At 36.2% G+C, this 222,007-nt stretch overlaps 6 protein-coding genes across 12 annotated transcripts; 3 read left to right on the top strand and 3 right to left on the bottom strand.

Annotated features, from left to right (window-relative positions):
* Positions 1-2,535: 2,535 nt before the first annotated feature.
* On the bottom strand, positions 2,536-163,677 carry LOC105209748 (dual specificity calcium/calmodulin-dependent 3',5'-cyclic nucleotide phosphodiesterase 1). Of its 6 annotated transcripts, none has more exons than XM_029038591.2 (9): positions 108,453-109,831; positions 70,606-71,676; positions 37,220-37,495; positions 34,974-35,676; positions 34,723-34,836; positions 30,147-30,773; positions 6,765-7,014; positions 5,567-6,668; positions 2,536-3,667 (listed from the first exon to the last, which is right to left on the bottom strand). In XM_029038591.2, the coding sequence occupies exons 2-9, from the start codon at positions 71,213-71,215 to the stop codon at positions 3,612-3,614; spliced, it is 3,738 nt and encodes a 1,245-aa protein (XP_028894424.2). In that variant the 5' UTR covers positions 71,216-71,676; positions 108,453-109,831; the 3' UTR covers positions 2,536-3,611. The 6 variants fall into 6 exon arrangements, with proteins under 6 accessions (XP_028894424.2, XP_028894425.2, XP_054083716.1 ...); XM_029038592.2 differs by having other exon boundaries at positions 30,147-30,770; XM_029038593.2 differs by lacking the exon at positions 30,147-30,773 and adding an exon at positions 33,451-33,525 and having other exon boundaries at positions 2,537-3,667; positions 108,453-109,648.
* Positions 26,927-28,961, bottom strand: LOC105209743 (polycomb protein esc). The gene is made up of 4 exons (XM_011180323.3): positions 28,638-28,961; positions 28,450-28,571; positions 28,204-28,375; positions 26,927-28,136 (listed from the first exon to the last, which is right to left on the bottom strand). The coding sequence occupies exons 1-4, from the start codon at positions 28,710-28,712 to the stop codon at positions 27,219-27,221; spliced, it is 1,287 nt and encodes a 428-aa protein (XP_011178625.1). The 5' UTR covers positions 28,713-28,961; the 3' UTR covers positions 26,927-27,218.
* On the top strand, positions 38,750-39,406 carry LOC105209744 (ovomucoid-like). The gene has a single exon (XM_011180324.3). The coding sequence runs from the start codon at positions 38,768-38,770 to the stop codon at positions 39,347-39,349; it is 582 nt and encodes a 193-aa protein (XP_011178626.2). The 5' UTR covers positions 38,750-38,767; the 3' UTR covers positions 39,350-39,406.
* On the bottom strand, positions 40,989-41,482 carry LOC105209745 (serine protease inhibitor Kazal-type 2-like). Its single transcript, XM_011180325.3, has one exon. It carries the CDS (start codon positions 41,342-41,344, stop codon positions 41,087-41,089), a length of 258 nt encoding a protein of 85 aa, XP_011178627.2. The 5' UTR covers positions 41,345-41,482; the 3' UTR covers positions 40,989-41,086.
* Positions 47,205-47,950, top strand: LOC105209746 (agrin-like). Its single transcript, XM_011180326.3, has one exon. The coding sequence runs from the start codon at positions 47,355-47,357 to the stop codon at positions 47,571-47,573; it is 219 nt and encodes a 72-aa protein (XP_011178628.1). The 5' UTR covers positions 47,205-47,354; the 3' UTR covers positions 47,574-47,950.
* On the top strand, positions 53,085-59,280 carry LOC105209747 (maltase 2). Of its 2 annotated transcripts, XM_054227743.1 has the most exons (10): positions 53,085-53,730; positions 53,799-53,978; positions 54,047-54,204; positions 54,289-54,576; positions 54,640-55,026; positions 55,094-55,244; positions 55,311-55,503; positions 55,570-55,716; positions 58,916-59,023; positions 59,112-59,280. In XM_054227743.1, the coding sequence occupies exons 1-10, from the start codon at positions 53,340-53,342 to the stop codon at positions 59,263-59,265; spliced, it is 2,157 nt and encodes a 718-aa protein (XP_054083718.1). In that variant the 5' UTR covers positions 53,085-53,339; the 3' UTR covers positions 59,266-59,280. The 2 variants fall into 2 exon arrangements, with proteins under 2 accessions (XP_054083718.1, XP_011178629.1); XM_011180327.2 differs by lacking the exons at positions 58,916-59,023; positions 59,112-59,280 and adding an exon at positions 55,785-56,017 and having other exon boundaries at positions 53,086-53,730.
* Positions 163,678-222,007: the final 58,330 nt, after the last annotated feature.

Genomic DNA, 222,007 nt, shown 5'->3' with positions numbered 1-222,007 from the left:
TCTGATCGTGCACCTTTAAATGTTGTGATAAAATAATACCGTGTTCCAAGTATCGCTGAGACTTGAATTCGGGAACACCTTTCTGATAAAGGAAAATTGCTCAAACAGGTATTTAGTGCAACTATAAGTTGATTTTACTGTAATTTTTGTAAGTTTTCAAAGTATTTGTTATAAGAAAAAATAAATTGAAAATTTTGTGGTTTTTGGAAAGAGTATTTGATTGTGTCTTTTTTAATTACAAGTATTTATTGAAGGGTTGGCATTTCCCTACCATTACTAGGAAATTAGTTGACTAATGCTTTGCCTCAAAAAATATTTTTTTTTTAACTTTTCTGGATTTCACTATTTTTATTCGAATATTTTTATACATATTTATGTATATATAAATATATTTAGTTTTAACAAATATGCGCGTATGTATGTATGCACATTTATTATTTTTATTATTATTAATGTTTTGTTATTAAAGATTTTTTTTTTTGATTACCGTACATAATTTATTAAAGTTGCTTGTTGGACGTGTTTAATTTTCAAATTTCACAAAAAATTGTACATTTATAAGATTCTTTCTGTTTGGTTTAGTTGTTTTTTTTAATGGTTAAGGATTTTTCTACATTTTCAAGCTTAACGGCATTTTACTTTCTTCTAATAATGTTTTGCTAGAAATCGCAATGTTTCTTTGATTTTAACGCTGCAGAAAAAATATGCAATTTCTATGTCATTTTCGCTCAAAATCATTTATTCATACATTCAACATACCTTCCCGGTTATATCTACAATATTATGCGCTTTAAATTATAACATGAGCATGCTTTTGTAATTTTAGATTTGTTGTTTGTTTTTTTTACAGTTCATACATATATGTTTGTAGCATACATATATAGTCAAGGGCGTTATATTTATCTATATGTAATGTTCACAAAATCTACATAGGTCAACCCAGTAACACCGCTAAAAACAGTTTGTGACATTTCTGAACGTTTGTGGTTCCTTAGCACCCGTCTTCAGGTCAACCTATGTAGACGCACATAAATAGATATACATACATATATAAGCGTCGATATACATAACTGATTTCCAGTGTATATGTTTGTGTGTATTTCTGTTGTGTGTGTGTAGTACTCACAATGCAGTATATATTTATACTATTTATTCAGTATATATTTACTACCTTAATAAAGCTATGATCCCAATTTCAGCTGATAATATAGGTGCCCAACTGCTAAGTGTAGTTACCATTGCTCTCTACCTCAAGCGACTGTAAACTCTCATTTCGTTTAATTTTTATTTTTGTTGTGCTCACTCAATTAACGGTAATGTATTGCAAGTAGCGTAATGATTACTCAAATTGTAATGCTAATGTACACGGCAAAGTGAAGAGCAATGGTAATCCTTATACGATATGGTCCTGCTATCAGACATTTGAAAACTTTGTAACGAAAATGTATCTTCTAGTCTCTCATTGCCATTGGAAAACAATGTGACGAACAAATGAAGACAAAATGTGAAAACCAAAAGTCGAACGACAATCAAACAATCACTTAATAATTATTCAACAGACAATAAAAGTGTCGCGTATAAAAATAAATTTGCCATTTATACAGACACAAACACACAGATGTATATAGCATTATATAACATATGCGTGTCTGTCTGTCTGTCTGTCTTGCCTTTACTATAAACAATGCAGTTATAACAGCACTAATATGCAGTTTTTTATGCGTATTGTAGTATCTTGGTATATATGTACTCTGAGTATGTAGTAGGTATATACAAAAGTAGTTTAGCCTTAACCATAGTTATGTTTAGTGGTTGTGTGTTTGCGTGGCACAAGTAAAAAACACGAGTAGACTGGAGTTTATAGTTTTTAGTATTATGTTAGAGTATGGTTTAGTAGTTGCACCGGGTGTAACATTAGAAAATTAGCAAACAGGAATTATGCAGGCAAGGCGTTTATACACTTCAGTTCATAAACATTTATGGTAGATTTAAGTAATTTTTTTTTTATTTTAATTTTTGGAAAATTTCTTGAAATACACTATGTAGATAATTTATAGGAAAATAAAAAATAATTAATAATTTTTTTATTTTATTTTTTTTAATATAATAATGAAAATATTTGCAGAAAATGCTAAAAAATATTAATAAAATTAACTCTTAAAATAAGCTACGAACTACTCAAATCTCTCAGCATTCTAAATGTAATTATAATATAAAAAATAATTAAATATTTTTAATTTCCATTTTATTTGTAACAATTAAAAATTATTCGGTGCTTAAAAATAAATTTGTGTACTGCAGTAACTAAAAAGAAACAAAATATTACTAACAATACTTTTTTTTGTTAAATTATATTAAAATTAAAATTTAATTTATTAAATTATTTATTGAATTAAATTTAATTAATTTATTAAAATTAAAATTTAATTTAATATAATTTAAAATTTAATTTAATTTAAAATTCAATTTAATTTAAAATTTAATTTAATTTAAAATTAAAATTTAATTTAATTTAAAATTTAATTTAAAATTAAAATTAAATTTTAATTAAGCTTCATACTTAGTTAAATTACACACAACTTTAACATATTGCAGTTTATTTTGCTTTGAAATTATACAAATTTTATGCTTCTCAGGTTCTACAGTTATGAACAAGAGCATGCAAACTACTTTCAATTTGCATTTTATTCAATTTTATTATTTTTCATAATTTTTAGTAATTTGGTTTGCATTGTGTTTTTTCCACTTTGTTCAAAGCAGTTTAATTAGCCACAAAATTCAAATTAATCAACTGCAGCTAATATTATTTATTACATTTATGGCTGTTTGTATGTATGTAGGTGTGCTTGCTTATATTTATTTAGCATTATTGCTGATTGATTGAGTTTGTTCAAAAACACTTTTTGTTTTACACAATTAATAACGGTTGTTTTTCTATACATAAAATGGCTACTGTTTACATAAACTCCAATCAGCACTCACAAAGCATTGATTTTTAATTTTTCATTTTTTTTTCATAAAGTAATTTAAATTATTTGCATGTAAATTCCACTTTTTCAATATTTTTAAATTTATTTTTTTTATTTATTTTTTGTAATTAATTTTTGCATTTTATTTTTGTATTTATTTTTTTTTTTATTATTATTTATAATAAAGTACATTCATGCAGGCATATTTTCGTATGTTTTATGTACAAGTCTGCTACTAATTAGTTTTTTGCTTTTTTATTATTCATTTTAACATAAACTTAACAATAATGTTGAGACTTATTGAAGCATATATGTAATTAGAAATAATAACTGTATTTTAATTGTTTGTATGCCCGCAACACAACAATCGTTCGTTTTAGAGATATACACACATAATGCCGTTGTATAACTACAAAACAATTAATTGCAGCTTCAACAAAAACAAAATATTCCATTTAAATATAGATATATATATATATGTACATATATGTATTTTGCTTGTATTTGTGTGTATTTTTGTATTTAACTGTATTAGTTTCCGCTACTTTTTCTACACATGTTAGTCTCTATATTCAGTTCCAATATGTGGTGTTGCCCTTACTTAAATCAACTGCGTTTAGTCCTCAGTTGTACTCCTTGCTTTTACTCCTCGCTTTCACCCTCTTTTTGTTGAGCTTTTTCATTGCGTGCAGCCTCCTCTGTTTTGGGAAGAAGCAGAATTCATTAAAATTATTATAATTTAATAGCGTTAAATAAATTGCTTATTAAACGTTTATTACTAAATTTTCTTCAATGAAGCACACAGCGTATACGCAACATTTGTGGTTATATCACCAAGAAAACATCACCAAATCATGTTTATATAAATTAATGAATTCCAATTCATCAAATGTGTTAGATATCATATTTCTTATAAAATTATATATACCCTTATATATATATATATATATATATATATATATAATAATTAAGTGTAATCGCCTAACAAAAGCAACTTCTGTGCGAATCAATATTTAAATTTCCCTCACCCAACCGTCAGTCGTAATGAGAGTTGACGGGTATGCTTGCCAAATTGCGGTTTTTGAACAATAATAAACACAACACTCCCCCCTTCATACTCCCTTCCTCTTCCTACACTTTGGTTGGCGCGTTGTTTTCAAAGATAAATTCCGTTTACAAGCTTACCAAATGTAATTGCCCCGGAGCTGTGATTTGTTTGCGAAAATGGGGAAATCACTTGTGACATGAGCAAATTGGTGCGCCAATTAGGTGAAATTGTAATCATCTATATTGCTGCTGCTGCTGCATGATACGCATGTACACACTTTTATATATGTATCAATATACATATATCTCTCTATATATTTAGTTATGTAATTGTGGTACTCGCCAGCTTTGGGTTTGTGAAATTGTTATGCAAATGGTTAAGCTGAGTTTTCGGTTGCGTAAAACCGATACTTAGCCAGTCACTGTTGCCTGCAGTGTATTTCATTAGTAAATTCGAAAATAAATTCACAGAAGAATGAGCTTGCCTTTTCCCTCGTGAGGGGAACTGTCTGTGTGTTTACTTTCTATTGCTCTGGAGAAATAGTTGTGGCAAAGTTGTAAAAGGGTTCAAAATAAATAATAAATTAAACAGTTATACTGGAGATTGGGTTAGAGAGCCGGGAGGTGGCGGGACTGTTATAAATCTCTCATCACTTCATCTCATATTTGAGCCAGAGGCTTCACAATCTCTCTTAAGAATAGTTTGTCAAACTTGTAAAACCCTGGTTCGCTCTTCTTGGCTTCGTTATTGAGGAAAATAAGGGTTCTTGAGACGAGAGGTAGTGAGATTGTCAAGTCGGACGGCAAAAAGACACTCTATAAATCTCTCAGCATGTCGATTTTAGTATATGTTAATACGTATTAAGATCTAAAGACTTCAAAACCTCTATCTAGATTACTTAGGTAATCTCAGAAAACTCTAGACCATCTTTACTGACTCCTTTATTGAGGATAATAAGGGTACTTTAGGCACTATACATTTCTATAATTCAAATACAAACAAAGCCGCCTTTAGACGTGCTCTACATTTCGTTTCAAAGAATCGCCTAGAACCCATTATTATCACAATATTATGCCACCAATAGGTATATAACAACTTAATGAACGAGCAGTTCGCAAATATTTATTAATTAGCTAATGAAGTACATAAATTTGTGCACAAAAACAACAACGAGGGGTGAACCATTACATGGTGGCACGCAGTTTGCGAAGGTCAGTCGTTGTTGAATTACACTAAATTGCGTTTCGGACGACACTTTCGGAGGTCGGGTGGAAGGTCGGAGATCAAACGCTTAATTGAATTTCAATTAATGAACATTTTTGGGAATTTGCGCGTAAAGAATACGCAGAATGTGCGTGTAAAATTTGGTCTACAAGGACAACAACAGAATTGTAAGTGAACTAAAATCGCCTGGTTCGGCGAATTCAGTTTGGTTTTCGTGAAAGCATGAATTGCTATAAATAAAAAGAGCGAAGAGTGTGGAACTGCTAGGAAAGTGGTTTTTGGGTCTCCCATATTCTTTGTAGTTCCAACAATTGTTTGTACTCACCTTTGAGTGATTGCTCTTTCCAGATTTTCTTGTTGTCATTCAGACAGGTAAGCCACGGCTTTCGTATGCTGAACTTGGGTTTGGTCACCGCTGGCTTGGTATTAGTCTCGTCTTGTTGCGAAGACGCCGACGAAACGCTTTCATTGTCTGTCTTATTGCGTGTGCACGCAGCCGCGCCATCTACTGGCGCATCGCCGGCATCAATACTCGCATTCGACGTTTTGCACATGGGCGCCAACGGGGTCAACACATACTCTAGCATATCGGACATGACGGACAAACTGGGATCCACAATGAAATCAATAAAACCGATTTGCGACTCTGGAAACAGTATATTGTTGCGATCGCACATGGGACTGAATGGCAGGCCAAGCTCTCGCTCCAAATCGCCCTGCCGAAAGAATTCCTCGAACAACAGCATCGTCCAGCGATGGTGGAGATTCCAACGTTTAGCCGGATGCGAGATATCACAACAGTGCAGCACCAGCGCCATTGCCTTGGACTTGTCCACCGACGCCTCATTCAGGGTGAGCAAATTTCGCATGTTCTTAAGCTGTTGGAAATGGAAAGACATATCGGTGGCCAGCACCATGTCAATGATGAGTGTGCGAAACTCGCGAAACTCTTCGCGCGACAAATTAACCAATATATTGCAATCGTCCTCCTTGAGCAAACGAAAAGCGGCGCTCACATGATGATTCTCCAGTACGGCGCGATCATTGTAGAGCAGTGCCTTCTCGGAACCAGACATTACATGGAAATTATTGGTAGTGCCGGTATGCTCGAAATCGTGTATGAGTGCGGCAAGCAAAGTGGCGAATATTTCCAAATCCGTCAGCCAATTCATGAGACCCGTCTGGCAGAGCACATAATGCGTCGTCTGGGTCACATCGGCCGCATGTATGTTGTTGTGATATGGATTGCGGTAGCGGCAATAGCCCTCCTCGACGCGATTCAAAAAGATTTCCAAAGTGGCAGGCGCTATCTTAAATTTGTGTATGATGCCGTAGCGGTTGAGCAAATCGTAGCTGAGGTATTTGATCGGCTGGCCACCGGCTGCCTCCGCCAGGGCGAACACGTCAAATGACCAGTCGTCCAAGTTCTGTGGATTACAAAACACGATCAGACATTGATGTATGACGAAGCCAACTTTGTTTTACTGAGGAGATTGTTATGCTCTAAGAGCTTCAGCACTTACCTTGAGTATTTGGACAACTTCTGGCGGAAATTGCATGAGCGCCGTACGTGAGACGCTGCGGTATATCCGATCCACAAATATACCGGCGCGTATTGCATGTGCCACAGTGCGGAATTTCGGCTTCTCATCGGTGCGCCTACGTGTGGTCGCTGATTGCCGCGTGAACGTGGAGGCCAACCACTCACGCACCTCGGGTGGCACAGCATCCGGTTGCACCTCGGATAGCTCGTCATCTTCGTCGGCGAGGCGTCTGTTGGTTGTTGGTGGAATTGGTGGGATTGTTTAATGGTAATGGAATTAGGCGGTGGGGGGTTCAAATGGAGGAAGAGAGAGAATACCAAAAACGTATTATTATTTGCATTCATAACTGTATTTCATGGAAAGCATAAGTAAACGAAAAAACAATACTTTTTTACAGTTTCAATATGATTAATTGAATACATAATAATCAAAACAACAACGAAATCATACTTTCTCATAAAAGGACAACAAAAGCGCACTTCTCATATTGAAGTAACAAACCAAAAAAGTTCGAAAATTCTTCGCTTTCGGCATTCGCAAATAAATATAAAAAAACTTGCGAAAATAAATAGTTTGCAACGCGGCGCAAAAACTCAAAAGTTGCCAAAGTTTTGTACTTCGCCTTCGTGTTTGTGTTTATACGGTTTTACTGTTATGTGTGTGCTAGCTTTGTTGAAGAGTTTGAGGGCGTGTCGTGTTCGTATTGTGGGCGGCATGTGTAACAGTACTAAGTAGCAGAAGGCGAACTGAACTGAAGCGGAAGTGAAAGTGCGAAAATGCAAAAATAGTTTGCAAACAGAAAATTCGTGTATTTTGCGCTTAACGCTTAATTCTAGCAGCTTGTTTGTTTTTTTCATTTTTTTTTTATTTTTAGTAAGAGTTTGTTACGAGCCAACCAACACAAATACGTTTAAAGCCAATGCAGTTAGTTAGAGCGTGAGTTAGGCTTTACGAAGTACACTGAAAAGTACACAGAACAGTTAACATACAACGGAAAATAAGTACAAAGTGTGGCAGAAAAACATAGAAAATAGAAAAAACGAAACAAAAGTAAAGTAAAGATATTACAGGTCTCATATAGTAAAGCAAAAATAAATTTTGGTGTAAAAGTTAAAAGTATATTAAGGAATATAGAGTTTTTTTACAGTGTAGTTAGAAGTGTTAATTTTGTGGTGCTTGTAGTAAGATGTCTGCGTGAGATTTTTTATGTACAGCTTTGTGATAGACTAATATGAATTTTATTTAATTGTTAATAGCCATTATGAGTAGATCTGTGTATATACAGGGTTGTATTTTCAAGTGTTTATATATATATATATATATGAGGTTATGTACAGTGTTATTCGAGCTGTGTGTAGGTTTAAGAGTTTTGATTTTTTTTAAATAATATTTGTATGCACTATTTACATGTTTGGCATTAATTTGAATGGAATTCTGCTGAAATCATAAAAAAAATTAATTTTTTTTTTCAATTGTGTGAGATAATTGTTTAAATTACAACACAACTATGTGCGAGTCTGTTGTATTAACTTACACAAATTTTACTTTTTTATTTTAATGCTCACTACTTTGAATTTCAACAACGCTACTACTAAATACTGTGTGTGTAAACTGACTATCAAATGCGTGCAGAACTCAATTTGGTTTCATTTCTTGCTTCATATCAACGCTTGTGCTAGTGGGTGTAGTTAAAAAAATATATTATAAATTATAAAATTCACATACGAAGTTTTCATTATTTCTTTTAATCTCATAAGTCATAACTCAGACTCATTTTTCGATATTCAATTCAATTATCAATCAATTCACTAACGAAACAACATTCCTAAGTTCTTCAAGAACAAGGAGGCATGCACATAATTCATTCATAATACCAGTTACAGCCTAAATTATTATACAATCGAACTTTATTATTCTCATCTTCAGGACATCTTCACTTCAGTTCTTATATTATAAATAAATGTTTATACCCTTAAACCATAGCATAAGCAACACGCACTAATTGTAGATTGAATAAGTTCTTCGAAAACGCATTTCCTCTTTTCACTCTTTCGGAAACTGACTGACGAACAGACATTCGAAATTCTCACATTATTTTTTTATATTTAATACTATTCGAACTTCAGCGTTATATTTCCGCTACGCAGCTTTGACGTGAGTAACAAAACTTCACTCTAAATTTCCGTGTTTGAATTAACAGTAACCAGAAACCACTTTCAACACGTAGCAAACTGCTTCAGGTTACGCGCGGATTTACTTATGCACACACGAAAGTTTGCAGCAAAAGATTTGCACAGCTTAACGGTGTAATTGAATCTTAACAGCTTCTTGTGCTTAGCGCGTTTCCGTTAAGTCAAAAGTTTTCGCGTCACAGCGCAAAGTTTAAGCCGTTATAAATTTTGCGGTTCATTTCGCCAACTGATTTGGAAGCAACGAAGTTTTGCGTAAATTATTTGGGAATGCATGAAATTTTCGTGAATTTGAAAACTTTTCAATAATTTGCAATAAGAAAATACACTCATGGCTAATTTAATAGATGTTACATATAACAGATATATACAGAAAAACATATATACATAGCATCACAGAATAGACAATTCTCTATTTCACTAAAATCAGCATCATCAGCAACACTACGATGCTACCATAGAAAGATAAACAAAAATATCGTTGATTTATTAGAATTGCTGCAAGCATAGCGCTATCAATACATAAAGCTCATTATAGCCTTTTCGCACAGAAGTTAATTGATTAATTAAACCGCCTTCGATCGATTAAAGCGCTGATAGCAGCTGCTCGTTAATCTATTAACCTGCAGTGCGAAGAGCAAAAACTGGTTTCTCAATTATAATCTGTATGTATTCAATTAATTTGGCTGTGAGAAAATACTATTTATTAGCTAGATTAAGTTTATTATTCTTACTGCGTACTGAATTGAGCAATCTCTGAAGCGATTGACAAAATTTTATGAGAAAATATTTATTGTCAGCAATATTATAATTCGCAATGATGAGACCAATATTTGAATTCATAAATGCACTCTTACACACATTCGATTTACTACTGACACTCGCTTTACATAATCTCACTCTTCCGAATACCACAGCACTATTATGTAATAAAACAGAATGGCTTATTATGATCTAACCGCTAACTTATATTAAATCAGAAACATAACCAGAGTAATGTTTATGAAAGCCAAATGGGAATTTTTCGGCGCTTAGCCGCTTAACTTTGGCTTTAATAGGCACATTTGCCGTTTCATTAATGTCAACCTTTGTCAAAGAATATGTAACAACTACAACAACAGCAACCACAAAGACAAGCATGACAGTCTTCTGGCCAAAGCGCCTAAAAGCAGGCAGCAAAATGAGCATTTTGTTGACAGCTTTCAACTGCAGCGCCAACAACTGATATGGCGCTCGATTTACATACGAACACACCCGCAACTTCAGAACGTTTGATGCTCTGCAAGTAACGTAGGATAATGAGTGACTGGACGTCTTTTAAGTAGTTCCATAAAACTTATATGTATGTATGTGGAATCAATTTCTGCGTACTCAGCGGGCTTTCGAAATTCATACTTCAGCCACTTTGCTTTGTTGTTGTAAAATATTATGTAGATAAATGTCATTACGAAGTAGAGAACACATCAAAGTCGCGACGTTAAACAATATTTGAATTTATGGCAGTCATTTTGACAGCTGCGCTGTGTTGGTCACTCATTTCTTTAATGGTCAGTCAATCCTTCAATTTAAACACAGGCTGAAGAGCTTTTACGTGACCAAACACAATAAATCATAAATTGACGTTTATATTTACATATTTAAGTGTCTAGTGACATCATAGTCCGCAGAGGGTTTTCCTGAATTAGATTCGACGGTCAACAGCCAGAGACTAGAAGGGTTAAGTTCGGTTCGGACCACGACTCCAGATTGGTTTTGGTCACAACAACAATTGGTTTTGAAGGCAGAAGATGATAGTAATTTAGACCAATAAGTATCAAGAACAAGACATGAAGAATGAAAAAATCGACAAATTACAAAATGGGTTCCTGACCGACGACTGTTGAGTCGTTAACGGAGCTGCAACCTCAAAGAATAGGTTAAAATCTTCAATTTCCACAATTGGGGTACAGAAAAGTGGATCAATCTCAGCAGCCGGAACTAGCTCCCTGCTCCTTTGACGTTAAATCTCGAACAGCACACAAGGCAACCCATTATTGAACATTATTCGCTTTCAAAGACTCTAAAATTAGTCAGTTTCTGGCATACATTTTGGATCCCATAAAAATCGAACTCTTTATTCTCGCACAAATGAAAACATTTTGTGGCCAATTTCGGCTGAATGAGCAGCCCAACTGCTGGGAGTTTGTCAGCATTTGGCAGCTGCAACAGCTAAAAACCGACAAAACTGCGCCGAATGACCCCTCGGGTGCGTTTCCCACACATTGTGTGCGCTTTGTGTGAAATGCTGTCAAACTTTTCTGTGCAACAAATGCAACACTGTGGTGTTGTTTACGCTTCTACTTTTTGTGCTGAGCCAACTCAGCTTGTGTGGCTTGTGCTGGCTGAAAAACTTTTCATTACGACTTCAAGATTTCGGACTCTTTGTATTTGTAACGAGTAAATTATGGCTCTGCTTCAGACAAATTTTGGCAAAGTTCGTACGAGACATGCACAGTTGACCGTGGGAGGTGTCTCTAAAGAGAACAGCATGGAACTTTTTCCCTTTTTTGCCTATTTTAATTTCAGTTATGTTAGTTCTTTGTTGATGTTTTTTGTTTTTTGTTTGGCTCTGGCGCTTGTTGGCACAGAAGTCAAACTGTTAGTTTTTCGGTGTAAAAAGTTGACTTTTCCCAAACGCTCGTGGCAATAACTTTGCCACTGGAGTTCGGTTGTACATACTTTGTTGTTAGTTTTTGTTCTTTTTTCCATTCATTTACTACCCACACTGGTGCTCGCATGTGTGTATAGCCGGGTGTTAGACCCCTAAAGTCGAGACTAACTACGTTGTAATTTAGCTAAAACCATTTGTGCAAATTTGTTGAACTCGTTATTGTTGATGGCGATGGCAACGGTTGTCGGTTGTTTAGTTGTTCGGTTGTTGCTTGCTCTGGTTGTTGTTGCTGAATTGTATTGTAACTTGTTATGAAGCTCGTTTATGAAGCTTTATGGGGTTATAATGTGTTGGTATGAATACAAATTGGTCCAACTACACGACTCTTAACGCCGTCTATGGTTCACAGAGTCGGAGGTTGTTGTTGCTTGGATGTGAAATATTGCAAGAATTAAGGAAATTATGCGAAAATTGCTTTGAGTTGTTATTGCGAGTGTCGATGCGCATATATTTCGGGGCTAATATATATTTACAGTTATTTATTGTAAGCAAAGTGGACCTTTGAGAGTAATGAAGGGCATAAATGCATGAGTGTAACGAAAAAATGACTACGTGTTTGGAAAATGTTAGATTTTTTTAGGTTCGAAGCGAGTTGATTGAAACTGTAGTGTTTACTTGGAACAGAAAACTTATATTATATGCATTGGGAACTCATTAAACATGTACTCATTTCATCTGACTCAATTGATTTACTTTTTTTTTGACATTACAAATAGATTTTAAAGTCCTTCATAAGTTGTTTCGCTTTTTTTTCAAATTTCATATGAATCCCTGAAGGAATACGAACTTAAGACATACGTACATATATTATAAAAGCTGATCACCAGGAAACCTTATGGTCAGTACCGGTGATCTATGAAATCACTAAGTATCGTTTTCCCAAGATTCTCGGAACTTTAAGCGATCGGTTTTAAAGAGTGGGCATAGAGCTTTCATTAAACTTATAACCAACAAAAGCTCTTTGAAAAGCTTTCACAACTCAGAACTCGAATTTGAACCAAGACGTATCACTATTTCAGCCATTATTTCAAAGATTCTTTTCACACTTTCCTCTCAAACACGTCAAAATCGAGCAGCTCAGATTCTTGGAACTTCATGCAATCGGTTTTGAAGTGTGAGTGTAGAGCTTTTATTAGAATTATAATCAAACAAAGCTCTTCCGAAAGCTTTCACATATAATTGAAAGCACAAAAATTTCGACCTAGCACTTTAAAGTATATTTTCAAATTTTGACACTTTCCTCTCAAACATGTCAAATTCGAACATGCTACGCGTCTGTAATAGCTCTTCAGTACACTTATATCCCCTATTTAGCTGCAATGAATGCAAATCCACTTGTGCATGCCACAAAATTCACACGTAACTGCGAAGCGTCTACTATGCAGATACAACTTAAACTTGAGGATAATCCTCGCCTATGTTTATGGCGCTGCGAAAGCGAACACCGACAGCAATTAACTTAACTAATGCACACCTTTTGCGTTTCTCCAGCAACTCCTTGGCGCGATACTGAATTATGAATTGTATTAGCTCGACAGTAATGACACTCTGTCGGCTATTCTCTCGCCGCAAACGACTCATGGCAATTGATGGTGCGCGCCGCAAATTGTGGTGATGTGCGATTCACACGCGCCCACCCGCCACACAGACACCCGCGGGTGATCTTGTGTAAGTCACACCGAGTGACAATTGGTCGCCGGTGGCACAAATTCGCAGTTACGGCGATACCGTTAACAGCTGATGGGGTTATTACAGCGACGATAAGACGAGGTGGGCGTCGGTTGGTAACTAGTTGGTGTCTAAGGTAATTATTTAGTAAGCGCTTGAAGGACGATCAGCAGCGCGAGCCACTGTGAACCGGTACGTTGGCAGTTGTCGGGGAGCTGGAAGTGGTTTGATGTGGGCGCGTGCGGTGTCGTTGCAAAGGCCAACGCGTATGGCAATTGTTCTTGTGTAATTTGTATAAGTAATCACTTGCAAAGCAGTTGTGTGCGCTCAATTTGCGCATCTGGCGTTGGCGAGTATTGGCTTTCACGGGCTATATTTCACACATATCCACTTTCTTTTTTTTCTTTTGCTTTCCGGTGAACTTTTATTTATTTGCGTATATTAATTGCGAACATTAATTTAACGCGTTAACTGAAGGGCACACATGAGTCCGCACTTTTTTGTTGAGCAGGAGCTAGCACTTATTCACCACATGCGAGTCTCGAATTGCGGAAACTTAAGATTTATGCTTTACACACGCTTTGCGACGCGAAAGCTGAGCTCTTTGTGGGCACTTTTACACAGGCAGCGCAATTAATGTCCTTGAAATCACACCTGAACACCTTAAGTTTCCCACAGACTTAGCTGTGTTGCCACATTTTTCCTTAGAATTTATGTTGTTGTAGCAACAAAGAACTTCACCGAAGACAACTTTTGATTTACTTTTGATTCTAATTTATTTGCTTTATGTTATTTTTTTTTTTTTGCTTTTGGCACAGCGTTGCATTCTGTGTTATACCGTTATTTAATACACTGGGAGGCTGCAGTGGAAATAACCGCTGCTCAGAGCTGCGACGCGCGTCGCGTGAAACTTTTCTCCATACGGCCGCGCTCCGCTTAGGTTGCACGTTAAATTTAAACTAAAAGTGCAAAGTATAGGAAGTACAAGAAAATGCCGAGCCAGTGCCATTCGCCCCCCGGTTTACCATTTTTCTCAATTTCTTTTTATTTTCTTTGTATTTTTTTGCGCAACTCCCTTAAGTGCTGGCGTGCCGCTGGAGCAGTCATGCAACACGGCAACGCAGCAGCAATGAAGGCAGCGTTCGTGGTGGGGTACGTCTTGGTCACAATTGGCAACAGCAACAACAACAACAGTAAACCAGTAGACAAACAAAGAAACAAGTGTTGACCAATTCAATGAGCTTAGCGGTGACGTCGCCACGAAAAAAAAGTACAAGCAATAATAATAACAGTAAAAGCGGGTTTGGGGTAGGGGCAAATGTGTGCTTTGGGAAGTCGTTCCCAACAATTAATTTTGTTTAACTTGTGGATATTTTTATTAGCGCCTTTTTCATTTCGTTTAGCAGCGCCACGACCTCGACCACTCCCACTGCCAGTTCCACGACGAGTATTTCTATGCTGGATTCTATTTAGTTCTTTGTATGTGTTGTTGTTGTTGCTTGTCCATTGCGAATTGTTGCGAATGCAAACACGCTAGGCATTGACTTGCTGCTTTTATTACACACTTGATACTGTTCGGTATTGCCTTTGGAGCTTTTGTGGCACACTTAAAGGATAACAATTATGTGGCCCAGGAAAGTCAAGGAAACGAGTGGCCTAGAGAGACAGTGCTTAAGGGTGTCTAAAGATAAAGATAAAGCAAGGCTTTTCACTCTTCTTTTATAAAAATTTCAAATGAGAATCACTTAATTGTGGTGATTGCGTGATTGATTGTGGAATGAGTTCGAGTATAATTATATACAAATATTCTTAAAAAAATATAAAAAAATTTTGAAAAAAAAAAAATCAAAATTTTTTTATTTAATTTTTACGTTTTTTGCGCACCAAAACACCCCACTGTCATTGGCTGCGTGTTGTGTGTCCGCACTGCGAGTGGAAACCGCGTGGCTAAAAATGACACAAAAATATGTAGAATGTCTTAGAGAAAAACGGTAATAAATATGACATACTCTGGCAGTCATGGAAGAGTTACAAAGCTGTTCGTGCCACGGCTGCGTGCTCCCGTGCGCTTCGCCGCATTTACGAGTTACGAGTCTATACTACACGGAATTTCGCAATGAAAATGCCATCGAATCATGAAATGCCAACATTTTACATTTTACTTCCTGGTAGTAAATGCTTTGTTATCCACATTGTTGTTGTTGTTGTAGGAGAAGTACAATAAAAATGCAAAAGTCGCACGAACCGCGGTCGCGCAGGATTAACGATGGAGCGCGTTGGTGCACGCGAAATTCGCAGACAAGCAGCAAGCAACATCAAAGACGAAGACGGCAACCACAGTTCCAGGTGCGAGGCACACACAAAGACCCACTCACACATACATATGTACATTCTACATAAAGGATATCTGTGGCAGTGGCACTTCTCAAGCGTGCCTGAAATATTTGTGTCGAGCGCTAGTATCCTACTTCTGTTAGTCGGCTGCGTGCCGCGATGCTATTTCCTTCCCTCAGCGGCGGCGCAACATTGTGGCCACTGAACGTTGTTGCTGTTGTTGTTGTTGTTCTAGTGCCGTGTGCCACACATAAAAAGGCAGGAAATTTAACTTGAAAGTTGGTAATTACGACAACACTACTGAGGGAATGCTTCTGTGGGGAGTTCACCTGGTAAATTTGGCCAATTTGTGGGTCAAGACTTTCCTGAAGTCTAAACACAGTGGTATTTTTAGCGGAAAAGCCATAAAATAATTTCATTTAAGTGTCCATTTAGCTATATATTACTGATATATAGAATATATTCTAACTTTAATGCTCAAGCTATACTCGCATAGCAACTTAATGGGAAAAATGTGCCACCTTGCAACAAATTGTGGTTTGTCCCTTTTGTCACACTGTTTCGTGGTTTCCTCTCAGTGTTTTATTGTACACATTTAGCCCTAATATAATATAATAAAAGCTTTTGTTTTGTGGTGTTAATTGCTTATTTTCCGCATGCTTAAATAGAAGTAGCCACGTCTAACCTTTAACCTTTTGTTGGTACTTTTGCGAAGAGAGTGAGAAAGAGAGAGTGGTTAATTGCGCCAAAATATTTATACAAATGAATTTGACACACATTAAATTATATTTCGGGCAAAATGATTTTTGGCATGCTCTTTAACTATTAAAGCAATTGGCAATTGACACCTGAATGCCGGCAACAGGTATCGCTGCTACGGAGGTACATATGGATGTATGAAATTAAGTATATACTTGTGTATTGTTAATTACATATAGAATTACTACTATTTTCACTATTAAATACTTCCTAATATGAATGATTTTTGTAATTGTGGGAAATGGTATCCGTTGGCGAATAATCAGCGTTTCTGGTAAGGACCTTTAAGGGATGATTTGCTTTGTAAGTAAAGACGTATTTTAACTTCTTACTAATATTTTTATACATGTCTTTTGAGAGCAGTACCCTTACATTATTTATTGACTCAGTAGTCCAAGACTCAATAGTGTCCTTTGACCAATATAAACAATCCATTAATCAAGTCTCTGGAATGCCTTCACCAATCACTGTCACACAAAAAGGATAACAAGTAAAAAGAAACTTCCTTAAGTCAATCTAGTTGGATATCGTGACGAAATAAATTGGACTTACTTATGCAACATAAGTTACTAAGCAGCTCACAAGCAACTAATTGCCATGCAAACTTCGGGCGCCTCATGACTACTTCTGAAGTAAGGAAAATGACGAAAGGATTACCACTGCAAATATCCTTTTAAATATTCGCATGTGGCGTGCAACAGTCAACTAACTAAGCCAGCGCGCTTTTTGCAAAAGTTTTGTTAATAAGCATTTGCAGATTGGCTGCTCGCACATGATGTTGCCACACACACGAAATGCCGACATTTCCATAAAGTAAACACGCATTTAAATGCCAACTACTCTCGGTTTATATTTATGTACTTTTAAACTTAATGCTTGGAATTGTGCAAAGCTTAAGTTAGTCGCAACCAATTCTATAACGCTCGCATATGAAGCTTGTGACAAGAAGTTTCACTATTAGTCAAGTTCTTAATTGCATTTAAGAACTGGTTGCTTGAGTTAAGCGGATATGTTTAACAATATAAACATGGATAAAAAGTTTTACTTTTGCATTTTCGCGATTAACATGAAAATGTAAATTTGACTTATTTATTACTTATGAGCATGCCTGCCTCGGCTGGATGCACGATTTTTCAAAACTATTTCGTCTTTAAAGTGGAAATGAAGCCAACGTGATATTCAATTTATTCAATTATCCAAGAAGTGTAAAAGCCTTTTCTCACAGCCAAATAAATTTAGTAATTTAAGATTATAATTGAGAAACAAGTTTTTGCCTTTCGCACAGCCGTCTACACGATTAATGATCAGCTGTTATAAACTTTTGTTTTTGGTATTTATAAGGAGTTGGTAAGTTTCTCAGTTGATTGCTCTTTTATCAATCAAATCTATAGCATGTACAAGAATCCATAGAGTTGCATTCCAGTTCCAACTCGATTTGTGTTCGATTAAAAATTAATGCAGTAAAATAACCTTTTCCTTTTGTATGGTAAATCGATATAAAAATGAGCTTTAATCGAGCAATTGCCGGTTAATTGATTAATTAATTATATGCGAAAAGGCTATAAATTGTCAATGTATATAGTCGTAAGATCATTTCATTTCGATATATGTACATAGACATTTGAAATTTAAAAAATTTTAAACCCAAGAGATATCTTCAAATACTTTAAGAATAAAATAACGCTTTGTTCCCAACGGCTTCATTTATACTTCAAAGGGCGGAGATTTTTGTTATTTTCTCAATTCACTTTCTCCATTCATTCATCACATATTTGTGCTCACAATTGAAAATATCCAAAGAAAAGTTTTTTTTTATTTTCTTTTTGTAAGTTCCACAGTAGAATTAATGAAGCTGCCGCTGCGTGCTTCCCCAATTTGTGCCTTCAACTTTTGATTGATTATGCCAAAGTCAATTGTACGAGTGAAACGAAAAGTACAACAAAGCGAATTGGCAAAAAACGTGAGCGCAAAGTTCAATACCAAATATTTGAGCAAATATTTAAAGGTTTCCATAAAGCGGTCCCTTTGTGGGTCGATTAAATGTGTCACTAAAGTTTATTTAATAAATATTAGAACGAAATTTGACCTAATTGACGACATTAAAAGAGGCATAAACATTGACCGAGCATTATGATAAGAGGTTAAAGTGGGTTATAAGATGGCGGTAGTGTGAGAAAGAGCGAAGTGAATGGAATATGAAAAGGAGTAGAGAAGTGGGATGTAGACAAAGTTGAGTTGCACTGTTTATATGAACTTGAGATATGAAAACGTAATATAAAATTTGCTCGTGAATAGAAACGCTAAAGTTTCTTCCGCTTTTTGATTTCACTTTTTCGATTTCACAAAAAGTTTGTCTGGCATTTTTTTTTACTACGAAAATAGAAAATACTGATTGATAAAATTTGAACGATATTAATAGAGTCAGAGTGAGAGCTCACAGAAGGCTTGTCTTAAATGAATTTTTATCAACGACCATCGGAGTGAACATCAAAAAGCTTTTAAAAATGTTTTTATACCCTGAATAGGGTATATTAAGTTTGTCACGAAGTTTGTAACACCCAGAAGGAAGCGTCGGAGGCCCTATAAAGTATATATATAAATGATCAGTATGTTGAACTGAGTCCATTTAGCCATGTCCGTCTGTCTGTGTGTATATATACGAACTAGTCCTTCAGTTTTTAAGAATCGTTTTGAAATTTGCAGATGTTATTTTCTCTTCAAGAAGCTGCTCATTTGTCGGAACTGCCGATATCGGACCACTATATCATATAGCTGCCATACAAACTGAACGATCAGAATCAAGGGCTTGTATGGAAAACTTCCGCATTTTACTACATATCTTCACGAAATTTGGTGTGAGTTATTGCTCATAGAAATAATTTAATCTCCAAAAAAATTGTTCAGATTGGTTCACTATAGCATATAGCTGCCATACAAACCGAACGATCGGAATCAATGGCTTGTATGGAAAACTTCCGCATTTTACTACATAGCTTCACGAAATTTGGTGTGAGTTATTGCTCATAGAAATAATTTAATCTCCAAAAAAATTGTTCAGATTGGTTCACTATATCATATAGCTGCCATACAAACTGAACGATCAGAATCAAGGGCTTGTATGGAAAACTTCCGCATTTTACTACATATCTTCACGAAATTTGGTGTGAGTTATTGCTCATAGAAATAATTTAATCTCCAAAAAAATTGTTCAGATTGGTTCACTATAGCATATAGCTGCCATACAAACTGAACGATCGGAATCAATGGCTTGTATGGAAAATTTTCGCATTTGACGTGGTATCTTCACGAAATTTGGTGTGAGTTATTGCTTATAGAAATAATTTAATCTCCAAAAAAATTGTTCAGATCGGTTCACTATAGCATATGGTTGCCATGCAAACTGAACGATCGGAATCAAGGGCTTGTATGGAAAAGTTTCGCATTTGACGTGGTATCTTCACGAAATTTTACATGGATTACTGCTTAAGGTAATAATATAATCTCCGAAGAAATTGTTCAGATCGGTTAACTATATAACCTTAACGTTTCTAGCAAACAATCCGGCTAAAAAGAATTAGTAAAATGTTTTCTTTTTTTTTAACTTACTTTTTCTTACGTTTTTAGATTTGCTTAAACATAGTTACTAAAAGAAATGCACATGTGAAGGGTATATAAGCTTCGGTACAGACGAAGTTAACGTTTTTTCTTGTTTTTATTACTGTTCATGATATAACACAGACTTTTTAATAGTTCTTGTGAATCAACTGGGCATATTTTGGTTAATATTTTTGATGTGATTTACTCGAATCAAACAATATCAAAAAGAATGGAATAAAAAATTACATGAAAAAATAAATTAATTTTCGTAGAATGAATTACATTTCAACTCTTAGTTTCATTAAAAAATCTGTAATATTATACCAGTCGCCAACTTTACCTATTTTATATATAATTTGATGTATATTATTATGAATGCAATTTCGTTGAGCAACAACCAACAACACGCCCTCATTAAAAATTACTTTTATCGCTTTTAACATGTCATATTTGTTGTTGTAAGTGTAAAAAAGTTCAAGAGTTGTTAATTAAACGTATCTGCGCTGGGCGTACGTGCTGGAAACAAGTTAATTAAATTTTTATTCACTTTTGGAATATATTTGCATGAGGATATATGTATAGATGGAAGTATTAACAATACATATACTATAAGGTAAAATTATTTCGAATCTGTAAGCTTCAACTGGCATTAACACACACGCAGACACACACACACACACACACATACAATGTATAATATATCCTGCGGCCATGCGAGTAGCCAAAGTGCAACGATTTTGTAATTACGGCCGACAAATGCATTAACAGCAGCACTATTGACCATTAGCCTCAACAGAATTTTCAATAATTGCACGTAAGTAAATAATTGGGTGGATATACTCTACATTAACGTATATCATATGTAAATAACACTACAAACAAAAACAATTTACGGCTTTTCGGTAGTAAATTCGTTGATTATCAGAGCGGCACACACACACATTTATTTAGAATATTATTTGGAATATAATAATGTCCGTAATGGCTTAGTGATTTCGATTGAATTCTAATTAATTCACAATATTGTTCAGCATATTGCACAATATTTGCACTTTCATAAGCATAATTACTGACGTTTCGCACTTCGCCATGCGCCGCCCGCTCGCTGCCATTTGCTGCAATTGATTTTGTGTATTGGTTGGTATTAAGCGTTAGCTCTAAATCACTTGCCACATGCAACAATGCGATTTCAATTGCGTAAACAGATTTATTTAATTGCAAACACTTTCCACGCACAACTGCTAACGGTACGTGTGCCGCGCTGTATGGAGAGACACCGTATCGTAACGGTACATTGTTAGGCACATTTGCTAGCCCGAAGGTGTTTAACATGACGTGCTATCTCTAAATATGATATTGGGCTCAAAAATTCACTGTTATCGAACACAAAGCTTTCACAACGGGACTTCTTAATAGATATAATTGTTAACTTCATGCCGTAGTAATGCCTTTGCTAGCGATATCAGTGCCTTTTGCGGCTTATTATGAAAATTAAATCGACATTTGCGACATTTGACTTTGGATATTTATCATGGATTTTCCTTCTAATACTATTCGCTTATCATAATCAAATAAAGAATACAAATAAAATAGACGCCACATTTTTGGTTGTGACTACATTAGTGACGTAACTGGTATTGATGATACGAGGGGCGGTGATTACATGAGTGTATATTTGTTTTTGTTTTTTTTCACAAAGAAGAAATATTCAGTTACTCAACAATATTACAAATAAAGATTCATCATTCTTATAGACTTTTCGCAAGGGAGTTAATTGATCAATTAACTGGCCTTTGCTCGATTAAAGCTCTGATTTAGATCGATTTATCATACAAAAGAAAATTCTGATTTTTCTACATTAATTTTTAATCGAGTTGAAACTGGAATGCAACTCTATGGATTCTTGGCCACGCTGTAGATTTGATTGATAAAATAGAAATCAGCTGATGAAACTTATCAATTTCTTATGCAAATCAGAAACAAAAATGTATAACAGCTATCGTTAATCGAGTAGCCGGCTGTGCGAAAGACAAACTGGGTTCTCCATTATAATCTTAATGTATTAAATTAATTTCGCTGTGCGAAAAAGATATTAAGTTAATTGTTTATGAATCCCTATTTGATAAACAATGGCATTTCTAAACTTTTAAACATAATAAGCATGTGATTTTGGAAAATTAAGCCTCATCCAGTACTTTAGAGATTAGATGAAATGAGAATTTTCGATTCCGACAGTTGATATTGATGCACATTAATCTTTTAGAATCCAGAATACCACTTGGTAACCCTCGTAATTGTCTAATTTGACTATTGATAAAATGTACGGAAGATCATAAATAATAATCTCACATTGGGTTGGGCCTGCCGCTGATTATAGTGAGCAAGAGGCAAGCCTTAAAAAGTGCCCGCGGGTATTACTAATCAAAGTTTTTGTTTTTTCTGTCGCAATTTAATTAAGCAAACGTGTCGGCAACATTGATATCCGCTGATTAAAAATTTTTTTTTCCGAGGTGACGACCCTAACAAACGCAAACAGTTATTTTTGTAAGCTTATCTTCTTATAAATGCAAAATTTGAAAGTGAATAACAATCTTTAAGCGGATTTATTTCGCATAAACAAGTATTCAGATTTTAACTATTTTTAAATTTTTTTGTAAAATTTTGCTTCAAGTGCTTAGCTTTGAAACTTTGAGCAATATTTCTCAATTTTCAAGTTTATTCTAGTTCAAGTTTTTGCTGCCAACTAAGAAAATATTTTTCTATTTTTAATTTTATTTGTGATTATTTTATTTTCCCTCAATTTAAGCAGCTTCAAGTTGTATACCTAATCGCCTCTAGAATATTGAATTATTTATGCTTGCAAGCAGCAGTGTCAGTTTAATAAAGTTTGTTGTTGCCATGACAAAGGATGGCACTACTCGAGTGGCATTAACTAACCTAGTGCAATATTGAGAGAGAGACATACGAGTGTATGTTTGTATTTAAATATAATAATATTCACAATAAGCTGGCCTACACACACAGCAAAAGCAAAAGCCTAGTGTAGCCCACACGTGCGCCTAAAATTATGCTTCTACAATGGCGAGATTTGCTTAATGCGTAAATTCTGTGTATTGGCAGGATGCTGTCCATCCACAATGGCAAATAACAATGGCTGCTGCTGTGCAGAGGAGTGGGAGTGTTTGTGTCGATATACCGTAGGTCAACCGCTGCTGGGGCAAAACATCAATGAAAGTGGCTACCAATTGTTGGAATTGAATTAAATCGGATTTGCAGCGAGCGAAATTGAATTTTCATACAAAATATCTTCACACTCAACTTCGTAATTCGTTTGTGTGTGTTCGTGAATAGAAATCAGTGAAAATAAAAAAAAATCAGTGAAAATAAAAATGCGTGCTACTCGATTTGCCGGTGAAAAGTGCTGTCCACGTTTGTATGTGTATATGTGTGCATGTGAGAAATGAATGCAATTACTTCTATTAAAAGCGTGTGTCAGTTTTCCTTGTCGGTGCATGCCTTTCATTAAAAAGCTCAATTTACATCTGGTTCGCAAATTATATACCGTATGCTACAATTAGCGCTACGTATGACTACTATATAGCTACCGGAAGTCGGCTGCTCATAACCCTAATTATCCGATAAATGTGAAAAAATCGTTAGTTAAAGACTTATTTATTGAAATGTCTCTTTAATGGGTCTCTTTAAATAATTCCAAGTAATTAAGTAACTAAATTTTCTTATCTTCCTCTGTACAGTACAATAAGAATCGTAATTATAATAAGCCAGTGAGCACATAGAGGTCGTAGCAAAGGTTATAAATCAAACCAAAGTGCCTTATAACGGTATTGAGTTTCGAAAATCAATACCCTTTGCCCCTAGGCTATATCGAATACACTGCAGTTGAGATTTTACTACACACTAACGATGAATCTTCATGCCGAAGAGTTCTCTTCAAGCTTATCCTCGGGCTTTGACAGCTCATTTCTGATTTTTTTTTTTCTTTCTTATACAACACAGTGCTTTTTTTTGTAAATGAACAGAATTTTTCTTTAATAAATTTTCATTTAATCCGTCAAATTTTCATTTGAAGCCCCACACCGTGTCTCTCCTACAATAACAATGCGTAAGAGACTACCAAAGTGCGTATAATGAAATTCTGCAGGGTGTTTTTCCCTTGTATTAATATTAAGTAGACGAGTGTCAAATTTCCATTAAAACTTGATGAGATTTGCACGGCACCGTGCTCTTGTACGGCTTTAGCAATCAACAGGGGAGCTGTCAGCCAGGGACTTGCTTTAAAACTTAAACAGGAAATTTCATTTGAATCAGTGAAATCATGTGTGGGTGTATGTGTGAAACGCAGGTGGAACAGGTGCGCACACATCGAAATATACATCAACACACCTATGTATACTTCGGCATGCAACCGGTGTTGTGCGCACCTTTGAAGCTCGTATGAATTTGCGGAACTTGTAATTACTGCGTGCGTATTCGAAGAAAGGCGAACTTTGAGCATCATTTCAACTGATAATTTGCTCGACAATGAGCATCATGTGTTGTAGAGCGCCATGATTTGCGACGAGTGCGGATTTGTTGAAGACGAAAGACGTGCAATAAGCCAGTTGGGAGTCTTGTGTGTCAAGCGCGCTGGAAGGCGTAATTATCGCGAACTCAGTAAGTGAGGAGTTGCCTGGAATTGAACTCGCTCTGACAACTTTAAGTTGGTATTGAAATGAGCTAATAATATATTTTTGGAATTTTTTTTTTTCATGGAGAAAAATGGCTGGGAGTAAGGGGTTGGCAGAAGAGGATTACTTAACATACATACATATGTATTTATTTTATAGTATTTATTTCGAAACAAGGTATTTTTTTTCGAACATGTGCACACGTATGTATGTGTCTAGGTATGTCTCTATCAATAAACGTTTTCAGTTTTTATTCCGATGTCTTGATGGTGGGCCGCCAGTGTGTCAAAAATACCAACAAGTCGTTTTGCTACCAAAAAAAAGAATAAATTCTATTTCACGAATATGTCGAGTGTCATTTCGTTTGATTTAACCGTTTATTTTGTCGAATTGTGTAAACAACAACAAAAGCACACAAACTGCACATTTATTGCCAGTGCTTCAGCACACACACACACACAGACACACAAACACTTCATCTTTGCTGCCAATGAAAATATTTTCATTGCTGCCTACTTTGGTGGTTGCTGGTGTACGAATCAACACAATTACACGAATAAACAATTTGCCACATTCTATTTTAAATAAATATTTGCGTCGGAATTCCAATTTACATTTCAAGTTCTATTGACCTATAGTCAATGCTTTTGTTATTGCTGTTGTTGTTGTTGTTGTTGTATTTGATTTCATAGTGATTGGTTAGATTGTTGTAATAGTACTCGGTGCAAGGTCGTTGTTGTTGCTGTTGTTGTGTACGAATTGTATGCCTGGATGATTGCTGTCCATGTTGTTGTTGAGGATGTTCAAGTTGTTGTTGTTGTTGTTGCAATCGGTGTGTTTGCTGTTTACTCTTAAAGACAATAACACTTGACGCATCACTGGACCATTGACTATGAGAGGCTGAAGAGCAGCCACTAAAAGTACACACACACATACAGACATATTGAGCTTATTTATATAGCCATTTGCAGAAAAGACACGAGGCGTAGAATTCTTTAGTGCGACGTTGAAGGAGCTGAGTGGATAGTTAAGTGTATTGAGAGCAAAAATAACTGTATTGAATTATTTACTAAATTTACTAGACGTCACATTGTCAACTAACAGAGTTGCATTGCTACATATAACGGTACCTGTTGAAATTGCTCTCAAAATAACGGTTTATAAATAAATAAAAGTGAATAATTATATTTACAATAAAAATTTAAAAAAATATTTATTTTTGTAAAATTATTTATTAAAAATAATTTATTAAATAAATAATTTTTTTTATTAAATAAATAATTTGAGAGAAATTCTCATCAGTTGTCTGCAGACCGTTACATACACATTTCTGACTGCATTTAATTATTCAAATGAAATATGAAAATTAAATAAATATGCTTGAGAAATGAGACCACACAGTCCGCGTACAGCAAAAGCCAAAGAAGGCCAACCACGAGCGTTTGCGGTCCCAATAGCCGGTTTGCGTGCACAACGGCGCTTTCAAGCGAACAATTCGACAAATACAACACAAGACGGAAATTGGCAATGAGGAATGGACAAAAAAAAAAATTAAAAGCCAAAAGTCAAGTAATGCCATAAAAATTTTGTTTATTGACTTTACGTGTCAAGGATAATGAAATTGGGATAACTGCGACAAAATGTAAAAAGACAATCGCTCGTAAATTGAACACTTAAAGTAATGGGGGCGTCCATTTTTGCTCGTTGGACGTAAGTGCGCCACGACGCGTGCTTCTTAAAGGCGGCTAATTGGTACATTGTTTCGCTGAAACGCGGATTCGCATGAAATGTTGTAATTCAATAAATGAAACTTAACTGTATTACGTATTAAAGTGCTTAAAAAGCACATTTTTACGTTTTTACTAGAAGCTTTTCATTTATGTTCGGTGACCTTCTCTATACCTTTCTGTTAATTTTATATCAATACTAAAGGAAAGGATCAATGAAAACTGTTGAGATGATGCTGCATAAGCAACTGTCTTGTCTCGGAAAAATTAATAAAAGAAATCAGCAATGTATAGGAATCCTTTTGTATAAGAGGTGTGTTCAAAAATAACGGGAAAAATATTCATTTTATATATAGAGTTCAAATATTAATTGAGATTAATGAAATCGAAAGTATACGGAGCAGAATATACAATAAATCCTTCAGCTGAATAGTGCTTCATCTTCCGGTATTCAATTTTTAAATAAAATGTTAACATATTTTGTCACAACGAATCGTATTTTTTTTATTAAAAACTAGTGAGATTATTAAGTACACACACATATAAGATATATTAAACAGTTAATTTCTATATTCAAGCCTAAAACTATACTAAAGTACCAAAAAAAAAAATTATTCAACATTTTTCTCTTCACTTAGTTTGGTATATTTTACTTGGCATTTTGGATTTGGTTAGTTTGCATACTGAATTGCGTCCACAGAAACGCACTATACTAAATAATAAGTAAGGTATAAAAACGAACACTCCTTGCTGTGAGATCTTTATGGCGTCTTTTGTACAATATTGGTCTTGTTCCAACGCCAAACTGTACCGTCATCACACACATAGACGAGCACACTGGAATCGCGTGAGAATGCTACTTGCCGCACTGGCGAATTGCATTTGATATTATTCAGTGTGCTCGTGTTTGTGTGCCCCGGATCACTGGGATCGAGTTCCCACACATACACTTTGCCATGCTGATTGCCCAAGGCAATTATTTTGTGACACGGATTGAAACCGAAACGCACAAACCATATCTCACATTCATCATAATCAAATTCAGCGATAATCGTACAAGATGGATCATTTGGTTTCAGTTGCGACAAACCTTGATGCAGCTGTCCGGGCTTCCAGCAAATTATAGAATTCTCGCATGACTTGGAGAGCACGAAATCGCCAAACCATTGCACACAATCCACATAGTTTCGGTGTATATCGCGTGTGGAGAAGTCTGGGAAGTGCTGCATTATTGTTGGAAAGGGTCTTTGTGATTTGTTTGGATTGAATGTGCGTGAAAATTCGATTTTCTCCTTAAAATCCTCTGTATTTATACACCACAGTTTTAAAGAGTGATCCATACCGCTGGACATAATGCGTTCGCCGCGATAATCAAAATCAATAGAGAGCACCTCATCGCGATGCCCTTCCACACCGCCAAAAATTGCAATGCACACATGCGATTGTGTATTCCAAAGGCGTATCGCATGGTCCTTACTGCCAGATAGTAAGAGATGCGGCTGTCGTGGATGATATTTCAGTTCGTTAATGGCCTGGCCATGGCCAATGTAGTTGCCAACAGTTTCATTTTTTTGCACATCAATAACGCGTATCACACCACGGTAACCAGCCGTCGCAATCAAGGGTAGTGATGTTTTAATGTCGTACGTCCAAGCGCATGTGTAGAACACCTCGTCTGGCTGTAGTTGAAGGAGATTGATTACTTTGTTGTAGTTAGTTTACAAATGATAAATGCATGCAACTTACATCCGGATCCGCATAACACATGAGCAATTTAATACCACCTTGGCGTGGACATTCATAAATGGTAAGGCGATTGCTACCGGCAGTGGCGAAGATGAGCGGCTGATCGCTACCCAACCACTGATTGAAACTAATACCGAAAATGGCCTGTCCATGATTTTCCTTCACATGATAACTACAATAAATTCAAATTACGTGTTGTAAACACATAAGTATGTGCGTTTGTTTGTTTGAAATAAAGCAGCTTACTCATATTTATACGCCGGTTTACGTGCTTTCGATTTGTTGCTACGTCTGTGACCACGCGAACGCCGTGTGGTTGGTGATTTACTGCGCGAAGTATTGTTGGTGCTGACGCTGGCTGTGTCATCCTTCGGAAATGTAATTAAAACCCAATTTTAGTAAATATTCCGCATTATAAAGAATCATTAACTTACACCACACGAATCATCACTATTCTCGGCATGTACACTCTCTTTTGATGTTACTTTATCACTTTTCACTTTAGACATTTTGCTTGTAATAAATAACAAATTAAAACTAATTTTATAGCGTAATCATTTATTTATTTTCAAGTTAAAGAATTACACGCGTTTTCCAATTGTTGACCGGTGCTAATTTGTTTGTATTTTGGCGGCAACTTTTAGCTGTCAAATATCAACGTCAGCTGTGCGCACACGACTGTGTTCACTGCGCGCTCTGACTGTGCAGGGTTGCACGCTGAGCGAATAATAATTTTGAACAAAATTTGCACGCTGAGCGAATAATAAAATGTTTCGGCACATGATTTAAAAAAAAAAAATGTTTTTATTATTTTAATTTAAATTATTTTTCTTAATATCTGTAGAAATTTCTTATACTCGAAACTGAAGGTATATTTAATGAAAAAAATATATTAAAAAAGAAGTCTAAATTATTTTTAATTTAAAATTGTTCTAGGAACGAACAGGGGTATTCAGATGAATTAAAATATTAATAATTTTTAATTGTAGAAATAAAAAGTATGCAAATATAATGTCAGAATGAAGGCTATCTTGAAATTATCTGTCTAATATACAAGAGCTTTGATTTTAAATTAAAAAGTCGAAAATTTGAAAGTATCCGCTCTGAGTCGACTATATCAAAGTTAAAATACACTTCTTATATAGAGCCGCGTCCATTTCGAAAATCATGACGAGCCTATATTTCGGGCGATTTTTTTAATTTCTTCCCTCTGCGATGATTCAAAGAATTCCAAGAGGTCAATAAGAATAACTTTTTTAAACAACACAAATAATAAAAAACACACACATTCTTAGTTTATGAGCATGCAATAGGACTTGTACAAACAACTTTCAAATCTTCGAAAAATACGTTAAGCTAAAATGAATTCTGAAAACATTACGTATATAGTACTGCAGTAAAACATGCTTTAGGTTCTTAGAGAAGCCTTAAATGCCTAAGAAACAGTGCAAGAATAACAATAACTCTCGAGGAAAAGTGTTAAATGTTAGAGAAGCTTTGCAGAAGAAAGTCGTATACATAGAATGAAAAGTGTAAGACAGTTGTACAGATAGATAGGAGAAAATAGAGTAGAGTTCTTAAAGAAGAGGACGTACACAGAGATATGTAAGAGTTAGACAGGGACGCAGAGCTGTTGCGACAAAGAGACCAATGCAGTATTTTACAGAATTATGTTTTATGGTGTTTGTTGTTGTTGTAACGGTTTTAGAGTATAGTTTGCTTAAACGGTTAATTTGGCAGTGTGTCTTCAAATTGCGTAAACTAAACGAACAAAACTGGGTTTCTTGGTTATTCGTTAAAGAAAACTCGTTAAATCTACGAAATCGGCTATTGAACACAATTCGGTAAATATACAAATTAGTTTAAAACAACGAAAGCCATTAAAATTAGTGTCAACAACAATGTTTCATAAAAAGTTCATAAATTGTTTGGAGCTTATGTACGTTTTATTCGTCGTCGACATGGACCTCGCCCAGACCGGTGTGCGCAGGCGCCTTTGCCTCTGCGTGGTTGCTTTATTACTACTACTGCTACTACTGCTGCTGCCGACACTCTGTTTATCACCGCCGTCACTAACGCGCTTATCGCTCTTATCACACTCCGCAATGCTAACCGTAGTCGCGCTGGTGGTCGCCTCCGTCTCCGCCTCTGCAGCTTTTGTGCCATCGTCTACAGCTGCTTCACTGGCAGCTGTTGCTGTCGTCGTCGTCGTCGCTGTTTCCGCTGCTGCTGCTTCCGCTTCCTGTTCGGCTGCTGCTTCTGTTTCGGCGTCTGCTTCCAAAATCGTGTCCGGCGGTCCGGTGGGTCCGCTGTGCGTTTGCGGTGCTAATGTGACACCTTTGGTGCGACTGTCGATGCTGGTTTGATTGTCAAATGCATTGCTTTGTTGTTGCTGTTGTTGGTCGACAGAGCGTGAACAACAACTATTGCACAAATTGTTATTATCCTGATTGCCGTGACCACCACCACTACTATCCTCAGCACAAACGCCACCAGCGCAACTGTGCTTTTGTTGGTGGCTGCTTTGGCTACAACAATTGCCAGCGCAGCCTTTATGCGCCTCCTGACTGCTGCCGGTACACAGTACAGTTATGTATTGAAATCGTTTGGTTTTTGACGCGAATTTCAGCAGTGTGCAGTGAGTAATAGCAACAGCAACACACACAGAGCGCAAGTTAGGGACAGCAGTTGCCCGTTTCGATAGTAGAAATGAGTAAAAATTTCGCAGAGAATTTTTTTTTAGTTTTTCAATATATTTGTGTTTATTCAAAGAGAGCGCAGAAAGAGAGAAAAGAAATTCAATTAATGGTTTTTTAATATAAAATAAGGAAAAACAAAATAGTTGATCATATACGCTGGGGTTTTGAGGAGAGAGAATGTTAGCGAAACGTTAAATACGGACGTCAACTTTAACTCTTGTCATACTATTAGTAATTCTCTTAATAATCTACATATAAATCTAACATATTAAATCTTCCCTTTTCTCGCGACACGATAAATACTTTCAATAAAGTCTCGTCTAATTGGATTAAAGCGGCTTTTAACATCATCTTGGTAAGCAATTAGCGTAATTTAATTAATTTTCAAATATCTATGAGCTCATTTGGAATAAATCGTTAAACGATTTCTTCATTTGGTAGCTTTTAGACTAAATTAATACGAAGACTGCCTTAAATATAATATTAATGATTTCTGGAAGCCTTCTCATTAGAAAGCCTCTATTTTTATCTCTACCTCTAATTCAATCTCTAACGAAAATTTAATTCCTGTGTACTACGACGTATATTCACATTACCATACCTGTCCAAATATTTGCTCTTAATATATATGTAGTATATAGTATGCCTACATTCTCGTCTCCACATTTTGTTTGCTTAACATTTCCTACGCGCTCATTCAACAAACAATAATGGGAACAATAAGGCATGTAAAGCTGACATAGATTTACATAGTATTTATAGATGAGAGAGATGAATATAAGATATATGTACAGACGAGTAATATATGTGTTTATGAACGGTATGCTAATGTACGAGTATGTTCACGAGGATGACACATTACGAGTATGTGGATACGGATGTGGAAATAAGTTGGACCTAAAGTATAGAAAAGTCTCGAGTACAGAACACATTTTTTAGTTTCTAGAGAGCGGATCGAGCGGGAGAGAAAGAGTATGTAAAGACATGTCTGCCGCATAAAGAGTAGTATGGAGCAGCTTATGTTTATTAAGTAGGATGAATAAACAAGGTGAAAACTGGGGCATGCTACCAGCGTAGGGTAACAGGTAGTTCACAGAAAAGTATAGAGGAGAATAGTATATACTATTGTAAGATTTCCAACGATAGATTCTTTTGTTGAATTTCATTTTCGTAGCATTTACTTATATATATATATTAAAGTAAGTACTAAAGCTATGCTATGCTATGTTAAAACTTTCTGCTCTTTCGAGAAACGTGCACACTTGGAGAGGGTGCCTGTACTACTAACAACCGAGCAAGTAACTAGCTAAATTGATTAGCTAACCATATACGTATGTATGTATGACTATGCTATGCAACACGAAAAAGTAGAAAAATTTTTCTAGAAATATTTGCAAAAAAAGAGTTGTAATCGGAAAATCACATTTAATAAAATTGAGTGCCTTTAAGTGGCCAGTGATTGCCAGTTGTTGTGTAATTCAATTTATAAAATCGCAACTTTATTTGACAGCTAGAACTTTGTCAAAACCGCCTGAGGTCACTGCCAATTGTCATGAATGTCACTTGTACGACACTTCTCATTGATTTGCGCATTTCACAACTGAGTTGAGATTTATTTGAGTTTTGTGCAGTTTTGACAGAACTCTACAAAGTTTCTATATATAATGCACATACAAAAACACATAAATTTACACAAAGAAATAATGGGCAGAGCGCATAAAAACGATAAATTCAACTGACATTTCATGGCATTGACTGAGAGAGTTGGAAATAAATAGCTATAAAAATAAATGAGTGGGACTGAGAGTGGCTAAACACACTCGGGAGAGTTGCACTAATAGACGTTTGTTAATTTTGTTGTATAACTAGAGCAGACAGGCATTCTAGGACATAAAATTTTAAGTGAGGGATTTGTTGGAAATTTTTAAATAAAATATTTTAATTTTTTTTATTATTAATTTCTAATTTCTCTTAAAATTTTTTAAATTTTTGTAATTATCTTAAACAATTATTTTTTATAATAAACTATAATTGACACTCAATTAGTATCTACGCCGATATCTCCAACAAATTTCACTTAAATTTTTTATTTTATTTTAATTAATCACTAACGGTAATTACTGTTTATCATATGATGTACGTATGAGAATGAGCGGCCATGAAGTTCCAAAATGAGTGAGAAATGCACGCAAAATGAGAGAGCACAAAAGTTGAAAAAAATCAAGCAAATGAGCTAATGAGCATAGACAACTAGTATATGTAGTATCTATGTACACTTAATTAGTCCTTTAACTATAGTTGACTAAGATAGTTTTACACATATCCTTGAGGTTATGAGCCAAAGAAGAACACTTAAAGGCTTTCATATATGGTAACATATCAGTGATTGTAGAAGTGCCAATTATGGTATAAATAAATAAACGTACAAAATATACATACTTTTATAAATACTATACAAGAAACAAAGAAAAAAATTCTGGGATGGTACTAGGCAACACTATTTGGCCTGTAGTATGTAGGTGAATGTAAAAAGTAAACAGACACTTACTCTGCGCTAGAAGCTTGAGCGTTAATTTTGGAAGAAGATCCCAGTTTGGAACTTGCAATTGAAGCAGATGATCTTCTTCACGTTGGAAATGGCGAGAAATTTAGGTGAAAATTTGCGAAATTATTGAAATTGAATTTGAGCAGTAAATGGAGAATTTAAAAACATATTATAAGAGAGAACAGTACAAACATTCACGTTTATATAACTAATTATATGTGACACCTAGTAAAAGATACCAATGAATGTAAGAATTCACACTTAAATTACAAAAGTTCAACCACTCAGTGAAAGCTCTTATTTACTAATTCGAGTAAACTGTACTAACGCTTTATCGAGGGTTTGTAAATACACCTGAGCTTAAGTTAAATGAAAAAAAAACATTTACTACATGATTTCTCAAATACAATTAACACTTATAGTACATTGAATATAATGAGCTGATGTACAACAACCACAAGTGAGGAATGAAATACGATGAAGTGAAAGTTCGAAGTTTGTTCCAAAAAGTGAAGTATGTATGCGCAGTGATAGAAATGTTTATAAATTAATCTATATGAATATCTTTAATTCGTATAAAATATATTTTTGTATTACCTAACGGTTATATAAAACGCGCTGGAAAAAAATCAACCTACTAATATCGTCTTAAGCATGTGATCAAATTTGCGCTTATTTATACTACTAAAAGCTTGAATGGCCATTCAACTGATGTGATCTTCGTAGCAAAATAATTTCCTGCCAATCTTTAAATCATACAGTCAATCTTAAACTGCAGAAATATGTATGATAAAAGCGGAGCTTTTTAAGTACAAAAACCAATTTTCGAAAGCTTAATTTCGGTTCCGATTTTTAAAATCAAAATTACTAGCGTTAATTTGACTACGTGGGTATTTTGTATTGATTTATGAGTATAAACTCCTCATTACAATGAGGTCGGGATGTAGCGCTTTTGGAGTAAATAACTGTAGATAAAGCTGCGTAATTAAACCCATAAATTGTATGGAAATGAACACCGATTAGCATAAATTTCGAAACTAATTTCCTTTCGGGTTTTTTGTCGATTATTTTAGTTAGCCTATTGCATGTAGATCCATAATTTTCGCAAATATTGGTTATCAAGTTTAGCTCTAAATTTCTATTAAATCACAATCTTCTGGCTTTTGTATGAAATACTATCGAATTGAGGGTATACAGCAGTCCACTTCAGGCCAAGTGACCAGCCTTTAGTTGAACTGCTTTTTTTTGGGAATCAACTTGCAACAAAATACTTACTTGGACTCGTCGAGGAAGACGGCTTCGAGCACGCGTGCCGCATAATGAAGATTGCGCTGCAAAACGTCGTTCGAAATATCGCCAGTGTTTAACAAGTGCAATAAGCAGCGTAATCTGTCAGAATAGAAAAAATATTTAATTAGTTTCGACTTAAGTTTTTAAGAATTTAGATTATCTATACATATATATAAGATCTAACACTATAGACCCGATCATTAACTGACCCTTACATCTCCCGTTTGCTTACTCACCTCACAGCCGCTTTATCGCATGCGTCCGGTGTATCGACGGCTGGTAAGTTTTCCGTGGCCAAATCTAGGCTCGTCGCGCACTTATCATCGCCACTCTCTCGTACGACCGCGATATTAGTTTCGGCGCTCGGTGAACCCGGTGCGGCTGCTGCTGCTTGCATTTTGTTGGCGGCGGTGGCTAGGCTGCTGCTATTGGCGGCGCTGTTGAGCTTATTGCTTGTGCTATTAGTGGCGGCCGAGGCGGCGTTATTGCTGTTGCTGCTGTCTGCAGCGGCGTTGCCGGTGCCGGTCGCGACTTCTGGCGTTGCTATAAAATTGTTACGCTGTTGGCGGTTTCCAATGGCTGGAACGTTTGGTGTGTTGTGCGCAGTAAAATTTGGTTCCCCTTCGATTTGTCGCTCGCTATTACTAGATCTTCTAGTATCGTTGGCGCGATTGTCTGTATTTGTTGCTGGAGCGTAATTGCTTGATGTCTGTGGGTACTTCTTATCGCTGCTGTTGAGCAGTTGCGCAGCGAAATCGGGAGCTGTGCCGGCGAATGGTTGTGGTGTATGTAGTTGTTGTTGCTGTTGCTGCGTTGCACCACCTATAGGTGTTGTGGCAGCTGTTGATGGCGATGTGAGTACACCTTGCTGCTGTGCATCCAGCTGTATGAAGCTCTTGCGGCTATTCGAACGTCGTACAATTGTGAGAGAGCCGTGCCCTGTGAGATGACAGAACAATATCGTTATTGAGCAATATTTGAGATGGCATGTAAATACAGCTATTTTGAATACAAAATAAAAAATTTCAAAAATATTTGTTTGGCATTGAATGTGTAAACATATAAGGCATTGGAAAGCTTAAAGCTTTCACTCAAAAAACTCTTTAACTTAAAGCTTTAGCGTGGGAACTGCAGCACACACTCATTACTTTTTTACCGTAAATATTTACTTGAATTCGTAAAGTAACCATAATATGTTTATGCACATTTAAATTGCACAACCCAAGTCACTTGCTTGCTTGAGCAGCCGGAAAACCGGGGATAAACACCTCAAGCCATGCCACGGCCTTTGAACATAACGAAGCATGAAAATAAATATGCAAGCAAGTGAATATTTATTTTTTCCTTAATGGTAGGATAGTCTCGTCCTTTGTAAAGGGTGTTCCGTTTTGGAGCACACACATAGCAGAAACCTTGAAATTGTCTACTGAGCGCTTAAAGCTAAGTGTTAAAGGAGGCATCAAGTTGAGAACGCAAATAAGAGAGTCAGTCTTGGTCGCTTCAACATAATTTTGATAGGATATAGGTGCTTCGTCGATACAGCAGGGTCTCTAGAGTCATACCTTTGGTGATTTTGACTTCACAATGTATCAACTACGAGTTGTGTTCAAAAAATAACGGAATTCATTTTCATTTCATAAAAAAAAAAATTGATAAAGGAACTTTCGAAACTCGCGAAATTGAAATTTGTTTGTATTTCACTCAACTCAGTGGTGTTCTCGTACCTTAACCTCTTCTAAGGTGTCAGTAAGAGAAGCAAATGAAATTTTTCGAATAAAATAACTGACCGCTTTTCGGTCGATTCTTCTATGCTACTTCATTTCAGCAAATATTCTGCGCTACAAATTGTCTAACCCAACTCAATCAAAATCAACGTACCGACATGAGCGCCGGTCCGCCTAAAATCATGTAATGCAAATGCTGGCTCGATGGCCCTTTGAGAGCAGTGCACACAAATCAAACATTTCCCTTTGCACTTTGTCTTTATTGTTTTGCCGTTAACTCCTCTTAAAACCGTGAGTAAATGCGATTGTTTATTTGTTTGCCTGTGCATGTGTGCGTGCATGCATACATCAATGCACAAAATCACTTACGCGCCGCCAAATTACAAGAACGCCTAATGTGGGCGGCTCTGTTTACATTACGGCTTGGATTCTTTTTTTATTATTTATTCTCAGACTTTTACTGCGTATTTGTTGGCGTTAACGCAGAGGAGATTTATTGTAATGCCTTTCGATGCTTGGGTGTTTGGTGGATATACTTGCTTTTTGAATTGTGTGCTTGAGGGGAATTTTGGTGGCCGAGAGCGTTGCGTATACGCCATAGCATAGCAGGTAGTTTAGTTCAATGAGGGTTACAGAGAAAAACGGAGCAGAAACTCATAAGTGTGAGTCAAAGGGGGCCTATCAATATCTTTAAAAATTACTAAATTTATTATTTGATAAATTACATGCAGGCGATATTCAAAAATCAGTGCACTCACTTCCAATTTGACCATTGATGGTCACGCTCTCAACTGTGCTGCTTGTGCCACTCGCTGTTGTTGTTGTGGTACTGTTTATTTCCTCACTTGTGTATAGGCCACCCGCACCTGTGCCGCTGCTTATTAGTCCTGTCGAACTGCTGCCAGTGGGACTGTCTGGCTTTGAGCGTCTGTCGCCGATTACACTGCCACTTGTTGAGCCAATCGCTGGTGTAGCGCCAACGGTGGGTATTTCGTCACGTTCACGCTTCGGCAAACTCTCCGGTGTGCTGGCCACTGGAAAATAGACAAGAGAAAAAATTTGAAATAAATTTTTATGGCAATAATGATTTTGGAAAAATATTAATATTTTTTCGATTTCGAATATCAAGGAAAATTTCGAAAATCCATATTAAAAGTCCATAAATAATTTCCAAATTTAGAAAACTTAGAAAACCAAATTTTAAATTATTTTCAAATTTCGAAAACTTTGAAAACCAAAATCCAATTATTTTTAAAATGTCGAAAATTTCGAAAACTTCGAAAACTAAAATTAAAATATTTTTTTAAAATTTCGAAAACTTAGAAAAACAAAATCAAAATATTTTCCAAATTTCGAAAACTTAGAAAACAAAAATCCTAATATTTTTCAAATTTCGAAAACTTTGAAAACCAAAATTCAAGTATTTTTCAAATTTCGAAAACTTAGAAAACCAAAATTCAAGTATTTTTCAAATTTCGAAAACTTAGAAAATCAAAATCTTAAAGTCTCTAAATTATTTCCAATTGGGATTTGTTTCATTTCATTGCTAGAATTCGTAAGCGTTGCGCGTGTGGAACATAAATTTCTGCTGCTCAAATGACACTCACGTAGGCGCTGGAAATCACGGAAGACACAGTAGCCATTTTGGCGCTGATTTTGGTTAGCTCAGATTTACACAATATTTGGCATACATTCTGAAGAATTGCTCTTTAATTATATGACCCTCATAGGCTTTCAAAGGTAGAAGTGATGTGAGTTAAAGTAAATAAGTGATTACCGAGTCCACGCAGACTTAACGTAAGCACAAATTAAAAATTTCCCACAAAATTATAAATATTTCAATCAGTTTTTATACATGGACATACATATCGTGGGTTTTCATGACGTTCATTTTGATTTGCGAACATTGACGACTAAATACTCTTCAAGTGCTGATTAGTCGCCAAAAGATTACTTTTTGTTTGGCGAGTTCTGCGGGCAAAAATAAAGGGTAACTCATAAAGTATATGGTATATAAATTTAGTCAGATCTAAGATTATTACATTTATTTGCAATAAAAAATGGATTTTTTATAAACGATCTAACTTCGTACAATCCCAAGTAAATTTATAAAGTAATTTTATACCGTTTCCTTGCACTCTACCCTTCTTATATTGAATTCGAAATTACAGTTTACATAAAATAACTAATTTTTCCGCTTTCCAAAACACAATACACACCCATTAAGTTATCAGCGTTGGCACTGATAATAACGGTAGCACGCTCGTGCAGGCAAACCATTCTTGTCAGCCTTTAAAATCTAACTTATGAAGAGCATTTCAGTTTATTCCAGCAAATTCGCGAATTTACACGTATTTTTCCAATCAAATAAAGATTTTTCTCCAATAAATTGGTGCAAAATGCACATTTCAATGAAGTTTTCTATTAGCCTGCTGTTGTTGTTGTGCTGCGGCATCTATCAGGCGTACGCCAGCTTTGGCGCCGAGGCGGCACCTATCAACGCCACCGATGGTGATTGCATTTGTGGCCGTCAGTATTCGCCAGTCTGCGGCTCCGATTCGAAAACCTATAGCAATCGCTGCATGTATGAGTGTGCGCGCAAGAAGTTGAGCGCCATGGGCCGCAGTCTGGAGCTGGTGCGCTCGGGTGTTTGTGCGGGCGAGCCGCTGCGTAGGAAGCATGTGGTCGCTGCTGCACCACTTGTGGCAGCCGTGGCTGAGGAGGATAAGGACCTGGAGTCGTGCATCTGCGATCGCAGCTTAGTACCGGTTTGCGGCTCAGACAATCGCACCTACAACAATCGCTGTCTCTTCGAATGCAAGCGCTCCATTCTGGCTCGTGTCGGTAAGGTGCTGACAATCCTGCGCCAGGGCGTGTGTGAGTTTTGATGCTGAATGTTAAAAGTTTACAGCAGTTTGATGAATAAAATATGTTAAAGAAAGCATTTTTGGTGTTGGATTTTTTTTTTGGTTTTTCTTAAAGCGAAAATGTGTCACAGAAATAACAAACGAGGGTTTGGAACAATTATTCAACAATTGTTGTGATGCATGAAAACATAATCAGCAAAAATTATATACAGAAATCTTTCAATAGTGTGGAAAGGGCTTTCATTTTGATCTGGTCTGATATAAATTTGATTCATGACTCTTTAAATTTTTTATCTAAAGTCGAAAAATAATATAAATAAATCAGTATAATTAATCTCTAATACCAATATGAGATTACATTAAAAAGTCTACAAAACTAATTATGATTGATAATTCATTTTTGGAGAGAGAAGAGAGAGAGAGAGAAAGAACTTACTCTCTTGAAGAATATCTAGTTACTATGTTTTTAGGCTCACATTTTAGAATCAAACGCGTAATTCGTTTAGGAATATTTAATATAATTACACTCCCGATCTTCATACAAGAAAAATTCTTCTTCTTATAGGATATATTCTAATTTTTCACTGGAGATGTAGGGTTTCCAAAGTTGTGCTCATGGTCAGTGCTCATCTCTAATTTTAGTGAACTATGTTTGTATGTAATGTTGAAATCCAACGCAGAATCACTTTTGCCAACAGGTGCTACTATGGACTGAGTAGACAATTGAAAAGTAAAGTCCTCTCTCGACGAACAAAAATCAAATTCTACAAGTCCCTCATCATTCCCGTCCTACTTTATGGTGCAGAAGCGTGGACGGTGTCAACATCCAATGAGACGGCACTAGGAGTTTTCGAGAGAAAGGTTTTGCCGAAGATTTATGGTTCCTTAAACATTGGCAACGGCGAATACCGCAGACGATGGAATGATGAGCTGTATGTGTTGTTCGACGACATAGTCATAGTCCAGCGAATAAAAAGACAGCGGCTACGCTGGCTAGGTCATGTTGTTCATACTGACGATAGTGCTCCAGCTCTGAAAGTGTTCGATGCAGTACCCGGTGGTGGAAGCCGAGGAAGAGGGAGGCCTCCACTCGGATGGAAGGACCAGGTGGAGAAGGACCCGTCTTCACTTGGTATTACCAATTGGCGCCAAACTGCCAAAAGAAGAGATGCGTGGCGCGCTGTTGTGGACTCGGCTATAACAGTGGCGGTGTCTACGCCAGTCAACAAAAATTTATTAATGTAAGTATAGAATTGCTATAAATATTAGTTGCGGACTTACTAGAATGATAGAACAGTCTCGTATACATATTTAACGATATTCTGATACATCTAGACCTTTTTTTTTGATACCATTATAAAACTTTTGCTTTTATATGTACTATATAGTATATACTAACCTAAAAGGGTGACTACTGTATATATACAACCTTTCTGTATGATTAATTTCAGCCGCAACTTTGTTATTATTGGCGTTTTTATTAATGCGCTTAGTCGGTATAGTGAAGTGTTATCGCTGCGCTGACTGATATGCCAAATGAGAACACTTTTAATCTGCAACTGATAATACACATTTACGTCTATATATTTTATCAAAGTAATACCTAAACACTTACTAAACTGAACAACAATGCGTAATTTTCATAAAAATAAACAAAAAATCATATTTCTCACAATCTTTAATTTATCACATTTATTGTTCGCATAAAATAGTCAACACTTTTACTTGGTATAAACAAGAAAGTTCGCATTAAATTCATCACTCCTCACACGGACCCTCGCGCAAGAACTCCAAACTGCGTCCTCGGCGCTCCTCATCGCGACGCACACAATCGTAGAGACAACGATTCGCATAGGTTACCAGATTAGCGGCGCAGACGGGCTCAAAGTTGCGTGCACACAAGCAGACGGGTGCCTCCTCGTAATCGGAGTCAACTTCGCTGGGCGCAGCTTCGGTTAGGGCGGCAAGCAGCATGATGCCCAGCAGGAAAGACGCAATGTAGCACATAAATTTCATTTTGTTTCAATGTTTTTATTTCTGTTATACTGAATTATGCGTTAGTTAGTGGTTTTGGTCTAAACTCGTGGTTCCCTCCGTAGGGTTGTACGCGCAATTGCTTTCGGTAGACAACTGAATTGCGTGGCTTGTGTGGCAAAGTGTTTTATAGATAAAAACTAAAACAGAAACAGCTGTGCTGAGTTCTTATCTCTTGAATAAATAATGTTTGGGAGTTGAGTGTCGGTCAACGAAATGAATTAGTACTAGTATTATGTATATGTAGAACACTTAGCTAAGCTGAAAGCCTCATCTTTTTAATTAGCTTTCGGCAGATAGTGAAAAAGTGATTTTTCGACTGAAACATACAGGCTTAATATTTATTAATAGGTATACCATATATATATTTTTTATTCGCCGAAATGTTATTCAAAACTAACTGAGTGGGCTGAGCTCTTAAGCAACTTATGCAAATAAGAAAAAGAGAGTCAATATTTATGTCTGAATGATTATATAATTGAACAATTGTACAAATTTAGTGGGTACCACAAGCATATGAGCAAAGTACCAGGAAAACACTCAACCTCCAAAACATGTTATTCGCGAGATTACTTCTATTATTGTTTTTAGAGGTTGAGTAACAGCTATGCGGTTTTTAAAGCGAAAATATATTAAATATAAATTTCAGTATTAAAGAACCTTCTATTTTTGTATGAAACTAATTATATTTTTTCAAATGTTTGAGGTTATATTTATATTTAGGCAGAGCCTGTAATTCACTGCCGAGAGAAATTCAAGCAAATTCACTTTCAATCCGTTTGTTGGTATATTTGGTGTACTGAATTTCGATTTTACTTTACAAACTCCACATTTTTTTTATTTTCACTTTCACTCGGATTGCACTCATACTCTCTCTCATTTGCTCCTGCTAATGGCAGGCATCTTGTCGCGGTGCAGGGGCTTAGTCGGTACTCAGCCGGACGCCACCTGTAACATGGAGGATGAAACTCCACTACACATACTACTGGAATGTGTTGCAAAATTTTGGGATATACCATCCCAACAGAGGGGCGCATCGTCTCCCTTAATCCAAGTACCATCATGGAATTTGTCAGGGTACTGGAACTAATGGAGTCGCTGTATACTTGGAGAGGGCACAATAGACCACTCGTCGTGGTGCTTTCCTTATCATCATCATCATCTATCTACTCTCATGTGAAGACTTATACTCCTTGAGAGTCTTGCTTTAATGAACATTAACCCTAGTTTTAATTGTTTGTATTATATATAATCAATTTTGGTTATCAGTCGCACACATGTTGTGTTTATGATTGCTGAGCTCAGAAAATAAAGCTTAGAAAACCAGTGTTTATCACTTTGAACTTGACCTGCTGACCCCATAATTCTTTGTGATTAAATACAATTTTCATAAACATAATAATAATGACGAAAGTAATTCAAAAGAACTTAGATGACACAAAAGAAGATCTCAGACATGTATTTATTATCAACAAAATAGAAATCATCACACAAATATATGATTAACACGGTCCTTTATGTGCCAATGTCAGTCCGGCGCTGGCCTTCTGATGGCACTCGAAAAGACAATCGTTGGAGTATGTGTGCCCGTCGCTTCCACACAACGGCAAGTAGCTGTGCGGACAGATGCAGTGAGCTGCTTCTACCTGCGATGCTGTGAAGAAGAGCATCAACGCCAGCAGGAGCAAAGCGGTTAAGTTGAACAATTTCATGGTGTGCACTCTGAATTTGTATAATTTAATTGAAAATGGTACTATTTATTGTTATACGATCCCACTTCTGTGCTTTGCTACGAAGAATGAAAGTATTTTAGTGCGACGCTGGTATTTGTATGCAGACATTGCATATTCATCTCAAAAATTGGATGATCAAAAGCTCACCTTAATTGCATAGAGCAATCGAGATTATCTGCACGCGTTCGATGTTTTTTTGGCTAATTTTGAAATATAAAGATAATGCAAAGACGAATTTACTTATCATTTAGAATAATAAAAAATTCATTGGCTGCCATGTGTAGCACATTAATTATAACGCAAGCATTACTATGAAATACTAATTAATTACAGTAATTTAATTACACAATTACCGGATTTTTTAATTGTGCAGAAAGAAACACTAATTAAGTGGCACTTTCTTGCATATAAATGCTTTTAGAGTTGAAGGCTACTTAGTACTTTTAACATAGTAACTATTGGCATTAAGTAGTTCCACTTGTAATTAAATACGACTGCCTTCTAATCAGCTAATTATACACTTTAAATTACAAATATATACACATAAACAGTTTCGTAGTTTATAGTAGACTTGAACACCAAGCGTTTAAAATAGCATTCTAAATAGTTGAGTGACCTAACCGATCACATATTTTCTTTTATTTTTATTTAATTACAACAGCATTACATTTGAGTAATCATAAATCAAATCCGTATTGAATCGAGAAAATTTTAGCATGGTCCATCGTGTGCTTTTCTCAATCTAGCATTAGTTCCTTGATGACACTTGAAATCGCAGTCGTTGCCATAGGTATTGCCATCACTGCCGCAGACTGGAGCGTAGTTGTATGGACAGGGGCAGCCTTGTCCGTTCGTTGCTGTGAAGCACATCGCCAGCGCCAGGCAGAGCACAACAAATATGTTCAGTAACTGCATTGCAAACGCGAAACTTTCGTTTACTTGTAATATTTAAAATGACACGAAGTGTGTGTTGTAGGTTTCAACTGCTTACGCTTTTCTTGAACTGTGAAAATATTCATGTTTGGTGTGTGTATTTATAGGGTTTCCTAGTTTAGCCGTAGCCGCACGAATTGATGATCTATAGTCAATAGACAAAAGCTCAGATGCAACTTTTATTATTTATTATTTCGATTTTAATTTCATTTTATAATAGCATACGAGGGCGGTTGCACAAATCTAGGTGAAAGTGGGAAAATATTTAGAAAAAAATTTAAATAAAAAAATGTCTATTTCCAAATAGAGACTATTCTTTAGCTGATCCCAATTTTAAAAACGTTTTTCATATCTGCTTCATAATAGGATTTGCGAAGCTCTAAGTTTTTCCAGATTTAAAATTTTCAAATTGATTTAATAGCCCTCTATATTTTTCCTCGTTTATTGGTCTTTTATATTTTGTCTAACTCTATGAAATATATAATATTATAGAAGCCTACGTTATTAAATTCGTAACTTCGGTTCCTCAAAAATTTCGTGAAAGCTCACAGTAGTACTGTCGATTTTACAATCTGAATGTAAAAATCGAATTAAGTACTTCTGAAGCTTTCCTTGTAGAAAAACTAGTTATTACTAAGGTTTCTAGGAATTCAGTTGTATTTCACCTGATGTAAATATGTTGTTGCTCTTTGTTAATCTCTCAATATTTAATCTGTTCTGTGTGAACTAGCATCTCAGCAATAAAATAGTTTCGTTTCAAAACACACATAAAAGTCACTGAAGCTTCTAGTTAAATAAATGTCTGAACAATTTTGGTTTAATGTGAAAAATCACGCGATTCCATGATATGAGCCTCGTTGTTTATAATTTAGTAATATTTTTATATTTAACCTTTTAATTTTATATAATAAGTTTAGTTAATAATTAAAGTAAGATTAATGTCATAGAACGCTTACTATTCAAATTAACAAGTCACTTATTTGCCGTTCTAATTTGCATATGTAATCACAAAAGCTTGCACAATTTCTAAAGCTTTATGCAAAAAGCTCATAACAACTGGCCTAAAGCTCGAAGCTTTTCTAGCAAAGTTTCTAGAATTTCGCAAAGCTTTTTCTAGCAAGCGCTATAAGTTCTAATTAGAGTTAGCAGCTAAGCATAAGGCTGAAAAGTTAGTGCTAATAAAGCAGTGACTCATACTAAACAAATATTTAATAACTAAAGAGCAGCTGCTTTCAAATGCATATTCTAAAGTTTAAGTACTAAAAACACTCGAAATGAATTTAAATTTACCTACAATATGAATATTTATATTTACATTTGGTTAAAGTAAACTTTGTGGTATAGTACCGAACTTCTGTGTTCCGGCGGTGCTGTGTACCGATTACATAAAATTGTTGGTAAACTTGTGTGCTTTTATTATTTGCACCTTCTGATGAATTACGCTTTTTCTCTTCAAAGTGTCAACACAAGGGGTACATAGTAGTTGTAAACAAGCAACAACAACAACAACAACACTTATGCCACACCGAATGCCACTTGACGCCACTTAGTTTTGTATCGAATATTTATGCGCCGTGGGGGGTTCAAGAGTCTCTAATTAAGTATGCAAATTGTGGGAATTGACGATACGAAAAAAAGGAAATAGAGAGGAAGTATAATTAAAACAGCAATAAAAATAAAGGCAACGTCTAGAATGTTTATTCTTTCAATGAATTCACACTAGAGCGTAAAGGGCTGTAGGGCTGAGAATGCGAAAATATTTACGCTTAAATATTGAATGAGTATTGCTTATAAATACTAGCAGTTTTACTTAGATAAATATTAATTTATGATAAGTTTAATGAGAAAACTTGGGTTGTAGTGGGAAAATACTCAACTGTCGACAGTGGAAATAGTTTTCTATTCAAATGAGTGAAGGCTCTTCATATTTAGAACTTAAAAAAGCATAATTCATAAATATATATTTATATACTCATAAATAATGTTGTATATCTATAGTCAGATCAGAGTACGATGATGATTTTCTAGCTTTTGTTGAATTCAGTTCCCTAATAATGGAAGTATTGTACACTGATTAACCAATTTAGCTTTTTGAATTCATATCTACTGAGATATTTAATAATAGCGTTTAGATTATAAGTCAGTTGTAATCCAATCTTACAAGAGTCTACATTCAATAAATTCACGCGGTAAAGCTTACAATGAGATTTGCCGCACAATTCGTGCTTTTTCTCGTGATTTTTGCTTTCTTGATTTCAAAATGTGCTGCAATAAACTGTCAACCTTGTAAAATCCAGGAAGCAAGAAGAAAACACGCTGAGGAAATGCAGAGGAAAGCGGAATCAGTTAGAAGTAGCACTGAAGTACCAATAACTTACATTTAATCGGAAAAAGTAAATGTAAAGTGTTATTTAAATGTGTTTAATTCAGAAGTAATGGAAGAGTAATCAATTAAAAAGTAGTTCAATTAAAATGTAATGAAAAAGTAATCAAGTAAAAAGTAATGAAAATGAATTAAATTAAAAATTAATTCCATAAAGAAGTAATGAAAAAAGTAATCACTTAAAAGTATTTTTATTAAAAAGTAATGGAAAAGTAATCAATTCGAAAGTAATTCAATTTAAAAGTAATCTAAAAGTAATTACATAATAAAAAGTAATTTAATTACAAAGTAATGGAAAGTAATCAATTATAAAGTAATTCAATTTAAAAGTAATCTAAAAGTAACGCATTAAAAAGTAATGGAAAAGTAATCAATTAAAAACTAATTAATTTAAAAAGTATTGGAAAGTACTCATTAATAATTTTTAATTTCATAAATGCCAAAAAATTAGAAATAATTAAGCGAAAGTGTTGAATATTAGTATGAATTGAGCAAAAAATAATGTGTACTCATTCCAAATGGGTTGCTGAGTATATTTAAACTATATATTATCTTATATCTAATGAAGAAAAGAGTTACTTAGCAGTGTTGTAATTAAAACGCCACACACGTCAACTATACACACATTTAGCGCTCGTTTGCAGTATTTGTAATTAATACACTTATCAGGCGCATACGAAACAAACAGCTTTGAGCTTATGCGAAACGCGAAAAGGAAAACAAAAACAAAAACAACACACTATTTTAAGTGGAGAGCGCCTCATTTACTCAACGCGTGGTAGTTTACACTCATCGCCTCATTTGCTAACAATCGCTTTTAGTTGGATCGCTTGCCGGCTCTACACTTCAGTTACGTTTTAAAGCGCGAGTCGATCGTTTGCTTCGAGTGAGCGGGTGCAAAATAAAAGTTTTAATTGGAATACACGACAGTAAATAAAACACGATGAAGTCCTTTTCGCTGTTCGCCGCTTTGTTGTTGCTCTTCGCTGCATTCGCGACGCTGACACAAGCCTCGTTCTGCCCCTGCGATCTCACGCAGAAGGGACAAATATGCGGCTCCAACGGCATTACCTACAAGAATCGCTGCGAGTTCGAGTGCACGCAGAAGGACTACAAAAAGCTGGGACGCACGCTGAACATTGCGAAGACGGGCCCATGCTAAGCGTCACTTAATTGCGATTGGCAGCGTGGGGGAGTTGCGCCACAACGACAGGCAGTTGGTTACAAGCGTAAATGGCAACTGTCAATGAGAGAGAGGTGGAGCGAGAGAGGAAGGAGTGCTGGGTGCGAATGTGGTTTGTTGTGCGGCGGCGGAAGGAAGTCTACAGGAAGCATTGGTGTTTTAACGGGAAATTGAGTGAAAGCAAGGTGTACGCTACGCCACACTAAAGTAATATTATACGTAATATTGCACACATATATACTATACATGTAGATTTAAGTTTAAAATCCTGAGATTTCCAGCACTTTTCGTGTTTATATTATCAATTATTAAAATGAATTAATAAATAATAAGCTGTTCGGCTGAAATTAAATTTATTTCACGTATTTCACTTTAAGACAGTAAGTTCGAGCAATTGTTCAAGTTTTATAATAATTAAAGGAATTGACAGCTAACTTGATTATTAAGTTGAAAATATCTGCCTTTACAGTTTTTATATTGACTATATCCTTTAGATTCCACTTGAATAAGCCGCAAATTGGCTGTGTGCTGGTCACTTGTGAATGTGAAATCGAATCTCATCTTAAAATAATTAATTTAAAAATGTATTTTTAAGTTCTACCACTCTTTCCCTTCTTCCATTAGCAGTATCTGCCTTATAGTTTGGCGTAAGAGTAGAATTTCCAACGACACTCGTTCGCTTTTCACCTTCTAATTGAGTTGTTGATGGGTGCTTTTTGTTCAATTATTTTTGTTGTTGTTGTGTGTCTCACTGTGACATTATTGGATTTTAAGGTGTGTCTTCCATGCATGTACATATGTATATATAGAAATAACACTTTATGTGTGCTCCTCTCCTCGCCTTTCGCATTAATTTATTGTCTGTTACGCTTTGATTTTGTTGCCTTTGTTTTTCGTTAAGTGACTGAGGTCAATCAAAGCTTAAAAATAAGTAAACACTAAACTACAAGTTAATTGAGCTTCACTTAGCTTTCGTACGTGTGTTTGACAGCGTATTCAGCTCAATTTTCTGGAAGTGTACGCTTTTGTTGCGTTCTTCGCTTTGTTTGCTTCGTAAATATTTTAATTTCGAGTATAAGCAAATGTTATTATAGTTAATGAAGCTGTTTTCTTTTGTGCGATACTTGTCATTTTTTGGTTATCAGTGTGTCGCATTATCTGTAACTGTAAACATAAGTTCAAGTTTTTATTCGGCGATGTGACAGATTGTGGAGAGGAGGCAAATAACTCTTTCTAAACAGCTGAACTGAGTTAGTCAGCAGTGACAAATAATTTTAAATTTACTATTTTTCTCTTTATTATTTGGCAGACACAAAAATTATGAATTAATTATTTTTAATTTAATTTGAATTTATTTAAAAAAATATATATTAAATTAGTTATTCATAAGGGATAAAATTACTCAAGCCCAATATTTTTTTATTATTTAATTTTCATTATTTGTTTAACTTCTCAGCATTTTACTCTGATCTATAGCTCAACTATCGCTTTATTTTAAGTTTCTTCTATAATTTTATTCGATAATCTTTGAAAATGTTGGGAAAATTTGGGTTAATGGAATTAAAGCTCAATTTACTCCTTTGAAATTCAAATTCAAAACTCAATAACTGTGATTAATTCAATAATAAACCAATATTTTTGTTAACAAGCATATATCTTGAAATAAATTTCTACGTATTACTTGCGTAGCATCTTTCACAGGCGCTTTGAGTTGTGCTGCCAGAGCGATATTGTTTATTTATGCACTCAATGATTCACTAGACCACAGACCACAAATTGGAAAGCCGTCCAAACGTCGAGACATCAAGCACTCAAGCTGAAGCAACAAAAACACTATACTCCTCAATAAATAACCTTGCAATGACGGCCTCTATGAAAGCAAGAATCTGTGAAAATTTACGATGCCAATATGCAATATAGCGTATATATACAGTATATATGTATATATATTTGCATTAGAATTTCAATTACTTTGTGATTTATAATGGAGTAATTCATATTTCTACATCAAGTCAAGGCACAAAACACGCTGTGGCGAAGAAAGCCAGTCAGTGACACCAAGATTCAATCAGACTCACGCTTGCAAAATTCAAATGAAAACCCTGTCCACACACATACATACAAATATATTCAACTAAAATCAGAGAATACCGACCAACAGTTGGTCTGCAAGTGAAAGTGCTTTTTGTTCACGCATGTGCTGTTGTTGTATGTACAACACTGTAGCAGGTAAGCAAAATTGCGAAAATTTACATTTCACTCTTCAGCAGTGTATTTAAATGTGCGCTGTCGTATTTGTGTGTGTGTGTGTGTGTGTGTCCGTGAAAAGGGTATAAATTGTCAAAATCACATCAAATGCCCTACACAATTCAAATGGGATTTTCAATATTGCTTGCGGGATAAGCTTTATAGCATTGCGTGTATTTTAACAACAACAATAACTAAAGAGCGCAAACATGAAAGCGGTGTAAACTGATTGTGTAAAGGCGTAAGCGCCTTAATGTATGCTAACATTTAATGCAAGCATTGAAAATCATATACAATTGATTATTATAAATATTCTTCTTAGATGAATAGCAGACACAATTAAATCGCTACAGCTTGAATGCATCTAATAGTGACTGATTTCAATTTTGGTTTTATTATTTTTTAAGAAAATTTTCTTAGTTTTTTATTTCTTGCTGCTACTCGTGTCGATAATGCTTGTAATATGAAAATAACTCAAGGCTAGAGAAAATAGTAAAAGCAAAAAAAAAAACGGAATAAAAATGAGAAAACTAACGAAAACTCGGGAAAACACACGTAGCATACATATCTGCACATAAAGCGTACAAAGACTTTGCTGCCACAAACTGAAGCAAGCACAAGCTTGTACTCATACTCACACTCATGACTTGCATACTTGCACATATCTCACTTAAGCTATGCGAACTTGTGTACTCTAGCTTATATAGTTCACTTACATAGAGACATGTGTGTAGTAGACAACAAAACGTCTCCCTACTTCTGTGTATGCTTATCTTTGAAAGAAAATATCGGAATCTTAAACGAAATGTTGCTGCCAGTAAACGAAATAAAATAGCGCATCACAATAAGATGGTATCAAGACTTAAACATACATATATGTAGAAACGCATGTGCTTACCGAAATGTGTTCTCGTATAATAAATTTTGTGTTCTTCTTTGTTGCAAAAGAGCCAGAAAACATGTGTTGCTTGCGATAAGCGCAATTTTAGTGAAATACACGTTTCGACAATGTAAGCGCTGGATAAGTGCATTGCAGTTGGGGCAGCCATTTTGCTATTTTCCTTTGGTTTTGCATTTGTACAATGTGTTCGTACTACAAAGAAGTCTGCGAGGGTTTTGAGATGTGTTTGTGGCTTCTTTGAATGAGATGTACTGAACACTCACAACATATAAAGCTTTTGAAGTCTTCCAATGAATATTTTTTAAAGAACAAAGATTGATATAAAATCCAGATTTTCTAACTCGTCTTAGTCCATTTTTCCACGACAGATTAAGAAACATCAAAGTGAGAAATCTGGTGTAGATATCAGAAGCAATAGAGGCCATTGCAGCCCTTCTAAGAAGCAAGTTCCCGAGGTCTCTAGCTCAGTGCTCCCATATGGAATAATGTGTCAAAGTTCCATAACTTTAACCAACCTAAGAAGTGCGTAATTCCTGAAAGCATACATAAGCTTACCTGCGCCACCGCAGGTAACGAGCATCTACCTCCTCGAAAGTAGCTCTTATTAACACCATAAACAACAAAAACTACTTGGTCTACACGGCTCAAATCACGATTAAGCAGCAGCCAAGCAGCTCATAATTACATTCATGATTGCTGTTTTATCATCATCAGTCATCATTATCATTTTTATTGCTACTACAAGCTCATTAAAAGAGTGTACCGCCGCCGCCTCTCGGCACTTCAGCACCTTGTGCGTTCGTTGAAGCATTCCTTGAACGCATAATAGAGTTGCTGATGTGCCGGTTATGAGGTCGCACAGAGCGTTCACTCCCCTCCTAACATTAGCAGATTGCTAAAGTCACCAACTTAACGGGTTTCAACTACCGGGATGTACGGGGTAAGCAAAGCAGCATCTTTAAGTTGCGTCAAGCACTTCTTCCTTTCTTCTCGCACACACTTTCGCTGCTGCTGCTGCTGCTGGCAATTCTCACATTAACCTCGTTTTCAAAGGTTCGACGACACCGTCACCACGAGTACTTGATTATTCTAAGACATCCAGCCTACTTAAAATGCAGCTACCTCATTTGAAGGGGTATGACGCAGTTTCTGCCGCGACTCTTTCCTTCTTTCTTTCTTTTCTTCTTTCTCGCAGGCAGCGCGAAGAAAAGTTCCTCTGTATCCTTTTCCGTCGCTCATTGCTTGCGAATGTGGCTCACTGATTTGCGAGTGCGTTGGAAATCTCGGATTGGTGGGCTCTGGTAGTGAATGTGTGGTAGTGCAGTTGAAGTGGAAAACTGAAACTGATGCTTAGCGACTGTGGCGCTGTTTTATTACAAAATTATGAGCTGTGAGAAAATTCGCATTTTAATTACACAAAGCACACTTGGTGGGCTTATATACCGTTATACTCTACTGATCAGTAGTTGATGTGTGCGTGTGTGTGCTTTGTTCATCCTTGCCAGGGTGTTCAAGTGTAAAAACCTCTTAGAAACTATAAGAAAAATCCGGATTTGAGGGCGTTGAACATACTTGAAATAACTTTGAATGGACTTTTGTTGCAGCTGTTGGCCTTCTTGCTACATGCCATGGCATAACTATGGTCGGGTGTGGAAGTTATACCTTCTCTTTTGTTGCAAAGTATACAGAGTCTTAACAAAATTAAACAAAAAAATAAAAAAAATAAAATTTTTAATATTTTAATTTTTAATTTTTTTCCATGTGGTAAGCCGTAAATATTAAAAATTAAATGCAACTTTGAAGAAAATATTTTTTAATTTTTTTTTAATATTTTTTCTACCGAAAAATTGTTTAAGAACCACTGGACTTCTGTTCTCTTGTGTCATAAATACAAAAATAAATTATTCAGCCGTAAATATTATTGCAATAAATAAAAAGGCAAAGCAAAAATCACAATAACACAAAGCAAAACAAATGCAATGAGATTAAAAATATTTTTCTCGCGAGCAATACTCTCTCAAACAAAATTTTCGCACATTAGCGAGAGCAGCCGGCGTGGAGAGCCACGCAAAAAACCCGATATTATTTTAACAACAACAAAGTAGAAATGACTGAATTGATTAAATATAGCGGCACAGCGCTGAATGGGCAGTTTTGTTGCTGCCATCAGCGGAGAGAGTCATTTAGTCACTTAAAGGGGGGCTGCTGAACGATCAACGGCAAAACTTTTTTTGTATGTAAGTATATAAATGCAGTTATGTGTGGTGGGTTGAAGATGCATTGGGGCCATAGGCTGAATAGCAACCGCATCAGCGCTACGGCTTGCATTATTAAAGCAGTGCAGTGAGCTGATTGCCTAACTGTCTGTAGATGGCACTAGTCTAGCGTGCTGTGTGTTTAGAGATAGGGATCGACGTTGGTGCGTTTGGCACATTGTTTCGAGTAATTTGTATTTCCGAGCGCAAAGGCACACAAAACCAAAAATCTAACCAAAAATATTATTAATAACAAGAACAAATATATAAAGCTGTGATAAAACCAAACAATTTGTGTTCTTTGCTACGAAATCGAATTTACGTGTCTTTGTGTGCGTTATAATGTTTTATAATTGTTTGGGGCTTAAGGCCCTACTGTTGTTCTTCACATTTTGCCTGCTTCTGCGACATGCACAAATGTCGGCAGATGCGGCAATAACGCCAACCCCAATCTTACCCAGCACCGAAAGTGCCAATGAGGAATTGAAGACTCCCATGCAAGCGAACGACATGAAGATGACGGCAGCCGCTAAGGAGACCAGCGCGAGCATGTCCGCAATGATGAACGATGAGTCGGCGGCAAAGAAGGCGAAAATCATGACCGACACAGAGACTACAGCGAGCGAGAAAATGGAGCACAAAGAGAAAGACTGGTGGAAGCACATGATACTCTATCAAATCTATCCGCGCTCGTTTATGGACAGCAATGGCGACGGTGTGGGTGATTTGCAAGGTGAGTGTGCAAATGGCAGTTAAATTGATGATTGGGGCTAACGGTCAATTACGGTCTCTTCTTTGTAGGTATTATTATGAAGCTACCCTATCTCGCTGAGACTGGTATTCACGCTGTTTGGTTGAGTCCCATTAACAAGTCGCCTATGGTTGATTTCGGCTATGATATAAGTGATTACAAGGAGATCCACGCGGAATACGGTACAATGAAAGATATGGAAATGCTGATAACGGAAGCGAAACGTTTAGGTAACTGTTAAATGTGATACCGTTAATCGATGAACAGTTTCAAATGTTTATGTGGTACTTGCTTTCAGGCATTAAAATTATCATGGACTTTGTGCCGAATCATACTTCAAATGAAAGCGAGTGGTTCGAGAAGTCGGTCAACAAGGAAGACGGTTATGAAGACTACTACATTTGGGCTGATGCCAAGTTGGATAAGAATGGCAAGAAGATGCCACCAAATAATTGGGTGAGTGAAGAGCTTTAGAAATTAGCTGATATTGTGGGTATTCTGAATTAATAAACCTTTCTTTACATTTGTGTTCTTCCGTAGCAATCTGTGTTTTATGGTTCCGCCTGGACATGGAATGAGAAGCGCAATCAATACTATCTACATCAGTTTACGCCCGCACAACCGGATCTGAACTTCCGCAACCCTAAAGTGGTCGAGGCCATGGACGAGATCTTGCACTTCTGGTTGGATAAAGGCATTAACGGTTTCCGTGTCGATGCCGTCAATCATCTCTTCGAAGACGCTAAGCTACGTGATGAGCCACTAACTGGCAAAACCGATGATAAGCTCTCCTACGACTACACCAAACACATTTATACCAAAGATATGGTAGGTGAAACCATTGCAACTACAACTAATAAATTCTAATGTACAAAATTGGTTTTACTGCAGCCAGAAGTACTGGATATGTTGCAACATTGGCGTAAACTACTCGATGATTATACCGCTAAGAATGGTGGACCCGCACGCATACTGATGACCGAGGCCTATGCCGATTTGAAAACGCTCATGGACTACTATGAAACCAAAGACGGCAAACGCGGTTCCCACTTCCCATTCAACTTCAATTTCATCACCGATTTGGATGAGAATTCCGATGCGCGCGACTATGTCTTCAACATACAGAAATGGCTGACATATATGCCACGCGAACACACAGCCAACTGGGTCATGGGAAATCACGATAATATGCGCATGGCCACGCGTTTCGGTCCGAAGCGTGTCGATGCCATGCATATGCTGATGATGACGCTGCCTGGTGTGGCGGTCACCTACAATGTAAGCGCGTGTGTGTTTGGAAGTAGATTTCCAATAATTTTGTGTGTTTTTCTTTTTCGGTCGGTAGGGTGAGGAAATTGGCATGCAGGATTACCGTGATATCAGCTGGGAGGACACTGTCGACCCACCTGCACGCAATGTGGGACGTGAAAAGTACAAAGACGTGTCTCGTGACCCGGAGCGCACACCCTACCAATGGAATACGCAAAAGAATGCGGGTGAGAAAACAAAAACTCAGTGCGCTATTATAGAGCTTATTATAAATTAATGTTTCTTGCTACTAGGCTTCTCCACCGCCGAAAAGACCTGGCTGCCCGTGCATCCTAACTACAAAAATCTAAATCTCAAGCAACAAAAATCAGAGAAGAGCCACTATTCGGTGTATAAATCTTTGATCGAACTGCGTAAGATGCCGGCGCTATGCAAGGGACGCTTCCACGCGGAGGTCTTGGATCGCGATGTGTTTGCTTTCGAAAGGTACTGAGTACTCACTTTCTGCGAACGAGTTGGAATAAATAATTTATAAAATACTTTCCTTCGCAGAGAGCTCAAGGAAGACAACTCCATCATAACTGTCATCAATATTGGTCCACGCGCACGCGCCGTCAATTTGACCGAAGTCTTCCAGCTGAAGTACCAACAGAAGCTGACCGTGATGGTTGCTGGCTCCAAGTCCACGCATGAAACTGGGTGAGTTCATACATTTCAAAGCTTAATTTCTGCTTTTCCATAACCAAACCCTACTTGTACACTTACAGTAAAGCCCTCCCTGCCGAAGCGCTGCCCTTGGCACCCTACGAGGGTCTCGTTTGCATGCTAGAGTGAATAATCAGCTAATCTAATCTCGATTCCTTGTTGTTATTTTTGCACTAAATTTTATGTACGAAACACTTGCCATCATCAGATTGATTTTGTATGGTTTTTCTTTTATTAAGTTAACAAGCTTTATGTCGCATTATGTGAATAAAAGAACCCCGCTAAACTGAAGAAAGTATGTTTTAATTGTCTACCATTATGTTATACTGGCAATTACAGAGCAATTGGAAAGCCAATAAAATTTGCAAATTGTCTGCGTTCGTATTTAAATACTCTTGCACCTGTCGCAAAGCAAATCATAAAATATTTAAGTGCCTTAAAGTGTCTTGTGCTTTTAGTTTGATGCTTTTAGTTAGCAGCCAATTTGAGCATTTTCGCACTTAGCAACGCCCACAACGCCAATGCTTAAACTTAATTAATTGTTGGAAGTCGAAAGATACTAAAATTGGTTAAAAAAAATCGGAATTTCTATTTGCAATCTTGCTTATGATGATGTAACGCACTGGGGCTGGGCTCAAAGGCTTGGCAGTCAACCAAATGCTGCGCGCATAACAAATGACCGAAAGTGTCAAAAATTCGTGCATGAAAACAAATCTGCATCGTGTACTCCGGCAACAGCAACAACAACAAGAACAGGCGCGACAGTGCGCTTTGCCAGCGTCTCCGCAATGTCTACAGCGTTGATTTGCAAATTGCTTTTATTTCAACTGACTGGAGATTTGATTTATTTGCGGCGCAAAATGACACACTAATTGGCGGTGCACTTTTGGCGACCACTGTTTTGCCACTCTGTGACCGCGTTTCTCATCGTTGATTTATTGAGTTGTTGCTTCGTTGTGGAGTTGTTACTTTAACAGTGTTTTAATGAATGTTTTTGCTTCTTTGAAAAAGTCATATTCTATGTGGCAATAGTAGCGAATGTTTTGCAAGAGATCTACGAAATTTAAGAATAGCTTTTTATTAAGTGGCTATACCAGTGTAACCCATGAAAAATTAGGCGATTTTCGTCAGTCTTTTTCAATGAAAATACTCGATCGAATGTTTCCAAGTTTTTTGTACATAATAAGTTGTGTTTTCAGCTAAATTTTTAGAATTTGTTTTACAAAAATATTGAAAAATAACTGAGGGAGGTGCTGTCTTCGGAGATGCCAAAAAAAAGTTCCTCAACTACAGACATGATTCCAGTCGAATGAGTAGCAAAAAAATTTAAAAAGATTATTAAAGCTGAATATATTCTCTATACACGATTATTCTCCGATTTTTGAAAAATATCAAAAACTAACAAAATGCCGTAGTTTTGAAAATATGTGGTTTTTTTAGGTAAAAAATTGACAATTTTCAAAAATCGTAGGTCATTGTATAGTAAATATATTCAAGAATACTCCGTTTAAATTTGAAGGCGATCGGTCATAATCTATCGTGTGAGCGGCCCCTCTTTAGAACGCTGCCATTCAAAAACTATTCAAGATGTGTCCTTACCGCTTTCACAGAATATTTTTGAAAGTATCAACTATCGAATAAGCAAAAAACAAAAAAATCGATTTTTGGAAAGTGTCACACTGGTATAGCCCCTTAACTATTAGGTCCGCAACTTTGCTTCCGCCGTTTTTTTTTTTGGAAAATTTAAGGCTTTGTTTTGTATAAAAACGGTTACAAATGTCGATGAGCCTCTGCCGCACTTTTCTTGGAATTAAAAATGAAAAGCAAAATTTCCCGCAAACGTCGAAAATTCTGCTCAAAAAGTGACATTTTCAGTTGAGGATAAGTTTGGGATGCAAACAGATCTCTACAAATATTTTGTTGGGTTAATGTTGACACAAATGTCCAAGATCGATATAAAACGATTTAATCGATTTAATCAACCAGTCTTTACCCTAGAGACATCTATTGGAAAACGGCGGAAGCAAAGTTGTAGACCTAAATTACGAGATGTCTCTATTCTTTCTACATTTTTAGCTTATGTCCATAGCGATATGAGGCAAGTTGAAAAGTAGTAGTATTAGACACGGCTCCATGTGAATTTTTGCTATTTCCAAAAAAAAAATAGAGAAACATTATAGTTCGTTTTTTACAAGCCTACGAGAAATATCTAATGGGGACTATTTTTATGGAGAGTAAATTGTTGTGGAAGAATGATAAAATATTTTTTTCCAAAATATGAAAATTCACGTTATTTTCTGAACACAGGGTATAAGATATAAAGTAATATTATATAATTTACTTTTTTTTGTAATTTTTTGTTAAACTGCTGAATGAGCTCATGATTTTTATTAACAATCGCTGGGATTAATTGTGGCTTCTAAATGTTTATTTAGAATTTCACACTTTGATGACTGTATAAGCTTTTTTTATGTGCAAAAGTAAGCTAACTGATTGCAAAGAATAAAAATAAAAAAATTAAAAAAATGTATTTATTCTGAAATGAAAAATTACACTTTAATTTATCATTTATGTTTTACAACGAAATTGGAGTGCCTGTGAGGTGTAAGCAAAAAGTAGGAAAAAAATTATTGTAAAATTAATTATCATAAAACAAGATTTAATAAATATCTGCTAATAAAAATTAAGCAAAATAATGCCATGAAATAAATTTTAGCTTTTGGATGTGTCTTTTTCTACCATTGCATTATAAAACAATTTACTATTTGTTATTGTTGTTTTTTTTTCTTGTTTATTGACCATCAAAATGCTATTTAGTGCAAAAATATTAAATTTTATTGCATTTTGGTATGTAATAAATTTATGGTATTATTAAAGTGGAAAGTGCAATTTGAACGGTTTATTCAAAGTACTAACAGTTATTTATTTTCACCTGCTATGCCACCGCACAATATTTTTAAGCAATATGCAATATTTAATGCGTTATTTTACGACAAAAATGCGCTTTTATAAATCGCTTATAATCTCACGCACACACACACTCATCCGTCAATAAACGCTTTCACACTCGCCTGCGCCACAGACAATAAACGAAATTAATTGAAAGACCGCACTCAATAAACAACTTCAATTAAATGTAGTTTAAGTTATAACAAAAAAAAAACAATTTCTTTTGCACTTAATCATCTTGCAGCACACAGCTGAGCCACAATGCCACATGCCGCTTGAGCCCCTACGAAGGCATTGTTTTTGACATCACTGCACCTGACAATAACGAGTCGCACAGCAACAGCAACCTGGTGTGAGTGTTGGGGGGGGGGTAAACTTTTTATTTGTTTTAATCAACTTTTTAATAAGATTTAATTTCGCCGCGCACCATCTTTTAACAGTTACCGACGCACCGTTGTCAGGTTGTTAATTAAATCGGTGAGCATAATTTTGGTGGCGCTGCTCGTGCATCAGTCGTCGACGAAGAAGTGGACTCAGCTGCGCTGCTGGAATCGCATTGACAGGCGAAATAATGAGCGCGGATTTCGAGGGTAAAATTCTGTTATTTTCATTTCATTTTTGTGTTTTGTTGTTGCCCGTTGGCGTTGATAAACTTAATTTTACGCCAGTTTGGGCTTTATCATTAAGCCAACGCGTCGCGTATGTAGGGACGTCGAAAAAACTGTTGACAAATAGGGAAATTGCATCTGTTTTTTGATACAATAGCTTATCCCGAGGCCGTGATTCAATTATTTTTCAAAATTCAATTAACTGCACATACTTGCCACCAACAGATATGAAGCAAAAATGTAGTAAATCAGCAAAAAGATTTTCGTTTGCAAGAGACAATGATTTATATATGTCGATGGTTCTTCTCCATTTGCAGCCAATTTGGTTTAGGAGTTTTGTATTTGTAAAAGTTTATTTTTGTGGCTGAAATACTGTCATCGCCATTAAGTTTCAGGAGAATGACAATTTGATTTACTGTGAATTGGCACAAATCTGCTGTTAATGCTTTAGAAAATAATTCACGGAATCTCAATAAAGTTGTCCAATTGACAATCATTCATATACAATTTATTTTTATAACTTTCTACAATTTAAAATTTTTGTTTGGTAGTCATAAAGCCACTTCCTCGACAACAATTACCTTTAGTTCGCATTAATGAGCGTATAACATCGTATATTCTTACCTGAAATGAAACAGAAAATGAAATTTAATTAATAGAGCAAATTAGTAGTCACTTTATTTTTGATTAATGCAATCAATATAATGTTAATTTTAAAGATAAAATATATTTTACAAAAATAGAAAAATAAACACTATTATTCGTAATTTACTGAAAAATCTTAAATTGAAGTACCACAATAGAAAGTCTTTTCGAGTAATCATTTCTTTGATAATCATATTGTATACAGTTAAGAATTAAGTAATTCTTCAGAAAATAAGAAACTGTTCTGAGTAATTCCAACACATTAAAGATTAAATATAAAATTACAAAAAACTGAAAATTCTACCATTTTACTGCTCTTTTTCTGGGAAAGGCGTGTGTCATCGGGTACCACAATAAAAAGTTGTTTTCGAGTAATGATTAGTGTGGTAATCTTATGTATTTTATTTAATGAAGTAATTATTCAGAAAATATGAAAAAATGTTGAGTAATTATAACTGTTTAAAGAGTTATATTGCCTTAGAGTTAAAACCAATTACTATAAAAAGTAATTAAATTCACTACCATTACTAAGAAAAATACAAAATTTGTAAGCGTAAAATTAGTTATTCAAATATTAATACTATTACAATTATAATACTGTTATACTTCACTTTCTAATTCTAATAAATCTTAATTCTACAAAGAGCGTCTGCCACTTCTGCTTTTATATACAAATTGCAGGAGACTTCAATATTTGAAAATTCCATTAAAAACGGTAATGTTGTTAAGACAAGAATAACAGCACAAACAACGGCATTACAACAGAAGCATTTTACCGTTATACACGAATACATACACCGAAGCGTTTGGGTTAACGAAATTGTCGCTGGTTGGTGGGTGGGTGAGAGAGTGGGCGTCGGGACGGGGCGCTCAACAGTAACATTGTTTCTGGCGCTGCACTAAGTGCAGCAAATAAAATATCGCCCACTTTATTGCTTGTGATTACGCAGAATAAAGAGAGCAAGCATATGCCAGCCAACATATTTAATTTATATGTAGCCAGTGACAATGTGGCGGGTAACCTTGAGTGACGGTGAAAGACTTTCAGCTTAAGAAAATAATACGCGTAGAAGTGCAAGTTAAGACGTGCACCATTAAGAATACACGGTTAAAAACTCTATTTTAGCCACACATCAACTCACGCACACGCAGTGATGCATTGGCAGCTGCCGCCAACTACAATTCGCATTTATTAACTTCACTGCGACTGCAATAGTCTTAAGCGAGTAACAAAAGCTGCCATAAAAATGAGAAAAATGGCAAATAAAGCGAAGAGTTGGTGCATAGAAAGCGCTCGAGGAATGTCGAGTGCGACGTTCTAGCGCGCGTTGCAGCAGTGGGGGCGTTGAATTTCAATCACGCACGCGATTTTATCACGTCTCAGCGCTATCATGCGCCAACTCACTTATGCGCCAAGTGTCTGTGGAAGAATGATGTATGCAGGCAGCTTGCCACACAGCCGCACTGAGGTGAGCTAGAGTTTGAGTGTGTGTTGTGCGGCTAAGTGTTGAGCGAAATTAATTGGCCACTGTTGTCGGTGCGCGTCGTGCCAGGCATGTCGAAAATTGCATTTGTGCCACGAAAGGATGCACAAGCGGCATGCGGCAAACGGCGAGTTAAGACCGTTATTGCCGTGCCGCAATATGCGCAAGCATGCGTGTCCTCCATCCAGCAGCAAGTGACATGCGACTATTTTGTTGTTTTGTTGCTGTCTTTCGCCTCAAAGTGCGCAGTTGACATTCGCTGTGGCCACTCGACAATTGAGTTCATTCAGCTTTGTCAATGTTGCAAGCAGACGCAGTCGTTGCAACACACTACATAACGCAACCTCAAAGTGTATAAGCCATCTCTGCATCCATTGCAGTCCCGAACATCGTTGCTGTTTTGGTGTTATACGCCCGGGGCCATGTTACAGCTTAACTAAATGCAACAACAGGCCTCTCTCTCTCGCATTGCGCTTTGCGCCCTCAAGCAGATTTAGGTTACTGCAACATCTTGTGTTGATAGTGATTAGCGGTGCTCTTGTTAATGATGTTGCTGGATAAGCGTCTGTCGGTGATTGCCGTGCTTGTTATTTAGTTGCGGCTATTTGTCACCATTTGCCGCATGGCCGCCGGCGCATCAGAAACCGTGTTAAACGAGTGAAGCGTAAGGTGGGTCGCTTGATAGCCTATGCAGCGTGTATAATTCTGTTAACTGCTATCAGTTGGATAAATGTAATTTAGTTGTAAGGCCGCACAGTGGAGCTCTGGCATCCGGAGCGAAAGTGAGGAAGACATCGGTTGGTCCTGGACCTCTAATGGTAATCTGCTCATCTGATCAATATCGATTCGGTGACCTAGAAGCGGAAGCATCTGAGCAGCTACTCCTTGACTGTTCTGCGATCGTTCTGTATCCCCAAAGAGTCTTGGACCTCTAATGGTAATCTGCTCATCGGATCAATATTGATTCTAGAAGCGGTAGCATCTGAGCAGCTACTCCTTGATTGTTCCGCGACTGTTCTGTATCCCCAAAGAGACATCATCACATCCATCAGCCCTGGAACACTACTAAGCTTACTTGACTCGACGGGAGTAAATGATATATTGTGATAATAGGAGAGCGCACAACAAACCATGGGTCGCAGTGCGATTCTCATTATATTCATCTGAATTTCTATAACTGTAGAGTGATCATTGGGAAGTTGCTGATCTCTTTAAGTAGCTGGAATTGGAGGAAGATCGCTGTGCACTTTCTCACGGATGTGTCGCAGCTGAGGAAGGAAGTTAAGGTGGACTCTCCTCTCGAAAGCGCCCCATCAACTCTAGTTCCATTCTTCAAGATGACTGCAGAATCTTTTAATCAGAGTCCGAGGCTGACGTCAAGGCAGAAGTACTGCTCTGAACTGCAGCGTTCTTCAGAGAGGTGAGTAAATACGCCGATAGCAGGGCGTGGCTTTGAGCTCCCTTACGTATCGGACGATTTACTGCTGGGTAGTCTTCCATATCCAACGCAAATTTATTCGTGTATGTACTTTAAAACTTTTGATTTTTGGAACCACCTGGTTTATAGAAGTAAAACTCACACGCATATGCATCAGCTCATAAATTTTCCCACACATGCAAATGCATATGGCAAATGTGCACTTGTGCATTGAATTAATAACAGTCTGTGTTGTTGTTCATTGGTGTGTCGAAACACTTTGCCATTTACACCTTAACTTTTGCCACTGGCAGGAGCTTTTAATTAGTCGGTAGTCGATGTAAAAATCAAGTTGAATTTACGAGCCTGCTCTGGACATATTGGCAGTTTAGCTTCGACGGCAGGTGTGGTTTATAGAAATAAGTTAGTTTGTGTGAAGTGCAGCAGCTGTAAATGAGTTGGTGGGTGCTTTGAGAGGAGAAAGTGGGAGTTACCAGATTTTAAAGGTGTGAACTCGACAGTTTATTAGAAAAAGTGAAATTAATATTGAATTTAATGCGAAATGAATGCAATCTTTTCCACAACAGCGCCAATATTAAGATACTCTCGAATGCATACATCATGTTAAAGCATATTACGCTCGAAATTCCGTTTACATCTCGACAAATAAAAAAGGCTTTACTCTAATTTCTATTACTTTACTTAAGTGGCATTCCACATATCAAATATTTCCAGAGCTAGCGTGGAATTCGGAGCATTTGCGCTTCGAAGCTATAAGAGACCTGCATAAATTACCGTTAGCGGTGTCTATACAAATACTTGCGTTAATACTTTTTGCTACTAAAAACATACAAACATGAATATATTTGTATGTAAATGCTGCTAAATAAAAGTCGAAAAATTCGAATTTCATTGCCAACAGCTGTTAAATGTGCGTAATTTCAATAAGCATTTCAATCTCACTTTCCGCGACGCACCGCGCCACCTCTCACATAACACACTTCATTCCTGAGTATGCCACATTTTTGTTGAGCTACGCTTCGGTATGCTATGGCATGCACCAAATTGAGTTGAGTTGAGAGTCATCATATCCCTTTATTACGCGCACGCTCGTCCTTTTCACTGTTCTAACGCACATTTCCTTTTATTTTTATTCACTTATTCCATTTATTTTGTTTTTGCCGTTAGATTTTACGTTATTTACTTACTCGACGCTCCATTGTCAATTGTGACGTTTGTCTGACAGGCGAGTATGTTCGCATTCGCTTACAATTCGCCGCCCCACCTTTGCTGGTAGTCTCAAATTGTTGTTTTTGCTTCACTCTCTGTCGACGGTTAAACGGTGCGTTACTCCAGCATATTTCATGTCTGTCCGTAGCGAGTGGCTTTTGAGTGAATAATGCGAGAAAACAATAACAAAAAAGCAATTTGAATAAAAATAAAATACACGCATATGGCAACTCGAGGTTTCTCAATTCCTAAGTATGAGCGCTACATGTCAAATAGCGCTCTTCAAGACACATGTATGTGCGCTAGGAGTCGAACTTTTGCTAAAACCCATGCAAATTCCAACAACTTCAGCAATAAAAAAAATCCTTAAATTGCATTTTGTTGAAAAATCCCAAAAGGGCTTTATACTCAGCGCTAGCATGGCTTCAACAAAGAGTTGGAAGGATGTTAGAAAAAGGTTGTACGAAGTTCAGCGATCCTAACTTATTTCGCAAAACCGCAACTTGTGTGTTCGTGCAGCTTTTTGCTTCTTCAGCTGTTTGTATGTATGTCTCTATATGTACAGTTGTTTTTTGTTGATTTTTGAGTCCCTTTGTTTTTCGAAAGCATCATTTGTGTGTCCCCAACGTGCCTGTGGTAATAAAAAGTGACAAGGGCAGCCAGTCAATGACAGCAGCAACAACAAAGTCAAAGACATAGTCCATGTTGGGTATTTGTGCGCAAAAGTTCTGCAGAAAGCGGTTGCTCGGCAGGAGTAGGAGATCTGTGTGTGGGTGCGTGAAATATTAGACTAAAAGTTGTACTTAATTGTTCAAGGACATCGCTGCGTCTCGATATTTTTGGTATTCATGTCTGCTTTCGTTCAGAAAATTAATCGCACATTTGGATTAAAAGCCATATGTTAATAAGTAAAATTACGTTCTCTGAGCTAAGTTAGGCTTCGAAAAATCATATACTCGTATATTGCATAATGTGGGACCCTAATGATTTAAATTTAAAACGAGGAATCGGGTAGTAGTGAGATTGAAATTTGTTAGAGAGAGTACCTTTCAAACGCATGTGAACCAGTCGAGCTTTTCTGCGTAAAAGTTCCTTGTAGGTTTTCGGACAAATTTATAAAACCTTATGTGATCTTGAGAAACAGCGAGATGAATGACAAAATAATATTTTAAACTACTGAGATAATATTCTCTAGTTCGAAGCACTGATAGAAGTTCCAGACTCTATATTGGGAACAACTGAGACCAGGTTGAGAATCTATGACACATAGCCGACGGTGAATTTATGAGCTTTAAGCTTATTTGAAGCTTTGGAATTATTAAAGCTCCAGATACTCACTTTAAGCTTTGTTCTGGGTATCTAAAATAACGAAAAAAAAATCTTTAGAAACTAGTCAAGTTGCTTCAAACAAACAAAATAGAGCTGCTGCACTACTTTAACTCTCATCCCTTTAGAGGGAGGCGTCTTTGTTGCAACGTCACTTTAAAAGTTGCACTAAAGTTTTCTAGCAGCGGCTTTGCTAAGATTTTCAAATAGAGACTCTGGTTTGTTGTATGTCTTTATAGATCCCATGTGAGCTATTGAAATTGCTCTGCATGCATCCGTTATTCATGCAAGGTATACACGTTTGTGTGCTTGTGTTGAGTGGCAAGTGGAAAGTTCACCGAAGTGGCACTTACAGATGCAAACAAGTATTGATTTATTATAGAGCATATTCTAACGTGATTTGTTAGCACTTCGTTGGACTATTTTTATAACCACATATGCACAGCGATATCGTTATTGTATATATACTATACGCAAATGCATATTTGAATTCTTTGAGATTTATTGCAGGTGGTGGGTGCTGCAATAAAACGCTAAAATGAATGAATATCTGATTTATGGTTATACTTGTGTACATGGAGAGCATCAACTAAATGTATAAAAACCGAGAAGAGAGTAGAGAAGCAGTGCCTCTAATTAAACTGGCGAATATTGGCAATAACTATTTAAAGCCTCTGCATACTGAATGGCATCAACACAAGTGCTTCATGGGGTTTCGAAGAAGACTATGATGATGCTGCATCAATACAGGCATGCAGAAAGCAAATTCCTACTATTCATAACCACAACTGACCTGGCAAAATTTGCGGAGAATTGCCATATCTTGTGGAAGCACAAAGGCTGTCGCAGCGATTAAAGCCAGCGACGACATTGAACCACATTTGCACTTTTCCATTTTCCTGTGTCATTCTTGTCTTTGAACATTCTTCAACGGCCATTTGCCAGCGCGTTGGCATTTTCAGAACTCTCTATTATAACAAATTGCAATTTAATAGCATTTTAGAGATAATTTTTGCGACGGCACTTGGCCGAGACGCTGCAGTCATACTCCGTTCGATGTCTTCAAGCACAATGGACGCCAGCTGCATGTGGGTGTGTGTGTGTGTTTATAACGGGATTTATGCGGTCGTCGGGCCTTTCAAAAATTCGATGCTCGCATTCTTTATCATTAACCCAGCGGCAACGTCAAAGCATGTCTTCATTTAATTTCATTTTCTCATGCTGCCCGCAGCCGCAACAAAGAAGAAGAATCATGGGCTGACAAGCAGAAAATACCGAACTTTGCGAACGAAATCGACGCTATAAATGGCGCAGCACACAGCTGCGGTCCGAGCGCAATAATACTCGAATAATGGTGACTGAGGTTTCCTGCTGATATGGTGGAGATTCCAGCATCGGTTGTTGTTGTCGTGTGCTTTGGTCAAACACTGTTCATGTTGTCCTGCCATTGTCACGCCACATTAAGCAGCCGAACAGGCACATTAAGGGGGTCAAAGCGGCGGAGACGCGTAAGTAAGCAAGGGCAGGCGAGACGTTGTGGTCCAACGAAGGTCATTTGTGTGAAGCATCTATGCATCTAATGCTCGAATCTATTAGACTTTCTGACAGGTTTAGCCAATAAACGCTTTTGTGTTTTCCTTTTCGCTCCGCTAGGCAGCCACTTTTGCTACAAATTGGGTTTGTGGGCGCAAATTTAACGCAACAAAGCCGAAGGAAGGCAAACATGCGAGGCGACATACAATCTATTTATCGGGGTGTGAGAAAACTTGCACATTGTTTTCCTCGGATCTCGTTCGACTACGCATTATTTTATGCCTTCGATACATGCTGATGTCGCCTAAGCGTGTCACTTGCGGCGTGTGTTGAGGAATTCGAGCAGTAACGACCATACACAACATTTTTAGCATACATCTAGGCGCTTGGGCTGCTATCGATTTTTTAACGGTAAACATCCGAACGTGCTTAATCACTACGTCTTAAAGTATTGCGCACTCAGTTTGGGTCACATTAAAAGGCAGCCTCCGAAAGAGAATGCGCCATGCAGCGGAGTTGGGCAGCCATTTGTATTCAAGGCGAAATAGCGACACGCACCGGAATTCGCCTGCCTTGGCGTTTAGTCTTGTCTAAATTCGAATTCTTGGCATTCACTCGTGCCTGCAGATTTGGCGACTTCACGCCTCGTTTACTTGTCTCGAGCCCCACCAGCCGACTTGGCATACTTTCGTGCTCATAGCAAATACTTGTGAGCGAGTAATGGCCAAATAAACGGATGGGCATTGCTGAGCGAACCGGCGTCGAGGAAATATGCCGACTTTCTGAGGCTAAGTGAAAACAAACAAACAAATGACAGACGACAGACTGTGTGCGGCGCAGTTTCTCTCGCTCAGTTCGACTTTTATGCATAGAACCATATTTCTTGGCTTGTCAACACTGTCTAACGGTTAACGTTGCAATTATTTGCGTAACCATGTACCGTTGCAATGTGCGCCGCTAGCGGATACTGCGAAGGATGTCGACCGGAGGCGGCGGTACAGAGAAACTTACCGCGCAGGATGTTGCAATTGAATAACGGTTGTTTGTAGTTCTGCCGAAGTTCACTGCATCAAAAGTCAAGGCAGCTGCTTCGTTCGCTTCTTGGAAGGTTAGGATAGCTGTATAGTTTTGATTATAACATTACTGTTTGATAAATAGCTTGGTATTCGAATTACAATGATTGCTCGGAGCTAACGGTTCATATGCAATTCTTTAATTTTATTCGATCTTCTAAGAAAGCTCAACAAGCTACTAAAGCGCCAACTGAAGTGCTTGCAAGAGCTTCATAGTCACATTAACTCTTATGACTCGGAGAACCTTTTGATCAACAAAAAATGTGCTGGACAGAAATAAATGAATCTTGATTATTAACGACTGTTAAGGGACATTATGCTGTGGTTTAAACCACAATCGTTTTATGGTGCTTTGCTGACAACCACGATGTTTTCAGTGTGCTTAAATCTCGCTACAAATCCCACGAGCACCTCCCAATGCAAATCGATAAAAAATTCACTTTATCGCCGTCAATTCGATGCAGTGTTCCTCTTAAATGCTTTTATTGCGCTTCGTAAGCGATCAAATTTCATACCTTAAAAGCATTCTCAACGTCTATAACCGTTCGCTAGCGCGCGCACTGGTTCAATAAAAGCGCAACAACAAAACGTTTATGGCACTAACCGCAATCGGATGTTGAGCACAAATGGCGCTGTTTCACGACAGCCAGCCAACTCGTGTGTGGGGGTGTCGGTAAGCGCTGTTGTTAACGGAAGTAAGCGTATTACTTTCCTGGCCTCGGTCCATGCCAACACAAGTTGTGCAATTTTTTTTTCTTATTGCTGCCATTCGATTGCAGGATTTGCGGCGGTTGCCATTATTTTTGTAATATAACGGAGCGAATCTGATATTGTGGACACGTGTGTGGCACACTAGTATGTGTTGAGTATCGCGCTAAATATTTGCTTGTCATGCTTTGACTGACATTTATATTATTTTTTTTCTAGCTTTTTTTCTGGTCACCTGTTTTTGTTGCAACAGCATTAAGCCGATTGGCTCGTTGGTGAGGGCTGCAATGATTGGCGTTTGAGTTGCATTGTGTGTTTGTAGTGAATTTAATTCCATGCGATAGTAGTATTGACTGGTTAATCGGGATTACAACGAAAGTTGTCAATAGGAAATTATGAATAATTACAGCGGATTATTTGATTTATTTCGCTGACTCGGATTCAGTGTAATATTTTTTCGAAATAAGCTCGAAATGGGATACAAATGAAATATTTATTTATATATATTTATTTATATATATTTATTTATATATATAAAAGAGGTTTTATTAATAAATAATTTTATTTTCAATTTAAATTTCCTAAAATTTTGAGAATTTATTAAAATTACTAAAAGCTGTAAGCTTTCTAAATTTAATATCTAAAATTAAAGCTTAAATCAACTCACCGACTCAGCCGACTCACTTTGACTTTTAATAACCTACAGCTAAATTTCAAAATAATGCTCTCAAACGGAATTATAATTTGCCCGTAAGTGATTTTCGCATTAGGCGAGATGGTTAAAGGTAAGGTAATTAAAGGTAACTTTTGCGCATAATTTAAAATAAAAATTGTGAAAAATTTTCAACACATTAAAATCGTCTTTGTGCCGTCTGTTGAACCAAGGGACGCACAGCATACACCCAAACGTATCACCTGCTGCCACCAATACCATTTGGTCCTCTAACTGTTGCAGTATTCTAACGACTGTTTACAAAGCACTTAGGTATATGTTTTTGTAGTGCACCTGGCCACTTGTCAGGACCCCGGCTGACCGACGGCCGGTCGCTTTTGTACGAGTTTTCCCCAAAGGTTGACATTCATGTACAAAGGTGACACATATGTGCACGAAGGTCTCTAGAAGTTAGAAAAAAGTGTGACTGACCAGCTGACGAACTTAGTGTTGTTGTGCAAAACTTTGGCTAACATTGTTGATATAAAATGCTGCTAACTTGTCGCTTTGTGCTTTGAACGAAAGCAAAACTTGCGAATTTCAAAGTCATGCACAGTTGTTGTGCGCTGTGCAGTCGCGTTTGTTGCAAAGGACCCCATTCCTGGCTGCGCAAATGAAGAAATATGCAACACAGACAGAACACAAACTTGTGAAATGCCGAAGGGGATCGCGCCTGAATGGGAGGCACTTTGGACGGACCTTTGAATACCTTTGAGAGTTGGCTTCTGCTGTTTTCCTTCCTTTGATCTCCATTTTCGCTTTTGTTTTAATTCATTCACTTTCAGTTAAACCGCCTTTTCAGCTGCCCGCATTTGTGCGCTGTCAATTAAACATTAACCGCTTGTTGTTTTGGCTTTTGAAGTTTAAGCGAGGGTATAAGACCGTTGGACTCAGTTGAAGGTGAGTATATATATTAAGACTAATATAAATACATATATATAACTGAGTGAATAATCAAATACACCTGCCCTTTTCTCATACTCTGAGCTGAATTCACCATTCGGCTGAAAGTACTAACTTCCAAGCGATTGCATAGCAAATGATGCGTTTTGCAAAAACTAAAAAAGAAATTTAAATCAATTGCAGACCTTTACACTTCGCACATCCGCTTCCCTTACTCAGCAGCCACTGGAAATGTAATTTTCTTATCGCTGTTTACGCTCAAACTAACAGCCACTACTCGCGCCACCAAACTTACCTATGACATAGGAGTAACCATCCAGCGTGAGCACACACTTCCGCGTCATGCCGCCGCCCACACCCTGCCTTGTGTGTGCGGCGCGTCCGAAAATTGCCTTATTGAAGCTGTGACTGCACGGACTGGTGTCCTCGTAGTTGAGGCTCTCACGTCGCCGCGCACCATCAGCGCGGCCGAATTCGTCGATGCCGCTGCCACTGCCAAATGCACTGCCTGTCGCGCCTCCCAACGTTGCCACGCCGCCAATGCCACTGCTGTTGCCACTGCCACCGCCAATGCTCACCACACCGTCACACGAATGTTTGCGCACGTCACGCGTTTCCGCCGTTGCACCGCCCGCGCTGCCGGCGCCATCACTGCTAACGCGACTGCCGACCGTGCGCGACCGCGCCCGATTACGCGCCAAATTCACGGCCAGATCTGCATTTTGCGTGTCACTTTGTGGCGCTTCCGCCATATTTGTGTCCGCCACAGCGGCAGATGCAGTTGCCTGCAGATTGAGCGCTTTGGTGGCCTCAATGCCGCTGAGCGTTTGCGGTTTATCACGTCGCATTTGCGTATCCTCAAGCGCTGGCTGTCGCGCCGGTTGTTCATTCAGCGAATCGCTCATTGTTGCGGTCGCGCGGAGATACGTATGCGCGCACACAGAACCTATTTTTGATTAGTTCGCGAGTGAGTGAGTGTTCGAAGCGTTGAGGATGCGAAGAACCGTATGGTTTGTGTTTAAGTTATCGATGCATTTCGCTATGCTTCACTTCGACTTGTTGTTGTTCGCACTGTTTCAACTGTTTTTCGACTTTTCCTTTTGCAAATGTAATTTAAAGCTTTATTAAATGCATTTCTGGCGATTTTCGACGCGTAAAAATTTTAGCGTTTTTGTTCGAGTTTACGTCGTTCACGACACGGCATTTTTCGAGCATCGTTTGCAACGAGATACGGCGCGCGTTGTTGTTGTTACGCGTTTACCAGCTTTCGTACACCTGATGTATTTTACTTTAATTGAATTTTGTTGAGCTTTCACTTAAGTAACACTGCTTTTTGCGAACTTTTTGACTTTTTAGTTTTTAAGCACTTTACATATAGTGGATAAAAGTAAAATGAGGATAAATATAGAACATTTTAAAATAATAAATAGAAATATAAAAAATAAGTACGATAAAGTAACTAAATAAATTATATAGCATTTATGCCAATTTCCTTAGTGACTCAGCTGTGTAAATGTAAATTTGTATTGTTGTAGTTCTATTATATTTGAGGTCTCAATTATTCAATTAACCTGAGTAACAAGCCTTTAATGAAGCAAAAGATCCCTATGTTACCCTATATTTTCGCGGAATAAAATTAGTCATAGCTATAGAGGCTCTCGCAGTAGATATGTATATGGAGCCTTGGGAAGTTGTAATTAAATTTCGTAAATTAGTTAGATGGGACCTTGAGAAGTTATAAGCCAATATCGAACTTTAGTTATATGCGAGGCATTGAGTTATATGGAGGTCAATCAAATTTCGAACATAAGTTATATAGGGGCCTTGAGGAATTAAAATCAAATTTCGAACATTAGGGACCTCTCGATGAAATATTATATTATAGATGAAAAAAGTTATTTTCCGATTATTTCATTAGGAACTGATTTATATATTGTAAAGCGAAATAATCTGATGGAATTCAAAATTATTAGGTCTACAACTTTGCTTCCGCCGTTTTCCAATAGATGTCTCTGGGGTCAAGCACTGATCGATTAAATCGATTAAATCGTTTTATATCGATCTTGGACATTTGTGTCAACATTAATCCAACAAAATATTTGTAGAGATCTGTTTGCATCCCAAACTTATTCTCAACTGAAAATGCCACTTTTTGAGCCGAATTCTCGACATTTGCGGGAAATTTTTATGGATAGTAGGCGCAGTTTTACTTCAAATAAGCTAATTTTCGATTTTCTGAACAAACCTCCCAAAGGTGCCAAGTAGTCTATCTCGAATATTTCATGTTGGTCTTCCGCTATCCAAATATCCCATAATTTAATTTTCTTGTTGTTGCGAATAGCTCTAAATACCACATTTACTATTTACAAAGATATATGTAACAAACCCCACTCCCTTTGTCCACACAACACCTAGCATATTGCACTGATTAATTTAGTGCGTCGCCCAGTAGCCAAGCCCACAAGCAACAACACAGTAAATATATACATGCTGCGTGTCGCATAACTCACTTGCATTATAGCATATATGTATGTAGACTCGAAACACTCATTCGTCATGCCAATACATCACTTTATCGCAACGGAATCAATCAATGTCACAAACTATTTACAATTAAATAACAGGCGTAGTCAATAAAACGTAGCTAATAACCGTTAAAGCGCACACACACACACACATACTCACTGACAATGCTATAAACATTATAAAGCATTGTGTTGTTGTGTGGTATTAACAGCCATTATTGTACGAGTGCGCCCACCCAATGTGTCAGGCAGGTGATTATGGCGTGTGACGCAAACGGCAAAGATTATAAAAAGTTTGACATTAAATTCGAATGCGGCTGAAAGCTGAAAGCAACCGCAGCAATAACTGCGCTTAACAAGTGCACTGCAGACATTAGCAATTTATCAGCGATTAAGTGTTGGGATTGCCAGCTGTGAACTGCCGCTTATGGCAGGCGTAAGCATAGCTGAGCGTTATAAATGAAGTATTAAAAAGCTTGCTAATTTCTTTTCAGCTGAAAATCGCAACTCGAGAAGTATTGATTTATTTAATAGCTAGGAAATAAAATGCATGTATAGTTGCTCAAATAACCGTACTCTACTTATATAGTGGGAATAACTGCTGCAGCTTATCGAGAATATACAAAGTGGAAAAAGTTTCAGAATTCCAAATCATTTTGGGATTTTTCATAATAACGAAATTCTGCGTATAATTCAAAGTGGAAATCATTATGGTGGCACACACGCAAATTGGCACTCACACGCTTTGTTGCACAAATCTGAAATGTAAAAAAAAAATCGAAATGCTGGCAGAGGTCGCCTCACCTCACACGGCAAAGTGAAAAGCAAATGTTGTGTTGGATGAAAAAACAAAGGAAACAGTGACAATTTGTAAACGGTTATTGCTGCAGCAGCATGTCATACGCAGCGTGTTTGTGCCGCATTGAACACATGCAACAGCCACCCAAACACGGTCAACACAGCGGCTGTGGGGGAGAACAGTTTTTGCAGAAATTGGCTGTCAGAACATGCGAAAAGGACATTCATATATGTGCATAGAGACAGTAAACAAACCAATTCACATACGAGGCGTGTTCAAAAAATAACAGGAATTGTGAAATTTTCAAAAGTCTAATTGTAAAATTTTTTAATTTTTTCCGATTTAAAAAATGGGAATCCGAATCCGAAAGGAAAAAGGGAAGGGAAGGGAAAAAGGGAACGGTCATTGTTTTACAAGCATACGAGAAATCGCTGAATGAGCCAATAGTTAGCCCAAAAATGGAGTTTGAGTAGAATTTCGTCGATTGGAATAAGCGCTGACATCAGCGCGTAGAGTCGAATGGACACTATTTTGAAGACTACAACACTAATGTAGACGAATGAATAAATATTTTTTCTTTTAACCCAGCGTGTTCAAAAAATAACGGGAATTTTTGACGTTTTTAAATTTCCAAATGTCTAATAGTTAATTTTCTTTTACTTTTTCCTATTTCCAAAAGTAAAGACAACCAAACGGACTGTCATTTTTTAAGCATACGGACAAATCGCTGAAGGAGCCAAAGCCGTATTCCAAAAATCTAGTTTGACAAGTGTTTCGACGATTGGAAGAAGCGCTGACATCAGTGTGTAGAATCGAATGGACACTAAAATTCCCGTTACTTTTTAACACACCTCGTAAGCATGAAAATGGTTGCTGTCTGCGCACATAAAAATCTCTGTTGTTTCCGACAATGATGCGTCGAGGAGAGAGCATATGCTAAAAGTGAAATGTGAAAATGCACTCAACGTTAATTTACACATACAGACATACATGTACGAGTACCTGTATGTGAGTGTTACTATACTTTTAAAGCCATATATACATAAATGTACCGAACTGAGCCAAGTACAAACAAGCGTCAAGTGGCGTAACGAAATTCACAATTCACAGCAAATCACGAAAAAGCTGTTACGGGTGGATTAAAAACCGTCTGGCTGTCAAAATACACGCAGCATTGGTCCTTGGACGGACGCACACGGCGGTGATTGTCTGCTGTGTAAGTGTGGGGCCACTGACGCCAGAAAGCATACTTTTCCACTCTCCATTTCTGTGTATAAAATATGCTTTTGTTTTATGGGAGTTTGCATGCGTTTTGGCCATTTTCACATGCTTGCTTGCCGCAATTACTACTAGCCATCATGACAAATTGTGCTACCGGAAATTTCAGTCTAACCTCAAAAATTTGCACATATTCCTAACAAATTGTGAAGCGAGCAAATATTTTCTCAACATTAGAGAAAGATTTTACTTTTATGTGGTGATATGAAGCCTTGTAGCAAAGAATTTTGGAAAGAAATTCTTTGAAATAATTTTTTTTTGATGAAATCATTCTGTCAATACTGTGACTATTGTGGCAATTCCACCTTCATAGATTTGTTATTTCATCTCGTTTATTTAATAAAAAAAAAATATTGTCACTCTTTCATGCAAGACTGTACTCGAGTTGTTGACGCACTCGCAAGCTTACTTCGATACACATTACGCTCATCTGCTTGATCCAGCTTGTAAGTGCACGCATTTATTTGCTTTGATATGTATTGTCAATATTGATGTTATTCTATGGACGTGGATGTATGGTTGGTTGGAGTCTGTCGAATGCGTGTTGACACAGTACCAATACAAACAGCACTAGAGCTAATCCTTTTGCCATAACAATCATAATAACAATAATAATAACAGATTTGGTTGACATCAGCCGCATTATGTACACAAGACACGACATATTGTTGTTGTTGTAATTGCTCTTCAATTGCCACAAACTGTGGCAGCTGTCGTTTCGATTGCAACATTTTGTGGCAAATTGTAGCTGACAAGTGGGGAGAGTGTGGAATGAGGGGTGAGTAGAAGCTACTGCGTGTAAATCAAAAAAGCATTTTGAAGCACTTTTGTGGTTTCCTGCTTCATATGATGAATTAAGAAAACGACATAATGCACTTGAGTGCAACGAAATATACTGTTAGTGGAGACAACAAGTTTTAAGATATTTTGTGATGGATAGAATTACAAGAAGGAAGAAAGAAATATGAAATTGTAGAATTAAATGAAAAATAACCTTTGACCTCCAATTTCTTGTCGTTCCATAAAAAGTCAATGGATATAGTTAAAAAGAAACTGATGAGAAAGAACGTGGACTGAAGCATCAGTACGGATTTTTGCTACAGATCAATGCTAAAATGGATTCCCACGCGTTCTCGAGACCTCAAACTTTCCTTTTACTTTACTCTTTGCCGACTTAATGTTGTTTTCTTCAAATAAAAATTCAAAAATTCCATATTTCTCACTACAAATTGTGTTTAATTGCTTCATGCAACCTTTTGTTGCTATTTTTTACTAAACAATAAAAATTGCTTTTGTAATTTTCAACACAGCACCAAAATGACATTAAAACAAATGACCGTCTACAGTGTTGTTGTTAGTTGGTCGTTGAGCAGTAGGCGTGATAAATGTGAAGCATACCAGTGCAGCTTGCCACACATGCAACCTGGTGCACGAACATTCTTAATTACAATGTCGTTAAAAACTCAACGTGCTTTAAATCACGACGAAAATTAAAATAAAAAGCAAAAAAGCAACAACACAATGAATGGAGATTTATTAAAAGAAAAGAGTGTAAAAAATTAAAAAAAGGAATTTTCATAAATCATTAAGCTGTTCGGTGGAAGAACAGCAGGCGAAAATAATTGCGCAAAAATATGGTGTTTGAGCTTCACTGAGAAGGCGTCACTGTACTAGAGGTGCTGTGATAGAAGGTAAGATAAAGAATACTGTTTTAGTTTTTTTTTTTTGCTTTTTTCACACTACTGTACTTATAGGAGAAGTTTTTCACAGCAGAAAATAAATATTGCGTTAATAAATATGCATAAGCGGCTTGTTCAAAAATAACGGGAATTTTGAAATTTAAAAATTTAAAGGCATAATATAAAATGTGAACTATTTTGAAGGCGACAACATTAATGTACACGAGTGAATAATCTATTTTTTCAAAAAACGAATTCCCGTTATTTTTTGAACACACCTCGTTGCACTGTTATACTGAAAATTTATAAAGTTCACACTAAAGAACACTAAACAGTTAATAAATAATTACTGCACCACCATCATGACCTCACCACTCCATTATGCCACCACAAGCTAAACTTCACACAAAAAGTGAAAAAGTTTCGGCGATTTAAACTTTTCAACTTCATTCCTGCCAGGCTACTTAAGTTATTATCATTAAAAATTAATTAAAAAACACTTAATTCACAAAAACCGACATGTGTGAGTGGAAGTTTTGCCAAAGCTAAGAGCTAAGCGTTAAGTGCTGCCAGCGCTTGTGGGCTGTGGCGTTAGCATAAATGAGTGCGCATACTTTGTTTACCATGACACAGTTACAGTTGGTACTAGTTGAAGGCGCTCGTTGAAAGCTCGCAAAGCATTAAAACGTCAGCCGAGCGCTTAAGTCGATGTGTGCGCAAAACTTAACTGCAACACATATATGTAAGGCAGTAATTAGAAATGAGGACTCATGTAGGCACTGAAGCATTGAACTCAAGAAGGGAAGAATCTAAAGTAAAATTCTTATTTTTATATATTTAAACATATTTTTTTTTAATTTCTAAAATAAAAAATAAACACAAATTTTCCAAACTTTTCACATTTAATTTTCACATTGCTTGTTCTTCTCATTTTTACTACTTCCCTCGAATGCGCATTAACACTTCCAAGGCATTAAAAAGTTTAAGGAGATTGCGTCTGCTTATCAAGACAATAAATTCAATGTTCAAATAATAAAATAAATAAACTCACTTTAGAAGCTTTCCAAAACTCAGACGCGCTCATAAAATTTAAACTTCATCATTTACTTTACTTCACATTTATTTGCTCACGCTTGCCACCTAATGCTGATTTATGTGCTTGTAAATTTCCAATAAATGCTTGAATTTGATGTTTTCTGCTTGAACGCGTATTACACGCTTTGCATATGAATCGAAATAATTAAGTGCCATTCGCGAGTGAATTAAGTACGCCGAGCATATATGCACTCAGATTAAATTTACGCTGAGCGTGTAGTAAAATTTACGAGCTCCTAAAGCGCGTTGTCCTGCGTAGCCATTGTCTTTGCTGTGTATTATAAAAATCAAGTTGTAAATAAAAGCTTGCCATTGAACTCTCCCGTACAAAGAAAAAAAGGTCACCACGGCGACCATGCATGTGCGACGGAGAAGAATACACCCGCACATATAAATTTAGATATATACATATGTATGTGTATATATATATATGGGATCGCCGCACGTGTGTCTCTTTTGTACAGTTTGGTTACCGTTATCTGCTCTCGTTGATCTGCGTTGCTGACTTTTGACCCGCCTGTTGCTTTGTTGCCATCAACTCGGTTGAAAAACGAAAAGGTAATGCGCGTCCTGCAGCTGGAGTTCACAAAGCGGGTTCAAAGCTCTAAGCTTGCGGTATCAGATTTCCTACAACTTTAATAAGAAACAGAGCATTCCCTTTAATCATGAGTTCAAGAACGCTTATTGTCAAAATGATAAAGCATATATAAATGTAGCTTTAATATGGCATACAAAGTGTGTCAATAAACTCCGTCGTCCTGAAGCAGACTGAATTTATGGTGAAAACTATTTTTTTTATTTCTGCACCACACTTATGGATAATGTGTGTACTTTCGTTGATTGCTGATATTTGATTGTGCTCAAAGTGCGTTTATGTGAAAACTTCAACCATCTGAAAGCGTATAAATTGCTTAAGTTCACAGCTAAGTGGAAGGATATGATAATTGAGTTTGTTGAGTTGAGAGAAATGCGAATATTCAACAATAAAATAGTTTTCTTACAAAATTATATAATTCGTACGCATATTCTGGTGTTGGTTGTCTCAGATTTTGTATTCATTTAAAGTATTTGCTATGTTAACAACTCGAGTTTAATGGTAACACTGAGTAAGCCATGTCGTATGAGTGACTTTTAATGTGCTCTGAAATGTGTATGTGTGTATTAATGCTTTTGTGACTTGTTTCTCTTGTTTTAGCTTTTATTCTTCATTTAAGTCATTTCTATATTTCAGATTATTATTATGATTGAGTGTCTTGTTGCTGACGTTATGCTTTGGATATTATTATAGTGATTTCAAATAGTGTATATAATTCATATTCTGCAATGATGGAGATGAATCGATTTGATATTTTTACTTCACTTTTTATACCCTGAACCGGTTATATTAAGTTTGTCACGTAGTTTGTAACACCCAGAAGGAAGCGTCGGAGGCCCTATAAAGTTATATATAAATTATCAGTATCTTGAACTGAGTCGATTTAGCCATATCCGTCTGTCTGTCTGTCTGTATATATACGAACTAGTTCTTCAGTTTTTAAGATATCGTTTTGAAATTTTGCAGATGTTATATTCTCTTCAAGAAGCTGCTCATTTGTCGGAACTGCCGATATCGGACCACTATATCATATAGTTGCCATACAAACTGAACGATCGGATTCAAGGGCTTGTACGGAAAACTTCCGCATTTTACTACATATCTTCACGAAATTTGGTGTGAGTTATTGTTCATAGAAATAATTTATTCTCCGAAAAAATTTTTCAGATCGGTTCACTATAGCATATAACTGCCATACAAACTGAACGATCGGAATCAATGGCTCGTATGGAAAATTTTCGCATTTGACGAAATTTTATAATATTTTTATAGTTATTCTGATATTTGATAAAGAGAGGTGGATTCAAGAAATCAAAATCAGTTTAGTCATCTTCTTCCTTAAGTTATAACACTGTACAACACTCGGCTGGGTATTGGACTAAACTATTATTTTTCCTAGAGATTGGGTCACAATTAAAGAAAGTGTATTCTTCGATTTTCGAAAATCGAAATATTTGGCTTCGAAGCTGGAAGAAAGGATTTTTTAATATGATTTTGCCGTATAGTATAGTTGGTCTAACTAAACTCGCTTTATCAAATTAAATTTCTGTTAATTTCTGCTAAATTTTAAATTTTTTCTGCACCCCTCCTCCAAGTTCTGCCACACTTTCCTTAAAACTTAAATTTCTAACATTAAATCCAACTCTGCTAAAATCGCTAGTATCACAAACTACTATTCCTACGGGCCAAACTGAAATTAAATTACAAATATAATAAAAAACAAAATGTTTGAATAAGAAATGCGAGCCAAAGTATCGCATAAATAATCTCCTATAACAAAGCAAGACGACAAAGAAAAATAAAAAAAGCAGAAGAAACAATAAGAAAATTGCAACTCCCGTGGCAACCAGCAGCGTGACAGCTGGAGCATTTATGAATTCCACAGTTGTGAGCACAAAAATATGTATTTCTTTATTTTTTATTTTTCCAGCAATGCAAAGTGGAGGAGGAGAATGAAAGAGTGAAAAAAAAACACAAATAGCAAAGACACACAGCGTTGCGCCTGGGAGCCGGGATAAAACGGCTGCGAGCATACACTGAAATGAAAACAATGCCAACGCGACGATGAGGGCAGAGGGCGGCAAAGTGGGTGGCAATAATTAGACCCGAGGCGCAGGCAAATGTTGCCGTTGCCTCAATTACAGGCACAAATGTGAGCACAAATGCGATACAAGCCTTTAAGCATACTGTACACGGGCAGGTACATATCTACAGGGCGCATGGCAGTCGCAAATGTTGGAATGTTGGTATGACACTGTCAATAACGGTACTTATGCACACACACCAGTGTCACTCGTGCGAAATGTATAGCTGCATTGGCTGTTGAAATTAGACTGTGTCAGTGTGAGCTTGGCTTGTTATACTGCGACCCTCTGTGTGTGTGTGTGTGTTGTTGTTGCTGTGAAACCTGTGCCAATTTTTCATTCGGTTGTCTGTGTTGTGTTGAAACAAAAAAACGCGCACAGACAGTGGTACGCAGGCGGCAGTTGGCAGTTGGCTGCGCTGCGAGTCAATTTACCGCCATTGTGTCGCCACTACTGTATGCACACAAGCGCGCCAAAGGACACAAGAATCGCACCAACTATGGCGCAAAAAAGAGTTACTGTTTTTCTGTATATCTATGTGTTTGAGTATTTATGCAGAGGGTCATGTATATCGCATTCCTACTTCAAAACATTCTAATGCGAGTGTGACTTTCACTTCTGCCTCTTGCATTGTCTACATGCGGAGGGACAGTTTTTTAACTGTATTTTACTACCATGTTAACAAGCAGGGGTCAAGCGTTGTACCTCGCAATACAATGTAACGTTTTTTGCAGACTTCAAAACCTGCGTCATTCGAACATTGTTACTTCAATACTTAAATTGAATTGTGTACTCAAAAAGTTCCTACTGGGTCACCTCTAAGTGTTCAACATACATTTCCTTATGACATGGCTTGGTATTAGCTACTTCCTGCTTTGAAACAATTTAAGCAAAGAAACGGACACTGCGACTTCACAGAGAGCGTGTGTAAACAGTGAGTCGTAAAAGTAAACGAAAAAGACACAAACGACTAAGCGTTATATAAAGGCGTCCTTGTCAATTAAGAAATTAAATACACATAGATTCGTGTGCGCAAAGCAAATGCAGCGGTGGTGTGAGGCCAAGGGAGAGGTCCTAATAAAGCTGCTTGTGCAATTATTATGGAGCGTTTGTTTGTTGTAGAAGGTCATGTCTTCGTCGCATGGCACGAATGAATGTCAACAAGGTATTTAAATTCGTGCAATCGATAGTTTGAGTATACAATTTAAGTAGATTGCTTTAGTAAAAGTAAAATGACGCAAAAAGCTATTTTTTCTGCCACAGCTACAATGAGGGGCAGCTTTAGATATTTTGGTTTGTTCGGAAAATTATTTCGGGATAAAGGATATACATATATTTCTATTACGGAGGTAGATAAGTTCATTGGAAATATTTTCTGTGTTCTCAAAATATATAATTCTATATTCAACTCTCTGAGAATTACATTTTTAAATATTCACCGTTTCAGTCTATACTACTTTGGGATATACGTGGTGTGTTCAAAAAATAACGGGAATTTTCGTCTTTTGGAAATAATGCTTATTCATTCATTTGTATAAATTAACACGTTGACTGCCAACCACGAGATAACTCGTAGTATGATTTCCCTTCCAGGAAGCCAACTACGAGTTATCTCGTACTACCTAAAACTACCACTTTTTGTGTAGCTACGAGTAAAACCGTATTATAATAGTGTTAGTATCGATAAATGGCTTCTGGGAAAATAAAAAAAATTTGGGTTTGGCTTCCGTGAGCATTTTGTATATATATCTCTATAATATGAAGTGAAACCTTTTTGTGCCATCTAATAGTCTTTCTTAGAGATGAGTAGTACGAAATCATTCGATCTGATCGGTCAATGCCAGGCATTCCATTATTGTAATCTCGAATTATATTCGGTTTCATAGAAATTGTTCCATTGCGATTGGGCACCTCTACCATTTCAATAAAAAAAAGGACCTACCTACTATGAGATAATTCGTAGCGTTCTTTCCCAGACGCCAACTACGAGATAACTCGTAGGTCCTTTTTCTCATCAAAAAAAAACATCATTTTTGATTTTTGATGATACCAATGATCTAGAAATAGAGTTTTTAGTAATATAATGTGAAAAAATCAAAATGTCATTTTTGGACAGTTTTCAGAAAATGGCCTTGGCAGTCAACGTGTTAAAGTTATCGCCTTCAAAATAGTCCTCATTCGATATTAAGCACATCTGCCAGCGCTTCTTCAAATCGTTGAAATATTCTCAAACTCGATTTTTGGCATAGTCTTTAGCTTTTTCAACGATTTCTCGTATGCTTTTAAAACAACAGTCCTTTAAGATTCTCTTTATTTCGGAAATTGGAAAAAAGTCTCACGGAGCCTTGTCTGCTGAATTCTCTTTGGCCAATAACTCAAGAAGAAGCAATGAAGTGTGAGCTTTTAGTAAATGAAAATCGAAAAAATTCGTATTGAAAAGAAAATATATTTTGACATTGCACTTTTGAATCAAATTCCCGTTATTTTTTGAACACATGTCCTATATGAGATATCAGCATATCATATGGTAGAGAGGGAGATCTCAGGTTCTCTGGTTGAATTATAGAACACAACAATTGTTATTAAACACTAAACGCCCACTCTTCTGCACACCTTAACGAAATTTAACAGAAATGGTTTAAAAACTCTAAGAAAACCCCAAAAATATTCACAAATTACTGACCGAAACGTGTCAGCAAAAAAAAACCAAGAAACAAATATTCGACAAAGCCGCCTCAAAAACAAGAACAAATAAACGAAAAACACCCGTCACGTGCCAAGAAGCCACGACAGTTGTGCTGTTTATTCGCCAACAGCAAAGCCTATTAAGAGACAAACCCCTACGGTGGACATTAGAAAATACTGTTAACATAGAAAATTGGAAAATTATAATAACAAACCGACGTAGGTGTATGCCCGTCTATAAATATACGAGCGCACGAAAGCACATTCGCACAATAGATAAACTTAATATAAATGTCTAATAAGGATAATTGCTTGTATGTTTATTATTTATGGGATCAAAAGCGACCAAGCGATGGCAACAACAACAAACACAAAGCTGTATTCAATGAAATACAAAGAGAGCGAACGAAAAACTCAAATGAAGTCATTGTTGGCTGACGGTGATACTTTTGCGTGTGTGTGTGTGCTTCATATGAAGTTGTTTAAATGTATATGTGTTCATATGGCAAGCAATAACAATGCATTTAATAATATACACAAGTTGCCACAACGCCTGGTGAGCAGCAAATTCTTTGCTAAAAACGTTGCTAATAACAACAACATAAATAGCAAGCGGCTGCGTTGAATGGAAGAAGAGGCAGCAATTGTGTGACGACGCTTTGAGGCATAAAGAATACTTTCCTTTTTTCGCTTTTGTGGTGGGCCGCCGCGCACCGCAATTTCAATCAAGCCAGGTGGGCAATAGCAAATTTGCAATTCAAATATGTGTGTGTGCGCGGAGACGGGTGCCAGCTTGTGCCGCTTGGCCGCAGTTGGCAACGTTCCCGCAAGTTTTTCCTTTCTACTTTTTTTACTTTCTTTGTGTAGAACAGTTACACACACACACACACAGCGCAACAAAGTGAAAGCGCGAAAGTGAGTTTCATTTTGAGAACGCGCGAACGCCTGGCGCTTTGTGACGCCAGCAACATAATTTCAACTTTACAACGGCTCTGCAAGTGTGTGCTGCTGGCAGTGGCAGTGACTTGCGGCAAAAAATGTAAGCGAAAAAAGCTAATGAATTGCGCAGCGCCGTTGGCCTTTGTAAACAGCGCCTGCTTCCTTTACGCTGTGTGTGCCACTTTTAGAGCGCATTTACGCTGCAAAAGCGTTGAATTTATGCTTTCCGGTGGCAACTTTAAAGTTATTGCGTTGACACAGCAAGTGAGTTTAGCGCCGATTCAAATGCCAAGCGGCTCAAGCCATACATTTCAGCAGCGGAATTCAATGCTATAGCGACCACCATTTGCACAGCTAAATAGCCGACTAATGCATTCGTGCCACAAATGAAAATATTTCCATAACTACAGGCATTTAGCATTTGGCGCGTGGAAAGCTCAACACAAATAAATCCACTTAAATGTGTAGATACACGTGCGCATAGTACTATTTCAACTGATATTTCCACGAACATTTTATAGCAAAATATCAGTTCGTGTAGCAGAGATAACGCCAGTGGTATAGGCTTATCTGACATTTGAGTGATTTTTGGTTTATGTGAAATCGCATCGCATTGAATATTGCGTATACGCCGTGTCGCTGCGCACTAACGACCTGCTTTCCATGTACTACATTGTAGTTGTGGTAAGCATTTCACTCTAATCTCTGTATCGTATCGCGTTATTTGAACGGTCTATTCGGTCGTTGTATCATGAATAGTAATTAGTGAGATTACAGTTAGTTTTTGGAATTTACGATTTTGGATATGGCAATGTAAAGCAAATGTTTTCAATAAATACAAGCGCTGCTATTTTATTGAACACGATTACTGGTGCGAGTTATTTGAGGTTGTGAACATAGCATCGACAGGTGAAATGTTTAATGAAATGCTTATCGGGCGTAGGTTTCGAAAATAGATATTTTAGTTATCATATAGCGTACGGGTGGAGACGAATTTTGTGTTTATAAACACAGCCTTGACTTCCAACCTCAAAATCACCACTGAATTTTCCATTTATTGGCAGAAGGATTAATGAAATTTCCAATTTCAGCACATTCAAGATTTGTGAAACTCAAATTATTGCGCAATATTCCGCGCAAATTTCCAATTCGTTGTGTGGTTCATGCGATTTGTTTGACTATTAATTAAATCCCCAAATAATTGCATGGCACCCAGAAAATAATCGCACAGTTTGGTTTACAGTAATGTGTGGTCAAATTTCAAATTAAATGCGCTGAACTTTGCAAAGCGCGCTGTGACCTTATTACATGTATGTGCCAAGCGTGGAAATAATGAATTCCGTTGACTGTCAGTTTAAGCCACAAATATTGCACAATTTGCTGTGGACAACTGGGTATCATGAGCACTGAAAACATGCTGGGACTTTGGCAGTCACGCTCAATATTAAAATAATTATATGTTCTGGTCAGATTTTCGGCAAAAAAAATTTATGAAATACCAATATTTTTATACCCTGAACAGGGTATATTAAGTTTGTCACGAAGTTTGTAACACCCAGAAGGAAGCGTCGGAGGCCCTATAAAGTATATATATAAATGATCAGTATGTTGAACTGAGTCGATTTAGTCATGTCCGTCCGTCTGTCTGTCTGTCCGTCTGTCTGTCTGTATATATACGAACTAGTCCTTCAGTTTTTAAGATGTTCAGAAATTTTGCAGATGTTATTTTCTCTTCAAGAAGCTGCTCATTTGTCGGAAGTACTACTATATCATATAGCTGTCATACAAACTGAACGATCGGAATCAAGGGCTTGTATGGAAAACTTCCGCATTTTACCACATATCTTCACGAAATTTGGTGTGAGTTATTGCTTATAGAAATAATTTAATCTCCTGAAAAAATTGTTCAGTTCGGTTTACTATAGCATATAGCTGCCATACAAACCGAACGATCGGAATCAAGGGCTTGTATGGAAAATTTTCACATTTGACGTGGTATCTTCACGAAATTTGACTTGTATTACTGCTTAAGGTAATAATACAATCTCCGAAGAAATTGTTCAGATCGGTTAACTATATCACCTTAATGTTTCTAGCAAACAACCCGGCTAAAAATAATTAGTAAAATGTTTTCTTTTTTTTACTTACTTTTTCTTATGTCTTTAGATTTTCTTTAAACACATAGTTACTAAAAGAAATGCACCTGTGAAGGGTATATTAGCTTCGGTACAGCCGAAGTTAACGTTTTTTCTTGTTTCTAATATTAGATATCGATTTAAATTTTTTTTTTATTTTATTAAAAAATTTCTGTTAATCTAATTTCATTATAAAATTAGTTAATTTTTAATTTCGAAACTTAATTAAAATAATGAACTTCCAAAGCACGAATTTTAATGACCAAAAATATTCATTACTTTACCGTTTTCATGGCGACAATTTTTTTATATTTTGCCACTCATTTGTGTGAGGTTAACAGCTGAAACCATTAAAGTGTTATATACTTAACGTTTTAATATTTCATAGTATTTATTTTAATTAAGAGTTTAACAGTTCCACGGTATTTTTAATTATGGTGCAACACTGTAATTTGTATAATTGCCACGGCGTCAAAATTGCAAAGATACATACATAGGTAAACTGCAGTTAAATGAAAAGTATAAAAGTAACTATTTTCGAACTGAACACAAACTAGTCCGAAAAAGTTCAGATTTGGACCAAGTGTAAAATAATTTTTATGAAGTTTTTAAATTTGATTGAATTTCAATTTGAGCTGGATTTATTATTTAAGCTGAAATATCTTACCGAAATGTGGCTAACAACCGCTCGTTGCACATTGTATGGAAAATGAATTATTTGTATGAAAAAAGTCAGTTATGAGAGAGAGAGCGAACTTGCACTTCAGACTAGTTGCAAAGCAGTTCATAAAGAGTGTATTTCACACCAGTTTCTGCCTGCATAATAGCTAACGAGGGTAATAGTTAATATGTATCTAAGTAGTTGGTGATGATAGTCATGGGAATGCCACATGTGAAGCGCTGTGGTACAACAAAATCGGGCGCATTGCGGCAGAAAGCACTGTGGCAAGTGCGTACAAACACGAAAGTCTAGAATAATATATGCAAACTATACACTGGCGAATGCAAATGATATGCTTGTATATATATATTATCATCCATGTGAAACTCATAACTGCATGGAGGCATAGGTAATGAGGTTAATTGCTGCCGCCATTTTTGCCATTATTATCAATGGCGCCAGCAGTATTGATGGCACGGCTTGCTACGCTAATTTATTGTCTATACTTGTGGTAAGCGAAGTCACTAGGCTGACAGCGTGACCGCTAATAACTCGCTGGCGTATGGCGGTACTTAGTACTCAACTCAATTGTTAGCGTTGTATCCTTTCGCTGGAAAACGTGTTGTGTTCAATTATAGACAGACATATGGACGTAAGCGCCATGTGTGTTGCATGCATAATCATGCCACACTGTGGTTGTTGCACATAAAGCTGTACTGAGTATACGCCCTGTGACATGCGAACACGTCGCGGCCAATGCACTCTGCCGAACAGCCTGCAATTGTGCCGGGAAGAGCGGGTTCTAATTGGTGTGCGATGTCTATGGCTTCGAGGGCGCAGTGGAAAATAAGCATACAAAAAATATTACAACAGTAGAATATAAGCAGCAATTCGTGGAAGCCTTTGATAACCAAATTATTTGTAGTTTTCAACTATGCAGGTATTGTAAATATTTTCTTAATTTTTTTCAAAATTTTCTTTGTGTGGACCACACAAAAGTCATTCGTTGCAAACTATTAACCAATGAAAATTGTGGTCATTCTGTGCTTGCCACATTTTATGGCTTACATATTCTATATTTATTAAATAATTGTGGGCACACATATGTCGCTGGCATTTGCGGTTTTAATTTAGATTTTTAATGTTCACTTCTATTACAGAGATTTGCATTTTAATAGGATTTCATTGGAAGTACGAAGCAGTTTGTTGAACAAAATTTATTTATCGGTTTGTAACTGTGTGTATACCTTTGCTTTATATATAAGTGAATAAATTTTTATGTGCGCATTTTTGCAAAATTTATTTATTTTAATATAAGTCAATTATATTTCATCGAATTTGAATGAAAAGCTAAAATAAGTTTATTTTCAAAACACACAAAAATCATTTATAACACAGTTCGTTATTACGAAACGGAAATTTGATACTTTTAAGTCATCAGTTAGGTGTTTTAACTAGTATCCCATAGTGAGAATATTTTAAATAAATTCTATGATTTTATTTTTATAATTTTCCTCATATACAATTAAAATAAAATATAAATAAGTTTTGTCTCCATATTATACCCTCATAAAGCCTTTTATCAAGCTTAGAAAATTATGTAGAGCACTGGAAAATATAAATATATTAGCTGACCCGGCGAACTTCGCCCCGCCCAATTTTTATTTGAAATAGTTAAAACGCTTTTTGAACTCTGTTCAAGGCCATTTATTTGTATGGAATATTAATATATTCAGGGAATAACGTCTCTGATAAATTTAAATATTTTTGGCGAAGTTCGTTCCTTGTTTTGTTTACACGCTAACAAATAAAGAAGATGGCTCTCCAACTCGCTAACATGACACAATTTTAAACACACGATTTACGTTTAATAAATTTTAGCTAAAATAAACGTTTGGACTTTTAATATAACAGCATCTGCTTCTATAGCGCCATCTAGCCTAATACAGCGCACTTATTCAATTACCTTACAACGTCAGTCGTTAGTATCACAAATAAGTGTCAATAAATGTATTCTCATGTAGCGCCATCTACTGCAATAGCACATATAGCTTTAAATTTAACTCCAAATGTACTCCATACTTATGTTGTGCTTAAGATAAAACAGGAAACTAGTGTTTTACAGTTCATACTTAGGTTATGCTTAAGCACTGAAAATGGGAGGCTTAAGCAATGCTTAAATAACAGCTTATTTTTGTTTTGAATTTGCTTTGAATTTTCAGCGACATCTTTCGTAGCGTAGGGCAAGTGTCCGTTCGTTTGCACTCAATAACAGCTTATACTTTTCCTTCAGTTCCCATAGGTGCTCCGACTAGCTAGTGATGAAATTTGGGGTTCTTTTGTTGTTTTCATCAATTTTTGATATAATTTTCCTCGCAAATTTATGTATTGTCTGTTATAATTTAAATATTTCAAACATATTTTTATGAATGACATTTGTAAAACATATGTTGCCCATAACGTTGACATATATCATAATAAAATTTTATAGAAATTAAGCATTGACTGTGAAACGCAAACGACTACTCAGTTTGCAACAATACTTAGCTAAGATTTTATTTAGGCACAACTTAAGTATGGACTGTGAAACCGGGCATTAGCCATACAAAATTCTATACCTAAATGCAAATAAATGATTTTTTTTTTGCATTTAGGAAATACATGCAGAAATCAACTCTGCGATTTCCTAAATTCCTCTGAAATCTCCCAAATTCGAGGAAGATTTACTGGAAAAGAGTGGCAGCATTGCTTATTTGTCTGACCATACATATGTACATAACTTTATTTATTTCACGGATTGAATGTGATTTTTTCTTAAATTTAGAATATTGGAAGTCATAGATTCGTATAACTTTACCACAAATAATATAAACTTCAAACAACGCATTTTCATTTAATGTTTTTAGCAAGTGGCAGCTTTTGTTATGACAGCCTAAATCCATGAAAATTTAGAAAGAAATGTAGCGCCATCTACTGTAACATAGCGCACTTAGCGCCACCAACTGGTGGATAGCTCTTTGTTAATAATAAACAAATAATTTGCAATAAATAAATAATGCGACTATAAGGAGAGTTATAAACTATCCTATCTTTCAAGTTGGACCAAACTGCACACAGTGTTAAAAATTTCATTAAAATCGGTTCAGTAGTTTAGGAGTCCATCGAAAACAAACAACGTGACACGTGATTTTTATATATTAAGATAATATATTCAGCAAAGTGTTAATAATAATAATATTTTTATACTCTGGCAACAAAGTTGCTAGCAACAAAGTTATTATAGTTTTGTTCACATAACGGTTGTTTGTATCACCCAAAACTAAACGAGTTAGATATAGGGTTATATATACCAAAGTGATCAGGGTGAAGAGTGGAGCTCAAATCCAGATGTCTGTCTGTCCATCCGTCTGTGCAAGCTGTAACTTGAGTAAAAATTAAGATATCTTCATGAAACTTGTTTCTTGGCACCATAGGAAGGTTGCTTTCGAGTAAAATCGGACCACTGTCACGGCCACAAAATGGTGAGAACCGAAAATATATAAAGTGCCATAACTAAGCCATAAATAAAGCCATGAAAATTTGGTTCAAAGGATTGTTCTAGGAAGGGACATATTTGGATGTATTTTTTTGGGAAAGTGGGCATGGCCCCGCCCTATAATAATTTTTTTTTGTACATATCTCGTAAACTACTAAAGCTATATCAACGTAATTCTCAGGAGTCGTTTTTTTCAGGCATTTCCTTATATAGTCCATAAATGGAGAATTTCGGATTATAACCACGCCCACAGACCATACCAAGGTTATGTTGAAAACTACTAAAAATGCTTTAATTCATTAAGGAAAAACACCAGAAACCTTAAATTTCATTATAAAGAAGGTACAGAAGGGCTCCACCCAAATTGGTACACAAAATTGGGTGTGGCTCCGCCCACCTATGGATCGAAAACCGTATCTCCGAAACTACTCGACCAATATCAATGAAATTTGGTTTATAATATTTTCCTTGCTTCCCAATGATATATTGTGAAAATAGGTCAAATCGGTTCACAACCACGCCTACTTCCCATATACCAGAACTTTGAAGTCGACCCGAAAAGATATCAGTGCAGAACTTTGCATAAATACTGCATTTATAGTGTGACAGCCCCTTTCTAAACATCGCCGAAATCGGACCATAAGTTTTCAAGGCCCCATATATCGAACATGAAGACCTCGGTGCGTCTAACCTAATATTAGGGTTTCCAACTTTCAATGGACTTTAAACCATATATATGACGAATATGTGGGACAATTTGTCTAATAAATAATAAGAAATAAATAAATTGCGAGAGTATAAAATGTTCGGTCACAACCGAACTTAGTCCTTCCTAACTTGTTCAATAATACTTCTATTAGCATGCAAACTAGTGAGAAAATTTAATTTCCGATACAAAGCAGTAAAGTGAGCTTATGCAAGCTGTATTTGCTACGATGAAGGAAATGCTACTCAAATTCTGAATCTGTGTATCAAAGCGCAACAATAAAGATTTCTATTTTAATTTTCCTAGCCAATAGTTTTTGCCATAAAATATTGATTATTTTTCATTTTCAAGTTGCAAAAGCTTAAACCTTTTATTTTCCAATTCTGTACATATTCGACTACAAAAAAGTCTCCGATTAATATTTAATATGCAGATTGCACTTCCGAAATTATTTTCATTGAATTTATGCATATATTTGCGTCGCCTTAAAAATATGCAAACATATTTAAGCAATAATGAAATGCAATTTTAAATATTATGGCTGCATGCGCCAATAAACCAAAAACACACACTTGAATGCTTGATTATTTGTGGACACCGGTGCGTATGAGTAATGAACTGTGCACGCCATGGAATGAACTCATTTTATTGGTAAACATTTGAAGTCTTTTAATATATGTCTATATACGTGACTATGTGCCACAATTCGAATATGTGAATGTGGAATTTATATTAATACACATATTAGTTTTGAGTTTTATTGCCATTGCTGCTGTTGTATGGCATATCAGGCACTGCGGCTGGTTTTATAATAGTAAAAAAAGTTCAATAAAATTTAAAGGCTCCTTGGCGACCAAAAGCCTCATTTAAGATATTAAAAATAAAAAATTTTCAAATTCTTCATATCCACACCTTCAGCGTATTGAAATGCTTTAAGTGCTTTTGACAAATGTCTGCAAGCTTTCTTAATGTTAAACAGCACACTGTTGCCCCCAGCTACTCTCCGTTTTTTATACACGCACTATTTAGCTCAACAGCTGTAAGTAGAACGCATTAGCGCGTCTTACGTAGCAATTCCGAACCACTTGCATGTGGCCTTACTTTTATGTATTAGACACTCAACAGCAAAGTTCCTTTATGTTTCTTTAAAAATTCTATTTTGCATTTTTATTGCGTTGAATATTACCGCCGCCATTGGTAAATGTCAGCAATATATCTTCAGCGCTCGCAGCTTGCTGTCTGACATGACTTTCGGGTCAGAAGTCAGCCGGTGTAGAGGAGACTCCTACTGTTGATGGCCTTCACTTTAGCATTCGCGCTTACTCGAACATTTACTGAAACAACTTGTGCGGTAAATACTCGTACATGTATTTGCATGTTAGTGTTTGTTGCTGCTTGGCTGTGTGCGGTTGGAAAAGTGATGGAAAACCATTTTTCAGCGCGGCATTTGCTTTGGCGCCTCGAAAACCGACTGGAATGCCGTGAGCGATGCTACTATGCTTTTATGCGCCTATAAATAGGCAAAGAATTCGCAAGTGCGTTTGATGAAACATAATTCTTCTTGAATGAGAAATCATACTTCGCAAAGTTGGAAGCGTTATTAATGTCGAGATTTGTTGCGAATTCGTCGAAATTAGTCTTAATTATTGAGATTTGTAACTTTCAAGTAGCAAATTTTTATTTTTTCAGTATTACACCATAATGGCAACTTACAAATTTGATAAATATTGGGTGTTAAATTTTGAAAAGGAGTACATTTATTTGTGAATACTGTGACAGACAAAGAGATTGAGAAATACAGCACACTCGCACAGTTCATTTATTTGTTAATTTTAAACAAGAAAAAACGTTTATTTTGGCTGTACCGAAGCTAATATACCCTTCACAGGTGCATTTCTTTGTGTTTAAGCAAATCTAAAGACGTAGGAAAAAATAAGTAAAAAAAAAATAATATATTTTTCTAATTCTTTTTAGTCGGGTTGTTTGCTAGAAACATTAAGGTTATATAGTTAACTGATCCGAACAATTTCTTCGGAGATTATATTATTACCATAAGCAGTAATCCATGTAAAATTTCGTGAAGAACAAATGCGAAAATTTTCCATACAAGCCATTGATTCCGATCGTTCGGTATGTATGGCAGCTATATGCTATAGTGAACCGATGTGAACAATTTTTTCGGAAATTAAATTATTTCTATGAACAATAACTCACACCAAATTTCGTGAAGATATGTAGTAAAATGCGGAAGTTTTCCATACAAGCCATTGATTCCGATCGTTCGGTTTGTATGGCAGCTATATGCTATAGTGAACCGATTTGAACAATTTTTTCGGAGATTAAATTATTTCTATGAGCAATAACTCACACCAAATTTTGTGAAGATATGTAGTAAAATGCGATAGTTTTCCATACAAGCTCTTGATTGCGATCGTTCAGTTTGTATGGCAGCTATATGATATAGTGGTCCGATATCGGCAGTTCCGACAAATGAGCAGCTTCTTGAAGAGAAACTAACATCTGCAAAATTTCAAAACGATATCTTAAAAACTGAAGGACTAATTCGTATATATACAGACAGACGGACGGACGGACATGACTAAATCGACTCAGTTCAACATACTGATCATTTGTATATATACTTTATAGGGCCTCCGACGCTTCCTTCTGGGTGTTACAAACTTCGTGACAAACTTAATATACCCTGTTCAGGGTATAGAAAGGATTAGCAAAATTTAATGAAAAATTAGGTTTGCTTACTCCTTGCATCTCTCTCTAAATTCTAATTTCATTTATAATTCTATTTGAATTTTGCAAACGTAAACGCAGTCTGTGAGTGCACTGATAAAGCAATCCAAGTTGCGCCTAGAATTAGACTTCACATTTCTTCTCAATTTATGTGTGTTTTCGACATTTGTGAAAACTTATTTTGTTATTTTAAGTTTTCTGCACATATTTACAATGCTCCCGAGAAAAGTCTGCAGTGCATTCAGGCTGATAAGCATTAGCAGAAGTTACGTTAGGATATAGAAATGGTAGTGCAAAAGCAGCAACAACTTCTAACGCAATTTATAGAAAGAGTTTAGCAGAGAAAGAGCGCATTTATGTGGAAGAATTGGATATACAAGAAAACAAACCAACATTTGCTGCAATTGAGAGGCTGCAATGGTTAGCCTTTTCTAATTAAGTGACTTTCGAAATACACAACACATATTTTCATAGAAGATTATCGCTTTGCTACCACTGAAGAGCAAGAAATATAAGAAAATGTGGCTTGGCACAATGTGAGTTTCAAATTTCTACTTTAATTAATTGAGAAAATAAAAAAAATTCCCATCACTAAGCACGTTGCTCAGGGCTTTATGTGGAAAGTGCAAAAAAGTATCAAATTGTTGGTTACTTTGTGTGTATACTAAAGAGTAAAATGTGCTGGCTGAAAACCACAACAATATTTTCTTAATTAACTTCCGCTCTTAAACAAATTTTCATTTTAGCAAATTTGTTGATTTTTGTACTCGAAAAGGTCACACCGGTTTAAGAAATACAATTCTCTCAGTACATATTTATTTAAAGTAAAAATTTCTGTTTATTTTCAGATTTTGAAGTATACATTTAGGCGCTTGTAGCATTAAAACTTTTAACATAATACACTATGATCGAAAGCAAGAAATATGAATCGTCCATTAGACATATTTACTGTATATTGGGGTAATGTCAAGAAATATCGAAAAGTTAGCAAACAAATACAGATGAAATAAGAAAACATTTTTATGCGAGTTTGTTTGTGATAAAAATGAGCCAAAAGTCCAATAGATTGATGCCATTGTTATTATTCAGGTCAGGCAATTGTTGAGTGATAAGCAGAAATTTGAGAAGTAGACTAGCGAAAAGTTGAGTAAAAGTAAATAAGGCAACCAACTTTTAAAATCACGTCCGCTTTCACAGATATACACATAAAATAAAATTGTGTGATTAGGACAAACAAACTTAAATATTTTCAAATAATTTAGGATGGTTACTTAATAAGAAAATGAGATTCCCGACTTTGCTTAAGCACTTACATTCGGTTAATAAATATTTCAAGCATAATATTTTAGCTCGCCATAAATGTGACCTGTTATGTATTGCTCTTACCACAACATTGTTTCATGTTAGATTACAATATGAGCACACTAATTACTCCGCTAAGTCAACATTTGTCGGTGAGCCACAACAGAAGCCGCGGCTTAACCGCATCACTCAACTCCAACTAAGCGAAAATTAGCGAAGTAACAAGCTTTTAATATTAATGGATTATTGTTGTGACGCCTGAAAGACGACGACATTAGCAGCACAGAAACAACGAATCCTACACATTTGCGAAACAATCTACACCGTGTAATTACTCAGTCAACCGCTAATGGCATAACAGAGATGTATGTTTCGGTTTTGACATTTGTCTGATATCAGTCAGGAGGTTAAATACATAAAAAAAATAAAAATTCAAGAGGAACCTACTGTTACTTTTCATATTACTATTAGATTATACCCCTTAATGTACGAAAGGTTTGGTAAATTCTCGTAATCTGTCGAAAAAACATTATCTTAAAATTGTGGTTATAATTCCTTCTGGTTCTTTCGTTTCATTAAAGTCACTTGAATTTAAGGTCTTTACAGAATTTGAATTCTACAAGAAAGTGTGCTGTTGTTCCCCAGATCACTTTATTTCCACACTCTCAAATGAGCAGTCAACCTAAATTGCGCATCTTCGGCGGTAAGAGTGATTGCAAGGGCAAAGTAACGTAAATTTTTTTTTGTGCAAATATTGAATTTTTGAGCATGTGTGACTTTTCATTATGGAATGCGCCTAAATGTATACTCACGTTTGCAAACCCCTACTACATATGTTTCTAATATCTATTTACTGCCTCTTCTTACAAATGTACGTATTTGAAATTGGAAAACACACAAGCAAACACAATCGTGCAGTAAATTTGTATGTCAACAAAGAAGAGAAAAAAGTAGAAGTAACAATATGAATGAATAAATATTAAGGTGAAATTGTCGCCGTCGTTTTTATCACCACCCAATGAGAGACACACTTACTCACATTCACACTCATTCTCCCACACATTAACAGTTAAATTCATATGCCGCGCGCTGGCTGTTGTGTGTTTCACGCCTAAGTTTATGCCACGCTGTCGTCATCGCCACTGTCGCCGTCATCATCACCTTCATCATCATTTATGCAAACAATTTTGTAGCCAAACATTTGATTATAGCATGATTGCGCTCTATGAGTATGTGGGGAAGCAAGCATGTCTCGGGGTTGATAAAACCGAAAGGCACAAATGTCTTCATTTTTGGCAACATTTTTTTTGTGCTTATCACACCAATACATATTTACATATGGTGATACAAACACTCGCTTTCACTAAATTAAATACACAGAATGCTTGAAGAGCCATTCTGAGAGACGGTGTTCGTACATAAGGCAGTCGGATTTTTTATTAAGCATTTCCAAATTGACAGGAACTGAATAACTTAGGCGGATTTAAATAGAATGAACGATGCGTACTTCACTTCGTTCGTTCGTTTCGTTATTGAAAAAATTTGAATATTTCCCGAGCGTGCGTAAATTGTGTGCGAGTGTTTATGGAAACATATTGCGCTTTATTAAATACAAATATGTGTGCGTTAAAAGGGCTGTCAATCGATAAGTTGTTGGCGTTGTTTGTCGGGACCATATATATGTGAATATGAAAGTTGCTATCAATGTTTTGTATTTCATTGTGGTTATGTTCATTTTACACACTTCTCGCACGATTACTTTGTAATACAAATTGTACTCATACTTAACTGAAATTAATATTTTCATGTATGCTCATAAACTGACTGTAATATCAATACTCGACATCTCACAGAAGGCAGGTCCGACAATTATTATAAAAAACTTCTTCGTTTCACAAATGTGAGCAAATAATAATAAGTATATAATTTAAATAATTAACACTTATTGAATGATTATTTACTCATATTCTACGCTAGAAATAATATGAATTAACTAGTTCCCAGAATTTGTTGTTGCTCAATTCCGCTGAATATTACTTAATTCCCTTCATTGTACATTTGCATTTGCTAAATCTAAGTGCGAATAACACTCGCAAATATTTCATATTTGAATGACACCTTCGTATTACTTATGTTAAGTCTATATAGAAGCTAATATTATATATATAAAGGGTGTTTTTTTAGACATGCGGTTTTCGAGATAAAATAAAACGCGTATAATTTAATTTTAGGGCCAAGCTGTTTAGCTTTATTGTAAAGAAAAGTGTTTGCCATTTGTTTTAAAAATTATTTTTGGCAAGTGACCACTGCGGCTGGTTCAAATAAATTCCAGCCGAGTGGCCCAATTTCCGACAACTTTAAGCCGTATGTAGACAATAAAAATTGTTCCGAAGTCTCTTCATTGTGAAATGGCAAAGAAAAAAGGGTATAAATCAAGTGACAGCTGTCAAAAAATCCGACTTCTAAAGAGTTATTTCCACATTGAAAACCTTTAAAAACAAACACCCTTTACAGCGCTACCTAGAGCAGAAAGTAATTCTAAATAGATCAAATTCGCAGAATAACGTGGATGTGAAGGCAATTAGAAGCAATGAATCGGTCGATTGGGAACCTAATTTGCACACAGCTTTTATCGCGAAGCCTGTCATTTCCTTTTAATTGAACTTAATTGTTTTAAAATTAGTTCGAATTTGCTGCTGATTAGTTTATTAAATAATAGTTCTGATTTACATTAGCTTGAGGAAGGTTAGCGCTATTTAGATGAAGTGCTAATTAATATTAATTGCTGAGGAAATGTTGTTTGTTTTCAGCAGAAAATGAGCAGTTGTTTATAAATTATTTATTTAAATTTTAAACAAAGATTAGCTTATTAGTCATATACTAAGATCTAAATTTTTAAATATATATCTAGCAAAATATTTATTCAAGGAAATATTAAATTAATTCGTGGAAATATGTGATTGTCGCATTTCATACAACTTTATATATGAATAAAAGAATATTAATGATTTAACTACTACTAATGAGCTGATTTGTGGCAGTATCACCCTTAAACGGTTAAATAATTTCGCAAATGGCGAAAAATTAAAAAGCGGCAAGCGAATACAAGGAAATCGACTATGAAAAGTGCCTTTATTTGTATTTACATTCCTTTAAATATACGAAGCCTTTGTTAATTTCCCAATTCGTTTTTGTTGTTATTGGGAAAGCATTGCCTTTATGAGCTATTTAGTTATGCTTCCGCTGTGTTGTTTTCGTCCTTTATTTTTGTCTGCTTTCACTCGTTTACATAACTGCTTACCGTAGCTCGTTTTCAAACGCGCTAAAAGTATGGCGCAAAATGGGTTCCCTTTGCAGTAAATTTCTGTACTCTTCATTGTTGTGTTGTAATAATAATGGGTATTATTACACAATGGGAATTTTATTGGTTTGAATCTATAAATAATACTTCAGAAGCTTTAAAATGTTGATTGAGAAGAAGTTGATTGCAATGTTATTGGACCCACCGATCTTTTTGAAATCTTTTATATATTTAATCCTGTTTTGATCCTTAAAAGCTCTGAAACATCGAGTTTGTCTGACACAACCAAGTTGACCACGACATTCACCAACTATTTTTGAACGCTTCTGTTGACCACCATGAATGCAATGATGAGCAACATTTAAAGAGTGATCAACATAATCGGCGTCATCAACGTCATCACCACAGCTGTGTGTGGTAATTAACAATCAAGGGTAGCATTTAAGAGGCGGTCAGCACAAGTTAAAGCGCAGATAAGCGCTGTCCGAAAATGCGAAAATGTTAACAAGTTTCGGTGTAAAACAGAAACAAAAAAAGTGGTGAGCGCGAGTAGGTACGTCCGTCCGTGTGCAGTACAACATGTTCAGCAGTCATCAGTGACAGCAGCTGTCATGTTGTCATGCGCTGACGACTCGGGAGGCTGCCGATTGCAAGCCAGTCAAGCCACTTGTACGGCTCAAGCGATCTGCGAGATTTGTGTGTATGTGTGTGTGTGCCTGTTGCATGTTTCGCGCTTGCTGCCACAAGCGTTGTTTTTGTTATTTTTCTTGCTTTTTATATTTGACTTTGTTTCATAAACGAAAATCACACGAAAAATTTACAAAAAACACTTGAGCCGCACAAGTTCATCGCAAGCAACAACAATCAGCGCAACAACAACAACAATAAAATTCAGAAACCAGTTCTATGCAATGCCTCAATGCTTCAAGTTGGAATTTTTAATTTGTGTTCGCTTTTTATGCGCAATTTGTAGTGTCTTAAGTCACCTATTATACACTTCACAAGCACACAAACACACTGACACACTTACAGACAGACAGACATACATACAAACAACCTGCACTTATCACTTGATGCTCACGCAGTCGCGCTTAAAATATGCACGCTGCGATAAAATATGAAATGATTATTTAAATAAAATAAAAAAAAATGAAACAAAAACAAAAAAGAGTGGATGATGCGTTGCCATAAATTAACCAGCTCGCTGCTTTGCCTTTGTTTTTCTTTCTGCATTCACGCATCGAAATTTATTTCGCTTAATTGCGTCGATGCCGTCGTTTCCGCGAGACAAATGCCAGCAATCAACTGCCTTGAATTACAGCAATTTTCGGGGCAGTGACGATATCCTGGCGGCAAGACGCCGGCGTATCACTTTCCCGGCCACGGCCACGGTTGCAGCAAGCGGTGGCAGCTGAGGCATGCAATTTATTTCTTAAATAATGCAATTATCGGCGTAATGAACTGGAAGGTTGTTGTTGTTGCTGCTGTTGTTGGGGGCTGAGGATGCGTGTTGTGACCCAAATTCCTTGCATTGAAATTTTAATTTATTTAGTTTTCTCATTAACTCGCCATTTATTGCAGCCATTGTTAGCGGGCGAGCGAGGAATGCAGATATAAATTTAAGTGCTTTTTATTTTCAAGGAAGGAAATTCGCTATGACACTTGATGGAAGTACATATCTAGTATTGCACTTTTCTTCACTCGCCGTCACTTCGGCTTTCGTTTGGTTCTGACAGATCTTGACTTCAGCTGAAATTTAGTTGATCTTGCTAGGATTATCAATATAGAGAATCGATTCTATATCAGGTTTTCACAAATCTTGAAGTTTCTAATAAAAATAATTCATAAATAAAGATTCTCAAATTCTTCGCTGACGTTATTGAACATGGTTTTTTTGTTCGGAGTACAATTAGTATATCAAAAATGCGAATGCGTATAATTTTCGCATAACATTTGCACTCTGCTTCTAATTATCAACTCTGCTTGATGTTCACCACATCAAAAACTATAGAAACTAGATGAAATATCGCTGAGTTTGTCAAAAGTTTAGTTAGTTTAACACTATGCAGGCGGTCACACACACTCACATACACGTGTACATATTCACCGATAGAGCGCTGCGTGCCAACGATGCTATGCAATCGCCACTGTTTTGTACACACATGCAGACGCACATTGAGTTCACACATGGCTATAAATACCAATTCGATCATAAAAAGAATGCGCCAACATTTTTGGAACGTGTTTATAATTTGCAACGGCAGCGCTAAGTAGCTGAAAGCGAAACCTCTCGTGCGCTGCGTCCAAATTTGTTGGCCAAACGGCAGCAGCGGCGTCGGCGTTGGCGTTGGCGGCGAAACGTAAAAGGCATATACGTACGCATTGCCGCAACAAGTGTATAGAAGAAAACAAAAAAAAAAAAAAAAGAATTTCGTTCAAATCACAACAACAACAAGCAGCACTACCGTAATTAAACCGCATCATTATGTGGCATACAACAATAACAACAGCGAGAGAACATGAAAACAACTGCAAAAATTCACTTCCAAACTGGTAAACGAAATGTTTAGAATTGGAGGTGTGGAGAGGGTTGCCAACTATTTTTAAAACGAGAATATGAGTCTATATTTGAAAAAAAAATTAAATTTATTTTTTTGAATTTTTGTGTATTGAAATAGTCGGGTTTGAGTCAATGTTATGGAATTGAACCTAGAATTGCACTGTATATATACGAACTAGTCCTTCAGTTTTTAAGACATCGTTTTGAAATTTCGCAGGTGTTATTTTCTCTTCAAGAAGCTGCTCATTTGCCGGAACAGCCGATATCGGACTACTATATCATATAGCTGCCATTCAAACTGAACGATCGGAATCAAGGGCTTGTATGGAAAATTTTCGTATTTGACGTGGTATCTTCAGGAAATTTGTCATGGATTACTGCTTAAGGTAATAATATAATCTCCGACGAAATTGTTCAGATCGGTTAACTATATAACCTTAAAATTTCTAGCAAACAACCCGGCTAAAAAGAATTAGTAAAATGGTTGCTTTTTTTTACTTACTTTTTCTTACGTCTTTAGGTTTGCTTAAACATATAGTTACTAAAAGAAATGCACCTGTGAAGGGTATATTAGCTTCGGTACAGCCGAAGTTAACGATTTTTCTTGTTTTTTTAATTAAATGTCCTTTAAAATTCCGATATATTTTTTGTTGTTCATATGGCAACCCTGTACAAAATTCAGTGCAAATTACAAATGAATTAATTAAAAATTCAGTGAAAACTATTTAGGTTTTGCTATGCAGCTACAATACAATAAAATAGCAATAACCACAACAACAACAACAAAAAAAGCGAATTCCCAGCGGCTGAAAAAATGCGTGCGTGACACGAAAATTAAGTGTGTGCGCACAGCAACAAAGCAACAACAACACTAACAACAACTAAACAGTAGTACATACTAGTAGTGACAAATGCAACAAGCTGAGCAAAAAAACAACAAAAACAAGAGTGAAATATATATTTACAAAACAACAAAACAACAACACTTAAGAGACGTAGAAAAACAAAAGTTGAAAAATTAAAAAAAAAAAAAAATCAAAATCCGATTATATTTTCATATATTCTAAAGCACAGCTAGGCAGCGGACCGACCGGTCGGCAGTAGCGCACAACTAAAAGCATTTAAAAAATATTTATATTTATATATAGTTGGCTGTGTATACACGATTTTTGCTTCGTCACTTGTGGTATATTGCTGACAACTTAACACGTACAAAAAACGTTTTATATTCCTCTAACCAATTTGGGATGATTTATCATGATTTTTATAATGCAGCTCTCAAATTGTATGAATGACGGAGGCAGTTACTCAATCAAATTTCAGCAAAGCTCACAGGGAATTGAATTGGCATAAAAATATGGATTTGACGCTGAATTTGCAACGTTGCTCGGCCTTTCTAAATATTTTCTAGACTTGTGCACAGATTCCTGGAGTTTATTTTACAGAAATTTACTTTCATTGCAAACTCTATCAGTAACCACTTTGACACTTAAAAGTGTATTAGTAACTGGATAAGTTGACACTCAACTTAAATTCAGCAACATTTTCCCAATTGCAAACGCCAGTGTGAAGGATGAGGGGTAGTAGAAGTATAGAAAAACATCCGTGAGGTAATGATTGCAGCAATAAATGTTTGTATGTATTTGTCGTGTCTACATACGTGTTTGAATAATCGACAGCTCAGCGTGTAGTTGTCATGCTTACCGAGTTGCAACTGTGCAAATAATGCATTGGTCATTCATTCATTGATCAACAGTTACAAATCGCACATACACACGTCTGTTTCTACTTATGTACATTTGCTTTAGCTGTAGGTGGTGTAAATATTATCAAATAACTACATGCACATATTTGTATTGCGTCGGTTGTGCCTCCTCTCCGTATTGATTAGCTTGATTGGAGCTTGTGTATATGTAAAGTGACATAATTATTGCATTTATGGGGGAAGTGTGAGTGTTATGGAGGAAGACATAATTAGATATTTGCAATTATTTCAGATTTATATAAGCTTCATCATTAATATAGCTGTGGAGTTAATTCAAAATTACTTAGTTTTGACTTAGTACTTTTATGAACTCAAGTAGAGTGTATTTTTAAGAAATTAACGATTCAGTTGTGTCTCCCTAAAATCAATATAAATTTTCAAATTTTGTAATCAAACAAGAAAAAATGTTAACTTCGGCTGTACCGAAGCGAATATACCCTTCACAGGTGCATTTCTTTTAGTAACTATGTGTTTAAGCAAATCTAAAGACGTAAGAAAAAGTAAGTAAAAAAAAGAAAACGTTTTACTAATTCTTTTTAGCCGGGTTGTTTGCTAGAAACATTAAGGTTATATAGTTAACCGATCCGAACAATTTCGTCGGAGATTATATTATTACCTTAAGAAGTAATCCGTTTCAAATTTCGTGAAGATATGTAGTAAAATGCGAAAATTTTCCATACAAGCCCTTGATTCCGATCGTTCAATTTGTATGGCAGCTATATGATATAGTAGTACTTCCGACAAATGAGCAGCTTCTTGAAGAGAAAATAACATCAGCAAAATCTCAAAACGATATCTTAAAAACTGAAGGACTAGTTCATATATATACAGACAGACGGACGGACAGAAGGACGGACGGACGGACAGACAGACGGACATGGCTAAACCGACTCAGTTCAACATACTGATCATTTATATATATACTTTATAGGGCCTTCTGGGTGTTACAAATTTCGTGAGAAACTTAATATACCCTGTTCAGGGTATAAATATTAGTTGAACTAACCAAAAATGGAAACCCGTTAATATTAAATAAATTGTTTCGTCAAAAGATCAGCGACTAATGTGATATGAATCACAAAAACCGGAATATTTTAAAATTTTGGGGAATTAAATAACTTCGGTAACAGCAAACCATGAATAGTTAATGATATATTATGCTAATTACAAAAATAAAAAAAAGAACTTAATAATTATTTTATTTGCCAACAGAAGCTTTTCACATTACTAAATGAATTACTTTCAGCTCATTATAAAATATTATCATTCAATTGTTCTGCTGTTCTCAAACTAAATATTTCTAAAATCATACAAATTTGCGCTGTCAGATAGCATTCAATCATTTGCTTTTCGCCAATTTAGTTTTGCTTGTGGTACTTAAAGCATTTCACCTTGAGACATTTAATTTCCAAACAACGCTACATATTAACGTCAAAAAACACAAACATCACCACACATATGTACGAGCGTATTTAAAAAAACCGATTTTCTCAAATAAATATCTACAGAAAATATCTCATCCGTCAATATACTGGCGCACATAAACACACATCACGCCACACCACAAACGAGCCAGCGCGGTAAGACGAGAGCAACTCGCTTTGATCTAATGCGCTCTCACACACCGTCAAGCACCAGGCAAGAGGGCAGCGATTTACTATTTATAAAAGAGGAAGAGTCAGCAGCGTAGAGGCCAACAGGCAATGAACTGCATGAAATGGAGAGTCTTCGCCAAAGCGCCCCATTAAGTGCGGCGCGAGGTGGGCAGCTGGTGGATAAACACACACTTGGCCCATAAACAAAACAAGACAAAACAAGAAATCACACAATCAAAACGCATAACTAATAAGCTGACGCGTTGGTAATCGATAGAAAGCCGGCGCAGGTGTGTGGGTGGTTGGTTGGTTGGTCAGCATAAAGAAAATGTGTTTATTTACTCGCGGGAAGCACTCAATTGTGAGCGAGTTAATTATTTGGAAAAGTTGAAAGGCGGAAGTAGACGTTTGTACGCACACGCCTCAATACGCACACGGACATATACTTCAAATCAATAGTTGCGGGTAAATAAATGGTGGATTTTCAACTGACATGCATTTTGTAAGTGTGTATATGTGTTGGTGTTGCCATATGTTTACAACATTTTATTAGCTATGTGAGGGCTGCATAATCGGGCGCTTGGGAAGCATAAATTTGAAGGTGAACTTTAACTATAATGTATGAATTTAGCAAATATTTAAAATATATAGAACTGATTACTATATAGTAATCAATTACGCAGTCGAAGTATTCGGAGGTATTTGTTATTAACAACTGTTACTAAGCGATATTGAAGTAAAAAACTGAATTCAGGTGGTTTCATTAAGTACTACATACTCATTTTAAAAAAGTAATTTCAAAGTAATTATAAGTAATCATAAGTAATTGCAGTATTTTTATCGAGTTCTGAATAAAAGAAGACGTTGGTCTCTAAGTTGCTTTTAACTTGTACTAAATAATCTGCGCTTTTAGAATTAGTAAAGAGTAATTCAAAAGTAATCATAAGTAATTTTAGTATCTTTTAGAATCTGTATCGAGTTCTGAATAAAAGAAAACATTGCTCCCTAAATAGCTTTTAATTTGTATCAAAAAATGTGCACTTCGCCAGACATTATTTGCATATATTGGACAAAGTCCGAAATGGAAACAAAAAGCAGACCTAAAATAATATAACAGCTGTTGCGCTGATTACACAATACTGAATGAAAGTAAGTACATGAGTATGTAATCGCAGAGATACATTAGATACACTTTTGTTTTCCAACCTACGCACCTGTTAAGTATGATTAACTAGAGGCATATTTATTTTTGTATATACTAAATTATATATCTGCCTGTCTGCCTTTTTCCTACGTATATGTATATGTTTACTTAAATTCATTTGGCCAAATGTTTGTCCGATTTATTAGTATATACATTCCATTTGTCCGTATTGCCGTCAAATAACAATAATAAAAGCAAACATATGCGAGCATATTTTAGTAACAGCGCCAGGGCGCAAAATAAATGTAACGAAAAAAAACAACAACAAATAACAATAACAAATCTTAGATCACAACTAGCCATAACATTTATCTCAAGTCATCGCTTATTTAATAATGGATAATCGATGTACGTTCGTATTTGCCTGTTTACACACATACGTACTAGTACATATGTATATAAAGCTAACACTTTAGTCAAAATAGTGCGAGAGTGAGAATAATTAAAAAAATAGAAAACGTGGCAAATCTGATAAGTCAATGTGGCAGCCTTAATGACGACATAAAGAATAGAAAAGATAACGACGGTGGTTTTTTTTCAGTGAAAATCGGAAATTATTGCACTTAGGTATGTATGTATATAAATCGAAAGCAAATAATCCGTTATGTGCTAGATCGTATGGCAATAACATATGTATATATACTAAAAGCAGCTTTCGATTTCGGTGGTAATTGAGTGAGTGTGACATATGTATATGTAAACTCTATAGTGAAATATCGGTGAAGAATCAATAGAACTGGTCAGGAAAACAGCAGACTTATGCCAGTTATATACTAAATAATTTCGGCTTTCAGTAAAAAAGTGCTTAACTAAATAAATAGAAAGAAGAATTGTTACTCAAAAAATAAAATAGAACTAGTACCTAACTAGTACATTTCGGTCTAGTTGTGCTTGGGTGCTATATTACTATCTTTATAACTACTTCTTCCTAAAAAATTGATTTCATTGCCAGTCTGTATATATAGGTATACGTGAAAGTCTGCGTACATATTGACTCCAGCGCTTTCCTAAAATGATAACGGTATGCCTTATCGCGGTAGTGATTTCCAACACCATGGAAATAATGAAGTAGTAAAAGCGCCAATACAAATAACGCAATAAATATCTATTCACCAGCTGTATGTACACAAAGAAATATATATCTATGTATATCTATATTTTTATGGATTTTTAGACTTTTGTCTGCCTTGTTAGTCAAATTTACTCATTTGTACATATCTATATACATATATGTATATATATTTACAAATCTATGTCTATTCACACCCTTATGTTTTTACTGTGTCGTGTCATGTTTAACTGTAATACTATAATCGGCTATATGCTAACTTCTGTTCTCATTAATCCCCCGTATAACCGCAAAGCTAATTCAGCTTTAATTGGAAAAGTTTCGCTGTATTTCTCGTTTTACGCCGCATTGTACGGCCCATTAGTGGAATTGGTGGAATCGGTGTAGACATGTCATTGAATTGGAGATTTATTGGAAAACATTCTAGTAGCATTTGAGCTGATTCACAAAACATTGACACGCCGTAATGCCACATAATTGTGCGTTAATTTTCATTGAAAACTTGATGATTCCTCAACTTTTATGCGTAAATCATTGAGTGAGAGTGCGAATATGAAATGTGATTTTTAATTCCACTGATTTGTGGTTTGGGTAATAATTTGACTGAATAAACTGTTGCACTCTTATATTCTCCAATGAAACTATTATCTTTTAAGTGGTATATGTAGAAACAACTTGCTCTCCAGAGTATACTAATATTGTGTCCATCTCGTCATCCTTAGAATACCATTACTTCCTCTACTTGCTAACTATAAGAATCTTCAAATCTGTATTTTTCCAAACACATTATTAACCCATCTAGCCTCATTGTACCAAACGAATCACTAAGTGTTTCCACCGCACTTGATCAATCAACTTAGTTCGAGTGATTACCCACTTATGTGTCAATTATAAAAAACGATTCACTTAACAGTTCTAAAAAAAAAAACAAAAAAAATATTTATTTGAATTTTTTTATTTTAGTGGTTCCGGAGAGTAGTTTAAAATTAATTTTTTTTTATTTTTATTTTTCTAAACACTTTATGAGCCACTTTATTTAGCCGTGCGGCAATTCAGATTCTCACATAAATCTCATGTGCTTAATGTTTCACAGATTAGTTCATCATGTGTGAGGGGGAGCGTACTCAAAAATCAACATTTTGAATTTTTGTGCAGGAAAAAGTGCTGAAACCACTTAAAGGCGTTGATTGAGGTGCATAAAATTGAATTTATGATATTATCAATTGAAAACTTTTGCCGGATATAAGATAAACATAGCAGTTGACTTATCAGTGCGCCGCAGAGTGAGGCATAATAAATGAAGGGCGTGTTTGCGGCAGGCAGAACTTTTGTTTGAAAATTGATTGAAATGCAAACAAATAAAATTTTAGTGCGCTGAAAATAAATACCGAGTCACATACAACTGTGTGTGTGAGTGTGGATTTTCATGAATTTGCATTAGGTTTGTCACTGTTTTAGACTTTTGAGTTTATAATCGAGATATAACAGCATGAAATCCAAGTAATTTTTTATAATGAAAAGATAAGTTGTTTTTCTGTGCAATAACTTTAAATAGTCAAAAATATTTTTTGATATAAAAAATTGCTAAATGTCAATTTTTCCAATTAGTTGAGTGGTATATTCAGTAAATCTGGCATTTTAGTACAACCCTAATGTTCCACTTTTTACTAAAAACGTAGAAAATATTTACTGGATCAACATATGCAACTCGAAAAACATTTTAAGCGAGGGATTGGCTTGAATGCGAGTGGGAAAGTTATTTCTAATTGTTTAATTATAGCAAGCATATGCAACGGAAATGAAAAAAAAATAGTAAGATAAACATAACAAATTAAAATTAAAAAAAAATAAATTTTTTTTATTAACTAATTTTACGACTTACAAACGCCGTTTTTTTTACTTTAATCAATTCACTTTAACACAAGATAGCGGCGACAACTATTTAGTTATTCATAAATGCTCAGCAGCAATACTTGTTTATTGTTTTTCTTGAAACTACTTTTTTTTGTTATAAAGCAGCTTCACGACTTTTTAAATTTATACACTTACACTAGTACAAATATTTTATAATATTTATGAAACTATTTTTGAAGCAAAAACATTTTTTTTTTGTTTTTTTTTTTTATTAGGTTACGGATGTCACTTTATAGCTTTTCGCACAAAAATTTGACTTGTTTTTTTAGTTTCTTTTTTTTCCTTTTTGTTTTTATTTACATTTGAATTGTTGTTGTTTTCATTTTATTTTATAAATCAATTTTCATTGTTCACACACACACAAACAATATTTTTGTTTTGCTTTGCAAAATTAATTGTTTCGCTTGAGTATGAGGATATGGCGTTCGCCATTTGTCGGCAATAAAATGGAATTATTTATTGTGTTTGCTTTTATTATTTCTAAGTTTAATGTTTGGTTTTAACACCCCGAAATTTATTGCACAATATTTTTTGCACACATTTTGCTATTGAAAACATTTTAGTTCAACTACTTAGTTTCCATGACCGATTGCTTGCACTTTACAGAAGCCTTGGCTGTGAGCCTTTTATACCGGCGCGTACCGAAAACCGCAATCAAAAACGTCCGTTCAGCGTCTGACCGTCCCGGGTCCAGGCGTAAGCGCGTTTGGGCTCACAGCTGCGGTTGCAGCTTTTGTTCACTGGTGCCACAAGTGTGTGAGCGGCGATTGATTGTTGATGCTGTTGGCGCGTGCTTTTGCGTACACCAAAACACACGCACACACACACGCACGCACTCACGGATAAAAGCCAAAAATTACACGCAGCTCATGTGTGTAGACACCGCGACAACAGCTGTGTTGCGAACACCTCTGCGACGTAGTAAATATATATGTAGCCGTAGCAATGCTGATAACAATACGAGGCGACGCGGCGCGACGCGAATTTTCATGACCAAAACAACACGTTCTACGAGCGGCCTGTGCTTGTGCTACAACGTCCGTACATGCTGCCTTCTTGGGATAAACTGGATTTTCGGAGTTGGCATTTGGCGAAAATCGCAGTCGCATCACACAGCGACAGCCAGAGCCGAAGACAGCGACGGCGCAGAGCAATACAGAGCGGCGAACGCAACAACAGTGATAAATAGAGCGATGGCGCTACACAATACACAGAGAGGGGAGCTGTCAATAAGCCAAAAACGGCTGGTTGTCGGTGGGACTGGCGGCGGGTAGTCAGGCAGAGCAGCAGGCGCGGTGTCAACAAACAGCTGATGGTGAGCGCGCAGCGGAGAATACCGAATTCTGCGCACAGGAACGACAAGCGGGAGCAGCACTGTTAGAGGAACGAACTGCAGGTTGTCATTGGATAGGGTGACACAAGTTGTTCCAATCGCTGTTATAACTAACTAACTAGACTCAGACTGTCTAACTGTTTATACTTAAGTTACTATATTTTATATAATTACTGTTCTAGTTCAATTCATCTATGCCTTGTATATAGCCCCGTTGTACAACAAAACTTCAATTAGCTTTAGTTTGAGTTCCCAGTGTCATAGCATCACCCACAATGGCGAGAGATGCTGTCAAGCAAGTGGCCGGCATTGATGAGCGCAAACACACGCTGTGCTCTTTATTGTCCATGTCGGCTCGCTTTGTTAGGAGAGTCGATAAAACGCTGTGAGATGCGTCAACATAAACGCCAAACACATTGACATATCTACAGATAATTTATGTACAGCTAAAGCATCACATATGTATGTGCGCCTTGCTTGTCAGCGGTTTGTTTGAGATTTGGATTTTTTGTTTTTATGCTTTATTCTGTTTAGTGAATTAGTTGGATTTGAAGGCGAAAATTCACTTTTTTTATCAATTAAGGCAAATGTGTTATTTCAAAAATATCAAAGCTAAGTAAGACAAAGGTTTAAGATAGCTTTTAGTCAAAAAATTTTTTGGTTTTGAGTTCTTCAATTCTCCAAGTAAGCAAGCCATAATACTTTTGAAATCTCCAACGAAGCCTCGCCGCACCTTATTGCCGATATCCATGTAGTCATATGTGTATCTCTGTATAAATGTCTATATGTATACCTTAATAATATAGCAAATATGATAAGTTCGACAAAAGAGGCGCGTCCACATTGCGTGTGTTCAGAAAAAATAAATTATCTTCCCTTCTTGGCATCGAATGTGAAATAAAAGTTAATTAAATATTCAACAGAAAAATATTATTTGTTGTTGTTCACACTTTGCGGACACTTCGTTGCTTTTGTTTATCAACAAAATAAGGCGTCTCTGCTTTGTGGCCTCTTTGGGGTTGTTTGGTAAAAATAAAAGAAACGCTCAAATAAGCATACATACAAACATACATATAAGTATAATTTCCCGGTATTTTTTAAAAGCTTTTATGAAAGCTTTCGGCTTTAAATAGCAGGTGAGAAATATTAGACGAAAGCTTTAAAGAAAAAGTTTTACTTTACATAATGTTAGAGATAACAGTTTGACTTCTAACAGTGGTGTCTAATATACTAAGCGCACTGGTGAAACCTTAAAAGCTTGTATTAAATATGCTTTATTGCTGTTGATTACACATAGAACTAAATATTATCTAAATATAAAATAAAATCTAAATATATTTAGTTCATAGTCTTTCGTAAAGAATCTATATTTTCATATAATTGATTTCATTTCTCTGTTAACATAAGTGCTGTTCACAGAAAAGCTCAAAGTTCCATTGCATTTCTGTAAACTTATGTCCTTGAAGCTTTTATAATACTGTTTTGTTTGCATAAATTCCTATTAAATAATTATCTGCGCGCATATGCCAAAATTCCCTTCTCAGATAACTAGATTCGGAGTACTCACTTACTCCTCATACTCTCAAACTTCTCACTAATTCTTTAATTCTTTTATAAAAAATACAAAAGTGCGCTTCTCAATGCTCTTAGTCTGCTTGTAGGCACAAAGTCAAAACGCTCCGCTGTTAATAATAGAGAGCGCTTTGTTATTAACAGTATTTCGCTTATGAAGATAATACCTGGCACGGTCAACAGGTTGCTTGCTTTTGCAGAGCTAAAAATATACACAAGGTTCTTCATAGAATTATTGCTTGGATAAGCGCAAAATAAAATAAAAAACAGCAGACAGCTTAGATGATAAGTGTGCGGATGTTTCCACTGAAGCTTAGCGCAATCATATACAAAAATACCAACACATAAACTTCAAAGTCTGTTTGATCCTTGCCTTAAAGAGATTGCCGTACGCCAGCATATAGCTGTGTACGCATTACATATGGGCGACTTACCTTGCGGCTTTCTTCATACTTTTCTCGCATGAATTTCGGTAGCGGTTAATACATACAATTAGAAATTTCTTTTTCGCAACATCAAAGATGAAATGCGTGAAAACCAATCAGTGAGAGTCATCGTAAAAATATGCGGTATAATTGCTTACCTGTAAAAGAAAGAAAGAAAGAAAAAATTAGAGGTTGAATTATGTGGTCGGCTTATTAAGGTGCGTAAAGGTAAAGCTAATTTTTAGCTTTTTTATATGTAAGTAGATTTGAGGTTTCTGGGAATAAGATTTGGCCTATGGAGTCTATCGGAAAACACATATAATAATATATTTGTTGCATGCCAAGCTTATTTCAAAAACACTTGTATAACTAAGTTCAGACGGAGTCGACCACAAATACTCTGAAATACTGAACAAAATTGGCGACTTCGACTGTGCCTCTATTGTATGAGTATTGGATTGCTTAAGGTAGTTATCGAAATCTATCATCATGAATATAATTTGACCAATTCATATATTTATTAATTGTTCTTCTTTGAAGATAAAATTTCTCACAATTCACACAGATTATCTCAATCTTTCCTTGAAGCTACGACAATTATGAAATACAACCCATAGAAGAATTTAGCAATCAAAATGCTGATTGATTTAGGTATTAAATAATGGTACATGAAGCACATAACTTGAGCAGAGCCAACTGATGCATGAAACTTATTCCAGCACATAAATAAGTCCTAAGGTAAGCCCTTAAAAATACACATAGTCACATTCAATACTCATCATTTCATCCCACAACTTCAACAATGCTGGATATGCCAGTATATTTATAATTCGATTACAACCTTTTTTATTCGATTTTCTAGCAAATTCTTAATCGAGCGTTTCACCAATATACAAATGCTTTCAATCTTTTCCCTCGTTTACTCATACCCAGACATATTTGAGATAGAGTTTTTCGCTTTCATTTGAGCCACTGCACGTCCGCCTATGTTCTGAATGAAGATTTGCAAAATACGGCTGAATTATTTGAAAATTTTAACACTCATACATACTCACATATAAGTACATATGAGTATGTACGACTGTAAATAATTGATTTTGTGTGCGCGTTCTCGACGCCACAGAATTCCACACACATTGTGAAGTGACGCTTTTGTTCGACGCTGAGATGAGTTGTGCATGAATAAGGCGTGTATTTAAAGTGAATTTGATGCCGTGAAAAATTCCATCGCTCATTAATTAAATACATTTGAAATAGCAGATATTAATTAGTGGAAATTCAAACAACAAGAGCGAAATAGGAAACCTTCGTTTGGTATTCGAAATTGCTTTGGTTTCTAGTTCAGTGCGTTATTCATTTCAATTCAGACATGAATCGAAACCTAATCTGCTTTGCAACTCAATGCCATGGTAATGCAATTTGGTCCACAATTTCACTTTTTAATTGACAGAGAAGTGATGCGTCGAGTTTTCCATGTCACTTTCATTTATTGATTTGCTCATTCATTTGATTTATGTATATACGGTTAGCAGTTAGCTAGGAAACATTTTTTTGCTAAATATATATAAATAAGAAAAAATTGACAATTGATAATTTTAAAATTCCCGATATTTTTTGAACATACCTCGTAAACTGAAAAAAGTTTGTGCCGTCGTCTCTTATGAGTTTAAATTGCAGAATATATTACGAGAATGTATTATATAATGACAAGGACTAATCTCCTGAGAGATGTTAGTCACCTTTGCACATAGTATATATCATTGCCATTACTAACCTTTAGTTTCGGGTTCGCTTCGAATTTCCGGAAATTATTTGTCGTTTGTTTGTAGATTTCTTTTTACACTTATTTCATATACATTAGCATTTGATTACACTTCAGATATCGGTTACTATTTAGTTATTGATTTTAACACATAATGACACAGCTTTTATTAAAAAGTAATCAAATATATACAGGGTTGTTCATTTCACTTTCATACGTTTATATTCTTAAGCATTGGCTTATGACACAATTTTGAGTTCTATGAGACAATTAACTATCTCCACGTTCCTTTTATAATATTTTCCATCAAAAAATCTTAATGAGAATTTTTATATTTTCGGTCACTTATAAATTTTCAGTTCACTGAGCCCAGTTTAAGCGCGTTCGCGTCACTGCGCTACGGCGTCTGATTTGATATTAAATCGCTTAGCGCAAACGCAATTGAACTCACGTCTCGCCTATTGCTCAGCGCTGCATTGTTTGTGCTTGTGGCATGCCACAAATCTAAGATACGCATGTGAATGCAACTATGTAAATTCAAGCAGTTTTCCAAAAAGCGTTCCATGGCTGACCAATTATTATGAATTGCTTGCACTCGCACTTTGGGTGAACTCTAAGCGTTTATCGGATTTAAGGTTTGCGGTTTTCCATGCATTATCGTTCTTGTCATATTCTTGCGGTTATTAAAATTTCAGAGTCCACTTGTGGTGAATTTCGATAAATCCCTACTCGTATTTGATAATTGTATTTAAGTAAGATAAGTCGCTTTAAACTTATGGGTGTGTAAAAATACATATTTGTAAGTATGTGGGGTGTTAAAATTAAGCATGCCAAAAGAATTATAAATGTATAACGCCACATATACTTATAACATATGCATTCACTGTAAAAGAATTTAGAGTTGCTAAATGGTTATATCTATATAAATATATACAGTTGAACTTCCATAACGCGAACTGCTTTAACTCGAAATTCTCCATAATTCGAACTATTGAATTGGCAATAGAAGCCAAATTTCCTACAAATTACTTTCTGTAACTCGGAAGTCTCTCTAACTCGAAGTTTTTTTGTGTATTATGGTGATTCGAGTTGGAGAAGTTCCACTGTATATCTTATGCTTTTTTTTTGTTGTATTTAAATATATAGTAAATCATGGCTTTTAATGTCAACCGAAATGATCTTTGACGTATCAAAACAGCCATATCTGATATTATTTTTATTTTTAAGAGTTTGAGCAGAGTTAAGTGATTGCATTGAGACAGTTAGACGACGCGTACGTTTTTACGCAAATCTGTTTTAAGCTAAATACACAGTGAACCCGTTTGGAATTGTTAGCTTATGTTGAGAGAATTTTTGATTTTTTTTATTCGAGGTTGGTTTAAATTTTAAACAAAAATATATCCTCCAATATTTCCTATTTCGATATTTCCTTTACTTCGTGTCTTTTTATTTGCTTATAACTTGAAGGAACATTATTCATGCTTTATAACGCAATCTTTGTCTATGGACTGTTTAACTGATTAAGCAAGTTTTTCTAATACTCTTTGAGCTCTTGAACATTTGAATTTCTTAAATCTTGTATTTCCTACTGGGCTTAACGAGCTGTCGAACTCACTTTTAACTACGAGCTCTTTTTTCGCATGTGGCCAGTTTTTGTGCGTATAGCAGGGTGTCAGTAGTCACAAGTGGCAATTAATTTTCAGCGAAGTTCGAAAAAAAAATAAAAATGTAATACAGTTATGTGAGAGATTTTTTTTTTTTAATTTACAAGCACTGTTCGAATAAACAACGAGTTCTAATATCAGCTAAGTTCAAGTGGTCAAACATGGAGTTCATAAGCAGTTATGAACATATTCTACTGTGATTAATAAACTTATAAATAAAAGTCACTGTATGTGGTTTAATGGTTAAACAAATAAATAATAAGCTTAAAAATGTTTAATATTTAATTTTCAAATTTACGATTTACCCTTTGCCTTTCAGTGGGTTATACCGATTTATATATATTTTAAGAGGTAATCCTTTAAATTAAATCTTAGATTATATTAATTATTCAGACAGTAATGTAGCTCTAAGATCTTGTCATTATATGAAAAATATATTCGTTTTGGTAATTTTTGATAACGGCGCCACCTAGCGGTAAACTTTTTTTACTGGAAAAAGTTTGCACGCGTACTTAATTTAGCTTCAACTTGGGAACGTATTTGAAATTAGTACTGTTCAACTAGTCTTCAGTAACAGTTCCACAAATAGTAGTTCAGCAGCACTTGTTTTTTTTTTTTTCAAAGTTTGCTTGAATGAGTAATGAATCTATTAAGACAATGTTACCGAAACTGCTGGGTTGCTTATTTCACCAAGCTTCGCTATGTTGTCTAATCCATATTGGAACACACTCTCAAACACACGCAGGCTCGAATACGATAGACGCCCGCAAAAGGTGCGTACGAACGAAAATCAAAATCAAAAATTGAAATTATTTTAAATTGAATTGAATGTAAATGTCAAAATACCTGTCTGCTGCAAAAATGCGTCAAATGCCAATTTGACGCCGTTGCAAATCAAATCAATAAATCAAATATAGACGTGGCGAGTCGCGAGTGGCGAATGTGCATTCGCCGTTTGAGACAGGTAGGCAGGCGGCCAGGCGGGCGGCCAGCGCAGAAGATGTAAGCGCAGACGGGGGTTTAACTATACCAACTATGGCTTGTGGCAAGCTGGTTGAAGTTGGGCGCTCGTACAAAACCAAAGTGTTGGCGAACATTTGTTCGACAGAATTTTTGAATTTTTTGTCCCATATTTCTATGAATAATAATAAAAATTATCCATTAATGTCATGCGTATTGGTTTTTAACCGCATTTTTTATTGTAGTTTTAGAAAATCGCTTTATTAAAATAAATAATTAATTCTGATTTAATTAAAAATATGAAAACAAAATGTTGCTTCTAATATTTTTGAAAACTTACACACGAACAACAACACCACAAAACACTCAAGCGCAACAATTCGCATAAAGTTTCCTGCGCCAGCGGCGACCAGCGATTATCTGCATTTTTAGTGGTTAACGGTTTTTGGTCACCATGATTTGCTCGCACACTAATTGAATCAACCGCAAAAGTGCGGAGCGTTGTCGCAATCGCAATTGTTGTATTCGCAAATTGCCATATTTTTTGCTTGTTGCATACCACACTTCGCCATTTGGCTTTGACTTTGTTGTTGTTGTTGGCCACTTCGATTGTCGTTTAGCGTCTCGCTGCTGTGTTTCGCTCGATTAGATTTCGGCGGCATTAAGTGGCAAGCAAAACAAATTGGCGACAATTTCCTCGCAACGCTGCCACTTGCAAGCGAGCGGCCGAGCGTTTAAGCGCTTTGTAACCGCTTTTTGTGGCATCTGACCATAATTCGTTTGGTGGAAAAAGGTTCAGCCAACAATTTGTGTGCGCGTCGCAACAACAATTAAAAAGAGAATGAAACTGTCAAAGCACAAAAGAAAAGAAAAAGCAACAGGAATTGTCAGCTGTGCAATTGTGCGTCTGAACGCTGCGCCTTTGACGCGTAACTATTAACTATTGGCGGTGTGCAGCTGTTGGTTTCGAATTGTTGCTCTTGGATTGTCGGCGCGGCGTATTTTGGCCGAATGGAAATATGCAACGCTGCCACTTTTGGTGCGGCATTCTGCGTATTTAACGGTTTTATCGCCATTTTCTCGCGTCTCCAAGCCAAAAAATGTGTTGATTGAACGCTTGAATAGCGGCGTGTCAGCATGCACGCGAAACCGTCACAGTCCGCGACCAAGAAAACCACAAAAATCACACAGTGGCTCAGTTGCACAAGGCGCTTGGTGTAGCCGCCTTTGTGGCAAGCTGTATTTCGCATATTTCATTTTTGTTTATATTTATACTCTCGCAACAAATGTTGCTAAAGAGAATATTATAATTTTGTTCACATAACGGTTGTTTGTAACACCCAAAACTAAACAAGTTAGATATAGGGTTATATATACCAAAGTGATCAGGGTGAAGAGTGGAGTTCAAATCCGAATGTCTGTCTGTCCGTCCGTCCGTCCGTCCGTCTGTTCAAGCTGTAACTTGAGTAAAAATTAAGATATCTTGATGAAACTTGGCACACTTATTTCTTGGTACCATAGGAAGGTTGCTTGACAAAATCAGACCACTGCCACGCCCACAAAATGGCGAAAACCGAAAACACATAAAGTGCCATAATTAAGCCATAAATAAAGCTATGGAAATAAAATTTGGTATGAAGGATCGCACTATGAAGGGGCATGTTTGGATGTAATTTTTTTGAATACAGTCCAAAAATCAAAGAAATCGGATCATAACCACGCCCACTTCCCATACAAAGGTTAGGTTGAAAATTACTAAAAGTGGGTTAACTCACTTACGGAAAACGTCGGAAACACTAAATTAAACATAAGACTTGGCAGATGAAAGCTGCACTCAAATTTTTTTACAAAATGGAAAATGGGAGTGGCGACACCCACTTATGGGTCAAAAACCATATCTCAGGAACTACTCGACCGATTTCAATGAAACTTGGTTTGTAATAGTTTCCTTACATCTCAATGATATGTTGTGAAAATTGGCCAAATCGCTTCACAACCACGCCTACTTCCTGTATACCAGAACTTTGAAGACAATCTGAATCTTTTACTTTACAATATATAAAGTAAGCACTAGTGCAGATATCGGTGCAGAACTTTGTTAATAGTGTGGCAGCCCCATTCTAAAATTCGCCGAAATCGGACCATAGGTTTTAAAGGCCCCATATATCGAACACGAGGACCTTGGTGCTTCTGACCTTATATTATGGTTCCCAACTTTCAATGGACTTTATACAATATATATGACAAATATGTGGGTCAAATTGTGTATTATATAATATAAATAAAGTTAAATAAATAAATTGCGAGAGTATAAAATGTTCGGTTACACCCGAACTTAGCCCTTCCTCACTTGTTCTATTTGAATTTAAATGTTTCTGTTTCTCTTTTGGTTTTGTGGCATGCTGCTTAATTGAACGCATTGGCCGCATTTTGCTACGCCTAGGGGTAGAAGTGAGTAATTAGAAGCATATACGAGGAATTTTATTAATTGTGGGACCTTAGCAAAAAATAAAAAAAAATCTGAGAAATTTCTTGGAGTGCCAATTTGGTGACGATATTAGTAACCTTTATGAACTCTAATCGATTCGAGCTTCAATTTGGGCGACATCTACGGAAATTTTCTTCAGTCCAAAGGCAACGTATGAAAATCAAAACTCCCTTCGTGTTAATGTCATTTAGACCTTGTAACCTTAGATGTTATGTGTGTGTATGTGTACATGTGATGTTTATATACATATGTACATAAAAAAATCTAAATTCCAAGCCGTATTTATATGTAAGCTCAAGCTCACGCTCAAGCTTTTGTGCTTTTCGCATTGAGCGCCATCTTAATAAAGTATTTCAAACATTCAACAAAAGCTAACAACAAAAGCTTTCCAAGCTGCTGTGGTGAAAAGCGGTAATGTAGGCTTTTATTTATGCCATGTCAAATTTAAAGAGAAACGGTGAGCAATGTGATATTTCTGCCAAATAAGAGAAATAAATTCGAAGAGCTTGACGTTCAGTTTTAAATGCATGTAGTGAAAGTGAAATCCTAAAAGCTTTTAAACGTACGCAAAAAAACTATTGAAAATAAATGAGAGTCTTACATCCGTAATATCGGCTACAGGCTATATACAGTGGAACAGTATAAGAAAATAGAGTGAAATATTTACATTAATTTTCGTAAAAGTCTTTCTACTTTTCTCGTGGGTGATCAATTAATTTTTCAAGGTCTATTTGTATCCCTCAAAAATTTGTCTCATATCCGTTGAGATGTATGACTGATTACATAGTAAAAATTAGTAAAAAAGCTGAAAAATATATTTTCATATATATATTTATAATATTAATATAATAAATAAGAAATTGTATCCTATTGATAGCTATAATGTCTGTATTAACACTGTTACCAAATATCTAGTTTACAACTAGTGCAATTACGACGTATTCGTATCACTCTGTAGTAATTTAAAAGTAATCTGTAATGCTTAATGTAATGTCATTGTCTGAATCCTTCGCTAGTGACTGCCAGTTGAATAAACTCACTATTTCTTCGTTTATAATATTATTTTTTATTACGTTGTGCTAGCTTGATAGTTGCCATGCTGCAGTGGTTTGGGTAGCGCATTGCCACCACGCAGGGCTTCAGTGTGATTTCCGTTGCTCTGAACAAAAAAGGAATTTTGTCTAACAACGGTCGCCCCTCGGCAGGCAATGACAAACCTTCGAGCGTATTTCTGAGATAAAAAAAGCTTCACGGCAAGGGCAGAAAAGCTCGAAAGATTTAAGTGACTTCCATTTATATATAAATCAACTCAACTATAATATTAGTGCTGCTGAGAATAAGGCAAGCAACTGATTTCGGCTTACTGCATTACCCAACAAAGTGATTTTTTACTTCGTATATATAGGATATGCTGTGTGTTTTCAAACGATTAAGTGACAATTAAATAAGTGTGCCACTTGATTACTGTTAATTAATGGAATTATTTAAAACACACATGCACACACTATGAAGCTATAACTACCTGTATACTTAAATACGTGTAGTATGTGTAAATTAATAGCCTCTTTAGCATTTTAAAGTTGAATAATTAAATGGCGATAAAATTGGTTTTCTATTTCTGAATAATTAATTATTTAATATAGCGATAATGAAGGATTAAAAATGTAAAAAAAATATATTCTATTTACATATATATAGGCATATGAGAATAATTATACGATCAATATTATATATTTATTTTATTTTAAATATTCATTGCCGTCAAAGACTGGCAGCTGAAAGCTAGGTTATAATTGAACCGAAAAATTTAACTTCGGACTAACTTGCTTCGAATCGAGGTACGTGAAATTCACAACGAAGCGCCTAAAATTGGTTTTATGTAGAATACACTATCATGCTTGCAGCAACATTTATATAAAGACTGTTTTTTTAGACGTTTAGCTCTCACTTGGACAATACTTTCTTCGGAGTTGGTCTCTTTGACAGCTGTCACTTGATTTATACTAAATTTGGTTTGCCATTTCATAACGAACAGACTTATTCCGGAACAATGCTTATTGCTGACATATCATTCATTCCTCATTCCCATTTTTTGCAAAAAGTGATGGAAACTTGGGGATCTCGACCAAACATTTTGGTCACTGGACTGAAATAATTTTCAAAACATTATGACTAACCTTTATCTTTCTAATAAAGCTAAATGCTTGCTCATAACATTAAATTATATTCGTTTTATTTCTTCTTGAAAACCATATTTCTAAATTATAAATTATATTCGTTTTATTTCTTCTTGAAAACCATATTTCTAAAAAAACACCCTTTATATGTTCATCCACAATGCTTCGTCTAATACGCACCTAAGGAAGTGTTTTTTCTTATCGGTTTTGTTTACATAACTCGTTTCAATTTATGCCCCTGTCACTAGGTACCTGTGAGACAACTGTTCAAAGGTTTGTGGTTTGATTGATTTGTGTCAACACTGATTCTATGGAGTGCACTTTCTCCCGAAAGCCACAAAAATCTTTGAGAGGCGAGCTCGCTTGACATAATCAAAAGCGCTTTTAAGAAAATTCGGGGAAATGCATAGATTGATGAGCTATTAAACCAAGAAATCTATGCTAGATAAGCTACATACTTGTGATGGTGGATAATAAGATGATTTTGAGTATGGTAAGTAGATGTTGACACTTGCTGATCGATGTTTACATTCATAAAACATATAAAACAAAGCAGTACACATCAACATTATGCCCCTATAGTACTAACTTAACACCATAAACCAAATTTCCAAAGTTGAACACTTTCACTCGCTGCTGCTGCGCTTCCAGCCGAACAGCTTCATTGAGCACTAATTGCTGAAGTCATTAAAATATCGTAAATGCTTGGAAACAACTCGTGCGCAAGCGATTTGTTGTTGTACGTAAATGAAAGCAAAAGCCCCAAATTGTACACAATTTACATTTACAGGTAAAACGGTAAAACCGAAGCTTATCGCTCGCGCTGGCAGCACACTTCGAACCAACTCAGCTGCCAGCTCAAACGCGACAATGTTGGGAATTATCGGCTTAATTGTCATAAATAGCAACTGACATGGTGTACACGCAAGCTAAGTAGCGACGGTGGCGAGGGCGATTATAGGAGGAGCAGGGAGTTCAAGTATTCACTTTCACTTTGATACCTCAGCCAGTTAATGCGGTAAACAAAATGCTAATACACCCCTTTGGAGGGATGAAAACCCGGCTACAAAGTGAAAGTGAAACTGTAAATGAGCAACAACAATAACAAGTACTAACAACATTGGAAAAGCAAAATTCGCTCGAATTGGAATGCGAAAACGTGCGCCGGCAAATTACAAAGACATTAACGAAATCTAAGTAATTCCCACCTGTAGCCTGAAATACCGTTAATTAAAGCATAATTAGACTGTGTTGGGCAATCGACAGCGAAAGGCGTGTGCACACTGGTGCGGAGAGTGAAAATTTGTGTGTTGAGCATGAGATAACAATTTGTTGCTGCGGATTACGTTTGATGCGATTTAAATAGCAATCACAACCGACGAAAAATGTTGAGTCAGCGATTAGCTGAAGTGTTTGTCTCAAGTGATTTCATTTTGATTTTTAGTAAAGCAATTTCTACATTTGTTCCTACGGCCAGAGGGGACGGTACTCGGATTTGTATCTGCTTAAGCTTTGTATGCTTTTCGTTGAGGAAACTCCTCATTAAACTCGATAAGACAAAATATGGATATAGTTATTTTCCATATTGCACTATTTGACTGAATCTTTCAACTACCGTTATCCGTTTTGATACAAAATGTTGCTAGTTACACTTAAATTCTTTGTAAGAATGCACTAGCTAACTAAATGCTTAATTCTACGATTCATTACAAAACGAAACATGTGTGTCTATATGCAGACCTTCACTCATTTATCGCTTAGTCACTCACTTCATGAATTTACATGAATGTATCCAAGTCTGTGTGCCTGACAGGGAAGCACAACTGTTGGTGGTTTGTATAAATATTCCGACGATTTGTGAGTGTGTTTATGCATGTAATTGTTGCGAATGACTGGATGATTGGAATGCATTTGCCTTTTCGATTTATTGTATGTAAGCCACACGCGCCTCGATTGGCAGCTGTTCAATAGAGGCAGGTGTTCATTGTTCGAAACGATTATTACTCACATTTGAATGAATACATATATTGTTGGCTAGACTTGAATATGAAAGTTCTAAAGTTGCACATTTATGCAAAACTTCTTTTATTTTATGAGGAGTGTGGCTTCAAATTGAAACGAATAATTTGAAGAAACGATAAATTCATTTTGAATACTATCTCTATCATTATATAGTTTTAGTATATCCTGAAACATCCACTATTCTTCAGCAATGCACAAAAATAATCAGCAGTTAGAAAAGTAATTATAACCAAGTCTTACTCATTCTCATTCTTACTCGATTAATGATTACTTTCGTACGCACTTTATTCCGCCATTAATTTAACTCCGTGTGATAATGGAAGTAATAACTGTCCATATTTCAACGAAATACAAAATGACACAAATTAAGCAGAATATGCAACACCAGCAATTCTAATAATTAATCAAATTTCTGCCGCATGAACCCTTCACGGCACATTTACATTGACACATGACATACATTTGTCAACACATCACATGATGAACTCGCACCCATCAGCAACTCATAAGTTACGTGTCTTCCTTACTGCTGTTTCACTCAATTAAACGCTGCTGCTGCTCACACCACTTTTCGGCGGCAGAACGCGACCTTTAAAATTATTGTCAGCGTTGATGTTAATTAAGTTGTCACTTTCAAATGCGTAGGTTTTTTGTGTGTGAGAGTGTCTGATGTGTGTGTGCTTGCTGGGAATTATGAGCGCTTACGGCCGGCTTCAAATAGTAATAAATAAAAGCTAATTAAAAGCGTTAAATCACACACGATTTAACTGCAGCGACGACAGAAAGGACGGAGATTAAAGGTTGCTGATTACAGTTCAAAGTTGAAATAATGAAAAGTGCAGTTATAAATGCTTTTTAATAAGAGTAAAACAGGGATTTTCAACTCGGACTTAAGTTAAGCCTTTAATAATACTAAACCTGCCGCCTATAGATTTCTTCGCTGAAAACAGCGTGGCAAAATCGGCGGGGCGCCTTATGGCAGCAGGTGAATTTAAGTATAGAACCTTTGGGCATAGCTCAGTGGGTAAGTGGGAACCTACAAAGAGATGGCTGGCGTAAGGGCATAGCACCCGCACCCAGAAATTTAAACATATTTACGGATGGCTCGAAAATGGAGCACGGAGTAGGCGCGGGGATATACTGCCCGGAGTTAGGTATAAGGCAACCATTCAAACTACCGGACCACTGCAGTATATTTCAAGCGGAGGTGTTTGCAATTGGAAAAGCCGCTGAGCTATCCTTAAGAGCACCAACAAGATATTCTAAAGTAAAGATATACATATGTAGACAGTCAGGCGGCAATCAAGGCAATATCATCCTTCAGCACAGGCCACAAGGGCATAGAAGGTAACGAGATAGTGGACGAGATTGCCAAACGAGGCGTAGAACTGTCATCCGAAAATACGATGAAAGTTGATAGACCTATACACTGTCTATATGATGATCTAGACAGAAACTTGGTAAAAAAGTTCAAAACGCGCTGGAAGAATACACTGGGATGCAAAACCGCAAAAGTTATGTGCAAGGCGGTAGATAAGAAGTACACGAAATTCCTATTGGCGCTCGATAGAAGCAAATGTAGAAATATGATCGGCATACTCACTGGTCACTGTCTTGTGGCGGCGAACGCCTACAAGATGGGGCTGACAGATCGTGAAGGCTGCAGGAAATGTCAAGAGCAAGGCACCAGAGAAACAATGGAGCACCTCTTCTGTGAATGTCCTGCATTATCAAGACTACGGCTTCAGCATTTTGGGGCTGCACAGTACGATAATCTGGAGGAGATTTCGTTGGTAAAGCCACAAAGCCTTTTGAAATTCGCAACAAGCGCTGGCATCCTAAAGGATGACTACTCCTCATTAACCAAGTGACGACACTCCATCTGGTTTCACAAAGGACCAAAACTGGTCTATGTGTGGCGTTGTAGCCTGTCTGAGTAACCTAACCTAACCTAACCTAAGTTAAGCCTTTAGTTTGAATTTCAGTGCAAATTAATTTCAGATTCACCATCAAATAATCATTATTAATACATATGTAAAAAAGTAAAAATACTTAAACCTCACTCTTCATCGGGTTTCTAACGAACCACCGCTAAGTCATAATTAACATAGACATATTCATTTCTGGAATAAAAGTAAAGTATATCTTCGCGCTATTTCAACCTCTGTGGCTTCCAGCATTTATCAGCTAGTTTATGCTTGCTTCCTGAGAAAGTCTACTCAGAGAAAGGCACGCATAAACTTCAATTTACTTTCGTAAAAGTTCGTGGAAAAAGCAGTAATCTTAGCTTATAAAAGGAAAAGACCGGATATTTTGGTTTCATCTGTCACATGTGGTTAGACGTTAAATCACAGCTGATTGCAAGCACAAGAACAATCACACAGCCCCATTATACAATATGCCAACAAATGTGTGGAATTAATTTATCACTTGCTGGGATTGCCGCGAGCCCAATACGCAAGCGAGAGATAGCGAGAGAGGCAGAGGAAGAGAGACAGAGAGTGGGCATAAAAGCTTTTGACACTGTGACATGTGTACCTTAAGATGCCATAATAAATTGATTAAGCGCCGCCGTTTAAGATTTGCTTGTGCCGGCAATTTAGCAAAGCGCTGTTATTTATTGGTGAACAGAAGAGCCAAGGCATTTATAACCTCAACTTAATTTTATATGAATTACGCAATGAATTATGCGCCTTGAGGCGAGCATTTTCTGCCAAGCAAAAGGAGAGGATAGTGTTAGCGGGGGTGAGTGCGTTGTGTGTGCTGTGCATTTTTCTCAGTTGAATTTCCGCAAATTCTTTCCGACTTGAACCCATTATCCGGTGCAGAGGTCTGAAATTTCATTCACTTTGGCTTAATCATCTGGCTAACCTTGCAGGCGGCACAGCGCCGGATGCCATGGCGAATAAGTAATATCCTCGACTCGTTGCGTTGGGACACGCAGCGCGTGCGGCGCTTTGTTGCTGCTGTTTTTTTGTGTTTTTGTCTTATTTTCTGCATTTTATCATTAATTTAGTTTCGCTGCAGCTGATAAACCCGTTTGACAGCGTTTGGCTTCCTATTTGCAGCGGAGCTTTTTGAGTTTTGCAGCGCCGCAATGTCTTAGCGCACAACGGAAAACCGGATGAATGTCAGCAATTCATAAATTTCAATCGACATCCAACGGAAGAAGAAGAATTCTTTTAATGCTCTGCGTGGAAGCTAGAATACTTTGTTCCCCTAACGGTTGTTTGGTTAGTCGCACCGTCTTTTGTGTGACCTCAACTTGCTTCCCATGCAATTACAGTGCATTTATGGCTGCTGTCGATTACAGTTATGATCAACTGGCGTTCACGATAAAAATGCCAACCGGCTGCAATGCAGGTGTAAGCGATTTTCAAGCATTCCATGCCATTAGATGACAACCTTTTTGCTCTAACACGAAAAGCAATTCACATTTCTCTCATCTGCTTATGACTCGCATTTGCTTGTGGTCTTTATTACACGCGTTCTATTATGCGTTCTTCCTCATTTGTCATACCTTGCACACACACAACGTCCGTGAATTGGTCGGATCTATGCCATTATAGTCCGGCTAAAGCCGTGAGATACCTCATTAATGAGCCCGTGGCGCTTTTGTGGCAGGTAAATCATTTTTTTTTTTTTTAAGAAAAATCTCTCGTTATTGAGAGTTTGCCATTGTAAAATGAAGGTTGGAGTGACTCTTCTTTTCCGTTCTTTTCCTTCCATGATTTACGTGTCATATAAAGCCATAGATTATTCTTAAAAAAAAAAATTGTGTATGTGGCAGACCCTTGTCTTCCCACCTCACTGTAATATTTTTTTCAACTGAAAAGAATACTGTTAAAATATACAACACCGGGATTTAGTCAAATATCAATTGGATAATTTGCCTCATGCAAAACCATTGGCTGAACTGAAAACCAAATCCAAAGTCTCACTTGAGTTTTTTGCAGAAAATATGGAAGCAGAAAGGGTCCAGAGTAAATATTACTATCGTATTTGGAAGGTTACATCTCTGTCTCTCACATTTCAATTGGTCTTATATATATGTACACACATAGTTCTTTTATCTCCATATTAATGTCCCTCGACATCCAAGTATCAATTTCCACATTGGTCCCCGCAACAAGCCTTCTTGGCAACAAGCGCGTGGGATAAGTTTAACTAAGTACTATCATCCTTGTTGGTCGCTTCTTCAACATATCTCTGGGCGGCTGAAGACAATTAGAAGCACATCCCACTGAACCATAAGCACCCGAAGAGAAGGGAAAACTTAATTTGGAATTTAAAGTATGTCAAGGACACTACACTGACTACTTTCCTGCACAAGTGCACGGGAATGCCATTAGCAATGAGTGTATAAGAGTGCTTGTGTGTGCTTGGCTGTGTGTAAGTACACAGAAGAGTACAAGATTGCCTAAGTACCGAACTGCAACGTGACTAGACTGTGAAGAAAATTAAGCTGGCTGGATTGAAGAGCAGCAGTATGAAGCGAAGATATTCAATTTCAGTGCCATTCAACATTAAGTTTTTGTGTTAAAGTTTACTATTTCTCTGTACTGAATATCTACAAATTGCAGTGAAATTGTAAATGCGCCTAAATGTATACTTTTTTTACAAACTAAAAAGTTGAAAATAGTCTTCATTTGTGAGCAAAACCTTAAATATTTTTTTGGGTAATAAATATGAAGAATTACCTTAATCAGCTTAGATAGCATAAAATCCACTACAGTCTGCTAGACTTTAAGTAAACTCAAATTAAAATCCACGTCTACCGCGAGCACTTCGTTCGGCTGCAACTAATAATTGAAGTTCAAAACAAAGTTTTCTCTTCACATTTACAATTTGGCACAGTGGCTGGATGAAATAAGCAAACGAAAATTACCCAAATTACGCACGAAAAAACAGCAGGTGTCATAAGACCATATTTGAGGCCCGCAGGCTGTCACAAGCGGCTGGCTGGCAATACAAAATATCATTGGCATCTCTGGCAGAGCACGACACGACGAAAAATATTTTTCTTTTTTTGGAATTTTTTAATATTTTATTCTTTGTGTTTTTGTTTTCGTGTTTTTTTTTTCTTTTTTATTTACGGTAAATTGTCTGCCCCTCTTGGTATGCTTTTGTTTGCCAACGCAAGCCCAAAAGTATGCTTCCCTTATTGTAAAGTGTTTGCTGGCTACTTTATGCGCCGTGCGTACGCACACAAAATTAAATGCGAAACTCCCTTCGTAAAATCTGAAAAATGAGAGCACAAATGAGCAACAGCTATGAAATTTAAGTGCCCACACAGACACACACATACACATATCTACTTACAGGTCATTATATAATGACGCAGCGACGCGCTTTTAAAGCATAACCGCGGGCGTTGGCCACGTGAAACAAAAATGTGTCAAATGTGCACACCTTTAAAGGTGAGCGTAAAACGGTCCAAAAATAATCTGGATTTGCTTTGTTGTTTTTTGTAGGATTTTTGTGAATATTAGTTAAACTTTGTGATAGCACTTTCTGGCACATATGACCAGAAGTCAAAGGTCTGTGTGAGAAATGTTTGGTTAGGCTCTAACGACGCAAAACTTTAGTAGACAGACTAATTTATCTCACCTTGGCTTATCTCCTCCCTTCTTTCTTCTTTTGTCTTTCGCTTGTTAATTTGTTTACATTCAGCTTGTTTACTCTTCTTAGGCTTTGAGTGTCATTTGCGTGCAAAATAGGATCAACCATTTTCAAATTAGTGACACCCCAAATATTTATAGGCTTAGATAGGACGGGTAAAATGATACTTTTATCCAAAGTAATTAAATAATAAAAATGTGTGTGACGTTTCAATTAATTGCTTTAAATATTTTCTGTACTCCCATGTAATGGCTTGTAAGAGTCCCGAAATTCATATAATTTACTCTGAAGTGACAAATGATAAATATTTGCATAACCACAGGCGCACAAACCGGCTGCAATGAAAATCAGGAAATTCCGCAAAAACAAATTAAATTATCAAAGCAAGAGAAAGTTCAGAATGTGTTTTACAAAATGCTTTTGGATAGAAGGATCCTTTTTGATATACATATGTGAGGTTGTTGAGTTATTATAGGAAATAAAATGTGGGTGGTATATGTTTTAAAAGATATAATTAAGAGGTAGGTACCTAAGGAAACTGAACGCTAGAGTTTGTTGCGAATTTAGGGAAGATTAATACCTATTTATATTAACATCTTTAAAATTTTTGGAGAATAAGCTGCTCAGTGAAACCATTATATATGGGGAGTCTTCAGGAAGACTTGAAACTTTTTGGTTTTTAAGTTGCTCAATGGTCTAATATATGTTGTGGAAAATTACACTCCGCAATGAAACCTCAAGTATTTAACTGCTCTCCTGCATCTAGATACGACTTATTGTACAATGGATTGTGCAATACTTCTATGTTGCCACCAATTCTTTTTACAAATACCCTTCATTTCAGTTCTTAATCAGTTAAGTATTGTGATGGCCTTTAACGCCTTCATGCGGATGTATGCGCTTAAACCACAGCTGTTCAACCCGATAACCGTTGAAGTGTGAGTAAATCGTAAATGGCGCACCTGTCACATTCCCGCCTGGCATAAGTGCCAACAATTCTACAATGTAATCAACGCTTAACAGCAGGTTTCAACATTGCTTTAAGCATTTTCTCCTGTAATGTCCATATATTCTGGCTTTATGGCGGCACACACTTAAACACTTTCGCTGTCTTCCCTTCCACTTTAAAACATCTGTCTTCGGCAACGCGTTCGCACTTCTTCACTTCACGTTAAGTGCTAGCTACCTCAGTGACCTCACCGGTTTGGGCTTAGCGTTTTTCAACGCCATTACTCCGACACAACCACATGGCCAACAGCAAGGTCGGGCAGCCACTCCGCCGAGTGCGTGGCTGTCAGCCATCAGTCCTGGTGAGTTGGTATGTACATATGTATGTCGTACGATTATGTATTCAATCAACTTGTTGATATATCTGCTTTACTCGCTGATTGGGTTTCACTTTGTGGTTTTTCTTTCATTACTTTCCGCTGTGTTGTGTGCTTTAAGCTTAAACGAAAGCGACAGTGCGTAAATGTGCCTGTTTGCCAGTAAGACAGCCAGTTTGGCTTGCTGACAGAGGTCATCGGCAATCGCATCAGCTCGATTCCTCGATTCCTTATTGAATTTTATATTGAATGCATTTCACTTATTTTACTTTGTTACACTACAAAGTAGCTCTAAGTGACTTGACTAAATGTTGGTGGGGGCACAACGATATTGCATTTGATTGGAAGCGTATTGAATAGCAAACGGCGAAGAGCATTCATAAAGTTTTATGGTTTGTCGCTTTAACTTAATTTGCTTAAGGAGGAATTGAAGAAGGAACTACGTTGTGCCACTAGGAGGAATAATTTCGAAAAATAATATCTAAGGCTATAACGTAAGTTGAGTTGTTAAAAGAGCTGGTATAGCTGCTCCTCACCTGCTCACAATTCTTCATGAATTGAACTCAGCAACGAAGCAATGCAGAAATTTATTCAAAAAGTGGTATGAATTTTCAAAGTACTTGCAATTTTATCGCACTGACAGCAACTATTTCTCCAAGGTAGCACATCTCACTTGTGTTGTTGTTGTTGTTTAATGCTTGATTTCCACACTTTGAATAAACCTCAGCTTTTTGCACTCTAGAATTCTGCGCTGGTTCGCATTGTAGCCATTGTGCGTCGTCGTATTCCCACCTTGCTGCGACACTTGAGTGCTGTTGTGGCTGTTGTCAATCCGTTTATTCTCAGTCAGCGCGCTTACAGCTGACAGTGAAATGCATTGCTTGCTTGACACTTGCCACATGGCATGGCAGTGAATATGAGCGAAGGGCAGAGCAAGATGTACGAGGAGTGTAAGAATTGCACATAAATGTTGTTGTATTTTGTGGCATTTTTTTGTAAATATATCGAGAAATCTGTAGAAAGTACAATATAAGCGTACTACAAGTGCATTTTTGACTTTTACTGCAGTTACATTCAAGGCTGCTAGTGCTGGAGCTATGTACATATGTAACAGCTGTCGAAGCGGATTGGTTTATGCTTGTAGATATAAGCGTGCACCGTCCTCCACTTCATTTGATCTTTTATTCGCTGTGATTTCTGCTCGTTGCTTACTCTTCACTTGGTTCACTTGGCAACTGCATTAAAGCTCGACTATAAGTCTCTAGAAACATGTGTGTGTGTGTTCACATGCGCACTTTTATGCTACTTGCTTGAATGGCTGCCTGACTGCCTCGCAAAAGTAGTAAAGAAAGCCAGTGCAGCGAAGCGACTGCTTAGTTGCGCTTATATGCCAGATTTGCGCTCATATGGGAGTACAAATAAATGTTGCAGCAAAATGCAGTCGCTGAAATACATAAATGCTCGCATGAATTTTACTGAGTGAACTTAATAAACACATGCGAACATAACTGTTGCCGTGGCATTCGCCTTTACGCATGTTTTGTGATAAAAAAGTTGCTATAAGAACCATCCGCTCTTGCAAGACAAAGCACAAAATGTTAAAATTAAGTATTTCAAGGTATTCCACACTAACTCATAAAGAGCACGAATGAGCTAGGTATGTCAAGCATGCTTGCACACACTTCCACACATACAAGGATTTCCACATATGAGTGTAGTACATTACCTGGTGTGACTGCCAGAGTCTCATCCATTTATCTACACACATGAATGATTTTGTTATGCACTCGAAAAGCGCCAAGTTTACGCAGCACAATGTGTGAAAATTTTAACTGGAGTGTTACACAAGTAGAGAAGGTTTATGCGTATGACCATAACTCAAGCTTCAGTGATTTGCTGTTCGTAGAAGTATGCTGCGCAAAGGCATGTTTAAGGGTAGCGTAAACATTAAGATTATATTGCTGTAAATAAATCAATAAATTTGAATTGAACTTAAATTTGATTTATTTTTCTAACGGTTCAATGAATTTACTTATTTTTCTATGTAAAATGTAGAGTCAGCTTTTCATTACAACCTCCTTTTATGTGTGGTTGGGACACAAAGTATCCAATGAAAATCTATTCAATTTCATTCTTACTTCTAACATAAATAGCCTGTGTGTGAACAAATTATCGTCCGCCAATCCCTGCAATAATAATTTTTATTAAACCCACAGAGCGACATTGTGATACTATGTGCTGCACAACATGGCGTATGAGTAATATCCTGCTGTGCGCCAATTTGCGGCCATTTTCATGACTTTTAATATTATTTTTCTTTCTGTTTGCTCCTATATTCATATTGTAGTAATAAGCGGCAATCATAATAAAAGTTAATTTGAAACCACAACGCGTATTCACTAAATAGTCAGAAATGGTACGCCATGGCGGATGAGTAGCATTTTGTTAATTATTAACACTGGCTGTATAATTGTGTGGAAAACCCATTTTATATTTATATGTCTTAGACATGTCTATATCAAATCTATTGTTAATAAAAATTTTAGTGGTAAGTTCATATATTAATCAGAGAGTTATATTGTAAGCGTACAAATTGATTACCTTCTTTCAAATGCAAAGGCGGGCTGCTGTTATATGTATCACAGAGAGTATTATTATTCCTAATGCATTTTGAAACTCACCTGAAAAACAAAGCAAATAATTATATTATTAGATTGTGTTGTATTTTTATTTAATTAAATAATAAATTCCAAAGCAGGAAGCAGCAGAAGTCTCAAATTCATTATCAAAATTTCGACTACATCCAGCTTATCTTTATTTGTTTTATACTCTGGCAACAAAAGTTGCTAAGAGAGTATTATAGTTTTGTTCACACAACGGTTGTTTGTAAGTCATAAAATTGAATGAGTTAGAAACAGGGTTATTTGAAATCCGGATATCTGTCTGTCCGTCCCATATTCAGCAACTTCAAATCCGGTCCTGGTTGTCCCATTTCCTGTTCCCATAACATCATAACCGGTTATTCCATATTCGGTTCCGCTAACATCATTTCCGGTTGCCTGGTGGAGCACCTCAACACTTTGAATAGTCATAACTCCGATTTTGATAATCTTGGTGTCATATGAAAGTGAATTTTCATAAATTTAACATTAGCGTATTAAATTTAAAGTAAATTTCTTAAAAACCAACTTTTTTACTTTTTCATATTTTTCACGATATATTTTGTTTAAGTAAATTTTTATGAACCAGATTTTTCAAAATTTGCTAGTTTTATGGGGTTGATGATTGAAAATGGGCGTAGTCGGACCATTGTCCCAAACTGGCCAAACCCGAAAACTTATAAAGTGTCATAACTAAGCCAAAAATAAAGCTATACAAGTAAAATTGTAAAGAGCGAAATCGTATATCTGGTTATGGTTATCCCATACCTGGTTCCAGTTGAAACATTTCAGTTTTGGTAACATCATTAACCCATATCCGGCCCAATTGCCGGCTCCGTTTGTCCCATTTCTTGTTCCCGGTAACCTGTAACCGGTTACTCCATATCCGGTTCCGGGAATTTAATTTCCGGTTCCGGGTATCCGGTATATGAGTGTCCGGTTACCCTATATCCGGTTCCGATAACATCATTTCCGTTTGACATAACATCATATCCGGTTACCCCATTTCCGGTTCTGGGAGCCCCATATCCGGACACCTTATATCTGCTTCCTGTTGCGAGAGTACAAAATGTTCGGTTGCCTTTCCTTACTTGTTATCCGTATTATCATAAATCATATTTTTTAAATGTTTTATTGAATATATCACTGAATATATCACAATACAGAAGTGTAGTTATGTAAAAAAAAACAATATTTTTTATGCTCTAAATCTTTTGTCATGATCGCTTATGTGCATCTAATAAAATTTGATGACTTTTAAATTACTGTAAATAAGCTGTAAAAGTTGACAGTCGTTGTGTGTGTGTTTACCATTTAAGCGCATATATCAAACATTTCAATCATAAAAATCAATTTTGGGTATTTAAAGTTAATCTTTTTTATTGTTCGGATAATATTTTTTTATATTCAATCAGTTTGACCTAAATGTGTAAGTATTTACACAGGTTAATATTTTATGATTTATGGCATTTGGTCGCCTTAGTTATGAATAAATGTACTATACGATTTGACCCAAAAAGATATTTTTTTATCATTATAGTTTCAGATTTTGTGCGTTCTAAGTAAATCAAGACTGCAGCAAAGGTATCACTTTAAGATTTAAGATTTACTTTTACAGCGCTTGCTTCGCTCTGCGGTTGAGAATCCATATTTTATTCAATCACATAAATAATTGATTTCTGAGGGCATATACATTTTGAGTCCCTCCGTATAATTTATTTAACCGAATCTGTCGAAAACGGTGACCGAAGTGACAGCAGGCAGGCCGCACATGCACCGGTAGATATATAGATATGTCATAACGGTATAGGCGCATTCACCTGGGCTTTCTGAGCATTTGGCATGGATAAATCATGCATTTGTACGCTCTTGTATATGATTTGATATGCCAATACAACAACACAAAACCCGCTCACGAATTGAGAGCTACACGAATTTCAATATTTAATAAGGCACTTAGAGTGCTGCGAGGGTGCATGTGTGCGTGTTCTCGTGGGCCTCAAATTGAAATGTCAACCACAAATTTCTGCGGGCTGATTTATATGTAAATCGCATTTATGTCTGTGTTTATATGTTTGTATGTAAAATTTAATATTTTGTAATTTAGCAAATACATACTCATAGTTCAAATCAATGATGAAGCGTTTTCAATGAAGCGTGAAAGCTATTTATAAATTGTTGATGCTAGAAGAGTCACTAATGGAATAATTTAAGCTATTAAGTCTACTGAGCTATTAAGTGATTGTTGAAGAGATATTTATTAGAATAGATGGATATTTTATTGAAAATGCAATATCTTCAAGGTATTTGGAGAAGGAAAATATCGAATATATCTACCTATCTCTTTTCATCAAACCAACTTTTGATCTATCAAATTAAAATTATATAAAAAAATTTATTGATTTCTCTTCAATAACTTTCATTTTGGTATTTTCAAAAAATATTTCAATTTTGTAAACTGACAAAGTTGTCACTTGAAAGAATATTAATCTATGCGCTTCAACTTCAATCGAAGGCATTAAAGACCAACGCCGAGCAAATGAGCACTCAAAGAGACGCCCCAAACAAGTACACCGGTGCTATTAAATGGTTATGTGAGTGAGCCAAGTGCAATTGCCAGTGGTATTTTAATAATATTCATGCTCTTATGAAAGAATTATGAGGGCGCAAGCAAGCAGCAAGTTGTGGCATTTGCAGATTATTGAAAACTTTTGCGAAAAGGTCTCGCTTATTTGCGCACCGACAATTCACAAGCATTTGTAAACACTCAATTGCATTTGTATTTGTATTTGTATTCGTTTTGTCGCATTGTTTGCACACGCATTTGGGAATTCTGGACGAAAATGTGAGCATTCCCACTGGATGTTTGTGACGAGTGTTGGGCACAAGTATTTGCCGCAGCAATATTGTCTCAGCGCTAAAGTATTCTACAGTAAAAGACAAGAAGGGCGCCAGTGAGCACATGTTGAAAGAAAAATTTATTTTCACGGGTCACAACCTGTGCTGCGAAACTTTCTGTTGTAGTAATGCGTCTGTTGTGCTAAAAGCTGCTGTTTTTGTTTGAAGGAAAGCGTGTGCATGTGGGTTCACTTGGTACTTTGGTCTCAGCTGTAGTTGAAATTGCTTTTGTCGCCGCGTGTATTGTTGTGGAAAGTTCTTGTTGTTTATGGTTGAGGGCGAGCTGAGCAGATGTGGGCAAGTGTGCGAGTTACAAGTGGCATGTGAAAATAATTCAGCTTCGGTTGCACTTGCTGGCAGCATCATTGCTAACAAATGCGAGATAAAAGTTTTAAATAGAAAAGTTGTCATAAAGTCATTGCAATGTAGACCAGGCAACTTTGTAGAGTTTTTTACAGTGGTAATGATGAACATATTTGAGTCTGATGTAAGGCTGAATATATCACAATGTCTGTTTATTTAAGAGATTTTTCGAAAGTTATGACGATTTTTTAATTAAAACTAGATTTTGACAAATAATTTATTAATTTAACAATTTTAAGGTGTGTTCAAAAAATAACGGGAATTTTCGTTTTTGAAAAAAACATTAATTTCTCAATTTTATCGCCTTCAAATAGTCGCCATTCGATATTATGCACTTTTAAAATTATTTTTTTTAATTCCCGTTATTTTTTGAACACACCTATATCACAGAGTAAAATTTATTTTCCTGCATTCAGCGAAGTTCATTCAAAGAGATACTCTATTTTACAACTCTAGAAGCTCTTTAAAAGCCACCTAATTACCTTCATTGAATGACATTCAGTTTATTGCACGCACTCTTCTTATACAGTTTCTTGCAGCAGTAAATGTCTACGAAGATTCGCTTTACCGTTTTTATCGCATCTATTTAAATTTGCATTTCCTGCGCTTCCTTTTGTCTTCATGTGCATGCTTCCATTTTCTTTTACGCCCGTCAACGTTGCACTTGCAGCGGTTGATTGTGAAGAAAAAACCGGGGAAATTGCCGTCATTATGACGGCTTTGTGATCAGTTTGATGAAAGCGGCGCAGCAAGCACGGTTGCATTTATTATGCGACATTGTTGCGAAGAATGCGTCAAAGAAATGACGGAAAGTGGAAAAATTAAAATGAAAGTAGTGCGCTGAATGCTGCAGTGGGGCTACGTTTTCGCATTGTCTCATTGTGGTAGCGCACTTTTGCATATCTTTAGGCGCCGAGCCTCGGTTGTTGCACTAAATTAGTTGGTTGGAAGCTTTTTATGTTTTATTGTTGCTTCTGCATTGCGCTGGTAATGAGTGCAATAAAGGTCAGAGCATATTTTGCTAGTTTTTGTCTTGAGAGAAGCATTTTTGCTCGCGAGAATTTTATAAATATACAATTTTGATAGAGAAACATATTTTATGAATAATTTAAAATTCCATTAGCGAGAACAGACTTTTTGCTGATGTCTCTTTGATATCTGAGTATACTTTCTCTGGCAAAGCACAATGGCTTACCCAGTCTACTACTCCTGTATATAGGATTCTTCTCCTGCGGTCTTCAAGTTGAAGTTACTTTAATATTTATTATTATATACAAATTTTGGAACTCATAGCGTTTAAACGGATTTTGAAAGCTCATTAATGATAGACATAGAGAATATTACTAATATTTATAAATATATTTTCGAATATTTAAGAAAAATCTTTAATTTTTTTACTCTCAAAAGCTTCAATTATTATATACATTTAAGGAAAATAATTCATTGCTTCACAAATAAAGTTCTCAATTCGCGTGTGAAGGCATATAAATTGCATGTGCAACTTTTTCAATTGCCTGCAGTTTGTGGAATAATTAATTGTGACAGAAGTAATTAAAATTTCATAAAGTCGCCACGTGACCAACGCAACCTCAGCTTACAAATAACAAATGCACATAAGCCAGCCAGCCAGCCAGCCGGAGTACGTGAAATATGAAATTGCATAAAAACAAAAACAAAAGCAAATAACACAATTAAATAACAATTAAAACTAGTGGCTTCATCGAAAGCAAAACAGCTGCAGCCATCCGCTGAAGGTCAGCCAAGTGCATAAGTGCCGGCCTACGTGTGGCAAGTGGCAGCTGCAATACAAATACAAAGGCGTAAGAGCATAATTAGTAGTAGTAGATGCAGTGCGGAATTCGCAATTGTGCTTCGGAACTTTTTGCGCGCACTTATGAACTCTGACAAATGAATGGAAAAATGCGCAATATTGCGTACTTCGCCCCACACACTCCGCCTAAGTTATTGTGAGGCGTTGCGAGGGTGTGCACACGCTGCTACAAACTACCTACAAGTAAGTGGCAACGCGAAGAAAGCAATTAAGCGTATATGGAAAACTTTTGGAATGCCTACACATTCCCCAGCATCTTGTTGGCGCTTAAAGAACGCAATATATACGTTAAAAGAAAAGAAAATAGTTGATATATGCAGCGAAAGTCAGCTTCAGCTGTTACCATCAACAAATATAATGGCGCAGCAGCAGTCGGAGCAGTTATATAATTGCATACAAATTTGAAATATTCCACTTCCGTGGAGTATATTTTTTGTGTTGAGCATAAATTTGTTGTTAAATGCTAGAACTTGGAAACTATGCTCTATAGTATTGCAGCGAAAATTATGTGTTTGAAGTGTCAATTTCAATGGAAAAGTAGCAAATTGAAATTATTTCTCATTTATTTCATGCTGCTTGACAATGTCATCAAGTAAAATGGCGCTAGTTTCATTGCAATTGTTAATAACCAGCAATGCTTTGCCTCGTGTAGTATAAAAATGTGCCGTACACCATGGCGTATGAGTAACATTTCATTGAATTTTTATTTCTCTCAGCTATACTATATGTATATAAATAAGTATGTATGTGTGTTTAAACGTTTTGTTGGTCTCCAAAAATAAGAAGAAAAACAACAAAAATGTATTTTAATAAAATTCATTTAAATGATTTGCGCATTTGTACGCTTGCTGTTCTGGTTGGACTTGAGTGTTTTAATGCTTTTTTGTGGAAAATTGCATTAATTATAAATTCGTTGCAGCGCCGCCAGGCTCAAATGTGGCGATTTACTGCAACGTATGCAGCTTAGTGGTTTGCGCCGTTCACGTGCGACACTGCAATTTGCCCTGCAGGCGCGTCTGGATACGCAGGCAAGCTGAGCACTATGTATGTGTGTGCAAGCAGGTGTTTCGTGTTGAATTAGTTATTGTGAACGTGCTTTTTCGCAAATAATATAGTTTTTACTTTGATTAATTATTTATTTTAAGCGTAGGAAATAATTCCATTATATTTATTTTTATTTTAAAAAATTAAAATTTGTCGAAACTAATATTATATTTATAAAAAATTATAAATATATAAAAAAATTTACAACTTTATAATACATATACACAGCTAATGGTTTGAAAAACTCATTCTTATTTTTCCTGTATTTTTTCCTTCCGCATTGAGAATGCCATTTGCCGTGTCTTCTTACACATCTTCTTCATTTATTTTTAGAACGTCCAAACTTTCCAACTCAACTCTGTACACGGACATTATCAAAATACGCAGCCACACAAAAAACAAAAAAAAAAACAACAAAAAAACGTTAACTTCGGCTGTACCGAAGCTAATATACCCTTCACAGGAGCATTTCTTTTAGTAATTTCAATTAATTCATACAAGCCCTTGATTCCGATCGGTAAGTTTGTATGGCAGCTATATGCTATAGTTAACCGATCTGAACAATTTTTTTGGAGATTAAATTATTTCTATGAACAATAACTCACACCAAATTTCGTGAAGATATGTGGTAAAATGCGGAAGTTTTCCATACAAGCCCTTGATTCCGATCGTTCAGTTTGTATGGCAGCTATATGATATAGTGGTCCGATATCGGCAGTTTCGACAAATGAGCAGCTTCTTAAAGAGAAAATAACATCTGCAAAATTTCAAAACGATATCTTAAAAACTGAAGGACTAGTTCGTATATACACAGACAGACAGACGGACATGGCTAAATCGACTCAGTTCAACATACTGATCATTTATATATACTTATATATATACTTCGTGACAAACTTAATATACCCTATTCAGGGTATAAAAATAACTCATTTGACAGCTTCTTTTGCTAGAACATGCAGAGGTATACATATAAAGTGCAAAACTTATCGCCTTGCTTACTCTAGCACTCGTTAAGAGGGTGCTAAGTTCGGCATTAATTCCACGTTTCAACGTATTCTTTTTTTGCTGAAACTTATGTGAGTGTGTATCAAGTTTTTTGTGGCTCTCTGTCTCTCATGTGATGAAATCGTTAAATTTTCTGCCCAAAAACTACGCATGCCATAAAACTTTTGTAATTGCTAAAGTATTAACTTAATTTGCCCATTATTGTGCTGACATAATCCACACACATCCATCACATTGCTCAACACATTCCTCAGTAACTCAGCACATCAGCATCCAACAGCCGCCAGGCTTCGATCGACTCCTCTATATATGTATGTGTGTCTGTATACTTAAATAAATTGATGTGTGAAATATTTATTAGAAAGTTTTATTGCTGCCGAAGATTACTGCCAGCCTGTGGCAACACTCATAAAAGTCCTTATGAGTTTTGATTGTTCACTTGTTCGTTCATACATGAATCTAATAGCATGAGTTGGATGAAAACTATTTCGATGTGATTAACTGAAAATGTTTTTGTGAAGATACAGTAAAATAGAAAATTTTATACTAAATTCGGTTTAAAGATCTTCTGGGATTCGATGACTATGGGCAATACTTTAATTGTACTCTTTAAATTTCAAATTAGTTCAAGAAAGTCTAAATACTTGAAGCAAGCTTTTATCAATTAAAGCACATCCAATGTGTGGACTACATAAAAAATCATTAGCGTGTAGCAAACTAACGGTAAATGCAGCGTGTCACGTATCGAAATTCTAAGACACAAAACAATTCAATTTCGCTCGTGTACTACAAGCAGACCACATGTGAACACATCCATGACACTGACACTGACAAGACAAGAGGAGAGTGAGCGTAAGTGATTTGACACCAAGATACTGTATATAATTTTGTATGTATGTGTGTGTGTGTGGTGTGGCAAATAGCAAACACAAGAAATGCTAGTATAAAACTCAATTTGTAGGCGCACGTTTTCCTCCGTTGCATGAGCAGCAAATTAAAAATGAATACAAACGCTTGTCTATACACATTTAAGCTCACATATGTACATATAAGGCAAATATATATATTTATAAATGCTGGTTAGTTCCATGCACAGTAAATTCCGAACACTTTCGAATAGTAGATATTTATTTCGTCTATTGGTGACCACAAGTAGAGCCACTTACAAGCACACACATACACACACATGCACATTTCTCTTTGAGTAGAGTAGTGTAGAGTAGAGAGTAAATTATTGTAAGTGGGAAAATTTTGTTTATTTTAGGAAACGAAATTGCCGCATTCAATTTGTGGTTATCACTTGAGGCACGTGTGGCAAATACAAACCAATAACATACTCCTAGTAGTCTACTACAGCCACAAGAGTTAGTACATTTCAACATTTCTATTCACAGTCTGTATGTGTGTGTTTGTGTGCTTGCAATTTCGATTGTCTCTTGATGGCCTTGCCATTCCAAAATTTCCCTCACACACACACACATGCCTGAATGCTAACGGCATTTTATAAAGTAAACAAGCATGTGCTTAAAAAAGTGCTTTCACTTTAGTTCATCTCTCGGTCAGTATTTATTTAGGAAACGAACGAAATGTTTGCGGCCACTTTGAACTCACTTCTCAGCGCCAAATTGTTCATTACACACTTTAGGTAAAGGAGCAAATGCTATTCAATAACAAAATGAATGGCAAGGAGCAAGTGAAATTAGAGTGAATTGTAAAAATATAATCAATATAATATTAGAGAAATTGCGCCAATACGCTAGAGACAAAATAAATTTACTCGATATTCTGTGGTAGCCAATAACTGTAACATATTAACTTACTTACATACCTATGTGTGTTTGAAAAATATACAATCGAGTTTTGTGCAAACACTTTTGTTACCTTTAGCTTGCCATCACTTGATTTTCTCGAACATACTCGTTTGTGAAGCTCTTATAAAGTTATTAGCTTTGAGCTTTTAATTAAGCATGCCAAAAATGTGTGTACAAAGGTAGCCATATGCATATAGTTTCAAGCTAGTAACCAGTTTTGACATGGTTAGAAGTATGTATGCAGTTGCAGGCGTGCTTAAGCTAGCGTTTAGAGTCTTACTACTTTTGTGTATGTCTGTATTTCTGCTTAAAATTACAGACTTGCTGAAACTTGAAGCTGGTACTGACATAAACAGTTAAATTAGTTACTTAACAAGCTGACAAAAATGAAAATAATTTTTAGTTATTATAGACAATTATTAGGGGAGCATACTTCCTATTCATATTCATTTTATAGGTTTTGCTTAATCAGCCAGAATTAGCTTTATTATTAGAACTTAATTTTTCTTTTTTTTAACTGGGGAAAAAATCACTTGTCCATTTTCCAGATACAAGAGAAGATAGAGAAATGTTGAGAAATGAGAAATTTTCCAAAATTTTGAAAACTTGAGTATCTTAGATTTAGTGAGAATATCTAATATTTCACCACCTTCAAAATTAACCCTTCCTTGCTTGTTTGAATATTATTTCTCAGCCAACAGGCTTACGCTTTACCTAAAAATAGTCAGCTGTAAAAAATACATTTAAATATGACCACACTCATGAATATATAGAATATAGAAGCAGGCATGTGGGTGCAATTATTACGTGCTCCAACCAAAGGACCAAAATACCAACACTGTGCGCCACTCGTAAGAGAAAAACTCTCAACATAAACGGTGGTATGAAGGGTTGACCAAGATGGCCCGATGCGAATTTACTGTTGACTCAGGCGATATTTTGCAAAAAAAAAATATTTGACAATCATCTAAGGAAGCGCATTCATATTCACATATCTCATACCGATTAATTCTTCTGTTGTTTTTAGATACCTTGTGGTCTTTATGAAACGTTTATAAAAAAAATCAAGGTGATGAAATTCTTTAATTCGCAAAGGATATGAAAAAATTGTATTTATTTTAATTTTGTCGGTTTATAAATACATAATAAAGACTTTTAGTCCATTTTCCAGTATTATTATATATTTAATATTTACTTAATATTTTTGAGCTATTATAAGAACATATTTTGCAAATATTTCCACAAGGGTCACTCATGTCGTAAATCTCCGAGGGTATTCAGCACAAATGCTTGACATTCTGGGGCATTTGCGAGACAAGTACATGAAATGCGCCACTCTGCGCCAAACCCTTTAGCCAAGCGGACTGCTTAGCAATGCGACGAACAGAAAAATTGTTCAAATGTTTAAATATGTATGTATGTAAGTGTTCGGAGGTGTTTATACGAGTACACGAGCACGAATGCATGTTTTGCTCAAGCAACTTTTTTTTGGAATTCCCAACACAGTGAATGAGTCTACAAAATGCAAGGCAACTCATATTATTATTTATAAATGTGTGAACGTTAGGGAGGCTCAAATTATTATAGCTGAAGCAAAAGGTGTTTCAAGCAATCTCGGGTATTGTGTTGTTGGACGTAGTTTAATCACTCAGTTGATTGCATTACATGATCCATTACATATATTGTTAATTATTATTATTTCTGTTTCTGTTTCTGCTTCTGTTTCTGTTTTAAATTCAATTGTATTTATTTTGAATTATCAGCCACCCTAGGAGTCTTTTCCATACCGAAATGCATATCATATATAAATATTTCAGCACATTTAATGATGCTACTAGCAAAACATGCACTGCCGCAAATGTGTGTCTCAAAAAGCAATAAAATGTTTTGTACACTGTCGAGCTGAGCCTTTATGTGCGCTATGTTCTTTCTGAGCTTACACACATGAGTATTTTAAAGAGTAAAAAGAAAATGTGGCAATTTAAACTTTAAAATAAGTAAAAATTTAAACTATTTAACAGAAATCTGAAATTTAATTGAAAAATACACTTGTTCAAAGCTTTGAAAGTGAAGTAGGAATTTAGAAAAAACTCGGCCTTTACATTCCTGATCTGTTACTAAAATGTTTGATATCGGCTCTATGAATGTATATTGAATATTCATGAATCCTATCTCCTTACTTTGACTAAGATGTAGTAGATGTAGGAATAGATCGAAGAAGTAGTTCTCTGTTCATATGAAACTCCGCACAGATCAGGGATTCTGATTAGTCATTCAAATAAATAGCCAACATTGTTGAGTTCTACAAACAACAAATAATTAACATAATTGAAATTCAGCGCTGCAAGCGCAACTATTGTGGCCAGTGTGTATATAACTGAATACCAAACAGTTGCTGGCGCACGCAACCAAAACACACACACACACACAGAACACAGCAGGGTACACTGAGCCGCATGTCAGAGCTACCCGCAAGCAAACCGACAATCCGCGCGCTAAGCAGTACATTCCGCACAGCTGCCGCCGACCGCCAACGACACGCTGCAGACGGCAGGTGAGTGCTACCGAATTCGGCCAGAATTAAATGAAATTCACGCATTAGAAGTGAGTGCAGATGGATGTGGTTGTGCGAGGCAGGTGATGGCGCTTCTTTTTGCACTGAAATGCTTTCATCACATATACCACACACTTCGCCGGGTGTATGTTGTGTGCAGTTGGATTGTGTATGGTAGACGCCTCAAAGTATACTACATTTGAAGTGCTTGTGAGCTGCGGATGTCGATTTCGTTGCTGTTGCGGTTGTGGCGCTGGCAAAAATCCGCAGCCGCATATTTGCAAATTCAATAAAAACAAGTAAGGAAAGGCGAAGTTCGGCTGCAACTGAACATTTTATTGGTATAGTTTTATTAAGATAACACACAATTTTACCCATACATTCGTCGTTCGTAACGAAAACCTTCATTTATAGTATATGAGGGGTTACCGGAACCGGATATGATGTTACGGGAACCGGATATAAGGTAACCGGATATGGGAAACCTTTAATCAGATATGATGTTAAGGAAGCAGGAAATGGGACAACCGGAACCGGAAATGAGATAACCGGATATAGGACACCCAGCACCGAAAATTATGTTACCGAAACCGCAAATGTGAAAATGTGTACAGAATATGATGTTTCCGGAACAGGGACACGCGGAACCGGAAGTAGGGCAACCAAAACCGGAAATGAAGTTACCGGAGGTGGGGTAACCGATACCAGTTATGAAGTGACCGGATATGTGGCATCCGGAAGCGGATTTGAAGTCTTGTTGCTACCAGAACCGAAATAAGTCAAATGGAACCAGATATGGGATAACCGATAGAACCGGATATACGATTTCGCTCATTTTCCATCCGTGTCATCAGGTTGTCTAGAAAGTATTATGTACTGAATTTCATACAAATCGGCCGAGTAGTTTTTGCGATGTGGTTTTTGACCAATAAGTGGGTGACGGCCATTTTTCCATTTTTTTTAATATGACTACAGCTCTCCTCTGCCATTTCTTCTGTAAAATTTAGAATTTCTGACGTTTTCTATAATACTCTCTTAGCAACTTTTGTTGCGAGAGTATGAAAATATTTGACGCGCTCACTGTTAAATGGAATTCGCTTGTGAAATGTTCGTTTGTGTGTCAGCGATGTGACAAAACGACAAAAAAATGTCGAATAATTTTGTATTACACTTCTTATTTGCGTTGCTTTTCAAAAACTGACTTTTGAGTGTTTTAAATTTTACGCGAACGGTTATTTCCAGCAATATTTAATTAAGACCAATAAATCACAGACATGAGATAACCGTAAAACAAAAAAAAAAGAAAAACAAAAAAACTTTCAGAAAGTCGAATGACAAAGTGCCATTGTCAGTCGTCGCTCAAAATTCCGCAAACACCAACTTCGGCTGCGTCACCATACGCCGGCATATCCGTTTAGCTTATCTCAGCTTTTGCTCTAAACGTCAACCATTCATTGTATGCTACCGAAGGCGACGTGCCGAAAAGTTCGTATTTCATCAGTGGTATGTGTGAGAGTATGGGCGGGTGTGTGGATGTGCGGTGAATGCTCGAAAGTCTGCTCAAGTGCCAACTTCTGAATTTTAAACGATTTACGTGACATAATTCCGGCTGTGAATATTTACGTGGCGCAAACTTTTTCCCTGCATAAAACCGAGAACTGCCTAAGTAAATATGAGTGAGTGAATTAAATTGAACTTTTTCTATCGCCGGTACACCGTGTGGTATGAGCAACGTTTATTTTTGGCCAACTGTTTTTAAGCCACACATAAATATGTAAACAGGTGTGGCATTCAATTAGTTGTAATGTATGCCATAATGCCAGACTGATTAGTCGTAAATGCAGATTATGCCACTTATGATTCGCCTTCTGATAAGGCGATCTATAACATATGCAGATTAAGCGCGCTGTGGCAGCATGAGGTCGGTAATATAGATTAAGCCTATGTAAAGTAGCGAAGGTTAAGAATTAATAAACATGTTTCACAGTTTAAAATGTAGAAAGTGACAAGAAAGAAAATTAAATGCATAGGAGGTGTGTTCAAAAAATAACGGGAATTTGTTTGTTTATTATAAAAATATAATAAAATTTTCTTTTTTCCCGGTATTTTTTTTAGCTTCGTTTATAGAGATCAATGTCTTTGCATTTCAATTTCCAGTTTAATGAAAAAGTAATCAAATTTTTTTCGTATTCATACAGCCAAGTTGGCCTTCATCCATAACATTTTTATCCAATACTAGACCCTTAACCTAGTTTACCTCATGTCCCCCAAACGAAATACCGTTAGAAAGTAAGAAAATAATCAACTTCTGTCTGGTAGGTGGTTTAGTTACAGCTCATATCCACGCCTCTTAAACTTCTCTATCCCTCAATTGTATGTATGTATGTCTACCTGTAACAGTTCACCACAAATTCAAGCTGGAGGGGCTTCCGAATTGCCGATGTATTTGATTGCCGTTCGATTTATGATTAGACGCAGGTTAAATAAAAGTCATTGGCACAGCGGGCGTAAGGCGAAATCTATACCCACAAACATATACACACTTACTTATTGGTGGGGTAGCCATGGGATGTTTGCAGTAAGCCTTCTAACAGACCACTAACTCATGTCTGTATGCGTGTGTAAACATTCTGGGTAGACGAATCTTTCGGAGAAATGTTTGTTTATCTCTGGTTACACTTTCGTATGGTTGCCAAGCTGCATTGAGCTGCCAAAGATGCCAAGCAGCGCATCAATAAGTAACGGGGGGTATACACAAATACTCAAACATTCACTTGCACTAGGGTGGAACTACTCATCGGTCGAATTTCTTCTTTTTATTCATCTTTTTTGAATGTTCTACGAAAACAGTTTACGTTTTTAATCAATACAATCAAACTGAATGGAGAGCGAAGAGAAATTATTTATTTGTAAAACTTTGCGCCTTCTTTTGTTGGTGTAGTAAATAAGACCAACTTTAATATAAAAGCGCCGGCCTTTATGAGCCGCATTCCTAATCCCAAAAGGGCTATAAGACATCAGCAGGTCTGCACATCATCTACTCATACTCTTACTGTTGTAGGCCGATGTGTTTCTTTCACTATGCATATAAAGAAAATTTATATATATAAATATGTAATGGATCAACTATATATCCGCATATGTGAATTTCCATGCATGATTGTGTGTCTCAGCAGCGCTGAATCCGTTTCACGTATGAAATTCTTTCTTGGAATTTTGTTTTAATATATTCAAAGGTATCACCGAATTGCTTGTGTGTTAGATGTTGGAGAAAAAGGTTGCTGGCTGTATTGGTTTCAATAAAATTGACTGATGTTATCACAAATACAAAAATACAAAAATAATCGCAATCAACAGTAATGAATACGTCTACCTGTAAGTACATATGTATTACAAACATAAACATTATACATAAGATACAATATACATATAGAGTGGGCCGTATGGAGAGGGAAGTAAGGAAACACTTTTCAAATTGATTTCTGTCCGATATTTGAAGCTATGAAATATATTGATTTGAATATAGTTTTCATCTTGTTTTTATACTCCAGCAACAAAAGTTTTTTAAAAACTATTCTAGTTTTGTTCACATAACGGTTGTTTGTAAGTCATAAAACTAAACGAGTTACATATAGGGTTATATATGTATACCAAAATAAAACTAAATTTTACAGAAGAAACGGCTGAGGCGAGCTGCGCTCAGATTAAAAAAATGGAAAATGGGCGTGCCGTCGGCCACTTATGGTTCAAAAACTACTCGACCGATTTCAATGAAATTCGGTACATAATAATTTCTAGACACCCTGATGACAAGGATGGAAAATGAGCGAAATCTGGTTCTATCGGTTATCGCATATCCAGTTGACTCATTTCGTTTCCAGTATCAAACCTAGTATTTCATTCGTTTTTGTCGAAGAATCATTTTAGACCGCTTCGAAAGGGCCTTGTGGTAAATTATTAAAGGGAATTCCGCACTAATCCCAAAAGCAATTTTCAGTAATTATATGTTTACTTTTCTCATCACAATTCGCTTAAGTTGTGCAAAATGACTGAGCTGCGTTTAAAGTTTGTTGCGCCATTTGTTTTGTAGAAGTTAGTTGTGCAAGTTATTTGTGGAATTGCAGTTGCTGTTAGTTTTTAAATGGAAACCAGTTCGTTATGAGAGCACATGTATGTATGATTGGTTATAGTATGAAAAGAATGGTTCTGCGAAGCTATTTTGAAATGTGTCCACATATACATACATGCACACAAATACTAAGGTTTAAGGATTTTATGGCTTGTACACCAGATATTTTGAGATTTTCATACTTTTGAAAATATTTTTTAATAGCAAATGAATTTCAAAATTCTAAAATTAAACATTAATTTCCTTTTCCAAATTTAAAATCTTGATCAATCATCCAACAAATGAAGCATGGAAATGTATTTTGAAAGCTCACAGTCAAGTGAGCAGCATCAGTTGCGCCGAAAACACACTTGTTACAGTTCCAAAAGTAACCGAGTGATAGCTGAAAAAGCTTTTGCGTGAAGAAGGAGAGCGACGAATTCTAAACGGTTGTAAAGACAATATGTCATTGACAATGGAAATTCACTAATTTCCGGTCATCAGCTGTCAGTAAAATGTCAAATGAAAATGCCCATTCGTTATTGGAACTGTTTGCCGCTCGCAGCCTCTCCATGTGCATGTGTGTTTATGTATTTGAAATTTTACTAATACACATACTTCCCAGTCTGATTGTCACAGTCTGCCTCGAAGAGCTGTAATTGCTGCAAATACCCACTGGACAGCATGTGGCAAGTCAACATGACAATAATATGAAGCAATAAAATGCTGATGAATTAGGAAAGCTACAAGCCCGCAAGGCAGCACAAGCAGAGGTTTAGCAAATTTTTGGAAAATTTTATTAGCGAGCGAGCACAGCGGGTGGCACACACATTTGCTGGCAAGGACAGCCAGGATAATAAACTTAGTTAAATACGTGATTATGTGCAAATGGAAATTTAAATAACTGACAGTATTTTTACAGCTGCTTGTGTGCGTGTGCTTTCGTGTAATAACTCGAAAATCAACGTGCGATTCATCAACATTTCATTTCGCCTTCAACTTCACCTTCATGCCACTCACATCCTTCCCGCGCATGCCCTTGCACTCAAGCCAATTACATGCATATTCCCATTTCCTTTCGCTGCTGCAACGATTGGCATTCACACATTCGTCTCCTACCCCACCGAACACAGACCGCCGACTGCCACATGTTGACAGCTGGCGTACGAAATCAACGGCGTTGTTTGTGCTGTCCTCACTTCCATCATCTTAGTCATCAGATGTGGCAATGTCAATGTCGCTGCAACAACACCAAAAGCACAGCTGCAGCAACAGCAGCATCAGTAATGCAATTTAATTATGCAATACATACACTCGTACCGGCACACAATCACACTCAGATATTTGCAGGCACTCGTCGCGTTGCATGCTCAGCAGTCGCAATTGAAGATGGATTGAGTGTGGGTACGTGCGTGAGAGTTTACATATATGTATGTATCAGTGCATTATAGTGCCTCCTTCTGCAGTAAAATGTCAAACTGGTCCGAAAATTACTAGTTGACCATTATAATATATATCTGGTCCAAGAATGATAGAAATTTGGAAAGTAAAGAATCAAATGTTAAAAGATAATGTTCTTTGACTTAAAGATGATAATGTTGATGGTCATTTATAGGAAGGTTAAGATGGGCGGAATCGGACCACTGCCACGCCCACAAAATGGCGATAACCGAAAACACATAAAAAGCTATAACTAAGCCATACATTAAGCTATTGAAGTAAAATTTGGTATGAAGGATTGTTCTAGGAAGTTGCATATTTGGATATTTCCTTATATAGTCTAAAAATGGAGGAATCGGATTATAACCACGCCCATCTTCAATACAAAGGCTACATTGAAAACTATTAAAAATTCTTGAATTCAGTAAAGAAAACCAACAGAAATCTTAAATTTCATTATAAAGAAGGTATAGAAGAGCTGCATTCAAAATGGGATACAAAATTTTAAATGGGCGTGGTTCCACCCACTTATGGGTTAGAAACCATATATCCGAAACTACTCGACCAATTTCAATGGAATTCGATTTGTAATATTTTCCTTGCATCCCAATGATATGTTGTGACAATAGACCAAATCGGTTCACAACCATGCCTATTTCCTATATATCATAACTTTGAAGTCGATCTGAATCGTTTCCTTTACAATACATAAAGTTAGCACTAGTGAAAATATCAGGACAGAACTTTGCACAAATACTGCATTTATAGTGTGGCATCGCTTTTCTAAAAATCGGACCATAAGTATTCAAGACCTCATGTATCGAATATGAGCACCTCAGAGCTTCGAATAAATTGTTTAATGAAAATATAAGTGAGTCTCTCAGATATTTTGAAGAAATTCAGAGGGAATACTTTTCTTCTAATAATATGTATCCGTGCAATGAGTGAAATCGGGTCATAACTACCCCTAGCTCCCGTGTACCTAATGTTAGGGGTTTGTAACTTTCAATGGATTTTATACCATATGACCATATATGATGATACCATATGACAAATATGTGGGTCAAATATATTAATAAAATTAAATAAATAAATTGCGAGAGTATAAAATCTTCAGTCACAACCAAACTTAGCCCTTCCTTACTTGTTTCATACATTGTGTTGTTTAAAGAAAAGTTTGGTCTGTACTCGCAGTACCTATTATATGCTCTATATTGAACTAGTATGCCTAGTATTTTTCACAAAGTGAAAATATTAAAAAGCTGGTTACTTAAGCCTCATACCACTTTGAAGATATTTTATAGCTAACTCATGTCACTGCTGCGCGCCTGCATTGCACACATACAGTCACACACTCATGCCATTTCAAGGAAATATAAGATATTATTGCACATTTTAATTTTCCACTTCATTGGCTAGACATAAATTTGAAATTATATGTACGTAGGCACATAAGTATGTAAGGGTGTATGGTGGATACAAGGCACATGAAGTGGGCGCAAGCGTAGGCGTTTATGTAACATTTTGCATACAGTTTGACAAACTGCATATTACAAAATGGTGACAAATTGTGTTTACCTCGTTTGCCACAATTTGTTGGTGGCTTCGATTGGCAGTTACGTTATATGTCTACTTGTGCATTATATGATTTATATTATTTATGACAACATCAAATGTCAGATTATAAACTAATTTTAGGCATATGTGTATATAATTTCTAAATTTCTTGAGAAGTTACCAAAATTGCTGCTTAAATGCTAATATTTATTTAGTTTAGACTTGCAATATGGTAGCAGAGGGTTACTTAGTAGATTGCTGTAATATTTAAATATATATCTACTATGTGTTTGTTGGATATTTAGGTAAATTCACAATTTCCAGGCTAAATTAAAATTTTGATTTTCGAAAATGACGAAGTTCTGATTTCTAAAATAAAAAAAATATTTATCTATAGGTCTATAACTTTGCTTCCGCAGGCTTTTTAAAAATGGCTACAAAAATGTTATTCAAAATATTGGCCTCGCTAGCTACAAATTTTGACCATCTTTCTGGCAGCATGCATATTCCGTGCAAATGTCGAGAATTCGGCTCAAAAAGTGTAATTTTTTCAGTTGAGAATAAGTTTGGGATGCAAACAGATCTCTACAAATATTTTGTTGAGTAAATGTTGACACAAATGTCCAAGATCGATATAAAACGATTTAATCGATTTAATCGACCTTGACCGTAGAGACATCTATTGGAAAACGAACTTAATAATTGCTTGAAAATTGATAAATCACTTCAGTTCTCAGGTTACTTTCGACAAATTTATATTCACCAGACAAGTGAAAACACAATCAGTGGTTGTGGCTCATTTAAGCGACGCAAATGACGCAAATTACCATAAATCACAGAAAAAAAGCAACAAATATTTGCATTGTTCGCCTGTCGCAAGCTCACGTTATGTACTGTATTATACTGTGCTCTATGGCCTGCCACTGCTGTATGTATGTAAATTTTCGGCTAATGCTAAATAATTAATGACTGTGTGCGAAAACAATTCAGCCTGGTAATTAATATAGCTCACTAACGTTAAGTCAATAAAACTCGTTGTAGATGTAACGATAAAAAAGTGACAAATTATTTAATCCCACAATTTAGCAACCACACTCGAATAATTTGGATCGTTATATATAAAATACGTACATTTTTGGCGCAAAGCCACTTTTGTACAAAATAAATTGTAGTTTCCTTGTGAAATAATTTTTTATGCAAATATTTGCCAAACAGTGAAAAGAACTCATGGAGAAAGGAAGTGGTGAGGCGTAGTTGATGTTTGAGGCATTTTTACGGTAAATTGGGACATTATTTTTTAGCACAGGGTAGAGTCGGAGTTGATGTATGCATGCAAAATATTTATAAATATATAAACATATGATTTTTTTACCCGTCGTATTATTTATTATTCCAGAAAAAAGCGTAGTAAATTTACTCACCTGCAAGGAGAAAAAGAAAATAATTTTTAATTACATAATAAACACTTTCAAATAAGTTTAATAAACTACTATTAAGGCTAATATATAGTAATATTAGGTCTACAACTTTGCTTCCGCCGTTTTCCTATAGATGTCTCTAGGGTCAAGCACTGCTCGATTAAATCGATTCAATCGTTTTATATTGATCTTGGACATTTGTGTCAACATTAACCCAACGACATATGTGTAGAGATCTGTTTGCATCCCAAACTTATTCTCAACTGAAAATATCACTTTTTGAGCCAAATTCTCGACATTTGCGGGAAATTTTGCTTTTTTTTAATTCCAAGAAAAGTGCGGCTGAGGCTCATCGACATTTGTAACCATTTTTATATAAAAAAACTTAAATTTACAAAAAAACGGCGGAAGAAATGTTGTAGACCTAATAATAAATTTGAGCTTACAAAAGCTTTGGAATACCATGTAATCATACCACTTAATCTTCCTTTAAGGGGGAGTAAGGTTTGACAACTTTTTTTTCATTTTTTTCTGAACCATCAACATCTCAAGAATATTGTGTTAAAGTTTTAGGTCATTCGGAGAAAAACTAACGAAGTTACAGCAGGTTGAATAACGGTACCTCCAGATATCTGCGCTGAGTGTACAAAACTTTGAATCGATTTTCCCAAATATGTCATTTTTAAAGTCGGTGACCAGCCTACAGGAAAAACTACTGCATCGCTCTTGAATGACGTCGAGTTTTTCCAAAAATTTTAATTATTAACAATTTTACAATAACAAATAAGTCGATTTTTTCGTCTAAAATCGTCATTTTGGCTTGAAAATGGTACCAAAAATTGAAAAATTAAAAAATTAAAAAAACTCGACGTCAATTGAAAGATCAACTAATAAAGTAAAGAAAGCATTTTGATTTTTTGGTTTTGGATGATCCAGCGATGCTGTAGGCTGGTCACCGCACAAACACTTCTTCTCGAGGTGCCTGCAGAGATCGACGATAAATCCGTTATTCCTCGCTATTTTTAGATAAAACTTTTTTTAAGTATCCTTCAAATGTTGTACTTTCATATAATAATAAGTAAAATAAACCTGCAGCAATAATTTTTTCTAAAAAAATTCATGAAAAAGGTCTTTTTTCGACGAAACAAGCCTTACCCCCCCTTAATTTATATAATTTTAATATTATTTTAAGATATCCTTCGCATTGAAAATATGTGCGTTCGATTCACCATATTTCTACTCACAATAATCGAGCTCCCATAATTTGCCAAAAAATATACAAGTGAAAGCAACAACAAATGTATTCAGTTTCCATGCATATAAGATACTTCATGGATATCTATTGAAAGTGATTCAGTCTTTATCACTATATTATTTACCACGCTCCAAGCTTTTATATGCCCCAGCTTTTATACGCTTATGCGAGTTATGTTGCCTTCGTTCAACAGGTGGGCATTCTCCCATTAACTAAACATATTCCGAACGTGCCCATGCAAATTTATAGGGTTTTATAACCAACAGAATACTAATCCAAGCATTTAATAAAGTGCCTAGTTCAGTTGAACGAATCAACACTTTCAAACTAAGCTCATAGCTCATTCTCTCATATTCAAATGAAAGAAGAAAAGGAAGCTATAAACTATTTTAGACATTTATTGAGCACTTTGTGCATTTGAAAACTTCAGTGCGCACACTTTCCCCCCACCAAATCCATAAATAAGTGTGCTTAATAGTTAAAAAGCGAGCGCAATTTTGCATAGAGCAGATAGCAACCATTTAATAGCTGCCTAAACTTTAATATTATTTCACAATAGACGCGCTGAAATTTATTGCATTTGCGGCAAGTCCTGTTCAATTACGGTTTAGTGCGTCAACAACTGCCACACAACTATTTATGCCAAACTTGTGTGGACAACTTCTTGGTAGGAAAAAAGAAGATGAAGCGCCCACAAAAGCTTACAAGTACCGAAACAACAATTTAGTGGTTACGCCAGCCGCATGACTACATGAATAAGTGCTTAACCAAAGCGCAGACATGAATTTAGATGAATGACTTCATCAACAATGTGACAGTTGTGGGGTGTTAAAGAGAAGAGACCCGGCTGCTGCTTTTCTCTTATGAAACATTGTAAGCATCTTTGATTTGCGCAGCAATTCAAATTTATTCCAACTAAAATGTTTATTGTATCGCCGCTGACATGTCGAAGGTCATCAATGTATGTTCTAATGGCAAAATGATTTGCTTTTGTTGTTGCTGTTGTGGCTTTAGTTCACTGTTATTATATACTGCTGGAGCTACTGCTTGATGAGACATTGACTTACTGCTTGTCGGAGAAGGCACAACACAATAGTTAAGCGCTGCGTACTTCGTCCAAGAGTTCATCAATTTCCCATATGCAAGCATGTAAATGTGTTCGAAGTCTGACTATTCATTAGCTACACAACAGCTAAGTACTTGTAGACAGATATTTGGATGCTTGTGCAAACATGGCAATCAAATATTTCGAATCTTGCTCCGCTGCTGTTAAGCTTTCATTGAATTTGTCTATAAATAAATGTGTTTATGCAACATATACAAAGATATCGACTAAGATAGTTAGTATTTCAGTAAATTGATTTTGAGAAGTTGACTTTCAATGGAAGTTAAATGCATTTAGTTTGGTTTGGTCAAGAATTTGGCACTATTCACTTGAACTCGAACCTACATCGCTCCTGAAATAATGTGAAGCCTTTGAAGTCTAGGTATTATTGGTACATAAATATTAAAATTAAAAAATTAAAAAGAATTGCATCGATTTGCCAACATCTTTGAGTTTTTCTTATGCTTGGCTGAGCTGCCCCTCCTATTTTCAGACTGTTCTTAATACCCTCTAAACGTGTATGGATTTCTTAGTAGACACCTCACCTAATTATCAAAACATATCACCGAATTTTCGTTATGTTCGCCAAACAAAGTCTACGTTCTATTTATAACAAGCTATAAGGTTTTGCTGATCTCATCCTACCAGCTATGAGCGCACGCTTTTGTCGAAAATTTTCCAATGTATGAACAACAGCAACAACAACAACCAACAATAGCCATAAAAATCAATGCTGTGCGAGCGGGTACAAGTAAAGCATCTTAAAATAAAATCGATAAACTGTTGAACAGTCTAACGGTCGTGTGCAGAGTGCACAAAGAGATTAAAGCGATAAAATATTGAAGGTGGAAAACAGCTGAATCGACACACGAGCGTGTGTAAAGAGTGCAGACCCAAAGGCTCAATAAAGGCGATGGCACATGTGTAAATGTGTAAATAATGAAGCGTGGCGGTATTAGTGGCGACGGGTCGTGTACCGTTCTTTTTAAATTTTCGGCAAAAGCATTTCGAAAATCGATAAATTGTCTATAGTTAGTGATGCGAAACCAATAATGATGATAATGGCGACAGTGAATCCGATAAGTACACTTTTTGTGTTTAGTGGTCATGAGTTAGTGAATACATTTTCAACAAAAGAATTCTAACAACAAAATTCGGATTTAATAAAATTAAGCTTTTGGTAAACACCAAAGAGGATTTTGTTATATTTACGACTTTTATATAAAAAGGAAGTGATTGAATTTACTGATGCACTCTTTAGTATAATATTTCTTAAAGAGCTTTCATTTAAACAGTTGAGCTGATTGATGGCAAGTCATAGAGTAATTATTGTCCGAAAATGTATATATGTATGTATTTAGCAGCGGTTAAGTAATCGTTAGTATTTGTCATCGTTGCTATATACACTCTTTAGTGCATTGCTATGGGAAGCAAAGCCATCAAAATATTTTATTCCAACCACAAAGTCAGTTTTGTTTAGTAAACTGTAATTCATAACAAAACTAATATTATTACAAATGTCAGTAGCATTAGCAGTACCAATACGGATCACCATTATCAATACTCATACCAATACAAAATACCATTCTCAATACTAAGATCAATACCAATACTATGTGCATTACCAATTCCAATACTAATATCAATATCAATACCAAGTGCAATAACAATTCCAATACAAATTACCATTATCAATATAAATTATCATTACCAATATTAATTACCGTTATCAATACCATTACCAATTCCAATACAAAATACCAATATCAATACTAGTACCAATACCAATTCGAATTTCAATACCAATAACAATAAAAAATAACATTATCAATACCAACACAAAATACCATTACCGATATAAATTACCATTATCAATAGCAATACCAATACCAAAACAGATCACCAATATCAATACTAATACCAATACAAAATACCATTCTCAATACTAATGCCAAAAACAATACCAATGCCTATAACATTATCAATTCCAATACCAACACAAAGTACCAATACCAATATAAATTACCATTATCAATACCAACAACAACTCGAATATTAAACCATTATCATTTTCAATATCAGTACCAGTACCATTACCAATACCGATGTAATTTCCAATACCAATAAATACAATTATTCATTTTGGGAAATCTTGAATACCAAATGACATCATTACCACAAATATTAGCATTACCATTACCACCATCAGTTATCATAACCATTGCACTTTTAACTCCATTCAACTGAACATGTTTACGAATTGTATGAATGCATTCGTAAGCATTGACATTCACCAGCAATTCAATGGCGAACGCACTGACCTTCGTAAAAGCGATCAAATAGTCCTTGAATGCTCGCACTGTCAGTTGTGTAACATAATCGAAAGCAAATCATGGCAGAAGACCGCAAAGCTCATAAAGTACAAATAAACAACACAATAAGAAAGCTTAACGCCTGCACAACATCAACAAGTTGCAAGCAGGAAATTAGCACTGAACGAAGGAACGAACGAACAAAGCGACGCGGTATTGGTGAAGCGATGGAAAGAAGACGAGCACACAGTGTTGCAGCCTGCATGCTGCAATGCATGAGCCAGCACAAATTGTCTCTCTATGTCATGGTTTTTGTTTCGCAGTTTTTGTGTGCGGCGACTGGTATGCAGGTAGAGGTGCAGGGGTATGGAATGGCACATGTGCCGGCAACTAATTGATGCAATCACCACATGACCGACAAGCAAAACACAGAGACAATGCACGACTCAGCCTCCAATGAGGGGACAGGGGTGCAATGCAACGGCAGTAAGGCTGCTTACACATCATCGTGACTGCAATCAAGCGAGTCTGTTGGTGCTTTTCTTGTTGTTGTTGTATTTGTGTTACATACTCATTACACAATATGTATTGTTGCGTCAAATGGCTTTGGAAACTAATTAACCTATGAAATTGCCATCAACTCGGCAGTGTCAAGCATTGCATGTCACTCCCTCATCACTAATTGTGTGCGCATATCTATTTTCAAAGACCTGTTTATAGTTAAATACTACATAATATGTGTGTGTGTGTGTTCACAATGCACTATGCTGGCTATTTCTGTTTCCGCTTTGGTGGCGTTTGCTGGACGCTTTACGGCAGCAGCCTATTTAATTGATTGCCACACAAATGCACAATTGAATTATGTCGCAAATAGGAGCACGAGCACACATACTCACAAGCAGCCACGTGACGCAATTTGAAATACAAATTATTGCCGCACATTTGTCAAGGGAGTGTCTATTAATTTGCAAGTTAATATCTTTGATTTTCTGATTATTACCCAGGCATTATATTCCGTGCGCACACGCAATGTCTTTGGTTCCCTCCAGCAGCCTCCGTTGGATTTACGCCGCTTGGCTTTAGTGAGTGTGTTAAGTGCATTAGCGCTAGCTTGCTTTGCGCGCTTAATTTGGCAAATCAATTAAGAAGTTTCGCTTCAACTTAAATTAGTCGTTAAAATTTTGCAAAACTAAAGCAACACAAAGCAACAGCGTGGCTATGAAAGGCAGCGCCAAATTGATTTAAATTGGAGGATATGAATTTTATACCAGATATATAATATAGACGACCTAACCAGCATGAATCTGCGAATCAACTTTTGTAGTCAGACTGAAGACTTTTGTAAATATTTTAAGTCTGTTGATGCTCAAAAATATATTAATATCCGTTCTTGGAACGAACTTCATCAATTTGAGTACCAATTTGCTTACGAAAGTCCTGGAAATTCTCAGACGAATTCCATTTAAGCTATAAAGTCATTGAAATCCAGATTATTCCACTGTTATCTAAGCTCATACGTCATTTGAGACGCAGTTTGAACAGATTACTGTTATGTGATTCTTACCTTAAACTTGCTTGGCTGATAGAGACAATAAAACAAAAGCTCATCTGACCGAAAGCTAATTTTACTAATCAAGAACAATCATTCCTTAATCTAAAAACGAATTTCCAAAGGTATTGTACGATCAAATTCACTAATTGACTTCAGAGCTTTCATCTCGAGTTAATTTTCTTCATAGACTTAATATTTAACCTAAATACAAATCCCTATTCCACTAATAAATTCATTAATTGCTTTCAGTGCTTTCATTTAAACTTTCATCTCAAGTTAAATTTTTTCAAAGACTTTAATTATTATGTAAATCTAAATACAGATCGCTAAAAGTTATTCCAAAATTAAATTCATTAATTGGTTTCAGAGCTTTCACTTAAGCTTTCACCAGAATCTAATGTGTTTTCATAGACCATATTATATTTGGATTAAGATCCAAATATAAATCACCGAAAGATATCACATGAATAAATTCATTCATTGCTTTAAGAGCTTTCACTTAAGCTTTCGACTCAAACTAATTTTTTCCCTAAATTCTGATCATTTAAGTGGAGTTTGCTGTCATCAACGCTTTTAACTAAAAGAAGACTAGTGTCTTTCTATTTTTATAAAACAAACGACATGAGTAAACACGCAGCTTTCACTTTATTCGCACGCTTTTAAGTCAAACAAAAGCTCATAAAGTGAATATTACCATAAAATGTTTTCAAAACACTTTAGTTTAAAAAGCTTGTAAAACTAATCAACACTAAATGCAACAACAAAGTGTTCAAGGTCTGCGTCAACTGCACTTGCGTTGCACCGAAGCATTAACGAAATGTTTACTGCACACTTAAAAGAAAAGCAATAAAGCCAACAACTATAACAAAATGCTAAGCTACACGCACACCGTTATATTAACTTAGAAAACGAAGGAAAATGCATAAAAATACTAAGTGTGCAGTAGAAAAGCCAGCTGTTGGGGCAGAGACACCTGCAAGCGCTAGAATATAACTGTATAATGCGACTGACTAACCGACTGCACGTCTATTTGGCCAACTGACTACGAGATGCTTCGGGTACAATACCAAAGGATATGCGGCCGAGGTGACCGAGTGAGTGTGCAGCGTTAGACAATTTGTTGTTTATGTTGACATTGTGACGCCCCCATTGTCAGCGCATTTGTCTGACTGACACTTACATAAACACAGTTGCGAGTGGGGTACATATGTATCCTGTTTATGTATGCCATGTAAGATGTGCTCGTTGATAAGAGTGTGACTAAGGATATGAAATGTTCAAGGCGGAATTGCAGCATCGCCAAGCTGCAATGATACACACACACACAGACGCGGAGGAGAATATATGTTCGCAAGTGGCAGCTTGTCAACATGTTGGGACATACAACTTTGTTTTTCCGCCTTAAGTTCATTGCGTTCATTTTATTATTTTTCTATTTTTCAAGTTATCGATTACCGCGCTGACGCGACGCAACGAAGCGACATTGACAATGTCAGCGTTATCACCTTGCTGATGCTATTGCAAATGTTGTGGTTTCTTACATCAAAACAACAACAACAACAACAAGCGGCAGTCAGTCAAGGTGGTCTCAATGGAACATAATACGTGCAAACCTTTATGATAGTTGGACTCAAAATGGCGGGGAAGAAGCAGTGAACAATCAACAGTTTATGCTATCGATCGTGAGTGAAGAGCGAGTATTGCCATTAATTAGGATTGATACTCACTTACACCCCCTCAAAGAGAGAGGAGTTGCGTTCTGAGTGAGTTTATAAATAAAGTTGGCGCATGTGAAGGGTGTCACAAATAAATTGTGGCAATTTTTCACTGTCGCATTCATCAAAATGATAGCCTCAACAGCTCAGCGTTTCGCCTTCCTAGCTGGCAACCATAGCGAGAAAGGAAGCACCTCCAGTAGTTCGGGTTGCAATTAAATAACTCACATACACACATACATACATACTCGCCTATACCGTTCAATGGCAGCGTAGCATACAGTCAGGCGCACCTTTGCTCTCACACACAAATAAAACACTCAGCGACGACCGCAAGGTTGGGTAGGCAAATAAAATTACTTATAAGCCACAGCAGTAGCTGGCAGAGACATAGCTACAGTTATAAGAGACAGCCGAACGTGTGAAGTATTCACGGCCGACACAGATAAACAAATCGGATTCAAGTTTATGTTGGATGTACATATATGTGTATATGTGTGTATGTGCGCTGGTATGCTTGATAAGGATGCCAAGCGTTTTTCAGCGCGCCTCGGGACTAAATTCCATTGTGGCAGTTTGAGTTTTCGTTGGCAAGCGTTTTCAAATTTAAATGTAAATATACAGTTGCGTGCGAGCGTGCGACTGCTTAATACGTTCAGAGTTTGGGTGGAGTGTGAGTTGAGGCTACAGTTTGACAGTTAGCTGTCAGGTTTTTTTTTCTCTCTTGCAACAGTTGATGGCAAGACTAATGCGCCGCCATATATTTTCGAAGGCTCTGACATATATATTTTATTTAAATGCGTAAAATTAGATTTTTGTACACATGATCAGGCGGCCATTCGCAAAGCATGCCAAAGTTTTGCAAGTGTTTGTGTGAGTGTGAGTTTGGTCCATTTTATATTGGATTTCATAGGGGGAATATTGGCATATTTGTGACGTTTTTATTTGATGGGTTTAATTTCTACATACAGTTAACTGTATAGAAAATATATACAGACATGTATACATAAATATATATTTGTGTATTTTGCCTCTGCTTTAGTTTGGCACACATACAAATATATTTTTATAGGCATATCTACATGTGCATAAGTATGTACGTGCGTACCCTTAGTGGCTGTTATGTTGACGGACGTGCCTCCCTTGTGTGTTGAGCAAGCAGATTTATCTCCAATTTGCGCTGAACTCACGTCCGCTTGCCGACATATGTATGCATGTATATATATATTTATGTAAAATCGAATATTTACATAAGTTTTTACATCTGCATAAATCTATGCATGCTCATGCTAATCTTCATGCTTACAGCTGTTATTAGTTTGACAAATTGTAATTTGCATTTATTTTTATTTTATTATTTATTTTTATATTTTCTGAATTATATAAGCCAATTTATAATCAATTTCTGTAAATATGCCGAATTTCAAATTGAAGAGTTCGTCAAAAAAGGGTATTTTTTCGAAGTTATACTCAAATATTTTTATACCCTGAACAGGGTAGATTAAGTTTGTCACGAAGTTTGTAACACCCAGAAGGAAGCGTCGGAGGCCCTATAAAGTATATATATAAATGATCAGTATGTTGAACTGAGTCGATATAGCCATGGCCGTCTGTCTCTCGGTCCGTCCGTCTGTCTGTATATATACGAACTAGTCCTTCAGTTTTTAAGATATCGTTTTGAAATTTTGCAGATGTTATTATCTCTTCAAGAAGCTGCTCATTTGTCGGAACTACCGATATCGGACCCCTATATGATATAGCTGCCATACAAACTGAACGATCGCAATCAAGAGCTTGTATGGAAAACTATCGCATTTTACTACATATCTTCACGAAATTTGGTGTGAATTATTGTTCATAGAAATAATTAAATTTCCGAAAAAATTGTTCAGATCGGTTCACTATAGCATATAGCTGCCATACAAACCGAACGATCGGAATCAATGGCTTGTATTTAAAATTTTCGCATTTGACGTGGTATCTTCACGAAATTTGTCATGGATTACTGCTTAAGGTAATAATATAATCTCCGAAGAAATTGTTCAGATCGGTTAACTGCATAACTATAATGTTTCTAGCAAACAATCCGGCTAAAAAGAATTAGTAAAATGTTTTCTCATTTTTACTTACTTTTTTCTTGTTTATTGATGCGATTACTACTAAAATATTCTAAAGCTTCTTCAAAAAATATAAAAAAATAACAAAAGCAATAACTTCGAAACCTTAAAGGATTATGATGATGGTCACACATTGTAGATTTTTAGATAATTATTGATTTTAAATTGAGCTTATGCAACTACTAATCGAATTTTCATTACTCTTTTATATCTACACTAACCATCGAAGGTCACATTGCTGCATATAAACAGTTTTCAAAATCATTAGCTATTTTTGTTTTCAATTTCAACTCAAAACCTTTCGCAGCTGATTAGCGGCACAACCACTAACAGCAACCAAGAAACGTTCAAGGACTTTGCGACTCCCTCGTTGATTATCTGCAGCGTGATAACTGTGCAGCAGGAAACTTTGTCTCAAGTGGTTTACTATCGAAGAAAACTTTTACATACAGCCACTAATCAAGCAAATACTAGCACAAAATGTGAAATAAGTGCCAACACACGCGCACTGAAGCCGATTTGGTTGCACTTACCTATTGTGTATGTGGCGCCGTCGACGGTGAAAGTGGCGGCTTTGCATTTGTTGAAGAAGCGCGAGGCAAAGCCCAAAGCTGAATTCTTCAAACTCGACGAGACGCGACGAATCGGCGAATCCGGGCAGGAAGTGGGCATATTGCGAGCGCCAGCGCCAGCGCCACTGCCTACCAAGCCCGCGCGCACATTCGTCACACTAATGTGGGTGGCCATGTTGCTGTTGTTGTTGTCGCTGCCAACAAACGGGCGTGTGGCTATGGTGCTGGTGATGACGTTCCCTTCCGCACTGCCACTCAAATGTGCAAAGCTTGCGGCGTTGCCGGTTGTTATTGCTGTTGTTGTTGTTGCTGCTTTTGTGACAGCTGATGTGGCAACAGTTTGATAACAGGCAACATCAACAGCATTTGTTGTTGTTATTGTTTTCATTGTAACATCCGCACTCGGTGCGGCCGTAGTGCTGCTGCCAATCTGTGCAGCTGTGCCTGGCACGGCGTAGGCGCGCCGAAAGTGTGGCGGCGAAATGCGGCGTGAACTTGGCTGCGACATGTTGCTGGGAGGCGGAGTGTTGCTGGCAGCGCCGTTGGTTTTCTTTTTTGTGATTTTTGGATTTTTATTGCATGCACCCAGTAGCGCAGATTGTAGGTAAACTCAGTTTTTTAGTTGCACTTTCACTTTCACTTTTGATTTTGATTTTGAATTTTTATTTTAAATAATTTTTTTTCATTTTATTTTTTGCTATTGAGCTTCATTTAGATATGTTGCTTATGAATTTGGAATAATATTTAAGCGCTTTTAGTAGCTTCATGCTATCATCTTTTGATTTTTATGTGGATTATTGGCGCCTACTCTCAAGGCTATCATTGGAAGTTATTGAAACTAATTAACTCTTTAGTTTACCATATGGAATATTAAGAATTAAATATTTAGAAAATTAAAAAAAAAATTATATTGCATAAGAATGTATCAATTCTTACTTTAACCACAGATTTTGTTTCTTAAAACTCAAAAATTCATAAAAATATTTTCTTTCAATATGAATTCAAAGAAGACCATTTCCATTTTAATTTTCGAAATCATAAAGAAAATAAAAATTAAAAAAGAATACCCACAATGCCCCTGATAGCCCACTTTATACTCCTACTTGAATACATCAATAAATTACGAAATAAAGACGCATTGAAAAAGTTTAATAAAAGTCAAGCACATTGCTGCCATAAATTCAATTTCTTTGACAAATCTGAAAGCAACAGCGAGAGCTGAGGGACACTCGAAAGAAATGTGAAATTAAAACCACTCGCTGTGGCATATTTGGGGTACGTATGAGAGACGCAACCAAAATTATGAAACCGTTACGCATACCAGCGGCTGAAGTTGGTTGGGGTTGGTTGCGTTGACTATAAATAGCGGTCAAGTGTGTATTTGTTGATAACTTTATGCAGATATAAGGGACGCGGTAGCCTCTTCCTCTTAGCTTGCGCGCATTTTTTGTATGAAACTCATATTTGATAACGTGAAGGTCAAACTGTTGATGCCAGCGCCGGGACTTGTGTGTGATAACTTCGTCAATATCAAATTCGCTTTTCATTCTCATTTCCGCTTAGTCAGCGTAATTGCCACGAAGAAGGCAAATAATAAATACCAACAAAATATATAAATATCAAAAAAATTGGTGCTTCACTCATTGAGGGAGCTGCAGAGTGCTCTACATTCGCTTTTGTTTGGCGAATTGAATGCATGGAATTCGGCGATAAAAAGTTACAAAAGAGTGGGGAGTAAGTGAAAGTGTGTATTTCAGGAAGAACTTTCCCTTGCACCTGCGAGCAATGCTCGTACGCACTGTGCGCATTTTTGCGGTTATAAGCTATTTATATTGTCGTTTTTTCCGGTAATTTTTGTTGTGTTGAAGCGATAAATAGCAAGTGTAATGTTACAATATTCTTTTTACTGCGGTGCGGTGCCACAACCAAAGTGGTAGTTTAAACAACAGCCTCATGGAAGAGCAAGCGGCAGAAAAAAGCAACCAACTTACGGTTTATTTACCGTCAAATTGTGCGTGTGTGTGTGTGACTTTGTTGCTAATGAGTGTGAGCGCAGCAGTTTTTGGTTAGTTAGGAAAATACAGGAAGTATACCTTTTTTTCTGTTGGTGGCTAGGCTCTTTTTGTCTCTCTTTTTAATAAATATATTTAATTTAGTAAGCCCACTGACAGGCTGGCAAACATGTACTAAACAAACGTAAACATGTTAGGGGAAAGTTGTTGCAACGCCCAGTGCGTAGTCCATAGTTTGGGAAATTAATTTAGCAAATTAAATGTGGTATAAGTTTCAAGGACATCAGCAGGCCTATGATGTAATTAATTAATAAATAATTGAAGTTGTGCGAAAAAAGAAAGGCGACTTTAATACAGAAAATTAGCAAATTAATGTTCGTAATCAAATTTCTACAGATGATTAGTGTAGTTCATCCATCATCTTACTTTCGTAAATTAGAGACGCCTCAGTGAAGACAGCGAAAAGGAATAAAAAGTAGGGCTAATGAGTAGTACTTCATTCAATAAGGATGATGAGAAATATATTTTTTTTTCTATAAGAAAGTGCTGAGGTAAGTACATGTAAGTTCAAAGACCTTTCAACTAAAATATATAAAATAAATAAAATATATAGATAAAATCAAAATATTCTACAGTGCTTTGAACTTTACTCGTCACCCTGACCATTTTGATATATATAACCCTATATCTAACTCGTTTGGTTTTATGACTTACAAACAACCGTTATGTGAACAAAACTATAATACTCTCGTAGCAACTTTTGTTGAAATCAAAGCTAAACCAGTCGATCTGCTGTCTAAACCTGCTTAGTTACAACAGAAAAATATGCGAATTTTTCGAAAATCTGTTGCAGATAGTACGATTGGCATATGACACAAACAAAACCAAAGCAACTATGTGTAAAAAAAAAATTGTAAAAAGCTACATGACACATAAAATAAATCCAGGAAAAAATTGACAAAAATTCTCAAACAAGTTGCAACGCGATAAAAACAATTGCCACGGCAACGGCAACAGTTGGAAATATTGTGGCGCGTGCGTACAGCGAGCCGTCACAGCGACGGGGCCAAAAGTGCAAAAAGGATTAAATAAGGAAAGAAAAAATCAATTTTAAATCCCATCGAAATGAAAAAAGACTTGATGTGAAGGCGTCAAGCGTGTTAATCCTTTTTCAACCTCGTGCTGCTTTCATTTCGCAGCTGCTTTATGCTCACCGGCTTCCGCTTGCTGTGTATAACGGTTGCTTAGCTCTGCTCGTGTTTTTTTTTTTTTTGTAATTTTCAGTCTTCTTTGTATTATGTTTTGTGTATAACTTTTCTGCTCGACTCCGTAGTGAGAGTTTTCAAAACAAAGCGCATTGGAGCGCTGATTTTTCTTAGCGCGCACGCTATCATAACGAACAACCTTTCTCGAAGCAGTTCTTTGTGAAACTTTGTTTACTAATATTCTAGCGAAAGTACAATGAGACTACAAAAACAAAAAAAAAGTGAGAGTGTACAGAAATAATTAGCGTCGCTGACCTCTTCTAGCATTACAAATTTATATGCAAAGGCACGCACTTTTCCTCAACTTCCTTGCATCACCCTCCCTCTTTTCACCCTCACAGCTGTTGTTTGTGTTTGAATATTCCCGCTATCGTATTTATCTCGTCTCGCCTTACCAATGGCGGTCAAAGTTGATCTTTTTTTGTTTCTCTTTTTGTTTTCCGCCACCTATACTTATTTGTGTGGCGTTGTCTGCCTACTTAATCAATTCGCATTAATGTTAAATGTTCCTTGCATGTGGCTCTGGTGCGCAAATCTCGGTTCAGGGTGCAAAAGCGTCAAGCTGTATGTGTGTGCTGTTGTTTGTATGTCTGTCTACGCTGCTTTCGTGTGGAATGTTGTTCATTTCTCTGTCTGTGGGCGTTAAATAACTGCGTGTATTATGGGGTTTTATTCTGGTACTCGTTAATGGGGTTATTTCGGTATTGTCTTTATGCCTACCAGGCAGATAACTAATACCTTTGGCATTGTTTTTATGAATTTAGAATTTTTTAGTAATTTTTTTTCAGCCTTTTTCATAAATAAATTGCATTTTTTACATTTTTGCCATAAAAAATGCCTAAAATATTCTGATTGGCCTCTTCAGTATTCTGGCGTACATATAAATTCTTTAATCATACAGAGAATGGAAATATTTAATTAGTCATTGAGCGGTGTTGTTTTTTAATGTCAACGAAATGTGTTTTTTGAAGCTGAGAATTTTTTCGAAAAAAAATTTATTTTTTTAGACCACCAAAACCAGTGCCATTTTCCATAATATAAAAAAAGAGTTGTGGGTGAAATTAATACTCTATATAATTGTGTAGATTATTAGCAACTTTTAGATGGTCTAGACTCTAGAGAATAAATTGAAATTAAATAATGCACTAAACTAACTCAAGTGTGGAATTTTATATCCAATCTTTCATTGGCTGAAAAACTAAAAAAAAAAATATGTTTTTGTTTGGGGTCAAACTTTCCATGTTTTACACTCAAATCTATGAATGAAAAACAAATAAAATTTTAATCTCTGCGGTTGGATTAAGTGCCAACATATCGTGTAAAAACCCATGAAGTCCAAAAAACAATTGAATGTGATGAATTTTTTTCATATAAAAATGGGCAATATGCCATGGTACAGTGTAAGCACTTTGTGAAACTTAAACAAAATTATATATTTCGTCGAGGTTTAATTTCTATAACAAGCCAAAAATATAATGAGTGTTATTTTGGATGTCAGATTTATCAGAATTTAGTGTTACACTATATCATATGCTGGTGATTAACTTCTTTAAATATTTAAATTAATAAAAAGAATACAGTGGAACTTCTCTAACTCGAATCACCATAATCCACAAAAAACTTCGAGTTAGAGAGACTTCGAAAATTCTATAAATTTTTTTAAAAAATATAATTTTTCAAAAAGCAATAAAATAAAGATTTTTATACAGTTTTATTTATTTAATTCGAAAAAAGTTGTATGTTCATACGTTAAAACATGTATTCTGAATTTTGTTTGTTGCAGTTTGCTATTTTGGCTCTTGACGTCTGTATCCCATGCCTTTGTTACATGATTTATGCAATTTATAATATCATGTTCGCCTCCGTACGATATAGAGGGACTCTTTTAAAATTCTACCTAGATAGAAAAATTTTAAATTTTTTTATTATGCCCTGACCAAAAAGTTCGATTTATGGAAGGAAATTTCAATGAAATTTGGCTTCTAAACGCTATTGTCAATTCAAGTGTTCGAGTTATGGAGATCTTCGAGTTATAGAAGTTCGAGTTATGGAAGTTCCACTGTAGTTTAGTTATACCCGCGTTCATATCTTCAAAGCTCGATGTATATGAACTTAAATAAAATCGTTAAAAGTAGCGCAGCAAAATTGATCAACTTTCAAGCTATATACGGAGTTAATGCTTTATTGGAACCTGCACTGTTGTCCAAAAATTTAAAAATATTGTTTTTTATATTTTGTTGTCATATTTTTATTGCTCAAATTTTACTAATTTATTTTCCGTAGTTACCATATAGAATCACTGCTCAAACAATATATGTGCACGAATTCAATTAACATTTAAGGCTTTTTTATAATTTAATATTTTTTTTTTAATATTTTTCCTTTCTCCTTCACTTTTTACACTTTTTGTCGCACTGTTGCGCTTTTATTGGCGAATTTTTGCTGAAATTTAATTTTGATTTTCTCTTCTTTAGTCAATTTTTTAACAATTTTTCCAACGAAGCACTCACATTAATTACTTTAATTTCACTTTTCAGCGCAATTATTGCGCGTAAATAAATATTAAATCACTGCCGAACACACAAACACACATTCACACACAGAAATGCAAGCAGTTGCTCGCAACAAACACAACTCAACTCAAATAAACACACTGTAAGGTATTTACGAGCAATCCGTGGCATCAAGCGGCCGTGTGTTGTGCTGTCCTTCTTCAAGCGAAACTAACTGTATTGCACGCCTGAATGTATGCACTCGCATGCACACACGATATATGTATGTACATATATATATATAGAAGTAGTATAAGCGAATGGCAGAATCAACCAAAAGTGTTTTGTTTTCCTACGCGCTGGAAAAGAAGCTCACACGCGAGCGCTTCGTATTTTCCGTACCTTCCGGCGGGTGCGTTGCCAATCAACTGAGTGGCGTGCCAGGCAGCAAAACACTTCCTGCGCTCGTCGCACAGCCGACACGACAAGCCGACGCTCGCCTCGTCAATTCGCTTGCCATGCGGCGCGGCGTGTGGCATGAAGAGGGGATGATGGTGGTGTTGTTTGGGTGGCGCTTTATCAATACACCCGTCGTAAATGCTCAGCTGGCAAATATGCAATTGCCGCCATCAACAACAAACTGGCTGAGCAACAAACATAAACAATAACACAAACAATAACAGTTATAATTCCACTCTATGCGCGGGAGGCGCCTGCTGATAGGCAACGGAAAATGAACACTCGAGTGTTTTGTAGCGAAAGTGAATGGCATACCAACAAGCGGACAGGTGTTCTTTACGACACTGACACTTAACTATCAAAGAGAGAGAGAGAGAGAGTAAGGAGAGTATGAGTTAAGCGTGGATAAAATGAACATTTTAGAGCGCAGTTGTATTGAATTTAAGAGCGGCGCACCACCAGCAATGGTTGAATGCGAGAGCGTAGGCTGGCATTGTTATCAATGAGTCAATGAGTTGCATTTGGCTGGCATTGATAATGAAAATTGATTGCCAATGATAAGTGCTGATAAGAAGGGGAAAAAAGTGATTACATTAGTACATTAATACTTTAACGCATTTTAATTACGTCTGTAGTGGTTGAGGGAAATTTTGGCAATTATTTTTTTGTACAAAAATAAAAAAATATATATTAGTTCTTAATTGAAGGAAAAACTGAAAAAGTAAGTGAAGCTAGCTTAATTTTAAATGAAACTAACAACTTTAGTATCTCTCATAAAATTCACGAAACTTCAAATAAAAAATAAAAATTTGATGACAAGTGCTTTGCCTAAACAGCTGATGCAGTGGCCAACACAGGAGTGGATATATATGTACATATCCTACAATTCTGATGAATTTAATAAACTCAATAGCCTTTTCAATGTCAAAGCTCTCTTTTTTGATATTAGAAACATATTTCTCTCTCTATAGCGCTTCCATTATTGACACTTATAAAAGCTCTATTCATTAAGAGAAAAAGCTCTCCTTACAGGGTGCACAATAAATATTTTTAATAGTTTTTAACTTCTTTTATGTTGTTTCTGACCCCGTGAATATTCAGTTGACAGCTATGTGCAATATTCGAGAAAAAAACATTTCTTTACTACTTATCTTATATAAGATTTAATTTTCTATAATTGTGTTTTAATTACTCATACTAGTAGTTCTAATAAACTTAGGTAAACACTTCTACTGTAAAGCTTTTCACCATAACGTTTTATTTAAGAGTAAAGCTTCGAGCTTTAACAACAATTAGTGGTGAGAAAGTAAAGTACAGTGTATAAGAGTTGAAAGCTCCGTGGCAGCATATAAACCTTAGAAAGCATGAAGCTTCGTTACTTAGTCATTTATTTATATTTAAACTTAGTCCATTCTTCAAGTCATAGTTTGTGGCATTTTATGCATGTAAGCTTTCGAGTCACACCTCACCCTTCTTCCAATGATTTTTGTGAAACCTCCTACTTATACACCTGTTATAAGCGTATGAGGAAATAGGTGAAATCTTTTGTGGTGTATGTGTGTGTAGTAACAGGAAATTATTGATAGCAACTGTTGCCACAACGCATACAGCTTATCTCATTGCCATAGAGGGCGCTATCGTTGCGGCTGCTGCCGGTAAAATGAGACTTCACACGAAAGATGTGATAACAATAGTGAACCAATTGAATACTAAGAAGTTGCAGGAAGGGGGGCAATTGTTAGCGAAAGTGACAATGAGAAATAAGTGACTTCAATAGGCAAATGGATTTCAAGATATAAATGAAGAGTTACACACATACAAATATATATATACTTACTTATTTACAACAAAGAGAGTTTGGGAAATAAGTCGATTTCCGCTAAAATGGCATGCAAGTCAAATACTTTTACATATTTTTTTACAAACACACACACACAGACACATGTGTGCGTCGAGTGAAGCATTTTAATAGAAATTGATAGCATTCGCCTACGCAATTTCCCGCCACTCCGTACTGTGTTAAACGTGTGAAGCAACGCAAGTCTACTAGTATGTGCGTCTCTCCCTGTGTATCTGTGTGTGTCTGCCAACGCGCTCGACTACACACAACGCTGACAAATTTACTTTCTTTATATCCTTTTGCTCTTTGTTGCGGCACTTAAGATATATTGACACACGATTTGTTAGAAACAAGTAACTGTAATTTATGTGAGAGCGTGCAAATGGCTGATTCTACATATATAAATGTGTGAGTGTGTTTGTGTGTGTACGGAGGATGGCACTGACGTTTGCGTGCAACTGCCGGCTTTCTAGCGTATAGCTGGAGCTCAGCGAGATTCGTTTCGCCTCATGATTTCTCCGGCTGCTGTGCAGTTATTCCCTGCTTCACTTCATGGCACGCTGGCATTAGCAGGGCTTGCCATTCGGATTCAGTTGTAGATTTTTGTTAGCAAATACAGTTATGTTAGACAGTAAAGATTTACAAGCAGTTTATAACGAAGCACACTATTTCTTCTTCGTACCAAAGGTGATAGCTTCATTTGAAATAAGAAATCGCGCTTTAAATGCACACTGGCGAGCAAAAATATTGTAACCAATTTGAAAGTAACAATTTTTTAAGTTTTATTCTAAGCATTTAATTATAATCACAACCATATTTTCTAAACACACAAAAAAAGCTTGTTCCTAACAAAAATCCTACGTGCTTACATGCCTAGACATATGCGCCGGCATAACCGCAAAATCCCCTTAAAAGCATAATTAATTTCGCTGCCTGCATTTCAGCACCTTTTGCGCCACTTTATTCCTTCGCGATACAAGGCAAATTTGCATAACTCATCGCTGCGTTCACATGCGAGCAGTCATCAGTGGCAGATAATCGGCTTTAAGTGAATTACGTCAACAGGCACACTCACTCAACACACACACACACACACAGGTAAACACACCGGTTTGTATGTAAGTGTATGTGAATGTGGGCGGCAATCAACTTTGTCGCCAATTTGACAAAATCAAAAAGCAAAGCAGCTTCCTAAAACGACAGCTTTGTGCATACGTAATGACAATGCTAGATGCTTAAGTCCCACCTTAAGCAGATATTACTCATACGCAGTGTTGGCTGGCATTACCACTGATGCGCTTACTTACGTAAGCTATTACTTAAATGTGACATATGTGTGTGTTTAGTGAATAGTACAACAAATTATAAGCGAAAGTTTTGCGAGAATTTATCGATTTATATTTTTGGAAGTCAAAGACAAATATAGCAGCCAAAATCATGGAAAGTTATTTTAAAGAGAAAGAGATTTTGATCTGGAATTATTAAGAATTTATAAGTTGAGAGTTCATCGCTATGATTTTGATAAATTTATTATCATTAAGGCAGTAGTCTGCTTTAGAAGCCGAAAAAAAACGTTTTTTTGAAAGGAAGGAAATGATTGCGGTAAACGGAATTTTAAGACGATAGTGTACTATATTTAAGGCTTAAAAAACAATATTTATTATTAATTAATATTGAAATTTTTTCTAAGTTGTAAGTATTTTTCTGGAGCGCCTGGAGTCTGCACTTGTAAATCGGTGCCGGTGATGGAGGTGGTGCGATGCATCTGAAACAGTCGAACCAATTTTTTTTTTTAATTTTTATAAGTTTCTTTTCTTTATGAACTAAAACAATACCGAAGAAGTTATAAAATTCCAAATTTTTTCGAAGTTTGAAAAAAAAATTGACTTTTTTAAGTAAAAAAATTGACTTTAAGTTGCAAAACAAGTAGTTTAAATAATACTGTTGTCCAACTTTATTAGTTCAAATCGAAGATAATTTAATACTGAAGCTAGATCACTTTGGTTTATTTCGATCGGACATATATTCTTTTTGCTATCGTCGGCACCGTTTTCTAACACTTGTGAAAATGAAAACTCGAGAAAGCGCGCTTTAAAGGTCTGCCTGAGTATTCGCACCTGCTCGACGCTCGGCCACTAAAACTGCTCTAGCTTCGAAAATATGTCGAATTGGCCTCTGGAATTTTAAAGACATATTCTTGAATAGTTTTGGAAGAGATTTAAAACAAAACAAAAAAATCGATTTTTTGAAGCCTGTAAAGCAGCCTTAATACTTTTATATTAATATATTTATATATATTTTTTTTCGCGTGTGAATATCTCAAGCTTTCTCTACCAAAATCCCTACTCCTGTTCGCTTGGCTTGTATGCCTTTCACGTGGAAGATTCCCACGATAAATTATCTTGCATTTTTTTTTGCGAGTTTCTCTTGTGTTGATTTTCCATTTACTTTACACCAGAGAGCACTGCCCCACCTCAGCTTGCATCACGTATTTCACTCAGTGCTCAGTCTGCGTTTTTTTACTGCAACTGATTTGTGTTGCACACCGAAGTCTTAGCCAAAATTACTATCACAGCGGTATTATATTGCGTCCCACTGTGCATAGTTTATGCGTTTGACCTTTAAACATGATTATAGCACTAAGTCTTCTACACTCGTATGATATAAGCATTGTAAATGCTATGATAACGATGATTTACTAATGCAAGGATTTACTAATGTGAGTATTTACATTATTATATAGACAGTTTAACACTTTGGAGAAATTATCCTGGTTGGAGATTATTCACAAGTAGTATTAGTGAACTTTGAGTGATTTGCACTGAAAATAATTTTAAATGGCATTTCTAGTAAGTGTACAGCTTTGAGTACAGTAATTAAAATAAATAAGAACGCCAATTGTTCGGCCTGATTTAATTAATATTTGACGCGAAATTTCTATTGAACCATTTTTACTTAATGTTAAAGCTTCACTAAACATTATTATAATATTTACATATTAAATCGTGTTATATAGCAACACTGGATGCCATTACATTTTTAATTAATCTGCTTATCTATAAGAAATCACATACAGAAGCATTCCATTAAGCATAATTGCTTTGCATAATGTGCCGTTATGAAGCAATAACATTTCTACAAAAAGCTTAAAAGCAGTTAAGCGCGCAAGTAACAACCTTAGTGGTACCTTAATTTGTCACGTATCGCACATAAATAGTGTGGAAAAAATACAAAACAAAGGAAAAGAAACATTGCGGACACAGACTAAAGGATGTCCACTCTGCCTTAATAGCTACTGGACACAGTGTAGAGTCTAAGATATATACATACAATATCGACTTGAAATAATTTGGGAAATTTAAAAATTTGGAGACTCCAATTATCACAAACTCACATTTCGCTCCTTATTCGGTGGTTATTGACCAAAAATACTGTAACGATGCCCCAGCTTGCATATTCGCCACAGATGACGCCAAAGGACTTTTTTATATTTAAAAAAATAAAGAGAACCCTAAAGGGCCTTCGGCTTACAAGAGTATACAAGAAATCGCTGAAAGAGCCAAAGACTATACCAACAAGTAAGGAAGGGCTAAGTTCGGGTGTAACCGAACATTTTATACTCACGCAATTTATTTATTTAACTTTATTTATATTATATAATACACAATTTCGTCACATATTCGTCATATATATTGTATAAAGTCCATTGAAAGTTGGAAACCATAATATTAGGTTAGAAGTACCGAGGTCCTCATGTTCGATATATGGGGCCTTCACAACCTACGGTCCGATTTCGGCGATTTTTAGAAAGGGGCTGCCACACTATTTACATAGTATTTGTACAAAGTTCTGCACCGATATCTTCTCTAGTACTTACTTTATATATAGTAAACTAAACGATTCAGATCGTCTTCAAAGTTCTGGTATATAGGAAGTAGGCGTGGTTGTGAAGCGATTTGGCCTATTTTCTCAACATATCATTGGGATGTAAAGAAACTATTACAAACCAAGTTTCATTGAAATCGGTCGAGTAGTTCCTGAGATATGGTTTTTGACCCATAAGTGGGCGACGCCACGCCCATTTTCCATTTTGTAAAAAAATCTGAGTGTAGCTTTCATCTGCCATTTCTTATGTGAAATTTAGTGTTTCTGACGGTTTTTGTTAGTGAGTAAACCCACTTTTAGTCATTTTCAACCTAACTTTTGTATGGGAGGTGGGCGTGGTTATTATCCGATTTCTTTCATTTTTGAAATGTATAAGGAAGTGGCTAAAAAAACGACTGCAGAAAGTTTGGTTTATATAGCTCGATTGGTTTGCGATATATGTACAAAAAACTTAGTAGGGGGCGGGGCCACGCCCACTTCCCCAAAAAAATTACATCCAAATATGCCCCTTCATAGTGCGATCCTTCATACCAAATTTTATTTCCATAGCTTTATTTATGGCTTAGTTATGGCACTTTATGTGTTTTCGGTTTTCGCCATTTTGTGGGCGTGGCAGTGGTCCGATTACGCCCGAACTTAACTTTCTTATGGTGCCAAGGAACACGTGTTCCAAGTTTCATTAAGATATCTCAATTTTTACTCAAGTTACAGCTTGCACGGACGGACGGACGGTCAGACAGTCAGACATCCGGATTTGAACTTTTCTCGTCACCCTGATCAAATATATAACCTAATATCTAACTCGTTTAGTTTTAGAACTTACAACCAACCGTTATGTGGACAAAACTATAATACTATCGTAGCATTTTGTTGCGAAAGTATAAAAATCGAGAAGAGTTTGGAAGCGATTGGAAGAAGCACTGGCAAAAATGCGTAGTATCGAATGGGGGCTATTTTGAAGGTGACAACATTAATGTAGACGAATGAATAGACTTTTTGAATACATCTCGTAAGCAGTTTGAGCAGTGCGTGATAATAAGAAATCCCAGGGGTTGCCTTAGAAAAATTAAAAATCAGCGATAATATGATCAGTTACCTTCCAAAAAGTATAGTATATTCATTGTTGTTATTCAAAACAATACGTGCTTCAGTAGCGCATATATGTCAAGGACACATTAGTCAGCAGATGACAGCTCAACAAAGCGTTCGTTGGGATAATTATTAAATTGTGATGTTTTTATTGTCTTTCTGCTCCCTTGCTGGCTGCATTTGAAGCCATTAAAAATAATTATGAAATCCATTTCGCAACGCAACTGCGTGCACTGCGCTTCACTTAAGCTGCAACAAAGTACAAATATCAGTGTGTGTGTGGGTAATGTATGTGCAGACAGTGCAGATCGTCATTGCGTGCGTGCACTTTGTCACTTGCCAGGGCGCGTGGTTACAATGGAAATCATGACTCGGAAATGCGCACACAACAATGACAATAATTTGAACAACAACAACAACAGCAACCAAAGTGGGTTGGAAAATTAGTGAGCGTGTCAACCATATTCACCATTTATTTTCTGACTTTTTCCCAGTACTGCCCCTCTCTACGCTTGCTTATTCACTGCGCAAACTGAAATGACTGGCGGCAAATGTGTTTGTGACAATTGTGCAACGTTGGCAATAACGGTTAATGTGCATGATTGTCACAAATGCACACATGCGCATCGCAAAGCAAGCCGACAGTGGTGACTGCGCTTGGCGGCAAGTCGTTGCTGCGCTTTTTAATGCTCGTACGTGTTGCTTGGCGCACACACGTGTGTCGCTTGTTGCAGACGTGCGCCAATGTGTGCACTGCGCTCACATGCAAATTTAATAATTCAGTTTAATGCGTTGCGCATTAAAACGCACTTCCTTTAATTGTCTGATGCGTTGAATCAGCTGAGACTGACGTCTTATGTTAGTTTCTGACAGCTAAGAAGTCCAGCCCCATTTGCGCTTCATACGATTTTTCGCATTTTTGTCGATTATTGTGAAAAATTTAATAATCATTTTATGTTTAATGCGTGTTTACGCGCACATTTTATGCGTTGTCATAACATCTCAACTCACATTCACTGCCACTTGTTCATCATACGCCCCGTTGCACACGCCTTCATATGCGCGAGGCACTGCTGCGGCAGCATACTTTAATTGAACGCGTACAGATTTGTTGCGCTTTTTTAACACACGCACAGTCACGCCCCTCAGCGCCGCAACTGAGCATGAAATTTTCAACTTCCGTGCGCTATTAAATTCTCAGCGCTCCGCCTTACAAATATTTTGCTGTTCGCATCCCCTCCTTCACTGCCGACCCGCGACATTCCGATGCCATGCGCTGCCTTCACAATTAAGCTTCATACATTTTGATTAAAACGAAAGGTGTTAAAAGTGCCGAGCCATATTAAATTGAAAATTGAAAAAAGAAACTTTGCGCGTTACTTTGTCTTTCGCTGCGAAATTATGCGCACAAGTAAAACAAGCAAAGCCTGCAACAAAATATTATATTCAATGTTCCGTGGCATTTTGTATGTAAATATGCAGATTTTCTGTTACGCGCTTGTACATTTCGCGTCGCAAGCTTTTATGCCTCGTCACTCAGCCGACAGCGTCGTTGTTAACCCCAGCAAAGCTCACTTTAACTCGATGCAAATTTTCGCTGGCTCGGCAATTTAAGCGGCGCTGATTTTCACCTTTTTTTCTTCTTCCACTTGTAATGTTATGTAAGCTTTGTGGCAACTTCGCCTGTGTATTTTCATAAAATTGTTTGTTTATAACTCATTATTATCACCAATTTTTGTTGTTGCAGTACTTTGTTTCACAATTTTTCATGAAAGATTTTTTTATTAAATACTTGTACAATGAAGTCGCTAAATTTTTGAGATCTTGAAATTGAGTGTGAAGAATTGTTTTTGCATGTTGAAGTAGAGAAGATATCAATGAAGAAATTTGATGCTCAAATATGATAATTCTGCTGAGGCGTGAATACTTCAAAAGGATGCACCACATCCGTTAACAAATACAACTGTCTAGCATATTAAATATTTTTCAAGTATATTTTAATTTTATAAAAATCCAAAGTTCAGTTTGATATTGAAATACTAAAGCGGTTCTCTGGTCTTACTAACATATTTTCTAGGACCAAACTCACTTATCCTGGAATGAGTTTGAAAACAGCTAAAGAAGAATTATAATATCGAGCTAATCCAGAAATTTTCAAAAAGTATTATATGAAGTTCCCTGAAAAAATTTCGGGAATTTAGATTTTGAAAAAAAAAGAAACTATTCATTCGCCTACATTAATGTTGTCTGCTGTCCTTTGAAATAGTCCCCATTCGATATTATGTACTTCTGCAAGATCTTCAACCAATCGTCGAAACACTTCTCGTACTCATGCTGACAATTGGACTCTCAAAATCCATAAAATTTCAAATTTTACAATTCCCGTTATTTTTTGAACACACCATATACAGCTTTGATTCTACCTTTATTACCAAAACCTAACTCTACTCATCCATTTATTGAATTTACAACTTTACTTCCGCCGTTCCGCGCAAATGTCAGAATTTGGCTCAAAAAATTACATTTTCAGTTGAAAATAAGTTTGGGATGCAAACCGATCTCAACAAATATTTTGTTGGGTTAATGTTGACACATATGTCCAAGATCGATATAAAACGATTTAATCGACCAGTGCTTGACCCTAGCGACATCTATTGGAAAACGCAAAGTTGTAGACCAATAGACGAAGTTAAAATTAGTTCATTGCAGCATCTTTTTTGACTTCTTACCACCACAACAACACAAAAATAAATGTAAAAGTTATTTTCCTTTTGCTATTTTCAGCTTCTTCAATGCACAACAACAACTTTCGGCTCATTGAATTCCATTGCTTTCATTAACCTTCGCACAAAATCGAAGCGAGCATAAAAATAAACATTTCAGCAGTGTGTTTAATGAAGAGCTAAAATACACATTTATGTAATGCCAACAATTAATTAAAAGCGCACTCGTTGACTTACGCACAGGGCCTAAGTAAATGAGTAAATATTTTTAGAGCTCAATTTGAAAGCTATTAATTTGCACAATTATCGACTGTGTCAGTGATTGTATAATCTTTTGTAATAGTTCCGATTTGTTTATTTACAGTCAGTACACAGCACTTCCACTGGATGAACAGAATTCCAAGTAATTGTTTACAAGTACATAGAGACCTGTGTTGCTGGCCTTGGAGATAAATTTAATTGCTGTATGAGTATTTGCTGTTATGGAGTTCTCACAGCCACTCCAGACAGTAATTGCTGCTGTGTAAGGCACTTCAGTGTGCGGTGCAAGTAATGAAGTGATTGTGTTTGCATGAGTATAGTATTTACTCGAGTATTTCATAATTTTTAGTAGTATTGAAACAAAGCTTCGACACAACAGGTGAGGTTCAAAATGCAGTATTTTACATCAACAAGTGGCATGCAACTTGATTTCCAGCTTTCATTAAAAGATAAAAATATATAAATCCAGGAGGCTCTTCAGCCAGCTATTTATTGACATGCACTAAAAATATTTATTGCGCCATAAAATTAAGTTAATCGTAGGCGAGCACCAATACACACGCCTGGTGTCTGTGAAAATGTCACTGAAGTGGAAAAAATCAATAACCCTCGACTGAGTATTGGGGCATACAAGCCCCGCAGCGCTCGCGTGTGTTTAGATTTCGAAGCTATTTGTGCTTGGCAAGACAACAACTGTTGAGTAGCCACCTTAATTGGCAGTAAATCATGCGACCATGCCCACTTTATGACTGTATTGGTAAATAATTTAATTTCGCTTTTATTATTTATCGTTTATCGTGCATGAGTCCTTCACTGCTGCTGAATATCTCGCATGTATTCAATGTGTCTCACGCCGCATGGATGGCACAGTATCGATTTTTAATTATGCGCTGATGAGTTTAGTTACTAGAAATGACAATACGTTGACAATGATGTTGAATGATGATTGTCATATTGACTGCAAACGAATTGGAATGCACCACAAAGACTAATCAATGCGCATTGGTTACTGTTGTGGCAGAGGAAATTTGTGGGCATGATAGTGATAGTGGTTTGTATGGAATAACGCAGTGAGTCAGTGCATTGAATATAAAATGTTGGCAATATAGAAATTCCTACCCACATGCTTTTTGATTATCCCACAAAGCTTTTATATGTACATATACTCAATCCACATTTAGTTCAAGCAAGTAAATAGAAACAGTTACTTTTGCACTATTCGCACCCCACTGCGCTCAAATGAGCATTTATGGCTCAGCTTAATGCGTATATAAAATAATTCCATTACACCCTGTGTTTACTACCGACCAACAAATTGACCGACATGCCATTCTGTTTGGTTACATGTCCAATGGCTCATTGCAATTAGACTAATTAATGTGTTGTGCATATTGTTCCCAGGCGTATACTATATTTTATAGCAATATATGGTATATTCGATGGCGTCCATGCATATTGTAGTGGCTTTGGTTTATGCAACATGCAATATTGTTAAGAGTGTTTTGTATAGACTGACTCAACAGCATTTGATTTTGTATGCATACGAAATTACGTTTCAAGGACTCCTACTGAATTACATATCCAATATAATATAATTTAATTATTTCAAAAATTAGATGATTTATTTAGAATTATACATATGAATGTATAGCAAGACTGAATATATATACTATTTTCCCAATCAGTTCAGTACTTCGCACCTGCAAGTTCTTCGGCAATCCATAGAAAAATGTATAAAACAAATTACTGTACTCACTATCCAAAATAATATGGACCTCTTAATCTAGATTATTATTATTTCACTACTTCATATTCACGCTTTGAATTCGGATTTAATATTATCTACTATTTATTACAACTGTCCTATTTACTTATAACTTTTTATATAAATCCCTCGAATCCCAGCATGTGAGTTGCTCACTCAGTTATGGCGCTCTCTGCTCTCATTTATTATGCATAATTCTATTTGTGAGTAGACGTTTACTCCCGTGGTCATCATAAATGCATAGAGATTTACTAATTTTGCCGCCTCAATCAACTTATGGGAACATTACATAGCCAAATACATACGAGATGTGTTCAAAAAATAACGGGAATTCCAAAAGTCCAATTTTTATTTTTTTATTATTTTCACTATTATTTTCACCAGCCTCCTTATGAATTTTCCGTGAAGTATCATTGTTTTACAAGCATATGAGAAATCGCTGAAAGAGCCAAAGAGCCAAATCCTAAAAATCGAGTTTGAGAAGTGTTTCAACGATAGGAAGAATCTCTAGCAGAAGTGCATAATATGGAATAGGGACTAGTTTGAAGGCAACATGACAGCATTAATATAGACGAATGAATAAATGTTTTTTCCAAAATGAACACACCTCGTATGTTATGCTCATAAACAAATATAAAAGCAGTAAGCAACTGGGTATAGTCAAAAGGAGGCACTTGATTTGAAACGTGTAGTTGTATATTGATAACTGCTTGTAGATTAAATAATAATTACATTATGTAACTAACCTTAATTTCAGTGTAAATTAAGTGCATTATTAAAGCTTGACTTTTTATCTTTACTTGCTGATCGGTATATTAAAGCTTAATTCATGGCATATTAGAATAGAACCACGATAATATCACATTATCATGCTACAAGGAAGTAAATCAATTATTTTTACGCCTGTTAATATATGCTTGCAAACACACACAGTCGTAGTAATTCTACAAATAGTAAAGCGCCTTTGTTAGGCTTCAATGGCTTGGCCGACAGTAACACACTAAGCTGCTAACACACTGATTTGAAGGTTGTACCGCATAACTAGCGCCTCTCCATAGAAAACTAACCACATAACGATGTACTGGTTGTGGCGTCCATGGGGAATTCAAAGAAATTACTTTAACTCACTTTTCGCTTGAGAAAGTACAAAAATAAAAGCAAAAGATAAGATAATGCGAAATCATTAGCCGCCTTGTGGCCGCAAAGAATCCAAACACATTAGGCATTCATACATATTATGGGCGAAATACAAAAATAATGGCTGTTTGTAAGTGAAAGCTACGCCGAGCTAATGCCACACTACAGGATATGCGTATTTGGATGCTACGAGTAATTTATGCACACACTCATGCCTACAAACAGCCGTTTTCGTTTAGGTAATCGCATACAATGACCATAATGCCTAATAATCAGGCGGAAATACACCTATGCATGTGTAAGTGAAGATGATTTATCTTAAAGTTGTTTCGTTGTGCAAAATGGAGTAAATATTAACTGGGCTGCAGAACCCACATCAACATAATTGTGGCATTTGGTAAATCAACCCTGAAGAGGATTCTTTCAGCATTTTTGCACATAAGTCATTATGTGGGTTCCACAAAATTCAACACTTCGGGTTTAGAAAAGAAAGAAAATTCGCTGCAAGCTCTTGTAAGGCACCCACATACTTGAGATCTGAACGGTTTGACTCATATACCTCTTCTAATATTCATTTGTAATATTCTTACACTCCTTCAAATAAGATGACGCTATATTCCATTAAAAATATACTCGTAATTCTTTCAGCTGTCCTCTCGTTGGAAATTGTATACGCAGCTATTACATTGCAGACTACAAACAAAATGAGAAGAACGCGGTTCAAGAGCGATGAGTAAGCGAAATGCTTATTTTATGACACAACAAATGCAAATTAGCAGGTGCTAAGCGACAAGCAGCGAGTGCCAAATGGCAAATGTTAAATGGCGTAAGGTAAGCGCACAAGTGTAAAGTTGCAAGACAAGATGCAAATTGTTAACGGTAAACAAACAGTTTTTGTTGAGAGTAGAATAGGGCACATTTACTTATAATGATGGCATTTACTATGCAAAACAGCGAAATTTGTTGGCACGCATGATAATGAGAAACAAAACCTGATCATAGGGTACTATTAAGTAGTAGTATGTTTTTATACTCTCGCAACAAAAGTTGGTAAGAGAGTATTATAGTTTTGTTCACATAACGGTTGTCACATATCCGATTCTGGTTACCCTATATCCGGTTGCCTTGTAACCGGTTCCAGTATCATCATATTTTGGGTGCCCCAACTCCCGGTTCCCCTTATCCTGTTCCGGTAACATCGGTTCCCGTGAGATCGGTTACCTTATATCCGGTTCCGGATGCCCCGTATCCGGCCACCTCATACTGCCTCGGTTGCTTTTACCATTATTATCCGGTAACATCATTTCCGGTTCAGGGTGTCCCATATCCGATTCTGTTTACCTTATATGTGGTTACCTTGTAACCGGTTCCAGTATGATCATATTCCGGGTGCCCCAACTCCCGTTTACCCGGTTCCGGTAACACAGTTTCCGATTCCAGCAACATCGGTTCCCGTGAGATCGGTTACCTTATATCCGGTTCCAGTTGTCCCATTTTTGGTCCCGTAACGTCACATCCGGTTCTCCATATTCGTTCACCCCAGATCCGGTTCCCATAACATCATCTCCGGTTATCCCCATATCCGGTTAGGTTTACATCATTTCCGGTTAGCCCTTTTCCGGATCCGGTAATATAATATCCGGTAACCCCAAATCCGGTAACCCCATATCCGGTTATCTTATATACGGTTCCGGTAACATCATTTCGGTTCCGGTTGCCACATTTCCGGTAACCCAGCAGGGCAGAGCAGAGCTTCAGTATGGAGCACCTCAACACTTTGAATCCGATTGTGATAATCTTGGTGTCATATGAAAGTGAATTTGTATAACTATAACATTAGCGTATTAAATATAAAGTAAATTTCTTAAAAACTAGCAGTTGTGTATTTTTTAATAAAATGTTCGGTTTCTCCAAAATTATTTACTTTTTAATATTTTTCATGATATAAATTTTGTTTCTAAGAACCATTACTACAGAAATTTGCACTATGATGACAAAAGTTATATATCATAACGAAGCTTTAAATAAAGCTATACAAGTAAAATTTAGTAAAAGGTTCGCACTATTTTCCAAAAAGGAATTCATTATATCTCATAGCTCAATGCATTAAAATTGATATTTTAATCACTGGTTGCAGACAAATGGCTTTTATTATTACCATCTGCTATGTATTAAACTCAACTAAATCCAAACAAATACATTTGAATATTTAGTTTGCAAATTGAAGCCACTTGAATCCGAATATTTTTAAAATTTTTTGACAATTTTTTGCGCTTTTGTTGCCTAAAAGACTTATGCAACCAAAGTTAAGCCACAAACGATTAGTTATAACACTGTGGCAACTGCAGTTATTTTATATATATAAATATATATTTATATGTATATATTGTATATGTGTGTTTGCGTGTGTATTTACATATATAGCAGTGCGAATTTTCAATTCAAATTTAATTTGTTTATTTATTTTATTTTATTTATTTCGATTTACAAATCCAATTAGCTTAACACAAAGCAGTGGTTTTGTTATCTTAAAAGCTTTGGTAATAACAGGAAAAGGCAAATTATACTTTTATTATTTGTAAATAAATGCTGAAATATGTTCAAAAATGGTAAGCAAAGCGTTAATGCGCAGCTACAGCACAGTGACTGACCCGCAGCTTTGGTATTGATTGATGATTTTATTTAATGCATGCCAATTGCTGCTTGGTTTCAGCCAAGTCAGCAAGTAAACTTTTGTAATTGTCAGCGCCGATTATCTACAGTAACTGATTAAATAGCTACCTGCTCACAGATATTACTCATACGCCATGGTGTCCAATATGTAATTTGTGCCTAACACATTTAAAGTCTTAAATTACACAGACCGTTGTGAAAATTATAAAAACACTGCCACTGCTAACTAACTAACTGAAGGCCAACTACAACAATTAAGCTTTAGTTTTAAAATATTCTTTAATGTGCTTAACCCTTCTCACGCGTAAATTAACGCCATTGAATAAGCTACCTTGCTGCCACGACGCCAGTTGATCCTTATCAAATGTCAAATTAGCATATCGATTTTCATTTCTCTCCATTATAAAGATGCTATTTAACTAAAGTTTACTTAACTGATTGATTGATTCGTTTGGTAATGCGCCGTCAGGGGTGAACAAATATATATACATATGTATATATTTTGAAAATTTCCATTACTGGTCTTACTGCCAACTATTTACACAATTTCTTGCACATATTTACTTGAGTATGTGTATGTGTAAGTATGCTTTCTTGAAAGTGTTTTGTGCAGCGCTCCAGGTCAGGAATTTCCAAAATATTCAGTTATGCTATCGTTTCAGGCTGCTTCGATCAAAGTCACATGTAAACGAATCTGTGTGTTTACTTCACTGTCATTTGTTTGTATTGATTTCACTTTGAAATTTATATTACTGCAGGGTTGAGTCTACGTTGTTATTACTTTGTCTACGGTGTATTTAACTTAGTGCGCCAACAATGATAAATTGATTTTGCTAAAAGTTGTCAAAGTTTGCAAAGACGCGTCTACACAGTTGCACTTGCAGGAGTCGAGAGTACATGTTGCCATATAAGATAGCATAAAATAATATTCCAATATATTTTCCAATACGAAATTCATACTTTGTGTTGTTACATGCATGGTTTTCAGTCACGAAGTTTAAATTTTTTCATATTTTTTCTATTGAGCATGTATCATGGCTTGGCTACATATCACTTTCACACTCCCGTAAACACATTTGCGAGTTTTTAAAATATGTGAGTGATATAAATATACTATAATCTCTGAAATCACTAGCTTATGTAACATGCAAATGATTTTGGAACTGATTTTGTACTGATTATACAAATCCCTCAAGCCATGAGTGATTGTATGCCAACTGAGTTGAAATATTACAGCCAATTCTCAGTTGTGTTGTTTTGGTGAAAGGTGAATATACACTAAAATAGGTTGGTTTTGATTTCATTTATTTTTGGGGATAAATTGAACGTTTAATGATTTTTTTTAGATATAATTTCGCTCTCCATCTTCTGGGTTTATATATACTATTAGGTCTACAACTTTGCTTCCGTCGTTTTCCAACAGATGTCTCTAGGGTCAAGCACTGGTCGATTAAATCGATTTTTTTCGTATTTTCGACATTTGCGGGAATGTCTCTAGGTCAATTAAATCGTTTTATATCTAACTTGGGCATATGTGTCAACATTAACCCAACAAAATGTAGAGATCTGTTTGCATCTCAAATTTATTCTCAACTGAAAATGTCACTTTTTGAGCAGAATTCTCGACAGTTGCGGGAAATTTTGCTTTTATTTTTTAATTCCAGGAAAAGCGCGGCTGAGGCTCATCCAATGCTTTCGGATACGATGAGGCTGTCCTAAGTGTAAAAAGCCATAAATTTACAAAAAAAAAACGGCGGAAGCCAAGTTGTAGACCTAATAATATTGTTGAAAGTTGTTTGCATTCAATTGATTACTTAATTATGTGCACTTACCTTGTAATTAGTAATCCGGCGATATGCGAATTGTCTGAAAAATAAAGAAGAGCGTTTAGCATAATTCAAAATAATGAAGAATTATAAATTAGTCACATAGTCACAGTTAGTGTAAGAAAAACGAAATTTCAATATTTAAAATTAAAATAAAATTTATTTTGTTTACTTCCATGGTAATAATATTGTTCCAATAAAATGGTCTCCGAATAAATATTTTCTATAATATATTTTGGAAGCGAAACCACCTCCAAAGTGTTATAATCAGCCACAAAACTACTGATTATATCTGCCCTTATGCCTTCCCAAACATACAACAATAAAAATATCCAACAATAAACGAAAAATGAGGACAGACTAGTTGTGCTGAGCAGCTGCTTATTATCGAAACATAATCGAGCATATGTGATTTGCCTTTACTATTCCATTATCAGACACATTGAGGCAATATTTTATTTTATATTACATTAAATGTGTCTGCAACAGAAAAGGGATTCTCATAATTTCCTTCCGTCTCATAATTTTGGGTCACGCAATTGAAGAAAGCTTCCGCACAAGCAGCAGTTGAACCAATAAAAGGCAGACGAAGCACTATCAGCTAAATATTATGTAAATACGCACATCATTTTGGTGAATATTTGCATAAATTCATACCATTTTGTATTTACATATATAATATCTATATTTGCTATCACTCACACACTCATATGATGTCACTTTGAAAGCAACGGAAGTCGTAGAAGCGTTAAAGGAAGTACTGGTGACATTGACAGACACAAACACACATCAAAAATAGAACAGAAAACACTGATAAAGCGAGGACAGCAACGTTGGCAAATTAGCCAAACAATTTTATGCTTTCTACATTGTTGAGTACCTTTCCTGTCCCTGTGAAATTGAACTAGACTCTTTTTAGCATTTGCTTTATTATTTTACGCCCACTACTTTCGCTATAATCGCTTATTCCACTAAGTGATAATCCTTCTCCGCTGCACAATTCTTCAACGCTCTTCATGTTTTTGTTATTGTTGTTGATTTGTACATTAAGTCTCACTATTGTGTATAACATATTTCATGTACATTCGAGTATATTCTGTTGAGGCTTTTGCGTATTTATATATATACATGTAGCACGTTGTTAGCGCATTAAGACTTATCGTCGTCATTAGTCATTGACAGCGTGAAGTCGCAACTCATTCAACGTTATGAAGCGCAAACAAGACCAAGACTGAACGTTGAAGGGTAGAGAAGCAGAGGAGCTGGCGCAGCGAGTTGTCATAGACGTTGATGAGCTGTGATACTCGTATTGCCTAGCCATATCCATTAATGTTGTGATTAAAAATATGTAATCGCATTTGTATGTGTGCATATACTTTAGTAAATTATCTTGGTGCCTCGCTAGGGGTTCACAGAGACTACAACAGAGACTCGACTATTGTTTCTTTATGAGCCTGCAAATGCGCTCGCTTTGTTTCTCTACTTTCTTCTTTCTTGTGTATGAGCCTTTTTATTGTTGCCGTTTTGCTTTAATTGCCTATTATTGTAACGGTGATTACCGCTATTGTCGTTGAGTAACTAGTAACAGAAAGATGATTTAGATGACTCTCCATTTCAACAGGCTTAGGTTATGGTTTTGAAATGCAAAATTGTAAAGATGAGGTTGGAAAACGATGATTTTCTCAACCATCTGCATTCAGTGATCACAAAAGGACCAGATTTCGAAAAACTGAAATTTTGAAACCCTTAAAAAGTAGCCTTCCTAGTGTTTTGGGCTTAGAAATAAGTTATAAGGGATCACAAAAAAAAAATAGAAATCTGATTCCAGAACAACTTAAGGCAGTAGTCTGCTTTAGAAGCCGAAAAAAGCGTTTTTAGCATTTTTTTGAAAAGGAAAGAAATAATTGCGGTAAATGGAATTTTAAGACGATAGTGTACTATACTTAAGGCTTAAAAAACAATATTTATTATTAAAAAATATTGAAATTTTTTCAAAGTTGTAAGTATTTTTCTGGAGCGCCTGGAGTCTGCACTTGTAAATCGGTGCCGATGATGGAGGTCGTGCGATGCATCTGAAACAGTCAAACCAATTTTTTTTTTAATTTTTATAAGTTTCTTTTCTTTATGAACTAAACAAATACCGAAGAAGTTATAAGATTCCAAATTTTTTCGAAGTTTGAAAAAAAATTGACTTTTTTAAGGAAAAAAATTGACTTTAAGTTGCAAAACAAGTAGTTTAAATAATACTTTTGTCCAACTTTATTAGTTCAAGAGGAAGATAATTTAATACTGAAGCTAGATCACTTTGGTTTATTTCGATCGGACATATATTCTTTTTGCATTCGCATCTGCTCGGCGCTCGGCCACTAAAACTGCTCTAGCTTTGAAAATATGTCGAATTGTCCTCTGGAATTTTAAAGACATATTCTTGGATAGTTTTGGAAGAGATTTAAAACAAATCAAAAAAAATCGATTTTTTGAAGCCTGTAAAGCAGACTACTGCCTTAATCGACTCTTTTTGCTGTTCGACTACATTTTTTTTTTTTTTGAAATGGAGAACAAGACTGATAAAGCTGCACAATTGTATTAATTTCGAAAACTTATTCCAGCATTCTTCATAAGCATAAGTTTCCATCAACTTTCACGAAATTTCAATTTAAACATTGCTTGGCATCGTTTGCTTGATTACTTTGGTCACATTAACTAAATTTCTATTAATAAAAACTTCTTTTATTTCGCACCGAATAAATTGTTCATCCATAATGAGGCATCAGCACAATTCGTAATTTATGCGACAAAATAAAGACACACCCCCGAACAAAGTGAATGCCCTGTAGGAATGTGAGAGACGAAAGTTCGAACCAGAACCTTTTTCAAGTGATCTTCCTACACATTCGCATGCTTGACCATACATAAGATGCGAACCTACATTTCGCGCAATTCAAATTTATATCTGCTGTGACACTAGCATTAGTTGTGTTCAGCTGGCAAGCGCTTCCCTGCAGGGTACACACCTTGATGGCGAGTATCTGCTTTTTGTTTATACCACTTTGTCACACTTGAATGTCGCGCGTTACTTTGGCCAAAAACAGACGCTGCTGACCGAAGCAGCAATAAAATGTGAATTTCTTGAGCTGTGATAATGAGCATCATTACAACGCACCCGAAACCATAATGCCACCATTCGATTGACCCTCGTGGCAGCATTTAAGCGACAAGGAGCGTTGCATGCAACAGCGCACATGCCTCCTGATAGCCCGCTCAGCAGCCATCCCGCTCATCATTAACTATTAGTATATACGCTTTCATGTCTTTGAGTGGCTTTTTATTCCGCTGTTGGCGTCGCTGCTGCCTCTACTGTTGCTGTGTCGGTAAGCGAGTTGTGGCCAAGTGTTGGTCATTAGTTGTTGATGAGATTAATGATGCAATGGGGTATACCCGCTTGCCGCCGTTTATACAACTCACTGCATCGCTATGCGCGCGCTCTTTTCCGCTCTCTCTACTGCTTTTTACCACACAGTGACTAGACAGTTGGATGCTGAATGGCGGGCGAGCAGCTGTGCCCCAGCTTCATTCCGCATAGCTGGCAAAACAATTTAATCTGCTCGAGAAGTTTTGCTTAGTTAGGCGAAAGTGCGCAACACAACAAATTGAAATGATGTCAAAAGCAAGAAAAACGAGAAAAAGAGAAAAAAACCAAACAAAATTTATAGAAAAGAAAAATTTTCAAGCAAGCAGCTTAGGCAGAGGCAGCTGCACAGTTAATAGCAAAGTTCTCTTCTACGATGATGCGGTCGAAGCTCAAAGGAAAAATTGTGGAAAAAATGTTGTTGTAAGCGGTGCGCGGTATAGCGCACCGGTAATCAAAATAATTAATTATGCAAATGTTGGCAAAAAGTGCTGAGCAGTAGAGGCTGAGTATTGACACTGTTACAAAGATACTGTCGCTTGAGCGTGTTGTAAAGGCAATAAATATTAAATGAAGCTCGTTAGATGAAGGACCCTGAATAAGTTAAATTAAAATGCTCGACAGCTAAGAAAATTTGATCAGAAACTGAAATTTGTACTGGATCGTATATTAGATATGCCTTTGTAGAGAATCAACATCATTAGAATGAAAGTATAGGGTCTCGACCATTGCTGAAAGAGATGCTTGTACAATGAATTAATTAGATTGATAGTTTTTTCAGACCCTCAGATATCTCGAAGTCGTAAAACCGATAGTTTCCCTTAGACCAGTTTTTTGATCTCCTTTTGTGTATATGACACTTCAGTTTGCTGAACCACGGGCAAGACCACAAGTATGGTAGTTCTAATTGACACTGTCTCTGAACCTTTTCATCCTGGATGAAATATGTAACTTCGCTTGGAGAAACCCAGGATAGTGACCCTCTGCTTATAGGTGGACCTATTGGAAAACTACCCACGCCCTGATAATCTCGTAGTGGATCTCATTATTCCAGCATCAATTCTTCCTCCTGGTTTCGAACCATCGATATACTAGTCTAAGAGAGTTCCTCCAAGATACTCGTTTGAAGTAGACTCACCTCAGTTCAGTATAAATAAATACTACGAACTTTGAATAAGAAATGTGTTACGAAAATTACCACCAACAACAAAAAAACTCATAAAATTTTCATATTTCCAAATGATTAACTTCAACTTTCCCGCAGCAATTTTGGCGGCGACATTCCTTTCTCACTTTTACCTGACACCAACGAGATAATGTCATATTTGTAATATATTGCCCAGGCATATTTGTCTACAATTTATACGAAGTACACACACTTGAACACGCCCAGCAGCTATAACACCACACGCCCTTACAAAGCAACTACAAGTGTGTGCAAACAAATACAAGTAGAGTTTCCCCACACTCCCTACCGGAACATATGCCGGTATAAGACAGACGCTACTTGCGCATAAATGGAGTGATTTGTGCACCGATAGACCCTCCTTCTGCGCGCAGTGCGGTCCTACCAACCCACGAAGCGCTGGCATGCCCCTTGGCATATGCTTGCTTGGGAAAGTAGTGCGTACGCCTAAAAGTGTGCTATGTGTGGGCTGGCGGCAGGCTGTGATGGCAGCCGTCATTGACGCGCGGCTTGTGAATTTGAATTGGAAATTTTGCGAGGCCTAAACGATTTCCTGTGCATACACGCACGTCGCAGTACGCGCTGCTCGAGGCGAATTTGCATGGAATGTATGCGTGAGTATGAGAGAGTGTGTGTGTTTGTGTGGCAGTCAGCTTGCGGTGGCAGGTTGCACGCATTTTTGCGGTGAAATTCCAATTTCTTCGCCTATGAATTGTGAATTTCTGAATTTCTGTACGTTTATGACGACTGCCTGCCACAACGAACGAACGTGATTATAAAGTCGTAAGGATGGAGGCATAAATACATGCGTGAGTAAGCGTGAGAGCGCGTTGCCTAACAGCGCGAGGTGTCATAAAATCTACATGACTGGTATATACCATACCATATACTCGTACTCATAAGACGGCCATTACATTAAATATGCGCATAAGTATGGGAGATCTCGGTGTTGCGCTGCTGAGCGCGTAGCCTGGCGTAACCTGCTTAATCGCGCATCGACGCGGCACTAAAAGCACGCTCGCTCGCTTGGTAACTGGCTTTCTTCTTGTGGCATATAAAGCGCTTAAATTTAATTGTCGCACAAAGCGTGAAATGCGTGAAATGCCTTAGATCTTGCGCGTCGGTACTTTATTGCGTTTATATCGTCAGCTACCTTTTAAGTGGCAGTATTTTGCAACATTAAACCGCCGTCTCTCCGCATTAATTTTGCATACTCGCATTACCGTTTTGTCAAAAGTATATTTCGTTCGTTTAACATTACAGAGAATCAGGCATATGCAATTTCACATTTCATGCGCAAGCTGCAGAAAATAAGCAGTACTGAGAGATAATTGCTAGATACAAAACATAAAGCGCTTTCAAATGTGCATACTCTTTATATTTTCTATATTCCACTCCGGTGGCACCAAATAATATGGCATATAATGCAATTGAATTTTATATAGAAATAATGTGTGTCCTGTATGAGAATATGCAAAAGTTCGTCGCAGAAAATAGTAAATTTTATAATAAGAACTCAATAGCTACCATATGGCGACCAAAATCAGTTAAGGATTTCTCAGGCTCAGAATGATGAATGGGTCTACCCATGGAAAGAGAGAAAGAGGTCGGATGGACTGATCTATGTAATCGGTAAAATGGAACTCCATTGTAGAACTCGTTGAATACAGAAGAGTTCTATGGTAAATCTAGAGTAAGCTTGAATGAGTGGAGATTTAATCTTCTACAGTATCTAGACTGGCACTGTATAATGGTTCCCCTGTCTTTCAAGGTACCAACGTCTGCAATATATAATATTATCTCCTGAATACCAGAAGATTATTTATTTGAGAAGGTTTTGATTTTTTGTGGATGAATAATAAGTATCTGTCAATAGAACACTCGTACTTTATTTTAAGTTGTCAGTATAGTACAGTGGAGGATGAAGTCATATGTAGAAGTTTACGTAAGTGCGGAAAGTTTCTGACTGCCATTCACTTGGGAGTGGCCAGGAACGATTCTTTTGCATGTGGCTCAAGTAGCTCACGACTTCCGGTCTTAGACCAAGTATCCTATGGGTAGCCAACAGACATCCGTTTGGAGGCGAGCTAAAGTGAGAAGGCGAATCCCGCTTATGCGGTTGTGCGTAGGGTTTCGGACCAACCACATAAAAACGAATAACCAATGAATAGGAAGCAACAGCCTCGGATAAGACACCCCCGTTTTGATGACGACCACAGCAAACGTTTAAAGGACTATGATTTAAGGGCATGCATCTGGAATGTCCGGACCCTTAATTAGGAAGATGCCTCTGCCCAGCAGGTTGATGTCCTCGTAAGAGTAAAGGCTGACATCACCGCAATCCAAGAAATGCGATGGACGGGACAAGGACGGAAGAAGGTGGGTCCTTGTGACATCTACTACAGCGGCCATATAATGGAGCGCAAATTCGGTGTGATATTCGTGGTGGGAGAGAGACTCCTTCGTCGAGTCCTGGCATTCACTCCGGTGGATGAACGTCTAGCCACAATCCGCATCAAAGCGAGGTTCTTCAACATATCGCTGATTTGCGCCCACGCAAATAGTATAATATAGTTGTAGTGTTAGTTGTCACTAGTTATTGTGAGCAACTCCTTTCTCAATAAACCATTTTTTTGTAGAATGTAGTGAGCAGCAGACCAACTTCTACCCAAGCGAAACAGAGCGAATTTCCCACACAACACAGTGGGATAGCCACACTAAATTCAGCATTCTCAACTGGAATTTATGAAGTTTGACATTCCTGTTGCAAATGAGTGATAGTAAATATTTACTTTTTAGTTATACAACATGTTGAGTTATTTAATTATGTATGTTTGTATTCAAATCGGAAAAGTTTTAATTAAAACTTATTAAAGTTATATGCGCTCCAGCAAGTTTAAGCGCTGCTCTGTACTCGTTCAACTTTATCTATTTTGAAATTAAATAAAACATATTTTGAATGTCCCTCAAATGAAAGGAAATCATACACTCATAACACCTACAAAGTTAATGGTACATGCTACTACTTTCATTAGCGACCCACTGAGTCAACGTGACTCACATATAAAAAGGATATTATTCCACATAGGTATATTGCAATGTGAGTAATTGTTTTCCGGAAACTATATTCGTGCAATTGCTAGTCCTCAGCATAGCTGCTGGGATTGCCTCAAGTTAGGCAGTTTAAATTTAATAAAACACAGAAGCCAGTCAGTCAGTTAACTTCACTTGCCGGAGATAAGACACGGTTACAAAAACAACTACATATAAATAGATGTGAGAATATTAACTTAAGCAAAGTGTTGAAAGAAGAAGCAGAAGAAAACGCCGTGAGCAGATAAACACGCCATGGAGCGCACTGGGTGTGTTAATTGAATTTTGATTGATCAAATTTTCAGCTTTATTAGTTTCGTAAATTTAATATTTCGCAATTTAATGCTTGAGCAGTTGAAGAAGAATATACACAATTATATATACAAATGAAAAAAAATGTTATATCTGAAATTCTTCTTTAATAAGTGCTGTCTGTAACAGAATTATATCTTCGAGTATATCCAAGTAGCAATGCTAAGAAAAGAACAGTAACAATTTTGAGTATACGATATACATATATTATTTCATTTATCGGCGCAAAATGAGTTTCACTCTGAATGAAAGGATAATACAACAAATTTTGCAAGTGAGTTTACGATTGACAGACAAGTTTCTCATTACTCGAGCACAGCAAATTGACAACAGATAAAATGTGTAGCAAAGAAATAAATATGTGTAACGCTCGAGGCTTACAAAACGCTCAAGACGTCACCTGTCACGTCAATGAGCCTCGAGTCGTCATCAAATGCTAAGAGTAACACAAATAAAATGAAACAAATTTCAGGGCATAAAAATAGAACTTAAGTGAAACAAAGATTGAGGTTCACAAAAGTCGAAAAATCGACACTGCTACAAAGAGGCCGCAAGCAAGCGCACGGCCGAAAAATCTTGCATTAACAAAAATTAACAAACATTGCCGAGCAACAGTAATGCCAGTAATGCGGTGGCTGATAATCCTTGCGAAAACCAATTAACACATCAAATGTCCCAGCTGAGGTTATTTATGCCGTTGCTACTGCCTAGCATTTGTGGCATGAACGTGGCAAGTAGGTGTGGCGGAGCAACCAAGTCAAAGCAATATTTACGTTTATTTATTTGCTTATGTACGGGTGAGTGTGCTAGGGAGTTATGTTGCGAATCCCTGAGGAGCAATAAAATCAAAGGACTGACTAAGCAAATAGCCAAGATAAGCAGTGAGACTAGCATGCCTCACGGTTATAGCTGACTAAGTTGATATTTTGTATTTAAACAGCGATTTTGTATCAGTAGGAGCTGCCTGCTTTTGTGAGAACTTAAAATATTGGTAGTAAAATGTTAGAAATGAAACCCTTCCTGTTCATATATTATTATGGACTTGTGACCTTTGGTAAAGCAGCAAAGTTATGCTTCAACCTTCTTCATTCGACGCGCATGAGTTAACGTTTTTGGTTGCAGCAAAATGATGTACTCAAGCTTGACAGTGACTTTAATAAATGGCTAAGTGGCTGTGGCGTACGTAAATCTTAATATATAATAGTGGGATACTGTGGGGAGATATCATAAAATTGTAGATACAATTAAATAAATCCAAAATATTTGAATTGAAAAATATATATTTTGCTACTCATTGGTATTTGCCAGTGTTGAGTACAGGCGAATCGAACAAGCAATTGGTATAAAAAACTGGTATAAATCAAGTTTCAACGCGTTCAAGACCCTTTATTATAATATCTAAATAAAGATGATATATTCTCGCTTAGAGCTGTCTAGAGAGACTATATATGGTGAATTATGTGAAGAAAATTGTAAATTGGAACTAGTCAGTTCATGAAGAATAAGCTTCTCATAACTTCCGGTTTACTTATTTATTTCCGTTGAAATACTTCCAATCCTCACTATGAACATCCCCACTGTGCAAGTGCAGCTGCCTGTTTGCGTTTGCCGTCGTTGCTGTCAACTTGCTCATAAGAGTTAAGTTCAAGCCGGCGGCTGTCACTATTAATTGCGCGTTTATGCTCATCACTGTCACTCTAGCTGGCATACTCCAGCACATATACACATAGACTCTGGCTATAAAAGTTGGGTAAAAGTGTTAATCCACAGCAGCGTATTAAAATTTTAATCTCCTGCGGCCATTGATCAAACTCGGTTCGAGCTCAGTGGTGCTTTGACAGAAAGCTGTGTGTATTCAGGATTTGGGGGGTCCAGCACTGCATTTTATGAAAAAAAAACTGTTATGCGTCAAACCAAATGCCTTGTGGCAATATTTTTTCCGTATGGCTACAAAATTTTCAATTCGTAAAACTCAATTTGAAAACTAACTTTCATGAACCCACACCTCTGAGTCGCATATAGCAGAACCGCCCGTGGCCAAATGCCAATATGTGTCCTGTGTATGTATGTGTGAAGAGTTTTGGTCATCATTTAGTGTTAATTTCGCTGCTGACCGCCGCCGGTGTCACATTAAACTCATAAATTGGCGAAAACTGATTTTCTGTATTTTTTTTTCAGCGTGGAGTGTCAAAATTAATTTATCTGGTTTTTCACTGTGTGTTAAGCGTCGTAGCGGACTTTAAACACATTACGTGTTAACTAAATAAACGCGCCAACTTGTTGTTGTTGTATTGATGAAAATGATATCGAGTATAATGCTATTTCGTACGCTCGAATAGCTTTTATCACATTTGCCAGCTGCGAAGCTGTGGCAGCCAACCGAAGTTTATTTAACAAAGGCTAAATAGCTCGAAATAAATCGGCATGGCGTTGCGCAGCACACTCAATTATGAGTTCGTACAAACGTTTTACGAGTATACTAGTAGTTCGAGTGCTGATCGGCTTTATTATTTATATTATTTATGTCTGTTATGATATTGCGGTGGCCCCCAACACAGCAACGCATTGATATACTCTTGCTGCTCTCCTTATTGTTTTTTGTGTGCTGACAATGAAATTTGTTGTTTCGCCTTTTTTCACTGGCCTCTGTTGTTGTTTTTGCTGTTTTCGTCCAGCACATGCCCTCGCTGGAGCTATTAACACTGTTGCTCTCGACCACTCTTCCGGAACAATGCATTTTATAGCTTTTGCCAGAAATGGAGCACTCACACACAAAAACACATATAAAAACAGGAATAAAAAAGTCAATGCCGAGAATCCATCAATAAATCGATGGCTACACATTTTTTAAATGATTTTTGCGTTTTAAAAAAAATTTCATTTTAAAAATAATAAAATTTCATATATATTCGCTTCAAATTCAATAAACATAAAATGTAGTGATGGAGATTTTCAATAAAAAAGGCCGGAGAGTGTTGCCAACTGACAAAACTAATCTCTTTGAAACAGTCATTTAGGAAAGTTCATGACTTTGTGGGTATAAAATAATATCAAAACAATTTCCTATTTTTTCTCTTTAGTGAAAAAATATATGTATAAAGAATATTTTATAAAAAAAAACAAGTAAGGAAGGATTAAGTTCGGGTGTCACCGCACATTTTATACTCTCGCAATTTATTTATTTAAATTTATTAATATAACAAACAATTTGACTCACATATTCGGCATATATATCGTATAAAGTCCATTGAAAGTTTGAAAATCCTAATATTAAGTATATGGAAGATTGATGAATTTATGACCCTATTTCACTCATTGTTGGCACGGTGATATATTATTAGAAGAAACATGTTCCCTTAAAATATCTTCAAAATATCTGAGAGACTTAACTATAATTTCGGTAAAACAAAATTTGTTAGAAGTACTGAGGTCTACATATTCGATATATATGGTCTTGAAAACTTACGGACCGATTTCGACGATTTTTAGTAGGGCGATGCCACTATTGCCTTTAAATACAGTATTTTTGCAAAGTTCTGTTCAGATATCTTCACTATTACTAACTTTATATATTGTAAAGTAAACTATTCAGGCCGACTTCAAAGTTCTGGTATATGGGAAGTAGGCGTGGTTGTGAACCGATTTGGACTAATTTCACAACACATCAATGGGAAGCTAGAAAGATATTACGCTCCGAATTTCATTGAAATTGGTAGAGTAGTTTTGGAGATATGGTTTTTGACCCATAAGTAGGCGGCCCATTAAAAATTTCGTATACCATTTTGAGTGCAGCACTTCTGTACCATCTTTATAATGATGGCTTCTGATGGTTTTCCTTACTAAATTAAAGCATTTTTAGTAGTTTTCAACATAACCATTGTATGGGAGGTGGGTGTGGTTATAATCCGATGTCCTCCATTTTTGAACTTTATAAGGTAGTACCTAAAAGAAACGACTCTAGAAAGTTTCCTTGATATAGCTTTAGTAGTTTGCGAGATATGTACAAAAACTTAGTAGGAGGAGGGGCCACGCCCACTTCCCCAAAAAAAATTACATCCACATATGCCCCTTCATGGTACAATTCTTCATACCAAATTCACCTCTCTCGTAGAAACTTTGTTGCGAGAGTAAAAAAATCAAGTAATACTGTAGCTCAGTGAAAATAAGCTCAAATAAACGTACAAAAACATGTAAAATATTTTTTTATTAAAAAAAATTGCAAATCACTGATACATCATTACCGATAAGACCGTTGATATACTTTTTTTTAACCATTTCTTGCATTGTGTACGTGCATGTAAAATGATATATAAAATGTTAGCTCATGTTCCCAAAGCAAAAAAATCGTATTTGCAACAATATTTACCAACAGCACACATATTGAATAGTTTTGAAAAAAAGTTGGGAATATCAGCGGTGAGTCTCGTGATTTTCGCGCTGCTGTTGGTACTCACAGCCATAAAAAGAGCTTGCGGCAAAAGTATTTAACCATTCACCAGCTTCATAAATAAAACAGCAACAAGCGGCTGCATTCCAAAATCAATTCATCAACACATGCGAAAATTATTCTTGTTGTTGTTGCATTAAAAATGCAAGCCTGGCGCTTACATTGCGCTGAATCATAACCTCAATGTGATTTTTGTTCTCAGTTATAAAAGCAAAATGTAATTTGAAATGAATCAGGCGAAGGTGTATAAATTTAAATAAAATAAAATAAATGTTGTTCGACACAGTTCACGGTTCAAAAATTACAGCATGATTGAGCTTTTATTGAGGGTATGAAATTCTGCATACATTTGCTTTACACTGTTCTATCGGCTATTCAAACAATATATACATATGTCTGAGTATGTCACTATATGTAGGTCTATATATTATATAAAAATCAATAAGCAGTTCTATAATCTGGAGTTGTCTATACGAGCAACAGAAATCATTCTGTGCATTCGAACTCGTTCGAAAAATACTAGTTCTAAACTAAAACTGAACCAGTTCGAAAATGTTCATCTACAACACCAAAAACCAAAAAATTCATGAAAAAAAGAAGGAAAAACAAGTAAGGAAGGGCTAAGTTCGGATGTAACCGAACATTTATTGAAGAAATTGTACTTACATAACACACAAAATGCCCATAAATTCGGCATAAAGTTTAATGGAATAACGAAACTCGTCATATATAGTATATGAGGGCTGAGGTAATTCCTGAACCGATTTCTTTCATTTTCACCAGCAAGGTGCACTATATCCAAGACTATACGCTCACTTAAATTTGCTAAGATATCTCACAAATTAACCAATACATATATGCGGAATAAAGCCCACCGTACTTTTGAAAAACCTATAATTAGGTATATGGGAGCTAGGAGATGTTATGACCCGATTTTAATAATTTTTGGAACAGAGGCACACTATTATAAGAAAACAATTTCTTCTGAATTACATTAAATTGTCTGAGAGATTTACCCATATTTTCGGTTAAAATTTACCCTTAGGCGCTGAATTCAACATGTTCGATATCTGGGGCCTTGAAAAGTAATAGTCCGTTTTCGACAATTTTTTCACAAATGAAGCCAGAGATGATATACACTATTTATGTAAAGTTTTATACCGCTATCTGCATTGTTCCTTATGTATACATTATAAAGTGAAGGAATAAGATAGAATTCACAATTGAGTTATAAGGAAAGTAGTCGTGGTTGTGAACCGATTTCGCCAATTTTTTGTCCGTGTTATCAGAGTGTCAAGAAAATATTATATAACGAATTTCATTGAAATCTGTCGAGTAGTTCCTGAGATATGGTTTTTGACCCATAAGTGGGCAATGTCATGTCCATTTTTCATTTTGTAAAAAAATCTGAGTGCAGCTTCCTTCTGCAATTTCTTCTGTAAAATTTAGTGTTTCTGACGTTTTTCGTTAGTGAGTTAAGTCACTTTTAGTAATTTTCAACCTAACATTTGTATGGTTTGTGGGCGTGGTTATTATCCGATTTCAACTATTTTCATGGCGTATGGTGGGGTACGTAAGTGAATCGACTGCAGAAAATTTGGTTTACTCAAGTTATCACTTGCACGGACAGGCGGACGGACAGACGGATTTCAACTCCACTCGTCATCCTGATCATTTATATATATCTCTATCTAACTCTTTTATTTCGTGGTGACACAAACAACCGTTATGTGAACAAAACTATAATACTCTATGCAACATGTTGCGAAAGTATAAAAACAAATTAAAGTGTCAAATCTCATGCAGTTATACATATGTACATAAAATTCTTTTATTTGCGCTAACACTCACAGTTAAGTCAAGCAGTGATGAAATTTGTAAAGCACGTTATACCCTATACAAATTATATAAGAACATAGATCCCCATTAGTATTTATAAAATCTTGCCGACTCGTGTAGTTCGCACTAAGCACAAAAGAACATTTGCGTTGAAAAAGTACAGATGTGTGTTTTGGAGACTACGTATTAACACACGAAATTGCATTTTAATAATTAAGCAGTTACTAAATACATATGGACGAGCACACTTCTCCTGTATATACGGGTTTATAAAGCTCGTAAATTCTTTGTGCTTGGAGTGCTTTTCAGAAGGACACACGTTAGTAGCATATGTAAATATGCATATGTGTGCATATAGGGGCATGGTTGAGTGCCCACACACACACACACACACACAGAGGGATGGTGAAATTATATTTAACAACTTGTTTACATTACATTTTCTATCTTTACACACAGCAGCGCGCACACTTCCTCGGCTGGCGCGCTCGTGCTTAGGTTGTCACCAAGTCCACACTAGATCCTCTCTGTGTACATATGTATGTGTGTGTAATGATGGCCGTAGGCAATGCGAAGGCAAAATAAATTATTGTAATAAGCTTGCTTCAACCTTTTCGCACTTGGCAAGGAGCGTGTATAGTGGAAAGAGCTTTAAGAAAAAATATAAAAATAAAAGTAAAGTAAAATTTAATTATTTTTTTAAAAGCTTGAAGTGGAGCAGTGCAAAGTAAGAAATGCTATAATTTGTTTAGAATTTTCGAACTCGAATTTGGTAGAAAAACGTATTTTATGGACCTTCACTAAAGAAAATATTTAGTTTTCACAAATATTCTTAAAAAAAAAATTTAGCTTTTCTTATAGAAATGAAATGCTTCTACCACATATAAACTATTCTTTAACATTTCATCTTCACAAAAAAGTGTCTAGTGAGTCTCATTGTTATGCCACATTTGCCCTACCATTATACACCGCCAGCCATATGCGTCGCTTTGTACGCTTTGTTGCAGTTGCAACCATGTTTCAGCCAGTCTTAAGTCGTCCATCTTCCACTCGAAAGCGTCTGATTCATGCGCTCAACCACACAATCTGCACGATGGATTACAGCGTACTGAACTGAGGTCGAGTGGCACTACACACACGCACACACTCACATATCTCGAATCCATACCACCTGAGCCCCTCAGCCACCGTTATTACGCAACAGAAGCACGCCATGAATTGCAAATTATTGAATATGCTTACAAACGAAGTGGCTGAAATGAAATTCCAACACATATTTTTTTCGCTTTTGCTCAAACGGAAATGGGTCAAAGTGCAGGAAGCAAGCAAAAGCTATGCACTTCAACGCGCGGTTTCTAGTTATTTTCTAGTTTTTATTGCTCGCATGCCACATGTAGTTGTGTTTGTTGGTGTTCGTGTGCTGCGGCGAAGCACCATATTGACCTTAACTTGCAGCAATCAGTCCGAAAATAGTAACAACTAATGCTTGTTCACACAGCAAATATGCTTGCGCTAAAGCGTCACGGAAAGCCGTAAACAACGCGTTGAAAGACAACGGAAGGCGTGCAAGAGTTGTGAGAGTTCTGCATTTCAGTTCATGTTTGCTTAAAACATGGTAAAACAATAAAATGGAGTTAACGGTAAGCGATTTATCCTTATTTTATTCATTAAAATTATTTCGCAGAAGCATACTTTTAGGCGCTGGGAGGGAAATATTTATATTAAAGGTATTGTTCTTGAAGTTATTTAAATTTTATGAAAAGAAAAGGCACTCGCAGCTCAATCAAATATGAAAAAAACTAAAACCCTACCCCTTCTTCTTATTAGAAAGGCATCACCTCATCGAAGTTTGTTTTTTTCTTACTTTCTTTTTAACAGACTATTATACAATTTGTTTTTGTTATATTCTTCGCTTAATATCATATTACATTATACACAAATCTACGAACCTCACACACATATATGTATTTCAATAACACAGTTGCTGTTGTTATTACACTTCAACATTTATTATACAGCTATTTGATGATATGTTTCTGTGTGTATGCGTGTAGACGCATATGAACAAAGGACAGGAACTTTTAAAAAACTTGCGCGTGCATTATACATTTCCTTCATTCAATGGCTTTGTTCGAATACTAATCGATATTGATTATCTTGTGTCCTCCCAAATGGTAACTGACCCACAAAAATTCGAAACACGCTCGAATGCCATAAACACAGTGACATACTCAAGCGAACTATACTCGAATGTGGTGAGTGGAGCATGTGGACACAGAAAAATATGCCGAATCATGCAACACATGCCGCAGTTAACGTTCACGAAGCCATTATTTATCAACGATTATAGTTTTTTTAAGACACATTTATCATTTTTAGTTTTTTTATTCCTGAACTGAGTTAACGATATGCCTCTACTTAAAAGTTGTAGAAGAAACCATATATTTTAGTTTTGAACTTTTTATGTTATTTGTTGAAAGGTGTAATCTCTTTCTAAAACAGCAGCGTTATTTATTGTAGACTGAAGCAACATGTGTGTGACCACATTATGCAGCGATAGCGATACTAATTTCTCACAACCACAAAATTCAAAACGAATATTGCAAATTTGAAATTTTCACCATTTTGTGAGACATAAAAAGTTTAACGATGCAAACCGCAATAGAACAAACCGCCTATATTTATGGCAAACAATTAAAAATGTGCTACAGCTGCCGATCAGTTTAGCGTTATGTGGTTTTTCGAGAAATTTCCGGCGAAAAGATTTATTGCTAAGCTGTTAAGTTTAAAAACAAACTGAAACCAATTTAGAAAATTGCGGTTAAAAGGATTTAGAATTTATGGCGATTACTGTCACAAACTCTACGGCATAATCAGTTGGCGCAACAATTAATTATTGAAGTCATTTCTGTATAGAAAACTCTAACACAACTCGTTTACTCAGTCAAGGCATAGTATATGTGCAATAGCTACTATAGCTGCCACTCTATTACTTTGCTTCCTGAAATATATTTGAAGAAGTTTTGGAATGAAACTTTCGGAGCAAAGAACTCTGCATGTTGACGCACTAGACACATTATGGAGACTCTCTTGCAGTGCGTGAGATTATTTCCGATATGAAACAGATGTGTCAAACTTTCCAATAATTAAATATTTAATTAACACTGACCTCAGCCATTTTTCAACATTTTCAAGTTTTTTTTTCTATAACTATAAGTATCAAACGTTTTTAGCAAAATATTGATGTTTCCATTTTATCTTAGAGCTAGGCTTAAGTGAAGATACAAGCTTGCTTACGGTTTTTTAAGTCTTATAATTTCAGAGCAAATACTACCTTGTTCGCAGGACCACCCTAATGTTACGCTTATATCTGGAATACATATCATCATATTCCGCAAAAATAAAAATGCACTGCTATAAAACAGAACTGCAGATCAATAAATTGCGCAGTCTAAATATAATGCAATATTATATAAGTATCTGAGTGTAAATGCATTTCATGTGAGTTATTGTTCGCTAAACACAGTAATATCGATGATTACTGAGTGTTGGTTAGCAAATGGGTGAAGCGGAAATCAGCTGTCATTTAACTACTCGTTTACTGGCCAAAAGGAAATAGCGAGAAAATAATTACGGTATTTAACGAAAATAGTTGATTTGCAATCGATATTTGTCGGACGTTCAAAATGGATTAATTGTAGCCATGACAGTTTGAATTAAAAGTAAATTACTGAGGTGGAATTACAATTTAGTAACGATATTGATATGAAGTTTTTGCGAGTAAGTTTTCGAAATAAATGAATTTAAAAAGCAATAACATTTGAAACTAAAAAAGCCTCTGTACTGCCTTAACTAATTTTGTGACCTGATTCAACAAATATGAACTCATTTAAGAATTATATTAGGTCTTTGCTTCCGCCGTTTTCCAATAGATGTCTCTAGGGTCAAGCACTGGTCGATTAAATCGATTAAATCGTTTTATATCGATCTTGGACATTTGTATCAACATTAACCCAACAAAATATTTGTAGAGATCTGTTTGCATCCCAAACTTATTCTCAACTGAAAAATGTTACTTTTTGAGCCGAATTCTCGACATTTGCGCGGAATAAGCATGCTGCCAGAAAGCCAATATTTTGAATAACATTTTTGTAACCGTTTTTATACAAAAAAGCTTTAAATTTACAAAAAACGGAGGAAACAAAGTTGTAGACCTAATATATTTTTTTTATAAAATAAATATGTATATGTTTTCGAAGAATATTCAAATATTCCCTTCCTATCGTATACCTTTCTTTCTAAGTCACGAGAACACATATGTTTCAGTATAATTTGCAAAATAAATATGTATGAAAGCATTAATTTTGAATATGTGTATTGAGGACAAGAAATGAATAGACTCTTATGTCCTTGGAGAGCGTCAGCAAATCAACATTTAGATATCCATTCACTTCTAAGCACATTCGAAAACGAAGGACGAACACCTTTTGAATAGAGCTATAAAAATAAATGTGAAATATTAATGGACCATGACCGTATTCAACAAAATACGGGGCTCTTCACTGGGCGCGACACTCAACAAAAATTGCGAAGAACTTTTCATTAATGAATTGATATTTTTCCATATAAAAACAAACTTACGTATTCATGAGTACTTTGCAACAGTTGTTGAACAAAGCAATGACCCCATTCTTCATTATTTCAATGGCAATCCAACCTGAAAGCCTAAAAGTCTCTTATATAACTAAAGTAAGGTTAAAAGCGTGATTTTTCGTACAGTGTAACAGAGTTTCCACACACCTAGCTCATTCATTTCAAACGGCTTACCGTAGCGCCAACAAACGCACCGACAATTTATAAGTAGGTGGAACTGCTTGTTTCGGAACCCTCATAAAAAATCTAATAAACAAATTGCGTACCAGAGCATACCTCCCATTCCGTGTTGGGGTTAAATGGTGAAAGTGCAACAGTTACATATTCTAAATATATTGGTGGTTGTGTACGGACACATTAATGCCGGTGAATTTCGATGGCAAACGCTCACACATGCACGAGAATTTCGAGCGCAGCAAAATGGGTGGGGCAAAATTTCCGAAAGATGGTTGCCGGTAGCGAAAGCTTCACCATATTTGCTGTGAACTTAAACGGAGCCAAATAAAAGAAGTAAACAAGTAAGGTAGACATAATTTCGTGCGTATTTTGTATGAAATGAGTACTTTAAATATATTTAGAGCATTCTTAGATAATGCTTTTTATACGAAATTTTTAATTTTTTACAATGTTCATAAATCGAATATTATCAGGAGAGTTTACTGAGATATATTCAAACATTAGAAATATGAATATGAAAGCTTCGAGAGAGCGGAAATAATTAATTCTTCCCTTCATTCTGACAACTTTCATATGAATAACCCTTCAGTATACCGGTATACATAGTTCAGTTTATTGTAGTGTTGTAGAGTATAGTAGATTAGAGTATAATTTAGAAGAGTACAGTATACAGTTTAATACTGTACTTACAATAAACAACCTTTAGATGAACAAAGTTCTTTACATCTTTCGAGGGCATAAAAAAGGGGGAAATGTGGAGCACATAATGTGTACTGAAAGAATAAATGGCACTAAGCCTTGCGTTTAGTTGCGTCGAATCATAGACTGACGCATGCAGAGCATGAAATTTATATCATTTAGCGAAAGCGAAACTCTCGGCTCCGTACCATTTACCCAAAACGCTTTTGACGTTAGTGCTTTTTGTGACCTAAGAGGCAATTTTACTCGCAATTGCTTTTTTTGCCTTCTTCATTTTTTGATGAAATGCCAAGAAAACTGTTTTGCATTCACTGCCAGAGCACGACAAATACGCCATCGCCACAGGCTTTCGAAATATTTGCATGTATGTGTATGTGTTTGTTTTAGTTTCGTTGCGCTGTGTGTGTGTCCTTTAAATTTGACCTTTGCGCCTAGTACCAGCAAGATAATTTTGTGTAAAATTATGAAAGTAGATCCCTTCGCCTTTGCCTTTTGTTGGAAGAGTTTAACCCTTTCCGGCTATTTGAGTCGCAGCGCTTAAGACACATTCACTAAGCGATTCGCCAAATTGCCGTTTGCTGTAGTTCTAATGCGCTGTGCATGTCCCGCTATTTAGGCGGCTCCATGCAACAGTGCTTGCGTGTCTTCTGGGTAGTTTTATGTACATGAAGAGTAAATAAATGAAACTCCTTTGCGTGCAATAATAACTCAAAATGCTTGCGGAGAACAGCTCAAAAATGCTCAAAAATATGTCAGGATATATAAAATATTATTTTTTGCTCGACAAAAAAAGCTTTAAGCTTCAGCCCAGAACTGGAGTTTAACTAAACTCATAAGTTAACATTTTAAATTTTTAATTTCACAAAACTAAACTCATTCATTCCCTAATTTTGATCTTACTTTGGGTCTATCAAATTCATACTGTCACTGAAAGCTCTAAAAAGGAATAAATTTATTAAAGTTGAGGAGGCTTCACAACCCTGTCTCCACCAAATTTTAATAGACCAAAATGTTTTGCCATGCCTTGAACGCCAATCACTTTCGCTCTCACATCCTGCATACATACATATGGAGCTAAGTACACCGCTCACATAGCAACAAACTGCCTGGGGTCGGGCTCTATGTTTTTTCTTTTAATTTTTACACTTCATTTTAAATAATTCATGTAATTAAATGGAATGTGCAAGTATTTCCGAATCTCCTACTGCCAGGGGCCCGGAGTCGTTGCCAAAAACGTGTACTGTGCCAAATACTTCAGAGAATTTGTGAAATGTGAATAATGTTGCTGCACTCAGGCGGGAAGTGTAGCATTTAAGCGCTTGCCAGTGAGTTCCCATGCCAACGGCAAAGCCGCTCCGCAAATATGGTAATATTTAGGAAAATATAAAATACATTGTCAAGGCAACCAATAGCCATAGAAGTGAGCATATGTAGCAACTGCTGAATGAATATATGAATATACTCGTGGAGCATCCACATGTGCAGCTTTTCTCTTGATTTCTACACAGCAATTCATATACATATGAGAGTAGTAGAGTGTATTATTCCCGAAATAGGTGGTGTATTTTGAAAAGCATTTTTGTTGCTTTCATATCAGAAATTGCACAATAAATTCGTGAGTCATTTGTAGCCAATTTGTATCTTTTCTCTCACAGTCGAAACTCCAGTATTAAGAACACCCAATTGGTTCAATTTTACCCTCACTTAAGGTATAATAGTTTATTTAAAGAGAAACAGTTATAATTCTTTATATTACTAGAGTCAATTCCCGATTTTTTCATTCATTGTCTTCTTTCGAACCAATAAATTTGAAATATCAAGTTTTTTCCGCATAATGTCAATCTGTCAGTTGATGAGTTGATGAGTTGATAAATTCCACCAACACTGTAAAACTCACCTCAGTATCTAGCACTGTGGTAAACTAGATAGCAAGCCAGTTTTTCCTACTAGGAACTCCGTGCGAATATTGACAGTTCAATATTCACTTTTTTTGTACTCATTCGCATATCGCACTGAAATCATGCCATCGCACACACGTTGACAAATAGAAGGCGGAAATGCAAATAAAAGCTAATCGGCGCTACGCTGTCAATTTGCGAAAATCGTGTCACCATTGCTTTTATTGTTGTTGTGGTGGAATTTTTATTGCCTTAAAAGGTTGGAATGAAAAATGCAGCATTTTTACTCGGATTTACTCTAAGTGGTGATGCAGTTTTTTGTTTGCAAATATTGATAACAATAACAATAAAAGCACTGAAGGATAGGCGAAGTGGAGAAAATTTTACTGATATGCGTATATACCTGTGCCTAACCGCATATATACAACATATGGATTTTCGGACCTCATACTACCTTTTGACTATTTGTCAGACGATATTGGTCTTTTTTCGAATAAACCAATTTGTGGGCGTGGCGACGCTTCTATTATGATTAGTTTTAGGCGTTAGCTGCAATATTCAAGCTAACATTAGCCGGCCACAAACAATACTATTCAGTGTGATTATTCACTATTATCCTATTGGGTGCAGTGCACCATATGTTTAGCCGTAATGACAATGCCAACATACGCAAATACGTTTATATAATACTAAATAATCACTGAAGCACCATCAAAATATCCACAAGCTCACATTTCATTCACTCATGCTCCGCATAAATTCATGCTTCTACGCCTCTTCTACGGAATGCTCGGCATATGACACTCTGTGGTCAGTGGTTCGCGACTTACACTTAATTACAATGGTCAAACTACTTCAGTACGTGACAAAATGCGCAGCGTAACGCCTTTTTTGCAAACAAAGCCACCACCACCACCGCCCAAACACACACATACACGCACAGGCAATGAATTCTAATTAATGAAAATGAAGACAAGTAATTGAGCAATTAATCGCCATAAAATTGGCATGCATTTAATGGAATTCATTTCACTGGCGTTGGGCATTCGCAGAGCTGTGGATGTGTGTGTGTTGTATTTGTTTACCAAACACTTCATTACTTAAGTAACAAAATATGGCAACGCTCGAGTAGCCACAAACAGAGGGCGCAGCGAAATTTAATGCGGAAGCGCCTTTATATATTTTTGGCCATGCAAATGCTATAAGCTCGGAGTACACATGTGTTGTTGTGTGTGTGGTTGGTAAACATAACTGCCACGTAAACGCTGACATGCCACACACTTTAAACAGCGCCACTCCCGCTGTAAGCGTCGCGCTAATTATGCCGTCACGACTGCGCGCGCCTTGCATATAAAATGCCTAATTAAAGACACTTCTTCGCCTTGCTCTTCTCTTCTTCTTGGAGTTGCCTAAATTTGTGCTTTTCATCTGCAATGCAAAAAGCGGGCAATTTGCTTAGCTCTTCTGCGTCAAAGTAGACAGCAGAGCATGCTCAAGTCATCACACAGTGATTGCCACCTACTTTATGGCATTACGCAATTTAACTAGATATGAATTATGTAAGCGTAAGATGCCAACAATAACCCGAAAATTCATTTCTTACACGCACACATTGAAAATCACAAAAATAGTGCTTTTGTCCTTGAGTAGAGGTGAAATGGAGTAGAGTGACTAGCGGCTTTTTTCTATTGATAACAGAGAAAAGAATGGTAATTTGCATGGCCAAGGCTCTTTGAAATTTCTATACGCATCACTCAATTAATAAATGTCTTAATTCTTATATGAATGATGGACAGAGGCTGGGGAAAATTAATATGTCTACTACGTGAGCATATTTCGGAATGTTGGAGGTATGAGTGCTTTACAATGAGAGAGGGGATGCGGAGAGGAATATTTCGTAATAAAGAGAATACGAATGCAACAAAAACTAACATCGTTTATATATATCATGTATATGAGGTGTGTTCAAATAATAACGGGAATATTAAAATTTTCATTTGTCCAATTCTCAAAATTTTATTTTTTGAGTTTTTAGTATGTTGATATACATGCCCCTGAAATCTTTAGCAGTCAATAAGGTTAAACACGTTTTTATGAGTTCGTTTGTTAAAAGCTCTCAGTCAAAAACAATACTGTGACGATGTCCCAGTTGCCATATGCGCCAGATGTGACTCTGTGAGACTTTTTCCTATGTCGTTTTACAAGCATATGTCATGTAGAATTCACTGAAAGAGCCAAAGGATATCCCAAGAATCGAGTTTGAGAAGTTTTTGAGCGATTAGAAGAAGCGCTGGTATAAGAGCATAGCATCAAATGGGGACTGTTTTAAAAGCGACATTATTAATGTAGACAAATGAATAAATATTTTATCACAAAACGAAAATTCCCGATATTTTTTGAACACATCTTGTATATCGGTGACATATATATATGGTATATAATTTTTAAGCAATATTTTTTAAATCCAATTATTTTAGAAAATAACAAAAATGGCAAGCAATTGGAATGATGATGAATGGAATTATTTCCTTTGGTGTCATACTCTAAGGCATACATATAGTATAATAGTCGTTAAAACAAGCAGCGCTTGCTATTTCTAAACCACAAATAGTTCGAAAGCAATAGTGAATGTGACCTTGAACTTTTGCATGCATTTCTGCTGCACGAAAGCGTTAAGGTCTTGGCAACAACAAATTGTAGTAGTCAAATTTGACTACCTAAAGACTACAATTAAAGATGTACACAAACTAAGAAAGCAGTGGAGGTAGTTATACTCACAGACAACAGAAATTGAAAAGCAAAAAAAATTAAAAATAAATAAAATTTGGAAAAAAAAAACAAAACAAACAATTAGTTCTCAAACAAACAACGCAAAATAATGAATTGCATCAAATATGCGTATCCTTGACTTTATAACGAAGTTTTTTGTGTTTTCATTTTTACTTTCCGCACTTTTCTTTGGACCAAACATAAGCCTTGCCAAATGAGCGCTTACAACAACAATAGTAAAGTGAATTGCCAGGCCGAGGCCGCAACGCAGCAGGCAGACTGTCGGGCGTTCTGCAGGCGCGTCTGTCTCTATATTATTCACAAAGACTATTTAGGCCGCCTGCCAGTTCAGTTTTATGTGCCGCAAACCAGCTACTGCTACAAGCCTTCTCGCCAGTGCAGCGGCAAGCGTTGTTGCTGCTTGTTTCATTATTTTCGCTGAGGGTGCTGTGTACAGTTACTTTTCACAATAAAGCCTGTCTCGCTTTATTTGTACGTAGTAAATGGCATGAATAAGTTGAGGATTATTATCAGAATTTTTTCCATTGCACTACACTCACACTGAAGTTTGGTGGCAAAGAAAAGCAAGCAACAATCTGAGTTTTTCTAGGCTATTATCAGGCAAATGAGTTTATTGAATGGCGTTGAAAGAAACTCGTAAAATTTGTTAAAAATGTAGCACTCTTTCCTTTGTGTGATTTACTGATCTGCTTGAAATGCAGTCATTTGGTTGATAAACTTGTAAAACTCGCTTTCATTAGCTTAATTAACTATTAGTATAATGGAAAGTATAAAGCCGTTTTGACGCAAAAAGCTTTTTTGATTTTGCTCCAGATAAACTTAGTACTAACAAAGGTAACGCGTTTTCCATAGCTATCAAATACCCTTCTATCTTTCCGATTAAATTTATACCAATCGTAAATATGAAGATGATCGATCCATGTCTCCCCATCGCTTTCCCTTAACTCACCTTCTACCTTACATATGATATGTGTTCAAAAAATTACCTGAAATTACCGAAAAGTATAATTCTCAATTTTTTAGTTTTTTCGTTGATATATATCCTCTGAACTACGATACAAGTATACAAATCGCTGAAAGAGCCGAAGGCAATCCCAAAAATCGTGTTCGAGAAGTGTTTCGGCGAGTGGAAGAAGCGCTGGCAAACGTGCGTAATAATGGAAGGCAACACCATTAATATAGACGAATTAATTTTTTTGTTTTTCAAAAACCGAAAATTCCCGCTATTTTTTGAACACACCTCGTACATAATGTTATCATTCCATCCGATGTTCTATAAACTGGTTATATTAGACGATAACTAGGAAAAGCTAACTAACCTAAGCTAAGTTTAGTTCAAGAATACTCAACCTGGCACTTCGACTAACAGTTAAGGCAATAGTCTGCTTTACAGGCTTCAAAAAATCGATTTTTTTGTTTTGTTTTAAATCTCTTCCAAAACTATCCAAGAATAACTTTAAAATTCCAGAGGACAATTCGACATATTTTCAAAGCTAGAGCAGTTTTAGTGGCCGAGCGTCGAGCAGGTTGCGAATGCTCAGGCAGACTTTAAAGCGCGTTTTCTCGAGTTTTCATTTTCACAAGTGTTAGAAAACGGTGCCGGCAATAGCAAAAAGAATATATGTCCGATCGAAAAAAAACCAAACTGATCTAGCTTCAGTATTAAATTATGTTCTATTTGAACTAAAAAAGTTGGACAAAAGTATTATTTAAACTACTTGTTTTGCAAATTAAAGTCAATTTTTTTTTCATAAAAAAGTGATTTTTTTTTTCAAACTTCGAAAAAATTTGGAATTTTATAACTTCTTCGGTATTTTTTTAGTTCATAAAGAAAAGAAACTTATAAAAATTAAAAGAAAAATTTGGTTCGACTGTTTCAGATGCATTGCACGACCTCCATCACCGGCACCGATTGACAATGCAGACTTCAGGCGCTCCAGAAAAATACTTACAACTTTGAAAAAAATTCAATATTTTTAATAATAAATATTGTTTTTTAAGCCTTAAATATAGTACACTATCGTCTTAAAATTCCGTTTACCGCAATCATTTCCTTCCATTTCGGAAAAAATGGCTAAAAAACGCTTTTTTTCGGCTTCTAAAGCAGACATCATCCGAAGGCATATTTTTCAAAAAAAGTTTTCCAGAACCGTAAAATTACAATTTTAATAATTTTGGAGGAGTTGGCCATCTGATTGAACTTTGACCTTTTCTCTATCTTAGATACATATATATGTATATAAATTTAAATATAAACATTTCTCTGATCTATGCTATGAAAGAAGCTTAAATTAATTTTATTACTTACAAAAATTGTTCCACGTACAATTTCCTCTGCTTTCTTCTTTTATTTTTGACGTTTAAATTTCGTCTGAATTTTTCTGCTTGTTATTTTTTTAAGATTGCTTTATGATTATATACATAAGTGTTATGTTTCAATATTTATTGCTTGTGTTGCTATTATTGTACATTTATTGCGCTGTTGAAAACTACTGCTGCTCCCTCAAACGATTTTCTCTATTAAATTCATGATTATTTCACTGATTGCGCGCTGCTTCAGCAATCGATTTTGCTCACTTTTTTTTTTTGCTTCTTTAAATTTTTTATTTGTATTTTTACGCTTGTGATTTCATATTATATTTTATAACTAAAAATTATTGAAGTTTTTTTTATTTTTTTTTGTGATATTTATTTCTTTTATTTTATTTTATTTTATTATTATTTTTTTTTTGTATTTTTTATTTTTCGTATTTCTTATTTGCTGCTTGATTGTGCACAATTTTATTGCTTAGCTTTTGGTTTGTATGCTAAATGATTTAAGATAATAGAAACTTGTAGCAAACTGTTAGTGGCAAAAGTTTTCCGTGTCTGTGTCTGCGCGCGCCGTACGGCAATAAGGGAAATGTAGCGAAATGTTTGCATAAATATGCAGTTGAAAATAACGATGCCGAAAATATGTAAACAAAATAACTATTTGAATAGAGAAACTGCAAAAGCAAAGTCATAACCGCGTCTCCGCAGCCACAACACACATTGAACCATCGCGCCGCGCCCCCGCGACAACCGTTACCCCACGCTGGCGCTGTGTTTGCTTATTGTTTTTGCGACATTTTGCATCTGCTTTTGGCGCAGCGAGCGCGCGCCAGCACGTGCCCTTTGGGAACTTGGTTTTTCGCGTCACCGCGCAAAGCACGCTATAAAGACAGCAACAAAAGCAACAAAGAGTGAAAATAGTAGACGTTGAAAATATCGACTCGACTGCATGCTGCAATGAAGCGCAGCTGCTGAGATGGCTGAGATTGTAGCAGAGTGTGCTACATTGAAATCGACAATAGTTTTGTTTACTTCTAGCAATCGTCGATATTTTTGCTTACTCTTCTCAGAATACAGTTGCTTCGTGGCACATAAGAAAAACAGTTGTCGTTTTATTGTTGCCTTCTTCGCTGAATTTTTCGTATTTTTCGCAAAATGCTTCCGCTTTTAGTTGGATTTTCTCTATATTTCCAAGTCAAGAAATAGTTTTCGTAAGCTATTTGTGTTCTTTATGCCTGGCTTCAGCATTTTCGCCTTTTACTTTTCCATTTACTTTTGCGCTATCCTTTTCTACGCCGCCACAATATGCAAATATTTGCAATTCTAATGACAATGACAGTTACAACGGACAAACAAACAAACAAAGCGTCGCCTATGAAGGCACGTGCCGACTTGCCAAATACATAACTGTATACATACATAAATGCCGTTATACAAAAAAAAAATAATAAACTCAATTCATTGAGTTGAGAAACCACAAAAGTATTGCACGATTTCTCCGCAACTGCATACTCCATCTAGTCCGTTTTCTTCTTCCCTTTCTCCATACACACACATACATATACATGCAAATTCAGTGTCATTGTTGCGTTGTTTATTTACAAGCGTCATTCTCGATGTTTACTTTATACATTTTGAGTGTTCCTTTTGCCGCTTTTCAAATCCGGTGTTGGCTCCGCTCACGCTTGCTGAAGAGTTGCTCCCGCCTTTGCTGGTTTATGTTGCCGTAGCTGCTACTCAAATTCAATTTTCTGGCAAAAGGAAGGTCGCTGCTTCATATATTATATAAACAACAACAGCAAAGCGGCTTTTGCATTTCCTACTTGTGCTCATGTGTTTCCACACACACCCTCACACCAGCTCTAATGGCAAGCGCAAGTATATTTCGTATCTTCTGCAGTCATCCACATCATTTTTCATGATTTAACTGCATTTTCATGTTATCTTTTATTTAATTTGTTGCATTTATTTTCAATTGTGTTTACATGCATTACACGTTTTCAATTTTTTTTTGTATATAAATCATACAGAATGGAGCTTAAATTGAAAATAATGGCAGCATTCTACAGTTTTGAGGTAGGGGACTTGGAGCTCATGAGTTGAAATGGGGTGTAAAGCATTTTGCAGATGAAGATCAACGCATTATTGTCTTACAGAAAAGGTTCTACTAATAAATTAAGCGGTTAATCCTAGCCACTTAGATTAATGATGATATATAAGAAAACCCTTGCCGATAACTAATAAATTATCAGTCAATTAGTAAACAAGGTCTAGTTGAACATAACTCTTCATCATTGTATATCAATTATTACATTTTTATTTCAATATTTTTATCAACTCTTCCTCTTTCGCTTTTAGTCGCTACTGCAATGTCACGAATATCGAAAGTCACTCATACGCTCAGTGGCACAGCCATGACACTTCGATGGCAATATGCCACTACATGCCGCACTTCATTCATTCGTGAAATGTGAAAAGTCAATTCGAAATCGATCGAAAAGCAGCACATGCTATTGACATTGAGTCCGCATGCAAAGTAGAGACACCGAGGAAAAAGAATACATAACGCTTCGTTGACAAACTGCCTAACAAAAGTAACAAAGCGTAGAATGTAGACACGAGCCATCAGCCAATGATGTACGACTAATATTTGCGCATTTCCGTCTGTCTGTCTGTATGTCTGTCTATCTGTAGAAATGGCGTGACAAATGCAAATTGACACAAATTTCAAATGGCAAACAATAAGTGAACTGCCTTGAATAAACATAAATTTATTTTTAATTAATTTTTATTTTTATTAATATTTTTTTGTGTTGCCGAAAGCGCCAACCAGCAAACATTTATTAATTGATTTTATTTCACTTGGTGCTGTGCAAGCTCAGTTTGTGTGGCATGTGGCAACAGCCATGAACTGACTGTCATTGTTGCCATTGTTGCATATTGCGACCGCACATTGACCTAATGACCCTCATTTCGACAGTTCATTGAGCAAAAGCGCTTACTAATTGCCAACGCTTGACATTCCCTTTTGCCAAAACGCTGGTGGCGTGGCGTGGCATAGCAAGCTTCTTACCGCATTGTTGTCACTTCAACAATGTGTCTTAAATCCATTACGAAATTCTCAAATTCTCGTGTTTTGCGTTTTATTGACGTAACTCGCTTGGGTCGTCCTCTGCACTTGCTTCGCTTGCTTGCTTGCTTGTTTTGTCTAACGGTCGATTTTATTTCCCCAATTACAGCATTTTTGCCACAAGCTTTTTGCGGTTTTATTTCTCGTGTTTTATGCAGCAGTTGTCTTAGTATCTGCACGCCGCTGGTTCATTACAGTTTAGTTGTCACTTGACTTTTATGTTATACAATTTTCAACTTGTTGTTGCATACTTTTTGGGTCAACTTGTTTCATATTTCATTTTTATCATTTTTTTTTGAAAATTCGTGTGCTGACCCCCAGATTATCACGCACTCCACTCTTTCAAATACTGAAACTTTTCGGCAGTGCAAAGAGGGATATGTTCGAAAATTCTTCTAATTCCCACTAGTTTTCGTATTGCGAGGTTAATAAATTTCAAATTATTAGATTTACTTAATATATTATACTTAATTACTACTCTCACGTTTAAAATTTTTGCCTGAATTTTTATTTCACAGTTCTAATAAGGAATTAATGTAATGGAAGGAATACTGCCTTCACACAGCCTTTTGAGAGCTGTATATTTGACCTCAAATTTGATATATTAATCGGTTAGGGGTAGTCAGGATTTTCAAAAAATCAATTTTTTTTTTCGTTTTGCATTTTCGTTAAGAGTTAAATCTTAAAAATATGTTCTGAATTTGAAGTTGATCCGATAAAAATATTCTCTGAAAATTTGAAATTGATCCGATAATTACTTTTCGAGTTATTCGACAAATAACAAAGAGCGCTCAGGCACTCCAACACACTAGTGTCAAACTTTAAATGTGTTTATCTCACAACTATGTTTTTTGAACTGGTGACAACTGCAACTCGACTAACCGCTCACTAGATTTTAATGAAATTCATACAGCTCTTAGAATACATAATAAACTCAGGCCTGATCCGAAGGATTCTTTTTTTTTCAAAAATTGCGATTTTTTAAGACCAACTAACTGTTGATTTTTTTCGAAAATCTAGAAAAAAAAGGCCGCCATTTTGTTAATTTTTGAAAAAAGCTTCGAATCAGGCCCAGGATTATCTATTTATAAAACTCTTTTTTTATCCGATTGACTTTAGATGATTCTCCAAGGACTTATGATTGTCACCGCAAGGACCTTTTTTTTGAAACTGGGTCAACACAGACAGATAAAACTTTGGAAATTAAAATTTTTTTTTCAAATTTTTGTGACTTTAAGTCAAAACATTATATAATAATGCCATATTATTAATTTTGTAAAATAACATGATTTAATACCGAAAAAAGTTACTGAAAATTCTCATTTTTTCGTGTCTCTGACTACCCCTAACCCCTTAATGTTTTTGAAAAATTATATATTTAACTTCTATGTTGGATCTAGCTCTAAGTATGAGGTGTGTTCAAAAAATAACGGGAATTTTAAATTTACCAATTGTCAACATTTTTGACATCTCCCATCCACTAAAGTAACTTTTTCTTATTTCCAAAAATTAATGGAACCTTTGAGGGCCGTGTATTAAAAGCATACAATAAATGTCTGAAAGGCCAAGGCTATCCCTAAAAAAGAGATGAGAAAAGTTACGACGATTGGACGAACTCTGGCTTGAAGCATAATATCTATTTGAAAGACGATAACATTAATGGAGACGGATGAATAAATATTTATTAAAAAAATGAAAATTCCCGTTTATTTTTTAACATACCTGGTGTATGTTATTCTGAATGAGAAACTTCAATTTCATTGAAATTTAAATACACATTCGACTCAAAGTCCTTTGTTAAATTATCTAATATGACAATATATGTATGTCTAAAGTAAATTTGTTATTTGTAAATCATGTTATACAAGAAAATGAGATTTTCAGTGCACGAAACGCACAATAACAAAAGCTATGCAACAATATCCATGTGAGTATCTAATAAAGACATGAATTCAAAAGACTAATTATTGCAATTTTCTTATATAAAATAAAACAAATCAAATATTTTTGTTAAAGAAAATAAAGAAATACGAAAAAACAATAAAAACTTCTTTCAATTACGCTTTTATATAACCAAAAACCAAAATTTTGTATTTTTAAACACAAATTGCTAACTGAAATTTCATTTTTTGTCTCATTTAAGACATAACATACAAAATGTATTTTTAGCGCACTCTATATACACAGATACATATATATTTGAATGTATGCAATCGCAAGCAGTCACTCACTCAATATGCCAATGCAGCAAACGTAATAATAATCATTGCTTCAGGTCAGTGCAAGCGCGGGCGCAAGCAAGCAAAAGGAAATACGGTTGGAAATAGCATGAAATTAAAAGATAATATAATTTGCATTGCCAGTCTATTAGTAGGAACTTGTAACCAGTAGCGACCCAATTGAAGCCAAGAGCTCAACGAAGCAAATGGAAACGCACAGTTATGGAAATTCATTTAAAGGAAATGGTAAAAAGTGGAGTGGATGTGAGGCGGAAATGTACAGTTTTTCATTTAATAGCACACAGATTTTAAATTTTCAAGTAAAAGTTAAATTTTATAGAGAAAATGAAGGTGTGAAGTGTTGGGAATGGAAATTACTTGAAGTTTCTAATGCTATCATCACTTCCATGTTCTTAGTAGTATATATGTAAAAATATGGGAAAAGCGTTTGAATGACTTCAGGATAACTGTTCAATAATATAAATATATGAGATATATATGTATATTGAGAAAAAAAATAATATGGATATAATTCATGAGTATTTGGGTGTTTAAAAGACTTTTGAAAATTTATTGTTGCGTGATCTCACCATCAAGTCAATGAATCGAGTTCCAAACCTATAAAAACCACGGTAAAATGCTTTTGAAATATTTCTATTGCCATCCACGTACATATTCTCACTATCATATTTCTAGACTTATCCTGTTTTCAGACCTCATGAGAATAGTTGCTGAAAGAAAAAATATGCGAGCATGAAGATCTAATCGAGACTGAGGCAGTGGAACTTCCATAACTCGAAGATCTTTAACTTGAAGATCCATAACTTTTGAGTTGGCAATAGCGTTTAGAAATCAAATTTCATAAAAATTTGCTTCCATAAATCGAACTTTTCGACCAGGGCATAATACAAAATTTGAAATTTTACTATCGGGGCAGAATTTTAAAGGAGTCCCTCTGTATCTTATGGAGGCGAACAAAAAATATGATATTACACTTATGGATTGCATAAATCATCTAACAAGGGCATGGTATACAAACGTCAAGAGCCAAACAACAGCAAAATGCAACCTACAAAATTTCAAAATAGATGTTTTAACGTATGAACATTAAACTTTATGCGAAGTAATTAAATAAAACTGTATTTAAATCTATATTTTCCAGTTTTTTTTTAAATTATATGTTTTAATGAAAATTCTATAACTCGAATTCTCTCTAACTCGAAGTTTTTCTGTGAATTATGGTGATTCGAGTTAGAGAAGTTCCACTGTAGCTATCGAAATATTTGAAAATACCGAACAAAATCCACCGAAGTGGATATCTCTACCGTAGTTTTCTTCTTCTGCTTCTCCAACTATTTTTTGTCTATCTACTTATAATTTGAAAATACTCGAAAGCAAGACACTGAAGAATCAAACAAAATCAATTAACAACTATTTTCAACCTATAAGTGTTTGGCTTGTTCTATTGCCTTCATATATATTCATTTAGATGAATCACCTGTCAACGCTGGCAAGGACAAGCTTGCAGCTGTAAACTAAACCTCGCTGCTTGTATTAAAATTAGATTTTCTTAGAAATTACGCCCACTTTTTATGAGCGCTAAAAATAGCCCTCCCCTTGAATGCAACATTTTATGGAAGCTTTGGTGCGCAGCGGGATTTCTGCTTGTAGCTATATTTACCATTTTTCAAAGTAAATATTCCACTGACTTCGCTACCGAATATTTGCATTTTGTCTCATAAAGTTTGTTTGTCGGTTGGTCGGTTGTAAGTGAATTTCTTTTATTATTTATTTTACTGCCACAAACGAAACAATTTTCTATGTACGCGTGGTGCTGCGCTCATTCATGGCTTCATTCATTATTTAAACAATTACGTATACGCCATGGTGTGTCGATGGTGGGAGGGCGGCATGTGGCGCGCTCGCTACGGCCAGCAGCTGACGTCAAACGTTGATTGCAGGCGGCAGGCGGCACTTATATATTATATACAGATAGCATTTGGGTGTGTGATTGTCCGCCCGCTTTTTCGTCGTTTTAACTGATGTCGGACAACTAATAGAACCTTAGAGCCTTGGCATGATAAACTGTACACAGCGACACTGACACGTATGGAGCACAAATTAAAATTTTATTATTTTTATATTGCACGCATTAAGTGCTCGCTTGGTTTATATGTACATTTGTATGTAGTCACACACACATACACACAGAAGGCAATGCATTTGTAATATTTATAAGCGTGTTGGCTTAATGTGCGTCACAAGTGAAATTCGTATTTTTGGTTATTACTATCATGTGTTTGGGCTTCGCGACGGCGAAACGTCATTAAGCGCCTGTGTGACACATCAACAAAAGCACTCACAATTGCCGGCTGACAGCGCACTTTCTTGTTTCTTTTTTGATTTTTTTTTTTTATTATAAGCTTTGCTAGTATTTTCGTAGCATTTGTAGAACACTATTCGTATATTTATCTTTGCATCACCTTGACTCTTGCTGTGCGCCATCTAATTGCATTCGGCAGTCAGTTGACAGAGTCTTCAACTCTTCAAAGACACACAAAACAAATGCATATTTATTTATATAGCGAAATGTGCGCGCACATTTGTAGAGAAAATCAGATTTACTATTTCGCACATAAACACTTTAACTGTTTTCTCAGCGCTGGTGTTTTTGTATTTATATAATCCATTAGTGCATTCGCATTTGCGCCAAGCAATGCATGTTTATTTATCTTCCGCCTGCAAATGCATCTAAGCTACTCGATGTGATTGTTCGACACGCGCGAGTGCTGTTTGGCGCCTGCGAGTATGCAACGGCATAATAAAATGTGTTTGAAAAATCACTTCTTACACTTTGCGCCCTTCCGGCGCTTGCATACACGGACACAGGTAAATTGACGCGTCACGCTTTAGATGTGTATGTTACATGCCTACACATATACACACATACACACACCTACACTTATACAAACGTTTGTTGTTATTAGTAAACGCAAACGCGCGTTTCAAAATTTTTGTGGCGCTGCTCAAAATTTCCACAATACCGTTACTGCGTGTAGTTTCAACACAACTGAAAGTGAATGGTCGCCATGCGGCAACTGTATAGCGGTAATTTCGAGCGTAGCGGCGCTCAAACGCCACACAACCGCAACAAGTAGCATGCAACATGCGACACGCAACATGTTCGTTCATATCTAAAACCATGCATTTTCCTCAATAGCGGCATAGAAATTGAAAGTCGCAAGTTTCATAGTTTCAGCA

The sequence above is a fragment of the Zeugodacus cucurbitae genome, chromosome 3, assembly GCF_028554725.1.
Source record: "Zeugodacus cucurbitae isolate PBARC_wt_2022May chromosome 3, idZeuCucr1.2, whole genome shotgun sequence".
NCBI lineage: Eukaryota > Metazoa > Arthropoda > Insecta > Diptera > Tephritidae > Zeugodacus > Zeugodacus cucurbitae.
The sequence above is the reverse complement of the archived record's forward strand: the minus strand, read 5'-3'. Positions and strand labels throughout refer to the sequence as shown.

Coding starts and splice junctions, on each gene's coding strand:
- LOC105209744 (XM_011180324.3), top strand. CDS start 38,768: ATGAAGAGCATTTCAGTTTATTCCAGCAAATTCGCGAATTTACACGTA.
- LOC105209745 (XM_011180325.3), bottom strand. CDS start 41,344: ATGAAATTTATGTGCTACATTGCGTCTTTCCTGCTGGGCATCATGCTG.
- LOC105209747 (XM_054227743.1), top strand. CDS start 53,340: ATGTTTTATAATTGTTTGGGGCTTAAGGCCCTACTGTTGTTCTTCACA. Junction 53,731..53,798: donor CGGTGTGGGTGATTTGCAAG/GTGAGTGTGCAA, acceptor TCTTCTTTGTAG/GTATTATTATGAAGCTACCC. Junction 54,205..54,288: donor AGATGCCACCAAATAATTGG/GTGAGTGAAGAG, acceptor GTTCTTCCGTAG/CAATCTGTGTTTTATGGTTC.
- LOC105209746 (XM_011180326.3), top strand. CDS start 47,355: ATGAAGTCCTTTTCGCTGTTCGCCGCTTTGTTGTTGCTCTTCGCTGCA.
- LOC105209748 (XM_029038591.2), bottom strand. CDS start 71,215: ATGAGCGATTCGCTGAATGAACAACCGGCGCGACAGCCAGCGCTTGAG. Junction 35,677..37,219: donor CATCAATGGTCAAATTGGAA/GTGAGTGCACTG, acceptor GTCATCTCACAG/GGCACGGCTCTCTCACAATT. Junction 3,668..5,566: donor GAAAGAGCAATCACTCAAAG/GTGAGTACAAAC, acceptor TTCCCAAAACAG/AGGAGGCTGCACGCAATGAA.
- LOC105209743 (XM_011180323.3), bottom strand. CDS start 28,712: ATGTCTAAAGTGAAAAGTGATAAAGTAACATCAAAAGAGAGTGTACAT. Junction 28,572..28,637: donor ATAGTGATGATTCGTGTGGT/GTAAGTTAATGA, acceptor ACATTTCCGAAG/GATGACACAGCCAGCGTCAG. Junction 28,137..28,203: donor TGTGTTATGCGGATCCGGAT/GTAAGTTGCATG, acceptor CTTCAACTACAG/CCAGACGAGGTGTTCTACAC.